Source organism: Thalassophryne amazonica, chromosome 4 (assembly GCF_902500255.1).
Source record: "Thalassophryne amazonica chromosome 4, fThaAma1.1, whole genome shotgun sequence".
NCBI lineage: Eukaryota > Metazoa > Chordata > Actinopteri > Batrachoidiformes > Batrachoididae > Thalassophryne > Thalassophryne amazonica.
In genome coordinates, this window is record NC_047106.1 from 43,110,325 (window position 1) to 43,387,012 (window position 276,688).

General features: G+C 41.8%; 2 protein-coding genes and 1 pseudogene across 4 annotated transcripts; 2 read left to right on the top strand and 1 right to left on the bottom strand.

Moving 5' to 3' along the window:
- Positions 1–10,206: 10,206 nt before the first annotated feature.
- On the bottom strand, positions 10,207–13,084 carry LOC117508908 (annotated as a pseudogene).
- Positions 13,085–14,985: 1,901 nt separating this feature from the next.
- On the top strand, positions 14,986–214,770 carry LOC117508127 (unconventional myosin-Ic-like). Of its 2 annotated transcripts, XM_034167785.1 has the most exons (33): positions 14,987–15,230; positions 140,587–140,742; positions 142,248–142,363; positions 149,083–149,281; positions 152,989–153,069; positions 153,432–153,611; positions 160,778–160,876; positions 163,515–163,628; positions 165,241–165,312; positions 168,783–168,902; positions 184,282–184,291; positions 185,368–185,437; positions 185,703–185,808; positions 190,981–191,061; positions 191,227–191,318; positions 191,472–191,566; positions 194,261–194,307; positions 194,441–194,521; positions 194,897–195,002; positions 195,746–195,863; positions 201,733–201,846; positions 202,511–202,587; positions 202,667–202,735; positions 202,871–202,955; positions 203,201–203,360; positions 204,955–205,038; positions 205,141–205,234; positions 205,313–205,368; positions 207,086–207,221; positions 207,658–207,728; positions 207,826–207,923; positions 210,095–210,194; positions 212,782–214,770. In XM_034167785.1, exons 1-33 carry the CDS (start codon positions 15,141–15,143, stop codon positions 212,806–212,808), a joined length of 3,204 nt encoding a protein of 1,067 aa, XP_034023676.1. In that variant the 5' UTR covers positions 14,987–15,140; the 3' UTR covers positions 212,809–214,770. The 2 variants fall into 2 exon arrangements, with proteins under 2 accessions (XP_034023677.1, XP_034023676.1); XM_034167786.1 differs by lacking the exons at positions 184,282–184,291; positions 185,368–185,437; positions 185,703–185,808 and adding exons at positions 169,367–169,440; positions 169,702–169,807 and having other exon boundaries at positions 14,986–15,230.
- A 6,707-nt stretch (positions 214,771–221,477) lies between these two features.
- LOC117508126 (large neutral amino acids transporter small subunit 4-like) lies at positions 221,478–269,603 on the top strand. 2 transcript variants are annotated; one of them, XM_034167782.1, is made up of 15 exons: positions 221,478–221,675; positions 230,214–230,424; positions 230,537–230,592; positions 230,702–230,778; positions 257,758–257,850; positions 257,965–258,098; positions 258,369–258,580; positions 262,687–262,830; positions 263,472–263,489; positions 263,695–263,821; positions 265,953–266,085; positions 266,435–266,508; positions 266,654–266,777; positions 266,893–269,072; positions 269,197–269,603. In XM_034167782.1, the coding sequence occupies exons 1-14, from the start codon at positions 221,516–221,518 to the stop codon at positions 267,049–267,051; spliced, it is 1,722 nt and encodes a 573-aa protein (XP_034023673.1). In that variant the 5' UTR covers positions 221,478–221,515; the 3' UTR covers positions 267,052–269,072; positions 269,197–269,603. The 2 variants fall into 2 exon arrangements, with proteins under 2 accessions (XP_034023673.1, XP_034023675.1); XM_034167784.1 differs by lacking the exon at positions 263,472–263,489.
- The last annotated feature ends 7,085 nt before the right edge of the window (positions 269,604–276,688 follow it).

A 276,688-nucleotide genomic window follows, 5' to 3' on the forward strand; every position in this document is an offset into this window, starting at 1 on the left:
GCAGATGAGCTTCCCTGAGACGGTTTCTGACAGTTTGTGCAGAAATTCTTTGGTTATGCAAACCGATTGTTTCAGCAGCTGTCCGAGTGGCTGGTCTCAGACGATCTTGGAGGTGAACATGCTGGATGTGGAGGTCCTGGGCTGGTGTGGTTACACGTGGTCTGCGGTTGTGAGGCTGGTTGGATGTACTGCCAAATTCTCTGAAACACCTTTGGAGACGGCTTATGGTAGAGAAATGAACATTCAATACACGAGCAACAGCTCTGGTTGACATTCCTGATGTCAGCATGCCAATTGCACGCTCCCTCAAATCTTGCAACATCTGTGGCATTGTGCTGTGTGATAAAACTGCACCTTTCAGAGTGGCCTTTTATTGTGGGCAGTCTAAGGCACACCTGTGCACTAATCATGGTGTCTAATCAGCATCTTGGTATGGCACACCTGTGAGGTGGGATGGATTATCTCAGCAAAGTAGAAGTGCTCACTATCACAGATTTAGACTCGTTTGTGAACAATATTTGAGGGAAATGGTGATATTGTGTATGTGGAAAAAGTTTTAGATCTTTGAGTTCATCTCATACAAAATGGGAGCAAAACCAAAAGTGTTGCGTTTGTATTTTTGTTGAGTATAGTATATATGCACTGATAATTTCTAGCAATGACTGAACCGAGACCAATAGAAATATTGAAACTCTGGTATATAACCATACCTAAAATGATAACATTTTACAAAAAAGACCACTTTTAAATTCTGATGGTTATGTCACACTTTGGCTTCATTATTTCTGAACTAGGCCTTCAGAGGTGTTGTCTGGTTTCAAAAACAGCATTTTTAGATTTAGAAGTGTTTATCTAATTTTTGCTAAATATGTGAGAAACATATTAAATTTATACAAAAGTAAGTTGTTTCTGAGCATTTTCTTCCATCTTGGTTTATTTTGTTTGAGCAAGCAGCTAGTTGATGGGACCGTACCACTCTACTTCGATTGGCTGTCGCCATGTGTTTCCCAGCATACGTTGCGGAAGTTGGGGAAAGCTTCCACGTGATCTACGATGCCAATCTGATGCCATGACCGTTTGTTTGAAATTTTTCCCTTCAGGGGAATTAATTATCTTTTTTTTTTTTTTTTTTTTTTTTTACAAATTTTGATCATACAGTGCATCCAGAAAGTATTCACAGCACTTCACTTGTTTTGTTATGTTACAGCTTTTTTCCAAAGTGGAATAATTTAATTTTCCCCCTCAAAATTCTACTCACACCACCCCATAATGACAACATGAAAAAATTGGGGGAATTTTTTGCTAATTTATTAAAAATAAAAAACTAAGAAATCACATGTACATAAGAATTGACACTCTTTGCTGAATACTTTGTTGATGCTCCTTTTACAGCCTCATGTCTTGAATATGATGCTACAAGCTTGGTGCACCTATCTTTGGGCAGTTTTGTCCATTTCTCTTTGCAACACTTCTCAAGCTCCATCAGGTTGGATGGGAAGTGTCGGTGCACAGCCATTTTCAGATCTGGGCCACTCAAGGACATTCACAGAGTTGTCCTAATGCCACTCCTTTGATATCTTGGCTGTGTGCTTAGGGTCATTGTGTTGCTGAAAGATGAACCCTCGCCCCAGTCTGAGGTCAAGAGCGCTCTGGAGCAGGTTTTCATCCGGGATGTCTCTGTACATTGCTGGATTCATCTTTCCCTCAATCCTGACTAGTCTCCCAGTTCTTGCCGCTGAAAAACATCCCCACAGCATGATGCTACCATCACCGTGATTGGAGCATAGACTGAGACAATAGACAGAACACTCAGTGCATGCGTGAGTCTAAGCCTAAAAATGCGTTTATTGACAGGGTTGACATCTGAGGCCATTGGACACAGTCAGTCTGCTGCAGCAACTGCCACTTGCTCCATACACCAACCATTGGGGTGACTACACTAGAAGTAGATTTATCCACTCTCTGAGATCTGGCCACTTTCTGGTCTGCAGCCACTGCAATGCAATTTTCCAGGTTCCCACAACGGCAGTGGGGGATGGTCACTATTACCAAGAGAAACGAGTTTCCCCATGCTCACCTGCATAAGCTATCTCACATACCTGTCAACCCCTTTGAGGCATTCGCCTTACTCTGGGACACCGTCGCAGTAATGTCTTGCACAACATGAGGTTCTCATGTTTGGACCTGGGTGCCCCTGTGCAGTGGACCACAACAGTCCCCACCCTGTAGTGATAAGACACATAGTACTCTCCTGTGGTTTTGTCTTTGCCAGAGACGAACGGCACCAAACAACTGTCCATCATCATCCCCCTTTGATGGAAGGCAGCAGTAGTGTTACTCCCACAGAGTGCAGAAACAAGAGTTCTTTTATGGTGGCGAGCTTTGGGAAGTGTTTTATGGCATGAAGGTCCAATCCCACCACCAAGCCCCCACTAAATGATTATCTGTAGGCTAAAAGATCACCACAAGTCTGTAGATACATATAAGATCAAAAACAAACATGGAAAAAATGTAAAAGAAATAAACATATAAAAACCAGCCCATTTGCACAGACTTTTTTTTTGGTGGGGGGGGGGGGGGGGGGGGGGGCGCTTTTGTGCAGACAAGTCAAACAAACAAACAAAAACAATTTCATGAATAAAGCATACTCAAATTGCAAAATTTCAGGAGAGCCATCAGGGACCAAGCCTCAGGTCAAAGTCAACATTAATTCAAACCATCCATCCGTCCATCTTCTACCACTTAGTCCAATTAAGGGTCATGGGGGGCTGGAGCCTATCCCAGCAGTCATAGGGCGTGAGGCGGGGTACACCCAGGACAGGATGCCAGTCTGCCGCAGGGCCACAAACAGACAAACAAACACATTCACACCCACTTGCACACCTACGGACAATTTAAAGATTCCAATCCACCTAACCCGCATTGCTTTGGATGTGGGAGGAAACCGGAGCACCCGAAGGAAACCCACGCAAACACGGGGAGAACATGCAAACTCCACACAGAAAGGCCACGGGAATTGAACCCACAACCTTCTCGCTGTGAGGTAACAGTGCTAACCACCAAGCCACCATGCTGCCCATTAATTCAAACCATGTTTTTTAAATTAAGCACAGATTATATTAGCAATGTTTATTATGTGCATGTAAATATCCTTCTAGTGAGATCTGGGCAAAATCAAGGTCGGATTTAGAGCTGTTAAAACATCAAAAATGCTTACCGGGTGGGACGTCCAGTATGTACTCAGTGTCAGTTAGTACAAACTACCCAGCTCTAACTGTCGTACATACTACAACCCCTGGCAAAAATTATGGAATCACTGTCCTCGGAGGATGTTCATTCAGTTGTTTAATTTTGTAGAAAAAAAGTAGATCACAGACATGACACAAAACTAAAGTCATTTCAAATGGCAACTTTCTGGCTTTAAGAAACACTATAAGAAATCAGGAAAAGAAATTGTGGCAGTCAGTAACGGTTACTTTTTTAGACCAAGCAGAGGGAAAAAAATATGGAATCACTCAATTCTGAGGAAAAAATTATGGAATCATGAAAAACAAAAGAATGCTCCAACACATCACTAGTATTTTGTTGCACCACCTCTGGCTTTTATAACAGCTTGCAGTCTCTGAGGCATGGACTTAATGAGTGACAAACAGTACTCTTCATCAATCTGGCTCCAACTTTCTCTGACTGCTGTTGCCAGATCAGCTTTGCAGGTTGGAGCCTTGTCATGGACCGTTTTCTTCAACTTCCACCAAAGATTTACAATTAGATTAAGATCCGGACTATTTGCAGGCCATGACATTGACCCTATGTATCTTTTTGCAATGTAAACTTGTGCATTTATTGATGATGTAATGACAGCCATCTCCTCAGTGCCTTTACCTGACATGCAGCCCCATATCGTCAATGACTGTGGAAATTTACATGTTCTCTTCAGGCAGTCATCTTTATAAATCTCATTGGAATGGCACCAAACAAAAGTTCCAGCATCATCACCTTGCCCAATGCAGATTCGAGATTCATCACTGAATATGACTTTCATCCAGTCATCCACAGTCCACAATTGCTTTTCCTTAGCCCATTGTAACCTTGTTTTTTTCTGTTTAGGTGTTAATGATGGCTTTTGTTTAGCTTTTCTATATGTAAATCCCATTTCCTTTAGGCGGTTTCTTACAGTTCGGTCACAGACGTTGACTCCAGTTTCCTCCCATTCGTTCCTCATTTGTTTTGTTGTGCATTTTCGATTTTTGAGACATACTGCTTTAAGTTTTCTGTCTTGACGCTTTGATGTCTTCCTTGGTCTACCAGTATGTTTGCCTTTAACAACCTTCCCATGTTGTTTGTATTTGGTCCAGAGTTTAGACACAGCTGACTGTGAACAACCAACATCTTTTGCAACATTGCGTGATGATTTACCCTCTTTTAAGAGTTTGATAATCCTCTCCTTTGTTTCAATTGACATCTCTCGTGTTGGAGCCATGATTCATGTCAGTCCACTTGGTGCAACAGCTCTCCAAGGTGTGATCACTCCTTTTTAGATGCAGACTAACGAGCAGATCTGATTTGATGCAGGTGTTAGTTTTGGGGATGAAAATTTACAGAGTGATTCCATAATTTTTTCCTCAGAATTGAGTGATTCCATATTTTTTCCCTCTGCTTGGTCTAAAAAAGTAACCATTACTGACTGCCACAATTATTTTTCCTGATTTCTTGTAGTGTTTCTTAAAGCCAGAAAGTTGCCATTTGAAATGACTTTAGTTTTGTGTCATATCTGTGATCTGCTTTTTTTCTACAAAATTAAACAACTGAATGAACATCCTCCGAGGCCGGTGATTCCATAATTATTGCCAGGGGTTGTAGAACTAAGGGCACGGGTAGTCAGGACATGAGACAAAAATCTTTGTCTACCAAGCTGTTGTCATCCCAACCCTGCTGTATGGATCTGAGACCTGGACTGCCACCACCTGAAGACCCTAGAGTGATTCCCCTAACGCTGCCTGAGGACTATCCTCCACATCAGGTGGCAAGAATACCCTACCAACATCAGCATCCTAGCTGAAGCCAAGCTAGAGAGAGCATAGAGTGTCATCATCAAGACCCAGCTTCAATGGGTGGGTCACGGTGGACAGATCACAGCAAACTTCCCAAGCAGATCTCCTACCTCCTGAAGTACAACCTGAGGAGTTGCTCCCCTGACTGGAAGACCTGGGAAAAACAAGCGAGGGATTGAGCCACGCGGCGAGGAATTATCAACAGAGGAGTGGAAGTCTTTGAAAAAATGCATACGAACAACAAAGAAGAGAAAGAGGAAGGGGAGAGAGCAAGATCCTGATTGGCAGAAATGTCCCTCAGCAACCACGTGCAGCGTGTGCCAAGACTGGGCCTGTTCAATCATTTCCATGTCCACCATCACATCCGGGCATCGATCAAGAGACAGTCCCCCTCACCATCGAGGGATGCTGAGGGAGCTGGACAGAATGCGAGAATAAGAAACACAACAAAAGCAGGAGAAACATCTAATGAAGAGCAGGACATTAGACTGAAGCAGTTTGAACATGTGACTTCAACTGTCACATGTTTTGTATCAAAGTACAACAGTTAAGACAACAATGATATTAATCCATGTGTGTTCTTACCTTAAAATAGAACAAAGAAAAGCTGGAACAGGATTTTGGCACACAAGTGTGTGCGTGTGTGTGTATGTGTGTGCACGCATATCAAGGTCACAGGTTTCCTGTTGATGCCAGGCTGTCAGAAATGCCTTCAGCTGGTCAGAGGTCAAAGGATGTGTGTCACTCTCATTTCCCCTCTCCTGAGCAACTTGGATGCTCCTTACATGGAAAACAAACATGCACTCACGCACACACACGCACAAATAGCTTTCCTTCACATGCACTTTTCAAGTACACATCTTCTAGTTTTTATTAACTAAGAATTCTTGCTGTTTATTTACCCAAAAATGTCACAAACATTCACAGTTCAATGCCAGAAGCTTCCTTGCGAGGTACCGACCTCCACAACAGAAGAAATTTGGGCTTTAGTGTCATGTGATCACGGTGCACACATCCTCAGCAAACAGAGTACATGTGCACGCACAGACCCTGAACTTATTATAACCTTTAAACATGAAATTCATAATGTGATATGGATGCACATTCTTGAACCGTCCAGTGTTCAGCAGATGGCAGTACAGCATGTGATTTGTTCCTTTTGATATGGACTCTAGAATGAAACATTGCAGAACAGTGTTTCAAGTTTTTTATTTATTATTATTATTTTATTTATTTATATAGCGCCAAATCACAACAAACAGTTGCCCCAAGGCGCTTTATATTGTAAGGCAAGGCCATACAATAATTACGTAAAAACCCCAACGGTCAAAACGACCCCCTGTGAGCAAGCACTTGGCGACAGTGGGAAGGAAAAACTCCCTTCAACAGGAAGAAACTTCCAGCAGAACCAGGCTCAGGGAGGGGCAGTCTTCTGCTGGGATTGGTTGGGGCTGAGGGAGAGAACCAAGAAAAAGACATGCTGTGGTGTGGAGCAGAGATCAATCACTAATGATTAAATGCAGAGTGGTGCATACAGAGCAAAAAGAGAAAGAAACACTCAGTGCATCATGGGAACCCCCCAGCAGTCTAAGTCTATAGCAGCATAACTAAGGGATGGTTCAGGGTCACCTGATCCAGCCCTAACTATAAGCTTTAGCAAAAAGGAAAGTTTTAAGCCTAATCTTAAAAGTAGAGAGGGTGTCTGTCACCCTGATCCGAATTGGGAGCTGGTTCCACAGGAGAGGAGCCTGAAAGCTGAAGGCTCTGCCTCCCATTCTACTCTTACAAACCCTAGGGACTACAAGTAAGCCTGACCTTTCTAATTTTAGAGATATTGCGTAAATGCAAAAAAGCAGTCCTACATATTTGTTTAATATGCGCTTTGAATGACATATCCTGATCAAAAATGACTCCAAGATTTCTCACAGTATTACTAGAGGTCAGGGTAATGCCATCCAGAGTAAGGATCTGGTTAGACACCATGTTTCTAAGATTTGTGGGGCCATGTACAATAACTTCAGTTTTATCTGAGTTTAAAAGCAGGAAATTAGAGGTCATCCATGTCTTTATGTCTGTAAGTCAATCCTGCAGTTTAGCTAATTGGTGTGTGTCCTCTGGCTTCATGGATAGATAAAGCTGGGTATCATCTGCGTAACAATGAAAATTTAAGCAATGCCATCTAATAATACTGCCTAAGGGAAGCATGTATAAAGTGAATAAAATTGGTCCTAGCACAGAACCTTGTGGAACTCCATAATTAACCTTAGTCTGTGAAGAATATTCCCCATTTACATGAACAAATTGTAATCTATTAGATAAATATGATTCAAACCACCGCAGCACAGTGCCTTTAATACCTATGGCATGCTCTAATCTCTGTAATAAAAGTTTGCAATAAGTAATTTGCAGTACAGCTAAAAAGTTTTTGTATGATCCAGCCACACATTCTATTCTTTCATTCTGGTTTTACTTTCTCGTTCTGTTGTATATTTTGTGCCGTATTTTACCACATAGTAGGAGTTGTGTTTGTGGTTGATTAACTTGCTTGCTGACACTTGTCTAATCTAAGGATAGGTTATATCCCCTTGACTTAATATCTTGCCTGTAATTGCAGCTTTTATTACCTCCACTAGCAAAGTTGGAGGAGCTCATGTTTTCGCCCCTGTTTGTTTGTTTGTGAACAGCCTGGAACCCATAATTTTCCATATATTGTTATGAAATTTTTAGAGATTCGTATCCTGATAGGCAAGAACTGATTCACTTTTCAAGGTCATAGGTTAAAAGTCAAAGTCCCACATCATGAATCATAATGAAACACTTCAAATCAGACATATTGCATAATGTGCACAAACAAACAAACACACACGCGGTGCCCAAAAGTGTTGATAGCATACAGAGGATTCACAAGGGTCACAAAAGATCAATTACATGATGTATCAGAGTGAACCTGACACTGAAACGTGTGTGTGTGCGTGTGTGTGTACACACACTCGAAGCACCCTGCTAAGTACTTATAAGTCTTTTGCTGGTATTTTTTTAGAAAATGCACATTGCACATGCACGTCTTTTCTAAGGAAGTTCAAGTGAATTATGTTACACACACACACACACACACACACACACACACACACACACACACACACACACACACACACACACACACACACACACACACACACACACACACACACACACACACACACACACACTTAATCAACTTGGCAGGCACTGGAAATGTCTGAGGCAGGATGCTGGATCCAGAAGGAAATCTTGTTGGGACCAGCCCTGTGTGTCCAGAAGTGATTATGTGTGCAAATATGAAAATGTGAAGCAGTGAAAGGCGCTGCAGAAAACTCAAACTACACTGAACAAATGTATGCAGATGGACAGAGTGTGTGCTGTGTCACTCATGGAACATTGCACCGATGTATTGATTTGGAATTATAAAATATAAATGATAAAATTAAAGAAAAACAAATGTAAATTACAAAATGTCTGCAGGTCCTTAAAATCCCATTATAATAGCAGAATGCATAAAGTGAATACAGCAAGAGGTTTGTGGCATCACTTCCCACCAGGGACCTTTGTCTGTGGAGTTTGCGTGTTCTCTCTGTGTTTGCACAGATTCTCTCTGTGTGCTGTTCACAGTGCAAATTTTGCATTTTGTATCACCAGTTATACAGCTTCATGATGAAGTGGTGTAGAGGAGAGTTTTCTTAAAAAGAATACCTGAAAGTTTAGCTACAACTGCCAAAGATACATCTGAGATGCAAACCTAGATTTGATCTGTTTTGGTGAAAGAAAATCCTTATCCGCTCTACTCCACTATGAAGCTAAGCGTGGTGATGCAAAATGCAGAATTTGCACTGTGCACAAGAGGCAAGCAGCTTGAGGAGAAGGCAACAACTGTTGGCACAATTATTAGAAAATGAAAGAAACACAAGATCTTCCTCAGTCTGGGTCTCCATGCAAGATCTCGCCTCATGTAAGGATGATTCTGAGAAAGCCCAGAACTACATGGGAGGACCTGTTCAATGACCTGAAGAGAGCTGGGACCACAGTCACAAAGATCACATTAGTAACACACTACGCCGTCATGGTTTAAAATCCTGCAGGGCAGCAAGGTCCCCCTGCTCAAACCAGCACATGTCCAGACCCGTTTGAAGTTCACCAGTGACCATCTGGAGGATCCACAGGCAACATGGGACAAGGTCATGTGGTCAGATGAGAACAAAATAGAGCTTTTTGGTATCTACTCCACTCGCTGTGTTTGGAGGATGAGAACAACCCCAAGAACAACGTCCCAACCGTGAATCATGGCCGTGGAAACAACATTTTTGGGGGTACTTTTCTCCAGAGGAGACAGAACGACTGCATCATATTGAAGGGAGGATGGACGGGGTCATGTATCGTGAGATTCCAGCAAACAACCTCCTTCCCTCAGTAAGAGCATTGAAGATGGGTCATGGCTGGGTCTTCTAGCATGACACTGACCCCAAACACACAGCCAGGGCAACTAAGGAGGGGCTCCGTAAGAAGCATTTCAAGGTCCTGGAGTGGCCTGGCCAGTCTCCAGACCTGAACTCAATAGAAAATCTTTGGAGGGAGCTGAAACTCCAAACCTGAAAGATCTGGAGAAGATCTGTATGGAGGAGTGGTCCAAAATCCCTGCTGCAGTGTGTGCAAACCTGGTCAAGAATGACAGGAAACATCTGACCTCTGTAATGGCAAACAAAGGTTTCTGTACCAAATTTTAAGGTCTGTTTTTCTTCTGTATCAAATACTTATTTCATGCAATAAAATGCAAATGAATTCTTTAAAAATCATACAATGTGATTTTCCCTTTTATTTAGATTCTGTCTCTCACAGTTGAAGTAAACCTATGATAAAAATTACAGACCTCTCCGTTCTTTGTAGGTGGGAAAACCTGCAAAATCAACAGTGGATCAAATACTTATTTGCCTCACTGTATATGTGTACACACACACACACACACACACACACACACATATATATATATATATGGTATGATGGTTACATACACTTCATAATGCAAAATCTTGGACACATCATCAGTGATAGTACCTGGGGTCATGGGGGGTTTCGGGTCTTTCAACTTCAGACCCCCTCGCCCAGGCGACCCGACTGGGAGTGATCAAATCCCGGCCTGTGTCCAAGAAGCCGTCGCCCACTGCTTGTCCCTCCTGATCCACAACCACCATGAAGCTCTCTCTGCAGCCTTGAATGGTGCAGTGATGGCCTTTCTCTTGCGTGCTCCGGTGATACCCAGGAGGCTATAGGCCTTGCAGAGTGACTTTCCTGCAAAGCCCCTTACTCCAACTTCGACGGGAAGGCACCTCGCATGCCACCCCCGTCTGCGACACTCCTCCACCAGCTCAGCATACTTCTTCCTCTTCCTCTCACTGGCTTCCTCCATTCTCTCCTCCCAGGGCACTGTAAGCTCCAGCATAATAACCTGCTTAGATGACTCTGAAAACAGAACAATGTCTGGTCTAAGACTGGTTTCCAAGATGTTTTCAGGAAAGCAAAGCTGTTTCCCCAGGTCCACCCTCAACTGCCAGTCCTTCCCTGCACCCAGGAGACCTGTCTGGGCCTTCGGTCGGGCGGGTGGTTGTTCTCCAGCTCACACAAACGAGATTTCCCACCTTAATGGTTTCAAGCTCTCGCACTGGACTATGGCAGTATTGATGGACTCAGCAACTACTTTCAGCACCTGGTCATGGCGCCAACAATAGCGACCATCCCCCAGTGCTCTGGGGCAGCTGCTGAGCATGTGCTCCAGAGTTCCTCTCCCCTGGCACAAGGGGCATGCTGAGGTATCAGCCTTGCCCTAAGTGAAAAGGTTCGACAGGCTGGGTAGGACATCATAAACTGACTGGATTAAGAATGTAATGCGGTAGGGTTCTGCCTTCCACAACCCCGGCTAACGAGATCTTCCTCTCTATGGCTCCCTCCCATTTGGTCCATGCGCCCTGTTGTCTCAATCCCACCATCTGGCTTGCACGCTGCTCCTCAACCCCAGCTCTCACTTCGCGTTGAACCAGGTCCTGCCTTACCTTGCCCTCAGTTTTGTTATAGTGGATTGTTGGGATAGTACCCAGGCCCGCCCGGCCGATTGCCACAGAACCCACAAGCTCCTTGTGACGCAGCCGTGCTTCTGCCTGGTCCACAGCTTCCTGTGCCTTCCACTTTCTGCCAGTCCTCACCTCAATACCTGCTTGGGATACTTTCATGTCCTTGGAATCCCTATATTGGAGCACCTCTCTTGCTCTGATAACCCTAAACTCCTCAGTAAAGCTTTTGATAGGGAGCGTCAGCTTGGTCTTATTGCCGTAAAGGGCAATGCTGCTCAGGCTTCGAGGTAAGCCCAACCAACGACGCAGACGGCTGCTGATCCTCCTCTCAAACCCTTCCACCTTAGAGATGGGAAACCCATACACGAGCAATGGCCACAGTATTCTAGTCAGGATGCCATGCTGGTATAACCACACCTTGAATTTACCCGGAAGACCTGACTTGTCGACTGTTGTCAGCCAACTCTCTAATTGTTCATTAGTTGCCCTAATGGCGGCGGCATCCTTTAGGGAGCAGTCAAAGGTTTTTCCAAGGCTCTTCACAGGTTTCTCTGTGACAGATGGTATACAGGTACCTCCTAGATCAGGGGTGGGCGGTGAGGGCCGAGACACTGCAGGTTTTCCGTGTAACCAAACACCTCAGCAGGTGGGTTGCTGATGAGCTTCTGCTCTGAACATAAACACCTGGTTGTCAATGAAATCACCTGCTGAAACACCTGATCTTTAATGAAATCACCTGCTGAGGCGATTGGTTGCATGGAAAACCTGCAGTGTCTCGGCCCTTTATGGCACATGATTGCCCACCCCTGTCCTAGATAGAAGTGGAACTGATCAGTCACTTTCCCTCTCTTCAGGACCAGTGACCTGGATTTTTCTGGCTTAAAGCGCATCCGAGCCCAGGTGGTTAACCTCTCCAAACCTTGGAGGATCCCTCTGCACCCAGGAACTGACACTGTTGTTACAGTCAGGTCATCCATGAATGCCCTGATAGGAGGCTGCCAGATCCCAGATTTAGTTTGGGGGCCTCTACATTCCGGCTCGGCAGACTTGACTAGCATGTTCATGGCCAGGGCAAAGAGTATCACTGAAATAGTACATCCCGTGATAATCCCTTTCTCCAGCCGATGATACTCTGATGTAACTGTGCCAGAAGTGAACCTTAAGTTAAAGCTATTATAATAATCCATAATGAGGACTTTGATGTTGCTCGGGACGTGGTGCCTCTCCAATGCCGCCTCCACTAGCTTGTGAGGTATGGAACCATACGCATTGGCTAAGTCCAACCATAGTACCGCCAGGTTTCCTTTCCCTTCTCGGGCCTCTCTAATCAGTTGTGTTACCACACCACTGTGTTCCAGGCATCCTGGAAACCCTGGGATCCCCCCCTTTTGCTCTGAGGTGTCGATGTACTGATTCTTCAGGAGGTAGACTGACAGCCGCTGCGAGAGGATACTGAAATATCTTCCCCTCAACGTTAAGCAGTGTGATGTTTCTAAACTGCTCAATGGTGGTTGACCTCTCCTCCTTTGGAACCAAAACCCCTTCTGCGGATCTCCACTGTTGGGCCACCTTACCCCTCCTCCAGATCACCCTCAAGATCCTCCACAGGTGCCGCAGGAGCTTGGGGCACCTTTTATACACAAAGTAAGGTACCCCATTGGGTCCAGGTGCTGAGCTGGACCTGGCAGCCTTGACAACAGCTTGGATTTCTTCCCAACTAGGTGTTTTGATGTTAAAGGCAGTAATCGGAACAGGCGGATTAATCAGGCCTCTGCATTCACCCAAGTCCTCCTCCCGGCCTGCATCGCTATACATATTATGGAGATATAAGTCTACCTCCTCCTTTGAGCATATAAGGTGGCCACTACGTTTTTGACCTAGCAACTGTTTGGCACACCCAAACGGGTTTGCCAGAAAGGCAGCACGTCTCTTGGCATATATACGTATATATATATATATATATATATATATATATATATATATATATATATATAAATATATATATATACTCAACAAAAATATAAACGCAACACTTTTGGTTTTGCTCCCATTTTGTATGAGATGAACTCAAAGATCTAAAACTTTTTCCACATACACAATATCACCATTTCCCTCAAATATTGTTCACAAACCAGTCTAAATCTGTGATAGTGAGCACTTCTCCTTTGCTGAGATAATCCATCCCACCTCACAGGTGTGCCATATCAAGATGCTGATTAGACACCACGATTAGTGCACAGGTGTGCCTTAGACTGCCCACAATAAAAGGCCACTCTGAAAGGTGCAGTTTTGTTTTATTGGGGGGGATACCAGTCAGTATCTGGTGTGACCACCATTTGCCTCATGCAGTGCAACACATCTCCTTCACATCATCCGTGAAGAGAACACCTCTCCAACATGCCAAACGCCAGCAAATGTGAGCATTTGCCCACTCAAGTCGGTTACGACGACAAACTGGAGTCAGGTCGAGACCCCGATGAAGACGACGAGCATGCAGATGAGCTTCCCTGAGACGGTTTCTGACAGTTTGTGCAGAAATTCTTTGGTTATGCAAACCGATTGTTTCAGCAGCTGTCCGAGTGGCTGGTCTCAGATGATCTTGGAGATGAACATGCTGGATGTGGAGGTCCTGGGCTGGTGTGGTTACACGTGGTCTGCGGTTGTGAGGCTGGTTGGATGTACTGCCAAATTCGCTGAAACGCCTTTGGAGACGGCTTATGGTAGAGAAATGAACATTCAATACATGAGCAACAGCTCTGGTTGACATTCCTGCTGTCAGCATGCCAATTGCACGCTCCCTCAAATCTTGCGACATCTGTGGCATTGTGCTGTGTGATAAAACTGCACCTTTCAGAGTGGCCTTTTATTGTGGGCAGTCTAAGGCACACCTGTGCACTAATCATGGTGTCTAATCAGCATTTTGATATGGCACACCTGTGAGGTGGGATGGATTATCTCAACAAAGGAGAAGTGCTCACTATCACAGATTTCGACTGGTTTGTGAACAATATTTGAGGGAAATGGTGATATTGTGTATGTGGAAAAAGTTTTAGATCTTTGAGTTCATCTCATACAAAATGGGAGCAAAACCAAAAGTGTTGCGTTTATATACGTATACACACACACACTAGTGCCATTGAAAATGTATAAAATATAATGGGGTCATAAATGACCTCACTCTGTCATTTTAGTTGCTAAAATAACTTGGTCACTTGAGGGTTAATAAGCAAATATGAGCCCCAAACAATACTGGAATCTAATCAGCTCATCGACTCCTCTGGGTGTACCTATGGTGTAATTATCAAGTGTTTACCATATATAGTTCCTGTGTTCTCAACACTCTATTTGCACACAGAGAAAACATATACAGAATGTCCCGAATCCTTAAAATGATCTGTGTGGAGGCCCAGCTTTGTCCCAAGTAATCACGCAAGCAGATTTCTGTCACTGTGTAATTAGACACACCCCCACTCAGCAGCAAAACAAAAGACACATATCCTCTGCATGTGACATCCACGTTGAGGCGAGCTGAGCTCCACATCCTCCCTCCGATCCCTACACCACAGCGGTCATATCCTCTGCCTGCTGAGGGGAAGCTGGCTTCACTGGGACTCTCCTCTCCACCACAGGTAACACCTCAAACCAAAATATCTGCAAATACAATTGGAACACAGCTCAGCAGGGTTACATTTTTATTCAGTAAACCTCTTACAAACATCAGGTATCATCAGTGCTGACAACTGAACGAGAATACGCTTCTTTGCATCCGCGATCCAAATGAAAGCAGAAATCTGTGAGCGGGCTGTTTTTACTTTCCAGGCTTTCTCTTGGGATTCAGTGCAACACCTTCTCTTTCTGCTTGATTTAAGGATTCGGTGCCATTTCAGACCTGAAGGTTGAAAGGTGACGCTATTTTCCGCTGACACTCCTGACAAAGTTGGGCCCAGAAAACCAAAAAGCAAATCAGTTTGAAGGACGGCACAGGAACAGAAAAATGATGGAACTGAGGATCCAGCTGATCCCCACAGGGGAAATCATCCTTCCTCCAGGGAAGAACGGAGAAAACTACTGCCCCAACTGCAAGGTCAGTTCACAGCACTGAGGCCGAGGCCGCATCCAGAGTCACGTTTTTCCGCTCGTCTTTCATTCCGGTGGTTTCAGTGCAGCTCTGTGGTAGGACTGGGTGCTGACACAGCTGAGATTACTCGGTTCACATCCCACAGGGATGTGAAGAGAAACTTTTACATATTGTATAAGCTATAAATTGTTTCAGAGCATATTGTATCAGCTGCATCACTAAATCAGATGAGTTGTGGGCTAAGTAAGATGAATTATTGGCTGTGTGTGTTTCTGTAGCATTAAAAAAAGACTGAACATGCAGAAAATCTGACAGCTGAATTAACTCCATACTCTTTGTTTTAGTGACAAGATTGCATAAATCCATGCATCCTTTTAAACATACGTGAAAGAAAAATAAGCATGAGTTAAAAGCTGCCGATGTTTTTAAAATAAATTGCATGTGCTGTAAGTTAAATTGGTGTTCTCTGTGTTTGCAAGACTTTTCTTATTCAATATGCAAGACTTGCTTGAAGTTTTAATTAATGCATGTGTGTGTGTGTGTGTGTGTGTGTGTGTGGTTTCTGCATTTGCTAGTGTTGTTTTAATGTGAAAATGTTGCCACTCTAGTACACCCTTTTTCTGCAGCACTTGAAACCAGCAGTGAGCGTAAACACATTAAATTCAATTGTATGTTGTTTGTCACCTGACCTTGCAGCTATATGTAATATATTGACAAACAAAAATGAAACAGCCGATATGCATCGACAGTCAAGCAGCAACTTCAGCAATCTACATGAAGTAACACTCCATTCACTGATCAGAGGTTTTGTGGTTACGCATGATACAGAAATGAAATGAGACCTTAAAGCTACAGTGTGTTTGTAAGACTGCCGATTAGCAGAAAAGGAATATAGTATTCAAAACCATCTGTTCATTATTGGAAAAATTAAACTGCAACAATGAATCGATGTGTTTTCTTGAGCTTAAGTCCCTTTCAAGCTGGTGTCGCAGACCGAACAGTCCCCCTAAAAATTGGTCCCTCCCGATGACGCGGTTCACGGATTAACACTTCGTTTCTGTTTCAAACTGCACTCGTCATCATCTATCTCAGCTACAGATATCTGAAGCTTTTGTGCAACAATCATTTCCATATAAATTCAACATTATTTCATCATAAAAGTTGGCGGAAGCGATCAGAGCACTGCAGCTACACTAGCTGCAAGCTGATGCGTTCATGCGCGTCGGACATTTCAAATTGTCACAAAATTTTTCCTTGTTGTTGCTTAAAATGGCCTCATTTCTGCTTAAAATTGACTTTAGAGTGATTTAAGAGGTTTTACCTTTATCATCTGATAGTTAATAATCCCATTAATCCATTTGATTGCTTTGTGTGAAGAGACTTCCTCTCAGACGTGCTGCTGTGGTCCAAAATGACGCATGTACAGATGCAAAAGGCAGACCAATTTTTAATGGCGGACCATTCGGTCTGCGACACTGGACCTGCGTAGTGTTGCATTGTGCTGTGTATCAAGTACGCTGGAATGGCTGCATCAAGAAAAAAATGTTTCACGCAGGGGGAAGCTTGGTCTGCCTCTTCTTCTTCTGTGGTTTTGATGCTTCACTGCCAGCAAAGCTCAGTGGGATGAATCAAATCTAGCAATGCAAGTATGTACTGCTAAAAAAACAAACCTAAAAGGATTTTTTGCCGGACTGGCATAGGGTAGTGTACAATTGCGTAGGCATGGTGTACAGTAGCATAGAGTGTAGAGTTGCGTAGACTTGCGTAGAGCACTGTCGAATGTCAGTGAAAAAATTTAATGTTTAATTTCTTTGCGTCCATTTTGCTGACCCCTTTGCGTCCCTCACCGTATTGCCATGTAGGGCTGCATAAGCTTGGCATCATCCGTACGCTGCATTGCGCAACTGTACGTGACACCGGTGTGAAAGGGGCTTTAGAATGAGCCCTTCATGTCTATGTGGGAGAGCGCTCCCTTGTGGAGACTGCCATCTTGCACGGCTATGTTGATAACAGTAGCCCAGAAGGGACATACTTACTCCACGTATGAGTGAAGATAAAAGAAGAAGAAGCAGAGGTTGCTTCCCACTACACTGGCTAGTGGTTGGTAGTGCAGGCTAACTAGTTTGAGAACTCTGACTGTGTGAAATAAAGGTTCACACATATTGCTCATTCCTAAAGAAGGCAAGCAAGCTTGTATCCCCACCACCAAAGAATAAAAAAAGTGAAGGGAAACAAAATCATGACCAGTGGAATAATGCAATTTGCAATCTCACCACTAGATGGCACTAAACTCTACACACTGTAGCTTTAATATCTCAGTGTTTTTAACCATCTTCTGTTATTTCTCTATATTTGTAACAAACAGGTGATGTTTTAACACAAAATTTAAGGAATGAAAGTAACTAGCTTTAAAAAATAAATGAATGAATCTTTTGGGATGAGGTGTCATGTGGTAAACTGTAACTGGATTAGATTAGAAAGTATAAACTGAAATATGTATGCTGGATGGACAAACTTATTACACGTGAGCAGCACATCAGCCATTCTGCAGTTTTCATACATTGGCTGCTGTGAGACTTTGGCAGAGATGATATCTCCTCTTTAATTGGAGTGAAAATGCAGAGCTGGAATGGAAAATTGAAGTGATTAATGTGACTGGTGTGAGCTGGTCAGTGGTGATTGGGGAGGTATGGAATGCAGCCTGGATGGGAGGAAACGACAAAGACATTCCTCTACAAGGCGTCTTCCCCCCTCACATTCCTACAAGGTCAAATCAGCCTCTGAATGTGTGTGAAAGGTGTGTGTGTGTGTGTGTGTGTGTGTGTGTGTGTGTGTGTGTGTGTGTGTGTGTGTGTATGCACGTGTGTGTGATGGTTTGCAATTTGTCACTGAGCGCTCACCATCGTCCGTTTCATATCAACCGCCACTGACGTTCACAGATTTTTTTCTCAGGTTGGATGAAGGAAATCCACTGGACTTCCCTGCAGTGACCTTTCTGGCCTTTTAGCCAGATTACTTTAAATCTCTGCCTGAGAGTGGTTGGCTCTTTGTCAGAATGTATGATTAAATAAATGACAGTTTTCCAGTCAGTCTGTTGCAAATAAGGGCAAGAGATAAGCAAATGGAGAGGGATTTTCCAGCACTTTCCCTGCTTTGTTCCACAGAGTTGTTGTGAAGAGGGTGCAAGTTGGGGGTGGAGGTTCAGGTCGCCTGTCTGTCTGACATATCCTTGTCAACAGGATACAGTATGTGTGTGTGTGTGTGTGTGTGTGTGTGTGTGTGAGAGAGAGAGAGAGAGCGAGAAAGAGAGCGCGTTATGCGTGCTGAGTAGGTTATTCTGGTTGTTCTCGGCTGAATCGATGACTCCCCCCTTTGGCCATGTTTTCGCATTACAGTTCAGCCGTTAAGGTCACCTTCATCAGGGCACGGCCCCGTTACAATTCTCTCCACAGTAAAGTCTAAAACAACAAAAACTGTTGTGAATGGGAGTATTTTTTGTTCTTTTTTTTAAATGCAGTATGCACTTTACTCTCACACTTTCTTTGGTCAAATATATCCCATATATTTAGTTATGTAGACCCGTAAAGCTGCTTTTTGAAACGTGCTTCGTTGAGTTGCTTTTGACAGAAAAACAGTTTTTCTGCATGGAAGCTTATTAACAGCTAACTAACTCCAGCCAAGAAAATCTAGTGCCTTGCCTTGGCCTTACTTTAACTGGTTTACACTGCTGCGGGTGGAGCTCAGTGTCTGTACCAAGGTGTAGTGGCGGTTTTATTGACGGTAGAGGGTGGGAGAACTCTCTGACACATTGGTAAGAACAGCAGTTTGAATCAGCCTTTGTAGAGTCTTATGTAGAGCGACGACTACATGTGAAAAATAGGAAAGAAAATATGAGTCATTTTCCATGAAACGGAAGGTTAGATCTAAAACCTTTGAGCCAGGCCAGTTAACAGGACAATCCAAGAAAGGTAGGTCTTTTTCACACTGCAAGACAGAGGTGTTTATTTTGGTCAGTTTCATTAAAACAAAACGACAAACACGACATATCATAACAACAATAATTCTGTTTTGAATTTTGTTTTTGTCCTGATATTGTCAGCATTAAACAGACATGTCATGGACTGTTCAACCATGCCAAAAAATGGGCTATACTGAGTGCAATTAAAACTTGTGATTGTTTTTCCCCCTGTATTTTAACAGCTTATGTAATTCAGGGTTGCGCCTTATGGGTAGTGTTGGTGCCTCAGCACCTCCTTTCCAAACCTATCCAATTACGGCCTTCGTTGGTTACTGCACACTTTGGACAATTCAAACAACACTCATCCTGAAATAGGTGACTGTAATTGCAGTTAAAATTCCACGACAATACAACTTGACCCGTTAAGTTTCATCCCACATAAATTTTATGTGACTTTCTGTGAAAGTCAATTACTTTTAGATAAGCTTGAATTTTCAAATTTCTGATGGATTCTGTCAGAGACCTCCAGCACAAATGCGTCTTAGTATTCAGAGGCAACAGTTGGCTCCTCTGTACAATTGGTGGCACCCTTCCCCAACATATGGCTTACATATATAGGGGACTGTACATACGTAATGGGATAGACTGTTGAATTGTCCAGTATGTGCATTTAGTAATTTTCATTTCTTCTTAATTATAGCACTAAGTCAACATAACAAGATAACTTGAAACTTCTTAAATGTGAGATAAGGGAGAAGCCAAAGTGACTTACTACATTTGAAATATGTACAGTTATAATTACTAAGAAACAATTACAAGGTCATAATCACAACACACTAATTATAAGATACAATGACCTAGACCCGGATAAGTGGCTGAAAATGAATGACTGAATAATTATGAGATCTGTGAACAGATTGTCTTGCACTTATCCATCAAAAGATAAGTTTCCATGATGCGTCATAGCAACCAAAGTCAAACAACCAGCAAGCACAGCACAGCCAAGCTAACGTTCGGACGAACTCTAAGGTAATTTTTTTTTTAATGTATCCTATCAAATAACTTAAACTACAGGTTGCTATGGGATGTCATAAGTAAGTTAAACATTATTTAGTATTAACTTAAGTAATTATCAAATTCACAAGAAATTGTAGCTAAGTGCTACATAATGTTAGCTTGTGTAGTCAAATTCACAACAAGAATTCACAACGTCACCATTTTAGCTTGGTGTTAGACAAATCAAATTCACAACTAATAATTCAGTACTATTTTAGCTAAGCAGTACACAATGTTAGTTTGTCTAACCAATCAAATGCACAACTAATAATTCAGTACTATTTTAGCTAAGCAGTACACAATGTTAGCTTGTGTAACCAATCAAACACACAACTAATAATTCAGTACTATTTTAGCAATACACAATGCTAGCTTGTGTAACCAATCAAATTCACAACTAATAATTTTGTACTATTTTAGCAATACACAATGTTAGCTTGTATAACCAATCAAATGCACAACTAATAATTCTGTACTATTTTAGCTAAGCAATACACAATGTTAGCTCATGTAACCAATCAAATTCACAACTAATAATTCAGTACTATTTTAGCTAAGCAGTACACAATGTTAGCTTGTGTAACCAATCAAACACACAACTAATAATTCAGTACTATTTTAGCAATACACAATGCTAGCTTGTGTAACCAATCAAATTCACAACTAATAATTTTGTACTATTTTAGCAATACACAATGTTAGCTTGTATAACCAATCAAATGCACAACTAATAATTCTGTACTATTTTAGCTAACCAATACACAATGTTAGCTCGTGTAACCAATCAAATTCACAACTAGTAATTTAGTACTGTTTTAGCTAAGCAATACACAATGTTAGCTTGTGTAACCAATCAAATTCACAACTAATAATTCAGTACTGGTTTAGCTATGAATTCAATTTCAATTCAATTTCAATTTATTTCCTTTATATAGCGCCAAATCACAACAGAGTTGCCTCAAGGCGCTTCACACAGGTAAGGTCTAACCTTACCAACCCCCAGAGCAACAGTGGTAAGGAAAAACTCCCTCTGAGGAAGAAACCTCAAGCAGACCAGACTCAAAGGGGTGACCCTCTGCTTGGGCCATGCTACAAACATAAATTACAGAAATAATTCACAGAACAATTCACGGACGAATATACAAGAATTGTATATTCGAATTGAAAGTATTAGCTATGCTATACATAATGTTAGCTTGTGTAACCAATCAAATGCACAACTAATAATTTAGTACTATTTTAGCAATACACAATGTTAGCTTGTGTAACCAATCAAATTCACAACTAATAATTCAGTACTATTTTAGCTATGCTACATACAATGTTAGCTTTTGTAACCAATCAAATGCACAACTAATAATTCAGTACACTTTTAGCTATGCTATACACAATGTTAGCTTGTGTAACCAATAAAATGCACAACTAATAATTCAGTACTATTGTAGCTAAGCAATACACAGTGTTAGCTTATGTAACCAATCAAATGCACAACTAATAATTCATTATTATTTTAGCTAAGCAATACACAATGTTAGCTCGTGTAACCAGTCAAATTCACAACTAGTAATTTAGTACTGTTTTAGCTAAGCAATACACAATGTTAGCTCATGTAACCAATCAAATTCACAACTAGTAATTCAGTACTGTTCTAGCTAAGCAATACACAATGTTAGCTTGTGTAACCAATCAAATTCACAACTAGTAATTTAGTACTGTTTTAGCTAAGCAATACACAATGTTAGCTTGTGTAACCAATCAAATTCACAACTAGTAATTCAGTACTGTTCTAGCTAAGCAATACACAATGTTAGCTTGTGTAACCAATCAAATTCACAGCTAATAATTCAATACCATTTTAGCTCACTGTTTTACAGTGTTAGCTTGTGTAACCAAAGTTACAACTAACAATTCACAACCATTTTAACATAGCACTATACAGTACAGAGACATCCTGGATGAAAACCTGCTCCAGAGTGCTCTTGACCTCAGACTGGGGTGACTGTTCATCTTTCAGCAGGACAATAACCCTTAAGCACACAGCCAAGATATCAAAGGAGTGTTCAGAACAACTCTGTGAATGTCCTTGAGTGGCCCAGCCAGAGCCCAGATCTGAATCCCATTGAACATCTCTGGAGATATCTGAAAATGGCTGTGCACTGATTCTCCCCATCCAACCTGATGGAGCTTGAGAGGTGCTGCAAAGAGGAATGAGAAAAACTGCCCAAAGATAGGTGCACCAAGCTTGTGGCATCATATTCAAGAAGGCTTGAGGCTGTAATTGCTGGCAAAAGTGCATCAACAAAGTATTGAGCAAAGGCTGTGAATGCTTATGTACATACGTTGTTATTACACAGTACATTTTGCAGAGTAAAATTTACTCTGCGGGGATAACATTTGGTCCCAGTCCAAATGGAGTTAAATATATTCTATCACAGTGCTAAATCAACACTATCACAGTGTAAAATCAACTCTTATTGGAGTAGAAACACTTGATTTGACAAGACGGTAGTGCTGATTTCACTCTATAATAGAGAGTATTTTACTCTATTTAGACTGGGACCAAATGTTATATTTTACTCAGCAAAATTTACTGTGTATGGGGTGTTGTAGCTAGAATTTTGAGGGAAGAAAAATTATTTACTCCATTTTGGTATAAGGCTGTAACGTAACAAAATGTGGAAAAATTAAGTGCTGTGAATACTTTCTGGATGCACAGTATGTAGGATGACTGCTCTGGGAACCAGAATGAAGTTGGTTACCAGTCACTAGTTACTTATTCACACTTATTCAGAATTGTTTTTTTGAGTGAAGTTGGTTACCAGTTACTAGTTACTTATTCAAACACTTATTCTGCAATTTTTTTATTTTTATTTTGTGTGAATGACATCCAACGGATCCACAGAGATGCATAATGTAGGAAACTGGACTGAAATTGTGAATATCTGTCTGAATATCTGTCCAGTCCAGACACTTATTCGGACAGGAAAAAAAATCCTTATATTTTGGTCAGAATGGCATTCATTTGGTCCAAGGAGATGATTAATATAAGTTTTTACTTAAAAAATTTGGGTTACAACTGTAAGTCAGGCTGAAATTGCGAATATCTCTCCAGGTCAGTCCAGACACTTATTTGGCCGAAAAAAATATTTTGTTTATTTTTTGGTCAGAATGGCATTCATTTGGTCCAAGGAGATGATTAATATAGGCTTTGACTGAAAAAACTGTGTTACAAATGTAAATCAAGCGGACATTGCAAATATCTGTCTGAATATCTGTCCAGATACTAATTACCAGTTATTTATTCAACAGTTTATTTATTTATTTTTGGTATGAATGACATCCAGTGGATCCAAAGAGATGCGTCAATGACACCCTCCTCACCTTCCAGTGTATCTTCATGGAGGGCTTCTTGCAACTGGCTGATGATCTGCGGTGTTTTTTCTGAGCTGCCAACACAGCAGGTGTTGATGCGTGGGCGGCCCTTCTTCTTGGAGTGGTGCAGCTTTCTTGGGGCTATGCGCACCTTGCTGGCCTCGAGGGAGTGGTCCGTATCGCAGTCTGCGCTATGGTAGCTGCAGGTGAGAAGAACGCTGGCAAGGTCTGCACGCGTGGTGATGACTATATCCAACTGGTGCCAGTGGCGCGATTGCGGGTGTCTCCAAGACATCTTGTGGACATCCTTGCATTTGAAGAAGGTGTTGGTCACGCAAAAAATAGACATTTTTTATTCAGCCAAATAAGTGTCAGACATACTATATTCACAATTTCATACCGATTTCCTATATTATGCATCTCTGTGGATCCACTGGATGTCACTGATACCAAAGAAAAAAAAACAAAACCTGTCAAATAAGTGTCTGAATAACTAACTGGTAACTGAATAAGTGTCTGGACAGATATGCAGACAGATATTCGCAATTTCACCCCAATTTGCATTTGCCATTTTGACCAAAAATAAACTTTTTTTTTTCAGCCGAATAAGTGTCTGGACTGGACTGGACAGACATTCAGACATATATTCACAATTTCAGGGTGATTTCCTATATTATGCATCTCTGTGGATCCATTGGATGTCATTCATACCAAGAAACAAAAACAAAAACAAAAAACAAATTGTCGAATAAGTGTCTGAAAAAGTAACTGGTACTAAATAAGTGTCTAGACAGATATTTGCAATTTCACCCCGATTTACAGTTGTACCCCGTTTTTTTCAGTCAAAACCTATATTGATCTCATTGGACTAAAAGAATACCATTTTTACCAAAAAAATTAACTTTTTTTTCAGCCGAATAAGTGTCTGGACTGGACACATATTCAGACAGATATTTGCAATTTCAGGCTGATTTCCTATATTATGCATCTCTGTGGATCCACTAGATGTCATTCATAACAAAAAAACAAAACAAACAAAAAACAAATTGTCGAGTAAGTGTCTGAAAATGTAACTGGTACTGAATAAGTATTCGCAATTTCAGTCAGATTTGCAGTTGTAACCCATTTTTTTTTAGTCAAAACCTATATTAATCTTCTCCTTGGACCAAAAGACTGCCATTTTGACCAAAACATAAACTATATATTTTTTTTTCAGCCGAATAAGTGTCTGGACTGGACTGGACAGATATTCCCAATTTCAGTCTGATTTCCTCTATTACGCATCTCTGTGGATCTTTTGGACGTCATTCATACAATAAAAAAATAAAAAATAAATAAATAAAAAATTTGCAGAATAAGTGTGCGAATAAGTAACTACTAACTGGTAACCAGCCAGATTTCAGTGTCAACAACGATTCTGCTTGATTATTATCATTTTGTTCTGGAAACTGACTTCCGCAGATGGCATAGTTTTGCTAAAATAACTTGGACAGTCTTGGTGAACTTCCTGATATTACAGAGCAGCGTTGCTCTTCAGTGAAAGACAAGGAAGGGGAAAATTACTACACACCACTCCCTCCTTAGAGAACTGAGCCCGTAACAACAACTACAAAAACAAAAAAACAAACTAAAAACACCCCAACAGTGTTATTTTGCCGTAAAAACGCCACTGTCTGTCGTCTGAGACACTTGAGGCTGACACGTGTGTTGCTATGAATAACCGCTGAGCCACGCGGAGGAGGAGCAGAGCTGAAGGAGCGCTGCGTTTAGACTGGGAGTGGTGGGAGGATTCCGGCAGGAGTCACCCACAGCACAGACACCAGCCACTGACAAAGGAGCGATCGAATCCAACCTTCATACAAACTCTGTAGTCTTTCAAAAAGGGACAACGCTGCACACGTCGCTGTTTTAAGGTAAGAGTTGCTTTTTTGTACAGAACTGGCAACTCACTGCTTAGACACGTCGCCTGTAACGTTAGCTCACGCGTTGTTGTTTTCTCTCAGTTGTTTTGCTGTTTATCAACATCGTGACACTAAAAAGTTTTCGCAAAGCAGTTTTTTTTTCACCCAGAACAGTGTCATACGGATTAAATAGCGTAATGTCGTTCGAAACAGGATTTTAACTCAACTCTGCCAGTCCGCTCAGTTACAAAACACGTTACAACCTGTCGAGACTAATTCAACTTTTAACTACTGTGAGAACATTCAGAGCGTTTATAACCGGTTCTTTACCACGAAGGAGTAACCATTCATTTATGATTAGCCGTTAGATCCATAGGTTAGAACGAGCTAGCCATGTTATTACCGGTTGGTATGAGCCCCGCCCACAAAATTCTACCTATCAATTTTAATGTGAAATGTCCTGTTAATTCGTAACGTTTATATACGTGCATGTGAGGTCCCTGTACTGAATGTATTTGCTGTTTCACAGTTATGAGTCGTTTCAGCAGAGTTCCGGTGTCGCTGACATAACGGTCCCCCTAAAAATCGGTCCCCCCTAATGACTCGGTTCACGGATTAACACTTTGTTTCTGCTTCAAACTGCACACCATTCATCATCAATCTCAGCGACAGATATCTGAAGCTTTAGTACAACAATCATTTCCACATAAATTCAGCAATATTTCATCATAAAAGGCGGCGGAAGCGATCAGAGCACCGTGGCTATACGAGCTGCTAGCTGATGCATTCACTGCAACTGAGTCACTTGGATATCATGACCTGAATGACTGAGAATCTAAACAGATGATGTGTCCAGTGTTTGCCCGTGAAGTAATGTCTGAAGCCACACTTACACAGACGGCAACAGCGCCTCTGGGTTGTAGAAATTAGAATAAGTGAATGACAGCCACACAGGTGGAAATGTGGCTGAGCTGTTGAAGACTGTGTTGAAAATAATCTCATTTCATTACAAATACTTTCATTTGAAAAGTGCCAAGTAGTTACACAGTGAGAACAAATAAATCATATATTATTATGATTATATCGTATATAATCATTCACAGTGAATCAAGCACAATCATCAGCCCTCTGAATCGTAATCGAATTGAATCGTGAGGTGCCTAAAGATTCTCAGCCCTAGTAAAGAGGTTGCTATTGAATGTCCCAACAAAATCTAAAAGATTCAAAATAATACAAAAACTCATTATTTATGTAGCATGCAGTGTGCTGCTGTGTTCACATTCATGCATTACAAGCTGTACGCTAACATCATGATAGCAATGCTCCTGGCCATGCTGGTGTAGTTTGTCTTCATTTTCTTTAAAAAAAAAAAAAAAGAAAAGAAAAATCATTAGAAATGTATTCTTTGATGGAAAGATGTTTTTTTCACTGTTTTTTCTTTGATTAAAAAACCTGAACCAGCACATCTATAAGGTATTTCTACAGAAGCACAAGAGACTTGCATATACCATAAATCAGATAAGTCGTACAAAGGTAAACAGTCTGGCTGAGTTGGTTTCAAACTTTGCAGAATGTTGCGTAGGGGAGATTATGGTCTAGTGGTTAAGGCGTTGGGCTTGAGACCAGAAGATCCTCGGTTCAAATCCCAGCCTGACTGGAAAATCACTAAGGGCCCTTGGTCTTTAATCTCCTATTGTTCCTGGTGTGTAGTGAGCACCTTGTGTGGCAGCACCCTGACATCGGGGTGAATGTGAGGCATTGATGTGTAAAGCATGTTGAGTGTCTGATGCAGATGGAAAAGTGCTATATAATTGCAGTCCATTTACCATTTCTTTGTAAGAACTTCCTTCAATTTTGCCTGTTCAGTAATGGCAGCGCTGTCTCCTTGGTGGCACGCTGTCACGTGACAAGTTAGCCCTCTTGTTCCAACTTTTTCTGTGAGCAAGACTAATATGTATTATATTACATTTAGGCTAAATACTGTTAAACGTCATTCTCTGTACAAAAAGTTGGTTAATTGATGACACTACAATCTGTAATGTGTCTTACGAAAATCTACTTTGAGATTCCCAGTAGGTGACTGCATTTAGTGACTTTCAAGCCCTGATGTTGGCTGATAAAGTGTCTCTGTGGGCAGTAAAGGCTCTGTCAACAAGCCTGTCCACCTGTTAATATGTGTACAGCTTATGCAAGACCTGAAGTCAGGGAAGCAGGTGGCAGACGATGCAACCTGTTCATACCCAAACATAATATATGGCATTAAATGATATGAAATCATATCCTGTGAATGACATTGTCCTTCTTTAATGCAAATACTTGTCAAGACCTGTGAACAGAGTAAAGCCTCAGTCCCACCGAATAATGAAGGCTGAAGAAGGAGCCACGCATGGGTGTGGGGTGATTATTTGAAGAATGACCCACGTTTTCATCTATCACATATCCACTATGAAGGTGCCACTATGTGCCTCTCTGTACCCCGCATGTGCCACGTAGCAGCCTCCAGTGAGCCACGACCACCTGTCATTACAGCCTCGAATGGCTCGCATCAGCCACACTAAGCCACGTAGTGCCATGATAGCACCATGATAACGCCATGTTGGCCCACGTTTAGGCATGAGTTTGGTCCAAACCTCTAGCCCTCCCACACTTGGTCCCTTTAAAGTGTGGGTTTTCGATTCACAGCAGCATTTAAAGATGTCCCTTCTTTTTTTTTAAAATGCAGTCCAAAAATAGACACTCCATCACAGTTCCGCAGTTGTGCGCTGTGCGCCAGGTTGCTGTCCACCTGTAATGCACCAGACCAGCTAGACCCGAACCATGGGTTCCTGGAGAGCCACCTCTGTGCTCCTCGCTGGCTCTGTGGCTCTCTGGCTTTTTTTTTTTTTTTTTTGCGGCTTTAAACACGTAAAACTTTATGTTTGTCCGTTTATTTCTGCAAAATCGCTCTTTTGCGTGCACGCTGCTGTTGTCCTTTCATGGACAGCCACCTCTGTGCTCTTTCTGGCTTCCTTTCCATCCGTGGCTTGCTGGCTTTATTTTTTCCCTGGCTTTAAGCACAATCATTTTTACAACATGAATCCACTTTAACTTTGTGTTCGTCCGTTTATTTCTTCAAAAGCACTCTTTTGCGCACGCGCTGCTGTTGTCCTTTCATGGACAGCCACCTCTCTGCTCTTTCTAAGTGGCTTCCTTTCCGTCCGTGGCTTGCTGGCTTTATTTTTGCCCTGACTTTAAACACAATCATTTTTACAACGTGAATCCACTTTTGACTTTGTGGTCGTCCGTTTATTTCTGCAAAAGCACTCTTTTGCACGCGGTGCCGTTCTGCATACAGAATGAGGTGGCCGTTTTATTATATACACCTGTGGATCATTTTCAATATATATATGTTGTGTGGGCCGCTGAAGAGGAGGTACTGCTGGCCCACCACCACCAGAGGGCGCCCTGCCTGGAGTGCGGGCTCCAGGCACCAGAGGGCGCTGCCGCCTTATGGGAGCAGCCGGGGTGACAGCTGTCACCCATCACTGGACACAGCTGTTCCACTCAGCACAGAGGTATATCAGGAGGACGGCGTCTCCACCTCAGTGCCGAGATATCGCCTAAGACTGAGGTAACATTCTCTGCATTCATATTCTGAACAACCAGCTAAAACTCGTTAAACCTTTTCAGGACTGTTGACTACTGGTAGCTACATTGCTTGGATAAGTACTCACCTTCCTGCTATACATTGACAAGAGGTGGAGGCGGCTTCTCCCCTCTCCGTTACTGGGTGCTGTCGCATCCACACCTGTGTGTTGTTGCTCTCTCCCGCCAGCAGTACCGGATCCGACGAGCGGAGGCAGTGGCCACCTGGGAATTCGGGACTTGGCGGTTCCAGTATTTCCAGGGTTCGGTGGCAGAGGAGATCTGGGTGGTTCCGGTTCGACTGAGACGGACGTCTCCTACCTTCGAGCCTGCCCACACGACACCAGCGGATTCGACCCCAAATTGTGATTGTTGTATTCATTGTGCTCGTTTCACAATAGTAAACCTTGTTATTCACCTTCCTCCATTGTCCGTTCATTGCGCCCCCTGTTGTGGGTCCGTGTTCCTACACTTTCACAACTATATATATATATATATATATATATTTCTTTATTTCTTCCGCAGCTTACAAGTCACCATGATACAACTTTTAACTTTGTGTTATGTCTTCAAAATCGGTCTTTTGCGCGCTCTCCACCTGTGTTGCCGCACAGCTCCTGCTCTTAGCTGCTCCACTGGAGTTATTATCTTCCATGGCTTTAAACACACATCCACTTTCACGCAGTCACCCAAATTTTAACTTTGTGTTCGTCCAATATTGACTGAAATATCACTCTTTTGTGAGCTGGCTCTGCCTAAATGCTCGTTTGAAGCGTGATGAGGAGTCACTGCCTCAGTGCGCACACACAGCGGAGCTCATGTGATCCATTAATTCCAGAAGTGATTAGAGGTATTTTCGGCATCCAAGGTTTGACAGAAAATGATTAATCCGCTACAAAATAATTATTTTATATAGAGTCCAGTGCACAGAGCCGGTAGAATTGTGTGTGCAAGAGGAGAGCCGCGCCAAAAATAGCCTCTCAGGTCCTGCCTCAGTGCGCACACACAGCGGAGCTCATGTGATCCATTAACAAGATATTAAATTAACATACTTTTACATACAACAGACATCAACATACAGACATACTTTTACAGCTAGGAACTGTTTTATCAAGCTATAAAAAAACATTAAAAATAATTACGTTAAGCTGTTCAAAATACATTCCACATGGAGCAGGAAAGAGAGGGGAAAAAAAAAAGCGTCCAGATGAAACAGTCCTCTGTGATGCCAGAAGTGATTAGAAGTGTTTTCAACATCCAAGGTTTGGCAGAAAATGATTAATCCACTACAAAATATAGTCCAGCACACAGAGCAGGTGCAATTGTGTGCGCAAGAGGAGGAGCCGCTCCAAAAATAGCCTCTCAGGTCCTGCGAAGGTGCCAGGCGCACGGATAATGGACTTTTTGCAGACTCGTAAGCACCACTCAAATGCCTCTAAACCGTCGCAGTAACTCGAACACAAACTGCGCCACGCTGTTGTTGCTAAATTTTGAACATCTTGAAATTAGCGGCATGCTCAGAGAGGAGCCTCGTTAACTGAAGATAATGCCTCTAAGAGCCACTCTGAGCCACTATAATGCCACGATAGCTCACGAAACAAAAAAAAAAAAAAAGGGTGTGTGGCTCCTTCACTCCTTCTTCACTCGGTGGAACCAAGGCTTAACTTACAACTGTAATGAACGTGGTAGTTTAAACCATGCGTGGGCAACAGTGTCCCATGAATGGCCAAGATAGTGCAGGTTTTCCATACCACCAGTCGCCCAAGCAGGTGTTGTTACTGATGAGTTGCTCCCCTCAACTTAAACTCCTGGGGCCTCATATACAAAGACTTGCATGGATTTCCTACTGAAACATGGCGTACGCTAAAATCCAGAAACTGCAGTACGCACAAAAAAATCCAGATGTATCAAAGTGTGCTTACGCATGGATCCAAGCACGTTCCTTTTGTACATCCTAATCAACAGGGAAATGAGCACACATGGAGATGTACCAAACTCTTCCCTGTCCACACCCCTATTTAAATATGCAAATGTATTTAAATAGGTTCTGGGACCTGCAGATTCCCCCTCTGTCTGGAATGATCACTGTAAGACAAGGAATTTTGCTGAATGTGAGCTACAGATGAAGTGGAGATATGCAGTTATTTTATTTGGTACCCTGTGAACCGGAATAAACATGAAACGGAAGTAGTGCATACACACTGAAGTTAAGCAAAAAGGAGGTGCTCCCCGCCTGACAGTGTGACATCACAACTATACGCATGCGTTTATTGACAAATACTGAACATGGAGACAATTGGAACCTTGTTAAGCCTTGCAGCTCTAGTTTCACCATCAAGCAAAAAGAAAAGATATTACTAATAACAACAAAAAAACATTTGAATGTGCACATGCCCAAATGTGCACACGCTGGTTTTGTTGGAACAATTACACAAATAAACTATATGCTCATTAAGCAGCCTCCCATTGCGCACCATGCCAGGTCCTACCCTGTTTCCAACTCAACCAAGTGCATTTGCGCATCACATATGATTTACATTGATGGATTGAAATTGTTGTCTATTAACAAAAAAAAATTCATCATGTGATGGCGCCGTGTGATTGATTGAGTGTGTGAACAGGTGTCTTTTATACAGGTAACTGTTGTGAAAGTGACGTGACACGGACCCACAACAGGGGGCGTTAATGAACGGACAATGGATAAGCCAAAAAGTAACAATTTAATGTTGTGAATCGCACAACAACGTACAGACAATAACAATATGGTGGACTGTCAATCATACACCAGGTGACGTGTGGGCAGGCTCGACGATAGAAGACGCCTGGAGAGGGAAGAGCCGGATCCCCACACAGCTTCCACCACCAACGGAGCTGAAGAACACCGGAGCCGCCAAGCCCTGCGCCCCAGGTGGCCGCTGTCTTCAGCAGTCAGACCCGGTACTGCTGGGAGAGAACAGAGACAGTGTAGATGAGTGTGAGTTTGCACACTCAGTAATCCCACAGTCTGTATTAAGTAAAGGAGGGAAAACCTCCACCTCCAATCACACACACTCGTGCAGCTCCTGGTCAACCACTTATCTGAGATGGGGTGTGAGGCGAAGCCATCGCTGTCACACCAAACGCCAATCCTCCAGATAAGGAAACACTCCAGGAAAACGGCTGCAAATAGAAGTTCAGGTTAAACACACACAGTGTCAGGCAGCAGAGAAATTACCTGAATGGTAGTTGATTTCTCGGTGAGGAGGTGGAGTTGCAGTCCGGTCTTTGTAGTGGTGGTGATGGGTGACAGCTTGTGTTGATTGATGACAGCTGTCACCTCCAGCAAAGCCGACGCCCTCTCGTGCTTGAAGCCCGCACTTCAAGCAGGGCGCCATCTTGTGGTGGTGGGCCAGCAGTACCTCCTCTTCAGCGGCCCACACAACAGTAACAAGTTCAAACAGGTGCAGTTAATACAGGTAAAGAGTGCAGAATAAGAGGGCTTCTTAAAGAAAAATTAACACGTCTGTGAGAGCCAGAATTCTTGCTGGTTGGTAGGGGGTCAAATACTTATTTTATGCAATAAAATGCAAATTAATTATTTAAAAATCATACAATGTGATTTTCTGTTTTTTTTGTTTTGTTTTAGATTCTGTCTCTCTGTACCTAGGATAAAAATTACAGACTTCTCCATTCTTTGTAGGTGAGAAAACCTGCAAAACTGACAGGGGGTCAAATACTTATTTTCCCCATTGTATGTGGCACACATTCATCATGTACAGTGAATGTGAACAGAGCACAATCAAACCAAAAGTACCGTGTGCCACTGTGCCTCTCCATGGTCTCATACGCAGTAATGCGTCATAGCGCATGCCAGGCACGGAGCTGAACAGAGCTCACTGTCGTGGTGAGCTTCATAGATAATTGGCAAAGCTTCTGGGGAAAACCTGGTCTTGTTAGGAGAGACGGCATCTATCCCACTTTGGATGGAGCAGCTCTCATCTCTAGAAATCTGGCCAATTTTATTAAACCCTCCAAATCGTGACTATCCAGGGTTGGGACCAGGAAACAGAGTTGCAGTCTTACACACCTCTCTGCAGCGTCTCTCCCCCTGCCATCCCCCAATACCCCATCCCCGTAGAGACGGTGCCTGCTCCCAGACCACCAATAACCAGTAAAAATCTATTTAAGCATAAAAATTCAAAGAGGAAAAAATAATATAGCACCTTCAACTGCACCACAGACTAAAACAGTTGAATGTGGTTTATTAAATATTAGGTCTCGCTCTTCTAAGTCCCTGTTAGTAAATGATATAATAATTGATCAACATATTGATTTATTCTGCCTTACAGAAACCTGGTTACAGCAGGATGAATATGTTAGTTTAAATGAGTCAACACCCCCGAGTCACACTAACTGTCAGAATGCTCGAAGCACGGGTCGAGGAGGAGGATTAGCAGCAATCTTCCACTCCAGCTTATTAATTAATCAAAGACCCAGACAGAGCTTTAATTCATTTGAAAGCTTGACTCTTAGTCTTGTCCATCCAAATTGGAAGTCTCAAAAGCCAGTTTTATTTGTTATTAGCTATCGTCCACCTGGTTGTTACTGTGAGTTTCTTTGTGATTTTTCAGACCTTTTGTCTGACTTAGTGCTTCACTCAGATAAAATAATTATAGTGGGTGATTTTAACATCCACATAGATGCTGAGAATGACAGCCTCAGCACTGCATTTAATCTATTATTAGACTCAGTTGGCTTCACTCAAAATGTAAATGAGCCCACCCACCTCTTTAACCACACTTTAGATCTTGTTCTGACATATGGCATAGAAATTGAAGACTTAACAGTATTCCCTGAAAACCCCTTTTTGTCTGATCATTTCTTAATAACATTTACATTTACTTTAATGGACTACCCAGCAGTGGGGAATAAGTTTCATTACAGTAGAAGCCTTTCTGAAAGCGCTGTAACTAGGTTTAAGGATATGATTCCTTCTTTGTTATGTTCTTCAATGCCATATACCAACACAGTGCAGAGTAGCTACCTAAACTCTGTGAATGAGATAGATTATCTCGTCAATAGCTTTACATCCTCATTGAGCACTACTTTGGATGCTGTAGCTCCTCTGAAAAAGAGAGCCTTAAATCAGAAGTGCCTGACTTCATGGTATAACTCACAAACTCGCAGCTTAAAGCAGATAACCCGTAAGCTGGAGAGGAAATGGCTTCTCACTAATTTAGAAGATCTTCATTTAGCCTGGAAAAAGAGTCTTGTTCTATAAAAAAGCCCTCCGTAAAGCTAGGACATCTTACTACTAATCACTAATTGAAGAAAATAAGAACAACCCCAGGTTTCTTTTCCGCACTGTAGCCAGGCTGACAAAGAGTCAGAGCTCTATTGAGCGGAGTATTCCTTTAACTTTAACTAGTAATGACTTCATGACTTTCTTTGCTAATAAAATTTTAACTATTAGAGAAAAATTTATTCATAACCATGCCAAAGACATATCTTTATGTTCGGCTGCTTTCAGTAATGCTGGTATTTGGTTAGACTCTTTCTCTCCGATTGTTCTGTCTGAGTTACTTTCATTAGTCACTTCCTCCAAACCATCAACATGTCTATTAGACCCCATTCCTACCAGGCTGCTCAAGGAAGCCCTACCATTAATTAATGCTTCGATCTTAAATATGATCAATCTATCTTTATTAGTTGGCTATGTACAACAGGCTTTTAAGGTGGCAGTAATTAAACCATTACTTAAAAAGCCATCACTTGACCCAGCTAGCTAATTATAGGCCAATCTCCAACCTTCCTTTTCTCTCAGAAATTCTTGAAAGGGTAGTTGTAAAACAGCTAACTGATCATCTGCAGAGGAATGATCTATTTGAAGAGTTTCAGTCAGGTTTCAGAGTTCATCATAGTACAGAAACAGCATTAGTGAAGGTTACAGATGATCTTCTTATGGCCTCAGACAGTGGACTCATCTCTGTGCTCATCCTGTTAGACTTCAGTGCAGCTTTTGATACTGTTGACCATAAAATTTTATTACAGAGATTAGAGCATGCCATAGGTATTAAAGGCACTGCGCTGCAGTGGTTTGAATCATATTTATCTAATAGATTACAATTTGTTCATGTAAATGGGGAGTCGTCTTCTCGGACTAAGGTTAACCCTTTACCTACTGAGGCTATAAATGGACGATTGGTTATAATTTTTTATTATAGCAATAAAATTAAGAAATAATGTTCTATGTTTGTGTGCTTTGGTACCCTTTTCCAAGAGTACCTGAATTTCAATTATATTACACCTGATTAGCTATTTATACACATTATTTGTAAGTTTTAGCATTTAAAATGAGAAAAAACACAAAAACGAACTTGATTTTTTTAGTGAAAAATGATTATGTAAAGGAAGTTTGGATTTCACATTTTTAACAGGAAGCTGTAAGTGTTGACAATCAAAATAATTAATTTTGTGTGTCTAGAACTCAGAAACAGTGCAGAAACAGTGCAAAAGTAAACATTTTACAAGGCGAAAATATGCAAAAGTAACCAATGTTAAAGTGCAGAACCAAACAATATGAATAACAACAAACAAAGTGCAAAACTATATATAAATATATCAATTATTATCTGTATTATTAAAATGTGCAATAAATCACTCACTTGATCACTCATTTTGTGCAAAATTATACAATATGAATAAAACAATAAAGTGTCAAACTATATACAAATATATAACCAAGAATCAAAATTAGATCTAAACTACATCAGTCAGTGTGGTACTCTTTGTAACAGTTTCTGTCTGGCTGAAGACAGAGGCCAATTTTACAAAGTTTGCACATCCAGCAGGTTGACCTCTTGCAAACCCTGCAAGAACGCCGCCCCTTTGTGGATCGCTGGCAAGTTGGGTTTCCACTGCTTGTTGGCACCGGGCAGTGGCTTGTGGCTGATGGAGCCATCGCACCCACACAAAAACGCACACACACCTTCACACATGACACTAACACCCTGCCTTTTCCTCAAAAATTACTACATTTACGTTTGCTGTCTGTCTCTGTACTTTTCTGTCACGTTTGCGCTCTTATTCATTCTTTTCCCTCGTTTCAAAAGTCACTGAGCGCACTTTACCGTAATAAATGCAACATATAGCATACTGTTGGAAAGCACGGGTTCTTGGCTTGCTGTCAGTGTTGAAAGTTTTCAGATTGAGGGCTTACATGAGAACTTACGGTAATGAGAATCAGCAGCGCACTAGTGTGAAACTTCCATGTTTTTCCTCTGCGTTATGACGTCACAGGCTTATGTTTACCATAATACACCATATATCATTGGAAAGCCCTTGGTGTTAGCTTAACAATGCACTTTGAATCATTCGGATTGGACAAACTATGGCGGAGTTACGGTAAAAAAAATACACATATGGAAAATATGGCGTGGGCGCCATCGCCGTAGATAAAGGGTTAATTATGGAGTTCCACATGGTTCTGTGCTAGGACCAATTTTATTCACTTTATACATGCTTCCCTTAGGCAGTATTATTAGAAAGCATTGCTTAAAGTTTCATTATTACGCAGATGATACCCAGCTTTATCTATCCATGAAGCCAGAGGACACACACCAATTAGTTAAACTGCAGGAATGTCTTTCAGACATAAAGACATGGATGACTTCTAATTTCCTGCTTTTAAATTCAGATAAAAATGAAGTTATTGTACTTGGCCCCACAAATCTTAGAAACATGGTGTCTAACCAGATCCTTACTCTGGATGGCATTACCCTGACCTCCAGTAATACTGTGAGAAATCTTGGAGTCATTTTTGATCAGGATATGTCCTTCAATGCGCATATTAAGCAAATATGTAGGACTGCTTTTTTGCATTTGCGCAGTATCTCTAAAATTAGAAAGGTCTTGTCTCAGAGTGATGCTGAAAAGCTAATTCATACATTTATTTCTTCTAGGCTGGACTATTGTAATTCATTATTATCAGGTTGTCCTAAACGTTCCCTGAAAAGCCTTCAGTTAATTCAAAATGCTGCAGCTAGAGTTCTGACGGGGACTGGAAGGAGAGAGCATATTTCACCCATATTGGCTTCTCTTCATTGGCTCCCTGTTAATTCCAGAATAGAATTTAAAATTCTTCTTCTTACTTATAAGGTTTTGAATAATCAGGTCCCATCTTATCTTAGGGACCTCATAGTACCATATCACCCCAATAGAGCGCTTTGCTCTGAGACTGCAGGCTTACTTGTAGTTCCTAGGGTTTGTAAGAGTAGAATGGGAGGCAGAGCCTTCAGCTTTCAGGCTCCTCTCCTGTGGAATCGGCTCCCAGTTCGGATTAGGGAGACAGACACCCTCTCTACTTTTAAGATTAAGCTTAAAACTTTCCTTTTTCCTAAAGCTTATAGTTAGGGTTGGATCAGGTGACCCTGAACCATCCCTTAATTATGCTGCTATAGTCTTAGACTGCTGGGGGGTTCCCATGATGCACTGTTTCTTTTTATTCACCTCTTTTTGCTCTGTATGCACCACTCTGCATTTAATCATTAGTGATTGATCTCTGCTGTCTTCCACAGCATGTCTTTTTCCTAATTCTCTCCCCTCAGCCCCAACCAGTCCCAGCAGAAGACTGCCCCTCCCTGAGCCTGGTTCTGCTGGAGGTTTCTTCCTGTTAAAAGGGAGTTTTTCCTTCCCACTGTCGCCAAGTGCTTGCTCATAGGGGGTTGTTTTGACCGTTGGGGTTTTTCTGTAATTATTGTATGGCTTTTGCCTTACAATATAAAGCGCCTTGGGGCAACTGTTTGTTCTGATTTTGCGCTATATAAATAAAATTGATTTGATTTGATGTGCATATAATTACCTGATCACCATCTAAACTCTATAGAAGGTGTGATGTGGAACTGTATCAAAGAGCGTGACAACGTTATTACACATCAGACTCACCTCCAGCACGGAACTAGGACAGTGCAGACCACAGCCTGTGGTGAAAAGCCTCACCCCGGCTGCTGTGTGCTGCAAATAAGCTTTCCCAGATGAACGTGCCTGATTCTACCTGCAGGTGGATTGCCAACTTCCTGAAGGATAGGAAGCAGCACGTGAGGCTGGGGAAGAATGTCTCGGACTCCCGGACCACCAGTATCGGTACTCCTCAGGGCTGTGTCCTTTCTCCTCTGCTTTTCTCCCTGTACACCAACTGCTGTATCTCTGATCACCAGTCTGTCAAGCTTATCAAGTTTGCAGATGACACCACCCTTATCGGACTCATCTCTGATGGGGATGAGTCCGCCTATAGGCTGGAGGTCCAACGACTGGTGTCCTGGTGCAGCTATAACAACTTGGTGCTGAACACCGAGAAGACAGTGGAGATTATTGTGGACTTTAGGAAGAACACAGCCCCTCTCCCCATCATTACCCTGGCAGACACCCCCATCACCATAGTGGACACCTTCTGTTTCCTGGGAATCACTCTAACCCAGGACCTCAGGTGGGAGTCCACCATTACTTCTATTGTCAAGAAGGCCCAGCAGAGAATGTACTTCCTGCGGCAGTTGAAGAAATTCAACCTGCCAGCAAGGATCGTGTTGTAGTTTTACACTGCCATCATCGAGTCCATCCTCACCACCTCCATCCACGTATGGTATGCTGGAGCCACCACCAAGGACATACAGAGACTACAGCGCATTATACACTCTGCCGAGAAAGTGATTGGCTGCAACCTTCCATCTCTTCAGGACCTGTACACCTCCAGGACACTGGGGCGTTCAGGTCGGATCAGAGCCGATCCTTCTCACCCTGGATATAGCCTTTTTGACCTCCTCCCCTCAGAATCTCCCGCCATAAGAACAGTTCTTCCCCTCTGCTGTTAGCCTCATCAAAAGAACTTTTAGAACTCTAGATTGTTGCTATCACCATTTATCATCACCATTTATATATCTTAGCTCATACATTCTGTACATTTTGTAACATTGCTATAGTGTTAAGTTTTATTATATATTACTTGTTTTACTACTCTTTTTTTTAATGTTAGCACCAAGCACCGCAGCAATTTCCTAATGTTGTGAACTTGTTCACTCATATGGCAATAAAACTTTTCTGATTCTGAAATAACCATGCAAAAATTCAATCCCATGTGATAATCCAACCGACATCACGGTGTACAGAGTTGTGTTGTGCTCCTGAAGTGAGCAAAAAAGAAATTAAAAGTCACTGGAAAGGCTCTATTTGACGCACGGTGTGACTGCTTGGCACACGTGCACATGAGGAACACAGCCCTGCCTCCCAAGTCTGTTTGCCATCCAGACGTTTGTACATCGGGCAGTCTTCAGCGCTTTTTATGGCCGTCTTACAGCAGTCTGTGTCATATAATCTGTTGCCTACATGCACTTTGGATGCCATCGTGCAGGTGTGGACGAGGTAATCTGGATGCGTTCTGACACTGCTGACCACACCTCTTTCCCTCCCGACTACGTCCGATGATGGTAATATTTGCCATTTCGGCCTGGTTCCTGCACATTCTTGCTATGTATGACGAAGGCTTAACAGTTTCCCACCATCACCACTACATATCACAAGTGGACTAGTAGCTGTATTAACATGCATACACCAGCCAGGATTTTTGCGTGATGCATCGCACATTTCCACGGTCATTTCACTTTTAATACATCTGAACGTTAGCGTGGAGAAGGATGTAATGCCATGTTTTTGTGCGTACGCAGCCTTTGAACATGAGGTCCTTGATCATCTCTGAAATGACCAGGAATGCAAGGGTATGTGAACCAAAAGAAAAGAGTTACAGCCTAAGTAGAACACAATCTCACACACAGTCTTAATGAGACAAAGATGGTAAACACAATGCATTGAAACATACAAGATAATGGAGAATGTAGGTGTACAGTATGAAGAATACATCATGCAAAATCCACAGATCCATCTAAACTGTCTGCAGATATGAGGCCAGTACAGGTTTTAGTCCTTTGTCACGCCAGGAATTTGCAAAACAAATTTTAATGGTATGGTTCTTGCAGCTGCATTGTGTTATCAGTGAAAAGCTAATCATTGCATACAAATGCAGTATGTTACATTATAGCCTGAGATAAATTATTTACTACACTTTGTAATATGGGTAGCACAATGTGATATAGCTAGATAATTTGATAGATGTTTCCTTATTGGACATGATTTAAAATATTCCTTTATTAGTCTCGCATGAGGAAATTTTAAAATTGGAGTGTCACAGCAGCAGTGACGATAGAACTGTGCAACAGTAGGACAAAGTAAGTCCCTTTGGCTGCTCCCTTGTTTTCACATGGGGTCACCACAGCAGATACAAGGTGGATCTGCATGTTGATTTGGCACAAGTTTAAGTCTGGATGCAACTCTGTATTACATGGACAAAGTAAAGTGTGCAAACAGAAGCCAACCACAAATACCATGACATGGCAATAACATAGCAAATAGCATGGTATGGCAGTAAAGACATACAAATTCCTAGATAGGATTTACTATTTCTTTTTCTATACTGGAGGTCAGTGCAGCTTTCAGAGTCAAAGTACACTAAAGTTGAACTCTGTTTAAAAAGCTTTGCTCAAAATACTTAAGAAAACTAGTTATCACTGCAAATAACACTGAAACAAAGTGTTATTTGTTATGACATTTCACTTATAATGTGATAATTGACTTTTCTTTTTATGGTTCATTCTTTTGAAAAGTATTTCTTTTCATAAGCTGTCTAAAATATCTTATTACCTTTCAAATTAACCATACAAGTGATTTTTGGTCTGCTCTTTCTGTCACTAGGGATAGATAGTTTCCAAAAGTGAACAAGCACTCTGGCCCAATAAGTTTGTTAAGGTATAGGTAACGTTTATTTTCCTGGTGGCAGGACTGACTTTTGAGACTTGTTATTCAGGACACAAATTGTGGTGCCCGGTGTGGCCAAAGATGCACTCTGACCTAGTTCATAAGATGTCTTTGCAGATAATAAAGGTGCACTACTTGTGGCGTTGCTCCCTACAAATGACAGTAATACAAGTCATATTTTTTGTGGAACATGAAAAAGGCCATTTTTATTTTTTTGCCTCCATTGCTGAAGGCAGAGTAGGTCTGGGAATTGCTTGATTTTGTGTGTGTGTGTGTGTTTGTCCGTTTGTGTATATCCGTATGGCTTATGTGTACACGATAGGTTATTAAAGACTTCATGTATTAAGGTGAAACTTGATACACATGGACACCTCACTAACACAGACAAAATCAACATGGGGTGTGTTCCAGTTGTTGTTTTGGCCACTAGGGGTCTAAATCTCTGAATCTTATAATGCAGTAAATCTCTGAAATTTATAGTGCAATAACAGCACAAGAATTCATGCATTGAGATGAAATTTGCTACTGTAGATCCTATGTTGCGAAGACCTTATACAAATTTGTGGTTGGGCTAAGTGATGGATGTTTGGTCAGGATTGCCCTTGTTGCCATTTAGACAAACAATGCTTGCTGTTAATTGTGCTGCTTTGATCTAAATCTAGTGATTCCTGTCATGAAAATAAATGAGAAACAGAGATTTGCTACACAGTGGTAAAGGATGGTTAAAACCAGATGCAAGTGATATTTCTTAGGGGTGACATTTGTTTGAAGGTCACCAGGAGGACAGGACCTCCTAGAATTCATTGCAGTCTGCCACATGGTACTACATTGACAGTCACTTTGCTGTAAATTTGTTATAAGAACCTTTACAGCAGCTTTAAAACAGACAACTGTTTTACTGTTTTGTTGCTAGTTGAGCTTTTTTGCCCTTTTCAAACTATAATACCGTGGCCTGTTAAATTGGCATTACTGTTTGGTTATCTGACGTGGCACAAAACACACATCAATAATGCTGTTGTCAAAACATTTTTCCAGTGTTCTCAGTGTCTTTGCAGTTGAGGCTGAGATTAATTGAGTGGAACGTTCCATTGGACTGCTGGGAGAGAGACATTTTAAAGCAGTTTCTCCTCTGAATAATGCTTGACCAAGGACATCTTAAAATGTTCACGGTTTGGGCTTTGGACTGATATAGTATTTGTGAGTTGTGGTGATGATGGTATTGGGTAATTTGTAGTTACTTTTACCTTTTAGTCCACATGTCTGCCTATATCCACATTATCATGATTTTCATTTTGTTTTTTTTGCATAAATGTACATGCTTCTATGGGCGTACTGTTTTTTGGATAATTATGAATTATTCTTTGTGTGCATGTTTGTGTGGAATAAAAAAGTAAAAAAGATTAAGTAATCTTGCGTCACATAGAATGAGGAATTGTTCCGTGTGTTGGCCGTGATTTTGTGATACTTATCCATGTCTACATTAATTGGTAGTGAGTAAAATTCATCCTTATCTTAAAGTTCTAATGGCTTTGAAGTTTTTCTGATTTAAGTAACAAAATAATTTCTTTGTCACCCTTCTAATTTTGTTTTCTAGTATTCAATTAAAGTATTTGCATTCTTAGGCTACATCACCAAAATGTTAAAAAGTCATGTTTTCTGAAAAAAAAAGAAAAAAAAAAAGAATCTTATTTGCTATGGAATCCTCTGAAAAGAAATACTTCGCCAGCAGTAAAATTAACTGTAATTTTCAATACAGTTGCTTAACTTTACTTTGCATATAACATAAAGATTTGAGCAAAACATTTAAAATTCAGTACAGAAATGTGGGTTCCTGATGGTGGTTGTCAGTCCAGTGAGGTATTGTGTTCCTGTTTATACACAGGTGTCTCTGAGTAGCTGTTTGGGGTGCTTGCACAGAGGAATTTAGGTAGTATTGTGCAATGTTCTGAATGGGCACCACACCCCACTGAAGCTTCACTTTGGCAGCTCAGTGGAACAGTTTGGTGAATGACTGATGACACATGAAGAACTGGCAATCACTGGGTACTGAAGAGTGGTGTTCTGTTTATGATACTGTATGCTGTTATGTTACTTTGTGGTTGGCACAGAGAGACGTTGACAGTTGTTAGACTTTATTTGGTAATGAAATGAGGCAGTGGAAAAGTACATATCCGTGGGAAGGTTTGGTGGCTTGCAGTTGTGCTTTGCTCCTCCACAACCAATAATCAGAGGTCATAGGGATTGGAATACAATTTTGACTACTGAAGATGCTAACAATATTGAGGCATACTTTAAATAGCTGACTTTCAAGAGCTGTCCATGCTTTTCCATTTTTACCACAGGCCAAAATATGGCCATCAGGTATTGCAAAGGCTTTGTGTCTGTCTGTCTGTGCTCAGCATAAGTTCAGTTCTATTACTGCCAGAGTCTTCAAATTCACAAGGAACATTCTTGGGATACAGACCTTGGACAAGTTTAAAGGTGGCTAACCTTCACCTATTTTAAGAGGTCAGAAGGTCACATTCTGTTTCCTATTTTTATACTCATATGTCCGATGGTATTTTAGCATTGCGTTATATTTGTAAATATTGAAAGTTTTAAGCCCCCTCACACATAGCAAGAATGTGAAGGAACCATGCCCGACTCGGCAAATATTGCCATAATCCGACACCGTTGGAAGGAAAAGAGGCGTGGAGTAGAGGCAAGCAAGAGCTCTTGCTTGCCTCTACTGGTGGTTGGCTCTCACTGCGGTATTGTATCACTTCCTGTTCCGGAGCACAGCGGTGTTTTGCTGTATCTGTTAGCTGTTTAATCTGCGCAGTTAGATTGATCTAGTTAACTAGATAACGATTTGTTTCACAGTGTAATCTTCACGTGCCTTAACTAAAGCACTCCCTCTGCTGAATCACCTCTAAATTATTTACACATTATTCACTTTGTGTGTTTTTAGGAATCCGCTAGCTTAGCGCAGCTACTAGCTCTTAGCCGGTTTAGCATGGCGGCTTCTCCTGTCTCTCCTGCACTTTTCTGCTCTGGGTGTGAAATGTTTAGTTATTCCTCGGCCTCCTTTAGCAGTAATGGTACTTGTAATAAGTGTAGCTTATTCGTAGCTTTGGAGGCCAGGCTGGGCGAATTGGAGACTTGGCTCCGCACCGTGGAAAATTCTACAGCTAGCCAGACCCCTGTAGTCGGTGCAGACCAAGGTAGCTTAGCCGCCGTTAGTTTCCCTCTGGCAGATCCCGAGCAGCCGGGAAAGCAGGCCGACTGGGTGACTGTCAGGAGGAAGCGTAGTTCTAAACAGAAGCCCCGTGTACACCGCCAACCCGTTAACATTTCTAACCGTTTTTCCCCACTCGACGACACACCCGCCGAGGATCAAACTCTGGTTATTGGCGACTCTGTTTTGAGAAATGTGAAGTTAGCGACACCAGCAACCATAGTCAATTGTCTTCCGGGGGCCAGAGCAGGCGACATTGAAGGAAATTTGAAACTGCTGGCTAAGGCTAAGCGTAAATTTGGTAAGATTGTAATTCACGTCGGCAGTAATGACACCCGGTTACACCAATCGGAGGTCACTAAAATGGGCTTCATAGATAATTGGCAAAGCTTCTGGAGAAAACCTGGTCTTGTTAGGAGAGACGGCATCCATCCCACTTTGGATGGAGCAGCTCTCATTTCTAGAAATCTGGCCAATTTTCTTAAATCCTCCAAACCGTGACTATCCAGGGTTGGGACCAGGAAGCAGAGTTGTAGTCTTACACACCTCTCTGCAGCTTCTCTCCCCCTGCCATCCCCTCATTACCCCATCCCCGTAGAGACGGTGCCTGCTCCCAGACCACCAATAACCAGCAAAAATCTATTTAAGCATAAAAATTCCAAAAGAAAACATAATATAGCACCTTCAACTGCACCACAGACTAAAACAGTTAAATGTGGTCTATTAAACATTAGGTCTCTCTCTTCTAAGTCCCTGTTAGTAAATGATATAATAATTGATCAGCATATTGATTTATTCTGCCTTACAGAAACCTGGTTACAGCAGGATGAATATGTTAGTTTAAATGAGTCAACACCCCCGAGTCACACTAACTGCCAGAATGCTCGTAGCACGGGCCGAGGCGGAGGATTAGCAGCAATCTTCCATTCCAGCTTATTAATTAATCAAAAACCCAGACAGAGCTTTAATTCATTTGAAAGCTTGACTCTTAGTCTTGTCCATCCAAATTGGAAGTCCCAAAAACCGGTTTTATTTGTTATTATCTATCATCCACCTGGTCGTTACTGTGAGTTTCTCTGTGAATTTTCAGACCTTTTGTCGTCTGACTTAGTGCTTAGCTCAGATAAGATAATTATAGTGGGCGATTTTAACATCTACACAGATGCTGAGAATGACAGCCTCAACACTGCATTTAATCTATTATTAGACTCAATTGGCTTTGCTCAAAATGTAAATGAGTCCACCCACCACTTTAATCATATCTTAGATCTTGTTCTGACTTATGGGTGGAAATTGAAGACTTAACAGTATTCCCTGAAAACTCCCTTCTGTCTGATCATTTCTTAATAACATTTACATTTACTCTGATGGACTACCCAGCCGTGGGGAATAAGTTTCATTACACTAGAAGTATTTCAGAAAGCGCTGTAACTAGGTATAATGATATGATTCCTTCTTTATGTTCTCTAATGCCATATACCAACACAGTGCAGAGTAGCTACCTAAACTCTGTAAGTGAGATAGAGTATCTCATCAGTAGTTTTACATCCTCATTGAAGACAACTTTGGATGCTGTAGCTCCTCTGAAAAAGAGAGCTTTAAATCAGAAGTGCCTGACTCCGTGGTATAACTCACAAACTCGCAGCTTAAAGCAGATACCCCGTAAGTTGGAGAGGAAATGGCGTCTCACTAATTTAGAAGATCTTCACTTAGCCTGGAAAAAGAGTCTGTTGCTCTATAAAAAAGCCCTCCGTAAAGCTAGGACATCTTACTACTCATCACTAATTGAAGAAAATAAGAACAACCCAGGTTTCTTTTCAGCACTGTAGCCAGGCTGACAAAGAGTCAGAGCTCTATTGAGCCAAGTATTCCTTTAACTTTAACTAGTAATGACTTTATGACTTTCTTTGCTAATAAAATTTTAACTATTAGAGAAAAAATTGCTCATAACCATCCCAGGCGTATCGTTATCTTTGGCTGCTTTCAGTGATGCCGGTATTTGGTTAGACTCTTTCTCTCCGATTGTTCTGTCTAAGTTATTTTCATTAGTTACTTCATCCAAACCATCAACATGTCTATTAGACCCCTTTCCTACCAGGCTGCTCAAGGAAGCCCTACCATTATTTAATGCTTCGATCTTAAATATGATCAATCTATCTTTATTAGTTGGCTATGTACCACAGGCTTTTAAGGTGGCAGTAATTAAACCATTACTTAGAAAGCCATCACTTGACCCAGCTATCTTAGCTAATTATAGGCCAATCTCCAACCTTCCTTTTCTCTCAAAAATTCTTGAAAGGGTAGTTGTAAAACAGCTAACTGATCATCTGCAGAGGAATGGTCTATTTGAAGAGTTTCAGTCAGGTTTTAGAATTCATCATAGTACAGAAACAGCATTAGTGAAGGTTACAAATGATCATCTTATGGCCTCAGACAGTGGACTCATCTCTGTGCTTGTTCTGTTAGACCTCAGTGCTGCTTTTGATACTGTTGACCATAACATCTTATTACAGAGATTAGAGCATGCCATAGGTATTAAAGGCACTGCGCTGCGGTGGTTTGAATCATATTTATCTAATAGATTACAATTTGTTCATGTAAATGGGGAATCTTCTTCACAGACTAAGGTTAATTATGGAGTTCCACAAGGTTCTGTGCTAGGACCAATTTTATTCACTTTATACATGCTTCCCTTAGGCAGTATTATTAGACGGCATTGCTTAAATTTTCATTGTTACGCAGATGATACCCAGCTTTATCTATCCATGAAACCAGAGGACACACACCAATTAGCTAAACTGCAGGATTGACTTACAGACATAAAGACATGGATGACCTCTAATTTCCTGCTTTTAAACTCAGATAAAACTGAAGTTATTGTACTTGGCCCCACAAATCTTAGAAACATGGTGTCTAACCAGATCCTTACTCTGGATGGCATTACCCTGACCTCTAGTAATACTGTGAGAAATCTTGGAGTCATTTTGATCAGGATGTCATTCAATGCGCATATTAAACAAATATGTAGGACTGCTTTTTTGCATTTACGCAATATCTCTAAAATTAGAAAGGTCTTGTCTCAGAGTGATGCTGAAAAACTAATTCATGCATTTATTTCCTCTAGGCTGGACTATTGTAATTCATTATTATCAGGTTGTTCTAAAAGTTCCCTAAAAAGCCTTCAGTTAATTCAAAATGCTGCAGCTAGAGTACTAACGGTGACTAGAAGGAGAGAGCATATCTCACCCATATTGGCCTCCCTTACCAAAAAGTAGTACATGCAAGTATGTTTCAAGTATACTTCCAGTTTACTTTTTATATACTTATCAGTACTATTTTTTGGTAAGGGCTCTCTTCATTGGCTTCCTGTTAATTCTAGAATAGAATTTAAATTCTTCTTCTTACTTATAAGGTTTTGAATAATCAGGTCCCATCTTATCTTAGGGGCCTCATAGTACCATATCACCCCAATAGAGCACTTCGCTCTCAGACTGCAGGCTTACTTGTAGTTCCTAGGGTTTGTAAGAGTAGAATGGGAGGCAGAGCCTTCAGCTTTCAGGCTCCTCTCCTGTGGAACCAGCTCCCAATTCAGATCAGGGAGACAGACACCCTCTCTACTTTTAAGATTAGGCTTAAAACTTTCCTTTTTTCTAAAGCTTATAGTTAGGGCTGGATCAGGTGACCCTGAACCATCCCTTAGTTATGCTGCTATAGACTTAGACTGCTGGGGGGTTCCCATGATGCACTGAGTGTTTCTTTCTCTTTTTGCTCTGTATGCACCACTCTGCATTTAATCATTAGTGATTGATCTCTGCTCCCCTCCACAGCATGTCTTTTTCCTGGTTCTCTCCCTCAGCCCCAACCAGTCCCAGCAGAAGACTGCCCCTCCCTGAGCCTGGTTCTGCTGGAGGTTTCTTCCTGTTAAAAGGGAGTTTTCCTTCCCACTGTCGCCACGTGCTTGCTCACAGGGGGTCGTTTTGACCGTTGGGGTTTTTACGTAATTATTGTATGGCCTTGCCTTACAATATAAAGCGCCTTGGGGCAACTATTTGTTGTGATTTGGTGCTATATAAATAAAATTGATTGATTGATTGATTGATGGTCATCCGTGTCAGAATGTATCTGGATTAGGCGCTGAAGACTGCCTGATATCCAAATGTCTGGGTGGCAAAAACGGGATTGGAGCGCTGTGTTCCTCACATGCGTGTGCATGCGAGTGCACAGCGCGTGTGTGTGTGTGTGGTGTACTCGTCACGCGCACACACGTGGCTGCAATTATCACTCAGCCGTGTGTGTGTGTGTGCATGCATAACGCTTCGTAAGCTACGGGGCGCGCACGCTTAGTGCCACTGGACAGTAGGGCTGTCACGATTAGGAATTTCTGGAGACGATTAATTGTCAGACAAATAATTGCGATTGACGAATATATTGTCTATTTCTTTTCCTTTTTTTCCCTTCTTTATATTCTACTATCGTACTTTCTATTCTTTATCATACTTTATATTCTAGCCTCGTACTACTATCGTAGTACAAGGCTACACAACTCTGGAAGAACATTTGGCTTCTGTGCGTGGAGAAACGGAATAGTGCAACATTTTTATTTTTATCTTCATTTTACATACAGTCCCAACTTTTTCTGATTTGTGGTTGTTTCTGTTGCATTTCTGAAATTGTTTCTCCTCATCAGTCACATTTTGTGCTTAAATAAGCTCAAGATTGAACAAATAAATACCTTTGGAAAATAACAGCTGTTAAAGTTCAGAGTTCTGACCTGCTTTTTGTGATCTGTGCGTCTGAACATCGCCACAGCTTCTCCACGTCAGGGTATTTTATTTTATTTTTTTGCTCAGTTCATTCATATATATATATATATATATATACTCATTTTTTAAATATGTTTTTAAAGATATTTGACCGTTTATTTCATCTCATGATCTCATAAATTCAGTATACGCTGCGCACATGGTGTGAACAGGACTGTAACGGCAGAATCGCACCGGGAGAGAAAGTTCAAAGAGAAGTAAAGGCAGCTCTTCATTTTGGTTTTGTTTTTTAAACATGATCACTCGGGTTAAAATCCTCTCTCTGCTCCGCGCTTGCTACGTGCACTGGTGGTTCTCAGCAGACTGTAAAGTGTTGTGCCTCCATTCAGGAATCTCCCTCACCCACCCCCTCCCTCGCAGCCTGTTGACTCCGCGCGCGCACAGACACACACACACACACACAGACACACACACACACACCGACAGCTCCTTCGATAAACTCCGCATTTTAGATGGCTTTGAAGAAGACTGCCACTGTTTTAATTGGCTGTCTTATCCAAACGGCAAGACGGATCGCTCCTCACCCTCCATGTTACTGTCCTGCCTTAAGACGAGAGCGAAACAGAGTGAGTGAGGCTGCAGCACAATGATGTCAGATTCTGAGTCGTTTTATGCTTTGTGGATAAAATAAATAATTCACGGTAATCGCGAATATGAAAAATAATCGCGATTGGCGAATATTGTAATAATTGTGACTGCCCTACTGGACAGCTTCACTGAAAGTTTGCTGGCAGTGTGCCATGCTGTCCCCTGCATCAGACAGAGCACCTTGCTTACTTCAGGACTGCTGTTGGAGGTGAGATTCATAAAATGCTGTCATGGCCTGGCACAACAGTTCCATGTCATATCTCCTACAGAGTTAGAAGGTGATCATTTATTACAGCGTGATATCCTTTTAACTCTGAGCCTGACACCTGCAATGATGCATTACTGCGCACCACAGAGAGGCCCCGCTGCCCCTGTTATATACAGTTATGATGGAGACAATATTCACATTATTTATGTCACCCATAGGGAGGAATATTATCTGTACTGTAAGGTCTATTATGGATATAACAGCCTGTCCAGGTCTGCAGTGATGTGCGACACAGTGACCCACAGTGGACACGGTGCTTTCGGTTTGTTAGCGCTGTGTTCACATCCCCTGCACATGGATGGTTGTGTGCCACATACTTATCCACGATCAACAGTTCCTTTGCGCTCTTGGGGGTGGAAGGACAGTGGAGGTGGATATTATAAGTGTATAAGTGGTATGTGCAGGTCATGCCGGGAGGCTTTGCCATGCTCGATCCATCTCGAGGTTCCCTCATACGCAAATTGTTTTGGATCCTGTTTATGCCGCCTTCAGAATATATAAATTAGGGTCAGATGGCGCTCAGACCGCCGTCGGATATGTGTCCCATCTCTACGGCGCCAGGAGGGTTTTGAATATGTGCATCACACTCGGGGCCTCTGGACGATTTTGACCAACTCTGTGGACTTTCGCAGATGGCTGTCGGTGCGTTTTGGAAGTGAAACCTGAAACTTTTCGGATATGTCCCGATTCGTTATTCTGATGCCATTCTGCATGATTCTGGCTATGTGTGATGGGGGTATTAGTGTTATGTGTCGGACGCAGCTCGGAGAACCGACCAGCGTTTGAAGGACCCAGTATGAAATAAGCAGAGCACGGTACAAAGGATAACTGAATTTAATACATAACAGTGATACAAAACAACAAAAGAGTGTGCGGTCTGGCATGGTGGTGATACGGTGCGCTCCCAGCAGCGCTAACGGTCCGGAGCCAGAAGCCGTTCGGACCCAAGGACCGCGCCGACACCCCCCAGGTGGCCGCAACAAACCGAGTCTGTGAAAGAAGGAACCATTATGTGAGTCCACACTCTACACACAGAGAGACCACTCAAAGGTGTACATAAACAGCAAACACTTCCTGGCTTAATTACTAATCAGCTTCCCAACCTGCAGGCATGGAACATCCAGTTCACAAAACTCCACTGCAGTGGAAGCCGATACATGACTAACGTACAGCTCAATATAATAAGGTGTGAGGGACACCACATTTACTGACTGTATAAACGTTAGTCACAAAATCTAACGTACCTCAGGAAGTGTGCTGACGAGCGTGAGACCTCACCCCCTCCTCTTTCACAGACCGTGCATCAAACCCTGGACGTTCTCTGCATCCACTGACGATGAGATGGCTCCCGAGACGACGATCTCACCCGTCTGGTCACAAGGTCGAGTCTCTGGCAAATACACACTGTATACTCCAGTCTTAAATGCCACCATGTTCCAATCCATATAGATGCACCTCAGCTGTGAATCCTGACGAGCCGCAGGTGATCAGAGTGAGGTCCTGATAACCTCAGCAACACAGCCACTCAGTCCCAAATGCAAGCCACTTGGAAGGAGAAACAAAGGACAGAAACAAAAAGGCAGCCAGGCCCCCCAGCCATATAACAATTAGTTTCATTTGCACTGGAAGAACACTGGCCTCTTGCTGTTTTGATGTGCACTTGGTAAAATACCTTCCATTGCTGGAAGGAAGTCTTGTATGATTACAGTGATGCTTCAAATTTAATGCAGAAAATATTTGGCGATATTATTATACTAAGTTGCACAACTCCATATATACCTTCCATCATTTAGGGCTTGCACCAGCTGCACCTCATCTGACCCATTAAGCAGGTTATGCCAGTTTTTAAAACCTGGTATCAGTGACTACACTGTGAACTCAAACATTGAGATATGCTCAGGACTTTGAGCATTATTCTCTGATAACATTTGGCATAGATATCACATTAGACCAAGCTGATGAATTGGGCTGATATGGTTCTAATGTAACAGCAGTTTCCAGTTCAAAGTAAATTCATGGCATTTCTTAAGAAATGGTAAAGTTAGATCAATATGGTTATTTGAAGTTCTAAATAAATGTTTTAGGTTCAAGGGCACAAATTGTTGTCAGTTATGCTGTGCACTTTTGAGATGAAAAGGTACTCATAAATCAACTCATTTTGTATAGATGTAACTTATATTCAGTATAGTCAGACTGTGTGTTGTCTATATGTTGCCCACACTGCTGTGAACGGCCACTATGGTGTTTACATTTGCTTCAGTAGTAAAAAGGAAAAATGAATGTACACCTACAGTAGTGTTCAGAGTAACAGTAGTGCTATGTGACTAAAAAGATTAATCCATGTTTTGAGTATATTTACCTCCGCCAAGGAGGTTATGTTTTCGGTCGCGTTTATTTGTTTGTCTGTTTGTCAGAAGGATAACTCAAAAAGTTTTGAACGGATTTTGATGAAATTTTGTGGAGTGGTTGGAAATGACAAGAGGAACAAGTGATTAAATCGGGATCACGATCCAGATCCCGATGCTAATGCTTTAGCATGTCTATGGCATTTTCAGTGTTAAAAATTAGCATTAAGCAGTTGCAGCTGTCATCATGTTCAGGTGCATTTGTTTTCAAATTGTAATATTTCTTAAATTTATTTTTGTTGAAATTTTGTGGAGTGATTGGAAATGACAAGTGGAACAAGTGATTAAATTTTAGTGGTGATCCGGATCACGATCCGGATCACGATGCTAACGTGTTAGCATGTCTATGGCATTTTCAATGTTAAAAGTTAGCATTAAGCAGTTGCAGCTGTCATCACGTTCGGGTGCATTTGTTTTCAAATTGTAATATTTCTTAAATTTATTTTTGTATATTAATAATCTAATGATTATTATATACAATTTTAGAGAAAGAGACAAAAAAAAAATAGATCACTGTGCCAAGGAGGGAATCTCTTTAGGGTCAGTGTCCCTATGGCCTTGTTAGAACAGTGTTTCATAAATGTTAAAAAATTCATATATTTGCAGTTTAGTTGAATAATAAATTGAATTTAGTCTCTTATTTGTTTTTGTCTATAAGCACATGCAATACCAATATCAGTGCTCAGATGACAGTAGCTTCTGGGAAAGGTGCAAGTTGCAATAAACTGTGATGCCAAGCGCTAAGGATACATGCTATCCAGTCACAGCAGATGAAACTTTTTTTACTACTGGGCAAACATCATTGTTAGACTTTTTTTAGGTTCAATGATTCCACGGCGTGTAGATGTTATGGTGTCAGTGACCCCATGGTCTTGGTGGAGGTTTGCACTCTCTGAGTGCTTCTAGTTCTTATTGTTACATGGGAAACAAGGTACCAGTAGATTCAGTAGATTCTCACAAATCCAACAAGACCAAGCATTCATGATATGCACACTCTTAAGGGTATGAAATTGGGCTGTTAGTAAAAAAAAAGTAGAAAAGGGGGTGTTCACAATAATAGTAGCATCTGCTGTTGACGCTACAAACTCAAAACTATTATGTTCAAACTGCTTTTTTAGCAATCCTGTGAATCACTAAACTAGTATTTAGTTGTATAACCACAGTTTTTCATGATTTCTTCACATCTGCGAGGCATTAATTTTGTTTGTTTGGAAACAAGATTTTGCTCGTTTACTAGTGTGCTTGGGGTCATTGTCTTTTTGAAACACCCATTTCAAGGGCATGTCCTCTTCAGTATAAGGCAACATGACCTCTTCAAGTATTTTGACATATCCAAACTGATCCATGATACCTGGTATGCGATATATAGGCCCAACACCATAGTAGGTGAAACATGCCCATATCATGATGCTTACACCACCATGCTTCACTGTCTTCACTGTGAACTGTGGCTTGAATTCAGAGTTTGGGGGCCGTCTCACAAATTGTCTGCGGCCCTTGGACCCAAAAAGAACAATTTTACTCTCATCAGTCCACAAAATATTCCTCCATTTCTCTTTAGGCCAGTTGATGTGTTCTTTGGCAAATTGTAACCTCTTCTGCACATCTTTTATTTAACAGAGGGACTTTGCGGGGGATTCTTGCAAATAAATTAGCTTCACACAGGCGTCTTCTAACTGTCACAGCACTTGCAGGTAACTCCAGACTGTCTTTGATCATCCTGGAGCTGATCAGTGGATGAGCCTTTGCCATTCTGGTTATTCTTCTATCCATTTTGATGGTTGTTTTCCGTTTTCTTCCATGTGTCTCTGGTTTTTTGTCCATTTTAAAGCATTGGAGATCATTGTAGATGAACAGCCTATAATTTTTTGCACCTGCGTACGAGTATAAGTTTTCCCCTCTCCAATCAACTTTTTAATCAAACTACGCTGTTCTTCTGAACAATGTTTTGAACATCCCATTTTCCTCAGGCTTTCAAAGAGAAAAGCATGTTCAACAGGTGCTGGCTTCATCCTTAAATAGGAGACACCTAATTCACACCTGTTTGTTCCACAAAATTGACGAACTCACTGACTGAATGCCAGACTACTACAACCCCTGGCAAAAATGATGGAATCACCGGCCTCGGAGGATGTTCATTCAGTTGTTTAATTTTGTAGAAAAAAAAGCAGATCACAGACATGACACAAAACTAAAGTCATTTCAAATGGCAACTTTCTGGCTTTAAGAAACACTATAAGAAATCAGGAAAAAAAATTGTGGCAGTCAGTAACGGTTACTTTTTTAGACCAAGCAGAGGGAAAAAAATATGGAATCACTCAATTCTGAGGAAAAAATTATGGAATCATGAAAAACAAAAGAACGCTCCAACACATCACTAGTATTTTGTTGCACCACCTCTGGCTTTTATAACAGCTTGCAGTCTCTGAGGCATGGACTTAATGAGTGACAAACAGTACTCTCCATCAATCTGGCTCCAACTTTCTCTGATTGCTGTTGCCAGATCAGCTTTGCAGGTTGGAGCCTTGTCATGGACCATTTTCTTCAACTTCCACCAAAGATTTTCAATTGGATTAAGATCCGGACTATTTGCAGGCCATGACATTGACCCTATGTGTCTTTTTGCAAGGAATGTTTTCACAGTTTTTTCTCTATGACAAGATGCATTATCATCTTGAAAAATGATTTCATCATCCCCAAACATCCTTTCAATTGATGGGATAAGAAAAGTGTCCAAAATATCAACGTAAACTTGTGCGTTTATTGATGATGTAATGACAGCCATCTCCCCAGTGCCTTTACCTGACATGCAGCCCCATATCATCAATGACTGTGGAAATTTACTTGTTCTCTTCAGGCAGTCATCTTTATAAATCTCATTGGAACGGCACCAAACAAAAGTTCCAGCATCATCACCTTGCCCAATGCAGATTCGAGATTCATCACTGAATATGACTTTCATCCAGTCATCCACAGTCCACGATTGCTTTTCCTTAGCCCATTGTAACCTTGTTTTTTTCTGTTTAGGTGTTAATGATGGCTTTTGTTTAGCTTTTCTGTATGTAAATCCCATTTTCTTTAGGCGGTTTCTTACAGTTCGGTCACAGACGTTGACTCTAGTTTCCTCCCATTCGTTCCTCATTTGTTTTGTTGTGCATTTTCGATTTTTGAGACATATTGCTTTAAGTTTTCTGTCTTGACGCTTTGATGTCTTCCTTGGTCTACCAGTATGTTTGCCTTTAACAACCTTCCCATGTTGTTTGTATTTGGTCCAGAGTTTAGACACAGCTGACTGTGAACAACCAACATCTTTTGCAACATTGCGTGATGATTTACCCTCTTTTAAGAGTTTGATAATCCTCTCCTTTGTTTCAATTGACATCTCTTGTGTTGGAGCCATGATTCATGTCAGTCCACTTTTTGCAACAGCTCTCCAAGGTGTGATCACTCCTTTTTAGATGCAGACTAACGAGCAGATCTGATTTGATGCAGGTGTTAGTTTTGGGGATGAAAATTTACAGGGTGATTCCATAATTTATTCCTCAGAATTGAGTGAGTCCATATTTTTTTCCCTGTGCTTGGTCTGAAAACGTACTGACTGCCACAATTTTTTTTTCCTGATTTCTTATAGTGTTTCTTAAAGCCAGAAATGTTGGGAAAGTGTAGGTACACGGACCCACAACAGGGGGCGCAAATGAACGGACAATGGAGTAGGTCAAATAACAACACTTTACTGTTGTGAATGTGCACAACAAATACAACAGATTGCAACAATAGACAAGAGTCAATTCACAAAGGTGTCGTGTGGGCAGGCTCGAAGATAGGAGACGCCTGTCCAAAGCAGAACCGGAACCACACAATTTCCTCCGCCACCAGACCCCGGGAATACTGGAGCCGCCAAGTCCCGAACTCCCAGGTGGCCACTGCCTCCGCGTGTCGGACCTGGTACTGCTGGCGAGGAACAAAAAAGCAATTAACTGAGGATGCGTTTGCACCCAGGAATCAGTATGGCAGGAAAGCTTCCTCCACCTCTCGTTGGAAAAGCAGTCCACAATATAATGCACAAAGTCACAAAGGATACTGTCAAAACAGTCAGCTGAGGTACGTTACCTTCCAGGTAGAACGATATCTCGGCAAAGAGGTGGAGACGTCGTCCTGCTGATGTACCCCTGCTGATCAGGTGATTGGTAACAGCTGTTGCAGGTGATGTGTGACAGCTGTCACCCTGGCTGCTCCTGTGAGACGGCTGCGCCCTCTGGTGCCTGGAGCCCGCACTCCAGACAGGGCGCCCTCTGGTGGTGGGCCAGCAGTACCTCCTCTTCTGGCGGCCCACACAACAAGAAAGTTGCCATTTGAAATTACTTTAGTTTTGTGTCATGTCTGTGATCTGCTTTTTTTCTACAAAATTAAACAACTGAATGAACATCCTCTGAGGCTGGTGATTCCATAATTATTGCCAGGGGTTGTGTTATTGTGAACGCCCCCTTTTCTACTTTTTTTACTAATAGCCCAATTTCATAGCCTTAAGAGTGTGCATAAAATGAATGCTTGGTCTTGTTGGATTTGTGAGAATCTACTGAATCTACTGGTACCTTGTTTCCCATGTAACAATAAGAAATATACTCAAAACCTGGATTAATCTTTTTAGTCAGTTAGTGAGAAGTTGGATGTCTAGAAACTTCCTACTTTTAAACTTTGATAAGACTGAAATGATTGTTCTTGGTCCAGTGAGACATCGGCATCAATTTGACCAGTTAACGCTCAGCCTCGGCTCGTGTGTCATACATCACACTGACAAAGTGAGGAACCTTGGGGTAATTTTTGATCCTTCGTTGTCCTTTGGCCTCCACATTAGAAATATTACTTGGATTGCTTTCTTCCACCTGCGAAATATAGCGAAGATTCGTCCCATCCTGTCTATGGCTGATGTTGAGACCCTGATCCATGCATTTATCTCTTCTAGACTGGACTACTGCAATGTTCTATTTTCTGGTTTACCGCAGTCTAGCATTAGGGGTCTCCAATTGGTTCAAAATGCTGCAGCCAGACTTTTGACACGAAGCAGAAAGTTCGACCACATTACACCCATTTTGGCATCCCTTCACTGGCTTCCTGACCCAGTGAGATCAGATTTTAAGGTTCTGCTACTAAACTATAAAATTATTCATGGACTGGCACCCTCCTACCTAGCTGGCCTAATTAAACCTTATGTACCGGCCCGGGCTTTACGTTCTCAGGGTGCAGGACTACTTTGTGTCCCTAAGGTGAATAAGAAGTCTGCGGGTCACAGAGCTTTCTCTTATCGTGCCCCTGTTCTGTGGAATGATCTCCCTGCGTCAATAAAACAGTCAGATTCTGTGGAGACTTTCAAGTCCAGACTTAAGACGCACTTATTTTCCCTTTCATATGGCTAGCATACTGGTACAGTTTTGTTTTACGCTTTTTACTCTTTTAATTCATTTTATTAGTAATTGGAGTGGGCCGCGGCCTCAACTTTACCTAAATTCTGGGTCTTTTAGTGAAGTTTAGGGCTAGTGGCTGGCGATCACCTTAGTATTTCTCTGTTTTTCTTGTTGTTTAATGCTGACAAATTATACAGTATTTTTTGTCTTTCTGATGCCTGATTCTGTTTTTTCTCTCTGTTTAAGGTGCAGCTCCATCCAGAGATGGGAGTTGTGTTCGTGTTGGCGATCCTCCTGTCCTGTGCGCCAATAGCATTTCTTGTATATTTGTCCGTGAATTGTTTTGTGAATTGTTCTGTAATTTATGTTTGTAACATGGCCCAAGCAGAGGGTCACCCCTTTGAGTCTGGTCTGCTTGAGGTTTCTTCCTCAGAGGGAGTTTTAACTTACCACTGTTGCTCTGGGGGTTGGTAAGGTTAGACCTTACCTGTGTGAAGCACTTTGAGGCAACTCTGTTGTGATTTGGTGCTACATAAATTAAAATAAATTGAAATTGAAAATAGTCACATAGCACTATTATTCTGAACACTACTGTAGGTAGATGTGCCAGCTAGGAAAATAAACTAAATAGAAAAATGGTAGCTGCACACTCCAATCTCATGTTTGACTTTATTATATAGCTATGATAGTATATATGCTCTGATTGGCTGATTTCCTGGCTGATATCTTCCCAGACTGTTACCATGACAGTTGGTCTGTATTGGTCAGATTTGCGACTGACATTTGCATTTTCTCTCGTTGAATTGGAGGAAACTGCAAACAATCTCAAAGTGGACATGCGAAATGAAGACAAACAAGATGAAAACACAGCTCCTAACAGTCAAGAACAGATTAAAAACATGATTAGAAAAACCAAGTCGGACATTAATATACTCCATAAATATCTATTAAATTTTGTCGACACAGCTAACAAACAGCCATATAATAAACTGTTTATTAACCTGGATAGTTCGGTCTGTATGGAAAAATATCAGACCTCTGTGTTTTTGTATGGACTGAGCTTGTCTGATGTTTTCCCGTACAGACCGAACAAGCCAGGTTAATAATCCATTATTATTAACTGAGGTTTTGGCCCATGGTCTTTGTCAAGGAAGCCATGGGCTGAAATGTCTGTTAATACAGTAAAATGTGAGATTGGAGTGTGTGGCTACCATTTTCCTATTCCGTTTGCTTTATTCCCACATGCTACAGTGATTCTAGCGGTAGAGCATGGCCATTCCACTGTGTAAGATGAGTGACTGAGCCCTGCGTCTCCTCAACGTTATAATCTTTGTTACTCCAGAACTGGAAACCACCTCGGATTGTCTCAAAATTCAGGCCCACTGCGTTGCCATTTTTTGTATATTGAGCGCAAAGACCCAAAAACTACCTTGAATTTGAATATTTATAGCTAGGTATTATGTGCATCTTGTATGTATATGCAAGTTTGTGTAGAGGGGCCTTTGTGTCTTAATTCCGGGGCTTGTTTTAAAGCTTTGTAGTTGAACTGGTTCAATTAATCCTACTGTACAGTTAAGGTGGAACATGGACGAGACTGAATAAGACATTACAGTTGTAAAACAGGGTGGTTGGACTCAATTAGCCCAAAGGATTTAAAAAAAAGTCTACCAGCAGACCCATGTGATTTTTACAAACACCTGTTGCCTGATTATGTTCGGTGCTCCAAATCCTCTTCATCATTTTGTAAAAGTCAGGAAAAGGTTTTTTTTTGTTGTTGTTGTGGTCGGAGCCCCCAATATATTTCTGCATAACTCCAGGAAGACAAACTCTTCTAGATATCTCGGATTAGTTTTTGTCTGTGCTCAACAAGAGTTCTGCACACCTTATGAGATGCACCCGGCCAGTGGAGCAGCTTAGTATATATCCATGGAACATTCGTATGGAGCTTGCTTAGACTTCCAGCCTTATGTCAGGTTATGTTTGGCTTGTGTCGGCCCACCATATCTCTGAGTAACTCCAGGCAGGTGAACTCTTCTTGATACATTGGACTAACTTGTTCTGTGCTTGGCTGGAAAATGGGACTCAGAGTTGCCCGCTGCACTTTGATCTGAGTCGGAAAATACCTCTTCCTGGCAGATGGGATACACTCAATTTTCAAATGCCCCACACAGCCATGATATAGCTTAGCCATTTAAGTACCAATATAGACTCACTGCCAGATCTGGTATTTGCACTCTCTAGCTCACACTCCTTGAAGTACATATTCATCAGTGCTTATTTGGCATGAGCAAATGTATTATTATTTTTTTTTACATTGCAGCAGGGACAAGTGAATTGGGGTGTGTGTGTGTGTGGCATGGAAAGGGGGAGGTGGCATCACAACAGATGCCCCAATCATCCAACTGCCAAACCCTGTACCACACACTACTGCCAGCTGATATAAGTTGGTTTCTGATGGCCAACACTACACATACAGACGATCTAGAAATTTTTTAAATTGAGAAAGTCATTTGGATCCGCAAATGAACATTGATTAAATTCACAAACTTCAAATTGTAACATAAAACTTCAAGTTCTGTCTTCATTCAGCTTGACCTGTTTAGTTGAACCTCATCTACATATTTAACTCTGGCAACAGGTTTCCTGTAAGAGCGTATTGAAGTGGCCAGTGAGTGTATCCTGGCCTCATGCTTGATGTTGGTTTCTTGAAGATATGTGATGTTAGTGAGGTTTAGCTGGTGAAATAATCAAACAGTGTGTTTCAAAATATTTGAGCCTGATGGGTTTAGTCCGTAGGTAAATATACAGCATCTGCCTTGGATGCAGTATAAACATCATTCCAAGTTTTCCACAAACCATTATTCACCTTATTCAGCCCCGCCCACTTTTACAACAGCGACATTTCCTTTTTGGCTTAGGACTTCCGGTGAGCTGTGTTTTCATTATAGAAAAATGGAAGATATTCCATGGGTAGAAGAGAGCTCAAAGGGAACAACTCTGGCTCACCCACAGGTCATAACAGAGTGGGAAGATGGCATGAAAAAGTGGCCCTTGATTATGTATGCCAATATTGTTAATTACTTTGTGTGGACGGTTTGGCAATGAGGAACTATAAAAGCACTGAAGCCTATCAATATCTCCTTGAATCTAGTTAAAATACTACCCGAAACGTAGTACCACCATAATGCCAAAATTATGTAACGTTAATATACGTATGGTGTTATTTCATGCAGTGCTTGGTTGTATCAAATGCCAGAAAATGAGTAAATTAGATAGCAGCTAATGCTACAAACACAGCTTATCCGTTTGTCTCACTAGCATCTGCCGTGTCTTCTTCAAATGTAGTCCAAATTCAGTGCCTTTAGCCAGCACCGGAGATCCCCGCCTTTCGATGGAGGATGGAACAAGTTAAATGCTCATCCACAGCACTCAGATCTCTCCTTTCCATGTTCAAAACATCATTCTGAAAGTGATAGTTTCCTCTTCTTCCAGTTGTTGTGGCACCCACAAACTGAACAATTAATGCTGCTCATGTTTGGACACTTCTAGCGTACTGTGTTCACACGTTGCTAATCATCAGATGTATTGGCAAACCGGAAATTGTTCGACAAAATGGAGCTGCCCACCCTGACTTCCTGAATAAGGTGAATAGTGTAGCGTCATACAGTACCAGACTCTAAAATTCTAAAATAAAACATGTTCAGGTACTGCTAAATTGTATACTCTGAACTGATATTATTGTAAGTCATTGTATTCCCGCTCTGCTGGCCACATACTCTGTGTAAAAAGGCAAGTTGTCTGGTGGGGTACTGTGTTTGGTGTTTGTAGGAAACTGTGTAACACATTGCAAAATAGCAGGATCACCTTCTAGTTACGTCTGCCAAGGCTGTAATAAAACCATCAGCATTTATTTATTTATTTGTCTGTTGGTCTGTTGGCAGGATTATGTCAAAACTACTGCACGGACTTTGATTAAATTTTCACCACAGATAAACATTAGGCCATGGAAGAACCCATTAAATTGTGGAGGTGATCCGGATTCGGATTGTGGAATAAATATGAGTGTACTTAAAGTAGACCTGCATTGAAATAAATGTGGTCAGATTTCAGAAAGAAATAGCTGATATGTATTTATAAGACCCTTGTGAATGCAGTAAAGTAAATCTGTAAGCCCAAATTTGTAATTCAGCGGAGAAATCTTCGTTTAAAAATGACAAATTTGCAGCTAAAATTTAGCCCTCTGTGAAAACAGTTTGTACAGCCGTATCATTTCCATGACGTCAGGGACAAGACGACGCGCTCCCGCCTTCAGTCTGATCCCACATTGAAATTGATTTTATCTGTTAGTAATGTTACTTATACACGTCCTGGTTTCAACATCCAAAAGTAAGCTGCAATGAATGTGAGATACAGATCTGTGTGCTCAGATCAGCAATGACATCGACAGCGGACGCCGTTCTTCCTCTCCCGCTCTCTGCCTCCGCTGCGCTTATTAAGTCTGCGGGCTTGTTAACGAGCTTGTTAACTGCCGAGATTCAGCGCACAATACCGGCATCACCTGTCTGTCTACTGAATGGAGCTGCAGAACACTTGGCACAAGTCCTGAGATTATGCGAAGCGGCCGGTACACCTGTTGCTGCAAGGACAGATTTCTTGCGGCAAAATCCCACCAGTGTTACTGGGTGTTCACACACCCACCCTTTGACTGTCTTTTGCTTTCTGCCAGCAGTACCAGATCCGACACGCCGGGAAGGTGGCCACCTGGGGACTCCGGGACTTGGCGGCTCCAGTGTTCCTCGGGTTCAGGTGGCGGTGGAAATCGTGTGGTTCCGGTTCGTTTCCAGACGGGCGTCTTCTATCGTCGAGCCTGACCACACGACACCTTTTATTAATTGACTGTTGCACATTCTGATTCTGCTGTGTTTGGTTGTGACATTCACAACCAAACACAGTCATATAATTTGACTCCTTCCATTGTCCGTTCATTTACGCCCCCTGTTGTGGGTCCGTGTCACTACACTTTCCCAACATGCAAGACAATATGAAGTTTTAAAAAAGTAGATCCTTCCGTATAAGACAAGAAAAAGGTGCAGATGCAAACTGATGTAAATCCACAAATTACAATTGGCGCAATACATGTTGTTCTCGGCAGCGTCCGTGACGAGAGGGACAATTTGCGGAGGGCTAAATGTTAGCTGTAAATTTGTCATTTTCAAATGAAGATTTCTCCGTTGAATGACAGATCTGGGCTTGCAGATTTACTTTACTACATTCAGAAGGATCTCATGTGTAAATGTAAGTCATTTTTTGTTCAAAAACGCTGACTGCATTTTTTTCAATGCAGGTCTCCTTTAAGCTTTCCTGCTTTGGTTTCCTCATACAGTAGTTCTGTCAGTATAGGGTCTGTTGGAGTAATAATGAGATGAGCTAGGTGGGCGGTGGGCAAGTGGTTAGTGTACTTGGCCTCACTGTGGGAGGTCGCTGGTTCAAACCCCACCCCTGCCACATTTCCCCATGTAATGTGGAGTTGTGTCAGGACTTGCCAAATCAACATGCAGATCCACCTTGGAACACCCTGTGGTTACCCCAAGTGAAAAAACAAGAGAGCAGCTGGAGGGATGTATTTTTTTTTTTTTTGGTAAATACACACACCAAAGGTTGTGAATCTGTTTGTGTTGATTGATGTGTAATCTACGTTTCCATAATACATTTACAGAGTGAAACTTGAAATAGAGATTTTCAAGAAGAATAGTTTGAAATATGGCACATAATGTGATCCCTTTGTTCCCATAAACTTTCTGGCCTAAATGCAGTTTGGTGAAAGCAGATAAATCGAAGGCGTATCTAAGTTTGAGTATAGTTTATTATAAATTCCTATTCCTTATTTGTCCTTTCTCTTAGTATCTCCCATAGACTCTGTACCCTTTTGTTAACCTTTAACCAAGTCTTTTCATGGAGTGTTGATAGTGGGTGCTTTCACACATACCTCGTTTGGTCCATCAGACTTTTCAGTTTGGTGCGAAGGAAAATAGCAGGTGTGGAAGCTGCCTCATACTACGGTCCAGACCAAAATTTGGTCTGGTGTTTTTCGAGGTGAGGGATCCAGAGGTGAGGGATCCAGACTGAAGTGGTCTCGGTCTGGATCATATTGTAACATTGTTTGCAGTGTGAAAACACTTTATGGATAGTTTGGAATTTCGGTAAATTACAGGAATGAGGCAGGTCATCATCCCACATGAAACAGAAGAGGAAAAGAAATCAACAGTAATTTAACCCGATCAAAACTTTTCTTTTTGTTCAAGATAAAACAGCATTAATTTTGTGTGTTAAAAGTATTTCCGCTTTGAAGGCAGTGGCATTATATGCTGCTAGTAAAAATATCATGCTACCATTGCAGGTTTTATCCCAAAATGTGAATTCAGTGACAACTTTATGATCATATAAACCAAAATAACCAGACAAGACCAGACGTGGACCCTGACTCAGATCTTGTTCTGGACATTCATGTGTGAAATGCCCAATGTTTGCATGGTATCATCAGGTGTGGCCTATGGCCACATGCAGAAGTGACATCAAAGCAGAAGTGAGAGGAATTTGAGTCCAAGGACAAATTTGAGAAATGTATAAAAGCGTTGTTTATAATTAACTTGGCCTATTGAGAGAACAAACCCTTAGTGTGGCATGAATGCACAGCCCAATACCAAAGAAAAATCTCAAAAACAAATCAGCTTGTGCAGCATGAAGGAATGTAAGCGCTGCTGAGTGAAACTATGAAAACTAGTTCGTACTAGACTGACTGATATGGGTTTCTGAAGGCTGATATAAATATCTGAGCCTCATTTTGTTCATTTTTGCAGATTATCTAAGTTACATTGCCATAGTGACTTCAGGCTGTGTGGCTAAAGGCTGTAATCTTTTAAACACACACACACACACACACACACACACACACACACATACATACATACATACATACATACATATATATACTCAACAAAAATATAAACGCAACACTTTTGGTTTTGCTCGCATTTTGTATGAGATGAACTCAAAGATCTAAAACTTTTTCCACATACACAATATCACCATTTCCTTCAAATATTGTTCACAAACCAGTCGAAATCTGTGATAGTGAGCACTTCTCCTTTGCTGAGATTATCCATCCCACCTCACAGGTGTGCCATACCAAGATGCTGATTAGACACCATGATTAGTGCACATGTGTGCCTTAGACTGCCCACAATAAAGGCCACTCTGAAAGATGCAGTTTTGTTTTATTGGGGGGGGATACCAGTCAGTATGTGGTGTGACCACCATTTGCCTCATGCAGTGCAACACATCTCCTTCGCATCATCCGTGAAGAGAACACCTCTCCAACGTGCCAAACACCAGCGAATGTGAGCATTTGCCCACTCAAGTCGGTTACAACGACGAACTGGAGTCAGGTCGAGACCCCGATGAGGACGACGAGCATGCAGATGAGCTTCCCTGAGACGGTTTCTGACAGTTTGTGCAAAAATTCTTTGGTTATGCAAACCGATTGTTTCAGCAGCTGTCCGAGTGGCTGGTCTCAGACAATCTTGGAGGTGAACATGCTGGATGTGGAGGTCCTGGGCTGGTGTGGTTACACGTGGTCTGCGGTTGTGAGGCTGGTTGGATGTACTGCCAAATTCTCTGAAACGACTTTGGAGACGGCTTATGGTAGAGACATGAACATTCAGTACACGAGCAACAGCTCTGGTTGACATTCCTGCTGTCAGCATGCCAACTGCACGCTCCCTCAAATCTTGTGACATCTGTGGCATTGTGCTGTGTGATAAAAATGCACCTTTCAGAGTGGCCTTTTATTGTGGGCAGTCTAAGGCACACCTGTGCACTAATCATGGTGTCTAATCAGCATCTTGATATGGCACACCTGTGAGGTGGGATGGATTATCTCAGCAAAGGAGAAGTGCTCACTATCACAAATTTAGACTGGTTTGTGAACAATATTTGAGAGAAATGGTGATATTGTGTATGTGGAAAAAGTTTTAGATCTTTGAGTTCATCTCATACAAAATGGGAGCAAAACCAAAAGTGTTGCATTTATATTTTTGTTGAGTGTATATATATATATATATAATGTGTGTGTATTAGAGCCCGACCGATATATCGGCCGGCCGATATTATCCGCCGATATAAGCCCTTTTCAAAGTACTCACTATCGGCTGAAATTTTGCAGATAGAACACCGATAATTTCTCATAAACAGAACAGTTACTGAAATAATGTTTGTGTCGGCAATGTAAAATGTCCTTGCACCATTTGTCCAGTAGATGGAGCTCTGACTCCATTCAACTGAGAGCTGCTTACACCCCTGCTTAAATGTGTTCATCACCGGCCACCTCGTAGTTCGCCGTCACACTGCACTGATCGGCTGACAAAAGCATACAAGTAAGTTTATAAGGATGTTTGTAATAACTTTGCGATTACATTCACCCCACATTTCTCCCGTTTCATTTCAACTCAATTTGATTAACTCAGTTTATGTAGTGATGTGTCAAATGTGCTTCATTGCGTCGGTCACGCTTTTTATTAAGCCCACATTGTGTAGACCTTATTTCTAGTGTGAAAAACTTTTGTTTACTGCTAAGAGGTTGACACATTCAGATTCACTGGTTGTCCGGAAGGGTTCTGGGAATTACTGCCATTCGCTATTAACCCTGATGGCTTGGACCAAGCTTTACTAAATTGTAAATAACTTTTTAATGATATGAGATAGAAACATACTCTTTTTTGCTGAAAAGTTAACTCCCCAGACTTTCGATATGCCATCGGCCATCTTGGTACTCCTCATAGTAGATGTGTGATGACGTGCGCAATGTGAGTGTCCAATCGGAATTGGTTCTCCGTCACATGGTTTTCCAAAATCCAATTGTAGGGCAGATTTACCTCACGTGATATGGCAAAGATCGTTTTAAGGAGTGATATCTTACTAGTTGGCCTGTTTGAATAGCCCCCTAACTGCTCCAATTGTATTTTTGCATTTTTTGAATTTGAAAATTCTTCTCTATTATAAAGTTAATCAATATGAGGACAAAGCTTCAGCTTTTAACTCATACCTTTTAGGTTAAGGGTCCACAAAAGCACATTTTATTCATTTAAAAAAAAAAAGTCGGCTGATTTATAGGCTATTATAGGCCGATTTATCGATTATCAGCATCGGCCTCAAAAAATCCATATGGGTCGGGCTCTAGTATGCATATATATATATATATATATATATATAACAGAGGAGAGACCGCTTCAACCGTGCTGCTGTCAATGAGACAGGGACGCGAGAGCGCAGCCGCTTATGCAGTCAACTTCCGCATCGCGGCTGCCAGGTCCGGCTGGAATAACGTTGCGCTCCGCGCCGCCTTCATAAACGGACTGTCGTTGGTTCTGAAGGAGCAGCTGGTAGCTAAGGAGGAACCGCAGGATTTAGATGGGCTTATCGATCTCGTTATACGGTTAGACAATCGTTTGGAGGAACGCCGTCGGGAGCGAGGCGAAGGACGTGACCGGATACGCGCCGCCCCTCTCCCTTCCGGGTTCGAAAAGGCGCCGCCCTCCCCACGCTCCACAGCCACAGCGCTCCGTGGGGTAACATCTCCCCCTGCTGACATTGTTAGGGAAACGCACAGGGCCAAAATGAGGAGGCTGATCCGCGGGGAGTGTTTTCTCTGCAGCTCAAAGGAGCACATACAGAAAAACTGCCCCAAACGGCCAAAACGACAACACTCGCCCTTAGAGACTGGGCTAAGGGGGGGTCAAAACATTCAATTGAGACACACACAGATTGCCACACGACTCCCAGTCACAATCCTGAGCGAGGATTTAACCCTTCAAGCCCCAGCACTGGTGGACACGGGGTCAGAAGGGAATCTGCTAGACAGCAGATGGGCAAGGGAAGTAGGGCTCCCTCTGGTGGCGCTTCCTTCGCCATTACAGGTTCGGGCACTAGATGGCACCCTCCTCCCTTTACTCACACACAAGACACAACCAGTAACTCTGGTGGTGTCTGGAAACCATCGGGAGGAGATTGAGTTTTTTGTAACTCCTTCTACCTCCCGCTGAGTTCCCGTCCAGCAGGCTGTACAACCTCTCACGACCTGAGCGCGAATCAATGGAGACCTACATCCGGGACTCATTAGCTGCCGGGCTGATCCGGAACTCCACCTCCCCGATGGGGGCAGGTTTCTTTTTTGTGGGCAAGAAAGATGGCGGACTCCGTCCATGCATTGATTACAGGGTGCTGAATGAGATTACGGTTCGCAATCGATACCCGTTGCCATTGTTGGATTCCGTGTTCACCCCCCTGCATGGAGCCAAAATCTTTACTAAGCTGGATCTTAGAAATGCGTATCATCTGGTTCGGATCCGGAAGGGAGACGAATGGAAGACGGCATTTAACACCCCGTTAGGTCACTTTGAGTACCTGGTCATGCCGTTCGGCCTCACCAACGCCGCCACGACGTTCCAAGCCTTGGTTAACGACGTCTTGCGGGACTTCCTGCACCGATTCGTCTTTGTATATCTAGACGATATTCTCATCTTTTCTCCGGATCCTGAGACCCATGTCCAGCATGTACGTCAGGTCCTGCAGCGGTTATTAGAGAACCGACTGTTTGTGAAGGGCGAGAAGTGCGAGTTTCACCGCACGTCTTTGTCCTTCCTGGGGTTTATCATCTCCTCTAACTCTGTCGCCCCTGATCCGGCCAAGGTTGCGGCGGTGAGAGATTGGCCCCAACCAACAAGCCGTAGGAAGCTGCAACAGTTCCTCGGCTTCGCTAATTTCTATAGGAGGTTCATTAAGGGCTACAGTCAGGTAGTTAGCCCCCTGACAGCCCTGACCTCTCCAAAAGTCCCCTTCACCTGGTCGGATCGGTGCGAAGCCGCGTTCAAGGAGTTGAAACGACGGTTCTCTACTGCGCCAGTTTTGGTGCAGCCCGACCCTAGCCGCCAGTTCGTGGTTGAAGTGGACGCCTCTGACTCAGGGATCAATCAATCAATCAACTTTTTTCTTATATAGCGCCAAATCACAACAAACAGTTGCCCCAAGGCGCTCCACATTGCAAGGCAAGGCCATGCAATAATTATGAAAAACCCCAACGGTCAAAACGACCCCCTATGAGCAAGCACTTGGCCACAGTGGGAAGGAAAAACTCCCTTTTAACAGGAAGAAACCTCCAGCAGAACCAGGCTCAGGGAGGGGCAGTCTTCTGCTGAGACTGGTTGGGGCTGAGGGAAAGAACCAGGAAAAAGAGATCGATCACTAATGATTAAATGCAGAGTGATGCATACGGAGCAAAAAGAGAAAGAAACAGTGCATCATGGGAACCCCCCCACAGTCTACGTCTAAAGCAACATAACCAAGGGATGGTCCAGGGTCACCCGATCCAGCCCTAACTATAAGCCTTAGCGAAAAGGAAAGTTTTAAGCCTAATCTTAAAAGTAGAGAGGGTATCTGTCTCCCTGATCTGAATTGGGAGCTGGTTCCACAGGAGAGGAGCCTGAAAGCTGAAGGCTCTGCCTCCCATTCTACTCTTACAAACCCTAGGAACTACAAGTAAGCCCGCAGTCTGAGAGCGAAGCGCTCTAATGGGGTAATATGGTACTACGAGGTCCCTAAGATAAGATGGGACCTGATTATTCAAAACCTTATAAGTAAGAAGAAGAATTTTAAATTCTATTCTAGCATTAACAGGAAGCCAATGAAGGGAGGCCAACACGGGTGAGATATACTCTCTCCTGCTAGTCCCCGTCAGTACTCTAGCTGCAGCATTCTGAACCAACTGAAGGCTTTTAGGGAACTTTTAGGACAACCTGATAATAATGAATTACAATAGTCCAGCCTAGAGGAAATAAATGCATGAATTAGTTTTTCAGCATCACTCTGAGACAAGACCTTTCTGATTTTAGAGATATTGCGTAAATGCAAAAAGGCAGTCCTACATATTTGTTTAATATGCGCTTTGAATGACATATCCTGATCAAAAATAACTCCAAGATTTCTCACAGTATTACTAGAGATCAGGGAAATGCCATCCAGAGTAACGATCTGGTTAGACACCATGCTTCTAAGATTTGTGGGGCCAAGTACAATAACTTCAGTTTTATCTGAGTTTAAAAGCAGGAAATTAGAGGTCATCCATGTCTTTATGTCTGTAAGACAATCCTGCAGTTTAGCTAATTGCTGTGTATCCTCTGGCTTCATGGATAGATAAAGCTGGGTATCATCTGCGTAACAATGAAAATTTAAGCAATACCGTCTAATAATACTGCCCAAGGGAAGCATGTATAAAGTGAATAAAATTGGTCCTAGCACAGAACCTTGTGGAACTCCATAATTAACTTTAGTCTGTGAAGAAGATTCCCCATTTACATGAACAAACTGTAATCTATTAGACAAATATGATTCAAACCACCGCAGCGCAATGCCTTTAATACCTATGACATGCTCTAATCTCTGTAATAAAATTTTATGGTCAACAGTATCAAAAGCAGCACTGAGGTCCAACAGAACAAGCACAGAGATAAGTCCACTGTCCGAAGCCATAAGAAGATCATTTGTAACCTTCACTAATGCTGTTTCTGTACTATGATGAATTCTAAAACCTGACTGAAACTCTTCAAATAGACCATTCCTCTGCAGGTGATCAGTTAGCTGTTTTACAACTACCCTCTCAAGAATCTTTGAGAGAAAAGGAAGGTTGGAGATTGGCCTATAATTAGCTAAGATAGCTGGGTCAAGTGATGGCTTTTTAAGTAATGGTTTAATTACTGCCACCTTAAAGGCCTGTGGTACATAACCAACTAACAAAGATAGATTGATCATATTTAAGATTGAAGCATTAAATAATGGTAGGACTTCCTTGAGCAGCCTGGCAGGAATGGGGTCTAATAAGCATGTTGATGGTTTGGATGAAGTAACTAATGAAAATAACTCAGACAGAACAATCGGAGAGAAAGAGTCTAACCAAATACCGGCATCACTGAAAGCAGCCAAAGATAACGATACATCTTTGGGATGGTTATGAGTAATTTTTTCTCTAATAGTCAAAATTTTGTTAGCAAAGAAAGTCATGAAGTCATTACTAGTTAAAGTTAATGGAATACTCAGCTCAATAGAGCTCTGACTCTTTGTCAGCCTGGCTACAGTGCTGAAAAGAAACCTGGGGTTGTTCTTATTTTCTTCAATTAGTGATGAGTAGAAAGATGTCCTAGCTTCACGAAGGGCTTTCTCTCGCTCTGGGTCGGGATAGACCCAGAGCGGAGAGACTGATAAGGTTCTTCACCCGTGTGCCTACTTTTCACGCAGGTTGACCCCGGCTGAACGGAACTATGACGTCGGCAATCGAGAACTCCTTGCGGTGAAAGAGGCTCTTGAGGAGTGGAGACACCTGTTGGAGGGAGCGTCTGTGCCGTTCACGGTTTTCACTGACCATCGGAGCCTGGAGTATATCTGGACCGCCAAGCGGCTGAACCCCAGGCAAGCCCGCTGGTTACTGTTCTTCGGGGGTTTTGACTTCCGGATCACCTATCGCCCCGAGACCAAGAACCAGAGGTCGGATGCCTTGTCCCGGGTACACGAAGAGGAGGTCAAAACTGCACTGTCGGATCCACCGGAGTCCATCCTGCCGGAGTCCACTATCGTGGCCACCCTCACCTGGGACGTGGAGAAGATCGTCCGGGAGGCCCTGGCACGGAGCCCGGACCCAGGTACAGGTCCGAAGAACCGTTTATACGTCCCACCAGAGGCCAGAGCTGCAGTCTTGGACTTCTGTCACGGTTCCAAGCTCTCCTGTCATCCAGGGGTGCGAAGGACCGTGGCAGTTGTCCGGCAGCGCTTCTGGTGGGCGTCTATGGAGACCGACGTCCAGGAGTATATCCAGGCCTGCACCACCTGTGCCAGGGGCAAGGCTGACCACAGGAAGGCCCAAGGACTACTCCAACCGCTTCCTGTGCCTCATCGCCCCTGGTCCCACATCGGCCTGGATTTTGTCACGGGCCTCCCGCCGTCCCAGGGCAACACCACCATCTTCACGATAGCGGACCGATTCTCCAAGGCGGCCCACTTTGTGGCCCTCCCGAAGCTCCCAACAGCCCAGGAGACAGCAGACCTCCTGGTCCACCATGTTGTCCGTCTGCATGGGATACCCACCGACATCGTCTCAGATCGTGGTCCCCAGTTCTCCTCACACGTCTGGAGGAGCTTCTGCAGGGAACTGGGGGCCACCGTGAGCCTCTCGTCCGGGTACCATCCACAGACGAACGGACAGGCAGAGCGGGCCAACCAGGAACTGGAACAGACCCTCCGCTGCGTCACATCCGCGCACCCGATGGCCTGGAGTAACCATCTGGCCTGGATCGAGTATGCGCATAACAGTCAGGTGTCTTCCGCCACCGGCCTCTCCCCATTTGAGGTGTGTTTGGGGTATCAGCCCCCGTTGTTCCCTGTGGTGGAGGGAGAGGTCGGTGTGCGCTCGGTCCAGGCCCACCTGCGGAAGTGCTGTCGGGTGTGGCGCTCCGCCCGTTCTGCCTTGTTGAAGGCCCGGACGAGGGCGATGACCCATGCAGACCTCCGGCGATCCCCGGACCCTGCTTACCAGCCCGGGCAGGAGGTGTGGCTGTCCACGAAGGACATCCCCCTCCAACTGGACTCCCCCAAGTTGAAGGACCGGTACATTGGGCCTTTCAAGATCCTCAAAATCCTCAGTCCTGCCGCAGTGAAGCTGGGAGTCGGAGCTTCACTGCGGATCCACCCGGTTTTTCATGTGTCCAGACTCAAGCCTCACCACACCTCACCCCTCTGTGCTCCCGGTCCGGCGCCGCCTCCTGCCCGGATCATTGACGGGGAGCCGGCTTGGACAGTGCGCCGGCTCCTGGACGTCCGTCGAATGGGCCGGGGTTCCAGTATTTGGTGGACTGGGAAGGGTATGGACCCGAAGAACGCTCCTGGGTGAAGAGGAGCTTCATCCTGGACCCGGCCCTCCTGGCCGATTTCTACCGCAGACACCCGGACAAGCCTGGTTGGGCGCCAGGAGGCGCCCGTTGAGGGGGGGGTCCTGTTGTGTGGGCCGCCAGAAGAGGATGTACTGCTGGCCCACCACCAAAGGGCGCTCTGCCTGAAGTGCGGGCTTCAGGCACGAGAGGGCGCTGCCGCCACGGACACAGCCGGGAGTGACAGCTGTCACTCATTAATTCCTGACAGCTGTCACACATTCCTCATCATCGCACTCCATAAAGACCAGACGTCATCTCCACCTCATCGCCGAGATATCATACTTCATTGGAGGTAATATCCTCAGCCTTTGTGGAAATATTGAGAATCTGTTTATTGTGAGTGTTTGCAGGAGTTCCGGTCCTTTTGTGGAGGCTGTGCAATACGGCACTCTTTTTCCTCTGAGGACGCGCTGCAAGTATTGAGTGAGAGGTGGAGGTGGCATTCCCACCGCTGTTGTTACTGGGTGTACACACACCCACACTTGACTGTCTTTGTTCTTCGCCAGCAGTACCAGATCCGACAGTCGGGGACGGTGATCACCTGGGAATTCGGGACTTGGCGGCTCCAGTATTCACCAGGTTCTGTGGGGGCGGAAATCGTGTGGTTCCGGCTCTTCTCAGGACAGACGTCTTCTATCCTCAAGCCTGCCCACATGTCACCTTTGTAATTTGACTGTAATTATATTCTGAGATTGTCTAAATGTTCGTTGTGCACGTTTCACAACATTAAATTGTTACCTTTTGGCTCATCTATTGACCGTTCATTTGCGCCCCCTGTTGTGGGTCCGTGTCACTACACTTTCACAACAATATATATATGTATATATATATGTGTGTATATATATATATGTATATATATATATATATATATATGTATATATATGATATATATACATCCATATATATATGATGTTCTTGCTTGCCTCTACTGGTGGTTGGCTCTCACTGCGGTATTGTATCACTTCCTGTTCTGGAGCACAGCGGTGTTTTTCTGTATCTGTTAGCTGTTTAATCTGCGCAGTTAGATTGATCTAGTTATCTAGATTACGATTTGTTTCCCAGTGTAATCTTTACGTGCCTTAACTAAAGCACTCCTTCTGCTGAATCACCTCTAAATTATTTACACATTATTCACTTTGCGTGTTTTTAGGAATCCGCTAGCTTAGCGTAGCTACTAGCTCTTAGCCGATTTAGCATGGCGGCTTCTCCTGTCTCTCCCGCACTTTTCTGCTCTGGGTGTGAAATGTTTAGTTATTCCTCGGCCTCCTTTAGCAGTAATGGTACTTGTAATAAGTGTAGCTTATTCGTAGCTTTGGAGGCCAGGCTGGGCGAATTGGAGACTCGGCTCCGCACCGTGGAAAATTCTACAGCTAGCCAGGCCCCTGTAGTCGGTGCGGACCAAGGTAGCTTAGCCGCCGTTAGTTACCCCCTGGCAGATCCCGAGCAGCCGGGAAAGCAGGCCGACTGGGTGACTGTGAGGAGGAAGCGTAGCCCTAAACAGAAGCCCCATGTACACCGCCAACCCGTTCACATCTCTAACCGTTTTTCCCCACTCGGTGACACACCCGCCGAGGATCAAACTCTGGTTATTGGCGACTCTGTTTTGAGAAATGTGAAGTTAGCGACACCAGCAACCATAGTCAATTGTCTTCCGGGGGCCAGAGCAGGCGACATTGAAGGAAATTTGAAACTGCTGGCTAAGGCTAAGCGTAAATTTGGTAAGATTGTAATTCACGTCGGCAGTAATGACACCCGGTTACGCCAATCGGAGGTCACTAAAATTAACTTTAAATTGGTGTGTAACTTTGCAAAAACAATGTCGGACTCTGTAGTTTTCTCTGGGCCCCTCCCCAATCGGACCGGGAGTGACATGTTTAACCGCATGTTCTCCTTGAATTGCTGGCTGTCTGAGTGGTGTCCAAAAAAATGAGGTGGGCTTCATAGATCATAGATAATTGGCTTCTGGGGAAAACCTGGTCTTGTTAGGAGAGACGGCATCCATCCCACTTTGGATGGAGCAGCTCTCATTTCTAGAAATCTGGCCAATTTTCTTAAATCCTCCAAACCGTGACTATCCAGGGTTGGGACCAGGAAGCAGAGTTGTAGTCTTACACACCTCTCTGCAGCTTCTCTCCCCCTGCCATCCCCTCATTACCCCATCCCCGTAGAGACGATGCCTGCTCCCAGACTACCAATAACCAGCAAAACTCTATTTAAGCATAAAAATTCAAAAAGAAAAAATAATATAGCACCTTCAACTGCACCACAGACTAAAACAGTTAAATGTGGTCTATTAAACATTAGGTCTCTCTCTTCTAAGTCCCTGTTGGTAAATGATATAATAATTGATCAACATATTGATTTATTCTGCCTTACAGAAACCTGGTTACAGCAGGATGAATATGTTAGTTTAAATGAGTCAACACCCCCGAGTCACACTAACTGTCAGAATGCTCGTAGCACGGGCCGGGGCGGAGGATTAGCAGCAATCTTCCATCCCAGCTTATTAATTAATCAAAAACCCAGACAGAGCTTTAATTCATTTGAAAGCTTGTCTCTTAGTCTTGTCCATCCAAATTGGAAGTCCCAAAAAACAGTTTTATTTGTTATTATCTATCGTCCACCTGGTCGTTACTGTGAGTTTCTCTGTGAATTTTCAGACCTTTTGTCTGACTTAGTGCTTAGCTCAGATAAGATAATTATAGTGGGCGATTTTAACATCCACACAGATGCTGAGAATGACAGCCTCAACACTGCATTTAATCTATTATTAGACTCTATTGGCTTTGCTCAAAAAGTAAATGAGTCCACCCACCACTTTAATCATATCTTAGATCTTGTTCTGACTTATGGTATGGAAATAGAAGACTTAACAGTATTCCCTGAAAACTCCCTTCTGTCTGATCATTTCTTAATAACATTTACATTTACTCTGATGGACTACCCAGCAGTGGGGAATAAGTTTCATTACACTAGAAGTCTTTCAGAAAGCGCTGTAACTAGGTTTAAGGATATGATTCCTTCTTTATGTTCTCTAATGCCATATACCAACACAGTGCAGAGTAGCTACCTAAACTCTGTAAGGGAGATAGAGTATCTCGTCAATAGTTTTACATCCTCATTGAAGACAACTTTGGATGCTGTAGCTCCTCTGAAAAAGAGAGCTTTAAATCAGAAGTGTCTGACTCCGTGGTATAACTCACAAACTCGTAGCTTAAAGCAGATAACCCGTAAGTTGGAGAGGAAATGGCGTCTCACTAATTTAGAAGATCTTCACTTAGCCTGGAAAAATAGTCTGTTGCTCTATAAAAAAGCCCTCCATAAAGCTAGGACATCTTTCTACTCATCACTAATTGAAGAAAATAAGAACAACCCCAGGTTTCTTTTCAGCACTGTAGCCAGGCTGACAAAGAGTCAGAGCTCTATTGAGCTGAGTATTCCATTAACTTTAACTAGTAATGACTTCATGACTTTCTTTGCTAACAAAATTTTAACTATTAGAGAAAAAATTACTCTTAACCATCCCAAAGACGTATCGTTATCTTTGGCTGCTTTCAGTGATGCCGGTATTTGGTTAGACTCTTTCTCTCCGATTGTTCTGTCTGAGTTATTTTCATTAGTTACTTCATCCAAACCATCAACATGTTTATTAGACCCCATTCCTACCAGGCTGCTCAAGGAAGCCCTACCATTATTTAATGCTTCGATCTTAAATATGATCAATCTATCTTTGTTAGTTGGCTATGTACCACAGGCTTTTAAGGTGGCAGTAATTAAACCATTACTTAAAAAGCCATCACTTGACCCAGCTATCTTAGCTAATTATAGGCCAATCTCCAACCTTCCTTTTCTCTCAAAAATTCTTGAAAGGGTAGTTGTAAAACAGCTAACTGATCATCTGCAGAGGAATGGTCTATTTGAAGAGTTTCAGTCAGGTTTTAGAATTCATCATAGTACAGAAACAGCATTAGTGAAGGTTACAAATGATCTTCTTATGGCCTCGGACAGTGGACTCATCTCTGTGCTTGTTCTGTTAGACCTCAGTGCTGCTTTTGATACTGTTGACCATAAAATTTTATTACAGAGATTAGAGCATGCCATAGGTATTAAAGGCACTGCGCTGCGGTGGTTTGAATCATATTTGTCTAATAGATTACAATTTGTTCATGTAAATGGGGAATCTTCTTCACAGACTAAAGTTAATTATGGAGTTCCACAAGGTTCTGTGCTAGGACCAATTTTATTCACTTTATACATGCTTCCCTTAGGCAGTATTATTAGACGGTATTGCTTAAATTTTCATTGTTACGCAGATGATACCCAGCTTTATCTATCCATGAAGCCAGAGGACACACACCAATTAGCTAAACTGCAGGATTGTCTTACAGACATAAAGACATGGATGACCTCTAATTTCCTGCTTTTAAACTCAGATAAAACTGAAGTTATTGTACTTGGCCCCACAAATCTTAGAAACATGGTGTCTAACCAGATCCTTACTCTGGATGGCATTACCCTGACCTCTAGTAATACTGTGAGAAATCTTGGAGTCATTTTTGATCAGGATATGTCATTCAAAGCGCATATTAAACAAATATGTAGGACTGCTTTTTTGCATTTACGCAATATCTCTAAAATCAGAAAGGTCTTGTCTCAGAGTGATGCTGAAAAACTAATTCATGCATTTATTTCCTCTAGGCTGGACTATTGTAATTCATTATTATCAGGTTGTCCTAAAGTTCCCTAAAAAGCCTTCAGTTAATTCAAAATGCTGCAGCTAGAGTACTGACGGGGACTAGAAGGAGAGAGCATATCTCACCCATATTGGCCTCTCTTCATTGGCTTCCTGTTAATTCTAGAATAGAATTTAAAATTCTTCTTCTTACTTATAAGGTTTTGAATAATCAGGTCCCATCTTATCTTAGGGACCTCGTAGTACCATATCACCCCAATAGAGCGCTTCGCTCTCAGACTGCAGGCTTACTTGTAGTTCCTAGGGTTTGTAAGAGTAGAATGGGAGGCAGAGCCTTCAGCTTTCAGGCTCCTCTCCTGTGGAACCAGCTCCCAATTCAGATCAGGGAGACAGACACCCTCTCTACTTTTAAGATTAGGCTTAAAACTTTCCTTTTTGCTAAAGCTTATAGTTAGGGCTGGATCAGGTGACCCTGAACCATCCCTTAGTTATGCTGCTATAGACGTAGACTGCTGGGGGGTTCCCATGATGCACTGTTTCTTTCTCTTTTTGCTCTGTATGCACCACTCTGCATTTAATCATTAGTGATCGATCTCTGCTCCCCTCCACAGCGTGTCTTTTTCCTGGTTCTCTCCCTCAGCCCCAACCAGTCCCAGCAGAAGACTGCCCCTCCCTGAGCCTGGTTCTGCTGGAGGTTTCTTCCTGTTAAAAGGGAGTTTTTCCTTCCCACTGTAGCCAAGTGCTTGCTCACAGGGGGTCGTTTGACCGTTGGGGTTTTACATAATTATTGTATGGCCTTGCCTTACAATATAAAGCGCCTTGGGGCAACTGTTTGTTGTGATTTGGCGCTATATAAAAAAATTGATTGATTGATTGATCTATCTCAGCGACACATATCTGAAGCTTTTCTACAACAATCATTTCCACATAAATTAAGCATTATTTCATAATAAAAGACGGAGGAAGCGATCAGAGCACCGCGGCTACACATCTGAGTCTGACGTGCTGCTGCTGCGCATAACGTCATTTTGGAGCGTCAGTAGCGATTCATTGATTATCGCTTTGTTTCTGACTTTAGAATGATTTAAGAGGTTTTACTTTGTCATCTGATGGGTAATAATCACATTATTCCCTTTGATTGCTTTGGCTGTAGAGCGTCAGACTCAGACGCATGTGCAGTGAAGGCACAGTGAAGGCAGGGTGGACCTATTTTTAGAGGGGACCGTTCGGTCGGCGTCACCGCTTTTCTGTCTGGGTAGTTGCCATCCAGGACCCAGGGCTGTTATGTGTGTTATGTGTTGGGGTGCATACAGTCAAATGCAGCTGCACCAAGGCATGCTACCAGTGTGTTTGAACACGAGCAGAAATATCAGATGGTGTAATTTAAGAATATCTACTGTATCTGATTTATTTCCAAAGAATGTATCAGTCCTGGCTCTCCTTACTTAAAAGCATTTGAAAACTAAGATGATCTTAGTTCCATTGTGAGTATCTATGCTAATATCATCTTTAAATGAAGATGCTTTTGGGAAATGGAGCTCTGGACTCTTAGTTTTGCATTGCCTGTAGTGGGCTGGATTGCAGGGTTCATGCAAGCCGAACAGTGATTTCACCTAAAACTAAAGCTCTTTACCTTATAAGGCCTGCTGTGTATAAATAAGACAAAGAGGGGAGGACACAAGAGAGGAGGCAGAGAAGAATGAGCAGGGAAGGAATCAGGATGGCATAAAAAAAAGATGATATGGATGCTGAAATCAGGAAAAACGTAGAGAAGTGTGGAAGAATTGAGTTAAGCATTGCACAAAAAACCCAACAACATGGGAATGGGGGTTGGAATGGTAGAATATTAACAATGTTTTGAGTTATTTCTCTGCAAGTCACCACCTGCCCCTTTGACTGGAAGAACTCGTCAACTCTGATCCAGTAAAGAACACTGGGACATAAAATAAAACTGCAGTGGTTGAGAAATACTGTGTATTATGAAAACATGGATGCTGTTGTCTTTGTCATTTCAGAGATCTCAGCCCAGGTCTGAAGTACAGTGTTAGTTTAGAGTCGTAGTTTGTTGTGGTTACAGCCTGCCGTCAGAAGTTACTGTGTGGAGAGGCACGCTACCACCTGCTAAAGCTTTGATGTTTGGACGCACCTCCTGTCTTCCCCTTAGCCTGAGATCGTGGCTTTATGGAAGACATGAGACTCCAGGAAATGCCTGCCTGGCCAAACTGCTGCCACAGTGGAAAGTGGGTGTGTTTGTGTCTGCAGGACAGGGAGTGGTTTCACATTGTGTGTGTGTGTGTGTGTGTGTGTGTGTGTGTGTGTGTGTGTGTGTGTGTGTGTGTGTGTGTGTGTGTGTGTGTGTGTGTGTGTGTGTGTGTGTGTGTGTGTGTGTGTGTGTGTGTGTGTGTGTGTGTGTGTGTGTGTGAATAAACTGTGGCACGATTTTTTATTTTTTGTGTGTGGTCTTTATTAAATTCACTTCAAATACATTTTGTCCGCTGTTGTTTAGCTCAGTCGCCCACGTCTGTTCCCAGTGGAAACATCCCACTCTGCCGTGAACAGTGTGGTGTGTCACTTAAGGCAGTTAGACAGGGAGGTATGCTGAAGGCTAAATTAGCCTAGCTCTGATCTACACCTGTAGTATATGTGGTGCAGAGCTGCCGTGTTATCTGGCAGTTACAGAGATAAACATTATGCCCTACACGATGGCCCGGTGCTGTTTTTGAAGTGTCCCAGTCCAGTACAGATGACTACATTTAATAAATTACTAGCCTGATCGGGTCACCATAAATATGAGTAACTGCAGCGTAAGGTCCTGTGTCCATATAGTGTTTTTATGTATAGGTCTTTCTTCTTGCTTCATTTAATGTACGCCGTCTCAACGAAGCAAGCAGCCAGTCAGTGCTGCTGCTTCAGCCGTGGTGCACAGTTTAAAAGCAAATTAACGCTGTCTTTTGTTTTAAATATGGAACAAGTCCATTTTATTCACAGAGATCATCATACTAAGCTCAGCGCAGACACAACAATCATACAGTAGTGTTCAGAATAATAGTAGTGCTATGTGACTAAAAAGATTAATCCAGGTTTTGTGTATATTTCTTATTGTTACATGGGAAACAAGGTACCAGTAGATTCAGTAGATTCTCACAAATCCAACAAGACCAAGCATTCATGATATGCACACACTTAAGGCTATGAAATTGGGCTATTAGTAAAAAAAGTAGAAAAGGGGGTGTTCACAATAATAGTACCATCTGCTGTTTACGCTACAAACTCAAAACTGTTATGTTCAAACTGCTTTTTTAGCAATCCTGTGAATCACTAAACTAGTATTTAGTTGTATAACCACAGTTTTTCATGATTTCGTCAAATCTGTGAGGCATGGAGTCAACCAACTTGTGGCACCTTTCAGCTGTTATTCCACTCCAAGATTCTTTAACAACATTCCACAATTCATTCACATTTCTTGGTTTTGCTTCAGAAACAGCTTTTTTGATGTTACCCCTCAAGTTCTCAATTGGATTTAGGTCCGGGGATTTGGCAGGCCACTCCAAAACATTAATTCTGTTGGTTTGGAACCAAGATTTTGCCCGTTTACTAGTGTGCTTGGGGTCATTGTCTTGTTGAAACACCCATTTCAAGGGCATGTCCTCTTCAGCATAAGGCAACATGACCTCTTCAAGTATTTTGACATATCCAAACTGATCCATGATACCTGGTATGCAATATATAGGCCCAGCACCATAGTAGGAGAAACATGCCCATATCATGATGCTTGCACCACCATGCTTCACTGTCTTCACTGTGAACTGTGACTTGAATTCAGAGTTTGGGGGTCGTCTCACAAACTGTCTGCAGCCCTTGGACCCCAAAAAAAAAACAGTTTTACTCCCATCAGTCCACAAAATATTCCTCCATTTCTCTTTAGGCCAGTTGATGTGTTCTTTGGCAAATTGTAACCTCTTTTGCACGTTTTTATTTAATAGAGGGACTTTGCGGGGGATTCTTGCAAATAAATTAGCTTCACACAGGCGTCTTCTGTCACAGCACTTACAGGTAACTCCAGACTGTCTTTGATCATCCTGGAGCTGATCAATGGGTGAGCCTTTGCCATTTTGGTTATTCTTCTATCCATTTTAATGGTTGTTTTGCATTTTCTTCCACGCATCTCTGTTTTTTTGTCCATTTTAAAGCATTGGAGATCATTGTAGATGAACAACCTGTCATTTTTTGCACCTGCATATATGTTTTCCCCTCTCCAATCAACTTTTTAATCAAACTACGCTGTTCTTCTGAACAATGTCTTGAACGTCCCATTTTCCTCAGGCTTTCAAAGAGAAAAGCATGTTCAACAGGTGCTGGCTTCATCCTTAAATAGGGGACACCTGATTCACACGTGTTTGTTACACAAAATTGACAAACTCACTGACTGAATGCCACACTACTATTATTGTGAACACCCCCATTTCTACTTTTTTTTTTACTAATAGCCCAATTTCATAGCCTTAAAAGTGTGCATATCATGAATGCTTGGTCTTGTTGGATTTGTGAGAATCTACTGAATCTACTGGTACCTTGTTTCCCATGTAACAATAAGAAATATACTCAAAACCTGGATTAATCTTTTTAGTCACATAGCACTACTATTATTCTGAACACTACTGTACATTGCCACAGTCACTGCAGCAACACAGCAAGTTTTAAAAACATTTCACTCACTTTCACTTCATATACCCCCCAGGTTTGTTTATGATAGATTGCACATGTGAAATACTCTTCTTAGCAGCCACCCAGGTCGCACTTTCCATATGAATGAAGGAGTTTTTCCTCATTGTCGTGTCTGTTTTCCTACTGATAACTGAGACTGTACAGGTGCTTAGCCAGAGGAGCAAGTGGACAAATCACACCACAGGTTTTCAATAATATTCAGGTCTGGGGACTGAGATGGCCATTCTAGAACGTTGTACTTGTTCCTCTGCATGAATGCCTTAGTAGATTTTGAGCACTGTTTAGGGTCGTTGTCTTCAGCCCCGGCGCAACTTGAACTTTGTCACTGATTCATGAACATTGTTCTCAAGAATTTGCTGATATTGACTGGAATTCATGTGACCCTCAACTTTAAAAGGATTCCCAGTATCTGTACTGGCCACACAGCCCCACAGCATGATGGAACCACCTCCAGATTTTACTGTAGGTAGCAAGCGTTTTTCTTGGAATGCTGTGTTCTTATTCAGCCATGCATACTGCCCCTTATTATGTCCAAATAACTAAATTTTAGTTTCATCAGTCCACAGCACCTTATTCCAAAATGAAGCTGGCTTGTCCAAATGTGCATCAGCCTACCTCAAGTGACTATGTTTGTGGCGTGTACGCAGAAAAGTCTTCCTCTGCATTACAGCCTCATGCAGCATCTCATTCTGCGAAGTGCGCTGTATAGTTGAACGATGCACAGAGACACTATCTGCAGCAAGATCATGTTGTAGGTCTTTGGAGCAGGCCTGTGGGTTGACTATGACTGTTCTCACCATCCTTCGCTTCAGCTTATCTGAGATTTTTTTGGCCTGCCACTTCGGGCCTTAACTGGTACTGTGCCTGTGGTCTTCCATTTCCTCACTATGTTCCTCACAGTGGAAACTGACAGCTGAAATCTCTGAGATAGCTTTTTGTATCCTTCCCCTAAACCATGATGTTGAACAATCTTTGTTTTCAGCTCATTTGACAGGTGTTTAGAGGCTCCCATGTTACCACTAATTAGAGGAGATGCAAAGATGGGAAACATTTGCAATGGCCACTTTAAATACCCTTTCTCATGATTGGATTCACTTGTGTAAGGAGGTCAAGTGTCAATGAGCTTACCAAACCAATTTTGTGTTCTAATAATTAATGCTAAATGTATTCAAATCAATAAAGTGACAAGGGTTCCCAAATTTATGCACCTGCCTAATTTTGTTTAAATAATTATTGCAAACTTAATTTCACTTCTCAAATATCAGTGTGTTCATGTGCTATATGATATATTTAACTGAAATTTCTGATCCAGACAGCCAATGATTTTAAAAAGGAAAATCATGAAAATTATCAGGGGTGCCCAAACCTTTGCAAACAACTGTACTACTTTATAATGCTCCTTTAGACTTTCACATATAAATGTAACATAAGTGAGCCTTATAAACAAACATTTAATGCAACAAGTGTGAATGTATGTGGGTAATGCTCTTTTTCATCTCATTCTGTTCTATGGTTCTTAAAATAGTAAGACACATGGAGAGGCCCACTTAAAGTAGATGCCAGTCTCCTGTCTTATGCTGAATACACTCTTAAAAACATGTTTGTCTCCATTTGACAGTGTGTACACTGCTGGCACAGACACTGTGCATTAGACTAAGTGTATTTGTCAAATGCGAAGCCATAATCAACTGGATGTGTACTTGGTTGCTTTGGAGGATCTTTGGGTACCACAAGAATGACTTTGTGGTAACACCCTCTGTTTACACGAGTCCACGACCGATGTGTGATTGTAAAATGGCCACTGCTCAGTGTCACTCTCACTGACTTTCACCGGGGTTGTAGTCTGGTCACAGTGAGGTTTACATGCTTGGAACAAAGATCCCTGCTGGTCTCCATCACTCTCCATCGGCCTCCAAATGGTCTGCAAGTGTATTGAACTGTTTAAAACACTCACAGCAGTTTTGCGACCAGTTAAAACATACATGGGTCTCATAATCGGTCTTGTTAACACTCACAAGTCCCAACTCACTCCCAACCTGATTAATAGACTCTCAGTTGACTCTACATAGAGTTGCATCACTAATCGCAGATATTAACATATATTTCACTCGCACAATTCAGTCGCAATGCATGCTTGGTGTAAACGCAAATAACAGATCAAATTGGAGACCAGCCAAGATCTGTGAGAGTTGACAACATGTCATGGTCTTGTAGGTCTTATATGTAGGTCTCAGTCCGGGGTAAATGGGGCATAAACAAGCAGTTGCTTAGGAAGAATTAGATGAAGACTGTCACTTGCAGTGTTGAGGGAGCATCAGCTATGACCTTTTGGACATTTGGCATGTTTCTCTGGGCATGATCCAGCATGCAGGTGACTCAATGTTGAGGACCCCAACAGTTGGTGAAGTCCAAGAGGACACCTACATTCCTACTGGCTATGGAAAATAGATGATTTCTTGTGAGAGGTGGGGCTGGATCAGTTGCCTGCATGAGTGCTTGCCATCCAGGACCCGATTTGGTTCCGCGGTGTGATGGATGCGGTGACACGCAGCGCCTGCGCATATTCCCAGGCTTGACATGAGAGACTCGAGCCTAGGTTTGATCTGGTTTCTCATATGAAAATCTTTCTTTGCTCAACTGCGCCCTCACAGCAGACAGAAAAATGTTTGTGTCCCCTGTTTCATCTCAGTCTAACACTGTGCAGCAAATAACACTGGGAAGTGGAGCCCTGCACTCTTAGTTTTGTGTGTAGTTGTCTGATTATCCATTATTGACACCATCTCACAGATACAAGTTAAGATTTGTTCTCTCAGTCACTACTGCACTCATCAAACATACTCATTACTGAGTAAAAGGCTGTCTGTGTTTATCCCCATCCTGCATTTCATCCTCTGTCTTGATTTTTTCATTGTATTTCTCTGCTCTGCCCTTTTCTGTTTGCCTCCCACTTGGCTTGCATTCCTTCGCTCTGACATCACAGTGCCCGTGGACTGATATTTAGATTTTCTTTTCAATTTGACTTCACACTCACTTTGATTCTTTTCCTCTTCCATGACATCAAGGCATCCTTTAAAAATAATGTGATATTTTCATTTTTAATTTCAACCATCTTAAAAAACAGTTTCACCTGGTGCGGCAGGATTCAAAAGCTGCTGCGGGCTGATTGTCTTCTTCTGGTATGATTATAAAAGCTCACATTGACAGCTATACTCCAGAGAACATAGAGAGTACAAGGTAATTTTCATATTACTACAGTGGTGTTTATTATTACTAGTAACAACAGAAGAACACCGTGATGATTAAAGACCCTGTTGTTATGATGACGACACGTTCCCAAGCACTGTGACGCTTCTATATTGGTAATAAAATAGTACATTTTGTTGTTTAGCCAGCATAATTTTAAACAAATGTTGCTCTGGAGGAAGTGAGAGAGGAATGAAGAATTTAAGGGGAGGCCGGAACAGAGAGGGGAAAGTCAAGTTCTCATTTCAGATTTCCCACAGATTTAAGGTCACACGTATGTGTTTGCCTGAACATAGTTAGTGGGATTCAAGTTATTTTTTTTCTTCCCTCAATCTAAACATGGTGTTTAATTTGGTGTTTTCCCAGAAATGGTTTGTGTGTGTGTACTTAGAAAAGGAAGTAAAGAGTCTTTGTGGAGCAGTTACAAATAAATTACGAAAGTCACTTCACTGTCCTTCTCAGTGAAGCCCATTCTTCCTGCTACATATAGTCACATCCAGGCCACCGTAGGGGGTGCATTTCTATTATTTGGCTAATTTTCAAGAGATTTAAAGTCAACTGTTCTTCCTGTTGCACTTTGACTGGTGCAGCCAACTTTAAAAATAAATACCAGAATTGTAAACCAGGCTTGACAAACTAAGAAATAATAAATGCAGAACTTGCAGCACAACCACATCCTGTTGATTTTATGATATCCCTGAATATTGAACGCCATTGCTGTTGAAAATGATCTGTCAACTTCGAGTTTAGACTGTTAGAAAGCCGGGTCGACCGATCTTTAGATAACACAGGGAGCTCGATGTTACAATACATAGTGCATCGCTGTTCACACCAGTTATGTAGAAAGTAATCTGTAGTAAATGTTTAACTTCAAAGAAACAAATTATTCTGAAGTATAATTTGTAATCCTTGAAGATTTTTTTCCTACTTGGATATTTTATAAATCATTCATGATTCTTCTGAAGAGGTCATTATTTCTTTCATGTAGTAGTTGAATTTGTATCATGATAATCATTTCAAAAGGCCCCACGATACGATTATCATGACACAAGATATATTGTTCCATCCTTACTTATGCTGTTAAAGAGGGTTTAAGAAAACTTCCATTGGCTTACACTTGTTTAACTTGTTAAAACCCGAACAGCCCACAGGTGAGCACAATGCCCTGTAACACTCCTGTTCCACAGAGCACCATTCAAGATGGACAAAGATGGATCAAGAAGTCACCATGACACTTCAAAACGCACCCCAAATTGCTAAATGGGAAGGAACGGCGCTCTGTGTACTTACCCCATTAAATCAGCTTTGCATTTTAACAATTATATTTTTCAACAAAATATTTTAATATCATTTGAAAGCTTACCATATCTTCCTTCTGAGCCAAAGCTCAACATCTTCTGATGCTACAATTTGGAGGACAATTCAAGAAAGCCTCCAAGCTAAAAAGGTTATAGGACCAGTGACCCATCAGTCAAATCCTCTGCTACTCTACTGTAAAATTACAGCAGAAGACTTTAAAATTTAACTTAAAATTAGGGCTGGGCAACGTTAACGCGCTAACGTTGCGTTAATTATTGAGGTCATTATCGCCGACAATTTTGTTCCTCCCCTTAACGCTGCGTTTTTTTTTGTTTTTTTTTTAGCCTTTTATGACTGTTGCACGTTGCCTTTTATTTTGAAAGCGTCAGTCGGGGGCGAGCTTATGCTGCTGCTTCCTGCTGATAGCTGAGTTCACACAGAAAACGACACAAGGATCGAGAAAAGTACATGCTATGCAATGCACAACAAAACAAAATGCAGAAAGACGCCAAACTTTTGAATGGACATTTTCGGTACAAAGTTCTACAGGATCAGGCCCGGATCCAGACCGGTTTGGACCGATGCAGCTGCATCGGTCAAATTTTTTTTAACGCATCGTTCGTCATCGGTAAAAAAAAAAATCTTGAATAATCTCGAATAGCCGAACATGTCCCCGTGGTGAACACAGCTTTTCGGAGGTTTTCATGTCAACCTATAGTCTGTAAATGATATGGATTTTTCCGAGTTTCAGAGTCATACGGACGTACAAATAAAGTTGGATATTCAGGGTTTGGTCTGTAATAAACTTATTTCTGCAGCGCGGCTCCACTTTGAAACCACGAACCATTGAAGCAATGCTTCGATCCAGTAGCTCGTTGGTTCTTTGATTCACTGCTCTTCAGAAACGGCAAGCCGCTTCTTAACCCCTCGCAAAGCCATTAAAATATCGTCAGTCACTTTTGTGTGGATTAAAGTCACTAACTGGGACTCTTGTCTTGTTGCTGTCAAGAAACGAGAATCGTTCTCTGTTCCGTTCACACAGCTTGAAACGCTGCGCGGCTGAGACAGAGTCCGGTCGGAATTTATAACTTCAAAATGAATCGCCGCTTTAAATAAAATGACACCTCTTTCCAAATGTAATACAGACAAGAAATTACAATCGACTAAAACGTTTTTTTTTCCTCCCAAAATGAAACGTGCTGTGTTTTCTTTTCAAATTACATTCTGAAGTGAAGCACAGCAGCTGTAAGCTCAGCTCAGATATATGGAAACACATTCATGCCAATGTCTGAAAGTAAATGCTTTTGACAAAAACTACAGATTTTGTTTATTCCTATTTATGTCCAGAGATCAAGGATTCACCATGTAGAGTAAATGTTCAATTTCAATTCAATTTAATTGGCTTATAAAGTGCCAAATCACAACAAACTCTAAGGTATGTGTACAATTGTGATGTATTTGTTTTAGTACATTTAGTCATGGACATGAATATCGTTATTTTGATATGAAACAGGATAACAAATGACCTGCCAGTGGTTTTATATTTGATTTCATTAGTGTGTTTCAGTTGAAATTTACATTTTCAAATTTATGCAATGTTCATTTACATTTTCAAATAAAACTGTGCTTTTAAGCGGCTTTTGAATTCATTTTTGGGTTTCACATATACCATGCGATTAATCATGATTAATCACAGAAAGTCATTGAGTTAATGCGTTTAAGATTTTTTATGTTTGCCCACCCCTACTTAAAATTGTGACATTTGAGAAGGCTTTTCTTTTGCAGTGTGGAAAAAAGTGTGAATTTGGATCATATTTTATTATTGCAAAATTCAATTTTGGTATAAAATAGGCACCATGTATATTTTATCCAAAATTAGGGACAGCAGTAGTAGGGATAGAAAAAAACTGTAATATAATACTGTAATTACAGATCTTTATATTTCTAGCATCATTACAAAATCTAATCAAAGGAGCTGAGTTATTGTGTTTTTGAAGTAACATTTTTAAAAAACGTTACTTGAAATAAAATATTCTTTTCACCTGAATATTTGGGGGAAAAAAATCAGTATCACAGAAGGTTGCAAAATGAAGCAAATCTTCCATTTTGAGAATCTGCATCAGATCTGAGGTTTATTTTATGCCATTTGATTAAACAATTCAGAGCCAGACAGTATTGCTTGGTTCTTGACAGGTTTTGAATGTGTCCATGTTGTGAGCAGCTCTTATCTCATTAAACTGGGTTAATACATAAGATTAGTCTATTTGTTACTTTAGCATTTCCTTCTCTAGAATGTGTGACATTTTGCAATTAAGCGGTTGCACTTTTAGTAATGAAATTAGTGGTTATTTACCATGAAGTGCAGTCCAATTAGGCTGGGACTTTGAAATGACAGAAGTACTACAATAAGCCTAATGGTTGAAACCCAGCATGTAAAAATCTTCATTTGGAAATTAATAAAGTTAATGTAACTGCTTTGACATTGTTGGCCAATAGGTTGTAGAGCATCAAAGCCTGTCATTGAAATGTTTTATTGCTGGCCAAATAGCAGATATAAAACATTGTCTGTATTGTTTCCATGGCTTTGTGCCTGCCCTGTGCTTTTATTTCATACCATTTATAGCCTGAAAGCTGTAAAAGCCTGATTAAATATGCCATATTGCAGCCTTAGCTCATCTGTGCAGGCAAAAAAAAAAGTTATAATGTGGGAGGTCTTGGAAAGTATCGAATGTTGTATTTGTTGCTGGTAGATAAGTAGGCTGCTCAATAACCTGGTACTGGTTGTAGAAAGGTGTGCGTGGTTGCAAAGGGTTAAAGTGTGACAGCTCAGCAAGGTCCTGGTGGTCAGAAGTGGCCCCTCCTCCCTCCAGCTCAGCACAAATATGCTGCCTCAGCTTGAGCCTGCAGAGTGCACACACAAGGACACACCTTCACAGACTGCACAAAAGGACAAACAAAACAAGGAAGTTGATTTTTCGACAAACATATGAGTGAAAACAAATGGAGTTGACGGAGATGATACGTCGTGTGTTATTCCATCTGTAAGGCCCCAATCTTCTGTTGTATCGGTTTGAATCCTGCTGTCTGTCCCGTGCAGTCTCATGCAGTGGTGCCACAAAGCGAGTCTGGAAAACATTACTCAGATTCCTGCAGTCAGGGGTTCTGATTATACTGGCAGTGCACAGAGAGAGAGCGAGCAAAAGATCAAACAAAGTGTACAGACGTTAATGTCGGACACAGACACGGCTAAGCCTGGTACACAGCGTGCGTTTTGTCTCTGCTCCTCAGCACACAAGGCGATGGAATGAAAATCAGTGACTATCAGTTTCAGGAATTTGGTTGTATGTCTCAGTAAAAACTGAAAAGTTGCTCTGTCTAGATTGTCATTTTTCTTCCTAGTACCAGTAGAGGGCAGTGTGAAGGAAGCAAGTCCGTCAGTTGTGTTCACGGGTAATGGTCTACATGGTCACTTTCTCCTATAGCAGTCATTCACACATGTAAGAATTCTGTGGCCCATTTTGAAATCTACAAATTTGCAGCCCACCCAAACCTTTAATCACAGTTTAGATTGACACAAAACAAAGATGAAGTAACAGTACCATACATATATATTTATAAAATTGGATGTGAACATGCAGACTGGCAACCTGACCATGGTGTACCACGACTCACACTGTATGACTGCTGGGATAGGCTCCAGCCCCCCATGACCCTTAATTGGAGTAAACTGGTATAGAAAATGGGTGGATGGATGTGAACATGGGCATACAGTGCAAATCCATAATGCATCCATGTTTTTGTAACATATGGTTGTAAACTTGCACATTATTGCAGCCTCTGCCATTGGTAAAGTGTTCCTTCAACCATAGCCGTGGGAAGTGGGGGTGCTGGGGATGTTGCAGCATCACCTGCTGGAAAAGCAGATACCACACCACCCCCTGCTAGTTGACAAAAAAAATGTAATAATGAATAGATCATAAATGTATTAAAACTTTTAAAGTTGTTTCCCTGTTGTTATTTCACAGTGGGTCTTGTCCAGATTATTTTTTAGTGTTAATTTCTATGCAGTTCTTAGGTTGCAATCAAAGGAAGTGATGCATCTTTCTTTCCCACTTAATCCTTGTAGAAGTATTGTGAATTTTTGACTAGATTGGGAGTGGGCAGAAAGACATATCAGTGTTTGTGTGTCAGTTGCTCTGGGGTTTTTTTTATGCACACATAATGGAGGAACTGTTTTCATTACAAGTGTGAAAGGGACTTTTGATAAGACATGGACACAACGGCTGTGCACCCACAAATGTGTGATTGATATGCCCAACCTGCATTTTTTCCATTTCTGTTGGGAGCTACTACTGTAGAAAAATTCAGCTATTAAGAGCAGTTTGTGGTGCTTTGAAGAACTGTAATTTAAAGTAGTCATACTGTTAAAACTTGTTTTTTTTTATTTACTTTTATAGTTGCATATAGCTAGGATTTCATGTTAAATACCCTCGATATTCCTTAGCTCTCTGTGTGCATGCTCAAACAACCCTGCCGTCAGCAGTATTTAGGCATAAAATGGCTTGGTTTGGATTTCAGTGAGAAACCTTGCATCTGAATAGTCAGGTTGTGCTAACGGATAGGAACCTACTACACAAACGTTACTGTGGGACATACTAGATGTAAGCAAGCAAGTAATACAGACACAATTTGAACAAACTACTACCTCCATCTTACCTGTCCTTTGACCTGAATATTTATTGATGACACACATGCACATAGCCACATATGCCTTGACAATTTCTATTTTGCAATGGCAGTCTTTTTAAAAATGCTTCCTGATACTTAATAAATGTATATGTGGGCATTAAAAGTTATGAACTGCTTCTTTTCTCAGTAATTGCGCAATAACGGATGACGCTACCAACAGCTGATAAAGCGTTAACTTCCTTTAGCATACAACATCAAATAAGAATTTCACTCAGCATGAAAATTTCAGCATGGACATCTGAGATGATACATGAGGACATCGCAACAAGCCAAATTATTCCAGGTATTTGGAATACAATGCTCAAAATGACACATCTCCCTCCACAACAGCTAGCGGCTACTAACTGACTGAGAAAGTTTGATCCGGATCAGATCCAGGTTACAGATTTTGTGGCCATTTAAATTCCATTTAAACTCCAAGTACATTTTACATTATTTCTTAATAAAACATACCCCAATCACTCTCATATTTGAAAGTGAGGTGCAGACTGGCACTCACTATTGCCTGACAAAGTCTGATCCGGATTGTGGATTTTGTGAACATTTGAATTTAATATCGAAACGCCAATTTGATGAACATTTTTGCATTATATCTCAATCAAAAGTGCCTCAATCACTCATGTTTCTGTTATGGATTTGCCTACACCACCAAAATTGGATGGAGATTCCAATTTTATGCCTGTTTTTCCATCTTCCAGTTATCAGTCGGAAACCAAGTGCCAAAAAGCAATGACAAATTGTGCATAGCAGAGATAACCAATGTTCTGTGAAAATTATCTGAAAAAGAATTCAGAAACCAAAAAAGTTGGGAACAAAACCTGACAACGCACAAAAAAAAAAACCCCTTTGAAATGGGTCCATGAAGTAAATACATATTCCTGACATTTGATCACATCTAATTTACTTTATGAAAAGCCACTTCTAACAGGACTTCGACCTTGAATTTTTTTCTAATGTAAAAACTTGTGGAATTCGAAACTAGTGTTGGCAGAGGTTTGCTCTCTATGAGCACGGTGCTCTAGTTTGTAATTTAGTTGAGTGGAACCTTGTCTTCCTCAGTGGTCTCATTATGACACACCCTTTGCTTGTAATATCTCCGTTGTTATTAGTGTTAACATGCAGATGCATTTGATGCTGAGGGTGTTGATCTGCAGACAGAGGGTGTCAATTTACTGCTGACCTGGTGTAATTACACATTCTCTAGCGATATAATAATAATAATACATTTTATTTGTAATGTACTTTACATTCCATGGAATCTCAAAGTGCTACAGAGCAGAGACTAAAAACAAACAATGTACAGGGTCAAAAACAATAAAATATATTCATAAAACATAACCACACAGATAAAATCAAACATTTTAAACATTTTAACATTTTAAATATTTTAAAAGGCCCTTTTAAATAAAAATGTCTTGAGGCCTTTTTTAAATGCCCCCACACTCTGTGGGGCCCTCAGGGTCTCTCGAAGGGCATTCCAGAGCTGTGGGGCGACTACCTGGAAGGCCCTGTCTCCCATGGTGGAGAGCTTGGATCTGGGCTGGTGCAAGCGGTAGGTGGACGTGGTGGAGTGGAGGGTTCTTGGGGCGGTGTGTGGCGTGAGGAGTTCACTAAGGTAGGCAGGGGCAGTTCCATGTATGCATTGGTGTGTAAGGAGACAGAGTTTGTACTGAATTCTTTGTTGAATGGGCAGCCAATGAAGGGATCTGAGGACTGGAGTGATGTGGTCATATTTGCGCCTCCTCGTCAGGACCCAGGCAGCACAGTTCTGAATGTGCTGCAGCTTTTGTAGACTTTTGCCGGGGATCCCGACGAGGAGGTCGTTGCAGTAGTCCAATCTGGAGGAGACAAAGGCATGGATCAACTTCTCTGCGTTGGATTGGGAGAGGGAGAGGCGGAGTTTTGCGATATTTTTAAGGTGGAGGAAAGAGACCTTCCAGAGGTGACAGATGTGAGAGTCGAATGTGAGATGTGAATCAAATCTGACACCAAGGTTTGTAACGGATGAGGACAGGGAAATGTTATGGACAAAGATCGAGATACTGTTTAGGTTTGAGAAGGACTGGGTTTGGTGAGGGGTACCAATAAGGATGGCTTCTGTTTTGCTACTGTTCAGTTGAAGAAAGTTGTCAGCCATCCATGCCTTTATCTCCTCCAGGCAACAGTGAAGTGCAGATGCCAGAACTGTGGTGGGAGCGGGGTCCATTTTTATATACAGCTGTGTGTCGTCTGCGTAACAATGAAAAGAAACCTTCTGTTTATTGATTATCTGACCGAGTGGGAGCATGTAGATAGTGAAAAGGGTTGGCCCGAGGACCGACCCTTGAGGCACTCCGCAGCTAACTGTACGAGGTGATGATTTGGACTGTCCTAGGGTCACAAACTCTGTCCTGCCCGTGAGGTATGACATGAACCAGTTGAGTGTGGTCCCAGTAAGTCCAACTATAGACTGGAGGCGATGAAGTAGGATGGTGTGGTCCACGGTGTCAAAAGCAGATGATAAATCCAGTAGTAAGAGGAGTGATGGTGAACCCTGGTCCGCAGTCATAAGCAAGTCATTCATGACGCAGACCAGGGCTGTCTCTGTACTGTGAGCTGATCGAAAACCGGACTGAAATTTTTCATACACGTTATGGATGTGAAGATGACTGTGGAGTTGGGCTGCTACAACTTTTTCCAGGACTTTGGAAAGAAACGGCAGGTTTGAAATTGGTCTGTAGTGGGCCAGGATTTCGGGGTCGAGTGAGGGCTTTTTCAGATGGGGGGCGAATGACAGCAGTTTTGAGAGCTGGAGGAACCTGACCGGCGTGTAATGACTGGTTAATTATTGCTGTGATTAATGGACTGATGGCTGTAATGTGAGATTTTAATAATGCTGTGGGGAGAGGATCCAGCAAACAGGTGGATGGCCTCATGCTTTTTATGATCCTCTCCACCTCTGTCTGAGTGACGCCTGAAAAGACAGAAAAACTGTTGAGTGGAGTTGAGAGAGTGATGTCAGAGGGAGATGGGGCTGTAACAGGGATGGCTGACCGGATTGATGCCACCTTATTTGTGAAGAATTCCATAAACCTATTGCATTGATCTGTACTGCTGTCGGCATGTGCGTGTGTGGGAGATTTGAGCAGAGAATTTATTGCTGAAAATAGCTGCTTGGAGTTTCCAGTGCTGTTTGAGATTTTTAGTGAGAAATATTGGGACCTGGCTATGGCGAGTGCTCTGGTGTATGATTTTTGATGATCGCGGTAGGCCTGTTTGAATACTTGTAAGCCACTGGAGGTGTATTTCCGCTCCAGGGCACGGCCAGCGGTTTTCATTTTGCGGAGCTCAGTAGTGTACCTGGGGGCTGACTTGGAAAATGTAACTGTTCTTGTTTTGATTGGTGCATGAGACTCAAGGATATTGTAGAGGCTAGAATTGTAATAGTCAACAGATCCATTAACTGATGTGAACTGTGTGACTAGTGAGATGTCTTGTATATCCTGGTTAAAAAGGTTGCTGTCTATTGCTTTTATGTTTCTAAAATGGATTTGGCGTTTTGTTTTATTGTATGGGCCTGCTAAAGGCAGTTCCATGGAGATGCACTTATGGTCTGACATGCCTAAGTCATTTACTTGCAGGTTGGTAATGGAAGCACTGTCTGTAATAACCAGATCCAAGGTGTGACCTTTAGTGTGAGTGGGTACTGTGACGTGTTGTGTGAGATGCAAACAATCCAGGAGTACAAGGAATTCTGCAGCAGGGCGGTTTGTGGGGGGGTCTATGTGCAGATTGAAGTCTCCCAGTATAAGTGTGTTATAGGTTATTGCACAGAGTGATGTAAGAAAATCCTGCAATTCATTAATGAATCCAGGGTGTGGTTTTGGAGGGCAATAAATGAGAAGTATTGATATTGTTTCTGTATGTGGTTTGCATTTGAAATGAAGACATTTGAATGTTGTCAGCTCTGGCAGTGGGAGGGGAGTTACAGTTAGATCCTTGTGGTAGATGACAGCGAGACCTCCACCCCTGCCTGTGGTCCGAGCCCTCTCCAGGTAGGTGTATCCTGGAGGACAGGCTTCATTTAAAGCCAAATACAACCCTGGTTTGTGCCAAGTTTCTGTAAGGTACATAATATCAACTTTTTTGTCCAGTATATGATCAAAGATTAGACTGCTTTTATTTGTTAGTGATTGGGTGTTGAAGAGTTCTATATTTATTTTGGAGATTGACTTGGATTTTGGAAAAGTGCGGAGAAGGCGGAAATCCACCCCGTGTTTATGAAAATAATGACAGGAAATCCTGGCATGTATATCCATGTGTGCACATACGTGTGTGCTTTCATACTAAGTATCCAAGCTGGTTTGATGCATTGAGAATCAAGAATCACATTTATAGGAAAAACATGATAAATTTAACTTACAAACCAAAATTGAGTTGCTGATTTAAAAACATGGGAAAACTGAACTGACTGGAAGAGTTGCTTCAGAATGTCTTTATGATCACCCTTTAGGCATGCATTTAAACCTCTGTTCTATTTGCAATGAATTCTAAGAATCAGTTGGCAATTTTCCATTGTGGAATCTTACAGGAAGAGAAGAAGCTCCAGTGACACAGGCAAATTCCACTATATTCCCTTATTTTAATGTCCTGCAACTGTGTACATAGTAAACAGGATATTGTGCCGTTGTGCTTGCATGCTTCTTTGTGCGTGGGCACATTATTGTGTACACAAATAACACATGAGAAACACATGGTAGACACTTAGTACTTGCACCACAGATATCCACACGGGAGATTACTGTTTAGGATTGTTTGGTGAATGAGGTGATTTTTCATGTCAGCACTGTAACACATTATCAATACTTGGTAGATACATGACACTTACTTCAAAGGTACCCCCTGATGAGAACTTGAGATGATTATGAAGCCGGTTTCCACTGCAGGAACTCATGGGGTATTTTAGGGGGTCCAACACCTTTGCACATGTCTCCAATGCAGGGACCACCCCTGAAAGGTGATTTTGTGGCCTGTTTTCAGGGTGAGATAAGTCACTGTTCTGGGGTTGGTGCTTCAGAGTGGGCTTGAAAAATTGTTGATACTAGCTTGATGCTGATTGGCCATTAATTCACGCAGGAGAAGAAGAAAACAAGCAATAACAACAGCAAGAACAGAAGAACTGAAGGAGTGTGTGGATAGCAGAGGGGACAGATGGGGACAGGCCTTGTAGGCTTTTTCTCGATGTACGAGGTCCAGCGAAGATTTGAGTTCTTGTTCAAGAATGGCACAGTCTATGTTCTGGCCAAAATTATTACAGAATTATTACATCACTGCATACGTAGCTACAAGAATCTGATGGAGACACATTCCTGTAAATGTTCAGGACATGGGAAGTAGGTGAATTTGTGGCAGTGGAAATGGACTTATAGTGAATTCACTACAATTTATATCAAAACAGAAGCCATCCCAAAATGCTCTGCATTAGTAAAGGCCACCTTATGAGTTAGCACATTGGTGTCAGTTGTAAGGAAAAACTGCCAAGTTGTATTTTGTTATTTTACAGAAAGAAACTACAACAGGAACAAACCTCAAATGGACAGAAGTCGCAAAACAAGATTGACACAACATGCAGTAACTTTGTAATGAGAAACTGCCACTGGGACAATCAAATGTACCGTGCATCCAGAAAGTATTCACAGCTCTTCACCTTTTCCACATTTTGTTATGTTACAACCTTATTCCAAAATCGAGTAAATTCATTTTTTCCCCCCTCAAAACTCTACTCAGAATGCCTCATAATGACACGAAAAAAATGTTTGTATTTTGTATGTATGTATGTATGTATTATGTATTTTGAAATTTTTGAAAATTTATTAAAATTAGAAAACAAAGAAATCACACGTACATACATATTCACACCCTTTGTGCAATACTTTGTTGATGCACCTTTAGCAGCAATTACAGCCTCAAGTCTTCTTGAATATGATGCCACAAGCACTCTGGAGCAGGTTTTCATCCAGGATGTCTCCGTACATTGCTGCATTCATCTTTTCTTCAATCCTGACTAGTCTCCCAGTTCCTGCCAGTGAAAAACATCTCCACAGCATGATGCTGCCACCAATATGCTTCATTGTAGGGATGGTGCCTGGTGTCCTCCAAACATGGCACCTGGCATTCATGCCAGAAGATTCCATCTTTGTCTCATGAGACCAGAGAATTTCCTTTCTCGTGGTCTGACAGTCTCAGGTGCCTTTTGGCAAACTCCAGGTGGGCTGCCATGTGCCTTTCACTAAGGAGTGAGTCCTGTCTGGCCATTCTACCATATAAGCCTGATTGGTGGGTTGCTGCACAGATGGTTGTCCTACTGGAAGGGTCTCCTTTCTCCACAGAGGAATGCTGGAGCTCTGATAGAGTGACCATCGGGTTCTTTGTCACCTCCCTGACTAAGGCCCTTCTCTCCCGATTGCTGAGTTTAGAGGGGTGGCCAGCTCTAGGCTCAGTCCTGGTGGATCTGAACTTCTTCCATTTACAGATGATGAAGGTCACTGTGCTCATTGGGACCTTCAGAGCAGCAGAAATGTTTCTGTACCCTTTCCCAAATTTGTGCCTTGAGACAATCCTGTCTCGGAGGTCTACAGACAATTCCTTTGACTTCATGCTTGGTTTGTGCTCTGACATGCACTGTCAACTGTGGGACCTTATATGTAGACAGGTGTGTGCCTTTCCAAGTCCAGTCAACTGAATTTACCCGTAGAAACATCTCAAGGATGATCAGTGGAAATAGGATGCATCTGAGCTCAATTTTGAGCTTCATGGTAAAGGCTGTACATACTTATGTACATGTGATTTCTTAATAATAATAAATAATAATAAATAAATTTGCAAAAGTAAAAAAAAAAAACAACTTTACAACAAACTACTCTAACCTTGAGTCTCCTGTGTGTCTTCTGGCAAACTGTAGCTGAAATTTCACATTTTCGATAAAAAAAAAAAGGGCTGTTCCACTCCCATCATGAAATACAAATTTTGAAGTAACAGACATGAAAAGCTACACTGTGGTCAGTTTCTCTAATCACAGCCATGTAAGCCTTCAGAGATGTCCTTCAGAAATGTCATGGGTGTCTTGGTGGCTTCCCTCACTAGTCTCCTCCTTGCACAGTCACCCAGGTTTTGACACTTGCTGACTGCAGACAGATTTTCCATACAATACCATATTGGTTATATTTGTTAATGTCTGATGTAAAGAAGTCTAAAAGATATTTAGTGGAAGTAATGATTTCTGTTAAAAGGAAATTTTCATATTTAATAAGTCTAATTATTTATTGGTTTTGAAAATTGAGGGACAACTTATAAAAATGGCAGTAATTCTTGAATGATTACAGTGATATTTTGAGTTTATTTCTATCAAGTTGAGTGACCACAATGTTGCCCATTCACTGAGTTTATCATTTGAAATCATAAATGATAAATGTCCTGGAATCATCAAAGAATATAAGGAGAAATTCTACCTCCCTTCCACTGCTGAGGAGTGTAGTGAACAAAGAAAAGAGAGGGGAAGGAGAGGAAAGGAAAGAGAAGAAAACTCTGTGGCTTAAACAGATGATTATTTAGGGGCTCATGCTGCATTAAGTGCTTTGCATCCAGTCATTTTCCTATTTCACTCAAGCATGCTTGGATGAACTTGCACTCTTCACCCCTTTGGCATCATGATGCATTTTTTTCCTTTTTCCCCCCTTTTCTTTCTACGGGGTGTATGTTTGCCATGAGAAACACTTTCGTCTTTCTGTTTAACAGCATTATAACAAGAAAAGATGGGGAAAAAACCCAGAGTGGTCACTTTTTACTTTAAGCATTCACGCACGTTGGTCCGTTACAGCTGAGGAAGGGAGTAAGAGGGTAAAAAAGTGAAGAAAGTGGGGTTTGTGTCACCCAACACGGTGACTGTTTGGAGGGAGGGACAGAGAAGAAGGCTAGTGAATGAGTGGCGAGCAAACCCAAGCGAGCCAGTGTGAGGTGTGTGCGGTAAAAGGAGACGCTATGGCAGCTGGGTCTCAGTACGGCGGGTAGAACTTCTAAAAGCAAACTCTCTGTGAACCAGTGTTTTTGACGCTGTGTCGGAGGGAGGCTACGTTTTCGTCTTGCTGGACTATCAACAGGGACAGAAACAAACATCCTGTCTAAATCACTCCAGAGCTGCAGCCATGAAGTACAGACCTTTGGTAAGACACTCGGCCACTTGTGCGTCACACGAAATCAGGCAGGATTTACAGAAAATTCTTTTCTATAATTTAAAGGCAGTTAGTCCACGTTGATGTATGGACACATGCGGGTGTAGAGTTCATAGTGTAAAAGATGAATTGTTGAGAAACGATTGACCGCTGGGGGATTTATTGGTGTGGAAGGAACAAATCAACCTTGAACGACAAGGACACACAGGTGAGGGGTTGCTGCTCACCTGTGGTGTCTGTCCTCCTGCTCTTAACTTTTTTGTCAGCGTTTCTTTGACCTCTGTATCGTTGATGAACCTTGACTCTGCTTTGTAACATTTGATGTGGTGATGTCACATGTGTGCGTATTAGCATGTGTTTGATATCTGAGAGGGCGTGTCCTCACCGCTGTTTTTACACCACCTCGTGACGAGGCAAGCGCACAGCGATGCTTTGTGGTAGAACAGCATTCTTCTGTGTTCACTGAAAGTGAGAGTGAGCGTGTTACTGAACAAAAGGCTGCCATATCATCATTCTCATTAAATTCATTTTTAACGCTGATTTTTGTTCTCACTGATTCAAAACCCATATCTTACTGATAGGGAAATATTCTAAAACTAGAAGTGCTTCGGGATCACATACATAAGATTTCAATACATACTTTACCACAGGAAATTTGAGGGAGAAGAAAAGGATTCTGTTGTGTTCACTCTATCAGAAATACATGTTATATTTGTTTGCTCACAGACTATGGGCAGCACAGTGGCTTAGGGATTAGCACTGTTGCCTCACAGCAAGAAGGTCATGGATTTGATTCCCACCTGTAGCCTTTCTGTGTGGCGTTTGCATGTTCTGTCCGTGTTTGCATGTGTTCTCTCCGGGTGCTCTGACTTCCTCCCAAATCCAAAGACATGCAGGTTAGGTAGATTGTGTACAGTGTCATCTGCTTCTCTCGCTCCAGCGAAAAATTATGTCAGAAATTTGTCCAGCTTTTCATCCTAACTTCATTCTCTTCATCCGGACAGCTCTTCATGCCTCCAGACGGCTTACGGTGTGGTGAATTTTTTTTTGTGTGTGTGTGTTAGAAGAATTAGCACCATCAATTAGCTCATTCAAATCTTCATCCGTCCATTTCGCTCTCCCCAGTAGTGGCCGGTGGTTGCAGAGTACAGTGGTACAAAACGTATGGAACCAAATTTGCTTGCTAAATGCAACGCAACACAAATTGGACGAATAATCCATGTCACGTGACATACAAAGCACCAATTAAATGACAAGGATCCACTCAGCCGTTATATAAAGGTTGATAATACGCATATTCTAATATTGTACAAGATTGACACATTTTGGCAGTTATAGCCCTTGATTAACACACCTAGACACTGCCAGTTTCATGAGTTGGTACCTACATTCTAAAATCAAGTCCTCACATATTTTGGATGAATTTCATGAAAATTAGTACAAGTCTTTCAAATGTTATCAGAATGCAGCAAGCACTTGTACCAAAGGAGCATTTGCCAGCGGACGATATTGTGCTCTCATAGCACGTTTGTTTCTGCAGCGCTCAGACGTCAATGTGAAGTGTGAGAGTAGTTGTTTTGGCCCGCATGCCCTCAGGCTGTTGGGCAGACAGACAGGTTGGCTCATTTCAGTGGTTAGCCCATCCCACCTGTCTGACGGCTTGTTTTCTCCTGAGGTACAAATGAGCGTGCTACCTGCTAAGCCTGGAGAGTTTTGCTGTGGTAATCTGAAACCATATTTGAATAAACTTGGATCCTGTGTGTGTTGAAGGAGACAGTCCATCAGTGTTGCTCATAAACTCACATTTGAATACCTTCATCTGCTCTTAGTCACATATTAGCCATATTAGCCAGTATTTTCACACTACATTACATTTCATGCTTGACGTTTGCAGACTAGTTGTATTGCAAATAGAATACAACAGCTAATAGGGATCTTTTAATCTGCGCACCATCTGACCACTTCTTTGTTTACCAAAAACTGTGGTTAGCTCGTGGTCCCATTAAAGCCAGCTGGCTACCATCAACTCTTCTGTGGCTTTTGAAGTTGCACTTGGTGTCGTCACAGCCTTTTTACTTTTTCACATGGATGAAATTCACATCTGAGAAAGGATTTGAAATGAAGTTTTATTCACTTATTGCCCATTTTTATCGTTTAGTGTGAATCAGATTAAAGAAGAGCAGGAATGATCGCTGGTCAACTTGTCACCATGCAAGAATGTAGAAAAAGGCAAAACTTTTTTTGAGTCGCTCAGCACTAATTATTTGGAGCCACACCCCTCACCCATTTGGTTGTCATTATTGTAGATTCATAAATCACATGCAACAGAATGGAGATACCATGGGGGTTTTTCCCTCTTATACTTGCTAGTTTTCTTATTTGGCATATTGAAGTAAATATTTTACATGTGCAAATGTTTAATTCAAGTTGTTTCAAGTAAGCAGCACTGACTTAATTTATTACCACTTTTAATCCCATCTAGTCTTTGGGAACACATACACCTAAACCGGTCATCTGGCTGATGGGCAATTCTCCCTAACGCATATACTCACATCCAGGCCACCATGGGGGGGGGGGGGCACATAATTATTATTTACCTTATTTTGAAGAGATTTACAGTCAGCCACTTCCAGTTGTGCTCTAACGTGCGCAGCCAGTGTTAAAAATACATTCAGTAGGCTAAGTGCACACCAGACTGGGAAAACTAAGTACCAAATAATAAATACATACTTTGCCATACAACTATGTCCCACTGATTTTACTTCTCCTGAAGCGGCACACAGTAAACATGGAGAATATTGTCCTGCTGTCCACTGCTGCTTCACCAGACTTCGTAACCTTACATATTTCAAAGTTCCATAGGGCATATCACACTCCAATCAACACTATCTTTTAAAAAATTAAATACCAGCTTATGAATCATGACTTCCAACTCTTTAACTTTTGTGAGTCCTCATGTAACTGATACTGTAAAAATAAAATGAGCTATACAGCATCTGTAAAATGCACACAGAGTCAGAGCTATTTTAGCCATAAAAGTGACGTAACCTTAGGTGCTGACTATTAGCACCTTAAAACTTTTCTTTTTACCTGATGATTTAATTGATTTTTATATTTTTACTTCCCCTATTGTTTTAATGTTTTTTTTTTTATCTGCCTATTTTTGTTTCTGTTTTTAATCAATCTTTCTTTTTAATTACTGTAGCACTTTGAGATTTATTGGAAATGTAAAGTGCATTATAATTAAATTTTATTATTACTATTATTATATACTCAACAAAAATATAAACGCAACACTTTTGGTTTTGCTCCCATTTTGTATGAGATGAACTCAACGATCTAAAACTTTTTCCACATACACAATATCACCATTTCCCTCAAATATTGTTCACAAACCAGTCGAAATCTGTGATAATGAGCACTTCTCCTTTGCTGAGATAATCCATCCCACCTCACAGGTGTGCCATATCAGGATGCTGATTAGACACCATGATTAGTGCACAGCTGTGCCTTAGACTGCCCACAATAAAAGGCCACTCTGAAAGGTGCAGTTTTGTTTTATTGGGGGGGGGATACCAGTCAGTATCTGGTGTGACCACCATATGCGTCATGCAGTGCAACACATCTCCTTCGCATCATCTGTGAAGAGAACACCTCTCCAACGTGCCAAACGCCAGCGAATGTGAGCATTTGCCCACTCAAGTCGGTTACGACGACGAACTGGAGTCAGGTCGAGACCCCGATGAGGACGACGAGCATGCAGATGAGCTTCCCTGAGACGGTTTCTGACAGTTTGTGCAAAAATTCTTTGGTTATGCAAAGCGATTGTTCCAGCAGCTGTCCGAGTGGCTGGTCTCAGACGATCTTGGAGGTGAACATGCTGGATGTGGAGGTCCTGGGCTGGTGTGGTTACACGTGGTCTGCGGTTGTGAGGCTGGTTGGATGTACTGCCAAATTTTCTGAAACGCCTTTGGAGACGGCTTATGGTAGAGAAATGAACATTCAATACACGAGCAACAGCTCTGGTTGACATTCCTGCTGTCAGCATGCCAATTGCACGCTCCCTCAAATCTTGCGACATCTGTGGCATTGTGCTGTGTGATAAAACTGCACCTTTCAGAGTGGCCTTTTATTGTGGGCAGTCTAAGGCACACCTGTGCACTAATCATGGTGTCTAATCAGCATCCTGATATCAATCAATCAACTTTTTTCTTATATAGCGCCAAATCACAACAAACAGTTGCCCCAAGGCGCTCCATATTGCAAGGCAAGGCCATACAATAACCATGAAAAACCCCAACGGTCAAAACGACCCCCTATGAGCAAGCACTTGGCCACAGTGGGAAGGAAAAACTCCCTTTTAACAGGAAGAAACCTCCAGCAGAACCAGGCTCAGGGAGGGGCAGTCTTCTGCTGAGACTGGTTGGGGCTGAGGGAAAGAACCAGGAAAAAGACATGCCGAGAAGGGGGGCAGAGATCGATCACTAATGATTAAATGCAGAGTGATGCATACGGAGCAAAAAAAGAAAGAAACAGTGCATCATGGGAACCCCCCACAGTCTACGTCTAAAGCAACATAACCAAGGGATGGTCCAGGGTCACCCGATCCAGCCCTAACCATAAGCCTTAGCGAAAAGGAAAGTTTTAAGCCTAATCTTAAAAGTAGAGAGGGTATCTGTCTCCCTGATCTGAATTGGGAGCTGGTTCCACAGGAGAGGAGCCTGAAAGCTGAAGGCTCTGCCTCCCATTTTACTCTTACAAACCCTAGGAACCACAAGTAAGCCCGCAGTCTGAGAGCGAAGTGCTCTAATGGGGTAATATGGTACTATGAGGTCCCTAAGATAAAATGGGACCTGATTATTCAAAACCTTATAAGTAAGAAGAAGAATTTTAAATTCTATTCTAGAATTAACAGGAAGCCAATGAAGAGAGGCCAACACGGGTGAGATATGCTCTCTCCTGCTAGTCCCCGTCAGTACTCTAGCTGCAGCATTTTGAACCAACTGAAGGCTTTTTAGGGAACTTTTAGGACAACCTGATAATAATGAATTACAATAGTCCAGCCTAGAGGAAATAAATGCATGAATTAGTTTTTCAGCATCACTCTGAGACAAGACCTTTCTGATTTTAGAGATATTGCATAAATGCAAAAAGGCAGTCCTACATATTTGTTTAATATGCGCTTTGAATGACATATCCTGATCAAAAACAACTCCAAGATTTCTCACAGTATTACTAGAGATCAGGGAAATGCCATCCAGAGTAACGATCTGGTTAGACACCATGCTTCTAAGATTTGTGGGGCCAAGTACAATAACTTCAGTTTTATCTGAGTTTAAAAGCAGGAAATTAGAGGTCATCCATGTCTTTATGTCTGTAAGACAATCCTGCAGTTTAGCTAATTGGTGTGTATCCTCTGGCTTCATGGATAGATAAAGCTGGGTATCATCTGCGTAACAATGAAAATTTAAGCAATACCGTCTAATAATACTGCCCAAGGGAAGCATGTATAAAGTGAATAAAATTGGTCCTAGCACAGAACCTTGTGGAACTCCATAATTAACTTTAGTCTGTGAAGAGGATTCCCCATTTACATGAACAAACTGTAATCTATTAGACAAATATGATTCAAACCACCGCAGCGCAGTGCCTTTAATACCTATGACATGCTCTAATCTCTGTAATAATATTTTATGGTCAACAGTATCAAAAGCAGCACTGAGGTCTAACAGAACAAGCACAGAGATGAGTCCACTGTCCGAAGCCATAAGAAGATCATTTGTAACCTTCACTAATGCTGTTTCTGTACTATGATGAATTCTAAAACCTGACTGAAACTCTTCAAATAGACCATTCCTCTGCAGGTGATCAGTTAGCTGTTTTACAACTACCCTCTCAAGAATCTTTGAGAGAAAAGGAAGGTTGGAGATTGGCCTATAATTAGCTAAGATAGCTGGGTCAAGTGATGGCTTTTTAAGTAATGGTTTAATTACTGCCACCTTAAAGGCCTGTGGTACATAACCAACTAACAAAGATAGATTGATCATATTTAAGATTGAAGCATTAAATAATGGTAGGACTTCCTTGAGCAGCCTGGCAGGAATGGGGTCTAATAAGCATGTTGATGGTTTGGATGAAGTAACTAATGAAAATAACTCAGGCAGAACAATCGGAGAGAAAGAGTCTAACCAAATACCGGCATCACTGAAAGCAGCCAAAGATAACGATACATCTTTGGGATGGTTATGAGTAATTTTTTCTCTAATAGTCAAAATTTTGTTAGCAAAGAAAGTCATGAAGTCATCACTAGTTAAAGTTAATGGAATACTCAGCTCAATAGAGCTCTGACTCTTTGTCAGCCTGGCTACAGTGCTGAAAAGAAACCTGGGGTTGTTCTTATTTTCTTCAATTAGTGATGAGTAGAAAGATGTCCTAGCTTCACGGAGGGCTTTCTTATAGAGCAACAAACTCTTTTTCCAGGCTAAGTGAAGATCTTCTAAATTAGTGAGACGCCATTTCCTCTCCAACTTACGGGTTATCTGCTTTAAGCTACGAGTTTGTGAGTTATACCACGGAGTCAGACACTTCTGATTTAAAGCTCTCTTTTTCAGAGGAGCTACAGCATCCAAAGTTGTCTTCAATGAGGATGTAAAACTACTGACGAGATACTCTAGCTCCCTTACAGAGTTTAGGTAGCTACTCTGCTCTGTGTTGGTATATGACATTAGAGAACATAAAGAAGGAATCATATCCTTAAACCTAGTTACAGCGCTTTCTGAAAGACTTCTAGTGTAATGAAACTTATTCCCCACTGCAGGGTAGTCCATCAGGGTAAATGTAAATGTTATTAAAAAATTATCAGACAGAAGGGAGTTTTCAGGGAATACTGTTAAGTCTTCTATTTCCATACCATAAGTCAGAACAAGATCTAAAATATGATTAAAGTGGTGGGTGGACTCATTTACTTTTTGAGCAAAGCCGATAGAGTCTAATAATAGATTAAATGCAGTGTTGAGGCTGTCATTCTCAGCATCTGTGTGGATGTTAAAATCGCCCACTATAATTATCTTATCTGAGCTAAGCACTAAGTCAGACAAAAGGTCTGAAAATTCACAGAGAAAATCACAGTAACGACCAGGTGGACGATAGATAATAACAAATAAAACTGGTTTTTGGGACTTCCAATTTGGATGGACAAGACTAAGAGACAAGCTTTCAAATGAATTAAAGCTCTGTCTAGGTTTTTGATTAATTAATAAGCTGGAATGGAAGATTGCTGCTAATCCTCCGCCCCGGCCCGTGCTACGAGCATTCTGACAGTTAGTGTGACTCGGGGGTGTTGACTCATTTAAACTAACATATTCATCCTGCTGTAACCAAGTTTCTGTTAGGCAGAATAAATCAATACGTTGATCAATTATTATATCATTTACCAACAGGGACTTAGAAGAAAGAGACCTAATGTTTAATAGACCACATTTAACTGTTTTAGTCTGTGGTGCAATTGAAGGTGCTATATTATTTTTTCTTTTTGAATTTTTATGCTTAAATAGATTTTTGCTAGTTATTGGTGGTCTGGGAGCAGGCACCGTCTCTACGGGGATGGGGTAATAAGGGGATGGCAGGGGGAGAGAAGCTGCAGAGAGGTGTATAAGACCACAGCTCTGCCTCCTGGTCCCAACCCTGGACAGTCACAGTTTGGAGGATCCAAAAAAATTGGCCAGATTTCTAGAAATGAGAGCTGCTCCCTCTAAAGTGGGATGGATGCCGTCTCTCCTAACAAGACCAGGTTTTCCCCAGAAGCTTTGCCAATTATCAATGAAGCCCACCTCATTTTTTGGACACCACTCAGACAGCCAGCAATTCAAGGAGAACATGCGGCTAAACATGTCACTCCCGGTCCGATTGGGGAGGGGCCCAGAGAAAACTACAGAGTCCGACATTGTTTTTGCAAAGTTACACACCGATTTAATGTTAATTTTAGTGACCTCCGATTGGCGTAACCGAGTGTCATTACTGCCGACGTGAATTACAATCTTACCAAATTTACGCTTAGCCTTAGCCAGCAATTTCAAATGTCCTTCGATGTCGCCTGCTCTGGCCCCCGGAAGACAATTGACAATGGTTGCTGGTGTCGCTAACTTCACATTTCTCAAAACAGAGTCGCCAATAACCAGAGTTTGATCCTCGGCGGGTGTGTCGTCGAGTGGGGAAAAACGGTTAGAGATGTGAACGGGTTGACGGTGTACACGGGGCTTCTGTTTAGGGCTACGCTTCCTCCTCACAGTCACCCAGTCGGCCTGCCTTCCTGACTGCACAGGATCTGCCAGGGGGGAACTAACGGCGGCTAAGCTACCTTGGTCCGCACCGACTACAGGGGCCTGGCTAGCTGTAGATTTTTCCACGGTGCGGAGCCGAGCCTCCACTTCGCCCAGCCTGGCTTCCAAAGCTACGAATAAGCTGCACTTATTACAAGTACCGTTACTGCTAAAGGAGGCCGAGGAATAACTAAACATTTCACACCCAGAGCAGAAAAGTGCGGGAGAGACAGGAGAAGCCGCCATGCTAAATCGGCTAAGAGCTAGTAGCTACGCTAAGCTAGCGGATTCCCAAAAACACACAAAGTAAATAATGTGCAAATAATCCAAAGGTGATTCAGCAGAAGGAGTGCCCCAATCAAGGCACCAAACAGGCCATAAAGCAGCACAGGCAACGCACGACAACGGTGCTAAAATAAAATAAAAAAAAACAAAAAAAAAAAAAACGAAAGCGTTAGCAAGCTAGTTAGCCTACCAACGCTAATAAAAGTTAGCTGATAAAAGTGCTCCGTCGCGATGTTTCGACCGTTAGAGGTCTTCCTTAGGCGTTGGAGCACAGTAAAAAGTAAAAAAAAAAAAAAAAAATTAAAAAATAAAAAAGTAAAAAAAAGTCTTGAAAAAGACTGTTAGTTCAAGTCCAAAGCAGCAGGTAGCAGTCTCTGTGTAAAGTCCCCAACACAACAGGAGATGATGGCCAGAGAATAGGAGGGATGCACCAGCTGCTGATATGGCACACCTGTGAGGTGGGATGCATTATCTCAGCAAAGGAGAAGTGCTCACTATCACAGATTTCGACTGGTTTGTGAACAATATTTGAGGGAAATGGTGATATTGTGTATGTGGAAAAAGTTTTAGATCTTTGAGTTCATCTCATACAAAATGGGAGCAAAACCAAAAGTGTTGCGTTTATATTTTTGTTGAGTATATTATTATTGTTCCACTTAAGCAGCCAATCTGCTCTGTGTCAGCCTGATCCTGTCAGATCTTAGAAGCTAAGCAGTGCAGGACCTTGTTAGTACTTGGACGGGAGCCCTCTTTGGAATATCAGCGGCTGTGTATGTTTCTCCAGGTTACTCTGGAGTTGTCCCAGGAAGGGCATCCGGCGTAAAACTTGTGCCAAATACTAATACAGATCTGGCTGTATCCACTGTGGTGACCCCGAACAAAACAGATGCAGCCGAATGGACAACAACAGCATTATAATAATTGTTCCACTGTGTGGCGCTGCCTTTTGTCCACTGAAAAACAACGTCCCACTGTCAGCCTTTTTCTTCAGACGTGTCACTGACACTGGGGCTTCTGGTAGCGCTTAGCTTGGCCATCAGTTTTAGCTTAGCTTAGCCAAAAGGCAAAGGGCTGGGAGCTGGTCCACATCCCGGCTGTCCTGTTCACTCGTCGCCTTTCTGTCCATCAACATGATCACAGAAGCAACTTCCTCGGTGACACTCGCCACCATCCCGCGCATAGCATCTTAACTTAGTACGATGCGATGCAAACCACAAACATTGCTGATGTTACGCTTTCGGGAGAGGAAATGCGCTTTGTTAACAATTTTCTCCTGGCCACACGAAAAGAAAGGATAAAATCTGTGGTTAGAGCCATGTTTTGAAGACCATTCTCACACTGTGCTGGCCTTCACTGCTGTTTGTCGGAGATGCACTATAAAAAAAACCTCTCACTTTCCTCATCAAAATATTATCTTTGGAAAATCTGTCCAGCTATTAAGCAACACTTGTCAATTTATCCTCGTAAAGCACAGATTTTCACCATTTTGACATATTCACTGTCAAAGTCCACAAAAAACACTGATTTCACACTGTAAAAATTTCTGGTTTTCCCCATTCATTTCACTTGAGCATCTTCAGAGGTGTCGCCTGAGATTATGTCATCAAAGTTCATATTCCAGACAGATTGAGGTTTCTGAGTGTTTATTTTTAGAGGCAGGTGAAATCAGGCTAATTTCTCCATGTTTATGATTTAATTTCTCTAGGCATATGGCACCAAAAATTAAATGAAATACATCAATATTTTCATAATTCTGTATTTATTTATAATAGCTCATTTGACGTTTTATTTGCTAGTGATACACACTTTAAACATCTGATTGTCATCACCACATTTTCATTCTTTCATTTGTCCATCTGCAGTCAGTAAGCCAGTAAACTTAGGCATCGCTAACAGCCAGCAGTGCTAAATGTTTTAAAGTCCATGTCCACATCAGAGCTGTTCTGTTGAGATTTGTAACACAACGTTGCTTCCTCTCAAGTCTTCATGGTCACGCTCTTGCAAAATCAAATAAACTTGTGTGGCTTTCTTGCAGACACATGAAAAACTAAAAATTAATCAAATAAAATAAAACATGGACACAGGCAGCATAGTGACTTAGTGGTTTGCACTGTTGCCTCACGGCAAGAAGGTCATGTAGTTGATTCTCGCCTGTGGACTTTCTGTGTGGAGTTTGTATGTTCTCCCTGTGTTTGTGTGGGTTCCCTCTGGGTGCTCTGACTTCCTTCCACATCCAAAGACATGCAGCTTTTAAGGTTGATTGGAAACCTTAATTTGACCGTAGGTGTGAGTGTGTTTGTTTCTCTATAAGTGGTCCCGCAAAAGACTGCCCCCCCGCACCCCATGACTCTTAATTGGAGTAAGCAGTTGAAGGTGAGTGAGTGAGTGAGTGAAAATGTGGACATCAAGCATTGTAAATTGGACTGTAAATTCGGCTGACTGGAAGGAAAAAAAAACCTGGATGTTGACAAAGCAATGCATTCTGGGCTGTTTTTTCCCCCCTCCTATGTGCGTTAAGGAGATTTAGAAGCCTTTGTTGTAACTGCCAGTTCAAATTGGAATTTGGAATTAAAGAACATATATCTGATTCAGATCTGATCTCACTGATTGACTGTCCTCATTATATGTAGCACATGACAACATGACTCGTAAGAGGTCAGAGAGGTTTGTTGCAGCCCTCATCTGCCATCTAATCCACAATAGTTGCTATAGTAATGTGTCACACATGTAAACACAGAGCTCTGTATCTGCAGCTTTCAGAACTCTGACTCACAAGATGTCTATTATAGTGAAAACTAATAAAAGTCCAAACTAAATATGCACTGAAGCTAAGTCAAGAAACAGTCACACAAAATACAGTGTGTAACTAAAGGCTTTAACAAAGGCAGATGACGTGGACACAAACTGAGCCACGGCTTAAATGCTGCCATATAAATACATACGCACGAGACTCCTGCGTGTTTGATGTAACGTGTTGTGTTGATTCAGGTGGGAGGTATCTGCTGAGCATTCATTTTTGGAGGCACTTTTACAGGTTAGTTTGGGCTTTTGTGTGTGTGCGTGTGTGCGCCTGCTTGCTTTTTTTTTTTTTTTTCCTGTCACTCGGCTGTGAGCAGGGGGAGAAGAAGAAAGCCAACTGACTGGCTGTCATCTTTACATGGTATAAAAAGCTACTGACAGTACAAAACACAGTCAGAATAAGATCTGAGCATTTAGACAAAAACAGATTTGCAAAAATGTGATTTGAATCTCATTTCAAACTGCCTATGAATGAGACTTGAAACAGATTTAGATTAGATTGGTGAGAACTTTATTAATCCCATGGGAAGACTCCCTGAGGGAAATTGAGGTTCCAGCACCATTGTATAGCAGCACACAGGGTAAGAAGCACACAGAGCATCAAAAGTAAAAGTAAAATGTATTTCTGGTTATCAATACCAGAAATACTGCCTGCTACTGGCTTAGTGGCTACTACTGTTTCTCTCCTTCTCACCTGAGGGACAAAGGTGTTTTTCAGCCTGTTGGTCCTGCACTTGGGAAGGAGCAGTCTTTGGCTGAGCAGGCTGCTTTTGTTGCTGATGACAGTGTGCAGAGGGTGACTGGCATTGTCCATAATGTCCAGCAGTTGATGATGATGATGAATTTATTTGAATATGTGTATAGTACACAAGACAAGACAAAACAATATCATTACTACATAAAGAAAGTACATATTCAAAAAGGAATGGGAAGAAGTATAGACTTATTAGTCCCATCCCTTTTCTCTTATCTGTCACCATCACCAGAGAGTCCAGCTTCATCGTCACTGTCCAGACTTGCAGTATGGAACCAGATTCAAATCGAATGTGCACATAAATCATATGTTTACTGGCTGTCTGAACAAGGCTAAAATACAGAATGACTTCAGTTGGAGTCTGCTCAACACCATTGTGGACCTGCAGCTGATGCACTATCCACAGGAGCCGTACCACAAGCAGGGCACATCTCAGCTGATCTCATGTGTAAGAGACTTCAGCTGTCCTCACTGTCTCTCTCTCCCGCTGTTTCGCTCTCTTTTCTCTCTGTGTCCCCTCGTTTTGTTTCCAATCACATGAAAATTAAAACGGATACTGCATACATGTGTTATTTAATGGATGGATTTATCCTGGATCAACAAATGTGTGTAGACAAACATGCAGCTGCACGTCTTTCATTAAAAAAATCTCCTTTAACAGTGGAATATCCAGATAAAATGCTGAAACCGACTTCTTCTGAAACTTCTCTGTTCTCTCACGACGTCCTGGATCAATAGAGCCTGAAATGTGGAGGTTTTCAGCTTGAAACAGGCTGACGACGGCGCCTGAGAGCGCTGCACGACGTCTCGCTCCGTGGGAAGTCCTTAAAGCGACAGTATCACCTCAAAATCTCTCATCAGCCGTTAAAATTTTCACCGAAAACCAGCTTAATTTTTCGAACCGTGTCCACTTCGATGTGTCTCACAGGTTTAGAAAAAATTTTGCTCAAACAAAGCGCCAGTCTCTCAGCAACTTCTCAGACAAAGGAATTCCGATGAGGGGCTGGACGACTCCTCCCACAAGGAGTGCTCACAGGCGAATGGCGTCACCGACAGGCGTGGAAAAACTCACGCATGCGCACGAGGGTTCAAGCATGTCTGACGTAAAAACATATGAATGAAATCCATATTGTTTTTGAAAAAAATAAAAAAGACCTATACTTTATTGACAGCCCTCGTATGTTATATTTTAACTTTGTACAAATGACAGAATTGACATTAATGGAGTTATTCTATCAGTACTTTCACAAAACCATAAGTTAGTATGACTTTATTTTTCAAGACCTCCGCCTGACTGGAGCATTTTGATTAGTAGAGAGCTGATTTTGTGGCTGCTGTCAGGAGTCTTCTGCGCAGCTTTCTACAGGGGGCAGGATGGTCAAACACGGAATTACTGGCTCATTCTTTGGGTCTTTTGTTGCTTTTGATGCTTTCAAAAGCGATTGTGTTAAAAGTCAATTTCAGCTTCTTAGTAATTGCAAATGTACCAGAGACAATACTGGAATTTATCGGTTATCGATTATCTGTAACTTGCGATACATTTTTGGGTGGTTTATTTTTATCAAAGATAACTTTTCAGTTATCTGATTATCTGTTATTGAAGTTAATTTTTTGGTTTATATACAGTTGGGCTGGATGAGCAAAAACATACCAAATGAAACAGTTATTTGATGCCTGAGGTTTGCAGGTCTTGTCCATAGATGGCCATCGTCTCTGAATCTTCTTATTCATAGCTGTCCATGTTGCCATCATGGCCTCTGTGTCTTACTGAATGCAGTGGGATAGATGAGGATTACAAAAATAGTGTGACATCTGATCACTGTGAATGACCTCAAGGCGATGTAAAGGTCAAGGAGAAAATTGCTGTTGTTCACAGACTGTCTGCATGATGAAATCCAGCTTTTCTCATTTCTGGTGCTTGTTAAATATGTCACTTCAAAGACAGCTGATTGTTTTGGGGGGGGAGGCATATCTTTTGCAGAATGAAAATATAGTGTTCATTTTGAGGGCATATAAACTTGAATAGAGTGGGTTCCAGCTCTTTTTTGCATCTCACTCTCAGATTGGCAAAGCTCTTTAAATCATGTACAGTGTGTTGTGAAAGTGTAGGAACACGGACCCACAACAGGGGGCGTTAAATGAACGGGCAATGGATGAGCCAAACAGTAACAATTTAATGTTGTGAAGTGCACAACGAAATACAAATACAGTTTTTGGTACTACAGACAATTATATGTTGAGTGACGTGTGGGCAGGCTTGAGGATAGGAGACGTCCGTCCAGAACCGAGCTGGATCCCACACGGCCACCAACGGATCTGAAGAACACCGGAGCCGCCAAGTACTGGATCCCCAGGTGGCCACCGTCTCCAGCTGTCAGACCTGGTACTGCTGGCAGAGAACAGAAACAGAGTTTATGAGTGTGAGTTCGCACACTCAGTAATCCCACAGTCTGTGTTCTTTTGGGAGGGAGCACCTCCACCTCCAATCACACACTCGTGCAGCTCCTGTCTAACCACTTATCTGGTTGGAGGGTGAAGCGAAGCCGTCGCTGGTCACACCTAACGCCAATCCCTCAGATAAGGCAAACCACAGGAAAGTGGCTGCAAAAAGAGTTCAGACTATTTGTCAGTGTTGAATACAGCAGAGAAATTACCTCTTGTGGTAGCTGATTTCTCGGTGAGGAGGTGGAGTTGCAGTCCGGCCTTTATGGTGATGGTGATGAGTTGTATGAGTGACAGCTGGTGCTGATGATGAGTGACAGCTGTCACTCCCAGTGGCTCCGACGCCCTCTCGTGCTTGAAGCCCGCACTCCAAGCAGGGCGCCATCTGGTGGTGGTGGGCCAGCAGTACCTCCTCTTCAGCGGCCCACACAACAGGACCCCCCCTCAATGGGCGCCTCCTGGCGCCCGACCAGGCTTGTCCGGGTGCCGGGTGTAGAAGTCGGCCAGGAGGGCCGGGTCCAGGATGAAGCTCCTCTTCACCCAGGAGCGTTCTTCGGGTCCGTATCCTTCCCATTCCACCAAATACTGGAATCCCCGGCCCTTCCGACGGACGTCCAGGAGCCGGCGCACAGTCCAAGCCGGCTCCCCGTCAGTGATCCGGGCAGGCGGCGGCGCCGGTCCAGGGGCACAGAGTGGAGAGGTGTGGCAGGGTTTGAGTCGTGACACGTGAAAGACCGGATGTATCCGCAGTGAAGCTGGCAGCTTTAGCTTCACTGCGGCTGGACTGAGGACTTTTAGGATGGTGAAGGGTCCTATGTATCTGTCCTTCAGTTTTTGGGATTCCACTTGTAGGGGGGTGTCCTTTGTAGATAGCCAAACCGCCTGCCCGGGCTGATACGTAGGGGCCGGGGCACGCCGGCGGTCTGCATGGGCCTTAGCCCTCGTCCGGGCTTTGAGCAGGGCAGAGCGGGCGGTATGCCACACCTGATGGCACCTCCTCAGATGGGCCTGGACCGAGGGCACCCCGACCTCTACCTCCACGAGTGGAAACAATGGGGGCTGGTACCCCAAACATACCTCAAATGGGGAGAGGCCAGTGGCAGATGACACTTGGCTATTATGAGCGTACTCGATCCAGGCCAGATGGTCACTCCAGGCTGTCGGGTGCCATCACGCAGCAGAGGGCCTGCTCCAATTCCTGGTTCGCCCGCTCTGCCTGTCCGTTCGTCTGGGGGTGGTACCCGGACGAGAGACTTACGGTGGCCCCCAGTTCCCTGCAGAAACTCCTCCAGACCTGGGAGGAGAACTGAGGACCACGATCTGAGACAATGTCCGATGGAATCCCGTGCAGACGCACGACATGGTGGACCAGGAGGTCTGCAGTCTCCTGGGCCGTCGGGAGCTTCGGGAGGGCCACGAAGTGGGCCGCCTTGGAGAACCGGTCCACTATCGTGAGGATGGTAGTCATGCCCTGGGACGGCGGGAGGCCCGTGATGAAGTCCAGGCTGATGTGAGACCAGGGGCGATGAGGCATGGGCAGAGGCTGGAGGAGGTCTTGGATCTTGTGGTGGTCCGCCTTGCCCCTGGCGCAGGTGGTGCAGGCCTGAACGTACTTCCGGACGTCGGCTTCCAGAGACGCCCACCAGAAGCGCTTCCGGACAACTGCCACGGTTCTTCGCACCCCTGGGTGGCAGGAGAGCTTGGAAACGTGACAGAAGTCCAGGACTGCAGCCCTGGCCTCTGGTGGGACGTACATCTTGTTCTTCGGTCCAGTCCACGGGTCCGGGTTCCGTGTCAGGGCCTCCCGGACGGTCTTCTCCACGTCCCAGGTAAGGGTGGCCATGACAGTGGACTCGGGGAAGATGGTTTCAGTCGGGTCTGACAGCTCAGTCCTGACTTCCTCCTCGTGCACCCGGGACAGGGCGTCAGACCGTTGGTTCTTCGTCCCGGGGCGGTATGTGATCCGAAAGTCAAAACGCCCAAAGAACAGTGACCAGCGGGCTTGCCTGGGGTTCAGACGCTTGGCGGTCCGGATGTACTCCAGGTTCCGATGGTCCGTGAAAACCGTGAACGGTACCGAAGCTCCCTCCAACAGGTGTCTGCACTCCTCTAGAGCCTCCTTCATCGCAAGAAGTTCCCGATTGCCGACGTCATAATTCCTTTCAGCCGGGGTCAACCTGCAGGAGAAATAGGCACAAGGGTGGAGAACCTTGTCGGACTCCCCGCTCTGGGATAGCACGGCTCCTTTCCCTGAGTCAGAGGCGTACACTTAAACTATAAACTGGCGATTTGGATCGGGCTGCACCAGGACTGGCGCAGTCGAGAACCGGCGTTTCAACTCCCTAAACGCGGCTTCGCACCGATCCGACCAGGTGAAGGGGACTTTAGTGGAGGTCAGGGCTGTCAGGGGGCTAACTACCTGACTGTAGCCCTTGATGAACCTCCGGTAGAAATTTGCAAAACCGAGGAACTGTTGCAGTTTCCTACGGTTTGTTGGTTGGGGCCAATCTCTCCCCGCCGCAACCTTAGCCAGATCAGGGGCGACGGAGTTGGAGGAGATTATTAACCCCAGGAAGGACAAAGAAGTACGGTGGAACTCGCACTTCTCGGCCTTCACAAACAGCCGGTTCTCCAACAACCGTTGCAGGACCTGACGTACATGCGTAACATGAGTCTCAGGATCCGGGGAAAAGATGAGTATATCGTCTAGATACACGAAGACAAACCGATGCAGGAAGTCCCGCAAGACGTCATTTACCAAAGCTTGGAACGTCGCGGGGGCGTTAGTGAGGCCGAACGGCATGACCAGGTACTCAAAGTGACCTAACAGGGTGTTAAATGCCGTCTTCCATTCGTCTCCCTTCTGGATCCGGACCAGGTGGTACGCATTTTTAAGATCCAGCTTTGTGAAAATTTGGGCTCCATGCAGGGGCGTGAACACTGAATCTAACAGGGGCAGAGGGTATCGGTTGCGAACCGTGATCTCATTCAGCCCCCTGTAAGCAATGCATGGACGGAGTCCGCCGTCTTTCTTGCCCACAAAAAAGAAACCTGCACCCATCGGGGAGGTGGAGTTCCGGATCAGCCCGGCAGCTAATGAGTCCCGGATGTAGGTCTCCATTGATTCTCGCTCAGCACGTGAGAGGTTGTACAGCCTGCTGGACGGGTACTCAACGCCCGGGATCAAATCAATGGCACAATCGTACGGACGGTGCGGGGGAAGTGTGAGCACCAGATCTTTGCTGAAAACATGAGCAAGATTGTGGTACTCACTTGGCACCGCCGTCAGATTGGGAGGGACTTTAACCTCCTCACTAGCTGTCACACCAGGCGGAACCGAGGATCCGAGACATTCCCGGTGGCAGTTTTCACTCCACGGAGCCACAACCCCAGACGGCCAATCAATCCGGGGATTGTGTTTTATCATCCAAGGATAACCAAAAATCACACGGGAGGTAGAAGGTGTTACATAAAAAACAATCTCCTCCCTGTGATTTCCAGACACCACCAATGTCACTGGCTGTGTCTGGTGTGTGATTAATGGAAGCAGGGTGCCATCTAGTGCCCGTACCTTCAAAGGTGAAGGTAGAGCCACTAGAGGGAGCCCGACTTCCCTTGCCCATCTGCTGTCCAGCAGATTCCCCTCCGACCCCGTGTCCACCAGTGCTGGGGCGTGAAGGGTTAGATCCCCACTCAGGATCGTGACTGGGATGCGTGCAGATTTTCAGGGTCTCCCCGAGTGGGTATTGTGACCCACCCTTAGCCCAGTCTCTAAGGACTAGTGCTGTTGTATTGACCGTTTGGGGCAGTTTTTCTGCATGTGCTTGGTTGAGCTGCAGTGAAAACACTCCCCACAGAACAGCCTCCTTTGTCTCTGATCTGATCGCCTTTTGGCCCTGCTCGTTTCCATAGCAACGTCAGCAGGGGGAGCTGTCTTCACTTGGAGTGCCCTGGCTGTGGAGCGTGGGGAAGACAGCTCCCTTTCGGACCCGGGAGGAAGAGGGACGGCTTGTTCCTGACCACGCCCTTCGTCTCGCTCCCGTCGGTGTTCTGTTAATCGGTTGTCTAACCGTATAACTAGGTCGATAAGCCCGTCTAAATCCCACTGCTCGTCCTTCGCCACCAGGTGCTCCTTAAGGACCAGAGACAGTCCGTTTACAAAAGCGGCGCGGAGAGCAACAGCCAAAAGCGGCGCAGAGCGCAACAGCATTCCAGCTGGCTCGCGATGCGGAAGTCGACTGCATACTTCGCTGCGCTCCGACACCCCTGTCTTATCGACAGCAGCACGCTTGAAGCGGTCTCGCCTCTATGAGGGTGGTCGAACACCTGTCTGAACTCCCTCACAAACCCAGCATATGTCGTTAGGAGCCGTGAATTCTGCTCCCAGAGCGCCATAGCCCAGGCGCGTGCCTCTCCTCGAAGCAGATTTATAACGTAAGCCACCCGGCTAGCATCTGAAGCGTACATGACGGGACGCTGTGAAAAGACGAGCGAGCACTGCATCAAGAAGTCCGCGCACGTCTCAACACAGCCTCCGTACGGCTCCGGAGGGCTTATGTATGCTTCAGGGGAAGGTGGAGGGGTTCGTTGAATGACCAGTGGAACGTCTGTTTCTGGCATTCGGTCAGCAGGAGGAGGTGCTGCAGCAGCGCCCTGAGCATGCGCTTCCACCTGGGCGGTGAGAGCCTCCATCCTCCGAGTGAGAATCACATTCTGCTCGGTGACTAAGTCCAACCGAGCAGTGAAAGCGGTTAAGATTTGCTGCAGCTCACCTAACACGCCTCCTGCCGACGCCTGTGCACCTCGCTCTTCCATTGGCTGTTCAAGCGATGGTTGACGCCCCTCGGGATCCATGACTCTGTCCGAGAAATCCTGTTGTGAAAGTGTAGGAACACGGACCCACAACAGGGGGCGTTAAATGAACGGGCAATGGATGAGCCAAACAGTAACAATTTAATGTTGTGAAGTGCACAACGAAATACAGACAAATACAGTTTTTGGTACTACAGACAATTATATGTTGAGTGACGTGTGGGCAGGCTTGAGGATAGGAGACGTCCGTCCAGAACCGAGCCGGATCCCACATGGCCCTCACCGCCAACGGATCTGAAGAACACCGGAGCCGCCAAGTCCTGGATCCCCAGGTGGCCACCGTCTCCAGCTGTCAGACCTGGTACTGCTGGCAGAGAACAGAAACAGAGTTGATGAGTGTGAGTTCGCACACTCAGTAATCCCACAGTCTATGTTCTTTTGGGAGGGAGCACCTCCACCTCCAATCACACACTCGTGCAGCTCCTGTCTAACCACTTATCTGGTTGGAGTGTGAAGCAAAGCCGTCGCTGGTCACACCTAACGCCAATCCCTCAGATAAGGCAAACCACAGGAAAGCGGCTGCAAAAAGAGTTCAGACTATTTGTCAGTGTTGAATACAGCAGAGAAATTACCTCATGGTAGCTGATTTCTCGGTGAGGAGGTGGAGTTGCAGTCCGGCCTTTATGGTGATGGTGATGAGTTGTATGAGTGACAGCTGGTGCTGATGATGAGTGACAGCTGACGCCCTCTCGTGCTTGAAGCCCGCACTCCAAGCAGGGCGCCATCTGGTGGTGGTGGGCCAGCAGTACCTCCTCTTCAGCAGCCCACACAACACAGTGGGGCCAAAAAGTATTTAGTCAGTCCCTGATTGTGCAAGTTCTCGTACTTAGAAAGATGAGAGAGGTCTGTAATTTTCAACATAGGCACACTTGAACTGTGAGAGACAAAATGAGAAGAAAAAAAAAATCAGGAAATCACATTGTAGGATTTTTAAATAATTTACTTGTAAATTATGGTGGAAAATAAGTATTTGGTCAATAAAAAAAGTTCAACTTAGTACTTTGTAACAAAATCTTTGTTGGCAATGATAGAGGCCAAACGTTTCCAGTAAGTCTTCACCAGGTTTGCACACACTGCAGCTGGTATTGTGGCCCATTCCTCCATGCAGATCTCCTCTAGAGCAGTGATATTTTGGGGCTGTCGCTGGGCTACATGGACTTTCAACTCCCTCAACAAATTTTTTATGGGGTTGATGTCTGGAGACTGGCTAGGCCACTACAGGACCTTGAAATGCTTTTTACAGAGCCACTCCTTCGTTGCCTGAGCGCTGTGTTTGGGATCATTGTCATGCTGGATAGTGCAGCGGATAATTGGAAAAAAATGCTTCAAATGGTGATGCAAGCACCAAATTTGGCACACATACTCCTTAGACATTACTCTTTTAAAAATGCCTGGTACCCACGTGAACTTTCAATAGGCGGCCAAGAAGGGGTCAATTGAATTATTACACAGGGGTCAAAATTTAAAAATGCTCCAATCATATTGAAAGGTATTCCATATTATTTTTCTGATCATTAAGATTCCAAAAAGGTATAGTTTGGACTATCTGTGAATGAATGGTCTGGAGTTATGGGGTAAAAACAGCAAGAACACTGAGAAAGGTCAATTTCAGTTTGTACAGGGGTCAAAAGTTAAAGTTGCTACAATTTTGGTAAAAAGTGGTGCAAATTACTGGTTGAGCTAATAGGATTAATAAATGGAATAGTTTTGACTGTGTTGCGTGGTTGGTTTTGCAAAGTAAAGGTTAAACAATATCACCATCCATTGGTTCCGATGACATGTGACATATGCTACCCTGTAACATGATAACTAAGCATGATACATGATGCAAACTATTCCTTTTAAAACCGTATTCACCCAACTAATAATTTGCTGTGCGAAGACAACGAAGAAGAGGAGGAAAACGTTGCCACTAACAGTGGGAGAAGAAGAAAACTAGAAGGTTGGAAATGAGAGTGGGGACATTGAATGTTGGTAGTATGACTGGTAAAGGGAGAGAGCTGGCTGATATGATGGAGAGGAGAAAGGTAGACATATTGTGTGTGCAAGAGACCAAGTGGAAGGGAAGTAAGAGCAGGAGCATCGGCGGTGGGTACAAGTTGTTGTACCATGGTGATGACAGGAATAGAAATGGTGTTGGGGTCATTTTAAAGGAAGAGTATGTTAAAAGTGTGTTGGAGGTTAAGCGAGTGTCTGACAGGGTGATGAGTGTGAAGTTGGAAATTGAAGGGGTGATGATGAATGCCATCAGTGCATATGCCCCACAGGTTGGTTGTGAGAGGAAGGAGAAAGAAGATTTCTGGAGTGTGTTAGATGAGGTGGTGGAGAGTGTGCCCAAGCATGAAAGAGTGGTGATAGGAGCAGACTTCAATGGGCATGTTGGTGAAGGGAACAGAGGTGATGAGGAAGTAATGGGTAGATATGGTATCAAGGATAGGAATGGGGAAGGACAGATGGTAGTTGATTTTGCGAAAAGGATGGAAATGGCTGTGGTGAATACCTACTTTAAGAAAAGGGAGGAGCACAGGGTAACATATAAGAGTGGAGGAAGGTGCACACAGGTGGACTACATTCTTTATAGGAGATGCAAGCTAAAAGAAATCACAGACTGTAAGGTGGTAGCAGGAGAGAGTGTCACTAGACAGCACAGGATGGTTGTTTGTAGGATGACTTTAGAGGTAAAGAAGAAGAAGAGAGTGAGAGCTCAACAAAGGATCAGATGGTGGAAGCTGAAGGAGGAAGACTGTTGTGTGAAATTTAGCGAGCAGGTGAGAGAAGCACTGGTTGGAGGGGAAGCAATTTTGGACAACTGGAAAAGTACTGCAGATGTGGTGAGGGAGACAGCTAGGACAGTACTGGGTATGACATCTGGACAGTGGAAGGAAGACAAGGAGACTTGGTGGTGGAATGAAGAGGTCCAGGAAAGCATAAGGAGAAAGAGGTTGGCGAAAAAGTTTTGGGATAGTCGGAGAGATGAAGAAAGTAGACAGGAGTACAAGGAGATGCGGCGTAAGGCGAAAAGAGAAGTGGCAAAAGCAAAGGAAAAGGCATATTGCGAGCTGTACAGTAAGGAAGGAGAAAAGGACTTGTACCGATTGGCCAGACAAAGGGACAGAGCTGGAAAGGATGTGCAGCAGGTTAGGGTGGTAAAAGATGCACATGGTAATGTGCTGACAAGTGAGGAGTGTGTGCTGAGAAGGTGGAGGGAATATTTTGAAGAGTTGATGAATAAAGAAAATGAGCGAGAGAAAAGGCTGGATGATGTGGTGAGAGTAAATCAGGAAGTACAAGAGATTAGCAAGGAAGAAGTGAGGGCTGCTATGAAGAGGATGAAGAGTGGAAAGGCAGTCGGTCCAGATGACATTCCAGTGGAGGCATGGAAATGTCTAGGAGAGATGGCAGTAGAGTTTCTAACCAGATTGTTTAATAAAATCTTGGAAAGTGAGAGCATGCCTGAGGAGTGGAGATGAAGTGTGCTGGTTCCTATTTTCAAGAACAAGGGTGATGTGCAGAGCTGCAGTAACTACAGAGGCATAAAGCTGATCAGCCACAGCATGAAGCTATGGGAAAGAGTAGTAGAAGCTAGGCTTAGAAAACAGGTGAAGATCTGTGAGCAGCAATATGGTTTCATGCCAAGAAAGAGCACTACAGATGCAATGTTTACTCTGAGAATACTGTTGGAAAAGTACAGAGAAGGACAGAAAGAGTTACATTGTGTGTTTGTGGACTTAGAAAAAGCTTATGATAGGGTGCCAAGAGAAGAGTTGTGGTATTGTATGAGGAAGTCTGGAGTGGCAGAGAAGTATATTAGGGTAGTGCAGGACATGTACAAGAATAGTGTGACAGCGGTGAGATGCGCAGTCGGAATGACAGACTCATTCAAGGTGGAGGTGGGATTACACCAAGGATCAGCTCTGAGTCCTTTCTTGTTTGCAGTGGTGATGGACAGGTTGACGGATGAGATCAGACAGGAGTCCCCATGGACTATGATGTTTGCAGATGACGTGATCTGTAGTGAGAGTAGAGAGCAAGTTGAGTCTAGTCTGGAGAAGTGGAGATATGCTTTGGAGAGAAGGGGAATGAAAGTCAGTAGAAGCAAGACTGAGTACATGTGTGTGAATGAGAGGGAGCCCAGTGGAATAGTGCAGTTACAAGGTGTAGAAGTGGTGAAAGTAGATGAGTTTCAATATTTGGGGTCAACTGTTCAAAGTAATGGAGAGTGTGGTAGAGAGGTGAAGAAGAGAGTGCAGGCAGGGTGGAGTGGGTGGAGAAAGGTGGCAGGAGTGATTTGTGAAAGAAGAATATCAGCAAGGGTGAAGGGGAAAGTTTACAAAACAGTAATGAGACCAGCTATGTTGTATGGTTTAGAGACAGTGGCACTAACAAAAAGACAGGAGGCAGAGCTGGAGGTGGCAGAGCTGAAGATGTTGAGATTCTCTTTGGGAGTGACAAGAATGGACAAGATTAGGAATGAACATATCAGAGGGACAGCTCAGGTGGGACGGTTTGGAGACAAAGTCAGAGAGGCGAGATTGAGATGGTTTGGACATGTGCAGAGGAGGGACCCAGTGTATATAGGGAGAAGGATGCTGAGGATGGAGCCACCAGGCAGGAGGAGAAGAGGGAGACCAAAGAGGAGGTTCATGGATGTGCTGAGAGAGGACATGCAGGTGGTTGGTGTGACAGAGGAAGATACAGAGGACAGGGTGAGATGGAAACGATTGATCTGCTGTGGCAGCCCCTAACGGGAACAGCCGAAAGACAAAGAAGAAGAAGAAGAATTTGCATCACTTTTTACCAAAATTGGAGCAACTTTAACTTTTGACCCCTGTACAAATTGAAATTGACCTTTGTCACTATTCTTGCTGTTTTTACCCCATAACTCCGGAACATTCATTCACAGATAGTCCAAACTATACCTTTTTGGAATCTTTATGATCAGACAAATAATATGGGATACCTTTCAATATGATTGGAGCATTTTTAAATTTTGACCCCTGTGTAATACTTCAGTTGACCCCTTCTTGGCCGCCTATTGAAAGTTCACGTGGGTACCCAGCATTTTTAAAAGAGTAATGTCTAAGGAGTATGTGTGCCAAATTTGGTGCTTGCATCACCATTTGAAGGATCCCTCAGTAAATATTCACTTATCTGCTGCAGACCCAGCCACGTTGCATCTTCAATGCTCTCACTGAAGGAAGGAGGTTTTGGCTTAAAATCTCACGATACATGGTGATGTTCATTCTTCCCTTAACACGGATTAGTCGTCCTGTCCCCTTTGTAGAAAAACAGCCCCAAAGCATGATGTTTCCGCCCCCATGCTTCACAGTAGGTAGCGTCACAACTCGGCATTCTTCTTCCTCCAAACACGACGAGTTCAGTTTTTACCAAAATGTTCTATTTTGGTTTCATCTGACCACATGATATTCTCCCAGTCCTCTTCTGGATCATCCATATGCTCTCTGGCAAACTTCAGATGGGCCTGGACACGTACTGGCTTAAGCAGGGGGACACGCATGGCACTGCAGGATTTGAGTCCCTCTCTCGTAGTGTGTAGCCTTTGTTACTTTGGTCCCAGCTCTCTGCAGGTCATTCATCAGGTCCCTCCATGTAGTTCTGGAATTTTTGTTCACCATTCTCATGATCATTTTGACCCCACGGGATGACATCTTGCGTGGAGCCCCAGATCGAGGGAGATTATCAATGGTCTTGTATGTCTTCCATTTTCTTACAATTGCTCCCACAGTTGATTTATTCACACCAACCTGCTTGACTATTGTAGATTCACTCTTCCCAGCCTGGTGCAGGTCTACAATTTTCTTTCTGGTGTCCTTCGACAGCTCTTTGGTCTTGGCCGTGGTTGAGTTTGGAGTCTGACTGTATGAGGCTGTGGACAGGTGTCTTTTATACAGATAAGTTCCAACAGGTGCCATTAATACAGGTAACAATTGGAGGACAGAAGAGCTTCTTAAAGAACAAGTTGCAGGTCTATGAGAGCCAGAAATCTTGCTCGTTTGTGGGTGACCAAATACTTATTTTCCACCATAATTTACAAATAAATTCTTTAAAAATGTGATTTTCTGGATTTTTTTTTTCTCTCATTTTGTCATTTGTGTACCTATGTTGAAAATTACAGACCTCTCTCATTTTTCTAAGTAGGAGAACTTGCACAATCAGGGACTGACTAAATACTTTTTGGCCCCACTGTAATTGTTTATTATTAAATTATTTAATAATTATTATTTTTTATACTCAGGTTGGTCTGAATCCAGTTTGACTTTCAGAAAGTGTGTTATTGACTACATGTTTGAACCTATAGTTAAGAATTTTTGTTTAGATATTGCCTGCAATGGATTGGAGTAAACGCACCTTAACACTTGCAGGAATTTGATCCCAACACTGCTGCACAATTCGTAGTGCCAATGCGACCCGCTTTGTCCAGTTTGACGCCACGTTATATAAAATAATTGTTTCATAGCTGATGATCCATTTGCGCTCAGAACTTGGCTGATGAAACCATCTTTCATCGCTCCTAGCATCACATAGAAATTATCTGCAGCTGCAGCTTCTCTCGTGTGTGTCCTGCAGTGGAGAACGCATTTGGAATCATCTCAAAGGTAATGATTTCTAATATTTATATTGGATTAGATTGGTGAAACAGTTGCATTGTAATTCCTTCTTATGTGTTAGAGAATATATCTGTAAAATGATGTTTATTACAGATGTAACATCTCGTTCAAATGTGCTGCAGCAGTGAGACACATTGACTCTCAGTGACACACAGCGTTTTTGAATATATGTTGAGCAATGTTCATGTCTAGTTCACAAAATTAATGCGTGCCACAAGTTTTGAACATTTCAAAGTTTTCTTTGCACATTGGCTCACAGCTGCGCACAGTTCACACACAGTTTACAACAGGTTTACTCACTGCACGCCAGATTGCGTATCAGTGCAGTAATCAAATTCATGCAAGTGTCAAGGTGCCTTAAGATTCCTCTACAATTGTTGTAATCTGACTAGATTGTGGTTTGTGAGTGATTGTGATTCTCACTTGAAGTGGTTGCTGACTCTGGAACTTTTCACAGAATCAAGGTGCACTTACACGTGCATACCTTTGCTTCACGCAATAGCACAAATGCCATTGTGACGATCCCACCCGCTGTGCTCATAGCTGGACGCCGTTCTGTGTTCTACCGGCTGTCACGCGCTCTGGGCTGGACGCTGAGTATATAAATAATTATTTCGTGGCGGATTAATCATTTTTTTCTGCAAATTGGCCGTTGAAAACCACACTAATCACTTCCTGAATCACAGAGGAGGCTGCAGCCGGAGCCTAACGCTGGGCAGACACTGTACGATATTTTCATCATTGTACTTGGCTCCAGCTCAAACTGTGCGACAAAACCACACAGTATAAAAGTTCAGAGCGCACGATTAATGTTCTTTCACTGTACGGCGTGATGCTCTGATGCAATCTGACTGCTCACATTGTACGTTCAAAAACCACACGTCGGACTCTTGTTTCCAGAAACAAAATGTAAACTGAAGCTTTTTTTTTTCTTTTTTCGTTTTTTTTCAAACTTTATTTACATTTCTTATTTTTACAAAAACTCTCGATGGGAGACATCAAAGTTTTAACAAAAAATAAAATAAAATAAAATACAAGACTTTAAATGAGTTGAATGGGGAAAAAAGAAACAGAAGCTGCTCTCCCAAAGAGACAGTCACAGTGCGAGAGACGCTTGTAGCGCTTCAGCAGTGGGATACCCTCACGACGGCCGACCAGAATATCAAACAGGTTCGATTTTCATCCGACCATACGATTGCTGATCGGGAGGTGGTCGTGAGAAGCTAAACGCAGCTTGTTACTCCATGTATACTACACAATGTAAAACGCAATCCAAAAAATTCTCGCACAAGTGAAAAATCGGCTGAAAAAGTGCCAAAACTCGCACAGTGTTAGCCCAGCTTAACAAGTTGCAGAAAGCATTTTGAGCCGTCTCAAAAGGTAATTATTTGTCTTGTTTACATTTGTGTGGCTTGATAAAACAGTTGCGTGTTCTTTCCTTCTTGTCTGCAGCTGTTAAAGTATATTTATAACAGATTTAACTTCTTGTTATAATGTTCAGACGAGCTGCGCTCTGATTCAATCCGCTGATGTCACCACTCACTCTGTTCACTTCTTCTTTACTCCACTTGACGAGCTGCACATAGTGTTGGAGATTAGATTGCGCCATATAGCATGACATTTGTGCATGAAAGATTTTTTTTGAACATTCCAAAATTCTGTGTGCGCAATAGCACACACCGGCGCCCCTCTGGCGTCCTGTCTTCACCAGTTAAAGACGAGTTTACTCTCCAGCACAACACATCACAACCATAGGCGTAGGAGGTGGGGGAGCAGGGGGGGCAACCGCCCCCCTTGGGCTCGGCAAAATGCTCAAATTTGGGCAGATGGGCTGGGAAATTCGGGCATGGGCCATGTTAAGGAAAATATGTTTGTCTAAAAAATATTCCATAGGCCAAGAAAAAAAAATTGATGAAATTTTACTCAAAAGTGTGATGCCCATCATCAGTGTAGAAGTAGAACAGATGTCTTCAACTCTGTAGAGTCTAGTGCCAGGGTCTAGGGTTGTAAATGCCAGCATGAAGCCCACTCCTTCTAGTCCAAAGCCAAAGCAGTGCTGCCTCCTGGTGGAGAGTAAGAGAACTAAAGGCCACCTGTGGACCAACCAAAGAGGTTATATACAGTGGGGAAAATAAGTATTTGACCCCTGTCAGTTTTGCAGGTTTTCCCACCTACAATGAATGGAGAGGTCTGTAATTTTTATCGTAGGTACACTTCAACTGTGAGAGACAGAATCAAAAAAACAAAAACAAAAAAAATCCAGAAAATCACATTGTATGATTTTTAAATAATTAATTTGCATTTTATTGCATAAAATAATATAACCAGCAAGAATTCTGGCTCTCGCAGACGTGTTAATTTTTCTTTAAGAAGCTCTCTTATTCTGCACTCTTTACCTATATTAATTGCACCTGTTTGAACTTGTTACCTGTATAAAAGACACCTGTTCACACACTCAATCAATCACACTCCAACATGTCCACCATAGCCAAGACCAAAGAGCTGACTAAGGACACCAGGGACAAAAATATAGACCTGCACCATGCTGGGATGGACTACAGGACAACAGGCAAGCAGCTTGGTAGAAGACACCAACTGTTATGATTACAAGGTCTGTTAGAAAAGTATCCAACCTTTTTATTTTTTTCAAAAACCTGATGGATTTGAATCACGTGTGCTTGCATGATCCAACCTTGAACCTTCGTGCGCATGCATGAATTTTTTCACGCCTGTCAGTTGCGTCATTTGCTTGTAAGCAGCCTTTATGTGAGGATGGGTGGAGTCTCTCGTCGTTTTTTCTTTGCAAGGGAATGGCGGAACAACTGGAGCAGCGCGACTGCATCAAATTTTGCCAGAAACTGGGTGACAGCCAGGTGGAAACCATTCGGATTATTCAGACGGCTTTCGGTGACGATCCTCTGGGCATCACACAGATTAAGGAGCTCACTCTCCACCTGTTTAAAGACGGCCGCACAACGGTGGAGAGTGAGCCGCGCTCCGGGCGGCCATCAACATGCTGAAATGACCGGATCATTTCCAGAGTGAACGCTGTGATGATGTGGGACTGTCGTGTGACTGTCCGAGAATCTGCGGAAGAGGTGGACATCAGCACTTTTTCGGCACATTCCACTGTGACAGAAGATTTTGCCATGAAAAGAGTTGCAGCGAAAATTCATTGGCACGAAGCTGATGGCGCAACAAAAGCGCCTTCGTGTTGAAGCCTCACAGGACATGTTGTGACATGCTCACCTCGTCCACAATTTCTCGGATAGTCACACGACTGAAAAGCCACCGAAAGCCGTCTGAATCTTCCAAATGGTGGAATACAATATTTATAAAGACAATATTTCCTTCCATAAGTAAGTGGTTTTGGTTATTCTTGTCATTTTGTCCGTGACATTTGATTGATAAACAGGTGTATGTTTTCTGCCCGTGACTCTGTCGTCCGAGGACATGGACCATTAACTCTTCACTTACACACACCACTGACTTCATGAATGAAACTCAGTCAATAAAGGATAATTTTGTAAAAAAAAAAAAAAAAAAATATATATATATATATATATATATATATTATACAAATAATGGATGGTAAGGAGTCCAACATAGAGAAATATTGGATGAAGAAAAGTTATATTGGACGAGGCGTAGCCAATATAACTGTCAATGTTATGTTCTCCACCCCCCTCCCAAATTAAGCAAACAACAAAGAGTCAAGTAAATTAAATCAATTTATTTTGTTAGTAGCGTGCTTGTCTACCTTCTTAGTGTTTTTGGCATCCTTGGAGTTCAATATTTCCACCAGTTCCTCCTCTGTGAACTCAGCAAACCTCGCTGGCAGACGATTTTCTGCTGTTGTTGACATGTTTGTTGCCATTTTTTCAGCCAGCGTCTGTCAGCTAGTTCCTGACCTCTGCTACATCATTAGTGATGTCATCTCATGAATAATTGTATGCCGCGCTGTGATTAGCTAGCTGTTGGCAGTAAGCTCTAATGCTATTGGTCAGTGAGAACCGATCCAATATAACTTTTGGTCCTAGCCTTTTTGGATCCCTTTGGATCCATCATAACTTTCTGGTGCCAAGCATGCCAAAATACAAGTAAATGATGGACAGAAAGGCTAATCTGTGATTGGCTATTGCAATCTGAGTGGAGAACATATATAAATGTATTGTAATAGTTTTAGGAGCCGCGAATTTCAAAAACACGCTGGGGGTTTCTGAAATTCGGACAAATTTGGTGTCACCCCCCCAAATAGACCCCACCTCCTACGCCTATGATCACAACACAGGTTGTGATGTGTCGTGCTGTTTCGTGAAGCAAAGGCATGCACATGTAAATGCACCTTCAGAGTCACTTTAATGAGTGGTCAAATGTTCTGTAATCAAACAGTGCTCAAATTCCTTGAGCACTGTCATCCATGTGCTTACTCATGGTATTATGCTTTTGTTATGATTTGGTGCTGGCTACATACAGCCCCAATTCCATTGAAGTTGAGATGTTGTATTCCACCTACAATTTCACCTAAAATTCCATCTACAAAGTTTCAACAATTAGTGTCCTCAGTTCCCAAATGCTTATTGAGTGTTATTAGAAGGAAAGGTGATGTAACACAGTGGTAAACATACCACTGTCCCAGCTTTTTTGAAACGTGTTGCAGACATCCATTTCAAAATGAGCAAATATTTGCACAAAAACAATAACGTTTATCAGTTTGAACATTAAACATCTTGTCTTTGTGGTGTATTCAATTGAATATAGGATGAAGAGGATTTGTAAAGCATTGTATTCTGTTTTTATTTACATTTTACACAATGTCCCAACTTCATTGGAATTGGGGTTGTAAATTGAATTGAGTTGAACTGAGATTGTGAGGATGAGGGCATGGCTAGCACGAGAGTAAAGCACCTCCTTCCTTGTACGTTTCCACAGGAATGTGGTTGATACCACCAATGTTGTTCTGCAGTCAGTCCTTTGATCGCATCTAGGATTAGATCCAAATTGAAGTCTTGCTTAAAATTTCTACTACCTGCCAAAGAAGAAGGTGCTGGACAATGACATTCTTTTTTAAATTATGAGATTTTTTTTTAAACTTTTGTCCAGTATTCTGGTTGCATGGCATCATGAAGCTCTGTTTATAGAAGTTAAAATCCTGCCAGTCTGAACAGTTCATTTGTTGCATAGCTTTTTTTTGCATATATTTTAGGAGCCACCCTCAAAGACACAATAGCATTCCACTCCATTAGAAGTGGCAGTCCCAGTTTTGCTACTTCAGACTTCCTCTTGCTAACCTGACTCCAGGCTGCCGTGCTTGTTGCACAAGATTTGGAAAATGTGAGGAGATGTAGGAAGATGCCAGTGCACACTTGAATTGCTCCTGTGAATTTATGTATGTGCATGAAGTGTGGAGAGAATGGGTGGAGGTCCAGAGACTGGCTCTGTATGCAGGAAAGCCAAACACTGGAAGTGGCTTTGGGAAACAATGAAGTCATGGAGAATGAAGCCGAGAGTGTATAAAGGAAGTGATTGGGGATAAAGAATGGGACTGCAAGGGAATAAGTTTCATATTTCTTTTTTCCTCTTGCATTATGACATTTTGAGGTTTGTGAAATAAGCCATGGCATCTTGGTACAAGCAAATACTAGAAGAATTTACAGTATTCTACTTTATTTTATGTGTCTCATTAAATCAGTCAGGAAGAATCTGCTGCTCATAAAGCAGACGACCTGCTGCTTTATGCTTCAAAAATTAGATGTCTAAGCATTGTTCAGGTTGTTTGGTGTGATGAACGCTGGACAAATAGTGCAGTGCAAAGACAAATAAACAAAGCAATTATCATCTGACTGAGACAAAAGAAAAAAAAAGAACAGTTTTTATGAATGAGTGGTTTAAAAATGACATGCGTGCACACTGCTGTGGCAAGGTTCCAGGCCTTTGTTTCATGCCATTTTATGTGGGAGTTTTAAACAATCAACACAGGATTTGTGGTATTGGTGATTCCTCTTGTGCACAGACCCAGCCTGGTTTGAGAAGCCAAAGAGAATCGCCAGTGAAAGTTTAAATCATACAGTGCATCCGGAAAGTATTCACAGTAGGCATGGAACAACTAGTCACAATAGTTGACTAGCTAACATCCAATTAGTCGACTACTAAAAAATAGTTGACTAGTTGAAAGCCATTTATTAAGTTCATTTATCCCTTAATAGAATAGACCTGCTGGAGCTGCCACCACTCCCTTCACTCAGTGAAGAAAGTGTGTGAAACTTGACAGGTGAATTAGTCAGCTCAAACAGGTAGTCTATGCCTAGTAAGTAAATGCAGGTATTGTCTTCATGCTTCATGTTTTTTTGTATTTGTGATTTTGTGCTTATATTTGTTAAAATAAATGTCACATTTGAGTTTCACCATGAACATTCAAAATTGGCTTAATGACAAATTTATTTGCAGACTAGTCGATGACGAATGTTACCCAACGAGTCAACGAATATTTTTCATTAGTCATCCCAACTCTAACTCACAGTGCTTCACTTTTTCTACATTTTATGTTTCAGCCTTATTCCAAAATGGATGAAATTAATTTTTCCACTCAAAATTCTACACACAATACACCATAATGACAATGTAAAAACATTTTTTTTAGATTTTTCACGTTTTTTTTTTTTTTTTTTTTTTTTTTTTTTTTTTTTTTTTTTAGGAATCACATGTACGTAAGTATTCACAGCCTTTGCCATGAAGCTCAAAATTGAGCTCAGATGCATCTTTTGCTATCACCATTTCCATTGTGGGCAGTCTAAGGCACACCTGTGCACTAATCATGGTGTCTAATCAGCATCTTGATATGGCACACCTGTGAGGTGGGATGGATTATCTCAGCAAAGGAGAAGTGCTCACTATCACAGATTTAGACTGGTTTGTGAACAATATTTGAGGGAAATGGTGATATTGTGTATGTGGAAAAAGTTTTAGATCTTTGAGTTCATCTCATACAAAATGGGAGCAAAACCAAAAGTGTTGCGTTTATATTTTTGTTGAGTATATAAAGTACCACAGTTGGCAGTGCATGTCAGAGCACAAACCAAGCATGAAGTCAAAGGAATTGTCTGTAGACCCCCGAGAAAAGATTGTCTCAAGGGACAAATCTGGGGAAGGGTAAAGAAACATTTCTGCTGCTTTGAAGGTCCCAATGAGCACAGTGGCCTCCATCATCTTTAAATGGAAGAAATTCAGATCCACCAGGACTCTTCCTTGAGCTGGCCATCCATCTAAACTTAGTGAGTGGGGAGAAGGGCCTTAGTCAGGGAGGTGACCTACAACCCCACAGTCACTCTGTCAGAGCTCCAGCATTTCTCGATGGAGAAATGATAACCTTCCAGAAGGACAACCATCTCTGTAGCAACCCACCAATCAGGCCTGTATGGTAGATTGGCCAGACAGAAGTCACTCCTTAGTACAACCCCTGGCAAAAATTATGGAATCACCGGCCTCGGAGGATGTTCATTCAGTTGTTTAATTTTGTAGAAAAAAAGCAGATCACAGACATGACACAAAACTAAAGTCATTTCAAATGGCAACTTTCTGGCTTTAAGAAACACTATAAGAAATCAGGAAAAAAAAATTATGGCAGTCAGTAATGGTTACTTTTTTAGACCAAGCAGAGGGAAATAAATATGGACTCACTCAATTCTGAGGAAAAAAATATGGAATCACCCTGTAAATTTTCATCCCCAAAACTAACACCTGCATCAAATCACATCTGCTTGTTAGTCTGCATCTAAAAAGGAGTGATCACACCTTGGAGAGCCGTTGCACCAAGTGGACTGACATGAATCATGGCTCCAACACGAGAGATGTAAATTGAAACAAAGGAGAGGATTATCAAACTCTTAAAAGAGGGTAAATCATCACGCAATGTTGCAAAAGATGTTGGTTGTTCACAGTCAGCTGTGTCTAAACTCTGGACCAAATACAAACAACATGGGAAAGTTGTTAAAGGCAAACATACTGGTAGACCAAGGAAGACATCAAAGCGTCAAGACAGAAAACTTAAAGCAATATGTCTCAAAAATCGAAAATGCACAACAAAACAAATGAGGAACGAATGGGAGGAAACTGGAGTCAACGTATGTGACCAAACTGTAAGAAACCGCCTAAAGGAAATGGGATTTACATACAGAAAAGCTAAACGAAAGCCATCATTAACACCTAAACAGAAAAAAACAAGGTTACAATGGGCTAAGGAAAAGCAATCGTGGACTGTGGATGACTAGATGAAAGTCATATTCAGTGATGAATCTCAAATCTGCATTGGGCAAGGTGATGATGCTGAAACTTTTGTTTGGTGCTGTTCTAATGAGATTTATAAAGATGACTGCCTGAAGAGAACATGTAAATTTCCACAGTCATTGATGATATGGGGCTGCATGTCAGCTTAAGGCACTGGGGAGATGGCTGTCATTACATCATCAATAAATGCACAAGTTTACGTTGATATTTTGGACACTTTTCTTATCCCATCAATTGAAAGGATGTTTGGGGATGATGAAATCATTTTTCAAGATGATAATGCATCTTGCCATAGTGCAAAAACTGTGAAAACATTCCTTGCAAAAAGACACATAGGGTCAATGTCATGGCCTGCAAATAGTCCGAATCTTAATCCAATTGAAAATCATTGGTGGAAGTTGAAGAAAATGGTCCATGACAAGGCTCCAACCTGCAAAGCTGATCTGGCAACAGCAATCAGAGAAAGTTGGAGCCCGATTGATGAAGAGTACTGTTTGTCACTCATTAAGTTCATACCTCAGAGACTGCAAGCTGTTATAAAAGCCAGAGGTGGTGCAACAAAATACTAGTAATGTGTTGGAGCGTTCTTTTGTTTTTCATGATTCCATAATTTTTTCCTCAGAATTGAGTGATTCCATATTTTTTTTCCCTCTGCTTGGTCTAAAAAAGTAACAGTTAGTGACTGCCACAATTCTTTTTCCTGATTTCTTATAGTGTTTCTTAAAGCCAGAAAGTTGCCATTTGAAATGACTTTAGTTTTGTCATGTCTGTGATCTGTTTTTTTTTTCTACAAAATTAAACAACTGAATGAACATCCCCCGAGGCCGGTGATTCCATAATTTTTGCCAGGGGTTGTAAAAGGCATAATGGCAACCCACCTGGAGTTTGCCAAAAGGCACCTGAAGGACTCTGACCATGAGAAACAAAATTCTCTGGTCTGATAAAACAAAGATTGAACGTTTTGGCGTGAATGCCAGGCGCCATGTTTGGAGGAAACCAGACACCATCCCTACAGTGAAGCATGTTGGTAGCAGCATCATGCTGTGGAGATGTTTTTCAGCGGCAGGAACTGGGACACTAGTCAGGATTGAGGGAAAGATGAATGTAGCAATGTACGGAGACATCCTGGATGAAAAGCTGCTCCAGAGCGCTCTTGACCTCAGACTGGGGTGACGATTCATCTTTCAGCAGGACAGTGACCCTAAGCACACAGCCAAGATATCAGAGGAGTGGCTTCAGGACAACTCTGTGAATGTCCTTGAGTGGCCCAGCCAGAGCCAAGACCTGAATCCGATTGGACATGTCTGGTGAGATCTGAAAATGCTGTGCACCGACACTCCCCATCCAACCTGATGGAACTTGAGAGGTGCTCCAAAGAGGAATGGGCAAAACTGCCCAAAGATAGGTTCACCATGCTTGTGGCATCATATTCAAGAAGACTTGAGGCTGTAATTGCTGCCAAAGGTGCTTGAGCAAAGGGTGTGAATACTTATGTACATGTAATTTCTTAGTTCTTTATTTGTAATAAATTTGCAACAAAGAAAAAACAAAGGAAAAAAACATTTTTCATGTTGTCTTTATTGGGTATTGTGAGTGGAATTTTCATGGGGAAAAATGAATTGACTCTATTTTGGAATAAGGCTGTAACATAACAAAATGTGGAAAAAGTGAAGCGCTGTGAATACTTTCTGGATATACCGTAAATTAAGAAGTGATTTGGATCCATACTGGCTCTATGTTTGGCTCTTTGAAAGCGTGTAAAGAGGAATATGAAAGGATCAGTTCACTTGCTTACAGGTTGTACAGACAGTATGTACATGCTGCAGTTTCCTTGAAGTTGTGTATGAGCTTGCACATTCAGATGTAAGCCAGCATCACACACGTCAAGTACTACGAGAAGTGAAATCGGCACTAAATATATTCAAACTTTTGTGAAATCCCGAAACAATGTTGTGCACGTGTGTCTGTTGTGCAGTGAACTCAGGCCATAGAGTGATGTAATGAACTGAGGGTGCCTCTGTGAGGAATTTCAGGGTGCGTCGTTAACTTTCCAGTACAATTTAATTGAGGCTCGCCCGGAGTCGTGACCCGTTGATGTGTTTTTCCCTCCTGTCTCACCCAACGCTAATTAATGGCTTTTCACCTCCCTCAAGATTTCTCCACCTTTTCTCTCTCTGTCTCTTCTTTGTTGTCTCCTGAGGCATGACAGCTACTGTACTGCGAAACACAACAGCACCTGCTGCACTCCATGTGTGTGTGTGTGTGTGTGTGTGTGTGTGTGTGTGTGTGTGTGTGTGTGTGTGTGTGTGTGTGTGTGTGCCTGTTCATCAGGTACAAGTCTTGTTCATTTCAGTTCGTTGTAATAATGGATGTGGCTAACATTTGCAATCTTATGCGTAAAACTCAAGCATCTATATTAGAACACGGATTTCTGGGCAAATGTACCAGTGAGCATAAAAATGTAAGTATTTTGTATTAACGTTGTTTCTTGGGGTAATTTTGTGCTGTATATTTTTAAATGTGTGAAATTTGGATGCAAACGGTTGCACTTTGGTTTGTTTGGCAACTGTCTGTTGTGATAACATCACTCACTGTTAAATATGGGGCAAAATATTTCACTGTTTATCCAGAAGTAGAAAAAGAAACAAAAAAACCTGTTATTTTTGTGGTATATGGTTTAGGGGTGTTATGTTATACAGAAGTCATGGTTCTGTGAGCAGCAGAGAGCTGCCGTCAGCCACTTTAGCACTGTGAGACAAAGCGTAAATGTAAACTTGTTTTTTTTTTTCATTAAATGTTTATGAATTGATTACATCTTTTGTCATTCATGTTGGGATGAATTTCCTGTGTAGTGCATGAAGTGTTTTTTGTTGTTGTTGTGACGCGTCGTGTCAGACTGCCTTCAATATTTCCCCCATTTTAAGTTTGTTTGTATTTTGCACAAATGACAGTATCTCATAAACGCTCACTCTGTATAGATTAGAAGTCATTGTGTGCACATTTTCTGGCTAAACTAGAATGCCTTTTGGTCTCATCCGGGGACAGTGAGGCAACAACAAATGTTTGGTCATAGGCTTTCACTTTTAGGTTCATGTTTCGAAAGGAAAAGGTAAATTAACCAATTCCATTCATGCTTCCAAAGTTCTTGATTGGAATAATCCTTTCCCTTGCATCAACTGGCTGGCTCACTGTTACTGCTATTCGACATACACAGCAGGATGAGCGGTGTGGCCATGCCTCCTCCTGAACAGATCATGAAACTAGAGGGACACACAGTTTGTGGAAAGGAGATGAAATGTTGACTTTCGGAAACAAATGCAAATGTGTTTATAATGAGCGGTGCACATAACTGGTACTCATGATGCTCGTGTGTGTGAAACATCATTGATGCACAGCAGAGAGAAACACTTTTCCTACAATCAGTCATTGCTTTCCTCTTATGAAGCGCTTCCTTTACGTTTTCTGCTGTGCATCATTTATTTTTAGCATACACAAGCACCATGAGTACCAGTGTATGTGCATCTCTGTGTATAATCATACTGTGCAGAGTGGTACAGTGTATTCTGCGTACAGTTCTGTGCCCCGAAAAGTCTCGTGTGTACCATAAAGGTTCAGTACAAATACAAGCAGTGTGATACACTTACTACTACATATGAAACAAAATGACAGTAAAGGTATAAAAGACCTCAATCTTAAATTCCAAATGTAATGTATTTTGGCCATGAAGTTAGCCATCTATACCATTTAAGAAATAAAAAAGAACAAAGGTTGAGAAAATCCAAAAACACAAGGCAACCAGCTGCACAGATGTTGAATTTCTTCTGCTTAAAATGAAAACATTGCCTTGAGTTTATGTTTACTATTTTAAAATTTTTATCTATGTAGCTAAGAGAAAGACTTCATGAGTTAATACAACTGCCTTCCAGGTCTTACCAGGTCACTTTGGTGGATCCTACAGCTGGAATGACTTGTGTCATACAACCCCTGGCAAAAATTATGGAATTACCGGCCTCGGATGATGTTCATTCAGTTGTTTAATTTTGTAGAAAAAAAAGCAGATCACAGATATGACACAAAACTAAAGTCATTTCAAATGGCAACTTCCTGGCTTTAAGAAACACTATAGGAAATCAGGAAAAAACAAAAGAACGCTCCAACACATCACTAGTATTTTGTTGCACCACCTCTGGCTTTTATAACAGCTTGCAGTCTCTGAGGCATGGACTTAATGAGTGACAAACACTACTCTTCATCAATCTGGCTCCAACTTTCTCTGATTGCTGTTGCCAGATCAGCTTTGCAGGTTGGAGCCTTGTCATGGACCATTTTCTTCAACTTCCACCAAAGATTTTCAATTGGATTAAGATACGGACTATTTGCAGGCCATGACATTGACCCTATGTGTCTTTTTGCAAGGAATGTTTTCACAGTTTTTGCTCTATGGCAAGATGCATTATCATATCCCCAAACATCCTTTCAATTGATGGGATAAGAAAAGTGTCCAAAATATCACCGTAAACTTGTGCATTCATTGATGATGTAATGACAGCCATCTCCCCAGTGCCTTTACCTGACATGCAGCCCCATATCATCAATGACTGTGGAAATTTACATGTTCTCTTCAGGCAGTCATCTTTATAAATCTCATTGGAACGGCACCAAACAAAAGTTCCAGCATCATCACCTTGCCCAATGCAGATTCGAGATTCATCACTGAATATGATTTTCATCCAGCCATCCACAGTCCACGATTGCTTTTCCTTAGCCCATTGTAACCTTGTTTTTTCTGTTTAGGTGTTAATGATGGCTTTCGTTTAGCTTTTCTGTATGTAAATCCCATTTCCTTTAGGCGGTTTCTTACAGTTCGGTCACAGACGTTGACTCCAGTTTCCTCCCATTCGTTCCTCATTTGTTTTGTTGTGCATTTTCGATTTTTGAGACATATTGCTTTAAGTTTTCTGTCTTGACGCTTTGATGTCTTCCTTGGTCTACCAGTATGTTTGTCTTTAACAACCTTCTCATGTTGTTTGTATTTGGTCCAGAGTTTAGACACAGCTGACTGTGAACAACCAACATCTTTTGCAGCATTGTGTGATGATTTACCCTCTTTTAAGAGTTTGATAAACCTCTCCTTTGTTTCATTTGACTTCTCTCGTGTTGGAGCCATGATTCATGTCAGTCCACTTGGTGCAACAGCTCTCCAAGGTGTGATCACTCCTTTTTAGATGCAGACTAACGAGCAGATCTGATTTGATGCAGGTGTAAGTTTTGGGGATGAAAATTTACAGGGTGATTCCATAATTTATTCCTCAGAATTGAGTGAGTCCATATTTTTTTCCCTCTGTTTGATCTAAAAAAGTAACTGTTACTGACTGCCACAATTTTTTTTTCTTCATTTCTTATAGTGTTTCTTCAAGCCAGAAAGTTGCCATTTGAAATTATTTTAGTTTTGTGTCATGTCTGTGATCTGCGTTTTTCTACAAAATTAAACAACTGAATGAACATCCTCCGAGGCCGGTGATTCCATAATTATTGCCAGGGGTTGTAGAAGCAGTTTCTTTGGGAGACTAAGATGAGAAGTGTCACTTGCATTTTGAGGTAGTGTCATGAAGCAGGTCATGTGGCACTTTCCTCTGTGCATGATCCAGCACACGTGTCTGAGTGTTGAGGATGCAAGTATTTTAGTAATATGGGGATGGTCTGTTGGGTGGTTGCCATCCAGGACCCAAGGTGCATCTGAGGTGTTGTGGATTCGGCGAAGCACATGCTGCTAGACAGCACTTAACTTTCACACTTTGATAAATTCCAGGATGCAACTAAAATGTGCTGATAATTATTAGAATGATAGTTTAACAAAACCCTGATTAAGTATAAGCTGATTTTTATATAAACTGCAGAAGACCACCTAAAGCAAAATAAATAATGTAAATTTTATTACTAAAGAGATTTTGTATTTTTAAAGGTGAAAAATGATCTTACATTTTATGTGTTTATGTGTATTTGTAAATGCAAAATAATTTGTAGCCGTTCATTATTTTGACAAGTTATAAGCGCATTAAATATGCACAGTACTTATTGAAATGTATTAAAAACATTTCTACAAATGCAATGGAACACTCAAACCCCATTGTTTCTTTCATGGACACCTCCTAGAAGGTCACAGTTTTTTTCTTTTTTCTGTTCCTAAATGTGATATCATTTAGTAATATCTTCTATTTCTGTGGAGCTTGAAAAGTTGTTGTGCATGCCGTGACATCACCGGGATGTAATTTGATGCTTGGATTGTACATTTAAGTTTTGATTTTCATTGCTGGTTACTTTTCATCCTGTGTTTCCATCGTGCCAAATGAAGAAGGATTATCTGTGTGTGTTGAAGTGTTTGCTGTTTTGTGGCTCCTCGTGTTCTTTTCTGAATTTTCTTCAGCACAGTGTGACTTAGTCATATATATATATATATATATATATATATATATATATATATATATATATATATATATATATATATATATATAATATATATATATATGTATATAAAACATTGTTATGCTCATACACTCACCTCACATGCTTCATTTCAATCCTCTAGGTGGTTGCTAGTGACGGCGTGCGGGCTATGATGGAGTCGGCCCTGACAGCCAGAGACCGTGTGGGTGTGCAGGACTTTGTCCTGCTGGAGAACTACACCAGTGAAGCCGCCTTCATTGAGAACCTGCGCAAACGCTTCAAAGAAAACCTCATCTATGTGAGTGGATGCAGGGCTGTATTTGTTCTGTTAATGACAAATAGCTTTGTGTAACTGTTTCAAAAAAATATAGACAAATTGCTTTAGTTGATACTGTATATTAAGTTCAAACAAACAGCATTTTATTTCATTCTAAAGAGGACCAAGGCCTGGTTTTAGTGCGCCAACATATTTAGTCGTAAGAGACGACTGGGGTTATTCTTACCTGTGAAAGTGACAAAACATATCTAGGTGCTAAAACTAGTTTAATCAAATTATGCTTGGTGCATATAATCCCGCTGACACAAGAAACAGTAAGGTAGTGAGGCAACATAAAGGTCACCGTATATTTAATTTTCATTTAATTGTGCATAAAATTCAAGCTCCCTGTTTGTGTCCTTGGACAAGAAACGTCATCAACACCATCTGCAACACCACCCGCACTAACGATCTGTGAAGAGGAAGTACGTCAGCACTTTCACAAACAAAAGATCAGAAAGGCTCCAGGACCTGATGGTGTCTCCCTCTCATGTCTGAGAGCATGTGCTGATCATTTGGCGCCCATCTTCACCCAGGTCTTCAACAGATCTCTGAAGCTGTGCGAGGTCTCTTCCTGCTTCAAACGCTCCATTATTATCCCAGTCCCACAGAAACCCTCCATAACAGGACTAAATGACTACAAGCCCATTGCCCTGACATCTGTAGTCATGAAGTCTTTTGAAGGCTGGTATTGCGCCACCTGAAGGACATCACAGGACCTCTGCTGGACCCCCTGCAGTTTGTCTACTGAGCAAACGAGTTAGTTGATGATGCAGTCAACATGGAACTATATTATATCCTGCAGCACTGGAACTCTGCAGAGATGTATGTGAGGATCCTGTTTGTGGACTGTAGCTCAGCGTTCAACACCATCATCCCTGACATTCTTCAGAAAAACCTCTCCAACCTTTCTGTGCCAGCTCCCACCTGTCAGTGGATCTTTAACTTCCTGACAGACAGGACACAGCAGGTGAGGCTGGGGAGCATCACATCCAGCACACGGACAATCACAAGGGGTATGTGTTCTCCCCACTACTTTTCTTGTGAGGAGGAACCCACCATCAGTCTACCCCCCCCCCGTTACATTTACCTGTTACTACTGTGGGGCAAATTTTTGTTGCATTGAGCTTTATGCAACTTTTTCACTTTGAATTAATATGGGAAAACAAATGCAGGCAAAAATGCAGTTTCTCTTTTGTGGCATTTTCATTTTATTGATGCATTTTCTCTGTATTGATCCCTCCTGCCCCTCTACTGCCACCATCATTGAGCTGTTTGTAAGTGGCAGACACACTATACTGCTTTTGGGTACATGAGGCGTTACGTTTGCATACTCATTTGAATAGTTAAAAGCATAGTTGCTTTAGACGTACGGGTGCAGTTATTTATTTTTTATACTGTATTGATGGTTTCAGTTTTCATCCTACTTACTGCAAGTGACACTCCATCATATGATATGATATCATAATATGTTACCTTCTCCTCAGACGTACATCGGTTCAGTGCTGGTGTCAGTTAACCCGTACAAAGACCTGGAGATCTACACCAAAAATCATATGGAGCGATATCGTGGGGTCAACTTCTATGAAATCTCACCACACCTGTGAGTACAGAACCTCTCCACAATACTTTCTGTACATTGCCTCATTATAACACACTGCTTGGATTATGTTTACCTTGAAATCAGTCAAATGTTTACTATGTTAAAAGGTTAAGGACACTGAACAGCACTCAGATGTGCAGTAGCTCCTTTTGTCAAGTTATTAACAGTAGTTGTCATCTTCCCTTAGGGTTTTTTTTTTTTGCATGGAATATAATTTTTTTCTCCCCTCGTATCTTGGACGAAGGATTGTGCACGAGGCCCTTGTTATGTCCGTCCACTCAGTACACATATATGGCATATATGTCAGGCATGTGATGTTTAGACAATATGTCCTAACTGGAGGTTAGATGCACTGATTAGATTTTAAGGATGTTTGATGCCTGTATTGTAGTTGTGAAATTCTTGAGACGTTCCTCAAAAAGGCTTTTTGATTAAGATTTTATCCAGAATCTGTATAATTTATTGTTACGCAAATAAGAAGACATATACAAATGTCATTTAGGGTGCTAATTTGTATAATTCATTCCAACAACCACCACTCAATGAACATTTGATACAAGACTTAATTACTAAAATGATTATTAAACTATGGGTTAGGCCCACTACGCTAGTTTTACACATGCATTTATCACAAGGTTAAAGTTGCCAGGCGACATGATGTAGGGAGAGGAAACATAATGACACAAGAGTAAGAGACTAAGAGAGTAAGAGTTTTGTGGGACACACCGCTTAAAAGGGTGCAGACCCTGTAATGGGACACAGCTGCAGTGTTTATATGTGTAAGGTGACAGACATGGATGTGCTAATTATGATGCTGATTTGCAAACACTACAGGTTTATCAATGTTCGTGTGTGTGTGTGTGCGTGTGTGTGTGCGCGTGTGTGTGTGCGTGTGTGTGTGTGTGTGTGTGTGTGTGTGAGATACATGGCAGGACATTTGTAAGTGCCTCTTGTTTATCTCATTCTTGAGTCACTGATTTACTGGAGAACATATTTGTTCCTGATTTAGACAATGGCTATATCATTCATGGTGGACACAGTGTTTAATCTCGCCATGTATTTTGCAGTGTAGGAAGGAATCTGCTGAAGTTTTTGCCCCATCAAGGTGACAAAATATTTACACCTCCTGCATTCTTTATTAGTCCATGGGCCAAGCAGGTTTTTGGTAGTACCTAAGGTGACCAACCAGTACTTTCAATCCAGCTTCAATATACCATGGCTGACACAAATATGTATGATGGCCACCCCAGAGTGGTAGCTACAGCCACCCTGGGTTAGGGTCAGCAGGGATCAATGAAGGATTACACAGGTGGCAACATTTAAAAATGTTCCAATCATCATTGAAGATATACCACATTATTTGTCAGATCATAAAGATTCTAAAAAGTTAGAATTTGGGCTATCTATGACCCAGAGTTATAGAGGTACGAGGTCGAAATACAAAAATGGCGACAAAGACTCACTTCAGTTTGCTCAGGGGTCAAAAACTAAAGTTGGTCCATTTTTGGTAAAATGTGATCCAAATTATTAGCTGACAATTAAAACAAGAGTTTGCATGTAATTATTGCATTATGGTAATATATATTTCATCGACTGTAATGGATGTTGACCTTGTTTGCTCTTTTCATTGGAGACAAAGCATTCAAAAGAGTCAAAACAATTCCATTTGTACCCAAAGCCAAAATATGGCCATCGAGTATTGCGAAGACTTTGAGTCTGTCCGTCTGTCTGTCTGTCTGTCCATCTGACTATTCTCAGTATAACTCCAGTCCTGTTACTGCCAGGGTCTTCAAATTCACAGGAAGCCTTCTTGGGACACAGACCTTGGACAAGTTCAAAGATGGCTAACCTTGACCTGTTTTTTTAAGAGGTCAAAAGGTCACATTCTGTTTCCTATTTTTATGCTCATACGGCCAAGGATATTTTAGCATTGCATTATATATTAATACTATTTGCTCAGTCAAAAATTTGCATCACTTTTTAACAAAATTAGAGTATCATTATTTATTTATTTATTTATTACCTTTGCACAAACCAAAATCGACCTTTGTCAGACCTTTGTCTTTTTTTTTTTTTTTTTTACCTCATCATGCCATGATGGATCTACACCTTTTTGGAATCATTATCAGACAAATAAAGTGGTATATATTTAAATATGGTTGGAGCAATTTTTAAATGTTGACCCCTGTGTAATTCTTCATTGATCTTGACCTACTGTATGGTTATCATATATTTTTGTATAGGCCATGGTGTACTGAAGCAGGACTGTAAGTGTTGTTTAGTCCCCTTAGGTCGTATACATGAGGTCAGTATTGATGCAAGCTTGTGGACTAATAGTGCGGTGCTGCACCTTGTATTTTGTGTTCTCTGTGGCCTTGTGGGAATATTGGATTTTTGCATAAAGTGTGTTTTTTATAATGTCAAATAGGAACAAGATTTAGCTATCATAGTCCATCTGTTGTTGTCTCTGTTTGTCAGTATGTTAAACAAACACCCTGACACGTCATGGTTACCACAGAAATTACCAGGAAATTCCATATCACATCCTCCTCCGTCTTGGTCAGTTATGAAACAGTGGAGTCCATTATGGACACTTGGAGTGATGCGATCAAAAATTCCTGAAGCTCTTGTGAGCATTCTGTCTCTCTGATCAGCCCATTGTTGGATTATGTTCTCTTTATGTTCTCTTCTTAGTTCAGGACTTAAGTGTGTGAGAACTTTTTTTTTTTTTTTGCGGTCCAAGTGGAAAGAAATATGTTGTCAGGCGTGACCCAAATGCAAAACTCTCACAACAGACTGGAGTAATTAAAAAAGGTTTAATATAGTTAAACAAGCAGGGATTTGGTACACGGGTGGTCCAGGAGTGAAGCAAAGGTACTGACAGGCATGAGGCCTGGTCAAAAAAACAGGCTGAGGTCAAAAAACATGGCATGGAGGTGTTCAGAGGCAAAGACAAGTACAAGGTCGAGCGCAAAACAAGGTCAAATACCAGCAGGCTGATAATAAGGCAAATCAAGACAAGGAACGGCTGGAAAGTGAAATATATTCACCAATGTGATGGATTGTGGGGGCTTAAATAAAGAGCTGGTTAATCAAGGTGTAAATGAGGAACAGGTGTGAGGAAGGTTCTGGAAGGGGTGTGACTGAGAAAGACGAGGGCAGGTGCAAGAGGGTGCAGTGAGACAAAAAGCAACGCAGACTGGAGCAAGCTAAATAAGTGACATAAAAACCAACGGTGAAAAACATGACATGCTCAAGACAAACAATAATTAACACGAACAAAACAAAGGGAGCAACCAAGGACATAACGTGACCAGCCTAAGAAGAAAGATAAGCAAAGAAAAGACAATGACCCAAAACAGAACTGATACTGACTAAAGAATAAATATAAATGGAATAACTGATAATAAGATGGAAAACAGACTACAAGCTAAACAGGAAATAAATGACAGAAAACCAAACCAGTGACTAAAGAATACAGATGTTGTAATGAAGGACAACACAAAATAAATGAATGTCATAAATGCTATAAATACCTAAAGGAACAACACCAGATTACTAAACACAGAAAGTAAATGAAGCAAAACCAGAGGCTGCAAAATCATCAACAGAAAACCAGACCAGTGAGAAAAGCAGAGATAAATGTGATAAACAGAACTGAACTAAGACTGAAGTAACTTAAGGGACCAAGAGTGAAAAAATAAAACACAATAAATGAAAACAATACGACAAAACAGTTACGCAATCACTAACAGAATACCACAAATAAATAAACAGAAAACAAAACCAATGATAATATGAGCATGACCAGACTATAAATACAGATGTACCGAACAAGGAAGCAGAAATCAGTATAAAACTATGACAGGAGGCCCAACAAGGGCAGGATCATGACCGATGTGCTCTGGTAAAGAACAGCAAAGAGAAAAAGCATGAGGGAGAGGTGGAAAGAGGAGTTAAAAGATGATGGTACTAGGCCAGAAGTCTCTCCTGGCTAATGAGGAGATTCACTCAAACCTGACACCCCCGCCTCCAGTCCTCAGCCCTCCCCACCATCGCCACACACCACAGACAAGCATGTGATGCAGTTCGGACGAAGTTCCTCTTTTAACCAACCAGCAACTATTCGCCTGTTGCTAATGCGTCCAAACAGCCTGAAGCAACATAAACTTTATATCACCACCAATATGACGAATGTTACTGCAACTAAAACAGCCTGTAGACTCATGATTCATGCTCAACATTTAGTGTTTTTACAGATGCACCCATCTGTGGGATGACGTGTTACACATTCCCTTCATTCCAAAAAGGTTTTCCAGTAACTTGCCAAATGCAGTATTTCTGAGTGATTGCTTATTACTCATTTTGCCTTCACATGTAATTCATGTTGATGTTTAGCAGAAATATATGTTCTGAAACTACTGTTATGGAGACATAGCCAAATCAAACAGGGTTGTTTCAGGCTCAGAATGAGGTCAAGATTGTAATCCAACGCAGGATGGGGTGGGGTTGGGGGGGCTGTTTATCGCACACTTATAGCAACCCAGTCTATGTTTTGTTTTGTTTTTCGTGCTCCAGTCACAAAATGATTCAAATTTTTGTGACAGCTTTTTTTAACCTCACTATTCCTACCCCCAACCCTAACCTTAACCATAACCTAACCCTACTCCTTCCTCCAACCCTAACCATAACCACCCCGACCCCCCGCTTGACTTTTAATTTTGTGCAGCTGTCACAGAATGTATTCGAATCAATTCGTGCTCCCATTATGAAAATGTGGCGCTTTTTGTGACAATATCACAAACCAATATATTAATGTATATTGCGTGCTGCTGAATCACGACATGCCATGAGATATGGTAGCTTATAGACACATTTATGGTCTTAGTTTTGCAGAAAATTATTGAGAAATCACCACAGACCATTTTATTTCAAAATTTAACATGCCCTGTTCAACACATAAAGGAAAAAAGCCTACAGCTGTTAATTCAACAAAATGCTTGTTGATTTGGAGTTTCTCTCTCTCTCTCTCTCACACACACACACACACACACACACACACACACATATATATATATATATATATATATATATATATATATATATAGTCAATAATGAGTTTTAGAATATTACCTACCAGAAGAAATTATTTTGACTGTATTAAAGTATTATGCTACAAATTCGTGACCGCTCGATATCAGTATGATGATGAGCTGCTGTGGTTACAACACATGGAGAAGAAGAATTGGCATTAGTATGAGACCAGTATCGACGCTTTCACACGTCACCTTCACTTTAATATTTTTTTATAATTGACAGTTTGAAAGTTAGTCATAATAAATATTTATTGCTTTATCGTATTCTCAGCAGATTTATTTGTTTGCCACATCCTGTAAATGCACATGTATCGTGTGTCTGTATGTGTGTGTTTATTTATATACATATACATATATATATATATATATATATATATATATATATATATATATATATATATATATATATATATATATATATATATATATATACATATATATATATATATATATATATATATATATATATATATATATATATATATATGTGTGTGTGTAAAATATGTTCAATTGTCTTTTTTTGGTTTTCAGTATTTGTGATTAAATCTAGTATAAATCCATTTAAAATGAGTGTAAATCAGCCCATCCTTGGTGTAGAACAAGTTAAAAACAGTACAAATCAACATAAAAAATCTTTCATGATTAAATGCATAGTAGAGAAGCTTGAATCTTCGACTGGACTGGTTTGCTTGACGCGACCCCCTCCCCGGTTAAGGCTGGGTTTCAAACATTCAAACGTTTGAAACCCAGCCTTAACCGGGGAGGGGGTCTGAGACACGCTTTATCCCCTGTTTACAATGGTGTACTCAGGTCAAAGCAGTTTCAGTCTTTTGTTCATCATGTCATCAGCAAAGTCCTCAAGGGAGCCATTAGGAGAGGGTCCGTCCCATCATTAGGAGGGACAGCTGCCCTGTCATTAGGAGGGTGCTAACTAGAGCACAATAGGTGCTAATTGGAGCTATTGTTTAGTCACTAGCCTATAGCAGTCTGCCTCTCGGTAGGAGGGGTCTGGTTAGGTTTAAAACTCCAGCTTGTGTGACTTCTTGATTATTCTTCTCTACAAGAGTCAAGACAGAAGTCAGACCACCAGAGCAAGAATTTTAGCTGAGGAAGCTTCTGCGATTTGAATCGAAACGTCCTCGCGTCAAGCAACCCAGTCCAGTCGAAGATTCAAGCTTCTCTACTATGGAAACCACCTGGACAACTGAGAGCCTACACAGAAACATGATCAAATGCAGTGTACATGGTTTTACCACTGGTGTTGAGCTGTTTAAATACAGTTCAATATGTCGTTCTCTCATTTAAAGCAGCTGAGAACACATTTGATGCATTTTAAAATCAGTTTAATGCACTCTATGCTCACAATTTTTGATAAAATACTTAAACTATTGATTATTAATGTAGTTGTTTCTGTTGGTCAGCTCATTCTTTCAGTTCTGATTATATATTGATTCACACAATAAACATCACACTGTATTTACATTATATATGTATAAATGCATAATTAATACTTATTCCTTTTAGTATTAAACATTTTGTGTCTTTTTTTTTTTTTTTTTGGTATATTTTTTTCTTACACTTCCACACATCCTCCTAATCGTGTTGCTTCCTTCATCTGACCAGCTATGCAGTTGCAGATAACTCATACCGTTCCATGAGGACCGAGAGGAAGGACCAGTGCATACTGATTTCTGGGGAGAGTGGAGCTGGCAAAACTGAAGCATCCAAGAAGATCCTGCAGTACTATGCAGTCACCTGTCCAGCCAGTGACAAGGTCCAGACTATCAAAGACCGCTTGCTGCAGTCCAACCCTGTGCTGGAGGTGAGGGAGACATTTGTGTTGTAGAAATCGTGTCTCAGAGCAAGCTTCTCATCTTTTTAACGCCACTGATCAAAGATCGTCAACAGAGCTAATATTATTACTGATTCTCCAAAGTTATGTGTCTTTTTTCCTTTTATTTTGCTGCTCCTTCAAGGCTTCTTGTCGGATCAGTCAGGATTCACTGCCACGAAAACTAGAGCCAAAGGACACAAATAAAGAGTTAGAAGTTTGAATTTCCGTCCATAATTTCTGAAAGATGCGGGAATATGGAAAATCAGGTTAAACTTTCAAATCGGTGGATTTTCTAAGGTTCCAAATGGATCAGTCTGAATTTTTTTTACCCCACAAAATAGGCTCATGGTACCACAGTACTATAAACTAATAGTCTATGGAGATTCTCAGTCATCCAGGTCATAGTATCCAAGCAGGGTGAATGAGGTCAACTGAACTTGTTTAGATCTTTTAAGATGTTTCACTGTTTATCAAGAAAAGCTTCATCAGTTAGAGTAGTGAGAAATTAAAATATTTATTCTTTGTGGGGTCACTGATGTCACAGTGAATTACTGACAGTTGCTATGAAACAATTGTCATAAAGAAATGACTGAATTTATTTATTTATTTATTTATTGACATCCAGTCTAGGCCCATATGTCCACAAATGATCAAAAATTAAGAATTTTCATCCACATTTCCGACAGTAAGTGATAGTTGTTGAAGTTGGAGAAGAATTGCAAACTCATACTCATCTGTGCTTTGTTTAAAAGAATGTTTTGACTGTACTGATTGGGACATTTTTACTTAGTCCTGTGGAGATGATTTGGATTCACTGGTGGATGTTATGTGTTCATATGTGGCTTTTTTTTGGGACATGATCGTTCCCTCAAGCGTGTAAAAATATAGCCCAACAATAATTCATGGGTTACCAAATCTGTTAAGTCCTGCTTGTATAAAAAGAATCTTGCATTTAAACTAGGAGCAGCATCTGATCTTAGCTCAGCCAAAAAAGAGTTTAAGATTGAAATTTTAAAAGCAAAACAGGAGTTCAAATTAGAACTGGAGAGTAAGATGGCTGCAAATAATCTCGATTCAGTTTGGGAAAGTATGAAAACTATAGCAGCCCTCCGGAACACAAAGCGCAGAACTCATGTCTTATTGGATGGTTTTAACTCTAATAAGGAACTCGCTAATGCTCTTAATTGTTTTCACTGTCACTTTGATACACTCGATTTTGGTGGTGAAATTCAAAAGATGAAATACAGATGGAAGGACAGTCAGCATTTTAAATTTCATCTTAAGGATGTTGAAAAAGCCTTGAGTTCTGTTAAAGTAAACAAAAAACATGGCCCTGATAACATTTGTGGTCACGTACTTAAGTCTTGTGCGAAAGAACTATTTTATAGTATTTTTAACAGATCTGTACAAACACAACATGTCCCTAAGCTCTGGAAAAACTCTATGGTTGTTCCTGTTCCTAAATCTTGCTACTCCACAACCCTGAATGCTTTTAGGCCAGTTGCTTTGACTTCAGTTGTGATGAAAGTTTTAGAGAAACTGGTCAGGTCTGAGATTGGAAAGCAAACTGACCATGCATTAGATCCTATGTAGTTGGAGTGGAGGATGCTACTATAACTCTGCTCAATATGCTTTTTAAACACCTAGAATGGAATGGGACTCATGCCAGACTTTTATTTGTAGATTTTTTTTCCCCTCTGATTTTAATACAGTTCAGCCCCATGTATTGACCAGAAGGTTATTAGAACATTTTGACCTGAGTAACAATCTGGTGGGCTGGATTCTTGATTTTTTTTTTTTTTTAATAAACAGGACTCAGAGAGTGAGGGTAAGTTGTCTCCCTGGAACAGGGAGACAACTAAAGACTCGTTAGCAGGCTTTTAATGAGCCTTTCATTGGATTCAGGTGTGTTGGAGCAGGGAGACAACTAAGAGTGTCAGGAAGGTAGATCTCGAGGACCAAACTTGGGCACCCCTGCTTTACACAAATATGTGTCAGAGCAGACATGATAATAGAACCATACTGAAGTATGCAGACAATTCTGTAATCGTTAGTCTGCTCAAAGATGATGATATTAGTTACGGCCCTATTGTTGATGAATTTGTAAAGTGGTGTGAGGAGTCTTACCTCCATATAAATAGATCAAAAACCAAAGACATGCTCATTGATTTTAGGAGGAATACTCCTTCACACAAGCCCACTGTAATTGGAGGCCAGGCTGTACAATATGTGCAATCATACAAATACCTTGGGACAATTATTGACTTGAAGCTGAAATTTGGAGATAATTGTGAAGCAGTATGTAAGAAGGGTCATCAGCGCCTGTACTTTTGAGAAAACCTGCACACTTTCATATTGACCAATCCATTATGACTATGTTTTGCCGTGCTTTTGTTGCATCGATATCCTTTTCTTTGGCGGCATGGTTTGGATATATGTCTTTAAAGGAGAGAAATTCCCTCAACCAGATAGTGCTTCTTCTATTGGAAAGGACGGCTCCTACTTTTTCCACAGTGATTTTAAACTTCTTCTCTCCAGACGGAGGTTTTCAGTCTCAAGATGTAGAACAAAGCAAAACAGAATTTGCTTTGTTCCTGCTGTTCATTGAACTAAGTAGCAGCTAGCAGCTATTGCACATGGATTTTTACTGATCTGTTCTTCTTAAATGCCTTGGACTTGTTGGAACTTTGAGAACTTTTTCTTTACTTTTACCTTTATTTTTATTCAATTATTTTTAATTATTTTTAATGGTATTGTATTTGTAATGTAATTTTATGTCAAATATGTGGAGCAACAGTGTGTTTCCTGTATGTGCATTGGATGTTTACCTCACTGGCTGTAAGCAAATCTACCTATGGGTATAAATAAAGTAACCTGTTACCTGTCAGCTTATGGTTCTCACTCGATAGTTTGAAATTTTTATCAAGTAAATAAGATCCACAGGGTGACACACTAATGTTGCCTGAATTTTAATTTCTATCCACATTTGTAGAAACAGTCAAAGCTTCAAATACTCCAAGGGTACTTATAGGACCAGTCTCAATTTTTGTACCAAACATTAAAAAAATATGAAAATAAAACTCTATTTTAATTTTGGATGATCTAAAAGGTATAGGGTGCCTTATTCTTTGTGGACCAGTCACAGTTGCAATATCTTATGTCTCTGTGTGGGGGTTTATGGCAGATACATCAGCTTGTTTAGCTATATTTTATGTAGGTGTGGACAAAATGTCAAATAATTTTTATATCTTGCATCACAATCAGATATTTCCACAAAATACAGCCTTAAAATAATGTTAGTATTCAACACACCTGTTCTGTAGCTCTTCCTTACACTGTGTAGGACTCAGGTGTGCCTGTGTTGGATTAGCACAGTGTTTTGTAAAATAAATGCAAAGAGGCGTCAGATTGCACATGTTTTGATATCTAGGATATCTCAGTCTAGATGTATTCCAGGTGTGTGTGTGCGTGCGTGCGTGTGTGTTTACACTGTATTCTTTAATCTGTGTTACTGTCATAGACAAACTGACTCTCCAGTACGTGCCGTTTTTGTCTTTGATCCAGAGTTAACTGTCATGTGAGGTCTTGACTTTGTTGCACTTTTCTCTGTATTTCCACTGTGTGCATTATCACCTGATAATCTGCCAATTATCACTCGTCTCCCTCTCCTTCCTCTCCCAATATTCCTTCTCTAGGCCTTTGGCAATGCTAAGACGTTACGTAATGACAACTCCAGCCGCTTTGGCAAGTACATGGACATTCAGTTTGACTTTAAGGTGAGGAAAAAATTAACTCTTTTACAGTTGCAGTATCAATGGACATTGGCCAAAATGTACTACTTTTGATAAAGCGACTTCTTTCAACAGTCTAAAATATTGTTGCCTGTACTCTGTGAAATCAGAAATGTGGTGGCACAAATTTTCACATCTTTATTCTGTTTAAAGTATTTAATCTCATTGCTAACACCTCCTGTGTTCCTGTTTATGAGTTAATAATCTTTTGTGGACTACAAAACCCTTCCTGATGTGCATGTTACTGTATCACAATCCTATGTCAGAATCCAAGCCTTCCCTTCATTTCCTGTCACTCTTCCTCTTCCTCCCATTCCTCACCATTCCCTTCCTGGCTCCGCCGGCAGGGTGCCCCAGTGGGAGGCCACATCATTAACTACCTGCTGGAGCAGTCCCGAGTGGTCCACCAGAACCATGGAGAGAGAAACTTCCACATTTTCTATCAACTGATTGAGGGAGGTGAGGAAGACCTTCTGCGACGCCTTGGACTGGAGAGGAATCCCCAACAGTACCAGTATCTGGTAAAAGTAAGCATTGAGAACTTTTATTTATGCGTTAAACAACCAATCTAATGAATTAATCATATTATATACAGTTATTTATTTGGTATATAAGGTAACAGTCCTCAGTATCAACAGCAGCAGCAGCTACAGTTGTTAAATTGCTGAAAATGTGCCAAGTTGTGGTTTCTTAAGGAGCTTTCTTAAATAAAAAAAAAACAATAATAATTTTTTGTGTCAAAGAATAGAGGGTTGTCCATTTATTAGATTTTCAAAATAATGACAGATGAAATTGCTTGTGACATAATTTATTGAACCTTGGCTTCTATTGGGAGTAGAAGGAGTTGCCTAGAGACATCTGTAAAATGATTAGAACATATTTTAAAAATTTATTGAAGGTTTCTTGCAGACTGAGGGAAGAACACCTGAAACTATTGTATTTTCTTCTTTTTTTTAACCATATCTATTGAGCACTTTCAGTTTATGATTAATGATGCAGTCAGATTACAGATTGATTGAAATGAGCAGCTGGATGTTTGAATATTTAATGTCAAAATTGCATGGTTAAATTACTCAACAAATCACTACCTGGTTAGCAGACTGACAGCATTACTTGCTTGTAAATGTTCAAGACAACCAGATTTCTGGCCCGGCAAGTATATTTGTACTGTCTAGTATCTAGTATTGCTTAATAACTGACTAGAAATTATACTGATTGGTTTTTGGAACAGCCTTGCTTGTTGGACATGCTGATGTAAGAAATGCATGGAGTCAGACAGGATCAGAAATACTGTTTCAGTGCAATTTTATACCCAAGGTATCAGATTGTTAGGCATTGTTTGAGTCCTTGTTGGCACACATTGTGAACACTGAGGTAAGTGCATATGGTCCCATTCAAAGCACTGTTAAATCTACTATATTACAGTGCTAAATCAACTCTATATTTGACATCCAGCTGGCTATGTTTGTGGTGCCAAAACCGCAATACCGTCAAGGTCCTGTCAGACCTTGACGATTTAGCCAGTGTATGCCAACTGTATTAAAAAACACTGGCATAAGTCCAATAAGTTAAGGGTAAATTTTTTTTATAAGTTAAGAATAAGTTGAAGCATGCTGAAACACGCTGAAGCTCCCTGATGTACGTCCAAAAAACTGAGCTCCTCAAAAAATTTTGGGCATGTTGAGAATTTTCAACGCATGCCAGCATGTGACTCAGACGTCCAGCACATGTGGGACGTAAGTTAGTCACTTCACTTCACTTCACTTTATTTGTGTCCCCCATGGGGCAATTAGTTTTGCAGCTTGAGAATACATTAAAAGCACATGACACACAGAATACATCAGTACCATGGTGCAGCATCACAAACAATTACACAGTCCAAACATTAAAAAATACAGTCCATTAAAATGCTTCCACAGTTTTAACTCCTTCCTTGGCCTGTGTTCAGAACAGTAATGGCTGCAGGAACAAAAGAGAACTTAAATCTGTTACCCTTCACAGAGGGAAACCTGAGCCGTGAGCCAGAAGGTAAATATTGAAAATCACTAAAAAGAGGATGAGCAGAGTTTGACAGTATACTCAATGCTTTTCTCTTTACTTGTCTGTAGTATAGGTCAGACAGCGTACTCTGTGGTACTCCCAGTACCTTTCCACAGGCCTTCACTATTTTAACTAGTGAATTTTTAGCCTTAAGACTGAGATTCCCATACCAGCACAACATAGAAAAGGTTAAAACAGACTCAATACAAGATTTGTAAAAAAGAATCATGTCTTATCCACTTGAAAATAAGACAATTTACGAAGACAGAACAGATATTGTTGACCCTTTTTACACAACATGTCAGTATTAACATTAAAATTTAGCTTGTGGTCAATTATAGTCCCCAGATACTTATAAGTTTCCACAGACTCCACCTGCTGTTAGGTAAGTTATGTGATTGTTGGCACACGTTTCTTGTAATTTACTTATAAGTCTAAATCCGTCCATTAATACATATATAAAGCTCCTGATTTTTTGAAAATGACCTCTGAAAAATACTTTAATTCGTGGCTGGACTCGCAGCGTTTTAAAGCAATTCCCTCTATGGTTTTTCTGCTACAGGTGCGTTTCTCAGAAGATGCCCGTGTCGCGCTCTGAACACACAGAAGCGCTGTGATGATTTAAACTTTTAAAGCGTCATCGCTGTGCTGTGACCATCAGATGACCTGATCGATCGATCAGGGTGAGCACGCCTGATTAATGCGCTGTTTAAACATTTAAAGCGCTGTCGCTGTCGGTGGTCATCACACCAACAGATCACACAGCACTTCATTCAGATAACACCTGATGGCGGTCAACTAGCGCTTTAAAAGTTTAAGTCATCACAGTGTTTCATTATTCAGGTCTGTGATGACCTGATCAGGTCCGCTGATCAGGAAGCAGCCGTCGCTTTAAACATTTAAAGAGACAGCACTCCATTCATTCACGGCAGCGTTTACCACAGCCAGTCCACTCATCAGCATTCTGTACACAATAAAAGTAGTCCACCAAGATAAAAAATGAAATTAAAAATTAAAAATAATGTTAAATTACTCTGTTTCTGACCGGCACCACACCATGCAGTACTGACCCGAACCACTGGGTGGAAATGGGGCTGTCGGCATACTCTGGTTAATCGTCAAGGTGTGACAGCGGCATTAATTTATTAGACATGTGCCAGCGTGCGCCAGAGTTTTTAATACGGTTGGCATATGCAGGCTAAATCGTCAAGGTGTGACAGGGCTTTAAATTGGGGTGTAATAGGTGTTAATAGGTGCTAAAAGTAGCATTGTAGGTTATTTTGAGCTATTGTGACAGTTTTAAGCATGTTCAAAAAATATGTGATGTAGTAACACATCATGATCCAAAACAGCGATTATTTAGTCAATATTCAATTTGTGTACATATGGGGTATTATTTAGGAAAGGTTGTGGCATGTGATCAATACAAATGCTAATAAAGTACAGTGAGGAGCGGCAAGTCTAGATGGTGGCTGGAGCGTGCATGGGCCATCTTATAAGAAACTGCAGTGCCAACTTATCTCTCAGTATGTCTTGCTCCACTCTCTCACATTAGATTCCACATACATTATGCATCTTACTATATTTTTACAGATGGTTTGTTATTTCAGCAGTGCCTTTTGAAATAATTAATTTCTGCTTGAGTGCGGATTTGACTGCTCAGTTTTTTTGATGCCTGCAGTGCTACAAAGATAAAATTAAAATACAATGCAGTCTGTAGATTTTTATTTCTATTTATTTTTTGGGGAAAAAAAAAAGTGGTGGGAGATTTCATTGCAGCAGGTTGAGATTGACCGGATCAGAAGGCAAGCACAGCCGTCAGTCCGGTGTGTTCAAAGACTCACCATTCACAATCCTCTTTAAATCTCCTCTGGGGATATAATATACATACAAAATTCCATCAAAAGCACCTTGTGTTCTTCATCAGAGTTGTACAGAGTTGATATTTTCTTACTCTTTTCTTAGCGTGTCTTGCATTCACGTCAGTGGCGTGCAGCAGATGATAAAGTATGCGTTACATTGTTTTTAATGAGCAGCCAACGAAAAATTGCATCACTGCTCCCCCTGAAAGCAACAGCCACAAACCGTAACACTGCATGGCATCTTGTTTTTCAACTTTTTCCCACTTTCTGTGGTGACAAAGACAAATTGGCTGTTGATTTATCCTGAATAATGGTGAAAGGCAGTCAGAGAGAATTGAGGTATTTTAGTACAGAGCCACAGTTTTGGAAAGGTAAAGGGCATCATCTGTTGTGGCATTACAAAGTGAAATTAACATGTAACATCAGAAAAGTTAACTTGAAGAAAGCAATAATCGGAATCAAATCTTCATAGTTTAATATGACACTTTGCAAAATGCTAAAGTGTGTCTTTCAGTTAAGTAACATATTTATCTTAGTAACATTATGAAATTACAGTGCATCACATCATTAACCACCATCTGCTGTTGTAAACGACAGTGATTCTGACATAATGACTGGTGTGACGGTTTTTCTACCATCAGCATGTGAATGCAGAATTACCGTCATACTTAGTGAAATAAATATGTAGCCACAACTTTGTCTCTACAGAGAAACCAAAATATGACACTTTGTAGGGGAATATGAATTATCTACAAACACGCCTGTGGAGATGCGCTCTCTCTCTCTCTCTCTCTCTCTCTCTCTCTCTCTCTCTCTCTCTCTCTCCTCTCTCTCTCTCTCTCTCTCTCTCTCTCTCTCTCTCTCTCTCTCTCTCTCTCTCTCTCTCTCTCTCTCTCTCTCTCTCTCTCTCTCTCTCTCTCTCTCTCTCTCTCTCCACTATCAGAAGCCATGCATTTCTGTTGTGTTTTTGAGTGTGCATCTGCTGAGCACATGCTCATAAAGTTGCTGAGCAAATACCCTTAGTATATTGAGCCCTATCTTTCACCTGCTGCAAAGTAGCACACAGTGCAACCCAAGTGTTGTTCCTAGTGTACGACTGACTCAGTTGTTATTTTCATACCCAGTCGTGTATGAGGTCTGTTAGAAAACTATCCGACCTTTTTATTTTTTGCAAAAACTATATGGATTTGAATCATGTGTGATTGCATCAGCCAAGCTTGAACCTTCGTGCGCATGCGTGAGTTTTTTCATGCCTGTCGGTTGCGTCATTCGCCTGTGAGCACGCCTTGTGGGAGGAGTGGTCCAGCCCCCTCGTCGGATTTTCATTGTCAGGAAATTGGCTGATCGACTGCCGCTTTGCTTCATCAAAATTTTTTCAGAAAGTGTGAGAGACAGCCAGGTGGAAACCATTTGGAAAATTCAGATGGCTTTCGGTGAAGATCTTATGGGGATCACACAGATTAAGGACAATTACAACTGGATTAAAGATGGCCCACAGCTGCGGATGGTGCGCCACGCACCGAGCAGCGATCGACAGGCTCAAACGACCAGATCATTTCCAAAGTGAACGCTTTGTTGATCCGGGACATCGTCTGACTACCAGAGAAATGGCAAGACAGCTGGACATAGCACTTTTTCGGCACATTCCACTGTTACAGGAGTTTTTGTAATGGAAAGAGGAGCGGAGAAATTCGCCACAGAGCCGCTCATGGTGTGGGACGAAAGCACCTCCGTGTTGGTCTCACAGGACAAGCCCTAACATGCCCAGCTCTTGCACTATTCGGAAAATTTAGACGGCTTTCGGTGGCTTTTCAGTCGTGTGACTATCCGAGAAATTGTGGACGAGCTGGACATGCTACAACATGTCCTGTGAGGCTTCATCATGGTGTTGCTTTTTGTTCTGTGCCCTGCGCCTCCATACCGACGCGCAAAGTCCTCCGCATGTCTTTTCATGCCGAAAAAGTGCTGATGTCAAACTCTTCTGCCATTTCTGTGGCAGTCAGACGACGTCCCGGATCAACAAAGCGTTTACTTTGGAAATGAACAGCACATTCCACTGTTACAGGAGTTTTTTGCCATGAAAAGACTTGCGGAGGACTTCGTGCGTCGGGATGGAGGCGCAGGGCACAGAACAAAAAGCAACGCCGTGATGAAGCCTCACAGGACATGTTGTGGCATGTCCAGTTCGGCCACAATTTCTCGGATAGTCACATGACTGAAAAGCCACCAAAAGCTGTCTGAATTTTCCGAATGGTGCAAGAGCTGGGCATGTTAGGGCTTGTCCTGTGAGACCAACACGGAGGTGCTTTCGTCCCGCACCATGAGCGACTCCGTGGTGAATTTCTCCGCTCCTCTTTCCATTACAAAAACTCCTGTAACAGTGGAATGTGCCGAAAAAGTGCTATGTCCAGCTGTCTTGCCATTTCTCTGGTAGTCAGACGACGTCCCGGGTCAACAAAGCGTTCACTTTGGAAATGATCTGGTCGTTTGAGCCTGTTGATCGCGCCTCGGTGAGCAGCGCGCCATCCGCCGCTGTGGGCTGTCTTTAATCCAGTTGTAATTGTCCTTAATCTGTGTGATCCCCATAAGATCTTCACCGAAAGCCATCTGAATTTTCCAAATGGTTTCCACCTGGCTGGCTGTCACACTTTCTCAAAACATTTTGATGAAGCAAAGCGGCAGTCGATCAGCCAGTTTCCTGACAATGAAAATCCGACGAGGGGGCTGGACCACTCCTCCCACAAGGCATGCTCACAGGCGAATGACGCAACCGACAGGCGTGAAAAAACTCACGCATGCGCACAAAGGTTCAAGCTTGGCTGATGCAATCACACATGATTCAAATCCATATAGTTTTTGCAAAAAATAAAAAAGGTCGGATAGTTTTCTAACAGACCTCGTAAATGGAGTCGAATTGCATTAATTTCTTTGCCCATAAACGTTGGTCTCAAAACGATGGTCAGGCATAGTGCTGGTAGAATATGATGGGCATGAGGCAGAACGTGTTTGTGCCACAGATCACCAAAAGCCTGGACAAAAGTTGAATATAGTTTTTATGGTATTTATAGGGTGAAGTAAGAGTGGGTTCAAGGTGCATGTACATTCTGCATGCATACACAGAAGTCAAGAGGAAATGAAAAATACAAAGTTCACCTTGTTACTTCACCTCAAGGAGCTTCGGTGGCTAGTTTCCTCTTGCACACCTTGACATATTTGTGCACATCCAATGACTTCTCCTCAGTTTCCCTGAGGATGTCTTCCCAAGGGATTAATAAAGTTTTATCTGATCTAACTTACCAATTGTTTCCTCTTTGGAAATAGGAATGTGTCAGAAAGTTGTTGCAATTCTGCTGTTAAAGGGGATGACAGTTGACACTCTGATTTATTTCACCTTTTGCCGAAGACCCATCCATGACTAATTAAGATAATCAATAGAAGCCCTTTGTGTCATTTTATGCACACAAATGAGTTGGGTTTACCCCAGATGCACCTGTACTGTGCATCATAGACAAGATAGGGCCCAATATGTTTCAGAAGCTTACATTACTTAAATTCTGGATTTTCCTGGACATGCCCTGAGGAGCTTTGTGAGGGTTTTAAAAGCTGAAGCAGATAGTTTCTGCACATGGTAAAACTTATTTTGGTCACCAGTTACAGTGTGTGTGTGTGTGTGTGTGTGTGTGTGTGTGTGTGTGTGTGTGTGTGTGTGTGTGTGTGTGTGTGTGTGTGTGTGTGTGTGTGTGTGTGTGTGTGTGTGTGTGTGTGTGTGTGTGTGTGTGTGTGTTCTACAGGGTAACTGTCCCAAAGTGAGTTCCATCAACGACCGCAGTGACTGCAAGGTGGTGAGGAAAGCCTTAACTGTGATTGGCTTCACTGAGGATGAGGTGGAGGTACGGGCCTAATCATGTCTGACATGTTGGTTTTGTAAAGGTACAGTAAGAGGAAAAGAGTCTGGGGGAGTGCAACTATATTCTGTTTGTCCCAAACTTCTAAACGCCTGTTTATCATATTGCAGTGAACATACTAAATTAAAATGCAGTAAGCCAATTCATATAACTGAAAGAAAAATATGTTTCTTCTGGAAAAACCTTCTCTGCATGCTTTTACCTAAACAATTACTGTTTGTATGTTATGTAATAACTTATTTGTGCTCAGCGTGGGAGTTTTTATGAGTCAGGGCATTGTTCCAAAGAGCTTTAGGTGTTACACTGCTAATACAGTGAAAAACAGGTGTACAGGTACACATAATTATACATGTTGTGGGAACAAAATAAATTGTTCCCACAGTTAGTTATTTGGATGCGGTTACACAAAGAATGATATCAATGGTAAGAATAGGCACATTCTGTTTTTGTTTTGTTTTGTTTTAGAGTGTCTTGAGTAGAAAATTTAAAACTGCTTCACTATATCCTGACAAAACAGAGAAAACCATCTGTCTCACTCTTATTGCATTTGATTTAGATCCCACAATGACCAACTTGCACTGCACTCAATATCTTCCATGTTGAGGTCAACCACAATGACCAACTTGCACTGCACTCAATATCTTCCATGCTGAGGTCAACCACAATGACCAACATGCACTGCACTCAATATTTTCCATGCTGAGGTCAACCAAATCATCTGAAGTGACATATTAATTTATTTTGTGCCAGTGGTCATCTGAACGTGGTACAGACAAAGAGTAAGGTCTCGACATTCCCCACCATATGATCGAGTACAGTGGTTACAGTTGGAAGGTAAAACTCCTGTTTAATAGGAAGAGACCTCCAGCAGATCAGATTTGGTAGGGGTGATCATCTGTTTTGTCCAGTGTTGTAAGACGTGCGGAGGAATTCGTGCATCGGGACGGAGCCGCTTATGGCGCACAACAAACACCTCTGTGTTGGAAACCATTCGGAAGATTCAAACGGCTTTCAGTGGCTTTTCAGTCCAGTGAGTATCCAAGAAATTGTGTAACAGCTGGGCATGCCACAACATGTCCTGTGAGACTTCCAACACGGAGGAAGTTTGTTGTGCGCCATGAGCGGCTCCGTCCCGACGCGCGAATTCCTCCGCACGTCTTTCATTCCAAAATCTCCTGTAACAGTGGAATGTGCCGCAAAAGTGCTGATGTCCACATTTTCTGCGATTTCTCTGGTAGCCTTCACTTTGGAAATGATCTGGTCGCTTCAGCCTGTCGATGGCTGCTCGGAGCGCGGCGTGCCCTCCGCCGGTGTGGGCCGTCTTTAATCCGGTTGTAATGGTCCTTAATCTGTGTGATGCCGATAGAATCTTCACCGAAAGCCATCTGAATTTTCCGAATGGTTTCCACCTGGCTGTCTGTCACAGTTTTTGAAAAAATTTTCATGGAGCAAAGCGGCAGTCGCTCAGCCATTTCCCTGACAATGAAAATCTGACGAGGGGGCTGGACCAGTGCTCACTCAAAGCCTGCCCACAGGCGAATGACGCAACCGACAGACTTGAAAAAACTCATGCATGCGCACGAAGGTTCAAGCTTGGCTGATGCAAGCGCACATGATTCAAATCCATATAGTTTTTGAAAAAAATAAAAAGGTCCATTACTTTTCGGACAGACTTCGTGTTTTTCAAAATTTACTCTGGAGTTACTCTGTAATTGTGTATGTTTAAAAGTTTGCAGGGTTTTTTTTTTTTTTTTTTTTTTGGTGTCATTTGATTGCAACAGGCAAGAACGCTGCAATTTTGGTGTTTCACAAGAAGTTCCAATGATTTTACATCCACCTTATGAATGGGCAGTGGAAAATACAAACCATATGAGTTGGGCTACCAATATGTAGACATGTAGACTTTCATCCGCTTCAAACTATAGAACCATATAAAATGATCAAAAATATGATACAAAACATTAATAAATTACAACCTAAGTTAAAATATTAAGATTAATTTCTAAATTGCGGACCATCACAGATTATAAGCAGAAGAAAAAAACTTTTCGACTTAATTTGGTAAACCTTTCCATAATGTTTGTGCATGAAATGAGAATTGTAAACCAGTGAAGAGTAAGTGTTTTTTGTCAGGCAATGATTTTTTTTGTGTGTGTGTGTGGGGGGGGGGGGGGGGCGTAGGTTATTCTGTAGGTTAAGGATGAGTTTCAGTTCAGGGGAGGGTTTAGGCAAGCTGTAGCTTTCTAATCATAAAGGCGAGAGGATCAATTTAAGTGTGTGTGTGTGTGTGTGTGTGTGTGTGTGTGTGTGTGTGTGTGTGTGTGTGTGTGTGTGTGTGTGTGTGTGTGTGTGTGTGTGTGTGTGTGTGTGTGTGTGTGTGTGTCTGTGAGTCTGTGTGTCTCTTTGGTGAACAAATAGCAACCATCACTCGCTAATGTTTTAGACCAGTTATCTGGTCTAAAATCCCCCTCATCTATCCAGGTCAGGTGGCCATAAAGATAGTGCCGACTTTTATCACGCCTCACCTTTGTTCTTCCCCTCCCTTCCAATATCATTTTCTTTTCTTTACTTGTCTTTAACTCTGACCCTGCTGGACCTTTCTCTCTCCCCCCCTCCAATGTAGGAGTTGATGAACATCATAGCCAGTGTGCTCCACCTGGGGAATGTGCAGTACGGGGAGGAGGAGAGCGGCAATGCCTGCATCACTTCTGATACTCAGATAAAGTACTTGGCCAGGGTAAGACACTATCATATCATAGACTGTACGAGGAAGTAACATTAAGAATATGAAGGCATTAATTATGTAAATGATGTGAGTGTGTCGTCCAAAGTATCAGCAAAAAATAAATTACAGTTGTCAGTGAAAAGCACAATCAGCAAATGAGAACGTTGCAGCCAGACACTGAGTCATATATCGAGATTTCATTGTAGAAAATGGTTTATTTGTGTCGTCTTTCAGAAATCTCTTCCTCCCTCACTGTCATGGCTCAGCTTTATAGTTTCTGTTTGAAATGTGAAAACATGCTTTGGAATGCACATATCTACAGATTCAAAGTGAGAGTTACTCCAGTTGAAATGGAGCTTCTTTGGCTCATGGCGCCATTTTAATTAAAGACCAAACGTTATTGTTGACCATGCTTCAAAAGCTCAGAGCGTGATATATTACTGAAGGCTCTTGTAAGATTATTAAATATCTTTTTGAAGTGTTTTATAATGAAAATAAAAGTTTTGTGGTGGCTTAGTGGTTAGCACGTTTGTCTCACAGCAAGAAGGTCATGGGATCGCTTCCCGTCTCAGCCTTTCTGTGTGGAGTTTGCATCTTCTCCCTGTGTTTACATGATTACAAATATATAATTACAGAAGTCAATGCTGTCGTCATATTTACAAGATTTAGTATTGCAAAAAAGGGTGTAGACACCCAGTTATGATTAAAAATGCAGTATTTGATGTTATTGTTTTGATAGTGTGGCTGCAACTATCGATTATTTTCATCATCAATTAATTGCTCAAATATTTTCTCAGTCGATAAGTTGTTAGGTCCATAAAATGTCAGAAAATGGTGAAAAATGTTCGTCAGTGTTACCCAGAGCCCAAGATGACATCTTGAAATGTCTTGTTTTGTCCACAGCCCCAAGACATTTGGTTTACTGACCTGTAGGAGGAAACCAACTCGTAAAATTAACCAGAAAATATTCACATTTAAGAAGGTGAAATCAAAGTATTCAGATATTTAAAAAAAAAAGGCTCAAAATGATTAATTGATTATCAAAACAGTTATTGATTCATTTAAGTGAATGAATTGTCAATTAATCGATTAATCTTAATTTTGTTTGTTAATTTTGTTTATCAACAGAAAATCATATTTGTAGATGTGCTGTCTGGTACGTGACAACCCGAAAAGAGTCACCAGTGATGACACAATAAAAACCTGATCAAACAGATAGCATTGAGACCACCTAAAAGAAGTGATGTGGTTTTATTACTTCAAACAAATAAAGTTTTTTGAAGGTGGAGCATTTTAATTATTTATTGAATGCGATATATTTAAAAGCTTTTCAACATTTTATGATTTATGGCGCATTAAAGGTGCTGAAAATGTTTTGACACAGACTCCTTACAAGAGGTTGGGAAAAATTTTATGAACTGTCTGCAGACCACTTTAAAATCCAGTTTCTTCTTGATACTTTATTCCTGCCTTGGGATCACAGTTGTGTCTGCATCAGACAGAATGAACAGACATTACTGTGTTGTTACTGCTGCTGAGTCACATAACATCTCTGCTTAATTTGATTGCAAATATATTATTTATCGACGAGGCTGTGGTGGACACTGGTTTGTTGTTTTTACAGTTGTTAGGAGTAAATGGGCCTGTGCTGACAGAGGCGCTGACACACAAGAAGATAATTGCCAAGGGAGAGGAGGTGGGTGCACGCTGTGATTGTAGTGGGAATGTCTGATAAGCACTCGTTTACAAAGCTGTCTTGTCTGTGTAATGTCTGCTCTGGTCCACTGTATTTGACTGCTTGCAAAAATCAGCAGATGCCCAGCTCTCTCTCAGACAAACGGAGTCTGCTAGTGGGAGTAGGAATGAAATCTGCCATTAGCATCTGATTCTGAGAATTATCACCAGGTAGTACTGATGGGGTTTGGAGACCAAAGCAATAAAAATATATCATCAAAATATACAAAGTCTTAGTATAGTCTCAACAATAATAGTAATAATAGAGTAGGGTCTGCGACTGCGTATGCCCAGCAGTTCACTCTAGCAATTAGGCACAGGGAAGCACTGCTTCCTTCAGCCCAGCGAAAAATCACGATAGGAGCTTCTCCAAGTTTTCACCTGACAGTACTTTTGTGGTAACTAAAGATGTCCCTGCGAACACCTGCCAGGAGCCTTTTCCAGTTTTTGGGGTCCTCCATATTGAGGCACCTACCTGCTGCATCATGCACAGAAAATTGTGTCACGTGACCGAAATGTAGTTGATGCTCCCTCACAATGCAAGAAAACTCATCAGAGTCTCCTTAAGGGCCCCTTCACACATAGTGCGAATTTGGTCAAATTGCAGCGAAGCAGTGTGAAACAATTCGAATTAGCGCATCATGAAACATCGTGCTGACGGGCAGGCGAGCATGATCCCGGTGTGATGGCACACGATGGTATCTTTTGAGCAGGAACACACTGTGAGCTGCTGCAGCTGTTCGCACTGTGGGACAAGTTGCACCACATCGCGCTGCTGATGTGGAAGAAAATAAAATAAAAACCAGCTATATAATTAGTGAATATCACTGGGTTGATATAAATAATACATAAAAGGGGATGCAGTACAGAACCCAGTGGTTAAATAACCCTGATTAAATAAATAAATAAATAAAAAACACTCACAGGATTTGAACCGACATGCTCTGATTACCAGATGGAAACTTTCCCACTGTGCCACAATCACTGTCTCATAACACGAGGGTGAAATGGTTAAAAACAACAAGCAGATAAATGTATTTTCTATTAAAAGAAAAAAAGCGCTGTGACAACTCACCAAACGGCGTTTATTACGGCGTAGTTCTGCTGATATGTGACTGAAACTGGCATATTTGTCATACTGTTGGCCTGTCATATAGTCCTGCGGCGCGCTGCTCACTGTCCTGTCAGACAGACGTGATGTTCAGATTGCCTGCTGCATGTCCACATGAACTGGTGGTCCGGTCCAGCTGAAACAGCCTGTCAGTGTGTGCGCTTGCCAGCCCGTCGCAGAAGCTATACTGTGAGGAAAATAAGTATTTGAACACCCTGTGGTTTTGCAAGTTATCCCACTTTGAAATCATGGAGGGGTCTGAAATTTTCATCTTAGGTGCATGTCCACTGTAAGAGACATAATCTAAAAAGAAATCCGGAGATCACAATGTATGATTTTTTAATAATTTATTTGTATGTTACTGCTGCAAATAAGTATTTGAACACCTACCAACCTGCAAGAATTCTGGCTCACACAGACCTGTTAATTTTCTTTAAGAAGCCCTGTTATTCTGCACTCTTTACCTGTATTAATTGCACCTGTTTGAACTTGTTACCTGTATAAAAGACACCTGTTCACACACTCAATCAATCACACTCCAACCTGTCCACCATAGCCAAGACCAAAGAGCTGTCTAAGGACACCAGGGACAAAACTGTAGACCTGCACAAGGCTGGGATGGACGACAGGACAACAGGCAAGCAGCTTGGTAGAAGACAACAACTGTTATGATTATTTATTAGAAAGTGGAAGAAACACAAGATGACTGTCAATCTCCCTCGGTCTGGGATTCCATGCAAGATCTCACTTTGTGGGGTAAGGATCATTCTGAGAAAGCTCAGAACTACACAGGAGGACCTGGTCAATGACCTGAAGAGAGCTGGGACCACAGTCACAAAGATTACATTAGTAACACATGATGCTGTCATGGTTTAAAATCCTGCAGGGCAGCAAGGTCCCCCTGCTCAAGCCAGCACATGTCCAGGACCGTTTGAAGTTCACCAGTGACCATCCGGATGATCCAGAGGAGGCATGGGAGAAGGTCATGTGGTCAGATGAGACCAGAATAGAGCTTTTTGGAATCAACTCCACTTACCATGTTTAGAGGATGAGAACAACCCCAAGAAAACCATCCCAACCGTGAAGCATAGGGGTGGAAACATCATACTCTGGGGGTGCTCTTCTGCAAAGGGAACAGGATGACTGCACCGTATTGAAGGGAGGATGGATGGGGTCATGCATTGCAAGATTTTGGCAAACAACCTCCTTCCCTCAGTAAGAGCATTGAAGATGGGTCATGGCTGGGTCTTCCAGCATGACAGTGACCCCAAACACACAGCCAGGGCAACTAAGGAGGGGCTCCGTAAGAAGCAATTTCAAGGTCCTGGAGTGGCCTGGCCAGTCTCCAGACCTGAACTCAATAGAAAATCTTTGGAGGGAGCTGAAACGGCAACCTGAAAGATCTAGAGAAGATCTGTATGGAGGAGTAGACCAAAATCCCTGCTGCAGTGTGTGAAAACCTGGTGAAAAACTACAGGAAACCTTTGACCTCTGTAATTGCAAACAAAGGCTACTGTACCAAATATTAACATTGATTTTCACAGGCGTTCAAATCTTATTTGCAGCAGTAACATACAAATAAATTATTAAAAAATCATACATTGTGATTTCCGGATTTTTTTTTTTAAGATTGTCTCTCACAGTGGACATGCACCTAAGATGAAAATTTCAGACCCCCCTCATGATTTCTAAGTGGGAGAATTTGCAAAATGCAGGGTGTTCCAATACTTATTTTCCTCACTGTATATGTTCTTATGTATTTCGATGTGAGGACAGCAAGCATACACACGCGCATGTTCGTCAAAACACAGTGCGTGTTCTGCAGCTCTGATGTCCAGGACCAGAGTTGTCAGCACCTGCCACGCCCCCGTCCGTTCAGCACACAGACCAAAGTGTCACTCTGTAAGAGGCGCCTCGCCTGCGGGCGGGGGGGCACACGCATGCACGTGTTTGGGGGGGGTGGTAGTGATTTCATGAAGCATTCATATTACAGCACCACTCAAAGGCCAGCCATTAAACTGCAGGTGTTGAAGAACACATGACATAGTATGCATAAAAATCAGGTCTTGGGGGTTAACTCCCATCAGCTGCTAAATATATTTGTTTGTGGAAGCTGGTTGCCAGAGCTTGGAGGCTTTTCTTTGAAGACAATATAAACATTAAACATAGATTGGTCAATGACCTTGTCAATCATATGTTTGCAACCTGTCACTTCCAAATGTATTGTAATTGTAACTTTTCTGCTGCTCGTTGTGTGTGGCGCCCTGCCTTTCTCTTCTTCCACTGTCAACTGTTGTTTTTCATTTTTTTGTCTTCATTAGCTGATGAGCCCATTAAATCTAGAGCAGGCATCATATGCTCGAGACGCTTTGTCCAAGGCAGTGTATGGACGAACGTTCACCTGGCTGGTTAATAAGATCAATGTTTCGCTGACATACACGGTATCACACACACAAACACACACACACCACACACACACACACACACAACACACAACACACACAACACACACACACACAAGCTTTGTATTGCTGTTCAGTCCTTGTATGTGCAGGAATACAGGATGCAGATGTTCACCTTAATAGAAGTGGAAATAACTACAAAGTAAAAAACAAAATGTACTCTGCTCTGCTCAACTCTATTTTGTTACAGCATAGCTCCACCTTGTGGGACAGTTACAGTGAATGCATTCATTTTCAATTTATATTTGCAGTATTTTCAATAATGAACTTTGGAGTCCTTTATTATCATTATATTATTATTATAGTTATTACATGCTGTTATTTTTAATTATCAATTTGGTCTTTGAAACTGGAAACTGCAGTGAACTTAAAATAATTAGTATTTCTTTGTTTAATTATTCAGCCATAATAGTGATTGAACAATATGGTGTTGGTTTTAACAGGAAGACTCGTTTAAGAACTGCTCTGTCATTGGTCTGCTGGATATTTATGGTTTTGAGGTCTTCCAGAACAACAGGTAATAGCCAGTGTTAAGAATTCATCAATTAAAATGTGTGTAATAAGTGTACATACCACTGAGCTTTGCATTTCTGGTAATGTATGTCAGACGAATATTGAGCAAACATGAATAAAGTGTCTAAACAAGGTCATCCAACAGATTAATGCATAGTATAGATTGTAGCAAGATTTACAGCCCAATTCCCCAAAATAATATAATTAGTCAAATATCGCTTGTTTTTTCCTCATATTTATGGCTCTGACTATTGTTCTTTTGCAGTTTTGAGCAGTTCTGCATCAACTACTGCAACGAGAAGCTGCAGCAGCTCTTCATTGAACTGACCCTCAAATCAGAGCAGGAGGAGTATGATGCTGAAGGCATCACGGTAAATTCTTTCTTTGTCATGCATGCACGATGTGTCAATTACTTTTGAAACAGGATTTTTTTTGTGATTTATAATCCAGCTTTCTGTATTTTTTTTTACCTGATGGCACCATATTTTTTCATTTTGCATCCCCCCCCCCGACTCAGTCAGCCGCCATCGTGCTGCATCATTCATCTCACCCTCTCATCACTCTCCTCACATTTTATTTTCACCTCCCTGTTATCACACTGTTTCTCCTCCTGCGGCTCTTTTCTGTGATGATAAGCATCTTCTGATTTGATTGTGAGTGTTGGGGTTGGAAATACAACACAATGAAAAGTGTTATTTAAAATAAGAAATAAGTGTCGAAGGTGCCAAGCCATTTGATTTCAAGGCTTAATTTGAACATTCTTTAATTTGTTCAGAGTTGAGAAATAATATGACACCTCTTCAAGGGAATTACACGTCCAAAGATTCTTCATATTCACTGCAGTCCCGTATTTTCATGTTTTCTGTGGAACAAGGGTCTCTTCTGTTTTGTCCGATGTAAATTCATCAGATTGCAAACACGTTGTGGGAGAAACTTGGCTTTCCATCTGTTCTGTTTCTCAAAGAGCTTATTTCATGTGACATCAAGCCTGTGGGTCGCTCTCTGTTATCACTGAACATTATGCGACTGTCAGTGCTAATGCAGCCTAGCCCCGCTGCACTGAATCTGCGGGGTTGTATATAATATACAATTAAGTTTTGCTGTTAGGTGGTTTAGAAGAGGACGTGATCATAAGCTACTGTATTTTGTGTTCATAATGATGCATTTTTGCAAACTGTGGCTGCTATTGTATGACCCCCACCTCACCCCCCCAATCAGAAAAAGTTGGGACAGTACTGACAATGCAGATTTATTAAAAACAATCCCACAGTGATTTTTGCATTTACTTTGAGATTTATGTCATTGCAGACTGTTTGAACCAAATATATTTCATGTTTTTTCAGGTCAACTTAATTTCATTTGTATTGTCCATTCCTGCATTTCAGGCCTGCAACACATTCCAAAAATGTTGCGACACTAATGCTGCATTTATACATAGGCAGGATGCATAATGAATGTCATATTTGCATCATTTTTGGCACATTCCTGACATTCTTAACGTGACTTAACACTGAATAGGTTTCTTAATAGTGCGTGTTGGTGCGTGATATTCGATTTTCATGGAGCATGTTTTTGGCTGTCAAAAATCTTCCACGAATGTCATGCACCACCCTCATTTCGCCTCATGTCGTGGAGGTCGCAACTGAGCATGTTGATCCGTCTGATTAGTGTTGATCCTTAATAGAGCGTGACACTGTCTTCTCTGACATGCGCACAATTAAATCCTGCTGCACCGCATTCAGTTTCATTGCTGCAGTATGCTGAAGAAGGACAGTGATGCCAAGTCGGCTAAAGTTTCGTCCCAGTGCTCCTCAATGTGCTCCTGCAGGTGCTCCACCTGTTGCTGCTGTGCCTGATGTTTGGGAAAACATGCGAGACAAGAGCCGCGTGGAGCCACACATCTGGCTCTCTCCTTCTCCTCCTCCTCTCTGCGCCACTCCTTCCTGACATGCGCACAATTAAATCCTGCTGCACCGCATTCAGTTTCATTGCTGCAGTATGCTGAAGAAGGACAGTGATGCCAAGTTGGCTAAAAGTTTCATTCCAGTGCTCCTCAATGTGCTCCTGCAGGTGCTCCACCTGCTGCTGCTGTGCCTGATGTTTGGGAAAACCATGTGAGACAAGAGCCGCGTGGAGCCACACATCTGGCTCTCTCCATCTCCTCCTCTTTCTGCGCCACTCCATGGCACAGAGCCCAACTAAGCATGCAATCACAAAGTTCTTCTGCTGTGGATTTTGAGGAGCAAGCTGGAGCGATGTGACTGCGCTGTTCCGCACAATAGCGTTCCAGCCTTCTTTGTGTTGGTTCAAAAGCATGAAATGCAATTTTTGCTTTAAAGTAGAATTTCCAAATCATAAATTAACTTAAATATGTTTTTTGGTGGAAAAACAACATTTTAAAGGTCTAGTCTCATTTACAATGTTTATGTTTGCACTTTCCCTCCCCCTCTAGCTGCCACCTCATTGTGGTGGGGGAGTTTGCATACCCGGATGATCCTAGGAGCTATGTTGTCGGGGGCTTTGTGCCCCTTGTAGGTCTCCCAAGGCAAACAGGTCCTAGCTGATGGGTCAGACTAAGGGCAGTTCAGAAGCTCCCATGACCAGTAAAAAATCAAGGACCGAGACGTCGCCCGGTATGGCGGAGCTGGGGCCCCACCCTGGAGCCAGGCCTGGGGTTGGGGCTTGCGTGCGAGCACCTGGTGGTTGGGCCTTAGCCCATGGGGTCGCGCCGGGCTCAGCCCGAAAGAGTGATGTGGGCCTGCCCTCCTGTGGGTTCACCACCTGCAGAGGGGGCCGTGGGGTCGGGTGCAGAGAGGACTGGGTGGTGGTCGAGGGCGGGTGGCCCGGCGGCCCGGTCCGCGCTCACAGCCCCTTGCTGTTGGGACGTGGAATGTCACTTCACTGGGGGGGGAAGGAGCCTGAGCTTCTCCCAGATTCCGGGGGAGGTTGGAGACATGGAGTCTGAGTGGACCATGTTCTCCACCTCCATTGTCGATGCGGCCGCTTGTAGCTGTGGTCACAAGGTCTCTGGTGCCTGTCGCGGTGGCAATCCCCGAACCCGGTGGTGGACGCCGGAAGTAAGGGATGCTGTCAAGCTGAAGAAGGAGTCCTACTTGTCTTTGTTGGTAGGTAGGACCCCGGAGGCAGCTAACAGGTACCAGCAGGCCAAGCGTGCCGCAGCCCGTGCGGTTGCAGAGGCAAAAACTTGGGTCTGGGAGGAGTTCGGAGAGGCCATGGAGGAGGATTGGTCGGCCTCGAAGAAATTCTGGCAAACCGTCCGACGCCTCAGGAGGCGGAAGCACCCCACCATAGACAGTCCTACTGGGGAGCTGTTGATCCTGACTGGGGATGTTGTCGGGCGGTGGAAGGAATACTTTGAGGATCTCCTCAATCCCATCGTCACGTCTTCCGAAGAGGACAGAGACTGGGGACTCAGAGGCAGATTCATCCATTACCCAGGCTGAAGTCACAGAGGTGGTTAGAAAGCTCCTCGGTGGCAAGGCTCCTGGGGGGATGAAATCCGTCCTGAGTACCTTAAATCTCTGGATGTTGTGGGACTGTCTTGGCTGACACACCTCTGCAACATCGCGTGGCGGTTGGGGACAGTGCCTCGGATTGGCAGGCCGGGGTGGTGGTCCCTCTGTTTAAGAAGGGGGACTGGAGGGTGTGTTCCCTACAGGGGGATCACACTCCTCAGCCTCCACGGTAAGGTCTATTCCAGTACTGGAGAGGAGAATTCGACCAATAGTCGAACCTCGGATTCAGGAGGATCAGTGTGGTTTTCGTCCTGGTCGTGGCACACTGGACCAGCTCTACACGCTCCATCAGGTCTGGAGGGTTCATGGGAGTTCGCCCAACCAGTCCACATGTACTTTGTGGATCTGGAGAAGGCATTTGACCGTGTCCCTCGGGCACCCTGTGGGGGGTGCTCCAGGAGTACGGGGTCCGGGTCCTTTGCTAAGGGCTATCCGGTCTCTGTACGACCACAGCAGGAGCTTTGTTCACATTGCCGGTAGTAAATCAAACCTGTTTCCAGTGCACATTGGCCTCCGCCAGTGCTGCCCTTTGTCACTGGTTCTGTTCATTATCTTTATGGACAGAATTTCTAGGCGCAGCCAGGTGTAGAGGGGTCTGGTTTGGGAACCACAGAATCTCGTCTCTGCTGTTTGCGGACGATGTGGTTCTGTTGGCTTCGTCAAATCAGGACCTTCGCATGTACTGGGGCGGTTTGCAGCCGAGTGTGAAGCATCCGGATGAAAATCATACCTCCAAATCCAGGCCATGGTTCTCGACCAGAAAAAGGTGCTTTGCCCTCTTCAGTCGGTGGAGTGTCCTTGCCTCAAGTGGAGGAGTTTAAGTATCTCGGGGTCTTGGCAAAGCTCTCGATTTACCGATCGATCTATGTTCCGATCCTCACCTATGGTCAATTAGATTTGGCTTCTCCTCTCTCTCTCTCTCTCTCTCTCTCTCCTCTCTCTCTCCTCTCATCTCTCTCTCTCTCTCTCTCTCTCTCTCTCTCTCTTCTCTCCTCTCTCTCATCTCATCATCCTCTACTCAGAAGCCATGCATTTCTGTTGTGTTTTTGAGTGTGCATCTGCTGAGCACATGCTCATAAAGTTGCTGAGCAAATACCCTTAGTATATTGAGCCCTATCTTTCACCTGCTGCAAAGTAGCACACAGTGCAACCCAAGTGTTGTTCCTAGTGTACGACTGACTCAGTTGTTATTTCATACCCAGTCGTGTATGAGTCTGTTAGAAAACTATCCGACCTTTTTATTTTTTGCAAAACTATATGGATTTGAATCATGTGTGATTGCATCAGCCAAGCTTGAACCTTCGTGCGCATGCGTGAGTTTTTTCATGCCTGTCGGTTGCGTCATTCGCCTGTGAGCACGCCTTGTGGGAGGAGTGGTCCAGCCCCCTCGTCGGATTTTCATTGTCAGGAAACTGGCTGATCGACTGCCGCTTTGCTTCATCAAAATTTTTTCAGAAAGTGTGAGAGACAGCCAGTGGAAACCATTTGGAAAATTCAGATGGCTTTCGGTGAAGATCTTATGGGGATCACACAGATTAAGGACAATTACAACTGGATTAAAGATGGCCCACAGCGGCGGATGGGCGCCACGCACCGAGCCGATCGACAGGCTCAAACGACCAGATCATTTCCAAAGTGAACGCTTTGTTGATCCGGGACGTCGTCTGACTACCAGAGAAATGGCAAGACAGCTGGACATAGCACTTTTTCGGCACATTCCACTGTTACAGGAGTTTTTGTAATGGAAAGAGGAGCGGAGAAATTCGCCACGAGCCGCTCATGGCGGGGACGAAAGCACCTCCGTGTTGGTCTCACAGGACAAGCCCTAACATGCCCAGCTCTTGCACCATTCGGAAAATTCAGACGGCTTTCGGTGGCTTTTCAGTCGTGTGACTATCCGAGAAATTGTGGACGAGCTGGACATGCCAAACATGTCCTGTGAGGCTTCATCACGGTGTTGCTTTTTGTTCTGTGCCCTGCGCCTCTCCGACGCGCAATCCTCCGCATCTTTTCATGCCGAAAAAGTGCTGATGTCAAACTCTTCTGCCATTTCTGTAGTCAGACGACGTCCCGGATCAACAAAGCGTTTACTTTGGAAATGAACGGCACATTCCACTGTTACAGGAGTTTTTTCATGAAAAGACTGCGGAGGACTTCGTGTCGGGACGGAGGCGCAGGGCACAGAACAAAAAGCAACGCCGTGATGAAGCCTCACAGGACATGTTGTGGCATGTCCAGTCGCCACAATTTCTCGGATAGTCACATGACTGAAAAGCCACCAAAGCCGTCTGAATTTTCCGAATGGTGCAAGAGCTGGGCATGTTAGGGCTTGTCCTGTAGACCAACACGGAGGTGCTTTCGTCCCGCACCATGAGCCTCCGTGGAATTTCTCCGCTCCTCTTTCCATTACAAAAACTCCTGTAACAGTGGAATGTGCCGAAAAAGTGCTATGTCCAGCTGTCTTGCCATTTCTCTGGTAGTCAGACGACGTCCCGGATCAACAAAGCGTTCACTTTGGAAATGATCTGGTCGTTTGAGCCTGTCGATCGCGCTCGGTGGCGCGCCATCCGCCGCTGTGGGCTTTAATCCAGTTGTAATTGTCCTTAATCTGTGTGATCCCCATAAGATCTTCACCGAAAGCCATCTGAATTTTCCAAATGGTTTCCACTTGGCTGTCTCTCACACTTTCTGAAAAATTTTGATGAAGCAAAGCGGCAGTCGATCAGCCAATTTCCTGACAATGAAAATCCGACGAGGGGGCTGGACCACTCCTCCCACAAGGCTGCTCACAGGCGAATGACGCAACCGACAGGCGTGAAAAAACTCACGCATGCGCACAAGGTTCAAGCTTGGCTGATGCAATCACACATGATTCAAATCCATATAGTTTTTGCAAAAAATAAAAAGGTCGGATAGTTTTCTAACAGACCTCGTAAATGGAGTCGAATTGCATTAATTTCTTGCCCATAAACGTTGGTCTCAAAACGATGGTCAGGCATAGTGCTGTAGAATATGATGGGCATGAGCAGACGTGTTTGTGCCACAGATCACCAAAAGCCTGGACAAAAGTTGAATTAGTTTTTATGGTATTTATAGGGTGAAGTAAGTGTGGGTTCAAGGTGCATGTACATTCTGCATGCATACACAGAAGTCAAGAGGAAATGAAAAATACAAAGTTCACCTTGTACTTCACCTCAAGGAGCTTCGGTGGCTAGTTTCCTCTTGCACACCTTGACATATTTGTGCACATCCAATGCTTCTCCAGTTTCCCTGAGGATGTCTTCCCAAGGGATTAATAAAGTTTACTGATCTAACTTACCAATTGTTTCCTCTTTGGAAATAGGAATGTGTCAGAAAGTTGTTGCAATTCTGCTGTTAAAGGGGATGACAGTTTACACTCTGATTTATTTCACCTTTTGCCGAAGACCCATCCATGACTAATTAGATAATCAATAGAAGCCCTTTGTGTCATTTTATGCACACAAATGATTGGGTTTACCCCAGATGCACCTGTACTGTGCATCATAGACAAGATAGGGCCCAATATGTTTCAGAAGCTTACATTACTTAAATCTGGATTTTCCTGGACATGCCCTGAGGAGCTTTGTGAGGGTTTAAAAGCTGAAGCAGATAGTTTCTGCACATGGTAAAACTTATTTTGGTCACCAGTTACAGTGTGTGTGTGGTGTGTGTGTGTGTGTGTGTGTGTGGTGTGTTGTGTGTGTGTGTGTGTGTGTGTGTGTGTGTGTGTGTGTGTGGTGGTGTGTGTGTGTGTGTGTGTGTGTGTGTGTGTTCTACAGGGTAACTGTCCCAAAGTGAGTTCCATCAACGACCGCAGTGACTGCAAGGTGGTGAGGAAAGCCTTAACTGTGATTGGCTTCACTGAGGATGAGGTGGAGGTACGGGCCTAATCATGTCTGACATGTTGGTTTGTGTAAAGGTACAGTAAGAGGAAAAGAGTCTGGGGGAGTGCAACTATATTCTGTTTGTCCCAAACTTCTAAACGCCTGTTTATCATATTGCAGTGAACATACTAAATTAAAATGCAGTAAGCCAATTCAATAACTGAAAGAAAATATGTTTCTTCTGGAAAAACCTTCTCTGCATGCTTTTACCTAAACAATTACTGTTTGTATTTATGTAATAACTTATTTGTGCTCAGCGTGGGAGTTTTTATGAGTCAGGGCATTGTTCCAAAGAGCTTTAGGTGTTACACTGCTAATACAGTGAAAAACATGTACAGGTACACATAATTATACATGTTGTGGGAACAAAATAAATTGTTCCCAGTTAGTTATTTGGATGCGGTTACACAAAGAATGATATCAATGGTAAGAATAGGCACATTCTGTTTTTGTTTTGTTTTGTTTTAGAGTGTCTTGAGTAGAAAATTTAAAACTGCTTCACTATATCCTGACAAAACAGAGAAAACCATCTGTCTCACTCTTATTGCATTTGATTTAGATCCACAATGACCAACTTGCACTGCACTCAATATCTTCCATGTTGAGGTCAACCACAATGACCAACTTGCACTGCACTCAATATCTTCCATGCTGAGGTCAACCACAATGACCAACATGCACTGCACTCAATATTTTCCATGCTGAGGTCAACCAAATCATCTGAAGTGACATATTAATTTATTTTGTGCCAGTGGTCATCTGAACGTGGTACAGACAAAGAGTAAGGTCTCGACATTCCCCACCATATGATCGAGTACAGTGGTTACAGTTGGAAGGTAAAACTCCTGTTTAATAGGAAGAGACCTCCAGCAGATCAGATTTGGTAGGGGTGATCATCTGTTTTGTCCAGTGTTGTAAGACGTGCGGAGGAATTCGTGCATCGGGACGGAGCCGCTTATGGCGCACAACAAACACCTCTGTGTTGGAAACCATTCGGAAGATTCAAACGGCTTTCAGTGGCTTTTCAGTCCAGTGAGTATCCAAGAAATTGTGTAACAGCTGGGCATGCCACACATGTCCTGTGAGACTTCCAACACGGAGGAAGTTTGTTGTGCGCCATGAGCGGCTCCGTCCCGACGCGCGAATTCCTCCGCACGTCTTTCATTCCAAAATCTCCTGTAACAGTGGAATGTGCCGCAAAGTGCTGATGTCCAATTTTCTGCGATTTCTCTGGTAGCCTTCACTTTGGAAATGATCTGGTCGCTTCAGCCTGTCGATGGCTGCTCGGAGCGCGGCGTGCCCTCCGCCGGTGTGGGCCGTCTTTAATCCGGTTGTAATGGTCCTTAATCTGTGTGATGCCGATAGAATCTTCACCGAAAGCCATCTGAATTTTCCGAATGGTTTCCACCTGGCTGTCTGTCACAGTTTTTGAAAACATGGAGCAAAGCGGCAGTCGCTCAGCCATTTCCCTGACAATGAAAATCTGACGAGGGGGCTGGACCAGTGCTCACTCAAAGCCTGCCCACAGGCGAATGACGCAACCGACAGACTTGAAAAAACTCATGCATGCGCACGAAGGTTCAAGCTTGGCTGATGCAAGCGCACATGATTCAAATCCATATAGTTTTGAAAAAAAATAAAAAGGTCCATTACTTTTCGGACAGACTTCGTGTTTTTCAAAATTTACTCTGGAGTTACTCTGTAATTGTGTAGTTTAAAAGTTGCAGGGTTGTTTTTTTTTTTTTTTTTTGGTGTCATTTGATTGACAACAGGCACAGAACGCTGCAATTTTGGTGTTTCACAAGAAGTTCCAATGATTTTACATCCACCTTATGAAGGGGCAGTGGAAAAATACAAACCATATGAGTTGGGCTACCAATAGGTAGACATGTAGACTTTCATCCGCTTCAAACATAGAACCATATAAAATGATCAAAAATATGATACAAACATTAATAATTACAACCTAAGTTAAAAATATAAGATTAATTTCTAAATTGCGGACCATCACAGATTATAAGCCGAAGAAAAAAACTTTTCGACTTATTTGGTAAACCTTTCCATAATGTTTGTGCATGAAATGAGAATTGTAAACCAGTGAAGAGTAAGTGTTTTTTGTCATGCAATGATTTTTTTTGTGTGTGTGTGTGGGGGGGGGGGGGGGGGCGTAGGTTATTCTGTAGGTTAAGGAGAGTTTCAGTTCAGGGTAGGGTTTAGGCAAGCTGTAGCTTTCTAATCATAAAGGCGAGAGGATCAATTTAAGTGTGTGTGTGTGTGTGTGTGTGTGTGTGTGTGTGTGTTGTGTGTGTGTGTGTGTGTGTGTGTGTGTGTGTGTGTGTGTGTGTGTGTGTGTGTGTGTGTGTGTGTGTGGTGTGCTGTGAGTCTGTGTGTCTCTTTGGTGAACAAATAGCAACCATCACTCGCTAATGTTTTAGACCAGTTATCTGGTCTAAAATCCCCTCATCTATCCAGGTCAGGTGGCCATAAAGATAGTGCCGACTTTTTATCACGCCTCACCTTTGTTCTTCCCCTCCCTTCCAATATCATTTTCTTTTCTTTACTTGTCTTTAACTCTGACCCTGCTGGACCTTCTCTCTCCCCCCCCTCCAATGTAGGAGTGATGAACATCATAGCCAGTGTGCTCCACCTGGGGAAATGTGCAGTACGGGGAGGAGGAGAGCGGCAATGCCTGCATCACTTCTTATACTCAGATAAAGTACTTGGCCAGGGTAAGACACTATCATATCATAGACTGTACGAGGAAGTAACATTAAGAATATGAAGCCATTAATTATGTAAATGATGTGAGTGTGTCGTCCAAAGTATCAGCAAAAAATAAATTACAGTTGTCAGTGAAAAGCACAATCAGCAAATGAGAACGTGCAGCCAGACACTGAGTCATATATCGAGATTTCATTGTAGAAAAATGGTTTATTTTGTGTCGTCTTTTCCAGAAATCCTCTTCCTCCCTCACTGTCATGGCTCAGCTTTAATAGTTTCTGTTTGAAATGTGAAAACATGCTTTGGAATGCACATATCACAGATTCAAAGTGAGAGTTACTCCAGTTGAAATGGAGCTTCTTTGGCTCATGGCGCCAATTTTAATTAAAGACCAAACGTTATTGTTGACCATGCTTCAAAAGCTCAGAGCGTGATATATTACTGAAGGCTCTTGTAAGATTATTAAATATCTTTTTGAAGTGTTTATAATGAAAATAAAAGTTTTGTGGTGGCTTAGTGGTTAGCACGTTTGTCTCACAGCAAGAAGGTCATGGGATCGCTTCCCGTCTCAGCCTTTCTGTGTGGAGTTTGCATCTTCTCCCTGTGTTTTACATGATTACAAATATATAATTACAGAAGTCAATGCTGTCGTCATATTTACAAGATTTAGTATTGCAAAAAAGGGTGTAGACACCCAGTTATGATTAAAAATGCAGTATTTGATGTTATTGTTTTGATAGTGTGGCTGCAACTATCGATTATTTTCATCATCAATTAATTGCTCAAATATTTTCTCAGTCGATAAGTTGTTAGGTCCATAAAATGTCAGAAAATGGTGAAAAATGTTCGTCAGTGTTACCCAGAGCCCAAGATGACATCTTGAAATGTCTTGTTTTGTCCACAGCCCCAAGACATTTGGTTTACTGACCTGTAGGAGGAAACCAACTCGTAAAATTAACCAGAAAATATTCACATTTAAGAAGGTGAAATCAAAGTATTCAGATATTTAAAAAAAAAGGCTCAAAATGATTAATTGATTATCAAAACAGTTATTGATTCATTTAAGTGAATGAATTGTCAATTAATCGATTAATCTTAATTTTGTTTGTTAATTTTGTTTATCAACAGAAAATCATATTTGTAGATGTGCTGTCTGGTACGTGACAACCCGAAAAGAGTCACCAGTGATGACACAATAAAAACCTGATCAAACAGATAGCATTGAGACCACCTAAAAGAAGTGATGTGGTTTTATTACTTCAAACAAATAAAGTTTTTTGAAGGTGGAGCATTTTAATTATTTATTGAATGCGATATATTTAAAAGCTTTTCAACATTTTATGATTTATGGCGCATTAAAGGTGCTGAAAATGTTTTGACACAGACTCCTTACAAGAGGTTGGGAAAAATTTTATGAACTGTCTGCAGACCACTTTAAAATCCAGTTTCTTCTTGATACTTTATTCCTGCCTTGGGATCACAGTTGTGTCTGCATCAGACAGAATGAACAGACATTACTGTGTTGTTACTGCTGCTGAGTCACATAACATCTCTGCTTAATTTGATTGCAAATATATTATTTATCGACGAGGCTGTGGTGGACACTGGTTTGTTGTTTTTACAGTTGTTAGGAGTAAATGGGCCTGTGCTGACAGAGGCGCTGACACACAAGAAGATAATTGCCAAGGGAGAGGAGGTGGGTGCACGCTGTGATTGTAGTGGGAATGTCTGATAAGCACTCGTTTACAAAGCTGTCTTGTCTGTGTAATGTCTGCTCTGGTCCACTGTATTTGACTGCTTGCAAAAATCAGCAGATGCCCAGCTCTCTCTCAGACAAACGGAGTCTGCTAGTGGGAGTAGGAATGAAATCTGCCATTAGCATCTGATTCTGAGAATTATCACCAGGTAGTACTGATGGGGTTTGGAGACCAAAGCAATAAAAATATATCATCAAAATATACAAAGTCTTAGTATAGTCTCAACAATAATAGTAATAATAGAGTAGGGTCTGCGACTGCGTATGCCCAGCAGTTCACTCTAGCAATTAGGCACAGGGAAGCACTGCTTCCTTCAGCCCAGCGAAAAATCACGATAGGAGCTTCTCCAAGTTTTCACCTGACAGTACTTTTGTGGTAACTAAAGATGTCCCTGCGAACACTGCCAGGAGCCTTTTCCAGTTTTTGGGGTCCTCCATATTGAGGCACCTACCTGCTGCATCATGCACAGAAAATTGTGTCACGTGACCGAAATGTAGTTGATGCTCCCTCACAATGCAAGAAAAACTCATCAGAGTCTCCTTAAGGGCCCCTTCACACATAGTGCGAATTTGGTCAAATTGCAGCGAAGCAGTGTGAAACAATTCGAATTAGCGCATCATGAAACATCGTGCTGACGGGCAGGCGAGCATGATCCCGGTGTGATGGCACACGATGGTATCTTTGAGCAGGAACACACTGTGAGCTGCTGCAGCTGTTCGCACTGTGGGACAAGTTGCACCACATCGCGCTGCTGATGTGGAAGAAAATAAAATAAAAACCAGCTATATAATTAGTGAATATCACTGGGTTGATATAAATAATACATAAAAGGGGATGCAGTACAGAACCCAGTGGTTAAATAACCCTGATTAAATAAATAAATAAATAAAAAACACTCACAGGATTTGAACCGACATGCTCTGATTACCAGATGGAAACTTTCCCACTGTGCCACAATCACTGTCTCATAACACGAGGGTGAAATGGTTAAAAACAACAAGCAGATAAATGTATTTTCTATTAAAAGAAAAAAGCGCTGTGACAACTCACCAAACGGCGTTTATTACGGCGTAGTTCTGCTGATATGTGACTGAAACTGGCATATTTGTCATACTGTTGGCCTGTCATATAGTCCTGCGGCGCGCTGCTCACTGTCCTGTCAGACAGACGTGATGTTCAGATTGCCTGCTGCATGTCCACATGAACTGGTGGTCCGGTCCAGCTGAAACAGCCTGTCAGTGTGTGCGCTTGCCAGCCCGTCGCAGAAGCTATACTGTGAGGAAAATAAGTATTTGAACACCCTGTGGTTTTGCAAGTTATCCCACTTTGAAATCATGGAGGGGTCTGAAATTTTCATCTTAGGTGCATGTCCACTGTAAGAGACATAATCTAAAAAGAAATCCGGAGATCACAATGTATGATTTTTTAATAATTTATTTGTATGTTACTGCTGCAAATAAGTATTTGAACACCTACCAACCTGCAAGAATTCTGGCTCACACAGACCTGTTAATTTTTCTTTAAGAAGCCCTGTTATTCTGCACTCTTTACCTGTATTAATTGCACCTGTTTGAACTTGTTACCTGTATAAAAGACACCTGTTCACACACTCAATCAATCACACTCCAACCTGTCCACCATAGCCAAGACCAAAGAGCTGTCTAAGGACACCAGGGACAAAACTGTAGACCTGCACAAGGCTGGGATGGACGACAGGACAACAGGCAAGCAGCTTGGTAGAAGACAACAACTGTTATGATTATTTATTAGAAAGTGGAAGAAACACAAGATGACTGTCAATCTCCCTCGGTCTGGGATTCCATGCAAGATCTCACTTTGTGGGGTAAGGATCATTCTGAGAAAGCTCAGAACTACACAGGAGGACCTGGTCAATGACCTGAAGAGAGCTGGGACCACAGTCACAAAGATTACATTAGTAACACATGATGCTGTCATGGTTTAAAATCCTGCAGGGCAGCAAGGTCCCCCTGCTCAAGCCAGCACATGTCCAGGACCGTTTGAAGTTCACCAGTGACCATCCGGATGATCCAGAGGAGGCATGGGAGAAGGTCATGTGGTCAGATGAGACCAGAATAGAGCTTTTTGGAATCAACTCCACTTACCATGTTTAGAGGATGAGAACAACCCCAAGAAAACCATCCCAACCGTGAAGCATAGGGGTGGAAACATCATACTCTGGGGGTGCTCTTCTGCAAAGGGAACAGGATGACTGCACCGTATTGAAGGGAGGATGGATGGGGTCATGCATTGCAAGATTTTGGCAAACAACCTCCTTCCCTCAGTAAGAGCATTGAAGATGGGTCATGGCTGGGTCTTCCAGCATGACAGTGACCCCAAACACACAGCCAGGGCAACTAAGGAGGGGCTCCGTAAGAAGCATTTCAAGGTCCTGGAGTGGCCTGGCCAGTCTCCAGACCTGAACTCAATAGAAAATCTTTGGAGGGAGCTGAAACGGCAAACCTGAAAGATCTAGAGAAGATCTGTATGGAGGAGTAGACCAAAATCCCTGCTGCAGTGTGTGAAAACCTGGTGAAAAACTACAGGAAACCTTTGACCTCTGTAATTGCAAACAAAGGCTACTGTACCAAATATTAACATTGATTTTCACAGGCGTTCAAATCTTATTTGCAGCAGTAACATACAAATAAATTATTAAAAAAATCATACATTGTGATTTCCGGATTTTTTTTTTTAGATTGTCTCTCACAGTGGACATGCACCTAAGATGAAAATTTCAGACCCCTCCATGATTTCTAAGTGGGAGAATTTGCAAAATTGCAGGGTGTTCAAATACTTATTTTCCTCACTGTATATGTTTCTTATGTATTTCGATGTGAGGACAGCAAGCATACACACGCGCATGTTCGTCAAAACACAGTGCGTGTTCTGCAGCTCTGATGTCCAGGACCAGAGTTGTCAGCACCTGCCACGCCCCCGTCCGTTCAGCACACAGACCAAAGTGTCACTCTGTAAGAGGCGCCTCGCCTGCGGGCGGGGGGGCACACGCATGCACGTGTTTGGGGGGGGTGGTAGTGATTTTCATGAAGCATTCATATTACAGCACCACTCAAAGGCCAGCCATTAAACTGCAGGTGTTGAAGAACACATGACATAGTATGCATAAAAATCAGGTCTTGGGGGTTAACTCCCATCAGCTGCTAAATATATTTGTTTGTGGAAGCTGGTTGCCAGAGCTTGGAGGCTTTTCTTTGAAGACAATATAAACATTAAACATAGATTGGTCAATGACCTTGTCAATCATATGTTTGCAACCTGTCACTTCCAAATGTATTGTAATTGTAACTTTTTCTGCTGCTCGTTGTGTGTGGCGCCCTGCCTTTCTCTTCTTCCACTGTCAACTGTTGTTTTCATTTTTTTGTCTTCATTAGCTGATGAGCCCATTAAATCTAGAGCAGGCATCATATGCTCGAGACGCTTTGTCCAAGGCAGTGTATGGACGAACGTTCACCTGGCTGGTTAATAAGATCAATGTTTCGCTGACATACACGGTATACACACACACACACACACACACACACACACACACACACACACACACACACACACACACACACACACACACACACACACACACACACCAAGCTTTGTATTGCTGTTCAGTCATTGTATGTGCAGGAATACAGGATGCAGATGTTCACCTTAATAGAAGTGGAAATAACTACAAAGTTAAAAACAAAATGTACTCTGCTCTGCTCAACTCTATTTTGTTACAGCATAGCTCCACCTTGTGGACAGTTACAGTGAATGCATTCATTTTCAATTTATATTTGCAGTATTTTCAATAATGAACTTTGGAGTCCTTTATTATCATTATTATTATTATTATAGTTATTACATGCTGTTATTTTTAATTATCAATTTGGTCTTTGAAACTGGAAACTGCAGTGAACTTAAAATAATTAGTATTTCTTTGTTTAATTATTCAGCCATAATATTGATTGAACAATATGGTGTTGGTTTTAACAGGAAGACTCGTTTAAGAACTGCTCTGTCATTGGTCTGCTGGATATTTATGGTTTTGAGGTCTTCCAGAACAACAGGTAATAGCCAGTGTTAAAGAATTCATCAATTAAAATGTGTGTAATAAGTGTACATACCACTGAGCTTTGCATTTCTGGTAATGTATGTCAGACGAATATTGAGCAAACATGAATAAAGTGTCTAAACAAGGTTCATCCAACAGATTTAATGCATAGTATAGATTGTAGCAAGATTTACAGCCCCAATTCCCCAAAATAATATAATTAGTCAAATATCGCTTGTTTTTTCCTCATATTTATGGCTCTGACTATTGTTCTTTTGCAGTTTTGAGCAGTTCTGCATCAACTACTGCAACGAGAAGCTGCAGCAGCTCTTCATTGAACTGACCCTCAAATCAGAGCAGGAGGAGTATGATGCTGAAGGCATCACGGTAAATTCTTTCTTTGTCATGCATGCACGATGTGTCAATTTACTTTTGAAACAGGATTTTTTTGTGATTTTATCATCCAGCTTTCTGTATTTTTTTTTACCTGATGGCACCATATTTTTTCATTTTGCATCCCCCCCCCCGACTCAGTCAGCCGCCATCGTGCTGCATCATTCATCTCACCCTCTCATCACTCTCCTCACATTTTATTTTCACCTCCCTGTTATCACACTGTTTCTCCTCCTGCGGCTCTTTTCTGTGATGATAAGCATCTTCTGATTTGATTGTGAGTGTTGGGGTTGGAAATACAAACACAATGAAAAGTGTTATTTAAAATAAGAAATAAGTGTCGAAGGTGCCAAGCCATTTGATTTCAAGGCTTAATTTGAACATTCTTTAATTTGTTCAGAGTTGAGAAATAATATGACACCTCTTCAAGGGAATTACACGTCCAAAGATTCTTCATATTCACTGCAGTCCCGTATTTTCATGTTTTCTGTGGAACAAGGGTCTCTTCTGTTTTGTCCGATGTAAATTCATCAGATTGCAAACACGTTGTGGGAGAAACTTGGCTTTCCATCTGTTCTGTTTCTCAAAGAGCTTATTTTCATGTGACATCAAGCCTGTGGGTCGCTCTCTGTTATCACTGAACATTATGCGACTGTCAGTGCTAATGCAGCCTAGCCCCGCTGCACTGAATCTGCGGGGTTGTATATATATATACAATTAAGTTATTGCTGTTAGGTGGTTTAGAAGAGGACGTGATCATAAGCTACTGTAATTTTTGTGTTCATAATGATGCATTTTTGCAAACTGTGGCTGCTATTGTATGACCCCCACCTCACCCCCCCAATCAGAAAAAGTTGGGACAGTACTGACAATGCAGATTTATTAAAAACAAATCCCACAGTGATTTTTGCATTTACTTTGAGATTTATGTCATTGCAGACTGTTTGAACCAAATATATTTCATGTTTTTTCAGGTCAACTTAATTTCATTTGTTATTGTCCATTCCTGCATTTCAGGCCTGCAACACATTCCAAAAAATGTTGCGACACTAATGCTGCATTTATACATAGGCAGGATGCATAATGAATGTCATATTTGCATCATTTTTGGCACATTCCTGACATTCTTAACGTGACTTAACACATCTGAATAGGTTTCTTAATAGTGCGTGTTGGTGCGTGATATTCATGATTTTCATGGAGCATGTTTTTGGCTGTCAAAAAATCTTCCACGAATGTCATGCACCACCCTCATTTCGCCTCATGTCGTGGAGGTCGCAACTGAGCATGTTGATCCGTCTTGATTAGTGTTGATCCTTAATAGAGCGTGACACTGTTCTTCTCTGACATGCGCACAATTAAATCCTGCTGCACCGCATTCAGTTTCATTGCTGCAGTATGCTGAAGAAGGACAGTGATGCCAAGTCGGCTAAAAGTTTCGTCCCAGTGCTCCTCAATGTGCTCCTGCAGGTGCTCCACCTGTTGCTGCTGTGCCTGATGTTTGGGAAAACATGCGAGACAAGAGCCGCGTGGAGCCACACATCTGGCTCTCTCCTTCTCCTCCTCCTCTCTGCGCCACTCCTTCTCTGACATGCGCACAATTAAATCCTGCTGCACCGCATTCAGTTTCATTGCTGCAGTATGCTGAAGAAGGACAGTGATGCCAAGTTGGCTAAAAGTTTCATTCCAGTGCTCCTCAATGTGCTCCTGCAGGTGCTCCACCTGCTGCTGCTGTGCCTGATGTTTGGGAAAACCATGTGAGACAAGAGCCGCGTGGAGCCACACATCTGGCTCTCTCCATCTCCTCCTCTTTTCTGCGCCACTCCATGGCACAGAGCCCAACTAAGCATGCAATCACAAAGTTCTTCTGCTGTGGATTTTGAGGAGCAAGCTGGAGCGATGTGACTGCGCTGTTCCGCACAATAGCGTTCCAGCCTTCTTTGTGTTGGTTCAAAAGCATGAAATGCAATTTTTGCTTTAAAGTAGAATTTCCAAATCATAAATTAACTTAAATATGTTTTTTGGTGGAAAAACAACATTTTAAAGGTCTAGTCTCATTTACAATGTTTATGTTTGCACTTTCCCTCCCCCTCTAGCTGCCACCTCATTGTGGTGGGGGAGTTTGCATACCCGGATGATCCTAGGAGCTATGTTGTCGGGGGCTTTGTGCCCCTTGTAGGGTCTCCCAAGGCAAACAGGTCCTAGCTGATGGGTCAGACTAAGGGCAGTTCAGAAGCTCCCATGACCAGTAAAAAATCAAGGACCGAGACGTCGCCCGGTATGGCGGAGCTGGGGCCCCACCCTGGAGCCAGGCCTGGGGTTGGGGCTTGCGTGCGAGCACCTGGTGGTTGGGCCTTAGCCCATGGGGTCCGGCCGGGCTCAGCCCGAAAGAGTGATGTGGGCCTGCCCTCCTGTGGGTTCACCACCTGCAGAGGGGGCCGTGGGGGTCGGGTGCAGAGAGGACTGGGTGGTGGTCGAGGGCGGGTGGCCCGGCGGCCCGGTCCGCGCTCACAGCCCCTTGCTGTTGGGACGTGGAATGTCACTTCACTGGGGGGGGAAGGAGCCTGAGCTTCTCCCAGATTCCGGGGGAGGTTGGAGACATGGAGTCTGAGTGGACCATGTTCTCCACCTCCATTGTCGATGCGGCCGCTTGTAGCTGTGGTCACAAGGTCTCTGGTGCCTGTCGCGGTGGCAATCCCCGAACCCGGTGGTGGACGCCGGAAGTAAGGGATGCTGTCAAGCTGAAGAAGGAGTCCTACTTGTCTTTATTGGTAGGTAGGACCCCGGAGGCAGCTAACAGGTACCAGCAGGCCAAGCGTGCCGCAGCCCGTGCGGTTGCAGAGGCAAAAACTTGGGTCTGGGAGGAGTTCGGAGAGGCCATGGAGGAGGACTATTGGTCGGCCTCGAAGAAATTCTGGCAAACCGTCCGACGCCTCAGGAGGCGGAAGCACCCGCACCATAGACAGTCCTACTGGGGAGCTGTTGATCCTGACTGGGGATGTTGTCGGGCGGTGGAAGGAATACTTTGAGGATCTCCTCAATCCCATCGTCACGTCTTCCGAAGAGGAAGCAGAGACTGGGGACTCAGAGGCAGATTCATCCATTACCCAGGCTGAAGTCACAGAGGTGGTTAGAAAGCTCCTCGGTGGCAAGGCTCCTGGGGTGGATGAAATCCGTCCTGAGTACCTTAAATCTCTGGATGTTGTGGGACTGTCTTGGCTGACACACCTCTGCAACATCGCGTGGCGGTTGGGGACAGTGCCTCTGGATTGGCAGGCCGGGGTGGTGGTCCCTCTGTTTAAGAAGGGGGACTGGAGGGTGTGTTCCAACTACAGGGGGATCACACTCCTCAGCCTCCACGGTAAGGTCTATTCCAGAGTACTGGAGAGGAGAATTCGACCAATAGTCGAACCTCGGATTCAGGAGGATCAGTGTGGTTTTCGTCCTGGTCGTGGCACACTGGACCAGCTCTACACGCTCCATCAGGTGCTGGAGGGTTCATGGGAGTTCGCCCAACCAGTCCACATGTACTTTGTGGATCTGGAGAAGGCATTTGACCGTGTCCCTCGGGGCACCCTGTGGGGGGTGCTCCAGGAGTACGGGGTCCGGGGTCCTTTGCTAAGGGCTATCCGGTCTCTGTACGACCACAGCAGGAGCTTTGTTCACATTGCCGGTAGTAAATCAAACCTGTTTCCAGTGCACATTGGCCTCCGCCAGTGCTGCCCTTTGTCACTGGTTCTGTTCATTATCTTTATGGACAGAATTTCTAGGCGCAGCCAGGGTGTAGAGGGGGTCTGGTTTGGGAACCACAGAATCTCGTCTCTGCTGTTTGCGGACGATGTGGTTCTGTTGGCTTCGTCAAATCAGGACCTTCAGCATGTACTGGGGCGGTTTGCAGCCGAGTGTGAAGCATCCGGGATGAAAATCAATACCTCCAAATCCAAGGCCATGGTTCTCGACCAGAAAAAGGTGCTTTGCCCTCTTCAGGTCGGTGGAGTGTCCTTGCCTCAAGTGGAGGAGTTTAAGTATCTCGGGGTCTTGGCAAAGCTCTCGATTTACCGATCGATCTATGTTCCGATCCTCACCTATGGTCATGAGATTTGGCTCATGACCGAAAGAACGAGATTGCGAGTACAAGCAGCCGAGATGAGTTTCCTCCGCAGGGTGGCTGGGCGCTCCTGTAGAGATAGGGTGAGGAGCTTGGTCACTCGGGAGGAGCTCGGAGTCGAGCCGCTGCTCCTCCATGTCGAAAGGAGCCAGTTGAGGTGGACCGGGCATCTTTTCCAGATGCCCCCTGGATGCCTCGCTGGAGAGGTGTTCCGGGCACATCCCATTGAGAGGAGGCCCCGGGGAAGACCCAGGACACGCTGGAGGGACTACGTCTCTTGGCTGGCTTGGGAATACCTTGGGGTTCCCCCGGGAGGAGCTGGGGGAGGTGTGTGTGGATCGGGAGGTCTGGGCGGCTTTGCTTGAGCTGCTGCCCCCGCAACCCCACTCCGGATAAAGCGGAAGAAATGGATGAATGGATGTTTGCACTTTCCTTGTCTGTTAATATAGTTTATTTTTCTTTTTGCCCTAAATACTGAACCTAAATACTGTGCATAGTGATGAATAACCAGAGACAGGTGTGTGATTACAAACAGAAAGCAGGTGTGTGAAGACCAGAGACATCAGACAGTTGCAGACATGAGATGAATGTAAACAATGGAGGGGAAACCAGAACATAATACCACAAATATCACACAGGCACACAAAAAACACAAACTTAAAACATGCCACAATTATAAATACAAAATAAATGTCATGAATCACACTTACCTAAGCAGGTAGAATGGGTGTCTCACACTCTGCTCCAGGAGATCACCTGCCCTATGTATTTTCTAACTATCCCTGTTCCACTCACAGGTAATTAATTCAGTCAGTTTTGTTCAGCCAGTCAAGAGTGGGAAACACCAGCTTTAAAAAAAAAATCAGGTGTCACTGCAGCAGGTAGACACGGAGCCCTCTGATCTAGGAAAACCTCAACACTCCAGTAAAGTTAAAACTCAAAAGAACAGGCAGTCCCAAAGGCCACAAGGCAACAAATGACAAATTGTAGATGATGATTGTAGAATAATGTTTGTTTTCATGTGATTTCTAACCTAAAGCATTGTTTGTGTCTGTCAGTGGGAGCCAGTGCAATACTTCAACAACAAGATCATCTGTGACCTCGTGGAGGAGAAACATAAAGGCATCATCTCCATTCTGGTGAAGAGATGCTCTGTTCAGGGCTGTTCATTTTATGGCTTTTGGATTAAATAAATTTATTCTCAAATGCACTTTAGTTGTGTTAAGGTTCAGTGTGATGTTAGTGATAAGTCTTGTTTGTCCGTTTTTGGTGACAGCACTTGTGAATGTGTATTTCTTTGACAGGATGAGGAGTGTTTGAGGCCTGGAGATGCCAGTGACATCACCTTCCTAGAAAAGCTGGAGGACACCTTGGGAGGACATGCACACTTTGTCACGTTAGTCCTACTGCCACTCTGGTCATGTATAATTGGTGTAGTGCCACAAATGGCTCTTAAATCAGTTTGCTTGTTGTACTGGACTGTGCAGAATTGAGTGTGTGTCTGCGCTTTTTACAAAGTGTCTGCACTCTGTGTCTGTGTTCTCTGCAGGCACAAACTGGCTGATGGAAAGACCCGGAAGGTAATGGGTCGTGATGAATTCAGACTGCTGCATTATGCTGGAGAGGTCAACTACAATGTCAATGGTATGTGTGTGTGTGTGTGTGTGTGTGTGTGTGTGTGTGTGTGTGTGTGTGTGTGTGTGTGTGTGTGTGTGTGTGTGTGTGTGTGTGTGTGTGTGTGTGTGTGTGTGTGTGAACAGATCAGGACCATCCTTCCATTCAGTTGTCTTTAGATACTACACCAAACAAAAGTTACAGCACAAGATTAATGTGATCTTTACAGACATAATGTTCCAGAATATTCTTAATAATTTCATACAGCTAGCTGACGCAGGGTCTGGGCAAACTGCAACTGCGCTGGGCCTCTCACATTTTTTGGGGGCTTTATTGCTCTCGGGGAACCTCGTGCCTCTAGAGGTGTCACAGTTTTTGCAGTTTTTTTATATTGGTTGCCCATATAGCAATGTCCAAGCATGAACCAGTTCAAACAGCGGTACAAAAATATGGTTTTTTCTAGGTATAGGGAGGAGGAAGGGTAATGAGGGTTAGGGTGTTTTTGTTTTTTGCTTCGGCTTGTAAATATATAGTATTTTGTATGTAAGTAGGTATGTGTAGGTGTATATTTATGTTTGTGTATATGTATGTGTATATATATGTATATATGTATGTGTGTGTAGATGTGTATGTATGTTGATGTGTGTATGTATATATATATGTATATATATATATATATATATATATATATGTATATATATATATATATATATATATATGTATGTATATATATATATATATATATATATATATATATATATATATATATATCGGTTTAGGTGTGTAGGAATCTATGTGTATATGTGGCAAAGGGTATTACTGGTTGTGGGGAAGAAGGGGTAGGGATAAATAAGCTGATGCTTCACCCTACCCCTTTTCGGACATGTTGGGTACACAGTAGGAACTTTTTTGTTGTTGTCTTTACTGATCTATCTTGTAATTGTTGTTGTATCAAATGTTCGAAATAAACAGTTTTCATTCATTCATTCATTCATTCATATATATATAGCCTGATTTACTGAAGGTTTTCATGTGTAAAAACGTATAGAAATACCAATGCTTTTGCAAATACACCTGCATGATAATTTACTCACAGTGCGCAATGAGGTTTTATTTGTGCCTGTCAAACGGGCAAAGGAGTGCGTGTTGTTAATTTAATGTTTATGTGTTTATGAATATGCAACTTGAGGTTTGTCCTCATGAATGTGCAAAATTCTGGAAGGGAACATGCAAATACCTGAGGTGTACACACGCCACTTTATTTATGAAGGTCAGAAAAAAATTTATCAGGTTTAGCGCTTGACAGAGTAGATTTTGGTGCAACTCATGATAGTTACAGTCATTGACACATCACGCTGTGCCACACAAATAAACAGACACACTCGCATCTCAAACAAAATCCTCATTTACATACTGCTGCATCACATTACCACCAACAGTTTACTCTGAGTCACTGAATCACTCACAAAACTGTCTCCACTCTAATGTGCAAAGTTTGGATTGCCCATATAATTTTGCCCTTCTTAGATCCCAGATAGTAAACAAGGCCCATAACCTTTAATAACTGTTCTTTAACCAACATGCATCCATCACTGCAAAGAATGTGAAGGAGACAATAGATACTGCTATAAAAGAGAGACCATTTTTGCAGTCACCTGTTGGGTGCTGAAAAGAGGAATAAATTGAAAAAGAAGAGTTTCACTGGGAGGATCACTGGATAAATGTATCAATACTTCAAGAGATATTGCTGCTGAGCTGATGTCTGAAGTTAGTAGGTTCAAAAATGTAAATATGGCATGAAACATAGAAACATGATAGAGTACAAAGTGTATGTTTTAGGATAAATGGCTGTAGCAGACAGGATACAAATAAGGAATGTTTATGAGTGCAGTACTGGAACACACCGTTCAACAAGGTGGGCCCGAAGCTACTGTGGCTTCCTCGTATTATGGAAGCATTTTTATGATCAATGGGTGGAATTGCCTGAGACAAAAATACACTATAAATAGAACTGAAATGCACGGTATGTGACGTCAGACATACAATGGGACAAATAATCAGTGTCACGTGACAATCAATTCCCCAATCGCCTGATAATAATCTATTTTACAGCTGCACTGAGAAATAAAATCATTGACAACTGCAGAACACCTGTTTAAAAAAAAAGGGGGGGGGGGGTGGACAAAATTAAGAAAAGTGATTTCTACACAGGTAATTAATTTTCGATTTAGCTTTAGAAACACCCTAAGGTCCTAAGACAATATATATTAGCATATTTTTGTTGTTGCATTGGAAGTTTTGTTAAGTATTTTTTTGAAGATGTAATACTCTGGGCTAGAATTCATTCTCATCTTAACATGTGTTGTTTTATTGCAGTATAAACGTGTGAAAAACAATTAACAAATCCAGATTTCAAAGCTTCACACTAAAAATACCTCATCTTTAGCTCACAACCCAAACAGGTTGAGTCAGGTCAACTGGACTTGTTTAGTTTCTTGAAGACAGTCCTCTCTTCATCCAGAAAAGCTTCCTCAGTTCTTGAACTGATGCCCGGATGACAGACAGTCTGCACAGACGTTTAGCTTACAACAACTTCCATTTGAGTTTCGTCTAAATATGACTCCGTATGTGGTTATGTTGAATTAATGAATGTATACATGTAGTGGAAGTATTGGTACTGGGGAAAATATTTTAGAAAATTCTTACTCATCGTGTGTCTTGTAGGATTTTTGGACAAGAACAATGACTTGCTCTTCAGGAACTTAAAGCAGGTGAGACTGAGTTCAGAACAGGTGGACATTAAACTGCCTGCTAATGTTACATCATTGTGATTCAGTGGAAAAGACCATATAATGTTGTTTTAGTGTTTTCATTTTTATAAAGTTTGGGTTTTTTTTTTTACAGGCTATGTGTCTGTCGGAGAACAAGATCCTCACCCAGTGCTTCAACAGGGAGGAGCTGAATGACAAAAAGCGTCCGGATACGGTGAGACACGTCATTCTTTGTCAGTTTACGCCAACATACTTTCCCACAGCAAACACTGGTGTACTCTGAGGGGGCTGATGGGGATTCTCTACCGCCTCCTACTCACCAAAGAATGCCCTGACACTTATTTGCCCTTCAGCAGGGTACTTTCACAGAGTTCCCGGTCTCCCACACAAGGCCCAGTTGTTGTGCTTAGTCTCAGCTGGACTGCTGCTTACACGACGGGTCTGTCCTCTGCTTGCATTTCATTTCTTGCGCTCGATAGCTGATGTCCTGATATCTTGGTCTGCTCCAGCACTTCACCTGTTTTGACTGGTTTTTGTTTTGTTTTTTTTTTTCATTTCTTTTTTCTACTTGCCATTTGTGCCTGTCCAGGTAGCAACCCAGTTCAAAGGCAGTCTGGCCAAACTAATGGAAATCCTCATGTCCAAGGAGCCGTCGTATATTCGCTGCATCAAACCCAATGACTCCAAGCAGTCAGGTAGGAAATCTTTTATATTCTGTGGTACCTCAAACAGTAGAGGCACCGTAATGTTTTACCTACAATTGCCAGATTTACTTGATTTTAGAGTACACATAATTGCCAAAGGTAAACTTTGAATCCAAAGTGTTTCCATTTCTAAACAAAAAGCTTTGTTTTGAAGACCAGTGAGTCATTCTGAGAACATTTGTTCAGGCAGAACAAGAAAACAAGGACTGTTTGTGTGACATGGACTCAATATCTATGGAAAAATTGCTACAAATCAGTTATTCTTGCTTTCAGTACCTTCTCCTAAACTGTGTTTGAAAGCCTTTTTTTTCATTATGGAACCTATATTAACATTGTAATGTTGACAGCTTTAGATTTTTGTGTTTTTTAAATTTCCTGCTGGCTTTCAGATGCTGTTCTTGGTTTAAAAGCATTCATGCTTTGGAGAAGCTAATGTTTACCCAGAAAAATGTAACATTAATCCCGTGCTTTCAGCCGACCGGTACAGTGTGCGTTCAGCTTCATCAGTGGCAGTAGTGTGACGCTTGGTGTGGTCGTCAGTATATTGGGACGCTCTTTGTTTGCTTCCACAGCTGGCCTTTTGTTCATTTCATACGGTTCCTCTCTCCTTTGTCACGCCTACTCCCACCGTTTAGCATTTACTGGTTTTCTCTGGTTCACTCTGTCCAACTGACATTACATTTTTCTGAGATTGATTGCACCCTCCTCTCTTTCGCTCTCCGCCGCTGTCCCAGGTCGATTTGATGACGTGCTGGTCCGGCACCAGGTCAAGTATTTGGGTCTGATGGAAAATCTGAGGGTGAGGAGGGCCGGCTTTGCCTACAGGCGGAGATATGAGATCTTCCTACAGAGGTGATCAGCTTCTTTCTTCCATTATTGTGTAACTTTGCAAAAACGATGTCGGACTCTGTAGTTTTTCTGGGCCCCTCCCCAATCGGATCGGGAGTGACATGTTTAGCCGCATGTTCTCCCTGAATTGCTGGCTGTCTGAGTGGTGTCCAAAAAAATGAGGTGGGCTTCATAGATAATTGGCAAAGCTTCTGGGGAAAACCTGGTCTTGTTAGGAGAGACGGCATCCATCCCACTTTGGATGGAGCAGCTCTCATCTCTAGAAATCTGGCCAATTTTATTAAACCCTCCAAATCGTGACTATCCAGGGTTGGGACCGGGAAGCAGAGTTGTAGTCTTACACACCTCTCTGCAGCTTCTCTCCCCCTGCCATCCCCCCAATACCCCATCCCCGTAGAGTCGGTGCCTGCTCCCATACCACCAATAACCAGCAAAAATCTATTTAAGCATAAAAATTCAAAAAGAAAAAATAATATAGCACCTTCAACTGCACCACAGACTAAAACAGTTAAATGTGGTTTATTAAACATTAGGTCTCCCTCTTCTAAGTTCCTGTTAGTAAATGATATAATAATTGATCAACGTATTGATTTATTCTGCCTTACAGAAACCTGGTTACAGCAGGATGAATATGTTAGTTTAAATGAGTCAACACCCCCGAGTCACACTAACTGCCAGAATGCTTGAAGCACGGGTCGAGGAGGAGGAGTAGCAGCAGCAATCTTCCAGTTCAGCTTATTAATTAATCAAAGACCCAGACACAGAGCTTTAATTTATTTGAAAGCTTGACTCTTAGTCTTGTCCATCCAAATTGGAAGTCTCAAAAACCAGTTTTATTTGTTATTATCTATCGTCCACCTGGTCGTTACTGTGAGTTTCTTTGTGATTTTTCAGACCTTTTGTCTGACTTAGTGCTTAGCTCAGATAAGATAATTATAGTGGGTGATTTTAACATCCACATAGATGCTGAGAATGACAGCCTCAGCACTGCATTTAATCTATTATTAGACTCAGTTGGCTTCGCTCAAAATGTAAATGAGCCCACCCACCACCTTAGCCACACTTTAGGTCTTGTTCTGACATATGGCATAGAAATGGAAGACTTAACAGTATTCCCTGAAAACCCCTTTTTGTCTGATCATTTCTTAATAACATTTACATTTACTTTAATGGACTACCCAGTACTGGGGAATAAGTTTCATTACAGTAGAAGTCTTTCTGAAAGCGCTGTAACTAGGTTTATGGATATGATTCCTTCTTTGTTATGTTCTTCAATGCCATATACCAACACAGTGCAGAGTAGCTACCTAAACTCTGTGAGTGAGATAGATTATCTCGTCAATAGCTTTACATCCTCATTGAGCACAACTTTGGCTGCTATAGCTCCTCTGAAAAAGAGAGCCTTAAATCAGAAGTGCCTGACTCCGTGGTTTAACCAACAAACTCGCAGCTTAAAGCAGATAACCTGTAAGCTGGAGAGGAAATGGCGTCTCACTAATTTAGAAGATCTTCATTTAGCCTGGAAAAAGAGTCTGTTGCTGTATAAAAAAGCCCTCTGTAAAGCTAGGACATCTTACTATTCATCACTAATTGAAGAAAATAAGAACAACCCCAGGTTTCTTTTCAGCACTGTAGCCAGGCTGACAAAGAGTCAGAGCTCTATTGAGCTGAGTATTCCTTTAACTTTAACTAGTAATGACTTTCTTTGCAAATAAAATTTTAACTATTAGAGAAAAAATTATTCATAACAATCCCAAAGACATATCTTTATGTTCGACTGCTTTCAGTAATGCTGGTATTTGGTTAGACTCTTTCTCTCCAATTGTTCTGTCTGAGTTACTTTCATTAGTCACTTCCTCCAAACCATCAACATGTCTATTAGACCCCATTCCTACCAGGCTGCTCAAGGAAGCCCTACCGTTAATTAAGGCTTCAATCTTAAATATGATCAATCTATCTTTATTAGTTGGCTATGTACCACAGGCTTTTAAGGTTGCAGTAATTAAACCATTACTTAAAAAGCCATCACTTGACCCAGCTATCTTAGCTAATTATAGGCCAATCTCCAACCTTCCTTTTCTCTCAAAAATTCTTGAAAGGGTAGTTGTAAAACAGCTAACTGATCATCTGCAGAGGAATGGTCTATTTGAAGAGTTTCAGTCAGGTTTCAGAATTCATCATAGTACAGAAACAGCATTAGTGAAGGTTACAAATGATCTTCTTATGGCCTCAGACAGTGGACTCACCTCAGTGCTCATCCTGTTAGACCTCAGTGCAGCTTTTGATACTGTTGAACATAACATTTTATTACAGAGATTAGAGCATGCCATAGGTATTAAAGGCACTGCGCTGCAGTGGTTTGAATCATATTTATCTAATAGATTACAATTTGTTCATGTAAATGGGGAGTCTTCTTCACGGACTAAGGTTAATTATGGAGTTCCACAAGGTTCTGTGCTAGGACCGATTTTATTCACTTTATACATGCTTCCCTTAGGCAGTATTAATAGAAAGCATTGCTTAAATTTTCATTGTTATGCAGATGATACCCAGCTTTATCTATCCATGAAGCCAGAGGACACACACCAATTAGTTAAACTGCAGGAATGTCTTTCAGACATAAAGACATGGATGACCTCTAATTTCCTGCTTTTAAATTCAGATAAAACTGAAGTTATTGTACTTGGCCCCACAAATCTTAGAAACATGGTGTCTAACCAGATCCTTACTCTGGATGGCATTACCCTGACCTCCAGTAATACTGTGAGAAATCTTGGAGTCATTTTTGATCAGGATATGTCCTTCAATGCGCGTATTAAGCAAATATGTAGGACTGCTTTTTTGCATTTGCGCATATCTCTAAAATTAGAAAGGTCTTGTCTCAGAGTGATGCTGAAAAGCTAATTCATGCATTTATTTCTTCTAGGCTGGACTATTGTAATTCATTATTATCAGGTTGTCCTAAACGTTCCCTGAAAAGCCTTCAGTTAATTCAAAATGCTGCAGCTAGAGTACTGACAGGGACTAGAAGGAAAGAGCATATTTCACCCATATTGGCTTCTCTTCATTGGCTCCCTGTTAATTCAAGAATAGAATTTAAAATTCTTCTTCTTACTTATAAGGTTTTGAATAATCAGGTCCCATCTTATCTTAGGGACCTCATAGTACCATATCACCCCAATAGAGCACTTCGCTCTCAGACTGCAGGCTTACTTGTAGTTCCTAGGGTTTGTAAGAGTAGAATGGGAGGCAGAGCCTTCAGCTTTCAGGCTCCTCTCCTGTGGAACCAGCTCCCAATTCGGATTAGGGAGACAGACACCCTCTCTACTTTTAAGATTAAGCTTAAAACTTTCCTTTTTGAAAAAGCTTATAGTTAGGGCTGGATCAGGTGACCCTGAACCATCCCTTAGTTATGCTGCTATAGACTTAGACTGCTGGGTGGTTTCCCATGATGCACCCAGTGTTTCTTTTTATTCACCTCTTTTTGCTCTGTATGCACCACTCTGCTTTCAGTCATTGGTGACTGATCTCTGCTCTCTTCCACAGCATGTCTTTTTCCTGATTCTCTCCCTCAGCCCCAACCAGTCCCAGCAGAAGACTGCCCCTCCCTGAGCCTGGTTCTGCTGGAGGTTTCTTCCTGTTAAAAGGGAGTTTTCCTTCCCACTGTCGCCAAGTGCTTGCTCATAGGGGGTCATTTTGACCGTTGGGGTTTTTCTCTAATTATTGTATGGCTTTTGCCTTACAATATAAAGCGCCTTGGGGTGACTGTTTGTTGTGATTTGGTGCTATATAAATAAAATTGATTTGATTTATTAATGTCCAGTCATGACACAATATAACATGACTGTATCCTGAGAACAAAAAGTGTTATTTTAAATTCTGTTCTTTAAACACATGCAGTTTAAAGTGATAAATGTCCACATTAAAGGAGATGAAATTTCTCATAGGAAAACAATATTTGGATTACCACAATACATATATTTGAACTATCAAAGTACACATTTGAGTGCATATTTTTTCAAAAGAAGGTATATATTTATATGTTTCTATATAGTTCACTGATTGTGGTAACTCTTGAGTGTGTAAGGTAACACAAGACTGAAACTACAAATAACCTTCTAAATATAAGTGTTCTTATACATCAACATTATTTTCATGCTGTCAAAGAAATTATTTAAAGATTCCTACACCTGCACCTTCTTTGACTTTATTTACATCAGTTACAAAGAAATACAAACAGTATGGCACTCTATGTTAAATCTGCATGGAGTAGACAATTCTCAGAAATTATGTGACTGTGCAAGAAGAAGAGTGAGGAAAGCTACCAAGACTCCCAGACAACCCAGAAGAAGCTATAGGCTTATGTGGGCTGTGATTGGAGAAATTGTGCACAGTGCAAATTTTGCATTTTGCATCACCACTCTTAGCTTCTTAGTGGAGTAGAACAGAGAAGGATATTCTTTCACCAAAACAGATCAGATCTAGGCTTGCCTCTCAGATGTACCTTCTGGCAGTTTGTAGCTAAAGTTTCAGGTCTTCTTTTTTAAGAAAATCTTCCTCTATACCACTTCATCATGAAGCTGTATAACTGGTCTGTGGGTCACAGAGCTTTCTCTTATCATGCACCTCTTTTGTGGAATGATCTCCCTGCATCAATAAAACAGTCAGATTCTGTAGAGACTTTCAAGTCCAGACTTAAGACGCATCTGTTCTCCTTCTTGTATGGTTAGCATGCTGGCATAGTATGTTATTATGCTTCCTCTTCCTTTAAAGCCATTTTATTTGCAACGGAACAGGTCTCGGGCCTCAACTTTATCTAAATTGGGTCTATTAGTGAAGCTTAGGGCTAGCAGCCGGCGATCACCTTAGTAATTTCTCTGTTTTCCTGTCGACTTGCTGCTTATGAGTCATACCTTAGGTGTAGTTTTTTTATGGCAGAATGATTCTGCTCTTTTTCTCTCTGTCCGAGGTATGAACAATGTCGCGTGGAATTGCAGGATTAACAGATCCAAACCGCAAGGGGCTGAATTGATTGTGAGATAGAAGGCCTGACACAGGTGCTGCATGCTCCAGTTTGCGTTCAGGGGTGACCCTGTCGCGGGGACAGGCCCACTGACGGCGTGAGGAATGTTGGATGGCCCTTGCCTGTGGTGCTGACCCCTGCGTGAACTTCTCATCTTCTTTATATTATTATGTTTGATTTCCTGTTTTCTCTTTCTTCAGCTTTGTAAAACTTGGCAAAACCTTGTAATTGTTAGAATGGCCTAAACAGTGGGTCACTGCTCTGAGTCTGGTCTGCTTGAGGTTTCTTCCTCAATATCATCAGAGGGAGCTTTTCCTTACCACTGTTACCTGTGTGCATGTTGTAGGGGTTGGTAAAGTTAGACCATACTTGTGTGAAGCGCCTTGAGGCAGCTTTGTTGTGATTTGGTGCAATATAACAAAAATTAAATTGTTAGACGGACCGATTGAAATGTTGGCACATTGAACTGACTGGCCCAAAATTCACTTTATCAGCTACAGTGGAGGCAGAAATCAGCAGATGTGAAGCCTGTGGAAATAAACCTTTACAATACTCACTGTTCTTAATGCTGTGCTAGCTAAGTGATTAAAGACTGAATCCTATAACTGATGCCTGACTCACTCATGTATTTCATTAAGCTGAAATATCACATGGTCCAAAACTTTGACAGTCACACTTAACATTTGGTTTATTTACTGAATACAGTGAGCAATATTACCAAATTTTCTATTTCTTACAGCTGTCACAAGGACTGAATGGGGGAAACATTCAGCTCTCAGAATGTTTTATGTAATCATTTTTTCCCCTTCAATGCCGAACCACCAATTTTTATGTTTATATTTGCTGTAGGTACAAGTCCCTGTGTCCAGACACATGGCCTAACTGGCAGGGCAAACTGTCTGACGGCGTGGCCACTCTGGTCAAACACCTGGGATACAAACCAGAAGAGTACAAAATGGGCAGGTGAGTAACGAAGACGCACAGAGCTTTACTTCTGTGCAAGTCGAACCAACATGTCAGGTGCTTAAATAAAAGATGCAGACATGGCGTTACATTTATAAGTACTTGTAATGTGAAAAGGTTACTGTAGATATTGAGATACTGTTCTGTATTGACTGGAAATGTGATTGCATTATTAGTGTTATTGTTTAATTTATGTGGATAAATACCAGAGGAGGTAAATATTGTACTATTCACCTTCCAAATCTTGGTTTTAGACATCAACTTCATCAAAGTTTGATGGACAGACTTAGTAGTAAAAAGAAATAATGCTGGAAATGGTAAGCTACGTAGCTCCAGTTAGGCTAAATAATGTACCGAGCATAGCCAAGCTTGGTAGCTGCCACATTAGCTGTAGACTGTCAAATGAAGCCTATTTTAACAGACATTTTTATAACATCTGAAAAATACATATTGTTGTGTCACATAGCTTACATAGAACGTTATTAACCAGTGTTGCATTTGGTTGTAACCACTTTGGGAACGATCATTTTAAGGTTGAACCCAAAGCCAGAAACATTAAAGTATCATTTTTGCCCAGCATGCACTGAGGTTTTAATTATTTTTAATTAATCTAGTTTGATGCTTTGCTTTCTGCTAATTTTCCTTCATATTTGTTTGTTTGCAGATCTAAAATTTTTATCCGTTTCCCAAAGACCCTATTCGCCACAGAGGATGCACTTGAGACAAGGAAACATAGTATTGGTGAGGAACTAAGATGAGCCTGATCGTCTGTTTTTAATAAATGTTACACCACATATTTGAACCACTTCCTCCTCCACAGCCACCAAGCTGCAGGCTGGATGGAAAGGCTACAGCCAGAGGTCCAAATACCAAAAACTCAGAAACTCAGGTGTGGAAACTGGCGGATAGTCAATGAGATAATTTTACATTTTCTCTTGCAAATGTAATATTTAGAGTTTTTTCCCTGCTCTTTGTAACTTTGAAATAGTCTCGAACTTTTAATGTATGTAATTTCTCTCTTAAGTAATTTTGATTCAGTCATCGTGGAGGGGAATTTTAGCCAGGAGGAGGGCGCAGCGCAGGCGACAGGCTGCTGATACTATCCGCAGGTATGTATGTCTGTACAGGGGACAGCCAGCAGATGTCACTCTTTACTCTCTCACAAACATGTTTTATTATTCTACATTGACACATGATGATTTTAGAGGTTTTTACAAACTTAGATTAAGGCAAATATCTGTGACAGCAGTTGTTGTTGAGTCTTGTTTTATTCAGAAGATTTTGGATCATCAGAATTGTTTTGTAGATTTTCTTCCTGTCACCTTCCTTTTTTTTTTGCTACATCCTTCCCAAGGTTCATCAAGGGTTTCATCTATCGCCACCATGAGCGCTGTCCAGAAAATGAGTATTTCTTGGATTATGTCCGGTATTCCTTCCTCATGAAACTGCACAGGAGCCTTCCTAAAAACGTTCTGGACAAGAGCTGGCCGACACCACCCGCTGCTCTCACCGAGGTAGGAAGACTCCACACCGGGCAAAGTAGAAATGTACTTTCACGTTTAGTTACACTAACAGACATACAACTTCCTGGGCAAATTAAAAAAAAAAAAAAACACACCTTGAAAGACTAAGACTAAATACATGGTTATTCAATGTCTTTCAGTGCTCCTCCAACTTTTTTTTTCCTTTCTAATCTCAATGGCTGTAATAGGGGCATTGCCTATCCGCCATATTGGATTTTCATTGCGCAGGGGATTGTGGGAAATGTGTGCCTGCTGCAGACTCAGACACGCTCAGAAAGTAAACAAAACGCTCAGAATGCTGGGAATTGTTGCGTCCGTGGGTGCGTCAGTAACAATCTCAGGGATAAACATGAACTTCTATGTTTTTTCTAAGAATGCAGCACTTTAGAAATGAGTGGATTCACAACATTAGAAAGAAGAGAAAGTTTATTAAGTTATAGAACATCAGCCCACCGAGCCTGCAGGAGCCTGAAAACGTACATGTTAGATACACCAACGATTTTTCAACTTCCATCAAAATTTTTCCAATTTCCATCAAATCCACCAATATATTAATTTTGTCCGCAACTTGCGACAAAGTTGTGGCTGCCATTTTAATTTTTAATTTAACCTTTATTTAACCAGGTTAGTCCCATTGAGATTGAGATCTCTTTTGCAAGGGAGACTTGGGCAGTTATAAAGTTTCCAATTCACCTAACCTGCATGTCTTTAAATGTGGGAGGAAACCCATGCAAACACCACACAGAAAGGCCACAGGTGGGAATCGATCCCCTGACCTTCTTGCTGTCAGGCATCAGTGCTAACCACTAATCCACCGTGCTGCCAAAGAGTCCCCCCAGAGCAGCTTTCTACTGCTGCATTTTAGTACAGAAACAACTCTTTTTCTTTCTTTTTTATTTCCCCGGTGGTTCAGAGTCCCATCCACTGAGAAATGTGTGTGCTTGGCTCAGCACAGAGACGATGCAGTGCAGACTTACTGATCTGAATAATCTCAAACATGTTTAGACAAGATTATCTCCATTACAACAGGTACTTTTTTTCCAGTAGAAAAAGGCCAAATATTATCTTTGAAATATGTACTGGTTTAGTCTGTTGAACAGAGGTTCCAAAATTCTTTCCTTTAAGAGGACTATACGAGTAAATTAATCTGCATGGAAGGTCACTGCCCAAAAATAATGATGATGTGTGTATTATATACATACAATTGCATTATAATAAAACAATGTATTGCATTAAAAATGTGCAGAGAACTTGTGAATTGTCATGGCAGACCAATCCAAAGGGCATGCGGTTCAGATGTGGCCAGTGGCCCACAAATTGTGCTGCCCTGCTATAGAGGACACTAAATTTGAGTCAGATTTGAGGAGGGACAGCCAAGATTAACTTTAGAAACCTCTTTAATCAAGAAACAAAGTATTACAGCTGGTGCTATTATTTGGAGTAGCTATGAACAGCTCCATAAAATGTGAATAAAATGAACAAATAAATTTAACTTCAATGTAATGTCAATGTGTGCTAAAATGATTAAGTGTACCTACACACTGCATGGCAGTGCTGAAATGTTGGGAAACTTGTTTGTCTGCAGGCGTCAGAACATTTACGTAAGATGTGCATGCAGAACATGGTGTGGAGCTACTGCAAGAAAATCAGCCCTGAGTGGAAACATCAGGTAACTGCTGTCCCAGTGAAGACCTGCTCTTGGTCATTGCTCATCTGTAATGTTAGGCTGCTGCCTTCATTGGCTTCACTGCTGTTAAATCTGTGTGAACAGATGGATCAGAAGGCGCTGGCCAGTCACATCTTTAAGGACAAGAAGGACAATTACCCACAGAGTGTACCCAAACTATTTGTCAACACAAGACTCAGTAAGCACCTTGTGGTTTTGAGTTTATATAACACGTGATGATTAAAGAATAAAGCATGTGCATGTCTGTTTTATTTAGATGGCGAAGACATAAACCCCAAAGTGCTGCAGGCTCTGGGGAACGAGAAGATGAAGGTGAGCAGACACTTTTGTTTACAAGCACTTTTTTCTAATACCATTCAGTGGGAAGGTGAATATGTTCCTGTCACCGCAGCAAAGACACTCGTTTATCTCCTGGCCAACTCTGGTACGAAGGCGTGTGTCAGCCATGCCCCCACCTCCGGCCGTCTAAAATGCAGTCTACTTGGAAGAGAAAAAAGTTGCAGTTTTTTGAATGGCTGTTTGAGGCTGGCTCTAAGAGTGAGCAGATTCCCATAGAAGCCCATGATAAAGTGTCCAACTTTAGAGGAGAAATAAACATGTTTACAGCATGGTACAAAACTTAAAAAAATAAAAAACAGTTTTGGTCTCAACAGTGGATTTTTCCCTCCATGATGACTGTATTTTGTAACATCAGTTTAAGAGATTTTAACCCATAAAGTTATGAATAATTAGGGGCATGGTCACTGAGCAACAGCTTGTGTGTACTGCTGAGCCAAGTCAGAGCTCTGCTACCACTAACTGTGGCTTCTCGCTGCTGCAGACTGACTGTCTGTTCTTTCTGAGCATTTTATTACAAATATTTGTAGTAATATGGCTTGCTGTGTGGTTAATTGTCCTAATATCAATCATCATCAAAGTCTTTGTTCCAGTATTTCTGTAAAATGAAATTTCCCAGTTATTTGATTGTGTGTTAGTGGCGTTAGCATTTTTAGTAGATATCTGTAGTTGTGTTAGGACCAGTTAATCCACAGTTACTGAGGAAATAAGCTATTCATTATTTTTAATACCCATCATGAAAACTCCACTCAGTGCCCAAAAAGATGCTTTAATAAGTGATCTGCATTTACATAGCGCTTATCCATCTGCTTCATTAGCTCAAAGCACTTTACAATTTTGCCTCACATTCACCCGTTCGTGCGCACACACACACACACACACACACACACATACACCGATGTCAGGGTGCTGCCATGCAAGGCGCTCACTACACACCAGGAGCAACTACACATTAAAATCACCAGTGTAAAACTAACACTAACAGTGTTAATTTAACACTGTCAGTGTACATATGGTCCTGCTCTGGTCAGATTGGGACCATATGTACACTGTCAGTGTTTAACACTTGTGATTTTGCTGTGTAGGGCAGGGGTGGCCAAGTTCGGTCCTCGAGAGCCACACTCCTGACACTCTTAATTGTCTCCCTGCTCCAACACACCTGAATCCAATGAAAGACTCGTTAGCAGACTTTTAATGAGCCTTTCATTGGATTCAGGTGTGTTGGAGCAGGGAGACAACTAAGAGTGTCAGGAGTGTGGCTCTCGAGGACCGAACTTGGCCACCCCTGGTGTAGGGGATTAAGGGCCTTGCCCAAGGGCCCTTAGTGATTTCCAGTCTGGCTGGTTTTGAACTGAGGATCCTCTGGTCTGAAGCCCAACACTTAACCACGAGACCATCACCTCCCCCTGACCCAAGTTTGGCCTGTTAGCTTTATCTTGTTATTCTACCTCTGAGATGTGGCATGTTTGGTCTTCTTTCTTTAGCAGGGTGTTGCCCACACTGCACCTCTTTATTCATGTGTGGGTTGGCAGGGATGTAGGCAAAGTAAGTAGTGCCAACATGGTGACACTTTGTCAGCTTCAAAGTGGCTCTTCCGGGTCTCAGTGTCATGGGGGGGTTGTCTAGTATATATGTAGTCTGTGGTATCGGAATCTTCATCAGCTGCTCTGACCTTCATCCTCTCTGCTCCCAGTACGCAGTGCCAGTCACCAAGTACGACCGAAAGGGCTACAAGCCCCGACACCGCCAGCTGCTGCTGACTATGAACAGTGCCATTATCGTTGAGCAGGCCAAACTCAAGCAGCGCATCGACTACACAGCTCTGAAAGGTGAGGAACTGTGATAAAAAAAAAAAATCATTCTATTTGGGACATCCAGTTGTCTTAGGACAGTAGTTCTAAATCTCACAACTGTACAGTAAAACTGGAAGCACCAGGACCTTGAAGACTTTGTTCTTGTGTAAGGACATCAACATCACCAAACTCCTCTGTCCTGTGACTTCATGACTCCACAAACTTTTCTCGACATCTTATTTCGAGATGTCAGACGGCTCAGATTCAGTGGTCTTCTAAAAAAAAAAGTACATGGAAAAATTTGACTTCAGCCTGTGTTTTCTGATTATATCAAGTGACAGTCTCAGTTCTGAAAATAATTCCGCATTCGAACCCTCACAGTAAAGCACTCCCTTACTGCATCTCCTGTAGGCTACAGCGGTGGGTTGCTTTCCCAGTGGTGGTAAAACTTTGAACTCTTCTTCTTCTGCAGGTATCTCAGTCAGCTCTCTCAGTGATGGACTGTTTGTTCTGCATGTGCCCAGTGATGACAACAAACAGAAGGTATGAACAGCGACATCTCATCAGATCTCATATAGTTTTTGCATGAACATGAATAAGCTCTGGTTTTTCACTGCATGGTGTCACCGCTTCATCCCAGGGAGATGTGGTTCTGCAGAGTGATCATGTGATCGAGACTTTGACCAAGCTTGTCATCTGTGGTGACAAAATTGACAACATCAACATCAGCCAGGGCAGGTGAGAGGCAGAGCAGACCATTTGGTGTATAACGCGGAATGCTAGAAGCAAAAAGGAGTGGAGGTAGAACATGAATATCATTTATTTAGTTGGATCTCAAGAGGGCAGTGCAGAGATTTAGTAGTTAGCACTGTTGCCTCACAGTGTGAAGGTCCCATGTTTGTGTGTGGAGTTTGTATGTTCTCCCTGTGTTTCTGTCGGTTCTCTCCGGGTGTTCCGGCTTCCTCCAGTCTCCAAAGACATGCAGGTTAGTTGAATTGGTGACTCTAAACTGAGCGTAGGTATACGTGGGCGTATGTTTGTCCATCTGTATGTGTCAGCCCTGCAATAGCTTGGCAGTCTGCCCAGGGTGCACCACGCCTCTCGCCTGGGGACTGCTGGAATGGGCTTCAACCCCTCTGAAACCCTTAACTGAAATTATCAGGTAGAGAAATGGATGGATGGAAGATCTCCCACTGTGGCCATCAGAAGTGGTGTGCCCTCTAATAAGTGCTCTTCTATTTTTTACTGTGGTTTAGTGTTGATGGTGTTGTTAGTACACTGTTTTTGTGATTTAAATTCCTTGTCAATTTTAATCAATCTTTTTTTTGATGGTGACATGCAAACGGAAATGGAAAGCCATCCATGGCCTTTGAATTCAACTTAAACATCAGACTGGATTTCCACAAGTGGGGTTTAGATTGGATCTGTCATCTGCATTCGATACCGTTGACCATGGCATTTTGATTAATAGATTGCGGGATACGGTTGGCATGTCAGGTCCTGTATTAGAGTGGTTTAGCTCTTACTTGGTTGGTAGAAGTTTTAGTGTTTCTGTGAACATGATGTCTGAATCTGCTGATCTTTTGTGGGGTGTCCCGCAGGGCTCAGTCCTGGGTCCGATTTTGTTCCTGCTGTATATCCTTCCTCTTGGTAAGCTGATCCAGCAGTTCTGCGATGTGTCCTACCATTTGTATGCCGATGACTTGCAGCTGTACTGTTCTTTTAAGACAACTGAAGCACAGAAAATTTGTTCTCTCATTAGTTGTCTCACTAAAATTACAGAATGGCTTACTGAAAACAGCCTGCAGTTGAATTCTAATAAGACTGAGACATTGATTGTAGCTCCAGATAGTGCTATGTCTGTCATTAAGAATCACCTTGGTAATCTGAGCAGCTCTGTTAAAGGCAGCCTGCGTAACCTGGGTGTCATTTTGGATGGAGGGATGTCTTTGGAACATCACACCAGGCAGCTCATTAAGAACTGTTTTTTCCAAATTCGAAACATTTCCAAATTACGCAAAATGGTGGCTTTTAATGAGCTAGAGATGATTGTGCATGCATTTGTTTCTTCACGACTTGATTATTGTAACAGTCTCTTTACATGCCTCAGTAAGAAAGAGCTGGCCCGCCTGCAGGTAGTGCAAAATTCTGCGGCACGACTTCTTACCCGCGCCCACAGGAGAATGCATATTACTCCTGTCCTCAAGTCTTTACATTGGCTCCCTGTTTTTACAGGATAAATTACAAAATCCTCGTGCTGACCTTTAGAGCTCTACATGGGCAGGCACCGGAATATATTAAGGACCTGATCCAGCCTTATGTTTCCAGCAGGAGTTTGAGGTCTTCCAATCAGAACCTGCTGATGGTTCCCCGAACTTGTTTTAAAACTCGAGGGGACAGATCTTTTAAAGCTGTGGCACCTCGCCTCTGGAATGAGCTTCCCTGTTCTCTTCGCTCACTAGATTCTGTGGATGTTTTTAGACAGCAACTAAAGACACATTTTTTTTAAACTGGCATTTTAGTGTCAATTTATTTTATTGTTCTATATTTGTATGTGTTGTTTTTATTGTCTGTTTATATCGTGTGAAGCACTTTGTGACCTTGGTCTGTGAAAAGTGCTATATAAATAAAGCTTATTTACTTACTTACTTACTTACTTAGATAGTTTTTTTGGAGTTCACAGCACCAGAGTTCAGATTTAAACCACAGCTTTTGAGGGAAGTGCAGAGAGTTTGGGTTTGTGTCTCCATTCAAGATAAAGCAAATAAATATATATGTAATACGGTTACTAAATATGACATGGAGAGTGTTTTCTTTTGTGTAATGGCACACCTTCAAAATAAAAGTCCTGTAATGCTGCAGCCTGGACTTTTAAACAGTGTCTAATTGTCCTTCTGCTGCTCCTCCAGTATAAAGTTTACAATGGGTCAGGGGAAAGAGGGGATCATCGACTTCATCCCGGGATCTGAACTGCTGGTGACCAAGGCAAAGAATGGACACCTGTCTGTGGTGAGTGGGTCTGATCCAACAGCTTCCCCTTCATTCTGCCACATCACAAAACATTTGTCAGCTATCGATTTTGTCAGCTTTGCTCAAATTTTGCTTTCACTGCTGTCTAGTAAATGTTCTTTCAGCTGCTCCTGTTAGGGGTCGCCCCAGCAGGTCAACAGTTTCCATCTCACCCTGTCCTCTCCATCTTCCTCTGTCACCCCAACGTCCTGCCTTCTTGGTCTTCTCCTCCTCCTTGGAGGCTCCATCCTCTGCATCCTTCTCCCTATATACCCTGGGTCCCTCCTCTGCACATGTCCATACCATCTCAATCTTGCCTCTGTGACTTTGTCTCCAAATTGTCCTACCTAAAGGTGCGTCTTGGTACACATAACCAAGATGCGTTACGAATGTCATTTTTCTGTCATTCGTGACACATTCCTGACATTCTTAATGTGACTTAACGCATCTGAATAGGTTTCTTAATTGTGCGTGTTGGTGCGTGATATTCTTGATATTCGTGGAGCATGTTTTTGCCTGTCAAAAAAATCTTCCACGAATGTCACACACCACCCTTATTTCGTCTCACGTCGTGGAGGTCGCAACTGAGCGTATTGATCCGTCTTGATGATTAGTGATCCTTAATAGAACGTGACAACGTTCGTAGTGGTTCCTGTGATGGTTCTTGGAGCCCAAACTGTCATGCGTTATTACGAAGTGACACGGAAACTGTCAAGTTTTGACACGACTTGTAACGCGGCGTCACATTTGACTGCGCGCCACGACGGATCAGTTTTCTGTCACGTGCGCACAATTAAACTCAGCTCCAAATGTCATTCCACAGTTCCTGCTGAAGCTACTCAGGATGCTCCTGCAGGTGTTCCACCTGCTGTTGTAACCGATGAGCGGGAGAACGAGTCTGAATCAGAGGAGCGAGAGGAGACTCACGTGCAGCCAGACATCTCTGCACCTCCTCCAGTCCGACGGAGGAAGAAGCGTGCGCACAGTTAAACCCTGCTGCACCGCATTCAGTTTGATTGCTGACACCAAGTCGGCTAAAAGTCTAATTTCATTGCTCTTCAGCACGCTCCTGCAGATGTTCTACCTGCTGCATGTGCCTAATGTTTGGGGAAAATGCGCGGGACGAGACCCACATGAAGCCACACATCTGGCTCTGTCCTCCTCCTCCTCCTCTCTGCACCACTCCAGGCACAGAGCCCAACTATGCATGCAGTCACAAAGTTCTTCTGAAAAACTGGAGCGATCTGAATTCAGTTGGATGAATATGGGTGTGTGTGTGGAGACAATTCACCTCGTTCACAACGTGACAGAATTTAACGATGCGCTGTTACACGCAATAGCGCGCAACAACGCGGAACACTATTCTTGACCATGCATAATGGTTCCTGATAATTCTCCAGCAACATGTGCCATTAATCGTAACGTGTGGTAACAGGTTGCAGCAGTTCTTGAGGAGACCTGATGCCTCTGCCTGGAATAAACACATTCGTGATCAGCGGCCAACAATGTGTACTTCGTGGCATTCGTGACTTGTCGTCGTTATGTGTAAACGCAGCATAACCTGTCCCTCTGATATGTTCATTCGTAAGCCTGTCCTTCCTTGTCACTCCCAATGAAAATCAAAGCATGTTCAGCTCTGCCACCTCCAGCTCTAGTCCCTGCCTTTTTGTTAGTGCCACCATCTCTAAACTATACAGCTGGTCTTACTACCGTCTTGCAAACTTTCCTCTTCTCTCTTGCAGATAAACTTATATCACAAATCACTTCTGTCACCTTTCTTCACCCTGCCTGTACGCTCTTCTTCACCTCTCTATCACACTCTCCATTACTTTGGACAATTGACACTAAGTATTTAAACTCATCTACCTTAACCACTTCAACTCCTTGTAACCGCACTATTCTGCTGGGCTCCTTCATATTCACACACATGTACTCAGTCTTGCTCTTACTGACTTTGATTCCCCTTCTCTACAGAGCGTATCTCATCTCCACCTCTCCAGGGTTGTCTCAACCTGCTCACTACGCTCACTACAGATCACGTCATCTAGAAACATCATAGTCCATGGAGAGTCCTGTCTGATCTCATCTGTCAACCTGTCCATCAACCATTGCGAACAACAAATGGCTCAGAGCCAATCCTTGATGTAATCCTACCTCCACCTTGAATACATCTGTCATTTGTACTGCACATCTCAGTGCTGTCACACTATCCTTGTACATATCCTGCACCATGTTCACATACTTCTCTGCCATTTCAGACTTCGTCATCCAATACCACAGCTCTTCTCTTGGCACCCTGTCATAAACTTTCTCTAAGTCCACAAAGACACAATGCAGCTCCTTCTGGCCTTTGCTGTACTTCTCCATCAGTACTCTCAGCGCAAACATTGCATCCATAGTGCTGTTTCTTGCCATGAAACGACATTGCTGTACACAAATCTTCACCTTCTTTTCCAACTTGGCCCCTTTGTCTGGCCAGTCAGTACAAGTCCTTTTGTCCTTCTTTACTGTTTAAACACTTTATTAAAATTACAACTCGATCTGTTGTCTTCTAATTTATCACCGCTCCACTCCGGATCTTTTCCAGACTGCTCCCAGGCTGAACTCCAGATGATGGAATGTGGCGCCGCGATCACACAAGTGCAGACGCTGCTCAGACACCAGCTGCTGCCACACAGGCAACTTGCGCTTCCAATTAAAAGAAAAACAAATTTAAAAGTTCAGTCAAACTAATTGATATATTTATGTTTATATGTTGTATTTTCAGATTAATAATACTGTTAATGTTTTAATATTGAGATGTATATGAGGCCAAGGAATAACAAATAATTTGGTGCATTTTTTTTGCACAGACATGTTTCTGTCATGCTTTTTTTTCAGGAACATGACCAAGAAAATGATAAAGAATGTGTTAGAATAAGACTGTTGAAGTTCAGGATTACTGTTTGCTTGTAGCTTCTGTCATTTTTTTTTTTTTTTGTACTTTTCCTGCTTTGCCTTATAGACACAGTTTTTTCCTGACACTAATTAGGGCAGATGTTTGGGTTATCGAAAGCTTCTAGAACAAGGCTGATGGTATGTAGGCTCCAGATATTAAGCAGTTTGAGAGTGGAGAAAGAACCTGCAGGATTTGATGGCTGGTAGTTACACTTACAGTATGTGTCTATGAATTAATATACTACTGAATAGAATTCCAGCAGCTGTTTATAGACTAAAAAAAGAAGAGAAGTGAATCACTACAAAACATGCATGGAGTATGTATGGTGCAAAAAAAATGAGCATTGCATGTGAGAGAGGAGTGTTGGAAGGGGAATAAAGATGAGAAGAAGCAGCAGTCGCTAGCCTTCACGCTAGTTTCTTGTACCTTCCCCTTTGACTAACATATTCTTTGTTAAAGGCCGACAGTAAGCTGATTTTGACGTATGAAAACCATGACGCTCAGAATGAGTCGAGTTTCAGAGATACCTGTCATGCCCCGCATGCATGCAGAACTATTCATTATCCACCACTTAGCCAACAATCTCGGCACTGCCCCCTGCAGGTCGTTACACGTCCTTTGATCTCAGAGTTTTGGGCCTCCTCTAGAAGTCATTGCTTCTACTCATCTATGAGCTGATCTCCCGTCGATCCCTAAATCTTTTTAAGTCAGTGCTGCCAACGCTAGTTATTCTTCAGTGTTCGATGTGTGTGTGTTTTTTTAGCAATCCTGTGCCTTTGAAACAGCATTTAGACCAAAACGTAAGGCCACAAGTCATTTTAAAAGCCATATAACCAAAATTCCTTCACTGTTACATTTTAGTTGGTGTGAGTCTGTATTGAAGCTGCTGATGGGTTAGTCTAGATTAGTGTGTAAGTCATCGTGATGATGCTTCCAGAGTAACACGCGAACAGGTTCCGCCAGTTTGACATTATTTACCTGTGACCCCCCCGAAAATACGACCATGTCTGCAGTTTAGACCAAAGATGGACAATGAAAAGCTGTCTTACTGAAAACTGGAGGCTGAAATGATTCATGTTGCGTTTGTTTTTGTTTTTCAACTCTTTGCGCCGCAACGGGACCTTATCTTTGTGCAGAGGAGGAGGGCGCAGCGCTCCAGAACCTCGACTGTTTTAGCCAAAGAATTAATTCTGTTGATTTATAGTGATTGTGTGTTCTATAATTTTTGTTATGTCAGTTTTGAATGTTGAGATTCTTTTTTTTTTTTTTTTTTTTTTTAGCAGGGAGATGTATATGTACAGTTTGTGTTATAATGAACAATTCAAACCAAGTAAGGTTTGGGTATTTGAAACATTTACAGAGGAAATGCTTTTAGTGTATTTTAACACAGAATTGTTCATAAATGTGCCTTGTAGGGCAGCAATACTCCATGTGTAGGATTGTGTGACAAGAACTTCCAAACAGACTTTGTTTCCCAGCAGCACCTAAAGGTTTCTTCATGCTCTCTTTGTCCTGTTGATTTTTTTACAGATGCACTCCTCTGCATCAGTCCTGATTTACTGTATACACCAAGCCAATGTATAATTCTGCCAGAACATGATAAGATACTAAACAATAAATACAAACTGATGAACTGGAGTTTGGAGTTTATTATGAAAACGGCCTCTTATTTTAATTGAATTGAAGTCTGTCATCATTTGAAGCTGCCACCAGGTGTCAGTCTTGGCACTTAATTTCCCACTTAATTTATGTTTTTGGTGCTGCTTTCCACTGAAGTCTGATGAATTTCTGGGAATGTCGATGTGTTGTACCCCCCATATGTACATGAGACAGAGTGACCTGGAAACTCCATACACATTACAACTTTTGAATTGAGATTAAAAATTTTCAATTTTGTAAGATTTCAATGCTTGTTTTCTTTAAACATATAATTTGTTGAAATTATCTTAAAACTGTTGCACTCTTGCGGGTTTCCTTTGATGTCTTTCTGCAATTCTTGCCTTATGGCAGATTTTTTTCTGTTTCTCATTATGAAGTTGGTTATCATTTGATCCCTTAAATTGGTGTAATATGGGATAATTATACCATTTCATCTCTGTTTTCTTTAAAAGAAGCAGACTTCAGTCCTTTTATGTTATGCAGTGTAAAACTTCCATATCATCTCTTGTGTAATATTCATTCTGTATAGCTCCAGCAAACATTTCCATTTCAAAAAATGTATTTTGATTTCATTCCTTAATTTTCTTTTGATTTCTTTTCGAACATGCTTGCCTTAAGACATCATAAAAACCTTATTTTTCATTGCGAAATAATTTAACTTTAAATGTATGTGTTCTCTGGTCAAAAAAACATTTTTTCTTCCTTTGTGAGATAGTGTCTTATCTTGCTTTTGACATTACGTTCAAATGACACAAACTCTATCTTTTCCATTGTGAGATAGGTGGTTTAAACTCACTTCCTCCATTATTTCCTAATGACACAATTACTGGTTTTCTTTTCCTTGTGAGATTTTAATATGACCTGTCTTCTTACATTATTACATTCAGATCAGTTTTGTCTTTCATCTCTTTCTCTTTATAGTGGAATAGTTTTTCTGTATATTTTTTTAATGTATCTGAAATGTTCTTGCCTTAAGAACTGACCTGTCCTTGTGCTCTTAAGTGACAGCAACAAACTAGCCCTTGATTATCTTAGGCTGTAAAAGAGATGCTCTTTTCACTTTAACAGGTTAGTGTCAACTTTAACAGGTTAGTGTCAAGGCTGCTTTAAATTTCTAAGTTGACTGAACTTGAGAACAAAAGTTGAATCATTGGAAAAGATACCTCAACTTTTGTTCTCAAGTTCAGTCAACTTAGAATTTTAAAGCAGTCAGGCACTTTTTAAAATTCAAACAAAAAGTACCTTTTTAGTGGATACTGCCCTATAATATTACCAATGTTGTTTCTTTCTCATGAGATGTTAATGTTCTGTGTCTTGTGACATCACAAAGCTTTGTAAGAGGCAGTATTACCACAGTTACTTTGAAAAGTTATTTATTAGTTACTTTTTACAGTTATATTTAGAGAATAACTCTGTTGTGTCTGTTGATTTACGGATGTTAATGCTGGATTTTATGGTCGCAAATTTTACCAGTTTTTCCGGCAACGTGTTAGCGGAGCTGGTAAAACAAATATTTGCGACCGTAATCCAGCATTAACATCTGCAAATCATCAGACACAAGGGGGTTATTTCCATTCTAATCCAATTCCGTCATTTGCATGGTTTATTTTTCTGTAAGCAATTCGACCTAGACGAGATGCCTCTCTGCCTGGCCACTGTCTGAATCGTTGTGAAAGGGTGTGGTCGGCTCATCAAAGCTTACCGTAGCAACAGCGTCTTCATGCCAAACTGGAAATTCTGTGAGCAAGACCCACAGATTTTTCCATCTTGTCAGATGCACTGAGTGATTCTGTATCAGAATCACTCAATGGTATGGTAGCTTAAATCCACACATTTCGGCATCATCGTCACTCTGCCAGTTTCTCTCTCAGCTGACAGCGCCATTATTGACACCTGCGTAGCAATGCAGTCAGGTCGTGGATTAACACATCAAATGTGAAACGGTCGAATATTTTGCCACCGTCAACACAATATTTCATGGTCTGAAATCTCACACAATTAACCACTCGTTAACATTTAACCAAGTGGGCAGCGCGGGCCCCTCCTGCTGCGGCCTTCACCCACTTTTCCTCAGTGACGCACTGCTTCAATTTAGTGCACATAAACAATGTCAAATGTATACGTGTTGTCTTTAATTCTGATGTGTGCCATTATTACGTTCAACTAGTAATTATTGTGGATTAATTGCTGTATTTTGTCTGAGGTAATTGGAGTGTAAATGTAATTTTGTTGTTGTTTCACTCGCGTAGTGACAGTGTCAATAAATCTCATCTCTCATCTCAGTCAAAATTGCAGAACAAATGTAATTGGATTAGAATTTACAGTTACTTCATTAGCAGCCATGGACAACTTGTTGTCAGCTGCTGATCTAACTTGGTCATTTTTAAGATTGAGTTCTCAGAAAAATAACTATTATTTGCTTTGCTGATTAGTTACTTTGCTGATTACTCAAAGGTAAGTTAGATTACTAGCTACCCTATTAGTTACATTAATTATTAGTTACAAGTTGTTGGCAGCTGCTAATAAAGTAAGTGCATAAAGCTGCTAATGAAGTAACTGTATAAAGTAACTAAAAAAGTAACTTTTCAAAGTAACTGGCAACATTGGTAAGAAACCTGAGCTTTCCTGTTTTCTGCTTGGTTTTGATTTGATGCTTACAGACGTATACCATCTCAACTATGGGATATCTGATTCACTGTGGGATAGAGGTGGGTGGATCGATCCTAATATCAATAATATCGATAACCAACGCTGGTATTGGTATTTAACGATCCTCGTGTAAAAAGATCGATACTCAAACTTTTTTTTTTTCATCAAAGTCTACTCTGTAAGAGCATCACTGCGCTGTGTCACACAACACGGAGCAGCGCACCATTGTATTGTGTTTTGTCAGCCCTCTACCTCAGGAGATTTTGTTTTAAGTTGTGTTGAGTGATATTTTTTAAACAAAAATGTTGGTTGTGATAATAAAGTATTTTATTGTCATGTACCAATACAATGTTTGTTGAAATTCTATCCTAGATCTTTTGGATCCTTTGGATCTATGAAGCTTGAATATGAAGTATTGGTATTGGTATCGATATTGGCAATACTGGGCCTGTATTTACTTGGTATCAGATCAATACCAAAATTCCCGGTATCACCCACCTCTACTGTGGGACCCTGATCCAAAACAGAAGAAGTCAGAAGAAGAAGCATCTGAATCTTGACTGCCCCCTATTGGCAGGTGGAAGTGATGAAGAAACAAATTATTATGCACTGTCAAAAGAAATATGCTGACTACTCTTCTAGTTAACCAATGTAAAGCTATTTGTTTCTCTATTTATCACAGTATTTAAAGTAATAAAACGCATTTATAGCATAATTTTGCACAGGTGTGTCTGTTCTATTTTTATTTACAAACACCAGCGGACTGTTCAGTCCACTTTATGTGTGTGTGTGTGGGGGGGGGGGGCGCATGCAACGACATATGCAACATCGGTGTTCTCTGATTGGTTCCGGCTCGTCTCTAACCGAATCGGTGGACCAATCGGGAAGCAGTAGTTTTCTATGCCGCTCGTGCGCTGCTATAAAGTGGCAGCAATGAGGGACAAGAAAGGAAACGACAAAGCGGAGGAAAGGTGACATCTGAATGGATCACTGAGTGCTGTCCACTCTCAGCGGTGGCTTTGAGGACTGCTGTGTCCACGTCCACGCACACTCAGGTGAGGATGCTGCTGAAGCCCTCACACAGTCACATCTGTGAGCTAACCAGCAACTTTGTACTTTATCACCTGAGACATTTCATCAATAACAAAATTAGATTATTCCGCGTACACACCAGGAAATGCAACTAAATGTATATTGAGACTTCTTTCTTTTCTGTCTTGAAAACAGTAAAATATTTTTTTTTAAATGTCACTTCTTCCTTCACCTTTTAATTTACTCTAAAATAATGACCGCAGTGTATAAAACTGCAATGAAGTTCATCTTTGTTGTCATAGCAACAGCAGGGGAACAACAGATGCGCTTTGACCTTTTTGTTGCCTGTTTGCTGTTTTTGATTCAGCAGCTTGACTCTGCTGTTTGATGCTCAACAGCTGAGCGCTACACGCATTGAGTGCGTAAAGTTACCAACAAACGCTGCACGTACGCGCAGAAAGTGACCTTCAAAATAAAAGCTGTAAGGCGCTTCCCTCGGAGGGGAAAACAATAAAAACTTCGTACTTACTGGTTGCAGTATCTTTGAACTTGTTGGAATTGCAGAATGCAAGGAATTTTATCACCAATTATTATCACAAAGTGTTTGCTCAGTGGGTTACTTTTATGTAGTGCTTTGGGATAACTGCTTTTGTGCTTTAACACTAGTACACTGTTTTTCCTTGTGACAGTTTTTCTAAATTAAACCAGAATAAACTTAAGTTAAAGTTCTGCACTTCATTCCTTATGAAGAAAGAAATTATCCCTTTTTTGTTAACTGGAAAGCTCAAACATTTTCGATATTATAATAAGTATCTTAGTCTGCAGCTAAAGTTTACATTTGTATTATTAGTGTTTACTGTTGTGCCAAATCAACATGCAGATCCACCCTGTATTTGTTGTGACCCTAAGTGTAAACAAGGAAGCAACCAAAGGTACAAACTCGTGTTCACTGTTGTATTGTGTATGTATTTACAATGTTATCTTATTTGTTTGTCATTTTTCTCAGTACGTCTATGTTTATATTTTTTACCTTTTTGCAGATTGTTGCCTTGGGTCATCCCCCCCACCCACCACAAGAACCACAATGGAAATATGTTTAATGCTTTATTGTGTTATCCTTTCTAAATTTTATACAGTGTATTGTTTTTAGGTACATAGATTTTATTGCCAAATAAACGTCATTGCTAATATAATTAATTAACAAATTAATTAATTAATTAAGAATATTGCTTGTTATAGGCGGAATATCATATTGAACTGGACCTGAATCCAGATCCTGGAGTTAGTTTTCATTAATTGTGGTACACAGACTGTTGTTTCTTACCTAAAAGAATATTTAAACTTATGAGACATACAGTGTATTGTAAATTCAGTTTGTTTGAAACAGGTTAACATCTCAGATTTAACAGGTATGAATATATTTGCACATTGCTGTTCAGATTGTTTTTTAAAACTGCATTATAAAATAGACCCTCGTGATGGTTATGATGATGATCTTTTATCGCTCAAAACGAACAAGAAAAAAAAATACTTGACTCTTATTTTGAAAGTTTTCTCGGAAAGGCGCTGTGCTGTTGCATGTGTCTTGCGGTTGTTTTGGAGAGGTTTGGAGTTGCAGATTCGGGTGGGATGGTGGAGGCGGTGGAGGGGTATCGTGATTTCAGGCCAGTTCAGACCAGTTCCACCTCTGTGCTTTATTCGTTGCACAAGTATTCTTAATGTTGTAACTGTGATGCTTTTTGGGCGAGTCTGTCGCTGAAGAAGCATAAAAGTCGTGACTTTGTGGCATCATCCTGTAGTTTTTTTGTTGTTGTTGTTGTTATCATCAGTGGAGTCAGTGAGCTGAATGAAGTCGAAATGTAGATCAAACACACAGAGAACTACAATAAATGTTTCTATCCAGGCTAGTAATTGTAAAAGAAACAACAATAACAATACATTTGGAAATAATATACAATAATACATTAGTATAAAAGAGGGTTCTTATCTCTATTTTGGAATTCATATCCGGCTGTCTACAAACCTGATGCTTTTCTCAGCTGTACATAAAACACCACTGTGGTTTAAATACATTCATAAATAAATGTATTTGCATACAGAAATTGTGCAAAAGAAACGTTAAATCATTGTTACGTTTCTAGCGTGTTGAAAAGAGACTCTCGCGCCACGCCGGTTCGAACCGGCTGGAGCTCGCGCTGCATTCAAGTGCCTTGCAGGTCTTTCTTTAAAAATGTTGTATTGCTTTAAATGTTGAGTTGTTATGGAAATTAATATTTTCCACACTATAAGTCAGTGAATATTTCAGTTTATACCTTATTTTTTTAGGGGGGGGGGGGCAATTTACAGATAATCTACTTTATGTTTTAATTGCCACATTTTTGTTAACCTGGCAGGTTTATGTCATTAGTAAAATGAGAATGTCAACTTTGAATTAAGTAATTGGCTGTAAGAACCGAAATAGGAACATTTAAATTTTAATTAAAAAAAAAAACTGCCGGTGTTCTGTCGAGATGAGCTGCCAGTCACATTTTCTACCGGGAATCGACCTCATATCGAAAAAATGTTTTCCTCCGCAAGCCTGGAATGCATCATCACCCTCACGTGTAGCTGCAGCAGTGAGCTACGTCACCACCAGCCAATCAGAGGAAGGATGTGAACTCCTGTGGCCAATCTGAAATGTCGGGGGGGGGCTGCTCCTTTGGAGGCTTCAGCCTGTTTTATGTTTGCGTCTGTCTTCCTCCCTAAACTGCGACCACATTCATCATCTTCATCACCATCTTCATGAAGCAAGAGCAAATAGAGAGCAATAGTTCAGTTGAAGAGAATCATTAACACACCGAATCACTGATTAATTTCAGACCTGATCAACATCCCATGTGACCAAAAGAAGCATCAGCTGTGAATGATGTCTGTTGTTGTGTGACGTGTTTAAAAATAATGTGAAACATCTCAAACTAAACATCTAAATATCACACTGGTCCTCTCCAGGTTTAGCCGCCTCCCATCCTTCCTCTTTTGTTCTGCTACTTCTGACCCGGCTGAGATGGCTCCCACCTTGGCCACAGCTTTCACCCGCCGCTGGTGGATGGCGGTGACCGCGGTCATTGAGAACCTGCTGTTCTCAGCCGTGCTGCTCGGCTGGGCGTCCCTGCTCATCATGCTCAGATCTGAGGGTTTCTACTCCTACCTCTGCAGAGCTGCTGGTGAGTCAACATGTTTCACAGAAACAAGAAGAGGAGAGGTGATAGGTTCACTCTGGAACAGTTGGACCTCAAATACAGAGAGCAGCTACATAAATAATAATGCCAAAAAAACAGTGGTCATGACTTTATACAGTTTTTCCACAGTCAGATCAACTGTGATGCTGGTTTTGTTCAGTTTCCACTTATCAAGAACTTTTGTCCTTCATCCTACTGACAGGAAACAAGTCTTTCTGATATTTAACCCCAGTTAAATTATTCATTGCTGTAATGGCAGAATTTAAACTTAACTACTGTATTGTTTGCATGTTGTTAAAATAGTTCCACCTGCTGGAGTTTAATCACAAACAGGGTCAGGAACCCAGAGGAGTGCTGGGCCTTGGTGTAAGAATGTGCTCCCCAAGAGCATCATTGATGCTTTGATGAATTTTACCAGAAAGTAAGATTGAAGTTGGATGGATGAAAAGGTTCAACAAAATAGTTAGTATGTGTTTTATATAACATAATTTGAGTAATCCCAAATGATTGTAAACCCCCTTTTTTTTGTTCCATGAAATGACTCATTTTGGTGCCCGTGGTTTTAAATGGAAAGGAGTTGATGCTTACCACGCCCCCTTAAGCATCTCTCTCTGTAGTTGCATTTGCAGCGTCATAGGAAAAACACATTTTGTAAAAATTTCCTCCATTATTGCCTCTATAAAGGACATTATGTAATGTAAAGCAAAAATATGTATTTTTTCTGGCTTTATGTTTATTTGTTTTTTTGCAGCAGGATATTTCAAAAGATCATGAACATATTTTAATGAAATTTGGTGGATAGTTAGAATGTATGAGTATAAAGAGTTCTTAAATTTTTGGTGCAGATCTAGATCAAGTTGTCTTTGAACATTGAGCTTTGATCCTAATTCCTATTCTAATTCCTTCATTGAAATATGTGAAACTTGGACTAACACACATTTATATATATATATATATATATATATATATATATATATATATATATATATATATATATATATATATATATATATATATATATATATATATATATATATATATATATATTGTGTATGTATGTGTTGTCATTTGTTCCACCTAAATTTATTAGTTTTCTCAACGTAGCTTCAGAATTTCAGGCTTCAACTATGTTATAAATATACTTTGAGGAAAAACTAATAATTACAGGTGTAACAAATTACAAACTGTTAAGATTAGGCTTAAAACTTTCCTTTTCGCTAAAGCTTATAGTTAGGGCTGGATCAGGTGACCCTGAACCATCCCTTAGTTATGCTGCTATAGACGTAGACTGCTGGGGGGTTCCCATGATGCACTGTTTCTTTCTCTTTTTGCTCTGTATGCACCACTCTGCATTAATCATTAGTGATCGATCTCTGCTCCCCTCCACAGCATGTCTTTTTCCTGGTTCTCTCCCTCAGCCCCAACCCGTCCCAGCAGAAGACTGCCCCTCCCTGAGCCTGGTTCTGCTGGAGGTTTCTTCCTGTTAAAAGGGAGTTTTTCCTTCCCACTGTAGCCAAGTGCTTGCTCACAGGGGGTCGTTTTGACCGTTGGGGTTTTACATAATTATTGTATGGCCTTGCCTTACAATATAAAGCGCCTTGGGGCAACTGTTTGTTGTGATTTGGCGCTATATAAAAAAAAATTTATTTGATTTGATTTACAGTAATTAAAATGTAACATTTCCTTTTTTCAGTATTTGAGCCTTGTCCAGCCTTTGAAAAGTGGGCTTTTGTCTCTGATTTTGAGGTCTTTGATTCTGTAATCAGAATTCCTGATTAGCTGTGTGATCAGGCAAGATCAAAGCTAAACATTTATTCAGTCATTTTCTGAACCCACTTATTCTACTTGAGGGTTATGGAGAATGGGACTGGAGCATATCCCAGTGGTCATTGTGCAAGAGGCAGGGGGCTGGAACCTCTCTCAATGGTCATTGGGCGAGAGGCGGGGTACACCCTGGACAGGCTGCCAGTCTATCACAGGGCCACATATAAACAGACAAACACATTCGGACTCTCACTCACACTCATACTTACTGTCAATTTAGAGTCACCAATCCACCAAACCTGTGAGGCAACAGTGCTAACCACTAATCCACAATGTCACCCCAAAGGTAAATGGTCAGGATCAAAGATGATTTTCAAAGACAAATGATTAGGATTAAAGATCAGAATATAAATTCAACGCTCCAGATCAAAGTTGAGCAATCAGGATCAAATATGAGTGATTAGGATCATCAGCCACTGCTGAACAAGAATGATGAGCAACAAAGATAGGAATCAGGGTCAGAGGTCAGAAATGAGAAAGAAAGATAAGCAGTTAGGATCAAAGGTAAGCAATCAGAATAAAAGGTCAGCAGTAGAGGACATGGGATCCCATGACTGTTTATCTGTTGGAATACTTTGGCTCATATCTAAATAATTAAACTTTATGTCATTAACAAACAAAAAAGTGTTTTTAGACAGAGGTTTTGTATTATGAACGAGTACCACACACACCATGGAGACGCGTCAGATCAAAAGTTATAATGTGTTGAAATTTGACAATACGAACGTGTTGATTTTTGAGCAACAGCCAGTCCATGTAGAGAAGGACAGTGACTGTGCTTTTACATAGTATGACCAGTTTTCTTTATTATTAACCAGTTTGAATCGTTTCTTTTGTGATTAATGCAATTGATTGTATTATATTGTCCTGCATGTTTTGGTTGTCCATTTTGTAGTTGCTCCTCATATTTAGCATTTACAAATAAACATATTTGTCATGCTGAGATGATTTATTGCCAATGGACATTTTTGGGCTTTTGTCAGCATTCAGAATGCTGGGCAGGTGTGGTTGACTCACAGACTTAACAGTCATGTGTACAGCAAAGGAGGTTTTTTTTTTTTTTGAGGAAGAGTTCTGGTTTCACATACGTCTTTAACACACTGCTGTAGCATCAGTTCCTCATTAACATCTGCAATATTAACATTAGTGACATTTAAGACAGGATTCATACTGAACCTGCTGTTTGGGTGTCTTCTTGAAAAACAAACCACTTTTACAGTGATAACTTGACTAAAACTGTAAACAGATTAAATTTGGTCATTTCATCTTCTGTTGTCCTTGGGTCTTCATGATCAAAGGTAACACAGTGAGGTGCTTTCAGTTTTAGGCTTAATTGTAGTAGCTCTAAAATATTCTGACTTCTGCAACAAACATCAAATAAGAACACTGATCTCTCCTCATAATAATCATTTTTATAATCACTGATTGCAATAGAAATGCATGCTTATTTAATATAACAATAGTCATCAGTGGGTTTATTGTCACTGATGATCACACAGGTTGTTTTGTTGTTGTTGTTTTGGCTTTGATCTTATGATTGTGTCTCTTGTCCGTCTGTTTCTTTTATCAGCCTCAACAAAGCAACGGTGATGAAAGCTGTGCACGGTCAATTTGTGCACACAAAGCCTTTATTATTTAAGCCCTTCTCACTTTTTTAACATTTTAAAATAAATATTTAAAATAATGTAATGTACCCTAGGAAAAAGCATGTTGATGATGTTCAACAATCTTTTACAACATTAAAAGGAAAACCATAAAAACTACATACACACTTTCATCAAAGCTGCTTGCAGTGTTTAAAAAGTCTTTAAAAAATATTTTATAATATTAAATGCATTGCTTGCTCCAGAAAAGATCTGTTTCAAGATACTCCAAGCAATAACTGAAACAATGCCTTCAGGAAATAATAAACTGTTTTGAAGTGAGGTGAAGGTTGAAATTTTCTAAAGCATAGACGTTTGTTTCAGAAAGGTGATTCACTATTTCAACAGTTTATTTCCTTGTTATCTGCAAATTAATAGTTAAATATAAATTTGTGAATCAGAAATGCATTTTGGATGCTGAGATGAAGAATAGCAGTGATGTACTGGGTGGAGACAAAGTAAAAAAAAAAAAGTAAAAAAAAAAAAAACCCACAAAAACAAACAAACAAACAAAAAAAACAAAACAAACAAAAACAATGTATTACCCTTGAGGTATTAATCTGAATGTCAGAAAGGCATCAAATTAAAATAAATAAATAAAATTCAGGTTTCTATATATAAAGAATTCTAAAATGATGCCCTGTAAAGTCACTGTGAAAACTAATCTCTACAACTTTACATATATGAAAGAAAAATATAAAAGGCAAAATGTTGCGTTGCATAAGTAATGATATCCTAAGTAACACAAGTAAATGAAATCAAGCCTGGGATTTCCCATGTGCCTTCTGGCAAACTAGCTGAACTTCCAAGTCTTCTTTTTAAGAAAATCCTCCTCTATACCACTTAATCATGAAGCTGTATAACTGGGACTTATGTAAAATACAAAACTTGCAGATTGCATAATTTCTCCACAAAAGTGCAGTTGTTTATGCAACCCTCATTTTGGTTTTCATATTTTTATTTCACTTATGTCATATTGTAGAGGTTCATTTTCACTTTGACTATCATTTTACAAATTTTTATATAGAGAAGCCTGAATTTTGTTTTTCATTTTAATTTAATGTCATTCCAACATTCAGATATGTAACAGATCAAGGGTTCACATACTTTTTCTTGCCACTTGAAAAAGTATGTGTATTTGCTTTTGTTTGTTTGAGCGGTCAGAGCTTTCACTTTATTGACCTGGGTTTGCTTTGACCATCTGATTAATCAGCAGCAATGGCCCCTGAGAGACAGCTGTTGCTGCTTTCTGTTTTTCCAGCAGTCAGCACTTAATGCACCAATACACCACATGGAGAAAGGAGAGAAGCTTTCATCTGGAAGTTCTTTTTGGTAGATAATGTTTTCTGCTGGGCAGCACGGTGGCTTTGTGGTTAGCACTGTTGTCTCACAGCGAGAAGGTCATGGGATCTATTCTCATATGTGGTCTTTCTCTGTGGAGTTTGCATGTTCTCCCCCTGTTTGCGTGGGTTCTCTCCGGGTGCTCTGGCTTCCTTCCACATCCAAAGACATACAGGTTAGGTGGATTGGAAACTTTATATTGTCCATAAGTGTGTGTCTGCGGGTGTGAATGTGTTTGTATGTCTATATGTAGCCCTGTGACAGACTGGCGTCCTGTCCAGGGTGTACCCCGCCTTACGCCCTATGACTGCTGGGATAGGCTCCAGTCCCCTGGGACTCTTAATTGGAGTAAGCTGTTGGAGTAAGATGAGTTGTGTGAATATTTTTCTGCCAATTGTCACTGGGGATATGATGAATATGAAGCTGCTGTATGCTGTAAGCCCAAATAAGTTGTTAAAACTTAAAAAAATTGAAGTAATTCACTCACTCACTAATCAGTAACTGATTGGCTAAATTGCTTTAAAGCTACAGTGTGTAGGATTTAGGCGTGTTTATTAGCATATGTAAAATATTGCATTCATAACTATCTGGTGATTCGTTTCTAATGAGCAAAGAATAAGCCCTTAATGTCTACATGGGAGCAGGCCCCTTCATGGAGGCCACCATGTTGCAATGCCATGTTGATACAGTAGCCCAAAAGGAGCATACTTACACCATCTTTTGCATTTTGCACTGTAACCCGATGACTGAACAAAAAAGAAGAGGAATTAGCACTCACTCCACTTGATACTGTATACAGGCTGCTAATGCAGGCTAACCACCTTGAGAACCCTCTTTTTTTAAAATGGAGGATCATACATACTGCTTTTCACAAGAGAAGACAAAAGAGCATGAATATCCATTGCCAAAGAAGTGAAAACATGATGGGGTAGCAAAATTGTGAGTGGCGTGGCGGTTAGATCGCTTCTGTCACAGTGGTCATGTTTTTCTTCCAGTTTCTTTCTATATGGAGCTTGCATGTTCACCCTAAGGCAGTGGTATCCAAACTATTCCAGAAAAGGCCGAGAGGGTGCAGGTTTTCCTTGCAGCCACTGACTACAACAGGTGATTTCACTGATTAACGTCACTTTGCGCAGGTGGGATGAGTTCATCAGTGAAATCACCTGCTGGACTCAGTGGCTGCAAAGAAAATCTGCACCCTCTCAGTCCTTTCTGGAATAGCTTGGACACCACTGCCCTAAGGGATTCCTCTCAAATATGCATGCTAATTTCATCACCTAACAGAACATGGTAGCAGGATTAGCACTTTATTCAGGAGAAAAAACATTCACTCAGAAACCAGATGAAGGTGGAAACTGATGGCGTCATTTCCATTTGGATGCAGCAGCACAAAACTGGACCTGTGTGCGCGCCTCCATCCTCCAGAGCCACAGGTGGTGATTTTTGTATTCTCTTGTTAAATCCCTGCAGTCATGTGTGTCTGCAGCCTCTTCCACCTCAAGTGTCTCCATGTCAAGTTAAAAGCAATACCACAGTTTCAGGTCTTCATAAGCACCTCAGACATTTTATCTTTCACCTACAAGCACGGCCACATGCATCTAACACAGGAAATTACAGTTTGCAGTTGTGCCTCTAAATTATGCTGATAAGCCAGAGCTTCAGTGTTATTTGCTTTTAGCTGTTGTTGAGATCTGTTCCAAGGACTCAAGTAATGAAATCAATGTGATGATTAAACACTTTATACCTCCTCCTTCCTTCAGTTCTCCTCACACTAAACATGTGGCAACTACTCTGTTGTTTAACAAAAACAAGTCAAGGTGTGTGGGGAGTCGCTGTTGTTTTGTTCCATCAGCCACCTTGAAGGCTTTGCATCATTTTGTGCACTATCTGGTGACACCAGCAGTGTCTCGCCAGGGGTGGCAGACCAAAATAGACTGTACATGAACTCGATGGACTGTGTTTACCAGTGAGTGCGTCAACAGATTGGCAGCGTCTGGGTGCGTTAGTGCCACCGAGGCTCAGAGTTCACCCTTATCCAATGTGAGGGGGTTCTAATTATAACTATTTTTGGCACTTGTTTACCCAGTACTGTGCTGTTTACGTGACCTTTTGAACAGCAACCCAGACTCCAGAGTGGGAGGTGTAAAGAAACTTGCTGTACCATGTGATATGAGAACTTGATGGACTGTGTTTACCAGTGAGTGCATCAACAGACTGGCAGTGTCTGGGTGCATCTATGCCATTGGAGCTCAGAGTTCAGGAACCTTTCTTAAATTACCAAAGATGTATTAAACATCACTGATGACATAAAAGCCACCAATGAATCAACAATTTGTTCCTGAATCCTAGATTTGTTTGGGATCATAAGTGATTACAACATCAGGTTCTTTGTTAACAGTGGGTGGTACCTTCTCAGGTTGCTTTAAAGATGCAGTCAGCAGGATTTCTCAAGTAAAAGGATGCAGACAGGCCTTTTCCACTAATAGAAAAAGTGTTTCTTTCTGGTTCATGCCGCAAATTTTGTACCAGTTTGAATATATCAACTAAAACAGTTCAGAATCTGTAAAGCCAGTTTGATGTCCTTCATTACAGTTGCTGTTGGCCTTGTGGCTGCTCCCGTTTTGTCCAGTGTCACCACACCAGATCCACCACAGATTCACATTGGGATTTGGCATAAAATTTATGCTAGATGCCCTTGCTGATACAATTCCAGTTATGGCTGGTGAAACACACACGCCCCTTGGTCTTCTAGGAAAGCGGTCTCTCATTCAAGAACTAAACAGGACCCACGCTGCTTAGCTTGTGAGGTGTAACAAGATCAAACTTACACAGAGCAGATCGGCTGCTGATGTTCTTGAATACAGTGGTTTCACTTAAAATTGGTGGAAACATGAGCCAGGTTGCTAAATGGCACCAAGAGTCAAATAACCCTGAATGGCATTGGTTTAGCAACCAGCTGCCTGTTGGTAGAAAAGGCCCATCATTAGCCTACCCCATATCTGTAATATAAATACTGTTCTGGTGTTGGACATAGAATTGTGTTCTAAACTGTAAAAATCAAAAATTAAAATATAACATGTCTTGGCTTAGACATGGAACTCCAATGCAGAGAACCATAATGATGAGAGTACAAAGCTGGTTTATTGTCCAGTAGGCTTTTTAGCAACAGTTTTTAAACTGCAGACAAAGACTTAGTTGCTAGCACAGGCTGAGTTCAGGCATATGGGTGATCAGTATAATAGGCAACAGTAGTTATGAAGGAGCAGCAGAAGGGTTATCCAAAGTACAAGTAGAAGGTCAATGCACTGAGTTCAGTCATGCCAAGTGACCAAATCCACAAACAACAGACAAACTCAGGAAACCTGGAATGGCATTGTGGGTCTGTAAGAGAGAGGTAAATACTAGAAAACATTGGGATGGTAATGCGAGAGACCAGGAATGAACCTAGACAATCTGGCAATGAGGGAATGTTGTGATGGTGGTTATGAAGGCAAACAGACAATTGAAGAAGGTAATGCGGGGACAGGAAGTAGTGAACTCTGAGCAGACTTCAAAGTAGAAGCACCACAGATAATCTATTGCAGGAGAAAATAACCAGAAAATCCAAAGTAATAATATATACCAACAATAACGGGTATTCTTGACGTTGCAATACACAAAATCATTATTAGACCCTCACTTCTGCTGATCTTGTCCCTGTCTCATCATTGTCCAGGAAACAGTTCTGCTCTCAACCATACAAACACATCCACCTCAGAGGACATAGAGGATTACATGGAGTTGAACGGCTGGCCCGCCTGCAAGGATCAAAATGAGATGCTGAACCTGGCCTTCACTGTAGGCTCCTTCCTGCTGTCCGCCATTACCCTGCCCATGGGCATCATCATGGATAAATACGGGCCACGGAAACTGCGACTTGTGGGAAGGTGAGGGACTTCTTAATCCACCTGATGTGATATGAAGTCTGCATGAGAGCTGTATCCTGTGCAGTATAAATGTTGCTTTCCCTTACTCAAACATGGTGTTTTGTGTTTGCAGTGCCTGCTTCGCTTTCTCCTGCCTCCTTTTTGCCTATGGAGCTAGTGATCCTGACAGTACGTAGAGCCCTCCTCTTACACCATGTTTATGGCATCATATTTTCTCTGTCAGCGCAGTCCCGTGTCTGCAGGGTGTTTGTTTACTGTTTTGCTCTGTCTTGTTCAGATCTGTCCTTCCTTATCTTCTTTGCTTTGGCAATGAATGGATTTGGAGGCATGTGTATGACCTTCACCTCTCTGACGGTGAGTAGAAGAACCAGTTCAAATTCCCCAAACCTAAAATGTGGTGAATATATTGAATTTTTCAAGTACCATAAGGATTATGTGTGTAGCAAGTGATATCTACATTATGCTATGTTGTGTGGAGTTTACATGTCCTCCTGCTGATATCAGAATGTGAATTATTCAGGTAATCTGGTATCAGATAATTTGTGCTTTGTTAATTGCATAGTTATTTGAGTGTGATAAACCATGTGATTTATGGTCGCTAATGGTGCATTCATGACTTTATTTCAGCACTTGAAAATATTTCCAACCTTCTACTTGAAAAAGTATCTTGGTACAGAACATGAAGTCAGGGCTCTGACTGGGAAACTAAATTTGTCTTCCTGATGTCTGATACCACTGAATATGGCAGTACCAATGGAGTGCTAACAGACAAAGATAATTTCCTACATAAGACTGAAATGAGCAGCATATATGATAGTACACTTGCAGATCCCGCTCTGCTGGTTTCCTTTAAATACGAGATTCAAAAGTGTTGCAGTCCTAGTTCCTTCATTTGTGTCTTCATATGTGTTTCAATGCCAAATCAACTGGAATGTTCTGAAGCATTTGGTTCATGTCAGTTGGGAACTTATAATGCCACATTCAGCACAACACGTCTTTCTTTTGATATGGACTAAGGAACAATGTTTGAAATTGGTTTTGAAATATTCCAGAGCACTGTTCAGGAACATTTCACAACCTCTGCAATACTGATGTTTTGGAACAGGGATTGTATAGGTGGCTGGATCCCAACCTTATCTCAACTATAACCTAAGATGGCTTTGGTATTTGTGTTATAAAACTGAGGCATTTCGGAAGAAAATTACACTTTTGTCATAAACGGCCAAGAATATGAAGTGTGTGCTCTGCTTTACATAGAAATAATGTGTAGATGTACACAGGTTCTAAGGCCCATTGGGACGGTGCTTTTCCATAGATACTGTAGCATAAACTGGATGAGAGTGTATCACTGTATGCAAATACTTATGTACTAACGTTGCTTAGTGCATATTACTCAACCATTTCTGTAGTACATAGTGGAAGTGAGCAAGCCATCACCATTTGTCCTTTGACCCAGATGTTTACAGATGACGCACATGCATATGCACATTCATGTATGTTTTGAAAATTTCTGTTTGCAGTGACAGACTTTTTAAACAGTTGGTCATTTTTGTTTTTGTGTAATGCCACATGCCCACCCTTTCATGTATGTCTGCTATCTATGAATTTTTCTGCAAAGTCCTTCAATTACTAGGCTCTAGCTTCATCATGAGATAGCTGTGGAGGTAGTAGATCATCTGCACACTATTTGACTCCTGTTGAATGCCTGCTGAGTATTCAGATGCTATGTGGCTTGTGCGTGCTGTGTGTTTTTCCTACTATATATTAAGCTAATATGAGTATTCGGCCTCAGACTTCCCCTGGACAGGATGCCAATCCATTGCAGGTTACTTCCCCAGCTAAGGTTAGAATCCATTTACAGCTGGGTGGTTTAGCATGATGCAGAGTTAGTGTCCAAGGTCATGAACAGGTAGCCTGGAGCACACACCTGGAATTGAACCCCAGTCTATATAGGTAATCCAGAGCATGTGGCTCTATGTGATAGGATGAAAAGTTTGCTGCTCTCCAAAAGGAGCTATTATGTCAAAAAAGAACACAAAATAACAGATAGTTGTCATAAAAAAAAAACAAAAGTCAGGATATAAATGGTTGGAAGATAAAATGAGAAAAAGAAGGGGTGCACAGCTGCTGGATTAAGAAGAGGGAGAGAAGAGGCGGTAGAGTGGATAAGAGCACCTGAAATGGACAAAGGACAAGAAAAAAGAGAGATAGGAAGGCATGCATTAGCCAAAAGTATGAGAGAGAGAGAGAGAGAGAGAGAGAGAGAGAGAGAGAGAGAGAGAGAGAGAGAGAGATGGCCAGTGAAGAGAAGGATGCTGGGAGGACAGGAGACAGATTGTGATGTTCAGATGGGAGGAGCACGACGGATGGAGTGAGAGAGGAAAACCGCTGATCAGGATGACATCATCAGACAGTGTAGCATCACAGGAGCAGTTGTGAGAGAGACATGCAGCAAGAGAGAGAGATGCATTAGTAATCTATTATTCACTTTTGCTCTCCTGCTGTTGCTGGAAGGCAAAATAAGACCTCGCCTCATGAATATTTTAGATCCACAGTTGCATGTGCACGTTGTTGTCTACAGATGTGTAATTGTTTTAATGGCATAACAAGCAGCACAGAAATACAAACTGCTTAACATTGAAAATGGTTTCAGACCATCTCATGGCATATTTATTTGAGTCACACAGTTGTTTTGTTTTTGTGTATTTGTGGTGTTGCCGTGCAGTTTTTATGTTGTGTTACTGAGTCTAAAGTACAGCAAGAGGAGAGATGACAAAATGTCAGCAAGCAGACAAACAGGAAGTGGCTACAGTGTTCTCCGACCCACTCCCACCCATGCTTTGTTGTTTCATTTTCTTGTTATTCAGTGTCCCTGACTGACTGCACATGCGCGTGCACATGCATGAAAAACAGTTGTTCTGATTTGCAGGGCTGTTTGTCTTATTCTACTGCAGGTTATTAGAACATTGAAGCTTAAGCAACACACAGTCATGCAAAGGCCCACACTGCTGCCATACTGTACTGTGACATGCAGTTAAGTCCTCTCACAGAACAAAATGTTCTGACTAGTGCTCAAGTCCAGCCTCACTGAAACTGGAGAAGACAAAAACAACAAGGCTGTGGCTGGAAAAGGGGGATGGCGGTGGGATGAAACCAGCCAAACCGCTTCTGTGCACATATAAGATAACAGGAGTCCGGTTCTCGGTGCATTTGTTCGCTCTTAAACATGGTTGCCTCCAGAGACCCAGACTTAAATATTAACTGTTAACACCATTCATTTGATTCAAAGTGCTGATATGTCTGAGTTCAGCTATCAATAGCTGTTTTACTGCCAAACATATTAGCTAACTAGCAAACCAGGTTGGCTACAGTTAGCTGTATCACCATGTCAAGACAACTACAGTGGGGTAAAAAAAAGTATTTAGTCAGTCCCTGATTGTGCAAGTTCTCCTACTTAGAAAGATGAGAGAAGTCAGTAATTTTCAACATAGGTACACTTCAATTATGAGAGACAAAATGAGAAAAGAAAATCCAGAAAATCAAATTGTAGAATTTTTAAAGAATTTATTTGTAAATTATGGTGGAAAATAAATATTTGGTCACCCACAAATAAGCAAGATTTCTGGCTCTCACAGACCTGTAACTTCTTTAAGAAGCTCTTCTGTCCTCCACCTGTTACCTGTATTAATGGCACTTGTTTGAACTTGTTATCTGTATAAAAGGCACCTATCCACAGCCTCATACAGTCAGACTCCAAACTCAACCATGGCCAAGACCAAAGAGCTGTCGAAGGACACCAGGAAGAAAATTGTAGATGTGCACCAGGCTGGGAAGAGTGAATCTACAACAGTCAAGCAGGTTGGTGTGAATAAATCAACTGTGGGAGCAATTGTAAGAAAATGGAAGACATACAAGACCATTGATAATCTCCCTTGATCTGGGGCTCCATGCAAGATGTCGTTCCGTGGGGTCAAAATGATCATGAGAACGGTGAACAAAACTCCCAGAACTACACAGAGGGACCTGATGAATGACCTGCAGAGAGCTGGGACCAAAGTAACAAAGGCTACACACTACGCAGAGAGGGACTCAAATCCTGCAGTGCCAAGTGTGTCCCTCTGCTTAAGCCAGTATGTGTCCAGGCCCATCTGAAGTTTGCCAGAGAGCATATGGATGATCCAGAAGAGGATTGGGCAGTGGCGGCTGGCCCATAGGGGGCGCTCGGGCGCTGCCCTCCTAGATGTGGAGAGGAAAAGTCATAATATATATTTAAAAAGTATTATCAATGTCAGTTTTACTTAATAGTATGTGCCTACATGTAATATGAATGATTAAAACAACACTTCCTCCAACTGACTCTCATTCAACAGTGCATTTCCACCGACAGAAGCAGAGAACGTATCATTCCTCGTCTTGGGCGGTCATTCAAGCGCCCTTAAAGTGCAGCGAAATAACCAATTGTATGTAGTTGCTAGGGAAAATTAATAAATATTTGGCAAATCAACATTGCCAAAATTAATGGCTTTGGGGCGCCGGAATTTTAGCCCTTGGTACAAAAATGCGGGAACGTTAGATTACAGTCAGTGATATACGTGACGCTGCAGCTGCTGCTGTCAGTCAGTCAGGCAGGAAGAGGTGGTGGTGATGACGACGTTTGGGTTATATTTATTTATTTTTATTTCGTCTCCTTGTGTTTTGCTATAGTAAGTTGAAGAACTCTTTGGAGGTTTAAAACGGGACAAAACTAATCAAATCAATGACACCAAAGTTTGGCGGGGATCCTTTTGGAGGCGCGCACATCAGATCTTTCTCGTGGTTTAATGACAATTGCACATCCCGGTTGGAGGAGAGACGTTTGTCTGACTCGTTATAAACCGTGTCAGGCTTCATTCACACTGTCAGCGCGCACACGTCACGGAGGCTGCTGATCTGCGCGGACGAAAAGGAGCGCATCCACCTCTTCAGCTCAGGTGAGCTGACGAGCTGCTCGGATTTATTCCCGAATGTTGCTCCTGGTGTGGAAACGAGGGTGAAAACTTAGGATAAAACGAATGAGTGATGTTTTTTTTGTTTGTTTGTTTGTTTGTTTGTTTGTTTTAGGGGGTCAAAGCTGTGATCTTTATTGGGACAGCAGACCAGTTATAATGGTAATAGGGGAGGCCGGGGCTGTTTGTAACAGTGTTCAAAGCTGCAGCCATGCTGGCATTTTGATTTCACTTTACACGTTATGAGGATCAGTCCACAGAAGTGAAATATTCTTTGGACTATTCCACACTCTAAAACAAATTATTTGCTCAGTTTAAAAAAACAAACAAACAAAAGCCTAAAATAGCAATTTGCATGTTTTTTTTTTAAGAAATTCTAACTCAGCCACTGAGTACACACAAGACACTTATAGTAAGACAAACCAAGTTTAGCAACGCATTTAATTAAGTGGTTTTGTATACTTAATTTGCTTTGTCCTCTACACTGTTAATTAATTTTAACCAATTTAATTTAAATGTTTTGGTGTTATTAGTTAAGTTATTTAATTTAAGTTTTTCAAGCTTCTTTAGTTTGCCTCCATTCCACTCAGTAATGTTCATGCAAAATATTACCTTAATTTTCTCTCGCTCTCTCTCTCTTTCTCACACACACACTCACACTCTCTCTCTCTCTCTCTCTCTCTCTCTTTCTCTCTGAAGGTGGTGTGAACATTGTCATATGTACATAATGTTCTTTTGTCAATTGAAGAATTTTTCCATATTTTGAAAGAGTGTAAATTTGGTGATATTTTCTATTTTGTTAAGGTCGGTGTCATTGTGAACCCCAGGATCTGTTTGTCTGAAGATAATGGCAGTGCAGTACAGTTTGGTGTACTATGTGTGTAATTGGTGTCAAATGGTGAAATGTTCTTTGCTCAAGAACTTGAGTGTTGTATTTGATACTGTTCCTTTCCAAAGTAGAAATGGGGCTTAATATAGCTGTAAATGGTTAACTTTATCTGTAAAACTGCTGATTTTGAGAAGGACATGAAATGATTATTGTGGAATTGTAGTAATTTTCTGACTGTTCACTTGAATGCCTGTACTGGACAAGGCAAGGGAGTCTATTGGCACAGCAGCCCCACCAAGACTGTTTTTCACCAGCCGCCACTGGGATTGGGAGAATATCATGTGGTCAGATGAAACCAAAATAGAATTTTTTGGTAAAAACGCAACTCGTTGTGTTTGGAGGAAGAAGAATGCTGAGTTGCATCCCAAGAACACCATACCTACTGTGAAGCATGGGGTGGAAACATCAGGCTTTGGGGCTGTTTTTCTGCAAAGGGGTCAGGACGACTAATCCGTGTTAAGGGGAGAATGAACGTGGCCATATACAAGGGCTGTCAATAAAGTAACGGTCCTTTTTATTTTTTTCAAAAACTATATGGATTTCATTCATATGTTTTTACGTCAGACATGCTTGAACCCTCGTGCGCATGCGTGAGTTTTTCCACGCCTGTCGGTGACGTCATTCGCCTGCGAGCATTCCTTGTGGGAGGAGTCGTCCAGCCCCTCGTCGGAATTCCTTTGTCTGAGAAGTTGCTGAGAGACTGGCGCTTTGTTTGATCAAAATTTTTTCTAAACCTGTGAGACACATTGAAGTGGACACGGTTCGAAAAATTAAGCTGGTTTTCAATGAAAATTTTAACGGCTGATAAGAGATTTTGAGGTGATTCTGTCGCTTTAAGGACTTCCCACCGAGCGAGACGTCGCTCAGCGCTCTCAGGCAGCGTCATCAGCCTGTTCAAGCTGAAAACCTCCACATTTCAGGCTCTATTGATCCAGGACGTCGTGAGAGAACAGAGAAGTTTCAGAAGAAGTCGGTTTCAGCATTTTATCCGGATATTCCACTGTTAAAGGAGATTTTTTTAATGAAAGACGTGCGGACGGGTCCGCGCGTCGGGACGCAGCCGACGCGGTGCGGCGGCACAGGAAAAACACCTCCGTGTTGATAACCATTTGTAAAATCCAGGCGGCTTTTGATGGCTTTCAGTGGAGTGAGTATATGAGAAATTGTTTAACAGGCAGGACATGTTCCAACTTGTCCTTAAGGCTTTCAACAGAGGTGTTTTTCCTGTGGCGGAGCGTCGCGGCGGCTGCGTCCCGATGTGCGGACCCGTCCGCACATCTTTCATTAAAAAAATCTCCTTTAACAGTGGAATATCCGGATAAAATGCTGAAACCGACTTTTTCTGAAACTTCTCTGTTCTCTCACGACGTCCTGGATCAATAGAGCCTGAAATGTGGAGGTTTTCAGCTTGAACAGGCTGATGACGCTGCCTGAGAGCGCTGCGCGACGTCTCGCACCGTGAAAAGTCCTTAAAGCGACAGTCTCACCTCAAAATCTCTCATCAGCCGTTAAAATTTTCACTGAAAACCAGCTTAATTTTTCGAACCGTGTCCACTTCGATGTGCCTCACAGGTTTAGAAAAAAATTTGATCAAACAAAGCGCCAGTCTCTCAGCAACTTCTCAGACAAAGGAATTCCGACGAGGGGCTGGATGACTCCTCCCACAAGGAGTGCTCACAGGCGAATGACGTCACCGACAGGCGTGGAAAAACTCACGCATGCGCACGAGGGTTCAAGCATGTCTGACGTAAAAACATATGAATGAAATCCATATAGTTTTTGAAAAAAATAAAAAGGACCGTTACTTTATTGACAGACCTCGTATCATGAGATTTTAAGCTAAAACCTCCTTCCATCAGTGAGAGCATTGAAGATGCCATGTGGCTGGGTCTTCCAGCATGACAATGATCTCAAACACACCGCTCGGGCATCAAAGGAGTGGCTCCATAAAAAGCATTTCAAGGTCCTCAACCCCATAGATAATTTGTTGAGGGAGTTGAAAGTCCATGTTGCCCAGCGACAGCCCCAAAACATCACTGCTCTAGAGGAGATCTGCATGGAAGAATGGGCCAAAATACCAGCTACAGTGTGTGCAAAACTGGTGAAGACTTAACAGGAAACATTTGACCTCTGTCATTGCCAACAAAGATTATGTTACAAAGTACTGAGTTTAACTTTTGTTATTGACCAATAGGGATGTGAATCATACAACAACTCACGATTCAATTCGATTCCAATTCTTGGGGTGATGATTTGATTCAGAATCGATTTTCGATTCAAACAGCTCTGAGAAATAGTTATATTACTTAAAAAATGTTTATGTTTGAGAAAATGCAGCTTTACAAGGTTAATCAAGTGATTCTAGATGTAAATTTACTTATCTGCTTTGCTTGTTCAGAGTTGGCTGGCAGTTTAGCGAAGTGCTGGTCAGTCGTCGGCAGATACCGCTGCTTTGCTCCTTTTAGCTCCGGGTCATAGCGCAGCATGTGGGCTTGCGGAGTTGAAGTGTTTCTGAAGTACTTGACTTTCATTTTGCAGATTTTGCACACTGCATAAGTCATGTCAAGCTCCTTCTTATGCAGCAAATAATAAAATCCAAAATGCACTCAAAAATTTGCCTTCAGCAAAGATGGTGCTGGCTGAATTAGCTCACGAATGTTTGAAGCACGCCGGACCCTCCCCTCGCGGGGGACGCTGTGGTACGGAAGCCGTTGCCTGACAAACAGTACACACAGCGAGTAAGTAGGAAAATGTTTTTAAAAATGCTTTTAAAAAATTGATTCTTGGACATTTTGGATTGATTCAGAATCGTAATAAATAAGAATCACGATTCGGACGTGAATCGATTTTTTTTTTTCCGGCACTCCTATTGACCAAATACTTATTTTCCACCATAATTTACAAATAAATTATTTAAAAATCCTACAATGTGATTTCCTGGATTTTTTTTTCTCATTTTGTCTCTCACAGTTGACATGTACGTACACTATGATGAAAATTGCAGACCTCTCTCATCTTTCTAAGTAGGAGAACTTACACAATCAGGGACTGACTAAATACTTTTTTACCCCACTGTATACATACTGTCAGGTTGTAGGTTACACAACCTACTTAGTACCCTGTCTAATTCACTAACCAAACAAAACCAACTCAGCTAAAATAGTGTGACTTCCACAACACATGACAATACACAGCACAGTAAATACTCTAGGAACAACTGGCCACAATGTCTTAGTTTTGGTGTCAATGTATTGGCAATACACAGGTTTGTACAGACTGTAATGGAATGTTGTGAAAAATTAGTGTTTTCATGGTAATGGTCAAAAACAATACCCTGTACTCGCATATCCATATCATGGAGAAACCACAGTGTCTAGCTCGCAGTTCAACTGCAAACTGAGCATACAAATGGGCATTTTTTTCAAGATAGTTGCGAGATCTTTCCAAAATAAAGTCCTAGTTTTTGAATCTGTCAGTGCTGATAAATTAGTTTTTTAGTTTTTTAGTTTAAATTAGTGTGCTTTTTCTTAATCTTGCCTCCAAACAAGAAGATCCCTAGTTTGGGCCACCTGTGTCCATTCCTCTTAAACATCTGGATTTCCAACCGAATGTCACACCATTCCATCTTACATTTAAGAATATTTATTGCAGCAGCAGAAGGTAGCTTAGAGTTTGCCATCAAGACTTTGGCCTTGTCATTCCCCGCAGATACTTGTGATATTGGGGATTAATGATTAATGGTGGCAGCATCATGCTGTGGGGATGTTTTTCAGTGGCAGGAACTGGGAGACGAGTCAGGATTGAGGCAAAGATGAATACAGCAATGTACAGAGATATCCTGGATGAAAACCTGCTCCAGAGCACTCTTGACCTCAGAGTGAGGGGACAGTTCATCTTTCAGCAGGACAATGACCCTAAGCACACAGCAGCAGCAGCAGCAGCATGGATGCTGCGTTGGTGGCATTTGGCAATCAGAGGGGGAGCTGAGAATTCTGCATCTTAAATGGTGCCCCCAATCAGGAGGGAGTGCATGAAAGATGATCTGGAGAGTGTGTTTTGGTAAAGAGTGTGTTTGAAAGACTGTACAGACTGAGGCATGTCCATGCATGTGGTGCAGAGCCGCTTGGTTCGTCTGCCTGAACTTGCTTCCAGGCTTACTCCACTTGTGTCAAGAAGGGCACCTGGTGTATAACTTGTACCCAACAAACACACAGATCCATATCAGATCTTCTGTGGTGACCCTGAGTAAAAAAGTACCGCCCTGCCCCCTCTCTTTGCCTCTGCTTCTGTTAACCCCACAGTGAGCTTAAAGTAAACCGCTCACCTTTTTCCTGTTATTTTGTCAGTTTATCTCTGCTTCTCCATGTTAACTTTCTCTTATGTCTGCACAATTAGAACACAAATAATGAGTGAAGCTGAGGGAGGAGCAGTTTAACTCCCTCTGGTCCCCCTTTGTTCTTCCTGTCCTTTCTGCTAGTAAACAGTTTAATGTTTAGCAATGTGCCTTTGACAGAAACCCTCCTTATTCCCACGTAAACACACACACGTAAAGTTCTACACAGCAGCCGCACAGCTCTTCCTTGTGTTCTTCATCTTGGTCATGGGACAGGCTGAAGCCCATTTAATCATGCTTATTGTGGTGGACCAAGTGTTAGTGCGCTTGGTTTCAGTGTGGAAGGTTCCCGGTTCTAAGCCCACCCCTGCCACATTTCTCCATGTAATGTGGAGTTGCGTCAGGAAGGGCATCCGGCGTACAATTTGTGGCAATTTAACATGCCAATCTGCTGTGGAGACCCTGAGTGAAAACAAGGGAGCAGCTGAAGGGACTTACTTTTAAATGGTGGGGGACAAAGATCCTGTGTGAGAGGGGAGAAGTACATTTACTCCATTTGGGGCATGTGACACTTTGAATGACAGATGTCAGCACTTATTTTTAAAAATATGACAATGTTGCAATAAAGTGATGCACAATGTATCACAGTACAAAAATGCAATAACAGAAATTATGTCAATCATTTCTCAAGTATTTCTCAATCATCAGTCAATCATTTGAAAAATTTCTGCTTTTGAAACGTGAGCATTTCCCAATTTTTTTATTTTATTTTTGTGAAATAATACGAAAATAAAATAGTTGATAAAGAAGAATTCATTCGCAAAACCCACCTAATATCCACTTCAACTCTAGGATGAAATGGTCTTTGTGAACAAAATAAATAATGACCAACATCCATGTTAGACGCTTGATACTTACACTATAGGTACCCCTTGGGGAGTATATGATTGTTTTGGCTTGGTTGTGAGTTGAGATAATTGAGCTGATTCAATTTTAGGGTGAATTACTGAGTGAAAAATGGCAGATTAATCAATAGTAAAGATAACTGACAGTTTACATTCCAAGTTGCAAACATAGACTGTGTCCCAATAAAAGGGGCTGCACTCTTCTAAGGGCTGTGTCCCATGAAATTCTTTACGCCTTAGGCCATTAGACACAGCGGAGGCTGTAACAAACTGTTCTGAAATGAGACGGTTTACTCTAGCCCATGGAGTATTTTGGTTTTTCATCATTACCTTTGCCCATCCCTACCCCCCGCCACTTAGCGTCCTTGACAGCTGCACGTGACACGCTAGCTTAGTGGGAATAACCTATAGTTAATTAATCATTTTACAGTCCTTACAGTGCCCTCCAAACATTTTTGGCAACTGAGTGACTGTATAGAGGAGGATTTTCTTAAAAAGAAGACCTGAAGGTTCAGCTACAATTTGCCAGAAGCGTAGGGATAGACAGTGTAGCACGTGCCATCACACTGGGGCCCTTAAATTCATCTTGACTAATTTATATTATCACAGTGAAGCACACATTTATGCATGGTGTGCAGGCTGCACATGACACATTGCGCTCAGCTGATTCATTACCTTATAGCCTTGAAGCAAACCTACCTCTGTCATAGTTTCCCAATTGGTGATATAGTTAAGATCAATATATTCCAAAATGGTGTGTTTTTTGTCATGAATAATAGACTAAATTTACAATAAAGAATACTCAGTTAAAAGAATAATGTAATGTCTGTTGGAGTATTTCATAAGATGCTATGCAGTGATGAATGCTGGGTAAACTATACGCTGCCTCCATGTCAATCAGTGACGTAGCTAGATTTATGACTAGTGACATCACAGATCTTGCGGAACAGTGTCTTCCGGCAAACATAAATCCAGCAGTAATAACAGAAAGGACAGAAAAGAAAGAAGAGAAGAAAGCAAAACTGACTAAATTAGACAATTTTGGATTTTCCAGCATGGCCAGTAGCCAGCACCAGCAACCCACCGACGAGTCCGGGCCAGGGCTGGTTCTCTTACTTCTGATGTTGCTGGTGACAGTGGCGTCAGCTGAGAGATTATTTTCCAATTTAAAAATGATCAAGACATACCTGAGGAGCTCCATGGGGCAGGAGCGGCTGAGTGGCTTAGCTTTCCTCTCCATTGATTACTCAAGAGCCAGGGAGTTGGACATTGGGGTGTAATAGAGAATTTTGCTCAGCGCAAGGCTGGCAAGATACCCTTCCACTGAGCCAAATATTTTTCAGGGAACTTGGGTTATCTTCTTAATAACCTGACTCTGGTGGGTTGCTATACTCCTTCCCTGTTTGATCACCGCTGTGCTCCAGTTTCACGAGAGGTCTGTTTTTCACTTGTTACACAGTTGCTGTTTGGTCAGAAGAGCTTTAAATAAAGTGTCAAAAAAAAACCCCCAAAAAACAGTAATGTCTTTCTTATGTCTTGTCATAGGCTTCATTTTATTATAATCTCTTCTTGCCTTAAGGTTTATCATGTAGAGGTTGTTAACTCTTCCCCCAGTTCTTTCTGTAATACTGCCCCTTACAAAGCACAAACAAACTATTCCACACTTTTAAATTTAAAGTCACAGCAAAAATAATCAGGCCTGGGCCCTGCAAGAACTTCTCTTACAGACAAGATCCGCGCTTACAGAACCCCGGACAATGGATACAAGCAGTTTTTATACAGGATTACATATGCATAACAGAGGCGGACCTTTTTTTCACAAAATCCTTCTCTTATTGGCCCCCGTGGGCATTCAAGGTAGGTCCATGCCCCTGCCCCAGGCCAGCGCAATAACAGGAGACATATGATTTATAATTGTAACCTAACTCTCTTTATCCTTAAGTGGTACAAACCCGTTAAATCCAGTTCTACTTACACATACCAAGAAAGAACAAAGGAAAGTGAGAATAAGAATGAAACTAAAAATATAACCCTAAATATAATAACTACCTTAATACCAAAAGAAATACAGAAAACAAATAAAGAAAACCATAATTAAACACAGAAATATATCTAACAGGGTGCACTCTTGACTTTGCAAGAAAACTGATTTTGTCATCATTTCAGCATCACCATGAATTAGACAGCTCCCCTGCTCCTGTCTGATGCCATAATGAGGTATGTTGGCTGCAGACTGTTGTTCACATGCGATTCAGAGTTGGGGTGTTAAATCTAGATTCTTGTGCTCTTATAAAAATTCTAATACAATAACCCAAGTCATTTATTTGATTGTAAAATCCAACCCAGTGTTGGTAAAAAGCTATATAGACCTCATAATGTGGGTGTGGGCGCGTGCATGTGCGTGATTGTGCACGTACGCCTCATAACTAGTAACATGCGTGTAGGGTCCATCAGTATATCTTGCACTAGGGCCCGTGCTGAGGTTGCTACGCCACTGTCTGCGATGAAGGTCTAGATTTGATGTTTTGGTGAAAGAAAATGCTTCTGTGCTCCACTTCATCATGAAGCTGTATAACTGGGGTTAGAAAATGCAAATTTTACACTATGTACAATTTCTCCAAACACAACCAGAGAATCCTATAACTTCTTCTGTGTTGTCTGAGTGTCTTGGTGGCTTTCCTCACTCTTCTCCTTGCACAGACACTGTGTTTTTGAGAACTATCTACTATGACAGAGATTTACCATAGAGTCCCATACTGTTTGTATTTCTTCATAATTGGGCAGCGCAGTCTCGATTGAGGGTGAGCGCTAAAGGGTTATAATATGATGCAATAATCCTACATCCGGGGACAGCCCTTGTATGTCCCCATCAGAAACATGCCACTTTCTCTCAGTTTTTGGGCAAATTACACGGCAAACAAAGTGACAATGCAAAGGAAAAGTGATGATGCAGTGCAAAGTGGACATGTGTTGCAGTTTGTTTATGACCCGGAGCTCAAACATGTCGAGGTGGTTGTGTATGCGATAGAACACAGCTACTCTGGCTATGTGTGTAAGCTAAAACTTACCGACACGACCTCTCCTGTCTTCTGGGAACCGATAAAAACTGCACTTTTCGCAACTACTTTGGTGATTGCAGCCGAAAACAAAACAGTACACCATTTTTCCATGTGAAGTGATGCTGTGTTTGTATTGCGCAATGGCACTCTGTCGCCAGAAGTGGTCAAATCCCACATTATCACGCAGGAGTTCGCATAAGACGGCTCTGCCTTATTGATGTAAATAAAGTCCAAGACATATTCAGTGACTTGGAAATGTTCATGTATACATCCCCTGAAATTTACAGGTATTATACCAAAGTATTCCATTACTCTTGACCTTTATATTTTTAATTCATTTATATCAAGTTGTAGAGATTTGCTTTGAGTTAGAGTTTAAGGAAGATATAATTTTAGAATGTTTTTTATATTGAGAAGCCTGATTTACTTTTTGTATTTGAAATGACATAAACAAATTAAAATGTGTGAAATAGCAAGGGGCTGAATACTTTTGGAGGGCATTGTATTTATGCTTTACTTATTTTCAATTGTACCTGTGGACCTGCTTTCCAAGCAGCCTTTAAATGGGACAACATAGCCACCCCACTTATGACGTAAGCGGTCGACGATTGCAGCCTTAGAAGTGTATAGCCGCTAAAGTTGGACACAGCCATAGTTTCATTTTGTTGCTATATGCTTGTGGAATGTCCCTTGTTGACTTGTTGCCATGGAGTCTGAAGGACACAGTCTGTACCTGCATTCAAAACACTGAGACTGTATCCAGTCGTCGGTCTGTTATTGTTTACTGAACCATATCATGAGCTGATTATGTCTGCAGTTACTGATGTCCATCTTATCCAAATGCTGTACAGTTGCTTTCAGGTTTTCAGCAGATGGATACAAATGTTTGTGACTGAATAGCTTCTTGAGCTGGAAACGGGGTAAATTAACTTCAGATGCTGAAGAGTAGTAACAGTTTCACAAATACCTCCGTGCTGAGAGCGACGAACTGCTGTGGTCAAACATTTAGAAGTACTTCAAGATATAGAGCATGTTATTCAAGTATTCTGCCCCAGAAAAAAGGTTTCAATGTATCGTGCCACTGTTTTTTGTTGTTGTTGTTTGTTTTGTTTGTTTTTTAAGATTTAAGTAATCAAAATAATTTTGTTTGGCACCACTATAATTTTAGTCCTTAGCATTTACCGTGCATTCGGTAAGTATTCACAGCGCTTCATTTTTTCCATGTTTTTTTTTTGTTACAGCCATGTTCCAACATGGATGAAATAATTTTTTCCCTCAAACTTCTACTCACAATACCCCATAATGACAATATGAAAAAAGTTTGTTTTATTTATTTTTTGACTTTTGCAAATTTATTAAAATTTTAAAACAAAGAAATTACATGTACGTAAGTATTCACAGCCTTTATCATGAAGCTCAGAATTGAGCTCAGGTGCATCCTGTTTCCACTGATCATCCTTGAGATGTTTCTACATCTTAATTGGAGTCTACCTGGGGTAAATTCAGTTGATTGGACATGATTTGGAAAGACACACACCTGTCTACATATAAGGTCCCACAGTTGACAGTGCATGTCAGAGCCCAAACCAAGCATGAAGTCAGCGGAATTATCTGTAGACCCCAGAGACAGGATTGTCTCGAGGTATAAAAATGTGGAAGTGTACAGCAACATTTCTGCTGCTTTGAAGGTCCCAATGAGCACAGTGACTTCCATCATCTGTAAATCAAGACATTGGGATCCACCAGGACTCTTCCTAGAGCTGGTCGCCAATCTAAACTGATCGATCGGGGGAGAAGGGCCTTAGTCAAGGAGGTGACCAGGAACCCGATGGTCACTCTGTCAGAGCTCCATCATTCCTCTGTGGTGAAAGGAGAACATTCCAGAAGGACAACCATCTCTGCAGTAACCCATCAATCAGGCCTGTATGGTAGAGTGGCCAGACGGAAACCACTCCTTAGTAAAAGGCACATGGTAGCCCACCTGGAGTTTCCCAAAAGGCACCTGAAGGACTCTCAGACCATGAGAAACAAAACTCTCTGGTCTGATGAGACAAAGATGGAACTCTTTGGCATGAATGTGAGGTGTCATGTTTGGAGGAAACCAGGCACCATCCCTACAGTTAAACATGATGGTGGCAGCATCATGCTGTGAGGATGTTTTTTTTAGCGGCAGGAACTGGGAGACTAGTCAGGATTGAGGGAAAAATGAATGCAGTAATGTACAGAGACATCCTGGATGAAAACTCCAGAGCGCTCTTGACCTCAGAGTGGGGCGATGGTTCATCTTTCAGCAGGACAATGACCCTAAACACGCAGCCAAGATATCAGAGGAGTGGTTTCAGGACAACTCTGTGAATTTCCTTGAGTGGCCCAGCCAGAGACGAGTCCCGAATCCGATTGAACCTCTCTGGAGAGATCTGAAAATGGCTGTGCACAGACACTCCCCATCCAACCTGATGGAGCTTGAGAGGTGTTGCAAAGAGGAATGGACAAAACTGCCCAAAGATAGGTGCACCAAGCTTGTGGCATATTCAAGAAGACTTGAGGCTGTAATTGCTGCCAAAGGTGCATCAACAAAGTATTGGGCAAAGGGTGTGAATACTTATGTACACGTGACTTCTTCATTTTTTTATTCTTAATAAATTTTCACAAAATAAAAAAAACCTTTTTTTCATGTCATCATTATGAGGTGTTTTGAGGGAAAACATGAATTTACTCTATTTTTGAATAACATAAATACATAAAATACATAATACATAAAATGTAGAAAAAGTGAAGCACGGTGAATACTGTCCGGATGCACTGTAGATAAGGGATTCATAATATGATATTGCCACTATGATGAAATTCTTGCTGTATGGAAACAATTTAGGATTTCAAAACCTGACAGAGAGAAATTCAAGGGATCAGATGCTATGACCAACATTTGGTAGATTTGGAAGCGATTTACAAGAAATCTTACAGATGGTAATGTAAGATGGGTCACAGGTAATCTCAAAACTTCACCCATATGCGGACACACTTTCTGCTGTAGCTAGTTTGCATGATGGTGATGAAGGAAAAGACAATATTCACTATGGAATTCCCCCCCCTCCCCCGCCCAGACAAATATGTCCTCTTCATTAAAATGAGCTGTAATTAGCAACATGTTACAAAAGTAAACCTACAATTATAATGCTTGGATTTTGGCAGAAACTAAATTTTCTCAGTTTTGTGAAATTTGAAAGGCCCTATAGCTTTAAACTACATTATGATATTCTTGATTGTCTATAAATGTCAGACCACAGTTGTTTTCTGATGGAAATAGTCAATTTTATTTATTTCTTGTTGGGGAAATGAGGCATATAATGAGATTTTACTGGCTTGGATCAAAAATATTCAAGATTGGTGCTAAAGGTCGTCTAACAGCCGGCAGCAAAATGACATCAAAACAACAGTGGTATGAAGTCTGCTGTTCGTCAGCTGGTGTTTGCTAATCTTACAGCCACTGGGCTGTTTTTTATGACGGCCCGAGTCTTATTCTGTGTGTCAGGACTTTACCGGTCAGAGCTGGTTCTTGTGCTCCAGCAGACAGCTGAAGTTTTCCGCTTGCTGCAGCAAACTCTCTTCCTCCTTCGCTTGTCTTTTCTGTCAACAGAGCTGCTCAGTTTCCTCTTTTTGTCCTGTCTTTGGGCCAAGCATATTTTGTCACTTCCTTCTCCTGCTAATGTCTCTCCACACACTGAACCTTGCCATTTCCATTTTTCAACTCTCAGCAGACTTGCTTGAGTCAAGTGTAATAACAGCAAAGGACACAGCAGCCCTTTAGTGGAAGTTCATTCAAAAACAGAGGTGCAACAGAGAAAGCGTACAGTGTTTGTATCACTCCATGTTAATCTTGTTAGTACATTTTCATTATATTTGGTCCGACTCCAAATTGGAGAAGTAAGTCCTATATAGGCCCTGAGGCCTGTTTGTGGCAGTGCTTATTCTCGGGTTGTGCAGCCTGAAGTGGATGAGAGTCTACGACTCACCCTGGATGGGACGCTAGTCTGATGCAGGTTACTCCCCCAGCCAAACTCAGTAATGGGTGGACTGAGACAATGCAGATGAAGCATTTTGCCCAAGGATGCAGACAGCTAGTGTGAACTGGAATTGAGTCCAGGGCTACACATTGGTACACAACTCCTGATCCACACTTATTAAAGCTGAGCAACCTGATTTTTTTCTTTCTGATTTCACTCCATGAAACACTTTATATCATTCTATTTTTAGTAGGAATTTTACTCAGCAAAATGTACTGTGTAGAGTGGTTACAAATGTTGTTTGAACTTGAGATATGAGACATGAGATAATCATTATGATTATTCACCCAGAAGTATCATGTTTTTTTCATGTCATATTCACAAATGATGGCTCTACTGTATGGCTTTGTGCTTTCTGGAAATTAAGTTTCACAACACAAAATCTAAAAGTGGTGCAGAAGTAGCTTTGGTCTAGAAACTTTCTTGCAATGCACCACCATATTGTTCAGGAAACAATATTATTTAGGCAACATATGCTTGTTTTCAAACTTATCTTGTGGCACAGGGGCACACCGGTAGTGCACCTGCATTGCAACAGAAACACAGAAATGTGTGGTTAGCATTAAAAGCAGAGCACGAGAGAAACATGAAATTATGCTATTTATATTTCAGACCTGTGTAGAATTTTCAAATGAAATATGCTCCGCTTAAAACAAAAATCCTATTTTTTATTTATTTATTTTTTAACATTATGGATTTTAATGTAGTTTACCTAACAATGCACTCATTTGGTGGGTGAATAGAAATACCTATTATTGCTTATGGACATCCTGTTTTCTTTTGAAACATCTTTTGGTGGCCACTTTATCATTTATTTACATAACTAAGAATTCACCTGCAAATGAGTGAACCCTGATCTCTTACCTCCAGGTAACTGCACTGAACCTAAAATAGACCTTTAGTGACTGTCCAAACAGTGCACCTGACCTGTCTGTGTACACTGTCGCTCTGTGCATGGATACTCTGTGAGCTAACAAAAGAGCTATTCAGTGAAGAAGCAACAGCAAAGTAGATGGTAGCCATGATTATATTAATATGGCATCTACCCCATGACAACTCTCATCTTTGCTGTCACCATTTACTCCTGTGGTGCCAGAGTGTTCAAGCTGATATTTAAGATGGAGAGTTGCTGGAGAAGTGTGATTCCTCAAGGATGCTTATGAGATTGAAATTGTGGTGACATTTCTAGAAAATTGCTGGGTTGTTGGAGTTTCTCAGCCTTGAGTCCACTTTTCTGAGTCTACCACTGGGAATGGCTCTGATTTTAAAAAAAAATGGTACAATTACATCATACAGTAAAATCTGAAAAACACAGTCAATACATTCCTTTTAAGATTAGGAATGAATGTTGTTTGAACAGCCTTCCACTAACCAAATAAAAAACACTTTTATGACTGACAGTAAGTCATTCTAGGAATTCATTAGGGTGGAATGAATACAGGACATTACAATTCATGAACAGAAACGTGTCTTAATGGATGTCTTTGAAGGATCCTTCTGTACCGGTGGAATGACTTTGTATCAAACATGCAGTTACTGAGAGAGACAAAGATGAGGAGTCACATTTGGTCCTGGATGACAATCACCCAGGTAGACATCCGGTACATAAATGGACTGCATTTATATAGCGCTTCAACATCATTCCCCCATATGAGGGTGGTGTCATACAAGGTGCTCACTACAATAGTGGATTAAAGACCTTGCTCACCTTAGTAATTTTCCAGTCAGGCTGGGATTTGAACCGAGGATCTTCTGGTCTCAAGCCCAACACCTTAACCCTAGACCATCACCTCCTCTCCATCCCCACATCTCTAAAATAACCATTTATTTGCTGCAGCCAGTTGAGTGGGCATCCCCTTGGTCTTCTCCAGCCAGTGGGGTCTTCAACACTCAGGCACCTGTGTGCTGGATCGTGCATAGAGAAACGTGCCACATGACCAATATGTTGAAGAAGCTGATACTCAAAATGCAAGTGATATTCCTCATCTTAGTCTCGCTTAGTAACAGATCATTTGATACAAAGTCATTCCAGCAGTACCCAAGGATACTCTGAAGAGACAAAAGGCATCTCCTCTAACAAAATGTTAAATGGCCAATCTAGGTCACAGCACAAATATTTAATATCACAGATTAAATTGACTGCTTTGTATTGGGAGACCTGATATTGTGGCAGTCATGTGCACGTCTATTTAAATGTATTTCCCACAGGTATTTAACAGTGAGAGACTCTTTTGTCTCATGTTATTGACTCTGGCTGAAAACAAGCTCTTATCTAGTCCTCATCGAGCCTGACAGCTGCCAGCTCCACCTCAACGTGGACACTCATCCTTCAGTGTGCCCGTGAACACGTCTCAGCCTGCTTTGATGAGTACATTAATTGCTACTTCTGCTTTTGTGACCAGCCGACAAAACGGGTTTGTGACATGTATGAGGAACTGTGGCCTCAGCAACTGACTCAGTAACCCAGAGAAACTCCCATGTGATGTCATCAGTTGATCAACATCACAAGTAATGTGGCTGATGCCGGTTTGAGCTTGCTGAACAGATGGTTTAGCTCTGGCACCGCTAACTCACTCTCGTGATCAGATTTTCTTGTTCCACCCTCCACCCCCACTGATTGTTTTTCAGTAATTATCACCAGTGGTAACAGTGCTCCAGAGTGAACAAAGAAATCCTGATGTTTTACTGAGAGAAACAACTAGGACATGAATGACTGAGTGGTCAGGGGATACTGCTGACCTTATGCCTTTTGTTTGCACTCAATATTCACAATTTAAATGGAAAAATTGGAATCTCAGTTTATGGCACATTAATAGTGAATGAGATGTTACTTCCAAAGTTTATTCTGTATAAATCTTTAACAACAACAAAAACAAAAACCTAATTGAACTACTAACTGAACTTTTTCAGCAAACTAGTTTCATAAATTACATTTTTCACATTTCCACAGGTGATGGGAAAATCTGAAAGTGATGCGTGAAATGTGTGGAAGTCTCTCTACACATCTGGGGACTTCAGTTAACCATTTCAGTGTTTCTCTGTGTTGCAATTAAATGTAAATCAGCTCTAACGCTATCCAATCCACTGCTGAAATGATTAGTTATTTCATTGATTTGTTAATTGACAACTACTTTGAAAATCAATTATTGAAATTTAAAGCTCCAGTGTGTAGGATTTAGGTATGTTTATTAGATGAAATGGAATATTGCATTCAAAATTATCTGTTCATTAGCGTGTACTGTAATAAGCGAAGTGCGTAACGCATCTGCGTATGCGTGGGTCAAACGGGGGCAAAAATCCCAACTACCACACTCACACCGCTCCCATTGAATTTCGTATACAGTAGCATTAATGGACTGTAAAAGTTAAAGCTTACAGGGATTGTTTCAAAGGCTTTAAGCCTTAAGCGACGCATACAATAATGACAGGGGCGTATTGTGCTGTTTTCAAATGTTCGAATGGAATTTATATGTTGTGAAAGTGTCGTGACACGGACCCACAACAGGAGGCGTTAATGAACGGACAATAGATAAGCCAAAAGTAAACAATTTAATGTTGTGAATTGCACAACGATGTACAGACAGTAACAATATGGTGACTGTCAATCATACACCAGGTGACGTGTGGGTAGGCTCGACGATAGAAGACGCCTGGTGAGAGAAGAGCCGGATCCCACACAGCTTCCACTGCCAACGGAGCTGAAGAACACCGGAGCCGCCAAGCCCTGCGCCCCAGGTGGCCGCTGTCTTCAGCAGTCAGACCCGGTACTGCTGGGAGAGAACAGAGACAGTGCAGATGAGTGTGAGTTCGCACACTCAGTAATCCCACAGTCTGTATTAAGTAAAGGAGGGAAAACCTCCACCTCCAATCACACACACTCGTGCAGCTCCTGGTCAACCACTTATCTGAGATGGGGTGTGAGGCGAAGCCGTCGCTGTCACACCAAACGCCAATCCTCCAGATAAGGAAACACTGCAGGAAAACGGCTGCAAATAGAAGTTCAGGTTAAACACACACAGTGTCAGGCAGCAGAGAAATTACCTGAATGGTAGTTGATTTCTCGGCGAGGAGGTGGAGTTGCAGTCCGGTCTTTGTAGTGGTGGTGATGGGTGACAGCTTGTGTTGATTGATGACAGCTGTCACCTCCAGCAAAGCCGACGCCCTCTCGTGCTTGAAGCCCACTCAGTAATCCCACAGTCTGTGTTTAGTTAGGAGGGAGCACCTCCACCTCCAATCACACACTCGTGCAGCTCCTGTTTAACCACTTATCTGGTTTGGGGTGTGAGGCAAAGCCGTCGCTGATCACACCAAACGCCAATCCCACAGATAAACACCACAGGAAAACGGCTGCAAAGAAGTTCAGATTGTTACTTTGTAAGTCAGCAGAGAAGTTACCTGAATGGTAGTTGATTTCTCGGCGAGGAGGTGGAGTCGCAGTCCGGCCTTTATGGAGATGGTGATGAGTTGGCTGAGTGACAGCTGGTGCTGATGAAGAGTGACAGCTGTCACTCCCAGTGGCTCCGGCGCCCTCTCCTGCTTGAAGCCCGCACTCCAAGCAGGGCGCCATCTGGTGGTGGTGGGCTAGCAGTACCTCCTCTTCAGCGGCCCACACAACATTATAGGCTTGAAAGTTGGCTGAAAACACAAGATTGCAAAGCTCTGCCGAGTCCACACAAAGACAGAAAGAAGAAGAAATGTGGTCATAAACCTCTGTTCATTCTACACAATTTGGCCACAGAAAAGAAAGATCCAGATGGATGTAAAAGATGGACTACAATTGTAAGTTTCTTGCACACATTTGTTTTGTCAATATCCTGAAACCGTGCCGCCGTTTTCGTGCATTGGCTTATGACTGTAATGTCACGCCATGCATGACGTGGTGCATAATATTGTAAAATTGACATGTTCTCTAAACAAACTGCATGCATGCACATATCATTGTATGTCTGTCAACTTATCAAAACAAACGTGACACCAAAGAGGTTATATGTGAGACCCACCTTCATTGTTGTCATTATGAAGCTGGCGGAGTAGCGATTTCTCATCCCTGCTTAGCAAATATTCTGCAATATCCACAGTTTCAGTCTCTGGACTTCGTCTAACCATCTGTCAGTTGCCTTCAAGGGGTCAGAAATTTGATTGTCTCCAACTATCAACAAGGACTGGTCATTTTCGACAGCGGTTCTCTCTTCGGCACGGTAGTTTCTGTAACAATGCAGCACACGCAAGCACAGCCAGCTCTTCTTTCCGCTTCTGTCCACTGCCGTACATAGTCCTGGTTGTAACAGGCAATCCACGGAGCCTACAAAAACGCTTTAAATCGTCAACTTTCCAGCGGTTGAAATGATCCAAATCACAGCACTCCTCACTGCTTTCTGCCGCCATAGCTTGTGGGTTGGTAGTCGAAAAATTTAGCCTACCTATAATGCACCGCGCGGCCTGAGATCTGCACTTCGCTTATTCCCGCAACAATAAATTAGATGTGTTTTCATAACCTCAGAATGCACCCTTCCAATCTACATGGAAGCGGGCCCATAGAGATGAATAAGTGTTGGAGGAGACCTCATCATTCACTGTCACAGACAGTAACTAGTAACTTGGTCCACCATCTCGGGAGAGTGATTTAATGATGTTGAACAATAAACAAAGAAACGTGCTTATTTACACCACAAAAGCAGCAGAAATGTTTGGGGAGGGGGATCCTGTTGGTGAATTGTTGTTGCTACTTTTATGTAGATATTTTATGTGTTAATCAAACAGAATTTTGCATGAAAAAATACTCTTGATGCAGGTCAAGGGTATTCATTAATCTGGTGTCAGTTCTATCTGTCACAATGTGTCTGTGACAGGAGAGAATTCTCTTATTGTGGATGAGGGTTAATACTGATATATTCCTGGGGAAAGGCTGTCAAAAATATTATTCAATCTTGCAATGTACTAAAATTTTAGAACAATAATAATAGGCAGCACGTGACTTAGTGGTTAGCACTGTTGCCTCAGAGTGACAAGGTCCCAGGTTTACTTCTGACCTGGTCCCTTCTGTGTAGAGTTTGCATGTTCTCCCTTTGTTTGTGTGGACTCCCCCTGGGTGCTTCAGCTTTTTGCTGCGTCTAAAGACATGTAGCTTTGGTAATTTTTCAACTTTAAATTGACCATCGGTGTGAGTGAATGTGTTTGTCTGTATGTGTTGGCTCTGCAATAGATTGCTGACATGTCTAGAGTGCGTCCTGCCTCTCGTCCAGCAACTGCTGGGATAGGCTCCACTCCCCTGTGACCCTTGAATGAATAATAGACATATATTTACATGACACAAAGTGCCTCCTTCGAACTGTAACTTGACTGTAATTCCTCACTTGCAAGTCGCTTTGGATTAAAGGCAAGTTAAGTCTGGGAGCATGTGCATCGCCACATCCACGACACCACCGAATCACCTTGGGTCCTGAATGGCAACCACCCATGCAGAAAACCAGTCCATTTCCACATCTGGGCCTCCACAACAACTAGCAGCCATGGCCAGCGCCCTGTGCTAGCGGAGCGCTGAACTCAGCTTAGTGGCACACACTAACTGTTACTCAAAGCAGCCATGCCCCAATTATGCTTAACTTTATTTCTTAAATGGTCTTAAATTAACGAGTTATCAAAAAAACAAACAAACAAACAAACAAAAAACCCAAACCCTGTGAATTAGCTATACAGACCAAAACCATTTCTCCTTTAAAGCTGAACATTTCAACATGGGCGTCTATGGGAACCACCTCAAGTAACCAGTCAGGGAACCACAAGGGAACCACAGCATTTTTGCTGTGGAACCATTTAATCTGCCTTTAATTTGGTAACTGTTATAGAGTTATAATTTTAAGTCATGTGACACAAATGCAGTAAGAGTAAACAGCTTCATTGACTGTGCATGGCCGCCTTGGTTCATGATCCTCTCCTCTCCTCTTCTCTCTTCTCTGCCAAGTGGGCCACAGTTCACCCATCATACATCAGTCAATGTTTAGGGTTAGTCAGCAGGTCTGTGAGCAGCATCTTTGTGTAAAGTGTCATAACTGGATTGTTCAACATGACTGGAGGGTTTCAGGTCCTTGTTGTTTTGGATGTAGTGGCAGGTGTGCTGCAGTTTCAGAGCTCACCTTTGGTCTAATTAGTCCAGGGAGAGCCGTACATGTGGGGTTAAGGGGTTCAGCCTGCTGTACCCCTGTGGGGATCACAGCAGCTCCATGTTCACATAAGTACATGTACAATGAGAAAGACCTCTGAGTGCACTTTCTTTCTTTCTTTTTTTTCTTTTGACCCAGAACCATCCAGATGCATTTGAATCTGTCACTCTCTCTGCTGCTTTTATTCTTTTGTGTTTTAGACTTTGTGGATGAGGTTGTTTTTGTTTGAAGCTTAAGAACTCTTTGTACTCTTATCCTGAGTTGAGGGTTGAGTGTCATTCCGCAAGATGCTTTTTTCTTTTTTCTTTTTATTTCTGTCTGGCTCACTTCAATTGGTAGAACAAAACAATGCAGCAGCAAGTGATACGACTGTCAATAGTCACACAATAACACAGGGTGTGCGTGTTTGTTTGATAGAGTATGGCACATTTTCACACTGAGTGAAAAATGGATTGACTGTTCCAGGTGAAGAATAGAGCTTTTATCAGCAGATTGATTCTGCCAGTACGCATCATGTCTCTTTAGTATATTTTAAAGGGTCACACTGTCCAAATTTCCATATCGGCCAAACAGTATCATGTAAATAGAAAAAGTGGTTGTTTTGTACAAAATCAGGTTGAGCTTCACTTTGTAGTTTCATATGGTACAAGTTTCATGAAAAACATCCTCAAAGTCTCATAATTCATGTACTGCTGTGATCTTAAATTTACACATGAAACGCTGTTTCATACTCTTGTGACATACAATATATCAAAGAAATCAAAATAAAAACACCCACAAGTATGTGGTGGAGAAATGGTTTCCTTAGAGATCTGAAAATGCATGTGTTTGGCTGTGTCCTTCAGGTTTTTTTTTTTTTTTTACAAAGTCTGTTTTGAAGACTGATTTGTCATCCATCCAAATTTTAAACCCTTTATTCCAGTTAACAGTCGCTCCATAAAGAAAGGACCAGAACAGAAGTGATCCTGGGACTTCCTTAATATGGGTCAGCATTTATCCACTAAGCCACCATGTGACATATTTTAAAGAGAAGTTGAATTGTAAATCAACATGGATTTCATGTTTTTTGGATGGTGAGGTACCTTTCACAGTAAAAGTCCTGTGCAGCCCCAATGCCCTTTGGGCAACTGTTTATTCCCAAATATGTAGTGTTACACGAATGAAAGTCTACAACTTCCTCTGGATGGGACGCAACACAGGACCAAAATGTCATAGCTGACGTTCCTTCACAATGCGAGTGATACGCCTTATCTGTCTCCCAAAGTAACCATGTGTTTGATGCACAGTGGCTCCTGAAAAGTTTTTTTCCCTTCTAAACTTCAAAGATGGAACTGCTGGAGTGTAGAGACTTGGATAATCTGGTTGAGTTTAAAAAGGACAACCACCTATTTCACCTGCAAAAAACAAACAAACAAAAACAAACAGCAACAACAAAAAAACAAAGCTTTTTCAAGCCTGTTCTGTTTCAAAAACTTGTGACTTTTTTTTTAAAACTGAGTATTAAACTGACCACTTTTCAGCAATAACCCTCAAGTGGCTTCTAGGTAATTTAAGCTGAAGATCCTCCTGCAGTTGGGCATATTGTGTTTTTAAATCCAAACTCAGTCTCACATGTTCAGGACTTAAACTGCAAAAACATCCTCCACCCATCGCTCAAGGTGCAAACACTGCTGTGATACACTTGCGAAAGCATTTTTTCCCCTCGATATCCCTCTACAGTGAAAACGGAGAAGATCCAGACTGGTGTGTTGTTGGGTTTGTTGCTTTAGAAAGATGTTGTTTTTCTCTATTTAAAGCTTCTTGAAATTCATATTTCAAAGGGTGAAACCAGATAAGACTGTGTGCTGCGTTTTCAGTGAATATCTTATATCGTATTAATATCTTAATACGTACTTTGTTTAAACGGACCCTTTGCTGACTTGTCTTCTCTTCCCTCAGCTCCCAAACATGTTTGGAGACCTAAGGTCAACCTTCATTTCCCTAATGATTGGTTCTTATGCTTCTTCTGCAGTTACCTTCCCAGGCGTTAAGGTATCATTTAATATGGGCTTGGTCTATAGCACCCAATTCTGTATTTGTCCAAAATTTAGTCAAGAAACTTGATTATCCATTATAATATATAGTTTGGGTGTCATCTGTTTATAGGTGGTCTATGACTTTGGCGTCACCTTTATCACCATCCTCTTGGTCTGGGCTGGCTGTGCCTGCCTAGTCTTTCTCAACTGCTTCATCAACTGGCCCCTGGAGCCCTTTCCTGGTCCAGAGGACATGGACTTCACGTAAGACCAAGGCTCACACAGTGGCCTTTAGGTTTCCTCTGTCGTGCCTTTATAATCCTGTTAGAAATCCTCAGTCTTATACCTGCCTTAAGTAGATTTCAGTGGAGCAAAAACAGCTTTTTAAACACATTTATGCATGCCCACAGACGTACACACTTATGTCAGTGCCATGTGGTTGAATCTAAACAAACGCTGAAGACAAGAAAGACTAACACCCGATGATCCACCATCATTGTTTTAGCTTTTTGTATCATCCTGTTCTTCCTTCAGAGTGAAGATCAAGTTCAGCTGGCTGGGCTTTGACCATAAGATTACTGGGAAACAGTTCTATCGACAGGTCACCACTGTGGGGCGCCGTCTTAGCGTTGGCAATGCCATGATGAAGCAGCAGCAGCCAAGTACAGACCTAACAACGCAGGATGCCAATAAGCTCTGCCTCTCTACTGTGGACCTGGAGTTAAACTGCAATGCTGAGCAAGAGTGTAAGTCAGGAATATGGTTAGTTGGTTACAGAAGTCTCAAGCAGGATGTTACCTTCATGATGTGAGATGTTTGTGGGTCTCCTGAAAATTCCACAAAGGTGTAAAAAGGTGCATAACAAATTAAAAAAAAAAAATTTAACAGGCAGTACCTGTTAGCTTAGCAGCTATTATTGGAATCTTTGGTAAGTGTAAATTACAGAGGTCTCAAATTGAGTCCAGATTATTCTGATTCCATCTGTTAATCAGTGAAATCACAAATTGCAAATTTCTGTATATAGTTGCTTATGAGTTATTATGGCAACAACTTCCACATAATGATTAATTCACTCACATTCTGGGACATAATGGCAGGTTACATTATCACAGCATATACTCGCTGCATTGGCTCACACAGGTCTTTACAAACCCACAACATTTGGTGGTGCTGTGCAATCCATTGCTAAACATTGCTAGCATTAGCTATGTGTTTATCTTGACTATTTTACTGTCATGTATTTCAGCTCTTTATTTGAAATCTGAGATTTCTCTACAGAGGGTTCTTCTTTTTTTAATTCACAGGGAACTCATATGCTACACTATTTTGAAATTCTAACACGTGTTATCAGTATGAACGTCTCTTTTGTAAGCGCGGCCACATGCTTACGCTATAGTAATTGGCTGCTTGTGAGAAGTTCAGCGTGGTGTGCAAAGATGCACAAATTTGAATTTTTAATATAGTGCGCCTCTACAAAACATCCAGAATATTCCACATACACAGCATTTGAGGAAATTAATGCAAAAAAAAAGTTTTTCAGTGAAAATGTAAATATGTAGGGTAAAGAAACAAAAGACCTGACTTTAAAATGTAGGCTATTAATTTTAAGAAAATACTGAAAATCCCACTACAGTAGCATTGGGGAAATTACATCTCCCCAATGCTCATCACCTCTTGGGTCAGAAACTCATCAAACATTAGGCTCTGTATGTAAGACCTGTAGATATAGAGTCTGAATGTCCCAGTGAATCCTCAGTGTTCACTCCTCCACCTCCAGGCCTGACCACACTTTCCAGATCCCCTCTAGCAACATTTGGTTCTCCCTCCATGGTCAGCAGTGTTGCCACAGTTACTTTGAAAAAGTAATCCAATTACTGATTACTGATTACTCCTTGAAAAAGTAACTTAGTTACTTTACTGATTACTCAATTGTAAAAGTAACTAAGTTAGATTACTAGTTACTTTTTTAGTTACTTTCCCCAGCTGCCGACAACAACCCACGTCAACATGACAATGATACCTGTTTTGCCAAAACTCACTTTATAGTCACCCTTTCTTCACTTCAATGAAAATAAATACTTGTTTTATAAAAAGTAAAATAAAGACCTCTTTCTTGACCTCATATTTAACTGTTGACAGCACTGTAACAGTAAAACTTGCAATTTCAAACCTACATTGTTTATAAATGTAACTATTAAATTCTAACATTTTTCTAACATTTAAATTCTCTCTAAACATTTTACTTGTCGAAATTATTATTATTTTAAGCAATATTAGTAGTTGTAGTAAAAAACGGCTTCAAAACTGGACCTTTAATCTAGGGGTGTTGTGGGGGGGGGGCACATCCCTGCCCCACACCCCCATCCCATCTGGATTCGCCCCTGCTTTGGCGTTTGAGCACAAAGAATGGATAACATTTATTTATGCAGAAAACAGGACCAGATTTACAGGTAAGAAAGTTTTATTGCGTTTTCACATCATGTGGTCCTCAGAAAGAGAGTTTAGGTGCATTTGAGTGGAAAATAGTGTTAGTTGTTGACGCGTCGCGGAGGATCAGCTGTTTTTAACGAGACGATACGGAGCGGCTCAGCTCAGAATTATAAATAAAGGAGGAAAAAAGTATAAAAATGTCTTCGTAAAGCTCAGTGCAGGTGTGCTGATCACCGCGCTTTAAGAGGTGAGGACGAGTCGAGCAGCTGCAAAAAACCATGGATGAAAAGCTCACAGCTCGCTTAAAGTGGGACGTTCACTCGAACCCGACCTCCTGCCCACAGACCAAGTTTAATGCTGCTATCGACCCACAATGAAAAATAATAGTAACGCACAGTGACATGGAGAAGTAACTTTAATCTGATTACTGACTTGGAAAGATTAACGCGTTAGATTACTCGTTACTAAAAGAAGTGGTCAGATTAGAGTAACGCGTTACTAAGTAACGCGTTACTAAGTAACGCGTTTACCGGCATCACTGATGGTCAGGCACCCTCAGCGGGGATCTTCTCCCCTGCCTTCTTGGTGGATTGGAGCCAAATGAAGCGTAGAATCAGAACAAACATTTTTCTTAGAAAAACTACCTTTAAAACCAGATATTCAAGTTTGTGCCCAGAAATACCCTAGACACAGAGGTGGTCCTAAGACCATCCTAAGAAAAACAATGAAAAAAAATTGTGGTGTGATGTACAGCTTGTATTTTCATAATCTTCACTTTTTTAACCACATCAAAATAAACATACATCCATATTGTATCTGAAAGGTGCTTCTTCAACTCTTTTGATTCTTGATCCTATTAGTGTTTTGGTTGGTTTTACACTCTACATTGTAGTTAATTATGGCATAATCAATGCAGGTGTAATAATAAGTACTTACATGTTATTTTGATCATAGGGACACATTTGCATCTTACCAAGCATTCAAACTATGTCTGATAGTGCTTGTAAAACATTACAAGCACGACGTGCCCGAAAAGAATTTCTTAAATTAAGTCTTGGGTTGATGCACTTTGTTGCTGGTACGTAATTAAACGCAGCTCCATCTGTGCACCAGTCATTGTTATGTTTGTCTAGTGTTTCACTACATGGTTAGTTTCATCCATTGCCATTTATATTTACATTTGATTAATGTTTAACTTTTTTCCGGGTTAGCTGGATTCTGCCACGATACGTAATGCCACATCAGAATTTAAGGGCCACTATATATTCAGGTCTCTTGTCCACTTAACACTTGTCTCACTATAGAGAGGATACACATGGGTATTGTTTTCTATTATGTGAATGTAGATTTCAGTAAAAGAAGTGACACAAATCCTGATACAGCGAGGCAGGTTTGGACATGTAGTCATGAAGATTCACTGCTGCAGTGTTGAAACAGTTTGTGAGGACAGTGTAATGAAACACCAGTTGAAACTGCAAGTGCAGTTGGGAAGTTATTGTTAAAAAATAAATTTGAAGAGAAAATGGTCTGGGGCACCATGTACCATGTAAAAAAGAGGGGAAAAAATGTAAAAACTAAACGCACAGATATTTAAAATTTTCTCAACTTATTGATATTAGTTGCATCAGCTTTGATTAAAGTATTTGCTCAAGTTGCCTTGTTACATCTGACCAACTTAAAGTTGTGACAACAACTCACATTTGGCAAGTTCAATGTATTTACATGAATAATAGAAGTCAGTCCCTTCGGTTGCTCCCTTGTTTTAACTTAAGGTCGCCACAACAGATCCAAGTTGATTTGGTACAGGTGTTAGGTTGGATGTCCTTCCTGACACAACTCCAACTTACATGGATAAAAAGGGGTGGGGCTTGATCGAGGAACCTTCTGCACTGAAGCTAGGCACACTAACCACTTGGACACCACCCCTGCCAACTATTAGGTTTGTTGAAAAATAAGCTTTGATGGTACTGCAGTTTGTTTGAATTACTTTCTGATCATAACTTACTTGAATTTTATGAGGTTTGAACCAGGAGGGTTTGGTGTCTAGTGTTTGGCTCAAGGACATTTTCACAGACAGGATTAGTCACCAATCTTGTGGTGAACCTGCTCTGCCACTTGATCTACAGGAGCCTGATAGACTGAGGTCCATGTTCATCCATCCATCCAGACGTTGATGGTGTGAAAAAGTGAACTAGCTATTGTACATTGGTTTCAAAATTCTTAGTTCATATGTAACATAGCAGTTTGAGCAAACTTTTTAATCAAAATTAATTCAACACGTCCTTAAGTTGTGAAAATTCATAATGTCTGTACAGACAGTTGCATTACATTTTTTAAGTTTTCTAAGCTACTTTTTTTTAGAGTGTAGATTTATGTAACTTTGTGACCATGAATCTAATGACTACTGCTGTTTCCTCTGCAGCTCAGTCGTTCATGAAGAGCATGTCTAGCCCCATCTTCTTGCTGAGCCTCATCACCATGTGTGTGACCCAACTCCGCCTCATCTTTTACATGGGTGCCATGAACACCATCCTGGAATCCCTGACAGACAGAAACATCGACACAGGTGTGTATGTATGTATGAAGTTTGGCGTGCCTGTGTGTGTGTGTGTGTGTGTGTGTGTGTGTGTGTTTGTGTTGAACAGCAATTCATGACAATTATTTGCTTCTGTGATCTTAAAGCACTCATGCAACACATTCTTTAAAAAAAAAGGGGGGGGGGGTCAACAATGAAAAATTCCACTAAAAATCAGTTTAAAATAATAATATATGAGTCAGTCTGTGTATTTTTTTAAATTTTAAAGGGAAAGCTAACCCGATTATTCATGAATTTAAATGTATTCACAAATTTGAGTTTCAGTATCATAACATATCGCTGCCACTCATCCTGTTAGAGGTGCTAATGGGCGCCGCAGCACATCTCAGAATATACTGAGTAGAAACGGGCTCCACACAGTCCTGAGTACCAATGGACAATTTTAGCAGAGGCATAATTTTTTTTATTAGTCATGCTATTCAAGGATTTATTTCCACCTTGGCTGTATTTCCCTCTGTCAGACTTGGTGAAAGCGAACAATGGATCCCTCAGTCGCTTTGTGCTTTGCTAAACTGTCAGCATTTGTTGTTAACTCCTGTCTTGTCTTTCCTTTTCTTTTGGTGTCTTTTGCTCTCTTTTGCTGTCATGCTGGCTTCCTGCTGCTGTTACAGTGGAAAGGATGGAAGTGGGTAAGATACCCCAGTGCAAACTTATCTATCCGTCTACACCCTGCGGCTGTGATCACAGCTGTCTGTTCTCTTCATCTGTTGCATGCAAGGATGACATGTGCCGTAAATATGTGCTTGTGTTCATTAGGTTTCACCTGAACCCGCCTCTGAACTGTTCATAAAACCTCAGAGTATAGAAATGTAATTATTGCTGTATATCTCACAGTGAGCATCTACACGTCCATCTTCGGTGTGCTGCAGCTTCTGTGTCTGGTCACCTCTCCAGTCATTGGATACGTTATGGACTGGAGACTCAAAGACTGCGAGGATGCAGCTGAGAAGGTAGTCAAGAGGTGAGAAGATCACACCCAAGCCTGAATGGGGGGAAAATGTGAACAGTGAAATTTATTTTTTTAATTTAAGCCCTTTTCACATTTTCATGGGTATGTGTCTCAGAAGGTCATGATTTGAAACCTTGAAAAACTTAGCATCACTGATGAACTGGAATGTTCTGTCATTCTGTCGTGGTGGGATTTTATTCCCCCGTCACAAACTTTAACATACTTTGATCATTCCTTTCATTTCCCAGGAGCCAGTAATGTTGTCGATGCTGTGACATCACCAGGAAGTTTTCCAGAAGAGCTGTGGGGTGCTATTATACTTAGGGCGTGCTAATGTTGTTTATGCACCTGCCACATTGTGCAAGTAATGTCACAATGGGCTTCATGTATCAATGTTGTGCACTTGTGGTGTAAATTTACGGCGTAAACTTGAAATACACCAAAGTCGCCGTGACATGTATCAAGCAGTGCGCACCTGCCCATTTCTGGCGTACGCCTGACGTGATCTTGACTCCACTTCAGACACACCCTCATTTTACGACATGGAAGCCGGGAAGACGGCAATGAAAAAGAACTCCACCAATCACGACGCGTGCCAATAGAGCGTCAAAAATGGCCATCGTATCAGTTGTTTTGTAGTATATAATCAATAAAGTGTTACAGTGGTCCCTCATTAATCGCTGGAGTTACGTTCTAAAAAATAGCCCGTAATACGCGAAACCGCGACGTAGTCAGCGTTATTTTTACAATTATTATAGACGTTTCAAAGCTGTAAAACCCCTCACTACACAGTTTATACACGTTCTCAATCAGGCATGAACATTTTCTCACTTTTCTCTCGTGTGTAAACACTCTCAAAGTTCAAACCTTAGTAGGAAAATAATACCAAACTGTTTTCAGGCCCAAACATTTGTTTGAGAAATAAAAATAGAACGTTTTCCTATAAATAATTATGATGGCATTTAGAACTAATGAATTAATTTTAACGATCAAGGAACGAGGTCGGACACATAAGAAATTATTAATAGTGACTCACCAGTATTTCACAGATCAGGCTTCTGCGTCCTGGCGCTGCGCCTTTTTCCACTCACACCTGGCTGCAGCAGGTGTTTGTTTCCGTGTGACAAACACAGTTATGAGTAGTTGTTGGCGCTCTTTTCTCTTCTAGGCAACAAGATTCTTATAAACAGATACGCAGAACACAGAACACTAAAAAAAGGCATGCAAAATTGGACTAAATACTCCGCGAGACTCCGAGGCCACGACAGGTGAATGGCGTTATAGCGAGGGACCACTGTATTCTCTTTTCACATGTCAATAATTCTTGACATGTGGATATTTGCTCGCTCAATTAATAAGACACGCCTAATCTGTCAGATTTCTTTATTTTTTAAATGTATTTCTGCATTTATTTTATTGTGACAACCGAATGGAGACGACAAAACCTGGTTGCAGCATGGGCGAATTAAGGGAATGACAAAACTACAGTTGTTATTATCAATTTCATAGTCTAAAACGATCACGCCACATGAAGTTAAGCTCAGCGCTGCTCTGGCTCCAGGCTCGAAGTCTGGAGAAAAAGGCGAGCAGCGCTTTCTTTGCAGTCAGCGCTGTGGCCACGGATCGTGCTCCATAACAATCCCGCAAAGGCGGGATTTGTATTGATTATTATGTAGTATAATCAGGAAAGTGTTATTTATGTAACATATGCATTGATTTGTATAATGGCACTGTTTATCATGTTGATCATCTTCATTTTTATGTGGATTCCAGCGCTGGTTCATTTTGGTGTATAATTTACGCCACCTCTCGACCTGGTGTATATTTTCAGCGCAGCGTACGCCAACGACCACATTGATACATGCCAAGTAGCGCAGCCGTTTTGGCGTACACCCCATACATGATCAAATATCGCCGTATGCAACGTTGATACATGAGGCCCAATGTGTGCTCGATTGGGCAACTGTAATCTTTACACACCGGTTTGTCTTGGTTATAGACCGCGACTTTTTGCATATCTGTGATGATAACGGAACTTCAGTCAAGGTTTTGAAAGAGTGACCTTCCAGGAGGCGTATCTGGGAAAGTGAGAACGGGCTTTTGTATAGAGGAAAAAAGTGTTCATTCTATTCTCTTCCATTAGAGAGCCTGGTGAGCCTCGCCGTCCTGACAAACGGATTCAGAAAATCATCAACGCCACCAGAGCTTTCATCTTCACCAACTTTCTCCTGGTTGGGTTTGGAGTTACAAGCATCATCCCTAACCTCCCTCTGCAGGTATGCATGCATACAAACTGTTGAACTCATTGCTGAATTATGCAATATGATGTTATTTCTGATGAATGTGCAGATGTGTTTTAAAGATGGAGGTTGTTGTATTTGCTAATGTTGTTGTGTAAGGAGTGATAACACTGCAGAGGAAGAGAGAGAGAGATGGACATAATGTCCAAATTCAGACAGCACTGCAGCTCCTGATTATTTTTGAGCATTTATTGACACCTGCTGGAGACTGCATGTTATGTTCACTGCATGTTATGCAAGGATTTTGAAATTAAAAATTAAAATGGCCCAAAGAAATGTAAAATGGTGCTTCATGTAAATTTCTGTTTTTTCTACCAATTTTTAGATTCTGTCCTTTGTGCTCCACACTGTTGTCAGAGGCTTCATCCATTCTGCAGTTGGTGGTCTTTACGCTGCTGTGTGAGTACATCTGACATACTGTAACAGCATAACAACACTCCAAAAGTGGACATAATGCCACAACCTCTGCTGTTCATCACCCATGATCATCACTGCACCTTCAGCCCACACAGGAGTTTCATATTTGATTGGCTGTCTGCTGCAGGTTCCCGTCCGCTCAGTTTGGCACCTTGACAGGAATGCAGTCTCTGATCAGCGCTTTGTTCGCCTTGCTGCAGCAGCCTCTCTTCCTTGCTATGGTGGGACCTCTGGAGGGAGACCCGCTGTGGGTAAGACAACACAAAGACGGAACTGATTAGTGAGCGAACAAGTGCAGATGTTGAGGAAATGAGAAAAGAGGAACCATATTCACCAGAACGTGTGTGTCTCCCTTTATATTTCTAGGTGAATGTGGGTTTGTTGGTGCTGAGCATGCTGGGATTCTGTCTACCTGGCTACCTGCTGTTTCACAGCCGCCGCCTCCAGCGCCTCAGAGAGGAGGAAGACAAGGATCCCAAGATATTTGCGAAGATGAACGGCACCAAGTCTGAGGCATTTGTCTAAAGTAACAGACTCCGAACAACAGTAAAGGAGAGTGAAGGGAGGGCAGAGTGGCACACGCCACTTTCCTGCGGACGGTAAATGTGTTCACTCACGCTGTCCTCCCCCCCCCGATGGTGCATCGCCTCCTGCTGGTCACTTTGTGCACAGACAATTCTCTGTCTCTCAGATGCACAAATCTGCCACACTCCCTTTGCACACACGTACTGCCAAATGACTGCATCTTACTTTTTCTGACACGCTGACTGCACATCCTCCACTGTATCTCGGGACCGAGGAGGAAGCAGGATGCAAGGAGAAAGGAGGAGGTGACCTTTTCATCTCCTTAAATAACTCCTCTTGTTATTGTGTTTATTTCATGCCTTGACTTTTGTCAGTGATGGTCTGTTGGTCAGTTCTTTTTCACCCAACCTCATACAAACCACGGAAGAAGAAGATGCCAGTGAGAAGAGCGCCACGCTGAGGAAATGTTGGATGAATGTGCTTTTCAGACACCTCACTATATGAGAAAACTGCCTCACTTCCACCACTTGCAACATATCACTTTTAAAAATCTGCCTGTGAGATTCAACAGCAGTCCTGGAGACAAACGAGCACAGAAACACCATTATCAGTTGCAGCATCTCTGCTCACTTTGAGTTTGGACTGAAGAGTACAGACTACAGGACAAAGAATATCAGTACAGGCGTGGTGGAGTGCAGCCCATCATGACATACTGGGTTAGAGACAGTTCAATAAATCAATCAGAGACACTGCTGATCAAGACACTGTCACTGTTTTACTCAGATACTAGTTCAGGAAGACAAGAAACTTGGTTTTGACTTTTGTTTTTTTCCTCCACGCTGTGCATGTTACCACACTGTGTCACATTTTGATATCTGATTGTTACTTTGCTCATGTATTTACTTGCAGTATATTTACAGATGTGTTCTCTGTTCTTTAGACATGAGTTGGACACAAGTGTTTTTAGAGATCTGAGTTTTTTTATGTCTGTTTTTCTGTTTGCTACACAGATGAACTTTTGATTCACAATGGCATTAATGTGTCTATGAGGTGCCGGGTAACCTGTCCATCTTAAAGGGGTCATATTATGCAGCTTTACAATAAGCTAATACAGGATGCACAGTGTCCAGATATTCAATGTTAAACTCCAAATTCTTCCTTTAAAAAAAACAACAAAAATTTATAGTTGTTAAAGAAATATCTGCAACTGTTGCTTGAAAGCTACCGTGTGTAATATTTCCTGTCATCTAGTGGTGAGATTGCAGATCCTCCATTTAAATAAAATTAGGTTTCTCATTCCTGTTAGCCTGCACGAGCAACAGTGTATAGGGGAGCAACCACTGATCGCTATTGTTTTTTTCCCCTTCAGTCTTTTGCTAGTGCCATAAAGGCCCAGTAAGCATGTCCCTTTTGAACCACTGTATTAACCTGGCAGTGCATCATGGCGGCCTCTCTGACGGGGCCCATTCCCACGTAGATATGAGAGGTAGTGCTCACCCTGGACAGGCCACAAGTCTATCACAGGGCTGACACATATACTGTAGACAGTCAAACTTATTCAGAGTCATCAGGTCACTTAACCTGGATGTCTTTGGAAATGGGAAAATGTTGGAGCACCCAGAAGGACTGCACGCAAACATGAGGAGGACATATAAAGTCCACACAGAAAGAACCAGGTCAGAAGCCACTGTTCTGCATGTGCTAGCTTCAGTTTCTGCAAATAAACACCTGGAAATCATACATAGCTATTAAGTATAAAGTTGCTGCTTCCTGCCACACTCTCTGCAGGCAGGGGTGACAGGAACAATATACAGGCTGAACAGTCCACATGGCACATTGCCCAGACTGCACTCTGGTTCAGTGGGTGCCAGATATAAACTTAAATGAGCAGTTGCAGCCTTGAATTTTTATTTAGAGAAGGGAAGGGGGGGGGGGGGGGGGGCTTCTCCATGTATAGTCATGGAATTGTGGGACTTTGAAGATGTTTAACAGGAAACCTGCACCATATTTAACTCATGGATGTGCTGAGAGAGGACATGCAGGTGGTTGGTGTGACAGAGGAAGATACAGAGGACAGGGTGAGATGGAAACGATTGATCTGCTGTGGCGACCCCTAACGGGAACAGCCGAAAGACAACGAAGAAGGTAGATGGAATCTATTTGTGCAAAATATGACCCCTTTGAGAACAAAACTGCAATCTCACAGAGGCAATGCTTCAAACAGGCAAAAAAGAGAAAAAAGTATGAACTGTCTTTTCAATCACAAGGTGCTCTGTGCATACTGAATGTCATTTGCAAATTGATTTGAGGGGCAGTTGATGTTATTTTACTACAAATTGTACCAAGTTTCCATAAATATTTCAAAAGCCAAATGCATTAGAATTGAAAGAAAGATTCCAAAGAATCAGTCAGGTTTGCCATTCACTTATCGCCATTTTATTCCTGGTTTGTGCTAAATCTGCTCCAGCAGCCTCACTCAAGCTGTGGAAAACTTGAATTGTCATCTCACAGACAGATGAGGAGACAAATACATGTGATGTTTGAAGTTTGATTTAAAACTCCACCAGCTTCTGCTAAAGTGCAGTGAAACTGATCCAGCGGCTCGACACGCACAGACAATAAAGGCTTCTTTGTCTCAGCAAAACCCAGAACAGAAGCACCGAGTGTGCTGTGAACAATACAGACTTATAACTGTGGTTTGATTTAGTGTCTCACAGCAGCAAATCCAAAAACAGCCATGAGCAGACCCCATCGCCTTTGGTGATGGGACGAGTGGATCATCACAGCACTGTAAAACCTCACAGCTTAGTCTAGCTCCAAAGTTTTGAGCTAACCAATCACTTCAAACCAATTAAAGCTACAGTATGTGCCAAATATGAAGGGCTACCGTATCAACATGGCAGCCTCTGTGAGGGGGCCCGCTCCCATGTAGATATGAAGGGCCCCTTCATATCTACATCATGAAAATACATGGATCCCTTGTTGTGGGTAACTTATACACTGATGAACAGATGGTTATGGATGCTGTATTCCAGTCATGCTGATAAACACTCCGAAATCCTACACACTGCAGCTTTAAGTAAAATGAACTTGTATATTGGCCGTGGGCCTTGCAGTCATTATTTTGTAAGGTGGGTTTGGCACCTGAATTTATGGGGTTGTTGAACATTTTGAGTTAATTAAATGTTTTTGAAGTAATTAGTTGGTGGAAAATGTATGAGTTGGACTAATGCACTAGGTTTCACAGTGAGGATGTCACACACGCGCCATCACCTTCTTCCTTCTTGCATCATGCTCATCCATCCATCTGTTTGCAAAAAGAAGCCATTTGCAAACATCCACTGTAAAAGTGAAAAGGTTGAGAATTTAAGGCAACCAGCACCACAGGCTATATGCATTTGCTCAATTTAAAGACATAGGTTGTTAGTAAATTTGATCAACCAAAATTTACAATTCAAATGAACTCAGAATTTCAAATACAATGTACGTAAAATAATGTGTCGACTGTTTAAAGCCATTTTTCTGCTCTGAACTATCAGACTGGGACTTCAAAAAAAAAAGAAAAGACACTTTTTTTTTTTTTTTACAGTTCAATATGTATGTGACTGATCTTTGAGACAAAACTCTGCTGCATCTCATATGCTTCTGATGAATGGCACACTATGCACTTTAGACCACTAAGATGGACCTCAGTGATATACTGATGAATGACCCCGCCCCGCCCCCCACTGTAAACAGTGCACGGCTTCTTACTAGTGATGCATGATGCTCAGAATGTGCAGAGCGTTCAGTGAGAACATGAGTATAGAAGACATTTTTTTTTATATTCTGACAGAAGAACCTGTTGCTTCGGATATTCATATTGCATTTAGTTGCACACGCAGAGTAGCAGGGTTTTGTCTCGCATTTCGAGAATTTTCATGAAATCCGAACTCTCACTCTGTACTTCTTGTGTAATGAAGCCTTCGGTCCTGCATGCATTTTGTTATCAATGATGGAGCAAAGACTGCAGACAGGAACAAATCATTCAGCACTGTGAATGTTAGGATAATTTTCATCTGGTTCATTAGCCATCGTGGTTATTTTTTTATTTATTTTTTTTAAGGCCCACTGAGGCTGACTGACGCGGTGATTCTCTCATGACCCATGGCTCAACACCTAAAATGGCCTCACGGTTCTTAATCAGTGGTTTCCTACACTGTTCCATCATCTACCACAGAAGCTGGGATTCACCTCCTTGAATAGGATTCATATTTTCCTGATGGACATACTGATAAAATGATGCTCGTGTGTGTGCGTGCATGTGTGTGCGCATGTGGTGAGAGGACACTGAGGACTTAAGCTGGAACATCACAGACTGGTGTTTACTTCCCTAGTGTGTATCTTAAATTTTTTTCCTACCTATTATGTTCAAGATGTGTTTTTTTATATTAAGCTTTTCATCTGTTTATAAGAATTTCTCTCTCGCTCTCTTTCTTTGTGTGTGTGTTTTTACACATTCTTATTTTCTCTTGTCTTGTACCACAGTATAGTTATTGCATTGATGTTTTGTTTTATTAAGAAAAAATTGATCAGTTATATGAAATGAAATAAACTGAATGATTTGTATAGCAGTTTCTGTCATTTTGAAGGCAAAACATTGTACATAAAGATGTTGAATTCAATTTGTGCTCCTTTGCCATATCTAACGTCTCTGTCTCTGTAGGGATGAAGTGGCTGACGTTGCTGAAACCTCATTTTTACATTAAATTTTAAAGTTCTAGGCTACAGAGGCTGTATGCTGAGTACCAATTTTTCAACAGCAGGGGGAAGGCTTTCCTTGAAAAACTTTTCAAACAGAATATGGCAGAGGGACAAAAGTGTAACAACTCTTACAGTATTAATAAGGACATTTATAATATTGAGGAAAAAACACACTTTAAACTGTATGCATGATTCTTCTCTGTTAAGCATTACATGTGACCACACTCTGCAAGTTTTAAACAATATTCTTTAACAAAACGCAGTGGCCTTGGTGGATACCAGTTTAATGAAAGACATGCTCATTTCATGCATCCTGTAACTTTAAGTACATTCACAGGTCATAATGTATGGTGGTGTGGTAGTGTGACCTTGTTATTTGAGTTTTAGTAGATTTGTTCAACAATCAGAAAATAGGCATTCATCTCTCTCACGGAAATTGGGAACTACTGGGTGTGGAAAGACTTTAAGCACACTGCTGGAATCAAAGCCTCATTGTGGTGCTTTTAAGCTATAAATATACTACAGCACTCAGGGAGTGCATACCAATAAGAAAATGTGCTTAAAACTTGGCAACCACAGGGCATTAAAAAATAATCTAAATACACTGGTTAAAAGCTTTTAAAACAAAAACACAAGAGCACTCTATGAGTGCTGTAATTTATTTGTAGTCTTGACTGTCTAAAAACTGTTTTTATCCCGAGGTTCTGCAAAATTAGCCAATGATTAGCCAATTAATGTCCACTTAATGTCCGCTTATTTGTTCTTCACACAGATGAAGCTGGGTACTGTGCAAGTTTTACAATATCTTTAAAAAAAAGTAGAGTACAGTAGAGGCTTAACACAATGGAGTGCATACCTCTGTCAAAGAACTCAAATTAGAGAGATACTTTAATAAAGTCATTCTTAATAAGCAAAATAGCAAATGCTATTTTCAAAATGCTCTCACGGGCATTGCTGACAAAAATGAAAGTTTGCTGGATTCACCCATTCGCCCATGCCCACTTCTCCATTAAGCTGAAAACTGCTCTATAGGTTTGTCAGTAATCCTGAATTTTGTTCTTAAAACAGACAAAACAAACAAACAAAAAAAAAAAAAACTGCATGAGTGAAGTGAGAGTGTAGTCGCATCACTCTTATTACCATGAGAGGAAGTGTGTTCAAATCCCCAAGGGCTTGATTGTAGCTGGTCAAGAGGTCAGAGTGGTTGTAACGGGAAGCGTAGAGGTGTGAAAGTCTGTTAGTGTGAAAAACAACTTTTCTCTCCATAAAAGATAAAGATAAAAATATAATGATAATCTTTGATTATGAATGAAGTCCTACCATTATTTAATGCTTCAATCTTAAATATGATCAATCTATCTTTGTTAGTTGGTTATGTACCACAGGCCTTTAAGGTGGCAGTAATTAAACCATTACTTAAGAAGCCATCACTTGACCCAGCTATCTTAGCTAATTATAGACCAATCTCCAACCTTCCTTTTCTCTCAAAGATTCTTGAGAGGGTAGTTGTAAAACAGCTAACTGATCACCTGCAGAGGAATGGTCTATTTGAAGAGTTTCAGTCAGGTTTTAGAATTCATCATAGTACAGAAACAGCATTAGTGAAGGTTACAAATGATCTTCTTATGGCTTCGGACAGTGGACTTATCTCTGTGCTTGTTCTGTTGGACCTCAGTGCTGCTTTTGATACTGTTGACCATAAAATTTTATTACAGAGATTAGAGCATGTCATAGGTATTAAAGGCATTGCGCTGCGGTGGTTTGAATCATATTTGTCTAATAGATTACAGTTTGTTCATGTAAATGGGGAATCTTCTTCACAGACTAAAGTTAATTATGGAGTTCCACAAGGTTCTGTGCTAGGACCAATTTTATTCACTTTATACATGCTTCCCTTGGGCAGTATTATTAGACGGTATTGCTTAAATTTTCATTGTTACGCAGATGATACCCAGCTTTATCTATCCATGAAGCCAGAGGATACGCACCAATTAGCTAAACTGCAGGATTGTCTTACAGACATAAAGACATGGATGACCTCTAATTTCCTGCTTTTAAACTCAGATAAAACTGAAGTTATTGTACTTGGCCCCACAAATCTTAGAAGCATGGTGTCTAACCAGATCGTTACTCTGGATGGCATTTCCCTGATCTCTAGTAATACTGTGAGAAATCTTGGAGTTATTTTTGATGAGGATATGTCATTCAAAGCGCATATTAAACAAATATGTAGGACTGCCTTTTTGCATTTACGCAATATCTCTAAAATCAGAAAGGTCTTGTCTCAGAGTGATGCTGAAAAACTAATTCATGCATTTATTTCCTCTAGGCTGGACTATTGTAATTCATTATTATCAGGTTGTCCTAAAAGTTCCCTAAAAAGCCTTCAGTTGGTTCAGAATGCTGCAGCTAGAGTACTGACGGGGACTAGCAGGAGAGAGCATATCTCACCCGTGTTGGCCTCCCTTCATTGGCTTCCTGTTAATGCTAGAATAGAATTTAAAATTCTTCTTCTTACTTATAAGGTTTTGAATAATCAGGTCCCATCTTATCTTAGGGACCTCGTAGTACCATATTACCCCATTAGAGCGCTTCGCTCTCAGACTGCGGGCTTACTTGTAGTTCCTAGGGTTTGTAAGAGTAGAATGGGAGGCAGAGCCTTCAGCTTTCAGGCTCCTCTCCTGTGGAACCAGCTCCCAATTCAGATCAGGGAGACAGATACCCTCTCTACTTTTAAGATTAGGCTTAAACTTTCCTTTTCGCTAAGGCTTATAGTTAGGGCTGGATCGGGTGACCCTGGACCATCCCTTGGTTATGTTGCTTTAGACGTAGACTGTGTTTCATAATTATTGTATGGCCTTGCCTTGCAATGTGGAGCGCCTTGGGGCAACTGTTTGTTGTGATTTGGCGCTATACAAGAAAAAAGTTGATTGATTGATTGATTGAATAATGACTGATAAAAGTACAACCTCAGTACTGCTAAGATGAACTTTTATAAACAAACCGGATCTGCAACCAGTGCCAACACATTTAGTGACTAAATAATGACGTGTTGGACCAGAGTTTCTGCATGTTCTGGTTTGACCACAATCAGGCATTCAAACCTAATCAAACAGTTGATGGTGATGAATTGAAACCAGTGACTAAGATATTACTGCGAAAATAAGGAAACATGAAGATGGGCAGGAAACAAACAAACCATTACCTTGCATGTGTGTGTGTGTGTGCGTGCGTGTGTGCGTGTGTGCATGCATGTACCTGCGCGTGCGACCATGTGTGTGTATTGCAAAAAGTTGGGACAATATGGAAAATGCAAAATGAAAAAAATAAAACACCAAACAAAACAATTATCCTTACATTTACTTTCATTTACTTTTATGTCATTGCTGTTAATACGAACCCAAGATTTTCATGTTTTGTGTGGTCAATTTAAAAAACATGCATTGTTGCATTTCAGGCCTGCAACACATAAAAAAGTTGGGACACTAAAGCCTGTACAACTTTCAATTCAATTCAATTCAATTTTTTTTTTATATAGCGCCAAATCACAACAAACAGTTGCCCCAAGGCGCTTTATATTGTAAGGCAAGGCCATACAATAATGATGTAAAACCCCAACGGTCAAAACGACCCCCTGTGAGCAAGCACTTGGCTACAGTGGGAAGGAAAAACTCCCTTTTAACAGGAAGAAACCTCCAGCAGAACCAGGCTCAGGGAGGGGCAGTCTTCTGCTGGGACTGGTTGGGGCTGAGGGAGAGAACCAGGAAAAAGACATGCTGTGGAGGGGAGCAGAGATCGATCACTAATGATTAAATGCAGAGTGGTGCATACAGAGCAAAAAGAGAAAGAAACAGTGCATCATGGGAACCCCCCAGCAGTCTACGTCTACAGCAGCATAACTAAGGGATGGTTCAGGGTCACCTGATCCAGCCCTAACTATAAGCTTTAGCAAAAAGGAAAGTTTTAAGCCTAATCTTAAAAGTAGAGAGGGTGTCTGTCTCCCTGATCTGAATTGGGAGCTGGTTCCACAGGAGAGGAGCCTGAAAGCTGAAGGCTCTGCCTCCCATTCTACTCTTACAAACCCTAGGAACTACAAGTAAGCCTGCAGTCTGAGAGCGAAGCGCTCTATTGGGGTGATATGGTACTACGAGGTCCCTAAGATAAGATGGGACCTGATTATTCAAAACCTTATAAGTAAGAAGAAGAATTTTAAATTCTATTCTAGAATTAACAGGAAGCCAATGAAGAGAGGCCAATATGGGTGAGATATGCTCTCTCCTTCTAGTCCCCGTCAGCACTCTAGCTGCAGCATTTTGAATTAACTGAAGGCTTTTTAGGGAACTTTTAGGACAACCTGATAATAATGAATTACAATAGTCCAGCCTAGAGGAAATAAATGCATGAATTAGTTTTTCAGCATCACTCTGAGACAAGACCTTTCTGATTTTAGAGATATTGCGTAAATGCAAAAAGCAGTCCTACATATTTGTTTAATATGCGCTTTGAATGACATATCCTGATCAAAAATGACTCCAAGATTTCTCACAGTATTACTAGAGGTCAGGGTAATGCCATCCACAGTAAGGATCTGGTTAGACACCATGTTTCTAAGATTTGTGGGGCCAAGTACAATAACTTCAGTTTTATCTGAGTTTAAAAGCAGGAAATTAGAGGTCATCCATGTCTTTATGTCTGTAAGACAATCCTGCAGTTTAGCTAATTGGTGTGTGTCGTCTGGCTTCATGGATAGATAAAGCTGGGTATCATCTGCGTAACAATCATATCCTTGTAATGTTACCATTCCTTTTCACAAAATTTTAAATATTTTTGGCATTGAGATAACCAAGTGATGAAGCATATCAGGTGTTGATGTCCCATTCTAGCTGCAAAAACA

Coding starts and splice junctions, on each gene's coding strand:
- LOC117508127 (XM_034167785.1), top strand. CDS start 15,141: ATGATGGAACTGAGGATCCAGCTGATCCCCACAGGGGAAATCATCCTT. Junction 195,003..195,745: donor CAATGACTCCAAGCAGTCAG/GTAGGAAATCTT, acceptor CCGCTGTCCCAG/GTCGATTTGATGACGTGCTG. Junction 203,361..204,954: donor CACCCGCTGCTCTCACCGAG/GTAGGAAGACTC, acceptor GTTTGTCTGCAG/GCGTCAGAACATTTACGTAA.
- LOC117508126 (XM_034167782.1), top strand. CDS start 221,516: ATGGCTCCCACCTTGGCCACAGCTTTCACCCGCCGCTGGTGGATGGCG. Junction 230,425..230,536: donor AAACTGCGACTTGTGGGAAG/GTGAGGGACTTC, acceptor TTGTGTTTGCAG/TGCCTGCTTCGCTTTCTCCT. Junction 230,779..257,757: donor TGACCTTCACCTCTCTGACG/GTGAGTAGAAGA, acceptor CTCTTCCCTCAG/CTCCCAAACATGTTTGGAGA.